The sequence below is a fragment of the Bactrocera tryoni genome, chromosome 1, assembly GCF_016617805.1.
Source record: "Bactrocera tryoni isolate S06 chromosome 1, CSIRO_BtryS06_freeze2, whole genome shotgun sequence".
In the NCBI taxonomy this organism is placed as follows: domain Eukaryota; kingdom Metazoa; phylum Arthropoda; class Insecta; order Diptera; family Tephritidae; genus Bactrocera; species Bactrocera tryoni.
Genome location: NC_052499.1, coordinates 902522 through 1124528, shown reverse-complemented (window position 1 = coordinate 1124528; position 222007 = coordinate 902522). Strand labels below are relative to the sequence as shown.

Here is a 222007-nt window from a genome sequence, read left to right as displayed (position 1 = left end):
ATCTTCCATCTAGGGCAACAAAACCACTGTATACCAATTTTTTACGAAATCGCATTCGATTTGAAAGTTTAAAAAAGTGCTAATATTAAAATTAGAAATTTGTTAAGGGACACACGTTGTGTAACAAATATATACATATATGTATGTATATATTTTAAGAATATAGTACACAACAACACTTTTGAAGGAAAAAGGAAATAAAAAGGTTCTCCACTGCTGCGGTTATTCGGGCCTTCTCCGTGGATGAAACAAAAAATTTATCACTTGAAGATATTGTTCCTACATCTCCGGCAACCTCCGTTAAACCTTGACAAAAAGGTGGCGTTTAAAAAATTTTGAATTTTACACAAACTTTCGATCCTTTTTGGCTGCCGATGTTCGATTTTGGATCAAAAAACTCGTGCGTCAGTGTATGAAGAAATATATAATATAGATATACAGAACATTCATGACTCCGAGTAATCACTCAAGCACATTCGAAAAATGCTGTTTCGAGAAAACGCGTCAAAGATAAACTGATTGAACCAAGCGGCTAAATTTTAGAAGGCTGCAACTTAAAAACTACATATTTGTTATGTCGATTTAAAATTTTAGTATATTATTTTTACAGTACAGGTACAGTAAGAAGCCGTTTAACGCCTAAGATTCCTTCCATCAAAGTAGAGCGTATTGCGATAAAGCGCTAAACGAAGATATCTTAACAGGTAAATAATGGAGCTGGGGTAAGATGGACAGAAACCTGGTTAGGTACTAATTTTAAAAATTATGTATTTTTTATGCAAATAAAACCAAAAATTTATTTCTTACAACAAAAAAAATAATATAAACGAATATAAAATACTTAAAAAAGCATATAAAATTCTAAATTAGTCAAATCATTCAGTCTATAGTCTTGTGTTTCATATTTTCTATATTTTGTTAAGGTACCTAATGCAGTTTACTTTTTCTGTTGAGTTCTCTTAGAAGTTGCTGATAAGTGGATAACACCTCCTCTTGCTCTTGAACCCCTGTCAGAATTTGGACCATTTTCAACAAATTGGTCAGTTCAAGTAGTCAAACTCTAATATCCTAATCACTTGCATTGTAATTTATAGTGAAATGCTTTTTCTGATTGATTTCTTTTCTTGTTTTTGATTATCATGATAAAAACTGTAGATACATACATATATGTATGTAGGTACATATATTTTTACGCCATCAAAAAGTAGACTTTCACGAACATACAGCCTTCAGATTTAAAAAAATATTAATACTTTGAATTGGGATTTTTTGATTGAATTTTAGAGATTTTTTCTATATTACGACAATATAGGGAGAAAAATAAATATTTTAAATAAAAAATACAGTGTGCTTGGGACATAAGAAGGTAAATTTCATGAAAGAAAAAATGTCGCCTTTCTTTTCCCGATCTCAGATCGCCCTTAAAATATTTTTCCTTTAACATTTATTATTTCATCTTTCATTTCCGATGGATTTAAATCTATTATGGATTTCTTTCTTTTCAATCATTATCAAAGACTTCTGCACTTGTCTAATACAGAAATTAGTGCACTGAAGTTATAGAATGTAAGAATAGTCAGAATAGATACACCAAGTAATTTTACATATTTTTTATTTCAAAAGAAAAGATACATAAGAGTCTGCGCGTGGGCGTAGCAACCGCTATACAATTTAAGTATTACAATTACATTTACGCATATATTTAAATATTAACATAACAGAAACAAGGTGAAACTTTTCAAATAAAAATTAATCGAAAACAAACTAATTCGTTTTATTGCATACATATGTACATATGTGCATATGTATATTAATAATGATGTATGTGTGTATGTTTGAAAATATCTAGTAAATTCGGTAAGTTTTATTAACACGTTTATTTATAATATATTAGTTTTACATATTGTTTGACAATTTTCTGTTCTTATAAGACTATATTCTATTAAATTATTTTTGTATTTCGCTTTCATCCTATTTTCTGTTAATATGCTTGTACATATATGTTGTATACAACACAAATGAGAAATATTCATGTATGTATGTGTGTACTTACACTCGTTTGTAGGCAAGCATTTTTGTATAAAACATGAAAATACAAATAATTTCAGCGCTTGGTTTTTAACTGTTGAATAATATTTACATAGCCTAAGTTTAGTTTTAATATTTATATATAATATATATTGATTTAATTAAGCTATTTTCCTTTTTTCTTTGTTAGCTATTTCCAAATGAAATATTTTGAAAAATTCAATTATTAGTTTTACTTTTCGGATACAACAGCATATTACAATGTTGATGAGTAAAAAAAAAATGAAATTATTTTTGTATTATGAAAATGTAGACTTATTTTAATACATTTGAGCTCTCTGAATTGAACAAACTTTCTTATTAGTCATAACCATTTAAACTAGAATTAATGAAATTATGTACTTTTTATTGACGTTAATTCCTTTTCTGTTTTTCTTTGGTTTTATTGATTCTGTTCACTCTATTGCTGCACACTTTCTTCTCCCAAAAAGTAACTTAGTATTTAACAGAAATTTTAGAATGAATAAAATAATATGCATCATAACCTTGTAGTTATAAAAAAAATTGTTGTTTGAAAATGAAAACGGACATAACATTATTATGGCTTATTAGCAAGGATAACGAGAAAATATAAGCGAACAAAATATGGATCAACAATTTATTTTTGAATATTGTATAACGAAAACTACAATTAAGCAACAATTACTTTTCCAACACAATAAACTTTGTGTAAATGCCTATCCTGTCTTCTTATACATTGCATTATTTCCAATTTGAATTCCGTTAAATACAAAATAGTTGATCGTTTTCGGTAAGTTTATGTTCGTAATCAAACAAACCGAAAGGAATCGAAGTTGTGAATAATCGAATAGCTACAGGTGTACTATATGAGTACATTTGATATCATATTTTGCCCACTTCTCTTGCATTTAGAGTCCTCTAATAAAATTTGATTTCAAGTGCATACGTATGTTAATATATATGTGCAGCAATTTACTTAAGTAAATTCATTATGAGAATATCTTTAAGAATCAGTATTTATGCACTCGTATATAATTTTTTTTTGCTTCTATGTTTATTTATATTTTCGTCATTGTTATATAAACATTTTAGCTGATACAGCATTTTTTATATTGAATAGAGTTATATGAATAATGAAAAAAGGGTATTATTAATTTTATTGCGAAATGTTTATACATTATAATACATAACTAAATAATTTGTCATGTTAATAATTTCTCCATAGCAGTTACTACAGAGTATATGAAATTGTGAAAAATTATAACTATAAGATTCTATGCAAAAATCACTAAACTAGATTAAAAACTATTTAATATAACAGTTCGCTCGCATTACTTGTATCTATTAAAGTTCATACATACATACATATAAGCAACGTGTATGTATGTAAAAAGTTTATATACAGGTGACTCGCATTTGTAGACAGTGTTTTTTTTTAAATTAAGAAACTTAATCAAAGTTAAAAAAAAACAATGCTGCGTCAATTTAAAATGTCTTGTATCTTTCGCTGATTTACAAGTGGCTAAACATATGTACATATTAATATTGCATTAAAGAGATGATTAAACCTATAGCTCGCGTTTATGACCTATTCGACAGAAAAACAACAAGAACCTAAACCAAATAGTTTTTTATACAATTCAATAATTCGATTGATAATAATGTAATGGTCAGTGAGCTTCATTTAGCTTTAATGTATTTACATACTCGTATATTGATGGTATCTAATACATTCCACACGTAAACACATTTTATGTATAATCATGTCTTTATATTAGAATTGTGTGCCAAAACCATTTTGGATGAAAATCGAAGTTCTACATGGTTCTATTGCGGCCTATATGTATATTTTTTGAACGCGCACAACACTAGTTTACATGGATTTCTTATAAATTATTGCTAAAAATTACTGCGATATTTCCCTATAGCGCTGCAATTTATTATTCCCACTTCCACCGCAACTTGCCTCTAAGTGTAGTTTCGATATCTGAATATTTTATGTCTCTTTAATTGCAACTGGTTAGTTGGTGGCTTGAATGGTAGACTATCGAGCTGGTCTAGTACCAGTAAAGTCGGTCTGCCACTTTCCGCTATTATTCAGCAGTCAATGCTGCGAGGCACTTCTCCACCTTAGGCGTGTATCTTGTGTCACGACACAGACGTTGCAAAGAATTCTTGCAAACGCTGCACAGTGCTACGGTCCAGCTTACATAGATCGAAATCGAAAGTTTTGGCGGTAATCTCATAACAGCCCGTGGCAGCGATCATCTCGACTACTTGCTGCAACTCCTCATTGTCCTGTAACGTCATTATTTTATGATGTAATTCCTGTAGTTCACTCAGATATTCAGTTGGCAATGCCGGTGTCAGCGTTGAACCATTGTTAGCGCCTGCTGCCTCTGCGGCCATCGCACCTACTGGCCCTGCCGGTGATGCTGGTCGTAACGGATGAGGTGGCGCAAGCGACGCTGCCGCCGCTGCACCTGTCGTCGATGCACTTACAATACTATTAGCATTTAAATTTGCGTTGACATTGCTGGTAATAGCTAAAGTAGATGGAGAGCTAGTTACACTAGTTCCGGTCGTATTGTTGGGTGGTGGCAAAAAGGCGCCACCACTATTTAATGCGTCCGTAGTGTTAGAATTGCTGTTTTGTGTAGTGGCATTGGAGCTGTTACTGCCATTGTCGTTGCCATTATTGATTCCGATGGGACCACTTATACTAGCAGCTCGACTTTGACGCAATGCGGGAGACTTCGTTTGTTCGCGGGCCGTCTTATTAGACTCTTTTTTAGCTTGTTTGAGCGGAGGTTCTAAGAATGAGTTAGCAGAAACGGTGGTCGCTGCAACGGAGCTTCGCCGACGCTTCTTTTCTTCCTTTTCCACCTTTTTATCAGCTTTTTCGGTCTTATCACTAATATCTTTTGTTTTTGCATTACGTTCGCCGCTGCGCTGTTTGTGTTCTTTGGTGATAATACTTGTAGTCTTGTCTGGCTTTTCTGTTGGTGTTGTTTCCGATTTTGTACTCAGCTTCGGCGTTAAGTCCGGAAAACTGCTGTTCGAGCTATCTGAATGCATAACAACCGGTGCGATGTCAGTTGATGTCACAGCTGCTGGATTTGTTGCTGATGTTGCCGTCAATAAAGCAGCGTCCTCTGGTAAGGGCACTTTTCCAGTGTCACTTGCATCAACGGTTTTGCTGCTGTTATTTCCAGTAGTATTTGAAACAGTACCTGTAGTGTTGGTGTTTGCTGGTATAATGGTTCCAGCACTTTTGTTACCATGCTTACTACTGCTTCGCGATTCCAATTCACCCAATTCACCTGAATTTCGTTTCTCCTCTTTAGATGATTTATCTTTGTTTTTCCTATCTCTATTTTGTGACTTCTTAGTTGGCGCAATAGGTGCCGTACCATTGGCGTTGTTGTTTAGGTTATTGGAATTAGTAGAGTTGCTCGTTGAGTTTGGCAACGAGGTTACGCTATTCGGTTCAGGTTTAGGGGGGTCATTTTGTGCTGCTGTCGTTTCTACAGGCAGAGACGCTACTTTGGATCCGGATATAGCTGTGGATGCGGCTCCCATTGAGGATGCATTCCCATTTGAATTAGTTTCTGTGTGTTTTTCGGAACGCAACTTTTCTTCAGATCGCTCTTTATCGCGTTCTTTCTCTTTTTCCTTCTCTCTTTCTTTGTGCCTCTCCTTATCACGCTCTTTTTCACGTTCCTTATCTTTATCCTTGTTCTTATCCTTTTTCTTGTGTTTATGAGACCTCTTTTCTTTATCCTTTTCTTTATCTTTGTCCTTTTCCTTTTCTAATTTTTCGCTCTGATTATTTGAGCTGGTTGGTAGTTTCTTATCGCCACTGGTAGTTGTGGCATTCGTACCACCTACTGGTGTAGTTGTTGGATTTGTCGATATTTTGTCTATATTTTTATCATTATTCTTCCCTTTAACAGCTTCTGTTTTCTCTTTCGCATCTTTATCTGGTTTTTTAATGCTAAAGTTTGCTGGTGATTGTTGACTTTTGTTGTCTTTAGCTTCATTCGTAATAATGTTTCCACTAAGTGTTGTAGCCGTCGTCACAGTATTACTGCTGCTATTTATTATATTTCCGTGGCGTTCCTCTTTTGGATCCTTTGATTTACCATCGCCACTACGATGTTTTTCTTTATGTTCATCACGTCGCTCTTTATCGCGTTCCTTGTCCTTGTCTTTGTCTTTCTTTTCTTTCTTTGACTTTTTACCACTTGAAGTGGACTTTTCTTCGCGAGACTTTGATTCTTTCCCCTCAATTTTGCTACTACTACCAGCTGATTTAATATCCTCTACACGTCCGCTTGCGGATGAAGAAGATCGCGGCGGTGTTGGCCGCTTTGGGCTCGGCGCGCCAACATCGCGGACATTCGATTTTGGACTTAGAGAACGTTTGGTGGCACCGCTTGAACCTTTCTCCCGACTACGCTCCCGCTCTTTGTCGCGTGATTTATCCTTTTTTGATTTGGACTCCTCACGTTTTTCATGTTTGCTACTATCTCCAGAGGATTTCTTATTTTCACTACGTGATTCCTTATTAGGGCTGGATGAGGACTTGTGTTTTTCTTTCTTATCAGATTTCTCTCGACTCTTCTCGTTGCTACTAGCCAACGTTGAAGAGTTCGTTTTTTCTCGATCTTTACTAGATTTTTCTTTTGCAATAGAGTTGTTTGAGTTGATATTTCCGGGGTTGGGTGTAACTGCAACTCCAGTTCCAGCACCGCTACCGCTTGCGTTGCTAGTACTCGGAGCTCCCTTTCCACCAACAGTATTCAAACTATTAATTTTTCCGTCAGGCGAATGTTTACTTGACCCGCTTTTAATAGGTGCACCAAATAGATTGGCAAATGAATTACTCTTCGAGTCATCTATACGAGTTTTGTGTTTTTTACCGCTACTGCCACCAATTGATTCTCCGCTACTCAGCTTCGGCTTGCTAACCATACCACCGCCTTCGTCACTAATAGCGGCATTCGGGGTGTTATTAGTGGATGAAACGGTGGCACCTCCAACCATTCCGGCACCAGTCACTGGTATGCCACCACCTTTGAGCAACTTTTGACGAAATTCATCCGAAACATGATCAAATACAAATTTCTGCACTTCAAAGCGATGATGTGGCGGACCTGTCTGTTGCAAATCTAAGTCGTAAGTGAATTGTATACGCTTTGGCTCATCGCGATTGCGAAAATAAATATCGATCGGGAGCAAAAATCCAGCGTAACCTGACTCTGTTATCACGTATGGTGGCTTGTTGCAAACTGTAGGAGGAAGAACATAGGAAAAGAATTAGAAATTATATTAAACGAAACTATAAGCAAGTACATGCACTACGAATATATTAATGTATTGTGGTATGCACAAGTTTAAACTATCAATGCATATGTTGTTCCTTCAAAAGACATCGTTACATCCCACACTCAATTTCTTATTCCCAAAAGCTCCAATGAGAAAAATGAAGGAAGCTAAAGCTTTTTTATTGCTTTACCTGTTTCCCAACTCCTTGCTTGATATGTGAATAAACTAATAAAATCAAATTAAATTTATAGTACGATTTCAATTTTATTATGTGTAAAAATCACGATTATCAGAGGGCAACATGATAGGGGTTGAAATGCACGCAGATTCTTACATGAAGAAGTGGCATTTGGTTGAGTTGATAACCAATTAATGCTGTAAACACAAATTGAGGTGCAAAATTTTAGCTGAGGGTGATTATAGATAAGTAGCACTTAGATAGGTATGTATGTATGTATATATTGTGTATTTTCATTGCATTTATAATAAATAAAATGAAGGCAACGCATATATAACTTCCGTGTAGATAATATGTAGCTATTAATGGAAGAGGCGTTAATTTGTTGAAGACAGATTTCAAGTAAGTAATCCATAAACACTGCACATACTCGAAGGCTTAAATAGCCCATTAATTAACGGATTTGAACTGATTTATTTAGTTTTAGCAATGCAAAAGCAGGAAGTGTATTAGTTAAGTCCTTACAATTTTCATTAAATGATTTCTTGCATTGAAGTACATTTATATACTATCAGCAAATTATTCTTCCTTTAATTTTTTTTTCTTGCACTGCCTATCTGTAAATCTCTTCTATGCGGGTTCTACAATAACTACTCGTCAAACTGCGGCCAGCTAAAAACAAAACACAAAAAGATAAATTGTTTTTCCTGTTAACGAGAACATGTCTCTTTTGGGTTACAAAAGTGTATAGAAAACAAAACGAAGGATCGGGGTAAAAAACAAAACAACAGCCAAACCAAGTCAACAAGGATTTGTCTAGAGCAAACGCTTCGCATCCCTTATATTCGCACGTCAACAACCACCCTCTAAACAATGTATTCTACCCCCCAACAAATTTACAGATACATCTATTCACCCAACCTTTTCTTAGACTATGGTTTGAATCACAATACAACCACACACACACATATGAAAGAACACACATTTACACGTATGCAGCGTAGTTTGTGTGTCTTTTATATGTTTCATTATTATCCGTTGTATATATTTAAATGAAAAAGTTGTGCTATTTACCCCTCTTTGGCTTTGGAAAAGAGTCGTGTAAATTAAAAACGACCTTGTCAACGTAGGTGCTGATATCTGCCTCCTTAACACCACGCACGTACAATTCCCAGTCATGTGTAAAGCCTTCGGATGTTTTTTTGCTGCGCAGCCTCGCCGTATGACCGATCTCGAATTGCACTTTCACTGCCATCGCAATGGATGGCAAACTAGATAATAATTATTAATTACCACCAAGAACACTTTAGTTACAGGGTCCAGTTGATCAGCAGTTGTCTTACTGACCAAATAATAATATGGTTCATATACGCCACACGCAGCCTATCGTCTTATGCACACTATTATGTTTTAAATAGTCCTTTTGCCTTCGGTTCAGTTTATCTTGATGAGGAAGAAATCTCCAATTGGCGTACCAACCTTAAAAAGAGAAAAAACAAAACACATGTCATTAGTAAAGATCTCCTAATAGAATTAAAGGTATAAATAGAAGAAAATGGAGTTGTTGGTCGGTAGCAATGTAATTGTATATATAAATATAGGACATAGACATATTAAAGGAAAACATACAAGAAATTAAACGGGTTTCAGGTGGATTATACATAATTAAAAAGGAAAATAATGTTTACAGCGAAGGGAGATATACTTTAGAAAATAATTATAAGTCATATAAGAATATGTATAAACGAAGAAATGAATTAATGACGGGAAAATGCGCCGACTCGTATGGAATGCATTAATAGTAATGGTGGTGCATTTTTAGTTTGGCGGCACGTCAATAATTAAAGCACGTAGTCACTCACAGTGCGGCACATAAAGTCTGAGAGAAGCACTAAACACCAACAACTACAAGAAAATTATAATTCGTAAAATCTTTCCGATTTTCAGCAATGCTTTTCGCGCCGTAACTGCATTAAATATTGTTTCTGTCGTATCCATGATTTCTTAATAATGAATAAATATATATGCATATACTTATATATACATATTTCATTCATTATTTTGTTTTTAATGTACGCACTGTTTTATAGTAAATAGACTCTAAAATATTGAAGTAAACTAAACTCAAAACTGTAACAGCAAATATTTGTCTCACACAGTTCCAACGTCGACATGGTGTCTCCCCAGAATAACACAGCATGTTAAGAGTTTTTATATAGATAGTGAACACAAACCTCACCGTTGGACGCCATCGGCACATTTCAGATCATGTTGTATGAGTTCCCCGTTTTTTTGCTACTATCTCAACGATAATATATCACGGCTTGACACCATTATTACCACATTTTGGTAAATCTTACTTTGGCGTGCTCACCTTTTCAATTGACCACCGCTGCTTCTGCCGCCGCTGCTGCTGAGGCTGCTGCCCCCACTCACTTTTTCACTTCGATTTTTCACGTTCTCTTACTACTTTCTTTCACTTTGCGCTCATATCTGTTCATTAGTTCGTTATTATCAATATATTTTATATGCATACTTTTATATTAAAACTTTAAAAAAGTTATAGTGTAACGATGTTTCATCAATTGCTCTAATTTTTACTACAAACGAATTTTTAGTAACTTCACAACGACCTATTCTACACCATATTCGCTGCTCGCTGCTTACGCTTCTCTCAATTACTGATCTACTTCATAATTTCTATTTTCTATTATTTGCTTTCATTCTGCTTTATCGACGTTTTCTGCTTTACCCTCATTTGTCTTCCTTCTTAAGTTATGATTGGCAGTGCCGTGAAAAATTGGGAAACTATGCTAAATAAGGGATAAATTGAGGCCATATTACATATTACACAATAGTAAAAATAATCAGCTAAGAGATTCTAGTAATTAAATTTCACTAGTAGTTAAAGATAACGGTTTTATTTTTTAAATGAGATTATTTTGTGTGATAGCAAACCATAGTGCCTTTCAAATATTCCACAAGCACAATAAATGTTTACTTGTTTTTGTTGTTGATGTACCGGCAGAATTTTGACAGTTCTCGGCCAGATAAAAATCCGGGTCTGTTCATGTTACGTATATCCGACTGTCGTGGGAACGGTCCCTACTTGTGGTAACACTGTAAGGTGTTGCCTATTTTTATTTAATATAATCAACTTAAAATTTAATGGCATCACAGAATCAGCTGATTCATAACAATACATTTAGTAAACTTTATAAATTAAAATTATGTGTTTCCTTATTAAATATTTTAAATAACTTAAAACATGTGTGACATAAATACAGTGAAAGCACACTTGGCGATTATATGAAATACTAGGAAATATGTTTTTAAAAATAAATCAAAGAAAATATCATGTTACGGATTTGATTGTACGTATCGCATGTATCGCTTTAGTGATATATTGGATTATGCCATGGCGATTTGCTTCTCATTATGAATATTTACATCGAAATGAAATACAACAAGCGTTTGTTGAACAAGTTACGACCAATATTTCAATGCAACGTATGCCACCATGTGAATACAGTGATATCTTTGCAGATAACATTATTACATATCGTTCGCAATATCGGGAGCATGTGTTGCGGGGAGAAGAAATTTTGCCTGGTGGCGAATATTTTCCAGAGGATTGCAGTGCACGCTTTAGTACGGCAATCATTGTGCCTTACCGAAAACGTGAGGAACAACTTCATGCTTTTCTCATCTACATGCACAATTATTTGCGACAGCAACGTATTCACTATCGAATTTTCTTAGTTGAACAATATGACCAGAAGCCGTTCAATCGGGCAAAACTATTCAATATTGGCTCAGTAATTGCAGCAGAACTTGAATTCCCTTGTTTAATATTGCATGATGTCGATTTACTTCCAATGAACTTGGGCCAACTGTACGCCTGTACCCAGAAGCCTCGTCATATGTGCTCTGCACTCGATACTTTCCGTTTCACATTACCTTACCGAGGACTATTTGGAGGTGTTGTAGCCATTCGTACACATCAATATCGGTTTATTAACGGAATGTCTAATTTATATGAGGGTTGGGGAGGAGAAGATGATGATTTATTCAATAGATTATATTCGCATAAAATAGATATATGTCGCTTTGAACCAAGCTACAGTACATATACGATGATGCGCCACAAACGTGAGAAGAAGAACGAAGCTCGTTTGGAACTATTAAGAACTGGATATAAACGCTTTCTAACAGATGGATTAAATTCACTTATTTACTCAGAGAAGGAACGTCGCTTGCATAGCTTATTTACACATATTTTGGTAGAAACGTGAATTTTTATGAGATCTGCTCGCCAGTTACCCAAACAACTTTATAACGCATATTCGTCCGTTGAAAAAAAAGAGTTGAAAAACAAATTAGCAAAAAGGCTTGTGGTTGTAGTGATCAACGCTATAACATAAAGATATACATATACATATGTTTAAGTTAATATCTACATATGCATAGAAATATGCCGATTTTTAGTATAGAATAAAACGCGCGCCGGTACGATTCGCATAAGCGCACACGCAGTGGAATGAACAATTCCGCGGCTGCAAAATGCTAAACAATATTATATATAGACTTGAATCCTAATGCAATTATGTCAAGTGCTTTAAATTGTTTTAAATTTAGAGCACAAAACAAGTTCGATATAAACTTATACATACATATTATTAAATCTGTTATAGTAATAAATTGATGCTAATACATAGAAGAAAATTCACAATATGACTGTAATTTATTCCACTTTTCGACTTCTTAATAGCTCTCTGAATTAAAATTTGAGTTCCAATGGGAACCCGAAATCTATTTTTAGAAGTGAATGGATAAGCAAACCTAGATGTTTACTTCACTTTAGTTCTTATTAAGTTCGATCCTCCTTTAAGCTGATGTAGATAAGTTATTGATACTCCAAATAAATTTCGACTTATTTTAGGTAACTTATGTGTAAGCAAGTTTATTCTACCTTTGTCCCCAAACAATAATCCGTATCCAATCAATGTAGCTATACACTCGGGTATAAATACCCGGTTGTCCGGGTATACCACAGCCAATTCCATATGATGTTATGCCAATCACGGTGTACATACACGGATAATCTGGATGGTATGCTAATAATGGACCGCCCGAATCACCGCTGCAAGTATCTTTTGCTTCATTCGAACCAGCACATATTTGTAAACGATTCTCCACACCCCTGGGGAGTTGATCCACATCCGAAAACGCGATAAGACGTTGACATTGATCGAAGCCCAACCGATTGAGGGTTACTTTTAGAAGTTTTTTCGAATCAGAATCGGCGAAACGTGTGCTCCCCCAGCCAATGGCCACTAATTTTTGAAACTCATCTCCAGAATTGGTGGGCAAACATGCAGGATGTTTATATGCGTCAAAAGTTACAGATCGTTCCAGTTCTACGAGTGCTATGTCATTGTAGATTGTGGCACTGTTGTATTCATTATGCTCTATGTAGCGTCGAACACGGAAGTCCTCTGGCCGTGCATCATCCGATTCTCTGCCAAAGTCCAAATCTCCTAACCGCACAATGTTTACTTCGCCACTGTGAAATTCAGGAGGATAAAAGCAGTTTTATTTTATGAATAATTGCAAAAAATAAAAGGGCTAGTGAGAATATGTAGTTCATACATATAATCGAGCAAAGATGTTGCTTATAAGTATAGCTTGGATGATAACCTATGATGCCGCTCCTATGTGGCTAAGTATATACCACATTTAAATGAGTCTGTTCTTACGTATGTAAATATCTTTATATGTGCATGCACATACGAAAACACACATACATTTATTCAATATAAGTATTCGTTCTTACCGGTTTGTTGAGAAACAATGCGCTGCAGTCAAAACAAATCTCTCACTTATAAGAGTACCTCCACAAAACCATTCTGTTGGCTTATTTATACTGGCGTGACCTAATCGTGCAATGTGCGGAAACTCTTTAGGACTCGCTGGACTTCCCCCTACTATTAGCGGAGCGTATGGTTTACAATTATCTACAGTAAATTTCAATTCTTGGGCTCCATGTATATAAGCACTAAAAGTTTTCACCTCTTCAAATATTTGTCGTTTGACCTCAGTACATGCTAAAAATAATTTTAACCGATTAAAAATAATACTGCCCTCAATGTATACAAATTTGCAAATCTTACTTCTTACTTCAGTTCGAAGGTTATTTTGTCCTCCAGCGATCTTCCACATATTTCCAAAGAGCCATAAGGTGAGTAGCAGTAGTGCCGGTGAACTGTGTTTGAACTGATGCATATTATCGAAACAATTTTATACTAACGATCTTTGCAACTGTGAAGCTCAACTGTGGGCGCTTCACTAAACTGCCATTGTACCATTTCTACGTACACAAACATCTTCCAATTTCAATGAGAAGAGAGACTTACTAAGCCGTGCACTCGTATATGCTAATTCATACCATGGTATAGAGATTCATACACTTGGTATTCCTGATGAAATTTTTAAACTCTGTTGTTGGTTGATCTATTCTTCTCCGGCACTCTTAAATTAACACAGGGGTTCCCTAACGTTCTTTTTAGTTTTTTCTCTCTTTTTTTCAAAAATCCAAACCACAAAGTTGTTCAAGTTTTATATTAACTGTGGACCCTCCACCTTTTAATAAAAAACCTTCCATGATAATTGGTTTCGAACGAAATATAAAACATTCTGGTGGTAGTTGTTCTCTTGTCTTTGTTTACAACTAAAAATTAGTTGTTTAATTATTGTAAGGAATATTTTCTATAATAAAGAAATTTGTAAATCTTCAAAAGATTACATAATCTATAGAATGATTCCCTCTTTTTACTTAAGTTGGGTTATGCAAAAAATAATTTATATATTTAAGAATCCTTAAAAAACAAAATCCAGCAATATGTCAACTATACTATCGCGATATAAAATTGCGCACGCTGATGTAGGCAAACTATAAACGTCAATGGCCTTCCTAAACTGGCAACACTGACATGAAACTTCAAAATACGCATGTATGAAAAACAACAAATATGACTGCGACGCATACTTCCAACAAGGAAATCAACGAGACGACGGCAGAAACAGAGGAATTAAAGCAGCGCATCATGTAGTACGCGCTCATTTGTTTGTTTACATTTTATACATAGAAAATAAATAATTAGTAACAAATAAGTGTATATAAAATAAATACAACATTGTTGCATCTGTGAAAATTGTTACCGTTAGTACACTTACTTTGGGGCAATGTGCATCGAAGCAATTGATTTTTACATAATTACCAAAAGACGGTGCTTAACGCCGCAATTTTAATTGTTTTGTTTTGTGCGTGCTTTTTTTGTGGTGTATCTACATATGCTAAACTTATAAAATATATGCTAATATTCTTGCTGAACGAGTTTCCTTGAACGTGACGTTATTGCTGCGTTGTGAACAACTTCGAAATGCTTCCTTAAAAAGGACGACATGGCGAATGTAAAGATGGAGCACAACACAGATGCACATAAAGGTGTGCAAAAGCCATTAGAAGGAATTTCTTTTGGTGACAGCGCCGAAGGAATTCAGAGAAATGAACATCATGGCAATAAGGGATCATATATAACAAGGGCTAAAATGAATCCTGCTAAAAGTGATAACGAGAAGCGAAGACGGAAAGATGCAATGCGAAAGGTAATTGGTACATATAAGTAGTTTTGATAGCTGTATGTGACTAAACTAGAGGGTGGGTGCATGTGGTGAAAATTGGTGTTACACCAAGTTTAGAATTACAAAAACCACCCTGAGTTGACAAAATGCTTCCAAGTGTACAGTTGTGGTGCATACATATTTAAAGTGTCTCTTTATTTTAGATATCAACTATTTTCAAAAAATGCGATTCATTGTTGACGTCAGAAGAGCGCCAGTTATGTGAAAAATATCCAGATATTGTAAAACAAATAAAAAAACGAAAAGAGCGAGTTGAAATCTACAAGGACCGCATCGTTGAAAAAGAAGATGAGCCGCATGTCATAGAAGCGAAGGTAGAGGACTTGGCAGCGATAATAGCACAGTCCAAACATTTAATTTGTTATACAGGTGCAGGCATTAGTACATCTGCTTTAATACCAGATTACCGTGGCAGTAAGGGCATTTGGACTTTATTACAAAAAGGTGAAGATATCGGGGAGCATGATTTATCAGCAGCAAATCCAACTTACACTCATATGGCACTCTACGAGTTGCATCGACGACGACTTTTACGTTATGTTGTTTCGCAAAATTGCGATGGATTACATTTGCGTTCGGGGTTACCGCGAGCATCTCTGTCAGAAATACACGGCAACATGTATATGGAAGTGTGCAAACTTTGCAAACCTGGTCCTGCGGTATATTGGAGATTGTTCGACACCACCGAGATGACTGCACGGTATTGCCATAAAACAAATCGACTTTGTCATCGCTGCTCAGAACCACTTTATGATACAATTGTACATTTTGGTGAGCGCGGGAACCTTAAGTGGCCATTAAATTGGGCTGGTGCCTGCCATCATGCAGAGAAAGCTGATGTTATTTTATGTTTAGGATCTAGCTTGAAAGTGTTAAAAAAATATACATGGCTGTGGCAAATGGACCGTCCAGCAAAACAACGGGCAAAAATCTGCATCGTTAACTTGCAGTGGACACCAAAAGATAGTATTGCAGCAATAAAAATAAATGGTAAATGTGATCGGGTTATGGAAATTTTAATGCGTGCACTCAACATAACTGTTCCATTATACACAAAAGAGAAGGATCCGATATTTGCTCACGCATCTCTACTTATGCCAGAGGAGCTACACACGCTAACACAGCCTCTGCTAAAAGGCGGTGGCGAAGTTTTGGACAAAGATACTGAGACCGCCGAAGATGAACCTGAAACATGCACCAGTGCGACCGAAGAAACTTTGGACTCAATAATGTCGGGAGACAGTGGTGCGGATATGCCGATAGGCAAAGGGCCGCGTATACGTACTCCTCTTAAGAGTAGTACCCGTATAAAAACGAATTTGAAGTTGAAATACAAAATTCCACGTATAGAAATCGGAAGTGGTACCCAGAGTTGTGATGATGATGTCAAGAGTGAAAGGAGCGATAAAAGTTCTACAGAAGCAACAAAAATTAGTGGTCAAACGATATACAAGGATAAAATAAATGGAAAACAAAGTACTCAAAAAGAAGCAAACATTAATTTAAACGACGATGGTTGTTCATTTGAAATGGATTTACAGTTAGAAGACAAACACAAAATTAATTGTATCAAGAAAGAGGTAATAGACGGACATTCTTCTATAAATGAGAAGTGTGACAATGAAATTATAAAGTCATTGGCGCATAGTGACCTGGATTTTACTATACCATTGGATGAGGACATGAAACATGAACACGAAATTAAAGTGGAATTTGAATCGGAATTCTTAGTTACTAAATCAACAACTGAGAATGTTCTAAATTCTGACGTAAAGATAGAGGATGATGCAAGTTTAACGAACAACAAGTTCACCTTGAACACAAACAGCAAGGTTGCCTTAAAAAATATCTGCTCCCTTAAAACGGAAGTCGATGAAGGGAAAATAGATACTAAAGTAGAAGTTAAAACAGAAATTCCTTTTGAAATGCCTGCTTTAGTACCCATCAGGCACAATAAGTCGATTAATGTCGTTAAACCCGAATTAACTCAGGTTTTGAGCACTATGGCAAACGTAATTAATTCTGACGATGATGAGTCCAGTTGTGAGAATGTTGTAGCCCAAATGGACATACTAAAATTAGCAAAGCAAAAAGCTTTGGAGGGTGCTGGTACACAACGTTACTGGCTATTACGCAAATTGCCTTGTTGGTACGATGTCAAGTATGCATATTCAGGTCTGCATAGTATTGTTTATCCGCCGCCAGCTGATATGAATATTTGGAACTATCAAGTAATACCAATATTCGCCATGAATAGATCTGCGGCTGAGTGTGATTTTTGCTTTGATAACTATGCCGAATTCGAGTGTCAGTTTTATCGAAAATGGCATCTTAATGAACGTAAACATAAAAAACGCGCACGCAATGGGCGTTTTGTGGTATGTGAGTGCTGTTCATATTCAGATGAAGACGACGATGACTACGATGAAAATATTTCCTTGGCACACATAGCAGCAGCTGAGGCGGCCAAACGTCAATTGCAGCTGAGCAACACTTTCCCCCGCAAATTGGCGCGCACTCAAGCAGGATGGTATGGCAAGGGATATCGTAAAGCACGACGACGAAAATAAAGTTGACAACGGCGATAGTACATGAACTTTTTGAGTATTTCATATAATTTAGGTAGGCATAAGAAGATATACATATTTAGGTTTAGCGGCTCTGTGTAACGTGTATTTGAACATAGTGTACACATATAAGCGCAAGTAGTTTTGTTACGTCTTCCGTAACTGTATTGCTTAGATTATAATCTAAAAACATATTTTATAACTAAATGAATAAGTTTTAATGTACTGAAATTTTTACTGGACGAGATTCATAACACTTAACTGAAACTCGAAACGATCGCCCATACATAAAACATAAGTATTTATATTACATACTTTCATACGTACATATGTAAATAAGTAATTTTGTTTTGTTACAAATGTTATTGACATTTTTCGTGGCAGCTTGCTATAGTTTAAGAGAATATAAATGTAATAAGCAAAAAATGGTAAGAAAATAAACTCCAGCAAAAGATTAAACGCATATATACATGTATATGAGTATCTGCAAAGCTTACCCTACATTATGTATTTGATTTATTTATTTTCGTTTAATATGAGCAATTCTAAATAATTAGTCATGGGCGAAGAAATGCCAATTTTTCCTTTCTGAAACTGGCGTAATTCAATAAGAAACATATTTAGTAACTTGTAGTTCATAGATGTTTTCATGATTCGACTTTTTTATTTTCATAAGCTTTCTAAGGATGTTGTTAAACGAATTTTTTATTATATATATTTTCTTTTTTAATTAACTTAATGTTTACTGATATATTTATATATGTATAAGTATTTAAATTTCAAAGTAATTTATGTATGTTCATTATACCGACGTAATTCTATTATTCTCTTCACACGAATGTGCAACAAAATTTGTTTGCATTTGTGAGATTTAGTACAATTATTGCTGATAAAAAGTTGCTTCATTCAAATATACGCATGAATCGACACATGTGTTCTTGTGTATGGAATATGTCTTTCCTTTCGATCGCTCAATTCACATTGCAATTAATGATATATGTAGGTAAAAGACGAATAAAATTGTCTGGCTAAAACCTAATTTTATAAAATTTAAAAAATGGTAATGAACGGATAATTAATAACAATCGACATCAAATACATACAATACATATAATATAAAATATACAATTAAAAAAATATAAAAACAATGAAATAATATAATATTTACCTAACTGGGATATACATATTTAAAAAAGTGTGAAATGAAGCAGTCATAAGTTGATAATCGAATGGTCGAGTTATCTATAAGTAATACAATGGTGACTTGGAGTCAGTGACAATGAATTTAATGTTCTAACTAGTATCGAATGTTAAACATAATTAAAGAACCAGCTTGTATAAACACTTGAAAAGAAATTGCAAATGTTTGGCATTGTAAATATTTTTAACCTATATATCTTAAACTAATGTATTATTATAGTATATTTAGGTATGTATTATAAGTAGAATCCCACATTTGGACCACTTCAATTAACTTATAAGGTAAAATTTAATTTTTAAAAGATCGTAAAAAAGGAGTGACAATAGTGATACAACTTATCTCACTCTCTTTTCAATGCGGTCCAGCCTAGTCAGCTGCATGTTCAAGCACTCATTAAGCCACATAAATGAATGTATTGATATCATCATCATCACGTCGCATATACTTGTGTTCGATCAACCATTCGAGTTGCTCTTTAATCATTTTTTTCGAAGGCAAAAACATATTCTTGAGTATATCAATCAATTCGGCCTGCAATGTTGCATTATTCAAGCGTTTGCGCATCTTCATAATTTTTATAATGGCTTCCTGGGTGCGTAATATACGCAACTGCACTATTGATTGATTGTCCTCCTGTTGTGAACGCTCTGTACTCAGTTGCAAACGGCCAATCATGTTCATCTGCAAAAGCAATCAAAAGTTAGTTTAGATAGAATAACTAAAGTGGAATGCTAACAATACGTACCTTTCCTCTTCTCTGTGCTTTGCCATTTTTCACAACAGCAAACTCTTGATTAACACTAAATAAAGTATTTTCTGAAAAGTCTTTCGGAGTTGTTATTGTTGCTGGTTCCATAAGCAAAATTTGTTTTTTCAGTTTTGGAAACGCCACAAGCGACCAGAGTGTTCGTCTGAGCTCGGGATCTGTGGAATATATGTATGAACACAATAATAATTAAATTTCGATGTTGTAATTATACAAAGCACACTAGCCTGGTAACTCTGTCGCTAAACGCAAATTTTCGTACGAAATTTTATCATGCGGTCGCTGATTCCATGCGAAAAGTACGGCCATTTGGAAAGTAGTTACATCCAGGTCGTACCGACCGAAATTGTTTACAAATGTAATTGTACCATTGCTCATGTGATGATACCATTGTAATTTACGACCACAAAAGTTTTTCTTATAAAACTCTTCCACGTCAGGAATGTAATCTTCCAATTCAAGGGGCAGACTCACAGAAACTCGTTCAGAGCACCGTGCCCAAGCCCCAGCATTGAGAATTTTTATATTAATTGCATCGTGACGGCCGGTGCAGCTTCGGAATTGAGTATTTAGATCTTCACTAAGCTGAAGGAAAAAGCATAAAACATTTAGTTAATCTTGTTTAGTTTTTCAGTTTTCTCTAGTGATCTCAACTCACTTTAATGTCTTGGAACATACGCCCTAAGCGATTCACATAATCTGCCGGCATACCCGCTTCTCGTAACCATTCAACAATATCTTCTTCCTTTTCGCTGTCAGCACTAGTACTAAGTATGAGTCTGCATAAAGAAAAATAATTAATATGTGACTTGATGTTGATGAAGTAAATCACGGCTCGTTTCGGTTTGTTTTGATCTTACCTTCTTGTCAAATGCACTTTGTGGTAGCGCATAAATACGTCTTTATTATTGACATATTTTAGCACTAATAGTACATCGCGTAATCGAGCATCGATTTGTTCGCTAGTGAGCTTCTTACTTAATGGCGTGCGACGCAGTAACATGTCGCAATAATTTGCTAAAAGTTCTGGACATTTACTCTCCGGAGTAATGGACTTAACCCCACGATTTGTTAGGCCGGTTGGCAGTTCGAGCTGTCAATAGAAAATAAAAACTAAAAGTATATACATACATATTTTGCATGCGATGTATGGAAATTTACCTTAAATACGCTTGTATCGTTGACAACCGTTTTGAATGCTTTGTCACGCGCCGTTAAGAATCGAGGATCATCCTTGAAGGCATATTTTACTAATGAACTAAATTTATTAAAGAGTTCGAGAAGTCGCTCGACGTATTTTTCCGAGTCTTGGGTGATTACGTCGGAGGCTGAGAGCATATCTGCTAGACCAGCAGTAACAATGTGGCTCTCTAAGTCACGTAACATCGGTTCAACACCATCACGTACACGATCCAAAAGACGAAACATAAGATTTAGTTTTTCTGTTTCGTATTCTCTTATAAGCGCAGCACATTCGGCGATAATTATGTTCATATGATCACCGACTAGTGCCTTGACACAGGTTTGAATCAGATCACAATAGCTACTTGGTTCAAGGTATCGTTTCGCACGAGTTTCTTCTTCCCGCAATTTCGCGTCTGCATATCTCATAAAAGCCAATACACCGTTTGCTTGTTGTTGTTCTGTAGTTTTGAGGCGATAGAATGCCGCCGTTGCCTTCAAGTAAGCAGCTTCAAAATTTTCCCGATAAATGTGAAGTTTGTCGTCTGGACTAGAACATAAATTGACATAGCTTTCACGCACACCAATCACTAGCTGCGCATCATAGGCATCGCCGTTGCGTTCGGCATGCACAATTTTCATTGCCGATTCTTGTAAACGATCTTTTATATCACAAAATATATGTTCATTCCACGAGTCAAGCATAAGTTTTCGGACAATAGAAACTTCAGTGGTATTTTTTTTACTACTACTACCACTTGAAGGTGAAGTTGTGGAGTTTGCGGCGGCAGCAGCTGATGTGGAGGGACCGGCCGCCGGTGAAGTTAATGCAGTATTGGCACTTGTACTGGCGGCAGAGGAACTAGATGCAGATGTTGAGGTGGACGTGGACGTGGGCACCTTGAACTGAAGAGACTGTTCCAACTGACGAAAAGGTAGTGGCAGGTAATTGGATTGTGTGAAGAATTTACGCCATTCTACAATGTATGTCGTGAGAAGTGCCTGTTCGCCGCGTTGTGATTGCAACTTGCGTTGAGCATGCACTATAAATTCGACAATATCTGCTTGTAAGCAATCATAAATTTTTATGGCTCCTTTCTCATCCCACAAACAAACCAAATGTACGCCATAAAACAATTCCTGCCATTCCAATTGAGAAACTGTTTCCTGATTTAATAGTTTCAGTACTATAAGACGTTTTTCGGGCCATACTTCTTGAAAGGTCCTTAATCCTTTACCCTGTCCGATAGTCACCTATTGCACATAAAACCAATTGTTGTATATGATCATTTCCTAATTAGCTTTTTTTCATGAGGTGCACTTACTTTTAACATTTTATGTCTTTCGAAATGCGCTTTACTTCGAAGAAAACATTTATTAAATACCCTTTTGTTCTGCAAATTTTGACAAATTCATGTAGAAAATGAGAGATATAAAAACGAATCGTCTCAGCAAATGCAATTGTCAATTTGTAGTTTGCCCCATCTTGTGCCTATTAGTTACATGAACGCCAGCTGACGGGCGCTTAGAAAATATGGAATCAGCTGTAATAAAAAAAATTAATAATGCAAGACTAAAATTTAGAGCATACGTGATTGAGTAATTCCGTACAGAAAAACAAGACAGGATAGAGAAAATGTTTAATGCTATAAAAACTAACAGAGTCATTCGCAAACACAGTTCTTTTTTAAAGTTGAAAATATTCAACACACTTTAATCACTTTCATCCACCCCGATTTTGATTACTAAACACATCTTTTATTGTTGTTGGCTAAACGTCAAACTTTCATGTATTTTGTATGCGTTTTCACCTATTCAATTGCTAATTTTATTGGTATTTCTCATGACTGCTTTTATTTTGATCTGAATTTTTGTTCTTTTGTATTCAAATTCCATTTTCATAAGTTAATTAATAAAAGAGCAGTGTACATTTTTGAAAACCAAAAAGAAACTGAAGGAGTAAGCGATCAAAGAGCGGAAAGTAGCCGAAAAAATGACAATGGGTGGTGAAACACCAACATCTTCTCTAATTTTTCCAGTATTGTTGAGGCCCATCATTGCAAAGGTTTGTGTGCTCGCCCAAATAGAGTGGAAGTAGGCCATGGCTTGAAGATTATTTAAACACCATTTAGCTGTGTTGCATTATTAAATTAATATTTTTGCTTGTAGTTGGAGCGTCGAGATGTTGGGGCAGCACAGTCTCTGCGTTCAGCCATAATGAAATGTGAGCAAAATAACCCAGGTTTATGTTATGATCTCGTGGCGGCCATTATACGTCGTGCTGAACTAAATGTTAATCTAAATGAAGCAGTGCTTCGCTTGCAAGGAAATATAGCCGAGTCGGATTGTAAGATGAATTGCAAACATAAAAATGTTTAGAAAATATTTCTATCATCATACTTACATTGCAGTACACGAATATCGTCTTACACGTACTGAAGAACCATTCCAAGAGCTAAACCGAAAATCGGTTGCTCTTAAAGTCATATTAAGTCGTATCCCCGAAGAGATAACCGATCGTAAAGCTTTCTTGGAGACCATTAAGTGCATATGAAATATAACTATGTAGTTGTAATAATTATAATTTTTCAAATTATGTACATAGGGAAATTGCCAGCGCCATAAAAAAGCTATTGGATGTGGTTAATGAAATCGGATCCTTTATACCAGGAGTCACAGGCAAACAAGCGGTTGAGCAACGTAAAAAGGAGTTTGTAAAATATTCCAAAAAATTTAGCACAACGCTTAAGGAATATTTCAAAGAGGGACAGTGAGTATAATCAAAATTAATCATAATATTACAACAGACATTCTCATATATAAATATCTAGAAAGTAAATTCTAAAAATTATTTAAAGGTATGGAATTTTAATACTGTACTTAATGCTTATCGCATTTAATATGATATTTGAAAGTCTTATCAAAAAATTAATTGATGTCATTGCCATTTACAATAAGAAATTCGGACATACTACACTACTTGATTAGTCATGTTGTCATGAGAAATTACCAGATTCTATAAAAAGTTGAGTTATACATTTAATATTCATTAGAGTTTTGGAAAAATCATAGCATGATGAAGTACCGGGAATAGTAAATGTTTCTAAACGCCGTTTAAATTAGTAATTACGTTTTGTAAATTAATCCCACCCTCAAAAAAATATAATTATCCAAAATACCTTTTCCTTTATTTAATGATGTTTGATGGATTTCCTAAGTGATAGTAAAAAAATAACCTTATGATTATCACTTTGAGGTGTGTTGTTAGTTTTTTTTCGCAGTGAAACGTTTAATGTAGCAATATTTAATATTGTGTGTCATTTTTTTTAATTAAAACAAGCCTTTTTTCTTATTTCCAGATCGAATGCAGTATTCATAAGTGCACTTTATCTGATACGGCAAACGAATCAAATAATGTTGACAGTAAAAAGTAAATGCGAATAGAAAACTAAAATATACATTAGTGGAATTTATCTTTATTTCAGCAGCAAAAGTTATTTAAAGTAATCCATTACATAAATCAAAAACCTAATAGATTATTGATATAATATGGTATACGAATAAATTGAAAGAATAATTTGAACGCAATAAATGTATATACATACACACAAAAGTATTTAATTCCCTAACGAATACATAGTTTAATATACATATGTACATATATAAATATTAGAACTTTTGGTATTCGACTAATCGATTAACCGGATACTATTTGAATAATATTCAATAATCTTCGGTGTGCAGTATCCCGATAGTCGTAAGTCGTCGACTATTCGATTAACCGCTCACTTTCGACCATCCGGTTAACCGTTCGTTGTCAACTATATGAATAGTAAGCCTTCAGCTCCTACACATTTTTTCTACGTATATAAGCTTATAGAAACTTGATTCCTAACAATTTTCATTTATTCAAATAATCGCAGCAGAGTAACTATAGTCGCAGTAGAATAACTATTCAAGTAGTTGCTAAGTTACGACTAGTCCAATATTATTAATTGGTTAATTTTCATGCGAACGGTTACAAACCGGATATTAGAATAATCGGTTTCAGGCTATTCGAATAATTTTAATAGGCCTAATACATATGTACCCACATACTGATTTTCCAAAAATATTTTTTAACTAGGCAAATAATAAATCGTTATAATCGTAAACATATTACAGTTTGCATTCTATTAACCTCTTGCTGATAAATTTTATCAAATATAATATGTACATACATATGTATATGTACATATTCCGCTCTCTTTCTGTTTTTACTGTGGTACTAGGAGCATGTGCTTAAAATACCTTTATCCACATAAAAAAGCACCTTGAGAGTAACAAACTGTCATAGTATTCAGGATACTTTTTCAGTTCAGTCTGAAATATGAAAGTTTTCAACTATGTTATTTCCGGATTAACAAAAAATTATATGAAATACACATTTTTACAAAAATACATGCTAGAATGTAGTAGTCAAAAAACCCCACATTCTACAGAGAAAAAATTAAGTAGTGAAGCTACTGTGTTGTAAATTTGCGCTTAACTGTTTTCATTTAGACTCATATCTAATTCTTTCAAAAAGAAGAAAGTACGTTTTAAAAATTCAACTACTAAAATATGGTTTATAAAAATAATTAACTCAGTGAATTGCAGCTCATAAAATGCTAAGAGTTATCCATGATGTCGGTTGTACATTCTGCGAGATTAACATTATGGTCAGAGAGTCAGTGTTACATACATGTACATAGTAGGGCATATGAGTTTTTGTCTAATGGGGGTGCCCTTAACTGTTAATATTACGAAAATAAAGCTTTTAAGAGTAGTAAGTACAGAGACAAAGGTATGTTGCTCTGTTATTGTATTGCTGCTGTTAACAAAAATCGATTCCTCGCACATAGAAGAAACGAGTCGAGTACCACATAATCACTACAGCATTGCGCTAGCAAGCAGAAAAGTTGTGGCAGTCGATTTTAGCTACTCGTTGCTGAAAGCCAAAACCAAAATCAACTCGACCGTTACGTACGAAGCACGAAAATCGAAAACCACCACTACCAAGCGACCGAGGATGATGACCCACTTTTCGGAATTTTCGCATTAAGAAATAGCAATCTTGATGTTAGGTTCAGAAAGAGTTTAGCGTTAAAACAAAAGTGTAAATATTTGTGTACATATAGAAAAGTGAAGCTTTATAATTAATATCAGTTTAATAAGCTAACATAAAAAATAAAAGCAAATGAAGCGGAGGTGAAACGACAGAAGATGCAGTAGAGGAATACACATTGGAAAATCCGCAGGCAGAAAAATTCGCTCTATACTATAAAGTCACCCCTGAACTCCGCAATCCAGCGCAGCAGTAGGCGTAACAGCAAAAGATGTGGAGCGTCAATGGAGCACCAGCGGAGCGCTAGCAGAGGCTATACAGAAAACTGCTGGCACGAAGTTGTATAAAAATCGGTCACAATGTTGCTGCTTTCATGGTTGCGCGAGTGAAAATGTGCTAAAAATGTGCTTTCTGCGAAATATTGAATGAAATGGGCTAGAAGTGTAAAAAATTATGTAGTTAGAAAGAAAAGTATAGCAATTGCGTAAATGTATAATCTTTTATTTTGAAAATAAGTATCCGGCGATTTGTTGACGATTAACGTGGAAGAATAGAAACATGAGTTATAGCTCTGAATGAATAAATACATATATACGTATTTAAAGAAGGTGTGAAAATTGTAAAACATATAATACATACATATATCTACATATATATGTATGTATCTGTATTTATACCCATTGAAATGCATTTATGAAAAATATCTATATTCCTCCGAAATGCAAATGTAAACGAGTAATCAGCACCATACAAATCCACGGAGTATAATAAAATAGCGAAAAAATTACATACATACATATGTACGTACATATGTTCTAATTTGGGGCACCACTCATTCGTGCATAATTATAATAAAGGAACAAATAATAATAATAATAGCAATACACATACATAATCAAAATACATATAAAAATATTATTGAATTTACGAAGTAGTTAAAATATCACTAATAAAAAGGCAACTTGCAAATAAACGTGCAACTATGTTAGGAGTGGGTGCGAAGGAGGGTTAAACTTTCCAACGCCGAAAAATCATATCGACACGCTAACGTGCAGGAAGTGGAAGTGAAGGGTCAGCAGGTGGCACATTTTAAAGAGGGACAAATACACACACATATACATCCACGCAAACGAGAGCGCAAGGAGCCGTGCAGCTGGATGATAAGCACGTAAGAGACGGTAAAGGCGTTCTACTTGATTGCGTTGACGTTCGCACGCTCACACACGCCAACACGCTCGCAGGCACATTTTATCATTGCAAGCGCTCGTACACCATCGGCTTCGCCTTTATAGTACTGGTTCATTGCCTGTCGGTTGACTGGCGAAATTTATTGTTGCTTGTTAAAGCAAATCGCATAAATGATTTCATACGACCAGCAACGGATGAAGCAACAACAAAAACATCAACCGAATTTACGGACACAGCAAGAAGGTAACAAAATCACGGAGAACGTCAAAATCACCAAGAACAAAAGGACCAGCAATAACAACCACAACATATATAACTGAAGCAAAGCAAAACGTAACAACGGCAAAGTCGTAAAAATGTAAGTCCATTCACACATCAGCATATCAATGTTAAATTATAGCATTTATTGAAAATAACTCCTCTCCCCTCTATTGGACGTCGTGTTGCGGCGTACCGAACTCGCAACAAATTATTTAGTATTTTTTATTTGCTTTGTTACTGTGACAAATGTTGGGGTGCTTGTTGGCTTTTATAAAGTAGCGAGTGTTGCAAGCAAATTGTCCCCAACCCCTCGAATTATTAAATGAAAAAGCAAATTAGAAGAGAAAACCAAAAATTTAAACTTTGTGTTCATTCAAGGCAATAACTGTGTGCATATCTACCCTTGCGCCCATTCCTGTGCACAATTGAAAGCACATACATACATACATATGCATGACACATACTTGTATATATACAAGCGCATACTCACTTACATACATATGTATGTATGTAGAAGCATGAACGTTGTTATCTCTGACTTGCTCGTAAGACCGAAAGCTTGTAAATCGTTTTAGAGACACGATTACAACAAGGATTTTAGTTTTCTTTCTGACACAAAAGTGTTGGCTTTTTTCTCATTGAACGCATTGCAACTGTTTTGGCGTTCTCAACTCGCTGCTCTTGCGATACTCATACGCCAAGTGCTCTCCCTCCCACATCCAGTTAGTTGGTATCTGCTCTGTTAAGTTAACAGCTAAAAAGCGTGAGCATAAATGAGAATAGGAATAAGTGTGAGTGTAGCATGGTTGAGGGGGTGTTAAATAGTGGGCAAGTGAAGAAGCGTGACAGCGAGTTAAGCAGTTTATGTTGAACTAAGCGTTTATAGTGGCTCGCTTGTGTGGTTTTGTCTCTGGGTATTTTATCATGTCAAGATAGTGCTTCCGAGTGATTTAATATGAGTTTTTAACTACTTTTATTATACTCGTTTACGCCGTTTTATAATTATTCAGTTTGAAATGCATTATGATTTTAATTATCAATTGGATGCAACTTGGTTATAAAGATTACAACTGTGTAAGATATAAAATACATTGAGGGAAATAATAGTTCAGTACATTGGGTTTAAACTAGAGAGAGAGAGTACAAGTCGAACTAAATTATATTTCAAAAACAGATCATGCAGTATATGTATATTGGTGACGAGTATCGAGAATCGATGCAAGTAATATTCACAAATTATCTCAATGTTAAATTGTCGTTTTCAAGCTCGTCGCTGTCGTTTTGCATTAATCCTTACACCAAAAGATTACACTAATTCTGTCGCGCGTTGCGTTTGTGTTTATGCGTGGCATTGTATTAATAGAAAATATTTTTAATTTGAAGCTTTGTGTCGGCCTCACCAATGCCTTTATGCATAATTAGCTCTCAACCCTTCCAGCACACAATAGAGTAGATTAAGGAACATTTTCTGTTTGCATTTGGGCATAGGTGTACATATATATTTGTTTACATACATACATACATACATCAATGTTTAAAATAAATTCGGTGACCTATACATTTTGAGGGGAGCAGTGGAATATTTTACACCATACCAATGAGTTCAAACAAATCCCGGTATTTTCCTTCAAATTTCGCCAAATAATTTCCATGTTTCTGAACTAAAAGCTACCCACTATCAACCTTTTGACGGCATCGTAAAGAAGCTCTGTTAATCTTCATATATAAAAAGTACGTGTCACGTTGTTTGCCCGCGATGGACTCCTAAACTACTGAACCGATTTTAGTAAAATTTAGCCCACTGTGTCCAGTTCAAACCAACTTAAAAGATAGGATAGTTAAGACAATTCATAAATAAAGAATACAGTAAAAGCTATCTTAAATGGACGCCCTATTAAGCGGAAATCTCCATTAACCATGGACATTGTTGATGTGTATTAAGTACAATCTATTAAGCGGATAACTTTATTAACTGGTCAGAAACGCTGGTAACCAGACATTGAGAAAACTGCCTTAAATTCGTTATTTTTCCAATGAAATTTATTTGTATGAACATATTCGAAATTTCCCCTCGAATACAATCCCTTGGATTCTTATACCGACAAAAACATTTCGCTTTTATTCGTAAATAAAATTTTCACTTTATTGAATAGTATAAAATGTATACCACAGCAACGCGTGGCCGGATCCCCTAGTAATATAATGAATTTGATTTTTGCTGATGTTAAATAGTATTCGGAAAGATCACTAAGTATTTGGGTTAAGTATCACTTAGCATATAACGGTATACCGCACTATTATCAATTTAATTATATGAGCTTTACACTGTTTCTTCCTTATTTTGTTGTTGGTCCTACCAGTTAGTCTTCCGTTACCTCTTTTATATGTGCATTGGTTACATACATACATATGTATATTTATGTACAATTGTCGAGAAATTAGGTTAATAGTTGTCTTTTACTCTACTATTTTTTATTCTAGTGCCAAAAGAGCGCTGAGCTAAATAGTCCTTTGCCCTTTAAAAGCTCGACTGTCAAGTAAATGTATGTGAGGTCATTCATTTTCTACGGTTGCATTGAAGTGTGAACAGTTTGTGGTTACACTTGCGGCAAAACCGACGTAAGCGCTAAGTATAAAATCTGTTCGATGTGAATAATCAAAAAGACTGCAAGTGTAATACTAACAGTAGTAACAATAGTATATATGTATGTACATATGTAGACACACTATCGCAGCAAATCATTCAATCCATTTCGCATTGTGTATTTCCACTCAGCCCTTTCTCTTCATTCCTAGATGTGAGTGTCCCCAGTTGGTGTGTATTCTATTACCCCTTACCCTCTTGACAATAGGAACTGTCAGATAGTTGAACGAATGACAACTAGAGGCGCTCAGCATGCACATCAACCACTCCGTATAATCGAAGAAATCAGTAAATAGTGGAATGGTGACAGTGCCAAGGCAAAAACGGTAGCCGGTGGTGTCGACGTCGACGGCAGCAACGTCAACTGAAGAGCAAGCAGATGATGAGAACTACATGCTTAATAGGTCACATTGTTGTTGATTTTTTTTGGAGCTGAAATGTGGATAAGATAAAGGGTGTAAGCAGACGCTTGGAGGGGCACATGGAATGGAATAAGCAAATAGGACAAGTAAAGGGAAAGCGGTAGTAAAAAGTCGGAAGGGAAGTATACGACGAGATAATCGCCATCTGAAGATTTCATAAAAGTTTAACATTTAATTATATTTGTGATTGAATGACTTGAAGTAAGAGTTCACATACAAAGCAAAAAGTGGGTCAACATCTGGCGGAAAGAAATCATCCCTATAGGTATAATAATTTTGAATAGAAGACAGGCCAGAACAATTTGCTATCTTATGTACGTCACGTCTACGACCGGTGATTTCCATATGTATATGTTTCATGTGGCGGTTTTTCACGGCACATGGATCTCATACGTTTATCATTTGTATAATTTTTATATTTTATATATATTTTTTGTTTCTTTGCCAATTTTGTCAATGCTTGTTTATTCTTTGTTCTGAAATAAATTACCGAAACTTCATATTGCTCTTCCTGCAGGATACATACATTCGTAGGTGCTTCATTAAGAAGGAAGGTACCTTGAGAAATCTCTTCTAGTAATTGTTTCCAACTACACATCTCGTGTCCTTTCAAAAGTTTGCCGCGCTGTTTGCATTAACGTCCACATACGGAGCGTTGAGTGGATACAGTTAAACCGGCACATTTACACAAGGCATTTCAATGGGGAAGAGTACTAATTACAACACGACTTAAGTGCATACTAGTGTTGCATCGAATAACGTAAAAACAAAAAGACAATGGCATAGAGCAGGGAGAAAAAACGGGAGAACCAAAAAAATATTATATAAGTGTAAAACATGAAAGGAAAACTGCTTAAAAATTATAAATTATGTAAACATGTGATGGCGGATATTTTGCTGCTGTGCTCATGGCATTTTAAGAATTGTGTCAATGAGCAGACAGGGCAGATCATAAGCCACGTTTTAATGTTTGGTTAATGTAATAGTCAGGGAGGGAACTCTGTATTTATTACTAATTAGAATTAAATGATATATGAAAAATTTATTTCTAGATTATACTTCAATAGAGTTGTTTGCTTCAGCTTCGAACTCTTCTTTCCGCTCAAATCGTTTATCATAAACTGACAATATGGCAGTGATCTTTTCTCCAACCCAATTTGCAAACGTTTGTTGTAATCTTAAATCAATGTAGAGATCTTTCTTCTTTTGGCGCTGATTACACCCTCTACATTTCCAAAATTTTGCAAACCCAAAGGCTTTTTTGGTCCATACTTTTACGAAGACAAAGTGGTCATTGCATAATACTGAGAAGTAAATTAAACCACTACAGGACATTGAGTGATTGGTTCTAACCAATTTTCTTGGCCTCAAGATGAAGGGGTTCACAATGTTTTCCTAAAATTTGTAGTCAAAACATTATTAGTACAGTTTCCTACCATCGAAAAAGGCTTACTTTCGATGTTTGTTGGAAAGTTATTACAGAAAGGGTTCTTTATAGCCTTCCCTGCTTTTGGTGCTTTTCTGAACGTACTATTAATTAAAATTGTAATATTTGCACCAGAAATCTATTCACACATACCTGTCCACAGTCTAAATCAATATGTTTAAGCTTATTTAAAGCTGTTGAAGTATGAAAATTTATGAGGGGACCGTGTGCACTTATACAAAACATAAAGTATCTAGGGAGTACTCTATACTATACTGTCGTGAACGTCTAACGAAACCAGCAGGGCCGTAACCCCATCACCATATTTCAAACATTGGATTGTTTCTGATATCTAAGTATAGCCGACGTTGGCTTCGAGACGGGCACTTTGTGCTTGGCGCATGCAAGTGTGGCCAATACATTGCAGATGCGGCTGTTGCAGTAGCAGGTCGTGGCTTGCACCGCTAATAGCAATTTTCCTGCTCGTTTTGTTTTCAATGTTGTTGTTGCTTTCGGTATCACATGGAGTAGTTGCTGAAGTTAATTTCGCTTGAACGCCCTCGGTGCGCTCGAGTGCAAGCAAAGCCACAGTCACAGTCAAGCACTGAGCTGTGATGTTCCTCCGTCTTCAGCTGGATATTATTGGCGTTATTTAGCTGAGCTGCGCAGCCCTGTTGACAGCTTTTACAGTGTTAAATTTGGTTTAATAATAAAAACCTCTGTTACCTATCAATTAAATGCGAAACATAGAACATGAGCTAAAAGTATACGTATTTTACCAAACACAGGTTATGAACTGCCTCCCACATCTTCCATTGTTATATTTACCTTCACCTGTACTTGGATGTGTTTGCGTATTATCTGCTTGAACTTCGTAGCAGTTTCACATGCCTCTTTTCAATCTAAAAGTTGGTTAATTTACAGGTTAAGCTATTTAGAGGGAACTAAATAAGCAGGTATCTGAATGCAGTACATATATTGTTTGTTTGCCAAATGTGTATTATATCATATTATGGTTGAAATATCAAACAAATTGACATGGTACAAAGTCAACTGAATGTCGGAAATCCTTATTTTGGAAGTATTGACCCAATTTTACACGTTTACATTATTATGACTCCCTTAATTTCATTCTCATATCTAGTAAATTGACCTATATTTTCGGTAAAATATTTTCTTATAGTCATAGTGATAGTATAGAAGTTACGAGTATATAACAAGTAGGTGGGGTTGAAGTTAAAACTTGACATAAAGATGAGAAAATATTAAACCCGACTGTACTAACTTTTCGGCAAAATCCCGTTTGGAGTTTTGAACATAATATTAATATGGCGGTTGACGTGTTTTTTTGTCTACTTGCCCATTTTCACCGTGTATCAAGAAATGTTAGATATATTCGCTGAGATTGGTTGATGCAGCTTTTGTGGCTTAGGATATACTACATTCATTAAATCTGTGAGAGAGCAAGAATGCGCCCCCCTGCTACGATGCCTAATCAAGAATTTTACCATTTTGTGGCTTAATCGTAGCACTTGCTATGGTATTTTATATATTTTACGAGTTCCTGAGGTCTTCAAAAGCCTGCCTGAGTCTGTCTGTCTTTGAAAATGTTTCAAAGGATCATATTTATAAGGTCATATCCCAAGCTTTATGGTAAATCTTCTCTTTATATTAAAAGTAAAGTGGAAATAACCGAATGACAATAATGCTGTCTGAAAATATTTAAAGCTTTTCTAACGCTTAATTATAGCACTTTTTAGTTAGTTTTAGTTTTAATTTAGTAAAAAATGGTTTTAAACAATAATGTATTAGTTTCTTGATAATATATAGCATTTACTATACACTTAAATAAAAATATTCTTTATTGCAATAATAATAACTGTAATGGTGTTGGTAAAAGTATAAAATGGTCGAGTAATTAACGTCCGGAATGCTGGATTAAATGCTAACCAATTAAGCAATTACACAAAAATAAGTCTATTAGGTCAAGATTAGACGGCTTGACAGCGAGGCTCCTTTATATTCGTATGTAGGAGTACTCGTGTATTTGCTTGCGATTTCCACATAAAGAGGTGTTTCCATTACCCAAACTACCAAATATGTATGTATGTACCTTTTCAGTGCAGGAACTCACGCTTCCTTCGTAATACTTGCTTACATTTCTCTTACGTCACACGAACACCCATATCGTTCCACTGAACATCACCGTGGCTCAGAGACAGCTGTCACTTTTGATTAACTATCTCACCCACATTTCTTTTGATGTTTACTCATTTTGTTTTTGCGTTTTTTAGTTTCTGTTACTGTTATTTTTTACCCTCGTTGTATCTGCTGGCATGCGCATTTCTTACTCGTTGCAGTCGTCCCGAATAGAAGTAAGGTAAGCACAGTGAGAACTCAATACAATTTTAAGAGATTAAAATGGTCTCGTTTCAGAGATTGATTGTTAAAATGGGTGTACTATTTGGGTTGTCCTGTGCTGGAAAACTCTTTAGATTATTAATAAATTGTTTTAATTGATAAATCTAAGCGTTTGAATGAAGATTTAAATTAATTCATACCATTGTTTTGTCATTTCACCAAACTAACCTAAATAACTTTATAAAGCGTGTTGTGGTTTAATGCAAATCTTTGCATCTTTGCCTTGGGTAAGCTCTACTGCTTATGCATATGTTCCATTAAAATATTATTTTATGGTAATTATTAAACCTTTAGTGACATGTGTACATATGTATGTGATTTCTCTTATTTCACATTGAAAATGTGCACTTGTCGCTCTTAGTTTCAACTATCACATTCTTTCGCTTCAATAAGGAGTTTTCATTGCTTTCGATTTTCTTTGATATTGCTGTTAATATACACCTTCAGTCTATTGAAAATAACTCGTTGCTGAAGCTAAATCTCTTCGCTTAATAAGTTAATGCTTCTATACCTTCGCTCGCATAACCTATGTATCTATATGCGCTCGTATTGCCCCTTTGTATAACTCTCGTCGTACTTATTCGTTACTCTTACTTGTATTTCACTCGTTCATGTATATAATTTAAAGGTACTCGCTGGGCTTGGGCTTTTCCTCAGTTATTCGTTCACAATTGTCACATTGCAGCAATATGTGTAAGCAGCAACTAGTGGCCAGAGGCGACTCTTTAGCTCGTGCGCTACTCGGCTGCATACGTTAAAACGTACGATTGTTTGCTTACACACACACACACACACGCATCATATCAATACGTAAGCATGTTTGCATACGAATTTCTTTATATGTAAATACTGAAACACATAAATTTACGCAGAAATTCCTTTTGGTATTCGTATAAACATAACGACGCTCGACTTCGTTGCTCTGACGTTGACGTTCGTTGATATTTGTGCATGTACACAAGTGTTTGTGCATTTGTGACTATGCGTGCGAATTTTCGTCATCATCTCGCGAGTGTTTGGCTGAGCAAGAAGACGTCGAAATTTGTTTATCGCATGGCATTCGCGTAATTTTTTCCCTTAGTGTAAAAAAATTAAAACCGTTACATCTTCAAAAAAGCCTTAGTTCTATAAAGAACCGTGTACCAATTGAACGAAAGTAACAAGGAAGTGAACTTTTTGTAAATATATTACTACCAAACGCAGAAGGTAAATTGGCAAAGTTAAATTAAAACTAATAAGAAAAGTGTAAGTTGCAAATTATCCATAATGAAATGATTAACTTTCAAGATGTCAACTGCCTAAATAAGAAAATTTTGGTGTTGATGTTTTTGTCAGTTTATCAATGCAAATTTTTCGTGTGTGTATCTTGTGAATTCGTGACTGCTGCTTTCACACTGCTCGCTTCCTTTGCTGCAGCGGGACCATTTGTGCGTTTCAGTTTTTTTCTGTTTGATTTTGTTACTGGTGTTTTGGGATGTAGGTGGCTGATTTAGCAAACCGTGTTTGCACCTTTACTGATTCATACATTTCCAATCTGTATGAGTATTGGTATCTGTATGCCACTGAGCAGATAATATTTTAATCGGTGTCTGTACTCACAACTACATTTGTATCAACGTATATGCATGTACATATGTGTTTGTGTTTGTTTTGAGGAATTGCCTGCGATTGTGTCTGTTAAGCGGCTGCATGAATGAATGCCTGCCATGACTGCGCGATGCAGCTGGTGTCTGATCGTGGTGCAGACAAGTAGAAGCACTAAATTAAAAGTAAAAATGTCAAGCTCTTCTCATTGATTTATCTTTCTTTGCCTCTAACTTCACTTCATTAGGCATCTTGAACCATCGACATGCATAAATATATGCGTATGTATTGGTGAAGTCGTGAGCATTCTTAACAGGCTAGAGTAAGTAGATGGTGAATGCATCGACCATGAATACTCCATCCTGGAATGCATATTAACACACCTACACCTATATACATATATGTAAATAATAGTGGGTGAATATGCACTTATAATTTTAATGCCAGCTCGTGTATCTGGCATTCGTTATGTGGAACTGTGGGTACATATCTGAGTATGCGTATTGGAAATGATATGACTTTTCTATCTATTTAGTCTTATTGAAATTCTACAAGAAGTTTCTTTAGTTATTACTGTACTCTAGACTGTAATAATTACTTCCGTTATGTGCCGAATCAGTGACAATTTTTTCCATATTATGACCTGTAGATTTTTGTTGATGATGCAGTTATCGCTCTATGTTATGTGACAGATTCGTCTATAGCGGAGTGATCACTGGAAGGGATATTGTTTTAGCCATTGTTGGTTCAAAGATCTAATATCACTTTGTAATTATCAGTTAACCGTATTTGACTTATATGTTAGTGATTTATAATAATCTAATAAAATTGAATTACATACTTTTGTTTAAAATTAACTACACTTTCATTCACTACATGACAACAACTTACTCACTCATTTCACGTATGTTTTTCAATAATAATCCCAAGAGCTTCTTTTTAAATTATTCAAACTCAAGCAAAAAACGAGTGAGCGCACACTTATGCGACAAACATAAGCAGAATGCGCTTTTGCTGCACATTTTAATTGGCCTTTCGTTAAACCAATGCATTGTGAAATAAATTGAATATAGAACCCAGCCGGAATTGGCACAATCAAGCAATCATAAAGTTCATAATTTCCATTTTATTACTCCTCGTAGTGTTGGTCCATACGAAGTCAAACAACAGCCATTTTACGCTTACGCTTGCCTTTATGGGAACAAATATGGAATCTCATTTAATTGCGCCACCGTCTAGACAAACTAGCGCCGACCACGAATGTGTGAGTGTGTGTGTTTTTGCCAGTAGCGCGAGAGATATTGTGCGGAGCGTATGAGTGACCAATACAATAAGTGTGTAATTTTGCATGCTGGGCGTGTAAGTGACTAACCGGAGCGATGGAGTGTTGTCAACTGCCAACTGTTCACTGCGTATAAGCATGTAGTAGCCAAAAATATGCACATACTTTTATAAGGGCTGGTGTGTGGCATTTAAGTGTGTGCCTCGGCGTATGAGTGTTTGCTAGTAAAACAAAGTACGTTGCATATGTTACAATGTGAATGTGCGAGTGCTTTACGGGGTGCATGAACTATTTATATAATATTACTTACACACATTATTGCTTATAAACAACCAAGAATGAGAAAAATATCGAACAAAACACATTCATTCACAAATTTTGGTAGATATAAGGATGTGTACATGCCTGTACACTGTATCTATCGTGAGAATTTGCTTCCATGAAAATCCTATACGAGTAAAATGCGGTCTACAGGCCACCTAAATTCGTCTGGTGGTACTTCAATGAGTCAACACAGCAACTAGCAGTGAAGAAGGATGAAAAAGTAAAAACCTCATTTCTTTATTTCCTTAGACCGAGCATCATACATATATTCTAGCCATTTCTTTTTATACCCTGAACAGGGTATATTAAGTTTGTCACGAAGTTTGTAACACCCAGAAGGAATCGTCGGAGACCCTATAAAGTATATATGTATATAAATGATCAGCATGTTGAGCTGAGTCGATTTAGCCATGTCCGTCTGTCTGTCTGTCCGTCTGTCCGTCCGTCTGTCCGTATATATACGAACTAGTCCCTCAGTTTTTAAGATATCGTTTTGAAATTTTTCAAACGTCATTTTCTCTTCAAGAAGCGGCTCATTTGTCGGAACGGCCGATATCGGACCAGCTGTATAGCTGTCATACAAACTGAACGATCGGAATCAAATGCTTGTATGGAAAACTTTCACATTTTACAAGATATATTCACGAAATTTGGTATGTGTTATTTTCTAAGGCAACAATGTAATCTCCGAAGAAATTGTTCAGATCGGCTAACTATAACACATATCTGCCATACAAACTGAACGATTGGAATCAAGTTCTTGTATGGAAAACTTTCACATTTGACAATATATCTTCACCAAGTTTTGTATCGATTATTTTCTAAGGCAACAATGTAATCTCCGAAGAAATTGTTCAGATCGGTTAACTATAGCATAGCTACCATACAAACTGTACACATAGTTACTAAAAGAAATGCAAATGTGAAGGGTATATTTGCTTCGGTGCAGCCGAAGTTAACGTTTTTTCTTGTTTAATCGTGTTCTTGCTACTTTACGCACTAAAACCATAACTTATTCGCTTTTATCTTCCAGCACATTATGCCAATCGACGCTGGAATAACTTTATTTCAGTTTCTGCTTTTTTCTCCCAATACATTACATATGTAGTGCCGCTTGTGTCTTGTTCCATCTCTCCATTTATATTGTATTGTCGCCCTTTCAGTCGCGAGCGATATCAAATGTGTAAGCAGAATAACTTGTCCCATCTCAAAGCTCTAAACTATTGCTTAAATTTTGTTTGGCTTTTAGATGGATTTTCACATCGCCAACATTGAGCAGGGTCATTGAATTTCGTTAGAGTACAGTAAATATATGTGGAGGTGTGATTTTGTTGTACTAGCGCTTTTTTCCGTACGTTATTTGCTATTCTTCAGCTTGAGTTTTGGTTTGGAGAATAATTGAGGTAGAGGGGTGGATAAAACTAATTATAATTTTTTGGGAGTAAAAGTTTAAGCGACTCGAGATTCATTCTTTCGTTATTGAGTTTTGTACAAGTTAAAAGGCTTAAAAAACATCATTTATTTTACAGATAAGGAGGATGTGCACCTTTAATATTTGAAAGAAAATAAGTCTTTATCTTGAGGTACAGTTCTTAAAAATATGTATTCTTGTTTTTATATTCTACATAGTTTAATAGTTTTGTTCACCTAACGGTTGTTTGTATCACCACAAAATAATCGAGTTAGATATAGGGTTATGTATGTATATACATATGTATGATAAGGGTGACTAGACGAGTTGAAATCCCAGTGAATGTCCGTCTGGCCGTCCGCCCGTCGGTGTAAGGGTGAAAAAATTAATATATCTTAATGAAATATAGGGCAACTATGGGATAGAGTTTTTGAAAAAGTGTGCATGGCAAAGCCCTATGATAGGTTTAATGCACATATCACCTAAACCATTAAAGCTACAATGACCAACTTCGCCTAGAGCGAATATTATAAGAACTCATACCGACAGTGTGAATATGGATGAAATTGGATGATAACTGTTAAAAACTACTTTCTTATTTGTTACTTACTTCTTATTTAATATAAGAGGAAATTAGAATTAATTTAATATAAGGTTTATAATATTTAATCATTTTGTGAGTTATTGGCTGTGTTCTGATATTTCTTATTGGTTCAAAATCATATGGAGAACTTTTCCTTTAAATAAAAATTAAAAGTTCAGTTTAATTAAAATTATATTCCCGATATTAGTGTGTTAAGGTTCAAAAGCGCCAGCCAACCTCAAATTGCAACAAAGCACCACGGCATACATATGCACAGACCTGAAAGTTACTCATACGCCACCGCAATTCAGCAGCTTTCAAACTCGCTTAATCATATTTGCTGTCAATGTGCAGTCTGCCCGTATCCAGTAAACGGGAAAAACAACTTTATAAATGGCACACCAAAATTCAATAAACCAGAGAGAATGAAATGAAATTTAATTTCATCAAGGTGAAGCCGAGAAGAGATCATAATACGGTTGTACATAAAGCGATTAATATTTGTGTACTGAGAGAATGAAACCTGGTACAAAGCTTGTAGTGCACAAACATGTTGCATGTAAATCAATAAGAACTATGTATGCGAAAGCATTTGCAAATACCTCTAACCATAGTAAATTAATGGATTTTGAGTCGACTAAATCAGTTATAGTTGCATTCGTACAGCGAATTAAGTCAGTTCATCGTTCATGTCATTATATACATATAAATAGGAATTCAGTACCTTTATTTTATACAAGAATTCAATAGCACATATGCATAGTTTTTATCGAGGAGACTGTCCCGACCGCCTGAATCCCGAACGTGCAATGTTTGTCGCGAAGCGCTTCCCTTATGTTCTAGTCATTTCTTCTTAAGAGATCTACTGTAGGGTCTGTAAACACAATATTTTGAAATTTTTTTGGTACTTTAAGCCGCCATATTCTGTATATTGTGTTCCAAGGTAGATGTCCAATACAGATCCCTGTCGCCAGCTTTGGTGATTTTATATCATAAGTAGCACATATACGTACATATGTATGAATAAAGAATAGACACGCAATTGAGAATTGTATTTCGGCAGCTGTTTTGATAGTGAACGGAAGTTATTGAGTCGTTTGATGGACGATCACTGGTGCTAATTTGGCTGCTTGCCTGTCGTGAGTAGGTTACGTGCATTCGGTGATGGTACATACTTTCCGGCTGTGGCCGTCGTCCACTCACATCGGCGTTTCCGCTTTGCCTTGCCGTTGGCTGCTTAAAAACACGGTCAGCAAAGCAATTAACCCAAAGTTCAAAGTTCAAAAGCATCTGAAGATAGCGGAAAGTGCGCGTGAAAATCTACAAATGTGTGTGTATTCAAGTAAAACATGTGCAAATGCTTACATATTTACATATGTATCTACGTACTGTATGTGAACAATGCGTAAAATGTATACATACATATTTGTACATGTATGTATGCAAGCACTGGCAGACTGCAGTTCTTCTGTTCACTTGCCGTTGCAGCAGCTGTTTACTCCTTCTTCTTTAGAAGCATACACACTAGTTTTCATACTTGTTCGTTCAAGCATCGAGTGTTTTAATGTTTTTGTATTTTGCAAATGTGGCTTGGCGCGTGCCAGAGCCCCCGTACGTGTCGTTGTCAAAAAATGTTTGACCTCATTTCGTTTGCTTACGAATACACGTGCACAAATGTGCACCAACTCTCAGTCGCCAACTTCCTCACTCACATCTACATTTGCAGAGTCGACCGGCGGCTACAGTCGCCCATAGTGAGCTTGAGTTTAAATCCGCACATCGGCTGCCATCTTCATATTTCATTTGCTCACCCCTTTCTTGGCTGCAGCGTCCACTACATTCCATCCAATTTAAAACCTTCTGCCCCTTTGCGGTTACTGCTCAACACTTTAGTTTTAGCTTTAGTTCTCGCTATAAAAGGCGTTGCTGTCCATTTTAAAATTTGGCTCCGCTGTTGGATGTTATAAAGGAGTAAGCAAAACGAAGGAAACGTAAGAGAAATATTTGCACACAGTTCTAAATACATGAGTACGCGGCGGTTAGCGGCTGTGAACCAGTGAACTGACTTGGTTTTAGTGCAGTAGAATCCTATAAAGCTGCCTAATAAAAACTCATGTGATGTTCGGCATCTCTTGCGAAATTGTATGTATGTAGTTACATTCATGTATATAATATATATTTTCGAAACCTAATAGTATTCAAAGTGAGTTTTCATATATTTGGCTTTGTTGTAATTAAACAACAAACACTAATTTTTACTGTATTGAATTTGGACTCAGTCAATATAAACTAATTAATCGTTAGGACGACAAATTTAATATCCACCTCTGTATCAGACATTATGTCTTTGTTTACTTGTATTTTTCTTCTAATGCTCATTGTTTAACCAAGACAATGTACCTAACATTGAAACTAAAGCGAAGCGATTTAAAGTTAAAGTTAACTGCTATTTATCCGACACCTCATATATGTTACACTCGTGTTGATATCTTTACTTTCTTTGTTTTATTGCAGTCGCTAAAATGCCGTACGAGTCCATGCACCATCATCAGTCATCAGCGCCCAACGGCATGTTGGACTCATTGAGTTTGCAGCTCCGCGATGCGGAGATGCGCCGCACTGAAATTGAGCGCGCACACCAGGTAAAAACCAGCAATAAAGTCAAAAGCAAATTACAACTTTAACAAAATTTATGATTTTAATAAACTATTACTGCTTCTTTTGCTGTGTTTTCATTTCGGCTTGGTAACAGGAAACGTTGGCACAAATACGCAATATGTCGAGCAGCAGTCGCCCGGACACAGAAGCTGTAGAGAATCTGCAATCGCGCGCGCGTGAACTTGAGAAAAAAGTGAGTTGGTAGAGTGTTTAATTAAACTTGCGGCGCGACACGGGTGCCGAGCTCTTACCGTAGTGAAAACAATTTTCTAAAGCTGATTTCATCTTTTGCGTTGGTTAAATCAATATAATCAATTTTAACGCTACCAATTTTAGGTCGCTTTGGAAAATGTACGCTGCGAGGAATTGCAAATTGAATTAACGTCCGCATTGAAGGCGAAGGCTGCGCGTTCAGGCGGTAGCGACCGAGGCAACTATGGCGGCATTTCAGCATCAAGCGCAAATGCTTCTTCAGCGGCCGCCATATCGGGCACAAGTTCCACTGTCACGTGGGCACCGACAATCAGTCATCAGGACCAAGGCTCTGAAATTGATATAATTATGGCGAAAATTGAACAGGTGACGAACTGCCAGGCAATAGCTTTCTAATTCCATTGGTTTAAATCAAGAGCGCAAATAGGTATTTTCATAGCAACCATCTACACAATTACCCCTTTCGGAAGATTTCGTACAAAGGGATAAATGAATTTATTCATCCCGACGAGCTCATCCGCATGAGAGTTTATGTGTTTAATTATCTTTTTTTGATTTGAAATTATAGATAACAGGCATGTTTTGCATTTTGATTCGCTAACAAATCCATATGCGTTTCCAAACCAATATGAACCGTTAGTTCTTTCCTTCAAAAATAACGCGAAGATCTGGCAAGGTGGAAATCTCAAATTTTTGGGCATTGCCTTTGTAGAAAAACTTAGCAATCCTCCTAGAGTAATGTTTCTAAAAACAAATATATTCTTAAAGCACAGATGGATCTCACGATTCAAAGAAACATGAAGTATTTTTCTTTTGAATTTAAAAATTACTCAATTGTGTTTGCAGCTGAAAAATAATGTGTATTACTTTCGCATTAATTTGCTTTTTTTTCTCCAGGATAATCGCGTATTGGCCGAGCTGGAGCAGCCCCGTACATCGGCCAAGGGCATGTCTTCGATGCCAACAAGTTCCATATTGAATAACACTAATAGCGAATTTCAAACCATATCAAAAAACGGTAAGCTATGGTAATATCGGCATATATTCAACATCATAATGAAAACTTATACATTTCAGAATTAGAAGAAGAGTTGAACCGTTATAAGCGAGCAGGTTAGTAAGGATTATAGACTAGCATATAATTTTTGCAATTACTAATTTTAACAAATTAAAATTCACGCAGTGTTGGGCGGCACAAGCGGCACCGCCGTCGGTAGTTCGGCGCTCACCAGCAGCTATGGTACCGCAGCCACCACCGGCGCTGGTGGCCTACCATCATCGCTTACCTCCACACTGCCGAATGGCGCTAGCGCCATGTCAGCCGCATTAGTTGGTAGTGGAGGCAGCGGCGGTGTTGGTGTTGGCGTTAGTGCAGGTGGTGGCAGCAGTGTCGGCAGTGGGGGTGGTAGTGGCGGCAGTGGTCCAGGCGGTGGCGGCGGCGGCGGTGGTGTTATGGGCCTCTCATCTATATCAGCGCTGGTGCCCAACTCCATTGGCGGTATATCGTCGAGTTTGAGCAGTCATGCCATACAATCGATGAATACGGCCGCGTCCGCCTATGGCGCTGGTCCCACGTCCGTTGAGAAACTGCTAAGCGGAACAAGTGGAATCGCTGGCGGCATTCCACCATTGCCGGTAAATATTCATACGATGAAGTCTATGCCATCAGCATTAAGTCAGGTAAACTATTTTTAATAATGAACGAAACAAATCACAAATTACAAAAATAAAAACAAATCAGAAAATCACTTAGTAACTTATTCGAAAACTACTATTGACTTCCATATGTATCAATTCAATCGTTTATCGAATACAATCAATTTCAATCAGAATAACATACAATCGTACTAACAAATTCGAATTGGTTTCGCTAAGAATTTCGCAATTTCGTTCTAATTGTTTGATTTTGTATTGAATACTAACTCATCCGCTTGTTATGCGAAAGAGAGCATCAGGCAAATGCAAAAGTTATTGGTAAAACGTGGAATGCCAATGGATTTGCAGCGAAAGCACGACTGTTGACTGAGCGATTTGATTTGCGATTTCCTTGAGTTTTCAAATTTAAATCTTCACCGAATATTACTTCGATGCTTTCATTATATCATCTTTACGAACGAGAGTTAATTTTAAAGCTCAATAATACATATGAACAAATAAATGCAATACTTTTTAAAATTCCAAATGTGTAAAAATAAATTGTTTAAGTAAAAGACTTAGAGATCGCTCAAATCACTACATGCTTTCGAAGTAAATGTGTGGTATTATTGTTGTGCAGTAGTTTCATTATTGAAAATAATTTCATATATAATTTATGGCTTACTAATTTCTTTTAAAAAACAAAAACAAGTGAGTAATTTTTTCTAACTTTGAAAATGAGTCCTGTGTTTTACAATTCTTTTCACAAGCCAAATTCCAATTGCGTATGTTTGTGAAATTCCCTTTTAATCTATTTTCTTGAAAATTTTACTATTTCATTTATAATTCCGTTAAAGAATGTTTCCTTACTATAAAAACCACTTTTGAACATTTTGAATTGAAACTTTTTTAGAAAATTCTTTTAAACGTAGTACTCAGTGTTAGAGTTAATTAATTAAAAACTTGTAGTAATTATTATTTTTCATAAACAATCTGTATGATTGCACTTTAGAAATACGACACTGAAATACACACAATTGACTAATTTTTACTAATGATCATGATATGTGATCTTATGATGGGATTAATAAGTACTTCATTTTTATGATAGCCTCTTCATTTATACTGTTCATTAAAGTATAACGGCAAGCCATGACACTAAGCTCATTTTTGACATGCCTCACTTCTTCTTCTTCTTCTTAATTGGCGTAGACACCGGTTACGCGATTATAGCCGAGTTAACAACAGCGCGCCAGTCGTTTCTTCTTTTCGCTACGTGGCGCCAATTGGATATTCCAAGCGAAGCCAGGTCCTTCTCCACTTGGTCCTTCCAATGGTGGAGGTCTTCCTCTTCCTCTGCTTCCCCCGGCGGGTACTGCGTCGAATACTTTCAAAGCTGGAGTGTTTCCGTCCATTCTGACAACATGTCCTAGCCAGCGTAGCCGCTGTCTTTTAATTGGCTGAACTATGTCGATGTCGTCGTATATCTCGTACAGTTCATCGTTCCATCGAATGCGGTATTCGCCGTCGCCGACGCGCAAAGGACCATAAATCTTTCGCAGAACTTTTCTCTCGAAAACTCGCAACGTCGACTCATCCGTTGTTGACATCGTCCGAGACTCTGCACCATATAGCAGGACGGGAATTATGAGTGACTTATAGAGTTTGGTTTTTGTTTGTCGAAAGTGGACTTTGCTTCTCAATGCCTCACTTACTAATTTAAAAACACATCAGTCATTCGGAGGTGGCTTTAAGACTTTAAGGTCAGCAGTAAGGAGTCAACTATAAAACGGAGATTCAATATACGAAACAACCACAGACACTGCATCAAAAGTTGAACAAGTCATTGTGTGTATTTTCTGAGTCTTAAACTTTTCGGTTTTTTTTACGTTCAACGTTTATATACATATATTTAATTGTATAGTAAAAAGAGCAGCTTTTTAAATAACCGTTCAATAATGTACGCATTTATTAAACTTTTTTACCTTTTCAACAATTTGCATGCCGACTGTTCTGATTTCTTAATTATATAGTTTTGAACTTTATGGATGCTTGCCGATATGGTGTTTTTAAAGGGGAACGGTTTAGAAAAAGCGGGCAAGGAAGTTTAGCAGTCAGATACTGGTTTTGTGTTTTTGGTATTTACTTTCCTTCAAGTTTACTGGAGGTTGTGCTTTGAAACGGTTGAGCCAAGTTGTGTGTTTAAACATAAAACTATTTTAATAATGTTCGACTTCAGCGCATCGCAACGAGTTATTTCATGTCGCTCATTGTGGTGTGTTGAGAAATTGAACTAAATAGGCGGTTAGTCATGAGTTTTACAAATATTTCGATCACAACAGCGCCTATCACTAAATGCCTGCAAATATTAAAGCAAATTTTTCATAATTTCTCTGCTCAAGTGCCACCTGTTCGGTCAAATTGTGTTTATCAGATATGTTTGGGCCGACATCATGGCTTGAAAGCTTTTAATTTTCAACTTTCTGTTTAATATATCCTATGGATGTATGTATGTGTACGCTTGTGAGTGTTATGTATTGAACGTATGCAAATTGAAAAAAAGTTATGTAGATATATACAGTTATCCATTGCATATGATTACATTGAGAATAACGTTTTTCCTTTGATTTCGACTGGACTTGGTATGAGTGTATTTTTATATGCTTATGTATTCAAATTACTTAGTTTTCTTTCCACTCCCGCTTTGCTCTGTTCATTAGTTGCTGCAGAAATGTTGTAGCAGAAATCGCTTAAGTATGTCTTCAAATTACATACATACATATGTACTTGCATAGTTACAAGAGTTGAGAATTACTTTCGCTGGCGCTCGCATTAAAACATTCTAACTTCATGATTCACCTGTGTACGAGTATGTTCATTTGTTTTCGTCTGAGACGACATTTCATATTACAGGAAATATAATGGATCTTCATCTAGAAGGACATCAGTAGATATATAAGCATATATTCACATTTCTCGTACATTAATTCGTACATAATCGTATTTAGCAGCATCCTATCTAATGTATATTACCAATTTTATACAAACATATTTAGATCTTATGTATGTGTAATATAATGTTGCACACATACATATATACATACTCGTCTCGTTCATGAATATTTTGTCATAAAATTTCCTTCTAACTGAAAGTGAAGTAACGGTAACTGAAAGCAACAATTTTTCATTTCTCTTTCCTTCTTTCATATGTGCTGTTGTCTTTTTCATTCTTTCTTTTTTAACATAAATGTTTAAAATAATCGTATAACTGAAAATATTTAAATTGTGATACACCAACCATTCTCTCACCGTTCAACTATATTGTGTCAACGTAATCAAAAACTTCCTGTTTAAAATCTTTTATACATAACTAATTAATACATACATATGTTGTCCTTTTCTAAATATCTCGCTGTCACTTATCAATCAAAAACAAAACTGCGGTGTTTTTCCTTTTTTTCTTTTTGTGTCTCTATATATTTGCGCTCTCTCTTTCTCTCTCTTGACTCCCAATTTGTGTGTGTGTCTGTTTTTGTGTACTTTGTCCACACCATATACTAATCTTTACCAAAATAACTGTGTAAATTTTGAAATTAAAAAACTTATAAATTTGTATGCCAATTAAACTAAACACAATATTTACTTGATAATATATTATAATCCCTAAATGAAAACGCAATTACTTTGAAAACTCGCAAAATAACACGAAAACATTGAAAATGAAATTATAAAATAGCGTGGCACAATACAACTGTATAATTTGCAGAGCACAACCATGCCCATCTTGTCGTTGAACGCGCATAACATACCGACCGGTACGAGCAGTTACTCGGCACTGGGGCTAAGTGGTGCCGGCACTGTTGGAGTGCCGTCGCTGGGCTCGTCGCTGACACACCCCGCCTTGGGTAATATGCTCGATACGAGTACCCTGCTCGGCACTACTGGTTTGTCGGGTTTGAGCGGAGTGGGGGGCGCTTCTTCGTTGTATGGATTGGGCGCTGGCCCCGGCATTGGTGGTTTGAGTGGAATTACCAGTGGTCTACCTAATTCTTATGTCCCACCCTTCATTGACGTGGGCTCGAGCACCTCATATCCCTACTCGTCGGCTGCATTGCGTACTGCTACAAAAATGAAAATGCTCGATGAGATTGATATACCGTTGACACGTTATGGAAATCGCAGCTCGCCGTGCTCACCGATACCGCCCAGCACGTGGGGACTCGATGAGTTCACTGATGGTTTGAGTGCTTCAATGTTACATAATCGTGGCAATTTGGCGTTGGGGGCATTGGATTTGGAAAGTGAGTGTGGTACATGTGGCAAACCGTGTATGGTAGATTACATAACGGTATCTTTTGCATTTGCAGCGCGAAATCATAATTTAAATGGCGTTAGTGAACCACAAGTAGACATGTTGGACATACCGGGCAAGGGACGGTGCTGCGTCTTCATAGCGCGTTTTCCATACGATCCACCAGAGTAAGTACGGCATAGTAGTAGTAAAAATGGTTGGTGAAATCAAGGAGTTGTAAACAACTATAAGTAAGTGTAACTTCAAAATGGTTAGTGCTAAGATGAGGATTAACCCGGGAGCTTAAGGCCGTTTTCAGGCTTTTGATGTACAATTTGTTATAATTTCTTTTATTTTTTCCGCTCTAATTTTCGGAAAACTGAATTGCAGAAGCAGTTTTACTTTTGGCACTCTCTATTATGTTGCCTTTTTATTGACGATTTCTGCATTTACTTATTTAGGGAAGCTGAAGGTGAATTATCGCTTTGCGCTGGTGATTATTTACTCGTTTGGACGAGCGGCGAACCACAAGGCGGCTATTTAGATGCCGAATTGCTAGATGGTCGGCGAGGTCTAGTACCTGCCTCGTTTGTGCAACGTTTGATTGGTAATCCTTAATTCACAATGAACTGCATTTTATCAAGTAAAAGCTGGTAACTCTGTATTGACTTGCAGGTGATGATCTTTTGGAATTCCATCAAGCAGTACTGTCGACTTTGCGTGACGCCGAGGATGGCTCTATGCAATGTGACACTACTTCGTTGCCCTCGCTGCCACCTCACAACCCTTTGCTCACACACACCCAGGAGGACTTGGCACGCTTGAGTGAGACGCACACAGATTTGGAACACGATCAAGATGACATAAGTGATAATGGTGAGTACCATTTGATGACACAAGCATACCATGCCAACCGATTTATAAATTTATTATATGGACATAGATATATGATGATTAAACTTTATTTTGATTGTTTATTTTCTCAAATAATTGATTTAATTTAATTTCGATTGTTTTCCTCTTACCGTTCTATGCTTTTGGTGTTTCTTTAATTTGTTTTTGTTAATGTAATCTGGATGTGGTTGAAACGTGAGCAAGTATACTCCGACATGCGAACTAGCTATATAGGTTCATCGTGGCCATTGAATCAGTTGTTTCTAGGTTCAGCGCCAGCATTTGAAGGCTAGTTGAAATTTTACGAAAACCTAATTCAAATATATTAAAAGTTAACACATACATTATGATTAGTAATAAAGCTAGTACACGAGTATGTGCAATGTGAGATTACAAAATATTATCATTCGCTAAAGATGCTGTAAATAATTTGTTGTCCGCCCAACTTCCCTACTCTTACGTAAACATACATTATTTTAATACTATTCTATAATGTTTGTTTCCTACTTGATTTTTATTTCATACACATTTGATTTATGTATAAAGCATATGTGGATGCTCAGATAGAGCTTGAACTTTTTCGATTTGATTGTTAAGGTTTTTTTCTTATCGATGTATATTTATCTGGTTCGCAGTTCCAGCACCGAAGCACTTAACGTTGGAGCGCCAGCTAAATAAAAGTGTGCTTATCGGTTGGTCACCACCAGAACCAGTAGGCTATAATCTCATTGACAGCTATCATGTCTATGTGGACGGCGTCCTGAAAGTAACGGTAAAGGCCAATGAGCGGACACGAGCGCTTATAGAGGGCGTAGACTCAAACAGGGTAAAAATATAAAATATACTTTTCATATATGAATTATATGATTATAATATTATATTTATGCCTTAACACTCATTACATGAACCCAGCCACATCGTATCAGCGTGCGTAGTGTTACACAGAATCGACAGACATCACGCGATGCAGCATGTACAATGATTATTGGACGCGACACCTCGCATTTAGGGCCTTCAGCGGTGCGAGCTTCGCACATTACGTGTTCATCGGCGGTCATATCATGGTTACCGGCCAACTCAAATCATCAGCATGTGGTGTGTGTGAATAATGTAGAAGTGCGTACGGTCAAACCGGGTGTCTATCGTCACACCATTACCGGGCTGGCCCCGAGCACACAATATCGAGTCACAGTGCGGGCTAAACACTTGCGAGCAGCGGGTGGTCAACCTACACCAGGACGTCCGCAGGAGGAAGCACCGGGTGCGTATGCTGATTTCCGTACGTTGACTAAGGGCTTGCCCGACCCGCCACAGGTGAGTTCGAAGTAGAAGAAAACTGTTTTCGAACTTAAAATACCCACTTGAATATCTTTTCAGGATATCCAACTTGAGGCTGGTCCTCAAGATGGTACCATTTTGGTGACATGGCAGCCGGTTAACCGGCCAACATCTTCTGGCCCCGTAACCGGCTATGCTGTGTACGCCGATGGTAAGAAGGTAACAGACATTAACTCACCAACTGGGGATCATGCGCTCATCGATATCGGCAAACTGGGCGTATTTAATCCACGTGCGGTCACCATACGCACCAAATCGCGAGACGCACAATCAGCCGATAGCGCACCCATACTAATACCAAGTGAGTGGCTGCAATTATTGAATGATTAAAAATATGGTTGAACTGGTTAAAGCAAGTTATAACATTTATAATTTGATGTTTTCACTAATTTCAATTATAGATACTGTGCGCAGTGCAGTAGGTCGTCGAGGGCCTCAACAAATGGGCATGGGTCCGCAACAAATGCAACCCGGCACCCATGGCATGCCCGGTCAAATGAACATGCCCGGCCAACCGCTTCAGCAGCAGCAACATATGATGGGCCAAGATCCGAATCAATATGACCCAAATCAACAAATGCAACACGGACAACAACAACAAACCGGACAACAACAAGGGCAGCCAGGACAACAGGTGAGCTATACAAACCATTAATGGCAGGCAAATTATTATTATAAACAAAAACAACATAACACGAAGAAAATAAGTACACTCACTACAAAACTTAGAACATTCGATTCCTACTATCGATAACAGTCGATATCATTACGTATTTACGTACGTAAATAAATATAGCCACATATATGTACACACAAACTGCTGCATATTGTACATAAATATGAAAGTGCCAACAAAATGGTTACAACCACATTCCTCCTTTCTACAAGTTTTCAATTAATTGGTATACAATTTAAAAGATTTTCAACGTTTATGTTCCCATGTATCTACAAATCAATTGATACCACTAAATTTATGCGCGCTGTACATATGTATATACATACATGCATACACAATATACAAGCAGACAGCCAAAGGATAAAAGTTCATTTTTGCCTTTTTTTAAATAAATCGCGACCAACACACACTCACAAACCGCACAAGCACTGAATACTATACTAACCCAGCAGGAATTGTTTGTTGTTGCATTAAATCGATAAATTAAAGGCACAAGTGTGTTCTTTTCTTTGCGTTTGCCTCAAGTTTCTTTTGTTAATTAAATATAAATATGTATATGTATTGAACATAACACCATTCGACTTTCGTATACACTATACTTGGAATTTTTGTATAAAATGCTGCTTAAACTTTTTATAAATCGTTATTTTGAAATGAGATAATTATTTAATAACGTTCCAAGCAATATTTTTAAGTTTTAAGTTTTTACGAACATAGCTTATTAACTTGTGAAATATTACATTATAAATGTATGGATGCAAAATTCGAATGGAAGCGCGAAAAAGACCACCGCTGACCACGGTGACTGAGACAAAAATTCTCTGTATTTAGTCAAATGATGATTCTGTAAAGGTTCAGCTCAAGCATCGTTCTTAGTGGGTTAAAACACTTAGTAAAAAAACCATTAGCACATGGGAAAACTTGAAAACGCGGTAAAGATTTTTCGGAAATAAAAGTATTTACTTAGATGGCCATTTCGTCCTATATCTACATATGTATATGAAGTTATTTTAATCAAAGTAATAAATTATCATAATTTAATCATAATTCCAATTTTGCTTGCTATTTGTTGCTGTTACAATTATAAAAACTTTACGAAGATTTTCACTCTTCCATTTGCAATATTTCTCTTCGGTCTTCAACTTTAACTTTTCTTAACTTCTTACTTCTTCTTCTTTAACTGACATCTGTTTGCCCAACTTTTGAATTATCTTCTGAAATTTAACAAAATTTCCTTCCAAGAAAAATGCCACTGTACTACAACATTGCCCGTTTTTCTGCTTTCATTTTTTATTCCAATAAATAAGATTGAATAAATATTTTATTTTGTTGTGTTTTCTGAGCCTAAAAATGTAAGCTGAGTACTACTAATCAACAAGTTTGCACCGTCTTCACTTCTCAACCTAATTGTTGCTTCCCACAGGTCCCATATTTTGAGCCCCATTTTACCTTAAATTTTTTTTAGAATAATAACAGAGTTCTGAAAAAAGTATGTGTATAAATTTTGGTTACACTGTAAACGGTTTAAAACTAACTAATGGAAAAAGCAGTGAGCCTCACGCTTTTCCAGCATGCCTACTGAGTTTGGAAGAAACTGAGTATTTTTCAATGTTCATGTCATTTATTAATTTTTGTGACTTGCGCACTGTTTTCTGGAATTTCATTAAAGGAGTTTATATGAGTTTTTGAAATAAATTTAACATTTAATTGAAAACTTATTGTACTGTTTATGGTTGATTGCCCTAAGTTGTATATAGGATATTAATAATTCAAGAATTTATGACTTATGTACTTATTTTCTAAATGCAAAACATATATACATTACAAAACCCGTACAAATCAAACTACTAGTAGTAAACAATCAATCAAGTAAACAATTTTTAACATTCAATCAAACAAAATCAAAAAGAAAAAAACCAAAATCAAACCAACCAACATTTTACAACAATTTTCATAAAACCCAAACGCATCCATCTATAATACTCGCACTGCAGCCTGACGGAAGCCATGGCTTATTAGGTGGGCTGCTCGGTGGCCTCTTCTCAAAACCCACTACTCAGAGTCAAGTGAATCAGAATGTCAATGTAAGTTACTCACCCAACAACACATAAACTTAACACATACTTACTTACTAACTTGTCTACTTTAATGAATTACTTAATTGTTTATGTTATAAAATATTGATTATTCAAAATAATATTATATTATATACCTAAAGAGACATTGCTACATAATATACGAAATATTAGTTTTACCTATATTTATTATTAAACACGTACAATTAGCAGCTAGTCTTGCTGGCATTAAGCATCATTATCGACCTCAACGCCATTTTCCAACACTGTTTCTTCCTGTACCAAGTACCATACTGATAACTGAATGCATTTGAATGCTTAACACTTAGTTAAACAATTGTTTTGTTAATAAACAATATAATATTTTAGTTTTATACGTTTACATACATATGTACAATAGCATTAATCACATACTCATCATTATTACATCCTACATTTTGCTTGCGAACAGAAACTAAAAACCATATCACTTCTTACATCAAAATTGCCCACATAAATATGTATGTGTGTCGCTTTTAGATTTAGTCCTATTGTGATCCTAGCGGATGTGTAGTATTTGAAAACCGAATCTCCTACCAGTTAACCGAATTTCCTACCAGTTACCCAATATAAGTACTTCAATTGATATTTATTTTTAGTGGAATAATGGTCATATTTAGTTTCGAAACAATTACAAATTTAATTGGCTTTCAAATACGTTTTGTAAGATTTGACAAAAACTGCCTTGAAAATAACGCTAGCATCACGAAATGAGGCACAGCATAGGAATTTTCTGCTAGGGATGATAATCGATCATATTTTTTATAAAAGCTATAATTTCGAAAGAAAAATACATGAAACCCGTTACATATTTCTCAGAAATAATATAATATGTACATAAATATGTTCCTCTTATACAATAAAAATAACTCGGGAGCTCCTTTTTTTACGAATTATTAAGGCCCACTAACTCTCTAATTTCGACTAATTTCGAAACAAGTACCAAGTAAGGGACTAATTCTGTATGTCTATATGTATATCAACTTGCAGTTTGGCATAATTTTAAAAATATGTGCATTCTTCGTGAAAATCAGTGAGTTTTGGTTTCAACCAGTTCAACAGCTCAGAAGAATAGCATTTAGCAAACATTTGTGCTTCCTTGTAATTAACTTATTTGTTAAACAATGTCCAAACTTGTCTGATGTTGTTGCATGGTTGCTTCAAGGGCCAACAATATTCATAACTCCTAAATATCATCATTTGCTTTTCAAAAAATTTGATTTGTGCACTGATTACTTTGTGTTTTGGGTTTTTTCTTTAACTTTCGGCATTGCTTGCGAGTACGATTATAACGGAATTGAGTAAAAAAATAATCTTTAATTCTTGAAATTGACATTGTCGTTTTCACAATGAATGCTTTTGGTTGGATTCCGAGATAATTTTCAAAAATATGTATATTTCTTTTTTGTCAGGGGCGTTTCAGTTTTTGATTATCGGCAATTAAACTTTATTAGGCTTAGGGTTGCAGGAAAAGGTCTTCGGTAGAAATTTAGTGTTCTTACTCCAGCAAGTCTTTTCATATCATGAAGTTTCTGTAGAAAATGTAATGAATAATTGCAAACTCTTTGCATTATTGCTACATTCGTGTAGGTAAATTCATATTTTACTCAGCTTAATTTTATGTTTTCTGCGTGATTTATTTCTTCTCAGGCATTCAATGTCGAATCTGCTTTCGTTCTGTACTTGTAGCTCTGTATTTCCTTTATTTCGAAGTCTATATCTTTCCCTATATAAAATATATATAAGAAATACTTACGACACCTCATTGTAATGTGATGCGCCTGTAAATTTTTTGGTATATTTTCGCTTTCCTTTTAATTTTGGTAAAGTTATTTACATACATTCATTAATTAATTTTTGAAAAAGCTAAATGCGATTCATTGCGACGTGAATAATTTTATTAAAAAAAAAAAATAAAACCGTAACATTAAATCAATCAAACTAAATTCCAAAATTTCTTTATAAACAAAATTCATGCCTGATTTATCATTGCTTAACAATATTCGTTCGATTCAATTGAAACAACAACAAATGCTACGAAAACAACATCCAATTCGACGATTCGTCCATCAAAAATTAAAAAAAATTAAATATTAAAAATGCGTGCGCCACTTGCTATAAATGAAGGGCTATCAGCCGGGCACGGGGCAGCGGCCCATGATGCAGGGGCGACCACCTGGTCCGCAGATGATGGGTGGACAACAACCTGGTCAGCAGCCTTATGGTCCACAGGGGCAAATGGGTGCACAACAACGTTTCCCCGGCCAACGTGGTCCCGCTCCGGGGCAGATGCAAGGACAAATGCCTGGTCAATTGCAGGGGCAGATGCAAGGTCAAGGCCAAATGCCTGGGCAAATGCAGGGTCAAATAGCCGGCCAGATGCAGGGTCAAATGCCCATACAAATGCAAGGTCAAATGGCCGGACAAATGCAAGGTGCTATGGGTCCTCGAGGCCCACTAAATCCACAACAACAAATGCAGCAACAGCAACAGCAACATCAGCAGCAGCAACAACAGCAACAACAGCAGGGACAAATGGGTATGGGCCCTGGACAACAACCATTAAATCAACAACAACAACAATTGGCGGCACAAAAGAAACCACGTTATTTCGTCGCTATGTTCGACTATGACCCAAGCACAATGAGTCCAAATCCAGATGGATGCGACGAAGAACTGCCATTCCAAGAAGGTGACACAATCAAGGTATGTGGTAGTGTTGTGGGGTAGACTATAGTAGAATATTGGTATGTAGTAAATGTATAGAACTAGTGTACAGGGTGGTGAGAAAACATACTCTTTACAATTTTCAAAATATAAATAAGAACGGATCAAAATACCACCAGCATTGGTGAAATGAGGTGAGCTAGTATATGAAAAAGTGCGTGGAAGACCTCCAAGGTATGAGGATTACACATATAACCACCACAAGTTTATTTTAAGATATTGATTTTGCCAATCGGAGCGAGAATGAATCGGTTACAGAATCGGCTACTTAATCACTTACATACATATACATACATTAAACAGATCAGATTTACAGTGATTTTTTACACACTAAACCCAAGTTGCATGCCTTAACCGTTAGTCTATTGCTATATGATATGTAATCATCCGCTGTAGTCTTGTGTTCAGAATAAAGAAATAAAACAATTTTTAAGACTTTCTTTTAAGTGTTATTGATGTATTTTTTATGACATAAGAAAATATTCCTTTAATATTTTTGCAATATTTGATGAACTGAAAGCTCTCATCGTTATCATGTCTAATCTACACAGGTTTATGGCGACAAAGACGCCGATGGCTTTTATTGGGGTGAACTTCGCGGGCGTCGTGGCTACGTACCGCACAATATGGTAACGGAAGTGGATGATGGTACCGGTGGTATGGGCCCAATGCCGGGCGGACCTCCGCAGCCTGGTGGTCCGGGTCAAGTTATGCCCGGACAGGGTGGGCCCCAACAAAGTATGCGTAATGTAAGTCGGGACCGTTGGGGTGATATCTATGCAAACATGCCGGTGAAACGTATGATCGCGCTGTATGATTATGATCCGCAAGAGCTGAGTCCGAATGTGGACGCGGAAGTAAGTATGCATGATTGCTTTTCTGGTTTCATTAAAAGATTTTATTTAAATTAGTTAATTTACGTGCCCTTTAACCATTTAAATATTCTATTGTTGTTATTGTTGCTTAGCGTAAGGAAACAAGTAGCGGTTTCCTAGGTGGTTTCATAGATGATCTTTTTGGAACTCCCCAAACAAATAAAAAAGTTACAAGCACTGTGAGTGATTCATTCGATTGTCTTGACTTCAAAAACTTCCTATCTAATGGGAACTCTATCAACCACAAATTGCTACCGATTAGCATAAATTTATTTATTATAATTTCATTTTAATTGCAATCTAATTTATTGCGAAATAGTTTTGTAAAGCTCGAACAGCCCTGTAAAACACATATGTATATGATTTAGTTAATATCAAGCTAGAAATAAGTTCATTGTGATTTCACCTGCAGCATCCACATAAGAAAGTGGGTTCCTTATTACCTTATTTGTGTCCAGCTGTTTATTTGAACGACTTTATTGTCGTGCTGTGACAAAATAATGTAATACAACTGTGTATAAATATCTAGTACGCTCTCAGAGGCAGCCGTTAATCGTCTAATCTACCTAAACAGAGTTGAATCTAGACAATGTATACGCTGTGAAACCGAATTGAATTATATGTAGATCCCACAATCTCAAAAAGAATTTTATTTCGAAGATTATAGAACGCATAAGGTCGAACATACTGATCTATTCGCTACAAACCTTCATTTGTCTCGTCTATCTTAAAAGCAAATTAACGAATTGATATTCTTTTCAAATTCACAGCAAGTGGAATTGAGCTTCAAAACGGGTGAGGTAATACTCGTTTATGGTGATATGGATGAAGATGGTTTCTATATGGGTGAACTGGACGGTATACGTGGTCTTGTGCCGTCAAATTTCCTCGCCGAAGCACCCGATCAGTACAACAATCAAATGGGACCAGCAGGACGTGGTGGCCTAAGTCAACGGGGTAGAGGACAAGGCCCCGGCGCCAGAGGGCCTCCGCCACCGCCCAGAGATAACATGATGCCCGGCATGACTGGGCAACGCGGTTCCATAGGCAAAAGTAAGTCAAATTGGTGTCAATATTTACGTACTCTACAAATGCATACAATACATACATACATACACAATTATGTATACGTATTCGTACAACTTATTTACTAATTACTAACCAACATAAAACAGTGCAACGTGAAAATATAATATATATTTGAAATGAGAAATGATATACAAACATCAATATACGTATACTTGTACTTATAACTGTCTTTTTTATGCAGATTTTCTGTAATTATAAGTTTGTAATTTTTATTCTATTTTCATTTTTTCATTTCATTTTTATTTGCCTTCGAATGAAACAATAAAATGTACAGTTGAAGGTCAGTTTCTACATATTCTTAGATTATTGCCATATACATATCTACTTATTATATACAATATACATATATACTACTGAACTATATACTCTTAAGATAATCATATAATTCTTTAATTTATATTATGTGTTCCATTTGCAATTCGATTAGACTCAACAAAATTCTAGAACAAAAACAAAAAAATGTTTATATTGACAGACATGGGTACTATAATATTCACAAACGCATTATGTGACCAAAGACATTTAACAACATCTTTTGGCATAACAAACTCAGGCGGCTTAAGCTAAAAATCCGGAGCTTTCATTTCTTTCAGTGCAGTTTTTGTCATGCAAACCTCGCGCAAACAAACGATAGCCTGCGTATAAAAATATATTTCACACATTTTACAAGAAGCATAATACTTATACTCGCATATAGCATAAAGAATATAAACTGAAATGCCCGCCAATTACATAACAAAAACAAGAGAAAAGTAAAAAATAAAAAATACAAGCAACAATTTATAATATTATTTTAATGAATTTCCCTTCCAACTAAACTTAGCTGAAATATGCGCACTACATATAAACTTCTAATAAAACATATTATAAAAACTAAAAACTAAAAACAGTAACAATTTGCAAATTTACTCTTTCCTAAGCTTAAACTGTTTCTTGATTCTGAAGTTCTTTTTTTCAGTTGTAATTGTTTCAGTTATTAATTTTATCGTATGCAAGTGTTACGTTCATTCCAATACAAATACGTTGTTTTTACTCGTTCCAGTTCAGTAAAAATAAGTCTTTTCTGTACATATGTATATTCCAATTTTTTTTCATAAATTCTTTTTTGCACATTTTCATTATTTTGTTTAACATCCTTAAGTTTATTGCTTTGTTTGAAAATACAAAAGTTTGCGATATGAAAAGTTATCAATATAAATAGTTGCTGTTTTTGTTGTTGGTGTTGTACTTTCTTTCTGTATACTCGTATTTAGTAATTATTTTTGCCATGGCGCTGCGTAATGTGTGTGGAAGCGGAGGCGTATAGTTACTACTTTTTGACCTGTAGCACTCTTACATATGTACACAAAGGTATACAATTGAAATTGAAAATTCTCCTTAACTTCGCCATCATTCAAAATATATTAACTTTTTTTAAATTGGTTCGGGTAAACAAAAGGTTTTTGTTGACGTTCGCACCTTTAACAGGCGTTTAACCAAGTTTTCAGCTATTTGTGTTACGTTAAATACTTTAATATATATCGGTCAAATTTATAACTCCTAATCTCTCTCTCTCCGACCCCATTAACTTCCATTGTTTAAATTCCTCTGAAACACATTATTGATTGAACCGGATTGACCTTATAATATCATTTTTCATAACTCTGAAAAATATTTTTGGTGTAAATGACAATCTAACAAGTGTCCAGCTATGATCTCTCAATTTTTTGAATTTTTGGTGCTGGATGAAATACAACTTTATCTTCCTTTTACCAACATAATCAAGATATATTTTGGCTTATATCGTTTAAATTTATCAATAACAAATGGAAGTTAAATTTTAGATAGTTTTTCCACATAATAAGAACAGCGAATCATTCTTGGAGGATGGGAAGTTGTGAAAGAACATTTTAAACTAATTTATTAATAATTTTACCGCATTTTGTATGATTTGTATATGTGCATGTAGTATCTAGAAGTTAAGAGTAGACAAGAATTAAGTTTGAAAGTTTCTATCAAACCGTCTTGCTTTGCAATCTTCTGAGTTTTTAAAACAAATTAATAAATCGTAATATGTTTTTAAGATGTGTGAATGATATTTACAACAGTGCGAACGTTGTCCAATTATTAAAAAAACACCACATTTATGGGTGACAAGGAGGTCATCGATCATTTTTCAGCCACGAATTGCATGAATGTTAATTAATTAATTACTTTTGCAATTAATGTTTCATTAGACATTGCAAAATGGAGTTTCATTATCTTATAGTTTCTGTGCCTCAATATAAGAATATAATGAATGAAAAAAAATATTTTTAGGTTGGCATATTATTTAGTTGGACAACGGATTTCTCCAAAAAAATTGTCCTAATGCTTATAAAGGCGTGTAATAAAAGAAATCTCAACTCGAATAAAATACCTCTTAAAATATGCTGAATATGGCTTGTTGTTGCCGCTTTGAGAGATTGAAAGGGTGATGTTATTTAGAATTTCTTCGGTATTAATTTTTCCACTACCGATTTATCTATCTTGCGGAACGCCGATTTTCTTGCCGTTCTTTTGTCGCTCGCTGTGAATTGGAAAGGGGTGTATATCACTTTTGAACACGTTTATTAGAAAACACTCGGTTTTACCCCCTAATTGGTCAAAACCAAGAGTTGTCGTTAACAGAAATGCAGCACCACAAGACCCCTTTTCTCCATTCATAGAAAAATATTAAAAAATATTTTAATTACACTAAACGTTTTTTTCTGTTATTTAGTTTAAAAAATTGACGAAATTGTCGTATGTATGAAATTGCATATACATATTTACTTACTATCTAAATATCTGTTCAAATTAAAGAAATGTTACGATTACATTGTGCCACATATGTATGTATGCCCCTCTTTGTGCTCCTAATTTTAACCAATATATATGTATATGTGTAATGACTTCATTTAACTTTCCTTTTAATATAATTTTTTTTTTAATTTTTTAATCATTATTCCTGTTTGTATGTTATGTAGTTGCTTAAACTGGTTAATATAACTTTATAAATTACTCACTATATTAATTATTAAATACTCAATGAAGCAAGGGAAATTAAGAGCGCAATTTGTCAGTTGACTGTTGAAAACTGATTAGATATCCAGTTGAAATTTGCAAAAAACCAACAATGGAAACTAGAAATATTGGCAAATTAAACATGTAATGAGATGAAACAAGTAAGGAATGGCTAAGTTCGCGTGCAACCGAACACTTTATACTCTTGCAACTTGCAGGCATCAAAGCCTGGGAAATACCTTAAAGTGTAAAACGGCAACCAGAAGATCGAAATCCAGGCAATTTTATATATACGTATACTATATACATATGTATAACTCATGCACTGACCCACATATCGAACCCCATTTTATCTATTAACTATATCATGCCACATACGAAGAAAATGTTTCCTGGGTTTCATTAAGCTACCTCACATACAATCACCAATAATATGGAGTAAAATCAGCCGGCTGTTCGAAAATCCTGATATTAGTTATATAGGGGCTAGGTCAAGTTTCGCACAATTGAATCCATTTTAGGCACAGAGATACACTGTTATGAGTAAAACACGCTCTCTTATTTTCGTTGAAATAACTCAAATATTGGCCGATATATGTAGTATAAAAACACCTGAAGTTCGAAAATGTATGTACTGGGTATATGTGAGCTCAGGGAAGTATTAACCCCATTCAACCCGATTTTGATACACAGAATTACTATTGTCAGGAAGGGACTCTCCCTGAATTTCAATTGAATATTCCATATATTGACCGATATTTTCGGTCAAAAGTTAACTACAAATACTGGGGTCCACATATTCGGCTTGAACAGCTTTGATTGAACTTGGGCAATTTTTAGTCGTAAGCATTCCGGTTAATAACGTTTTATGGGTGTGGCAGTGGACCGATTACGCCCATATGCGAACTCGTTCTTTTGTTTAACTAGGGAACGCGGATACCAGTTACCCGGATTTCAACTTGCCCCTTCATCCTGATCATTTATATATAAATAAGTATAGTCCTATATCTATCTCGATTAGTTTTAGGTGATACGTACAACCGTTGGGTAAACAAAACTATTATACTTTGTAGCAACATGTTGCAAGAGTATAAAAATAAATTGGTAAATTCATTGAATCAGTATACCATTAATTAAAATGTACTATACCAAAATAGTTTTGAGCGATTTTAAGCTTCTCCAACTTCTGCTTACATTTTTATTGGTCGTCGAAAATTTATTATGCTAGACAATACATATAAAGATATATGTATGTAGATAGCTAGGTTAAATAGCAATTTCTGGTTTCTAAATCTTTATTTTTAGTAGAGCAACATAACCAACAAAAACAACAACTTATGCTTTATTGGCGGAAAAGTAAACTATATCTATCTTGCCTTCTAATATACAAATATTCACCTATTTGCGTATACATATGTATGTGTTAAATATACGTATCAGTATCCATCACATATAAAAGTCAAATCATTTGTAATAATGTAAATAAACTAAAATTTTGGAAGTATTGTTACTATTATTAAAACTATCTTTAAATAATTACCATTCAAAGCTATTGATCAAATTAATTATGTCGAAAACTGTAAAATACTCTATGAATATTTGCTATTTCTGAAATGTGTACAAATGAATTGTTCGTGAGCGAAGTAAAGGTAATACAAAGTGTTTAGTTTTCTGCAGCTATATATATAATATGTAAATACATTCATTATGCATTGACGTGACCCGGAATAAATATTAAACGAATAACAACAATAAAACTACAATTAGGAGCATTGATTTGTATTCAGGAATATTTCATAGATGGTTTTAAAGCCCAAGAGTAGTAGAGAAAAAACTATTTGCATCGATGACTTAGTTATTATCTGCAATGAAAAATAAATTTTTTGCATCCAAACACAATCAATATTAAATTTGTTTTAATTTTGTTGCTATTTCCGCATTTTACCTTACCTTTTTACATTTTTCAATAGCTTTTACTTTTGATGACCCCAGCACTTTGGTTTAAATAATTTGGGAGGAATGATATATGTACATATAAGGGGAGTAATAAAAACATTCGTGTATGTATGTTCTTTTAATATGCATATATAAATTTACTATTTAGCTGCAATATAAATACATTCTAAAATAATAAAAATTATTTAAATGCAACGCTGCGTAAATGTACAAACGTATTGATGCGATAAAAATGTAATTATGTGTAATAACAAGATAATTACTTGTATTGGGAAACTAACTACAACAACTTAATGTAATATTACTAAACAAAAATGCACTAACAGCTCATAAACGTGAATATAATCAATTGTATGGTCACTCTAGCCGGTGTCTGTCCAGTTACAGTTGCTTTCATTAACGAAGAAAAAGAATAACAAACATAAAAAAAACTTATGCAACTTACTTACGTGTCTATCCTACTACTATTTAAGTATTTATTTTGTTATGACTTCAGTCTTTGTTTAATTGCTTTTTCTTTATCCTAGTTATAAAAAAATTCGAATTATTTATTCATACATATAAATATAAGAATGTGTTTTATTTTGCAAGAATTGCTTTTTTACAAATCCAATCAAAAGAAAATCATATTAAAATAGGACAAATGAATCCAACCACTGGGAATCAGATATTGGTTCTTAATCAGTGGCTAATTAAAAAAATTGAAACTTAATTTTTTTAAATACATAATTTCAAAATTGTATCATTGTATTTTATTAAATATTAAATATTAATTTGTAATTTACTTTTCAAAATTTACACTTTCATTAATTTGTTATTCGAAATTTGAGAGTTAAGTTTAGTTTAGTTTTTTTTCTGTAATGGTCTGCTGTGGTAAATGTGAAGTCTTTATGTTATATTTGTTGCTATAGATGCTCGCCCTGCTTCCCCTACACTGTTAGACAACACGGGCCTCCCTGCCCCCGATCACCAAACGCAGGTAAATACTCTTTTCTCTTTTTTAACGAAAAAACGCATTTCTTCTCTACGTTCGTTCATTCTGTTTCGTTTTCTTGTCTTATTTATTAAGCAAAAACAATATCTATAAATATACATGTAAAAATATAACCAGAAAAACATTACTATTTCACCATTCCCCACTCTTTCTACTCCAACCAGTTCATTTAAGCTCTCTCTTTAACTAATATTTTACTTCAAATAAACAATTTCTGTGTTTACAAAATATTTTTATTATATAAATTAAGTTGATTTTTTTATAATTTTGTTAATCCACATTTTTAGTAGTCTTAGCATAGCAGGCAGGCTTTGGAATTTAAATTTCTGTAATATGAGCATATTTTCAGATCGGTTGCTGTGCGAAGCCTAAACATTTCTCAGTGCTCGAATTCTGTATATACATTATTTTACTAAAAGTTAATCAATAAAAATGTTTGATACTTCAAAAGTGCTACATTAAAATTTCTTTATACCACTAATCAAATATTATTGAAGAGGACAAAGAAGAATACCTGAGCACGAAAAATATCCTTTAGCTTATTTAATATATTTTAGGTTATATGTAGTATACATATGTTGAAAATTTTCTATCCAGCAACTGGTCTGACACCAGTATTTTCTGTTTCATTGATTATTTCTGTTTCTGTTTCTGTTTTGTATTTTATTTTTAATTTTTTTTCTATATTTTATTGAATTATTAAAAACAGTTTTATAATTTCCAAACTCAATTTACAGCACAAAAATACCAAATCGAGAAAAATTGCTTCATTAAAATAAAATTCGTTAATTGCGAGAATTGGAAAAGGACAAAATATCAGTCAAGCATTTTACAGAAATATATATAATATATAAATACGAATACTTATCAACCAATATGGTCATATTGTCAGAATACCAATATATATATATATATATATATATATTTATATATAAATTCAACAAACAAACAAATAAAATATGATATAACAACTTTATGTATAACTAGCAACATTTTGAACAAACTCTTGTAGTTACCATTACCAAATACTATATTCGTACTATATTTTCCCATTGTTACCTATTTGTTGATATTATGATAACCAGTAACCCTGCAAACATTCATTTTGTGCATTTCGAAAACATTTTAAATTTATTTTCCACATTTTGTGTTTTCGACTGTCATTATTTATTTGCACATGTATACCTCTTTCGTTTCTTCATTTAATATTTTTATTATCATTTAACATACGTTTCAACAAGCACTTCATTCCTAAGGCCAACAAAATTATTATTGTAATTGATTCAAAAAGACGACCAGTATTTCGTATATTTGTGTTACAATTAAGCACGGCGAGGTCGAAAACACTTGTGATAGATCTCCGGCTTAGTCCTTTTCTTGGAACATATAATACGAAAATATTTTGTCTTACGACGGCTCTTCATTTTTAAGTCTTAAGCAGATAATTTAGGATTACTTAAGGAGACTATACTGGTTTAAGAATAATTAATTTATGCAATAAGATCGACAATCGATTGAAATTCATATTTTTCTATCATAGTACTCGAAAATGATCAATGACAACAAAGGAGTTCCACAATACCGCAGTATACATTATTTCATCCATTATGCTTTATATCCTATAAACGTTAAAGTTTAGAATATAAACTTCAGAATTCTGGGTTAAAATAGGTATGGGCGGATATATTGAGTATATAATTGTATTCAATATAACAGATTCGGATAAGATGGTGTTAAATAAAATGGAATAATTCTTTGATATATAAGTTTCCTAAAACAGTGAACTTTATTGACATATCAAGTCAAGAAAAATCTTTTTCTGCTTCTTCTCTCTAATAATTTAACTAACCCTTACGATTTATATGTATATGATAACAAGGAAGCAAGGTAAAAAGCTAATTTTAATATTTTTTTCTTGGTATACGATAACAAATTCAGAGAGGATACGTAGTACCGGGTTTTCCAATAGCGATGATATGATTTCTAAGCGTCTTTACGGCCATTTTTATAAGGGTTGATCTCTAAATTTTTTTCATTGTATGCAGTATTGAACTTCATCATGGTCGTAATGATCGTACACCTGTGTGCGCTATTTGTCGAATAAGACAAAGAACCGCTCGAGGTAATGAAAATTTGCCGATTCTAAGACGTTCTCAAGAATTGGGGCTGTCATAAACCATAACCTGGGGGATTTTGTGAAAGAATTTGGATTGCATCCATATCATTCAAGAACTGAAGTCTTTGAAGAACCGTAAACGTCGTGAATTAATTTGCTAATTTTGCCCTAAAGCATCTTGAAAATGGTAACGATTTTTTTTTAAGAAAATCACCTTCTCCGATGAGGCTCAGTTTCATCTGAGTGGTGCAGTAAATAAACAAAACTGTTGGTTCTGGTTCGAAGTGAAGCTGGTGACACCGTTACTGTCAATGCAGTGCGGTATATATCGATGATAACCAACTTGGCCGTAATTAGAAGAAATTGATCTTGGCTACATCTGGTGCCAACAAGACAGGGCTCCGAGCCACACAGCACGCATAAAAACCGAATTATTGCTAGAAAAGTTTGGAGATTCAATTATTTCAAACAATTGTGACATTGAATATTTGTTGTTATTTAACACCATTAGACTACTTCTTGCGGGGTTATATGAAGTCATTGGTTTTTCCAAAAAAAGCAGACTCCCTTTTAGAAATCAATATTGAACGTGTATTCATGACATACGGATTGCTTTAGTGGGAAAAGGAGTCGTAGAGGCTATTTGAATGATGTTATAGGACATAATTGTATCGTTTGTAGTTCATATTAAATAAAAAATAGAAGAATAGAAGAGCTCCTAGCATTTTTTTTTTGCTCAACGTATTTTTTTTATTTTAAATTTTTAGGGTGAAAGAAACTAATATCTATACATGAATATTCATATTTCTTGTTTAGAACACTACTGTCGCACCATCGCACTCAATCACTAACATCGACTACATGAGCACTTAAAAATCATACAAATACATATTTTGAAAAATACATACGAATACATTTAACAAAGTGTAAATACGAAAATCATTTACATAATAGTTTATTAATTCTAGTTTGAAACACAATTATGAACACTAATAATTAGTGGAAATGCTTCCAGAACCCCAAAACATGCCATGTAATTATTAGACTTTTTAAATGACAACAAATAACAAAAGCAAAAATAATACATATGTATTTTGTATAAATAGTTTATGTTTTATTTTTGGTGAACGTAAAAAATCTTGTTCTCGTATTATGATTTTATTATTATTGGATGTAATGTTTGTAATTATTGTATTATGTGATTCACTGTGTAATGCGATCAATATAATCTATGAAAATTTCTTATATTTTTATTTGTTAGTGTAAAAATCTTATTCGTTAATTTTGAGTTTTAGTTTTGATGTGTGGGCTGTGTAACTGTTCGATATCCCCTCTTAACTTTGCTGCGTTCCCATTGTAAAATATCCCTTTTTAATTTCGGCAATTAGTTTAGATTATTTTTGTGCAAATATCACTTATAGATTTGTGTGTACTTTGATACTCAGTATTATTTATTGTAAAACAGTTGCTTTTGCTTTTTTATTATGCCAGTCATATGTACATATACATATTTTATTTTGTCTCTTCCTGTGCTCCTCCTCACTTTTTCTACTTGTGTAGTAACGTTGTGAGACCATTGGAAACCCCACTCATCATTTTATTATCAGTACATTTATTTACTGTTATTAATATCTACTCCTTTTTTCAAATGCCGTATTTTCTTAATTTAGTTAACCATTTGATTTATTTTTTATTATTTAGAAAACAATTCTAAAAATCTTTTCTCCTATCGCTTTGACTCTTTGATTTTTTTATATTTTGTAAAGAACTGCGACTCGTCTGCAATACAGTAAATTAAATTAGAGAAAAATTATTCAAATAAAATTGCATAAACTATGGTATATAATGCAAAATTGTTTTCCAACATAATCGAGTATGCATATGCGCCGGCTGTATTCAGTACCAAGAGATTATAAACATGTAGATTTTCAAAGCAAAAAGTCAACACTTGTACATCAAACAAGTCACAAAAATTTAGGCGTAAGCCCTCAGGATAGCAAATGAAAGTACTTATCTACATATATATACATACATACATATTTAGGAAATAGTAACTGCTTCTTTTGAGTCTTTTTTGAAATAGATATTTTCTTGCTTTTGTTGTTATTAATTTTGAAAATTAACAAGAAAGTACAAACACTTAACCCGTCAACTGCCACCAATGTACCATGCGCCCACCAAACTCACCACCGCTGCCACAACTCTCACCATCAACAATACGCCTCGAATTTTAGCGTCGTTCTTCAAATTTTCGCTCATATGTACATGCATACATACATTTATACATACTAACAAACATACATACATATTTACATATCTTTTCAATTGTTACATACTCGTATATACCAGTTTTCAACATTTACTCACATACCTACAAACTTAAATAAATCTTTACGAAATCGCTTATATGCTTTTGCTAATACATACATACATACATATATATAAATGTCCACACATATTTTGATAATTGAAGTTAAATATTATAATTAACATGAATATGAAGAGAAAATACAAGGCTATATATGTATATTTTTGCCTACGATTTAGTAATTTAGTTACTTTTTATGAGTTATGAAGTTTTTCGTTTTTCAGTTCGTATACAAACTATTTACGTATTTATGTCTCAATATCTTCACCTTGAGTTATGTTCTTCTTACGATAAAGCCTACGTTGTTCTTAGTATTTTTAAGAGTTATGAAACTAGTTTCTTTAGAGTGTTTAAAGTTCGAAAATGTTATGAAAACGTTGCTAGTTCTACATAAAACCCATCTTCCCATTGATCTTCTACTAACTTTTATTGAAGATTTTTCAAATTTTCGATTTTTCAAAGCAGTAAACGATTAAAAGAGGTCAACTGAAGAATTTTAAACAAATAATAATAGATTAAAATAAAAAAAACGGTATTTTAATGTATTTATATTTTTCGTTATGGTAAAAATAAATAAATAATTTTTGTATTTTGATATTAAATGTGGTTAACAAGATTTGGCTATGGGATATACTACATATGTACGCACGTATTTACATTTGGCACATACATGCCATTCGAATTGCCTTCTGAGAACTTTTCGGTGTCTGTGAACTTGCAAATTTTGTCAACATGTTCCTTTGTTTTTTTTACGAATTGTATTTCGAAAACATATGAATTGAATTCAGCAATCGATTCCTCAGTCGTCGAAAAATGTTCATCTACGATATTTTGAAATATTCAGAAGTATTTTTATGTTAGAAATTAGCGTGAGAGCTTGCATTGCATGTTTTTCTATAATTGGCTTCCTATCTTCCTTTCCAAGTTCACAGATTTCAAATGTTTCTATCCATATTTTCTACAGATTGGGACTGGGAATCAAAATGCAATTTATTAAAAATATTGATTTATTTCATTTGAGATTGATTTTGACTCGAATCATTGAAAGATTTTTTTAGCGAAGTGAGAAATAAGGGAATAAAAAAATGTGCCTACTGGGCTTTCTACTAGTTGATTTTCTCCCTTCCTCGTCGCTCCTTTTCACAAATTCGAGCATAGTGTAGATATAATGGAATGGAACGGCGACTAACGTTCTCTGACCGATGAACGATGTTTCGGAGACTGCATACGGGCAAATACAGCGCAAAAGTCATGCTGTAAATAGAATAATGATAATAGTAATTTTAGGATATTCTGTGAATCCAGCGTTGTAAATTTTGTTAACCACATTAAACGTAATTTATTTCTTAAATGTTTTAACATTTGATTAATTAATGATTTGGAAGCTAGTCTATGAAATGGTCACTATCGAAGAACTGTTTGTGGTAAAGTTTCTGTACTTTTCGGTTTATCGAGCGGAAATATAGTTATTTTACCCTTTAATTAATTAATGAAAAAAAACACGCGTTCCAAGTTAATCACTAACTAATTTTACCTGTAATTCCTCAATTATATAATTATCTCTTTTGCTCTCCAATTTTCTAACCTATGTCAAAATCTATCTAATCGCCCACCACTCCCTCCTCGTCTTACCCTTGAGATAACGAATAATGAGAACCTCTGTCGTAGTTCCAATATGAAAGCATGAACACTTTTAAACATACTAATCTGATAATTTGTGTGGACATTTTCAGGGGATGATCGGTCGCGGTGGTAATGTTGGTATGCAACAACAACTTCAACAACAACAACCATATGGTCAGCAACAGGCACAGCAGCAGCAACAACAAATGGGTATGGGTCAAATGGGGCAACAACAGCAGGGCATGATGGGGCAACAGCAACAACAGCCGATGGGTGGACAAATGGGCCAAATGAACGCTATGGGTCAGATGGGGCAGATGACGCCACAACAGCAACAGCAACAGCAGCAGCAGCAGCAACAACAACAACAGCAGCAACAGCAACAACAAATGGGTATGGGCGGGCAGATGGGACAAATGGGCCAAATGGGTGCGATGGGGCAACAACAGCAGCCCGGCATGATGGGCGGCCAACAACAAATGGGCATGGGCGGTATGGCGGGGCAACAACAACAGCAGCCGCCCGTAACGACGCAGTCATCTGGTGGTCTATTCTCCGGTGCTACAAGCCTACTCTCAGGTGCTACTTCGGCTGCCACCGGTGGTCTATTTGGTTCGAAACAACCACCGAAACAAGATCCAATGCAACCACCAGTCGGTGCGCAGCCAATGCAGCCAGGCCAACAACAGCCACCGCCGCAAGGACAACAGCCTCCGCCACAGGGTCAGGGACCAGGGGCGGGGCTGTTGGGCGGACTAAAAGGTATTGCAGCGGCGGCGCCCGGTGGGGATGTGCTTTCAAAAGGCAAAGATCTCTTCGGAAAATTCGGATTCGGCTTTGGCAAATAACCCCGGTCATTTTGTAGGACATTTCTATTTATATTGTATCTAAATTTGTATTTATTATTAACTAAAAGGCGCATACAACAAAAATCACTACTATTATTATCGCTTAAACAAATAAATAGTAATTACAAAAATAATGAATATTATAAATATGATTATGATTGTAAATCATACAAAGCAATTGATTGCAATGGTGATTATGAAAAACTAACGGTACTAGTATTTTTTATCACATAATATAGTACATACATAAATTGACAAAAATATGCAAAGCGACAAAAAACTGATAGTAATATTTAATACAATTAATCTTTGTGTTTTTCCCCCTTTTTCGCGGGCGAAAAAACAAAGCCATATTTTACACACATACGTACGTAAAATATGTGTATATACCGAGCGGTTAAAAGATGGCCATGCCATGGTGTCTTTTGGCACAGAGGCACAAATAGTTGGTGGGGTCGCCGCCGTATCGAAAATGAGAGAAAATGGCGATGGAAGAAGATCTTGCGCGCTTGAAGCGAAAGCGTATAAATAAAATATGCAGACATCAACCCAAACACTGTGAGACAAAAGCTAGTAAAATTTAAGTACACCAAGTTACACGGAAACACACTTGAATGCCCAAATCGATCACATACACATATACAAACCAAAGAGAAATGTTGAAAATACCACTTATAGCTAAGTCAAAAATGCAATAATATTCAACAAGAAAAACTAAAAAAATCACCTTGAATGGCGTTTATTAAAATTTATAAGAAACTAACTCTTAATACATATGTAATTTATTTGAATTCTTCGTGTATTTACATACAAACGTACGTACATATATAAATGCATACGATATGTTATCTATACCTAGCTACACATATACACACATATATATATAAATATAATAACATACATACATACATACATACATATATCCAGGCAATGCAAATAAAATTATACATATTGCATACACAAAGAACATATAGTACATAAAGAGATGAATAAATATTAATAATATTAAAAACTAAAACAAATTATATATATAAATAAATATATGAATATATTTACAAGAAAATAATTATTTGTTACGCACATTGTTAAATTTGCTACTGTTGCTGACCAGTTTATAAATAAAACAAAATGAATATATAAAAAAATTTTAAGTCAAAAATATGTGAAGGGGAAATATGATAAAAAGTAATAAAATAACATATAATAAAAACATGCTACTCACTATGTATTATATGAGTGTACGGGACAAAAAAAAAGTATCTAACCTATATTACATTATACATATTAAGAAATTAATGGAAGCGCAGAACCCAATATTAAATTCAAAAGAGGGAAAATTTCGGAGAATGAAAATCGCGGTGCATTACATGTGAGAACAGAACACCTGTAAAATGATTCGTAAAAACAAAGAAGTGATGGCTTCAAAACTGCGAAAGTGTACTATATATGTGCCAGCATATACACACTAATGTATAATATATACACATACATATACTATATAAAAACAAAGATAGAAGTGAGTTTGAATGATATAAGAAATCTGCTTTAAAAGTAACACTTAAACTTAAATGCTAATACTTTAATTGACACGAACATACATACAAAAATTTAGTTAAAGCTATTTCCAATTGATTAATACTAAAGGAGTGAGTTTAAAAAATTTAATCTAAATACCAAAATTTAACAAAACATTTGTAAAACTAATGCAAATTGATTAAAAACAACCAAATAAAAAATTACGCTTTTCGTTGGTAAACTGTAAAAGAAACCAAAGTTTTCCTAACATTTGCTTATTCATGCCAAAACTGTTGCTATTTTATATATATTTTTTTCAAACAATAATCCTTCAGAATATAAGTATGTATGTAAATTCACTAATACACATATACATTATAAGAAGCAAAGAAGATATACAAATATGTATGCATGTAAGTTAAAGAAATTGAAAACCGCGTCCTAACCTCGCATTTTTTACTTTGCCCCTAGTTGACTGTTTCTTATATTAAAACTTAAACTAGTAGCCATATCTTGCGGCATCTTAAATAATCTCTACAGCTCTTACACTTCTTCATACAATAAGCCTTTATGAATATTTTAAAACTAAACTTTTGATTTCAAATGTGATTTAGTAAAATGGTAAAAACGTGCCATGAAAGAGTTTAAAAAGAAAGCTGTTTGAATGCCCTTGTTTATTTTCGAAATCTTAAAAAAATAACTTTAAATGTACTAGATGCCATGTGTGTGATTTGCATTTTATATTCTTTTGCCTTCGACTTCAAACTTGAAACGTTTCTCAAAACCTTGAACTCATGGCTTGATAAATGAGACTTCGAAAACAAAACATTTTTCTTAGAAACAAGGGTTAAGATAAAATGATTAGAATGAAAAATCTGTGGATGAAGATTAACTAACATTTTTAATGTCGGGGAAAGCTTCCCAGATAAATGAATTGTTGTGTTGTGTTTTCGAAATTGACGCTATTTTTAATTTTGAACATTATTTTCCTAAAATTTTTACATTTGGAAGTTATGAAAATACTAAGAGAGCTTGCCTAATGATTTTTATTGAAATTTTTATAAATCTTCATAACGCAGAAAGCTTTAGTAGAATATAGAAATAAGTATTAAACAATGACAAGACTTTTCAACAATTTGAGTTTTTCGTAAAAAAATGTGTTTCCAGTTAATTTATTTTTCAATTTCACCGTTATGCTAAATATTAAACTTTTGAAATAACAAAAAAAAAGCACAAAATTTCGAAGAACTGTAGGGTATAAGCTTAGCATACATACATGCATATGTATGTATGTATATATTATTAAATACATTCAAAAATAGCTTTTCACTTTAATTTGCTCTCTTAACATACACATAAGTATATGTATGTATATTTAGAAAAGAAATGACAAAATTATCTGCCAATAGCTCTGATCAAACAAGCTGCATAAATCTTCGCATAAAACAATTCCATTTTTCAAATATTCGCAAAACTTTAGAATCAAAATACTTTTATTATGCATACATATGTACATAAAAAGAAATTTATAATCCAAATTGCTAATGTGTATTAATAATATAATCTAACAAGGAAGTAACCCGGAGAATATGCAGTTCAAAATGCTTCTAATGCAGTTAATAATCAATATTATGAATATAGCAGGCTGCAACTAAAGGAGTACATACTTATATTAACATGCTTTCCGTCACATTCTCGCAGCAAAAAATAGGCAACATTCTTTAAAATAATAACTAAGTGAACATGCCACTTCAAAAGTAACTGTAAATGTCAAAGTCAGTAACTTCATTTCTGGAGGTAATACTTAAAGCAGTCATATGAAATCAGTTAGAATAATATTTAATTAATTTAAAAATCATAGGCATACACTGATGTTATGCATATATACATACATACAAACAATTAGATAATGCATACAAGAATTTACAAAATCACAAAAACATGAACGAAAATACCAAATATTTTATGTACCTATTGTATCACTTAACAAACAAATAAATGAAGCAATGTAGTAGGGAAGTTGGAATGGAGAAGTTGGCAAGAAAAAGAAAGCACTGAGATAACATGTACAGAAGTGAAAGATACATATGTACATACATACCACACACCACATACATATATGTACATATAATTGACAGGAAACAAGACTTAAGCAATGCACAACACACTCACTGACATACAAATAAATTCAACAATAATATTCTCAGACTTCCACACACACACACATACAATATTTCTGACCCTCATAATTTTTCTTGAATCTTAAAAATAAAAAAAAGTACCATTAAAAAAGAACAGTTAGAGTGGTATAACCATTATTTGCAAAATCTACGCAATATTCTCACAAAACACAAACAAATACATATTGAGCATATACACATGTAATTGCAATAGCGATTACAAAAAAACATACATATGTTGAAAACAAACCATTCCCAACAACAAAGCAAAACAATACAAATAATATTCAATCGTTGACTATCCAATGTTGCCCACAAAATGTAAAACATGTTTACACCTAAATTTTTTATATACTAAGAGAATTGTTTAATATTTATATTTACTTAGTCAACGCAAAAGCGATATGTTGATAATAAGCAATGAAAACTAAATACATACCGTAATATGTATAAATAGGATTTACATATGTATGTATGTACTTACTGAAAAGTGGTTTACTAATAATCCTTCTAATCACGACCGTTATTGCCAACTACATTTCTGAAATTATATTCATCTTATCACTCACAGCTGGCAGTTAGCTGGCAAGCCAAGCTTTAAAATTTCAAGAAATTTATTTATTATGAAATAAATGGCCGCATTTAAACGATATCAGCTCAAGATATCACACTTACCAATACTATTAGACACACACAAACACATATTCACTTGTTAAAGCCACGCCCACTAGTCACTATAACTACTTACATACTTACATAAGTATATACTCGTTGAAAGCATAGAACGCAACCTTTACAAATTCATACAAACATACAGATATACCAACCACCATGTGTATGTAAATTCTCACAATCATACATATGTACATATGTACGTAGTATTGCAGATTGTTCACATGTTTACTTACGCATACATACATACAATACAGAGATGTTTACTTACATACATAAATTACAATACTTAGCAAAAATGTCCCTAGCAAAATTTTGTTTAATAACTATTTACTATGAAATTAATAAATTGCGAAAGAAACTGTCGAATACTTTCACAGGTTATGAACTTATCACTAACTGAAAAAAAGTCAAAGAAATTAGGCAAAGAAACGGTGAATGCATACACGATAATTACAAATTACATAATATGTATAATAAAAAATAAATCTAAAATAATAACTTTAATAACGATGATGATAATGATGAAACAGACAATTGTTATACGGTATTATTATACTTTTTCTATAACTTATAATTTATTTAATAAAAGTAAATGCGAAAAAATCGTAAATACATAATTGCAAAAAAGAAAATATTGCAGAAAAATAATTTCGAACTTTGTCTTCTTCAAATTTTAGCCAGCAGTTGGTTTTAAGGTTATGCAAGATAAATTATAAATTTTTAATGGAACAAGATTTTCTCTGAATTTCAATAATATACCTTACAGATTGACCGCTAATTTCGATAAAAAGTCAGCTGTAGGTATAGCGCTCCACATATTTGGTATTTGCATAATACATGCATATGTATATTTCGATTCCTACAATTGGTGCCTGATTTATAAGTTAATTGTGAAGTGAAAGAATCATATGGAATAAAAATTGTGATATTTGCGAAGTAGCGAAGTTGTAGTTCGAATTCGCCCTCTTTCACACGGTTGCGTAAGAATGTTAGGATATTGTTGAATTTGGTAGAATGGTAACTAACGTACAGGATTTCACCTAAATGTGGCGAGGTTTTCAACAGATGCACCCTTCTTCTGCGATTTCTTTTATCGTATTACAGTTTTAGTCGTTTACAACATTTCGATTAACAGCTTTTTATGGGCGTAGCAAAGATCCGTTTTCATCGACCTGCATTAAAGCACGTTTCAGAACAGTGTGCGCAACGTGAAATATTATTTGTTTTGATTTTTTCGTCGGATGTGCCATAAATTCGTCACATAACTAACTATCGCTCAAGCTTTATAAAGTGTTAACTATTAATACACGTCTACACATACAAAGCCAGTCATGTATGCAGTTTAACGCTTCTCATTTAATCTATTAAACAACAAAGATAAAATCTTAGCTACTGTTTACCAAGAACAAATAAAAATGAGGAGAATTACGCCGAAATTAAGTTAAATTTCATATGCAGTTTTACAATCAACGATTAACGTCAGCAGTTACAACGAAAACTGGCATACATACATATGTATATGTGTGCTTGTACGTTATTTTTCATTCATATAACATACATATGTATGTACATATGTATATACATACATTATTATCTGACTGGCAGTCCGCAGAGTGGAGAATCAACGATACAATGAATAAAGCCAACCGTTGACGCTATCATAAATCAGCAAAGCAAAGTCTCTCCGATTTCCTTAGATGCCAAAATAGCAAAAGTTGCAACTATACTAGATGGAATTGCATTTAATCAAAAATTTGGAGATTTTGAATTATTTCATCTATAAAATGTATCAAATAATATCATCTGATAGTTTTACTCTTATGTAATGATATGGGATTATCAGAATAAGTAAGTTGGCTTGTGAACTGATGTTACGGTTAACGAAATCATCACAATTATGCAAATCCTTTGCAGGATTCGTGTTTGTTTATTAGCGACACACTTAAAAGCTAAACAGTGGGCATCGAGGATGGATTTCTACGCATTTCGGAAAATAACGAATTCAAAATGTTGATTGAATGAAAGACAATCAAAATTGAAAACAAAATAAATCAACATATATATTCAACACACTATATATACATATAGAGTTAAAATAAAATACTTTTAATTAATTAACTAATAATGACAATAATGTGGTCTATGATTAGATAAAGAGGAACTATCTCGTGTCTAGCTACGACACCTATTTAGTTCTAATGAACAATAATACTACTCTTTTCTCTCGTGTTCTCATTAGTCTTTATATTTACAAATGTGATCACAATTGGTCTTCGACACCATTTGTAGTTACTGTTTCTTTGGTGATAAATCGTCGGAGCAAATACGATCACCTTCACAATAGTTGATGTTCTCCGATTTATGCATTAATTGCTGTGATTCCTCACTAATGCCGAACAATACCAATAAAACATCACGTTCGCGCAATTCCTTAGCCACAGCACTGATTACATCCACGAACGTAGCATCGAACTGCATGAACCGTCGGCAATCCAATACAACTGGAAAATCGTCTCGATACAGCAAACAAGCCTCGTTGATTTTATCTCGAATATATTCTATACCTGAATAGTAGACATCGGAGGTGGGACTGACGAAGATGTAATTGCGATTTTCGCACTGTAATGTTCGAGCAGAAGAAGAAAATATTGAAATATGCATTTTGGAGGTAAATTTCTCTTTTACGCTTACCTCCATCAGTGCCACCTCCACTTTGGGATTGCCCAATCGTAAAAGTACGAAAATCATATTTAGCACGATACCAAAGAGTAGACCCACTTCTACGCCTGCGGCGAGGCATACGATAAAGCATCCAACCCAACTGAAGAAATCCTTTTTATTCGTGCGCCAAAGTTCTTTAATGGGCGAGAAGTCGATCTGGAAGAATTCATCAGCAAAATGTTTATTAGTTTTATATTTTTCTAACAAGTAAAATAACAACATAATAACAAGGGCTACATTTTTAGTTTTCGATGAGGCTTTGGCACCTACTCAAAATAATGCCCAAGATATGCTATACATATGTATGTAGTATATGTAACTATGTTTATCAATTATGTGTTAATAATAAACTGGAGGAAACATGCAGAGGTATATGATGCATACGAAGGGTGCCCTTATCGTAATTTTATGAGAGATGGGGTATTGAATTTTAGATCTTTGCTTACGCACCATAAACACCACAGCTATAATAAGTAAAGCTGCAATTGACGACCTTGGTATATACCCAAAGTATGGAGTAAGCACACTGAGCGCCAAGTACACCAAAATAGCTGCAAAAGAAAGAGAAAAATGTTGGACTGCTTCACGTGTAATGTATGGGGAGCTAATTACCTGTATATATACCGCTCAAGGGAGTGCGCACACCACTCGCCTGACTGACGGCGGAGCGCGTGAAAGCACCACACGTAGGCATGCAATTGAAGAACGATCCAGCTATGTTACAAATACCCAGAGTCAACATTTCCTGGGATGCATCCAAACGATTGTCCTTAACTGTAACAGTTTTATTTATTTTTTTGAACACACGATTAAGAAAGTGTTGAGCTCACCAAAAGCCTTTGCAATAGCCACATTCGCTAAAATTGCAACGATGGGCACCACCACAATGCCACCACCCAGTTCGTGAATGATGTCGGTGAATACGAGTGTTGTGTTCCTGTAATCAAAAGCGAATGGTGGCAAGCTGAATGTCAATTGAGCCGAGGTAACCTTCGCAGTAAGCGTGTATGGTATCGCCTCCATCGACCGATTTTTCACCCATAAGTACGTGATTGCACTGCAGATGAAGACAACCAGGGCATTGCGTGAGATGCTTACGTACCATAGAAATTTCTTAAGTCTGCATGTATTTGGTGTATTCTTCTTGAAATTGATGTGTGCTAATTGCTGTGGAAAGGTGAAAATCAAGGCATTAGTTTTATGAATTTAGCGAAATTCGCAATAGTTGTATTCGGTTCGCCAATTCTCCGTTTACTTACTCTCAAGAGTAGCAACACCACCAGACAAATGAGGCCTAATATGGCATCCGAGTAATGTATCCGTTTGAAGAGTTCACCAAATGACGGTACACCTTTTCCTTTTATGCCTAATAAATTTTTGAATTGCACAGCTGCTACAATGACCGCGGTGGCGCTGGTGAATGCTTTTGTTACTGGCGTTGGTATAAAGTTTACGACGAAACCTGGAAACACAATTTGAAATGAAATTTTTTTCTATGCCTATATATTTTTTGAATTGTTTATCTACTGTGGTACAAGCATGTATAGAGTTTCGCAATAAACTTTATTAAATCGGTTCCATAAAATAAACCTCTAAAGCGTGACACCAGACTTTTAGCTTACTTTAGTTTAAAGGAAATCATCTCATCACTCTCACTCTATATACGTACATAAGTATATATATGTATACTTGTACATATATGTATATTATATTTTTATTTCCGTCCGAACTTAGTTTTCCCATATTTGTGGATTTATATTTCACACATTTGCTGTTAAACCTTCTATATTTTAAGCAGCAATCTCATGTAAGTATATGTATGTATGTATGGCAGATGAGCAATTAGGTGTGAGAAATGAGAACATGAAACATTAAATTCAAACAATGACAAATATGATTACAAATACGAGTATAATTGAATAATCATCGATAGCTTTGCTTATTAAACTAATTAGTGCCATTAAATTTTCTTTGTTGATACGTGAAAATAATATTTGTTGTTATTTGCATTATTTTCTATTCGACATATGTACATAATTCAATGGATGACACATTTTTCTTCCCATTGAAATGTGAGTTTTGATGTTTTTCCGGAAACGGACGCTTAACGTTGGCTAACTGCCATATTCATTTAATTATGAGCGTGTTTGAAGGTAGAGAGCCCACATAACCATATTACGTATTATTATAAAAATAGAAAAACCTTTAATTGAGGTGATTGAATATATAGAAGCTTACCCAGTTGAAATACCCCCATAAGAAGCTCCACAAGACCCGCTAAAAATGCGAGCACAACCACAAATTGCACAGGCCGTTCACCGACGAACTGCAAAACCATCAAAGACATTAAACTTGTGGGTCCAATCGATACTTGAGGGATTGTGCCGAACAATGCATAGAAAACTGTGCCTGAAAGAGGAAATCATCTTGATGAAATGCGCCAAAGGCGTATATATAAGCAATATATGCATATACATATGTAAGTATACACAGGTTGTTTGCTAAGATAATGTTACAGTTTTTAGACACAAACAATATCTTCACCTTTACTCAAATGAAATACCTTCATTTTGACAACTTACCAATAATAGCCGAGTACAAGCCATATTCCGAAGAGAGCCCGGCTAGTGCCGCATAAGCAATACTTTGTGGTATAATCGTTAAGCCCAATGTGATGCCGGCAATTAAATCCGCTATGGCAGTTTCACGGTCGTAGGTTTTAAGCCAATTCAAAAATGATAAGCGTCTTAAAATCCAATGTTTTTCTGGTGGTTGCTCATACTTCACTGTATCTATCGTCACCTTGGTGTCCACCAATTCACCATTTTTCATTGGTTTTAGCTCCTCCAGAGCTGTAGATAAAGAAAACAAGTAGTTGAATACGGATATTAGAATATATCTATATTTAAGCTATATATTTAAAGATTTGTTTTCCGATTTATTGAAATTATAATTAAAATTATAAATTGATCTGTATTAGATCCGGTTACATTTGACATGACATTTGACACCGAATCAGACGTAATTTCATTGTTTTTGTGCGTTGAGTCACGAATTTGTACTAAACGTTTGTAAAATGCTCTGTTTTGGTACGACTATCAGGGCCGTTAAATGTTTGGAATATAAACCAGGTGGAACCTTCGCCATTACGTCTGTCAAATCACTGGTATCATGTATAATAATTGCTATTATTATTATTATAATTATTTTTATTATATTTACATTTATTTTCCACTAGGTTATCGGCATTTTGAATGTCGTCCTCATTCTTTGAAAATCCAGGTTGTGTCTTATCAAAACTATTTTCTACTGGCTTTTCGTTATTTGTTGACTTTCGTTTCTGTGAGTCATCGTCACAGTTTTGGGATTTATAATTTGTTAGCTGTGGCAAACGGAATGTACGTTTTATAAAGAATCTCATTTTGATACTAATTGCGAAATTTTAAAACTCATAACAGCAAGCTAATGTTCAAGCCAATAAAATTGGGAATTGAATATGTGAATGGCTGTATGAAAGAGCTTTCAGTGCTAAATTAACCGCGGCTTTAATTTGAAGCTAGGGTGTTTAGTGCCAAAATCAGTGTTGTCATGAGAAAGCTTTCAGAAGTATATTTGTGTGTACGTACGTAGATATGTACTTAGATCAATGTATGTTTATGACGATTTAATATTAATTGCCAGTCAAACATTGCTGCGCCTGCCTTTTGTTTTGCTAACAGTTTAGGGGATTTTTCGAACACGTCCATATACATATGTATATGTATATACATACATATATAGTACATAATTATATGTGTACGCTTATAAACATTTTAAAGCTAAGTTTCATTATTTATATCTGCTTTGATTCATAAGTCAAAACAATAATTATTAGCGCTTCTACTACGAGAGATGTAAGCAAATTTTAAGTTAGATGAATTGACATTAATATCGTCAAATATTTTATTCTTTCCGAAGACGTACCGAAAAATCTATGGCAGTCGAGGTTTTATCACAAATTAACTATATATGTACATATGTATGTATGTATGTAAATATAGAAAAAAATTGGAAGATATAGTTAAGAAGTCCACTAGCGCGGAAAAAATTTTCTAAATGTCGCATATACCGTTAGGATCATTCAATATGTGAAGCCAAAACCCATTGTCAAGAAATTATTAAACCTTCAACCTATTAGGCGTTAGCTGTATGTTACATTATTCTTACCAACGAATATCTTATACATATGTACATATGTATATAAAAATGAAACGCTATTTAATGTCCGAACCACAGCACTGAAAGACATGAAAATTTGCTCAAGTATTCCTTTAGTTCTGCAGAAGGCTCTAACGGTGAACCGATTTGGTTTAGAATTAGTGAGGAGATAGCTTGTAACCTCGGAACCGGCACAGGCTACTTTTTATCGTTTTATGTTAAAAGTAAAAAAAATTTATATATAAAAAAATATATTTGAAATCATAAGCATCTTTACGAAATCAATAAAAAATGTTGATTAGCAATTCAACTATCCCATTATATTGTTATCGTGATTACTGATATCCTTGACAACAAGGACCGAGCGAAGTCGCGAGTTTATGCTAGTAGAAAGTAAAGATCACTTTAAAAATCTTAAAACCAACAGTCGTTGTTTGCACTAAAATGAAATTCAAGTCGATCAGCCCTTTTGACGTGCTAACGATCTAATTTGTTGAGCTGACTAGGGCTCCAACACTTTTTTGTATCGAGTTTACCTAAATCTACTCTGTATAAGGCAACACGATTGGCCTAATATAATGCAACGTTCTTACAGCAATTGCAAGATTTGAGGTAAAATTTTCCTTCTGCTATGGATTTTAATAGTCCGTTTAAGCTCCCCGACTCCGATTGGGTTTATATTTGCAATTACTATTAATAGGTCCAAGCATGTAATAATTTCCACCAGGCCGAGTTTTCGATGTTGAAAATTCTTGCTTTTAAGTATGTTCATTTATGAATCGGTTATGCTCGTTATATGCAAACTAACGTCAGGCTAAAGTAAAACAAGAAAAAACGTTCACTTTGGCTGCACCGACATGTCGCGACATTGTGATATCCGTCACAGTGTTTTTTTCTACAGTATGAAAGGGTAGAGAAATTTCCTTTTCTTTATTTTGATCAGTCATTTAAAACAGAAGCTATATGCTATAGTTATTCGATCTGAACAATTGCTTCAGAGATTGTAGTGGTGCCTTAGATAGTACTTTGCTAAATTTCGTGAAGACATCTCGTCAAATTTTTTGCTTCCTTATTAGGACTAGAATCCGATCGTTCGGTTTGTAACCTATTCTATAGGTGTCAAAATACAAACATCCAGGTCAAAACAAGAATTAAAAAGAAAAATAAGTTTTTATTTCAATTGATCTATTTGTTTGGAAGCTTTTCAGGAAGAACAATAATTTTGATTTTTTTTAATCTCATTTAACTAGTTACCGCAATTGAATAGTCCAAAATTAGTGCTCACACATATGCTGACATAAGAACTTACGAGTTGGCGAGTATGTACGAATTTTATATACATAAGTACAACCGAATCCACTTCACATGCTTATGCTTTATATGTACATATGTATGTATGTATGTTTCACCTGACTGTGTGCGCCACTTGGCATTATGTATGTACATACTTGTATGTTTGCGGTCGTGACATTGGCATTTACTTCTGCGCAAATATGAGCTTTTTATGAGACACGCGCTATAAAGCAAATGCTTTAGGTATACAAAAAATGATTCATCTGTTTTTTGTTTTTCCTGGGAACCAAAGAAGCTGACCACAAACTAAATAGGCAAGTATTTATGGGCTATATACGTCTTTCGATTTCAAATAGCCTAAAAACTACGTGAAAGTAACTAAATTCGAAAAAATTAGTTTTGCGTGTAGAAGGTTCTTACTATCATAATTTTCAATGCCCTCTAGGTAGGACTTTAAAACTAGTCGACACGAATTAATCCACGCGTCATACGTATGACTGTTCACACATAAGGTAAGACCGCAGAAAAAAAGTTTTAGCGAAAAAAATGTGGAACTCGTATAAATGTGCCTCAGCTAATTTTAGTAAGTCATATATTATTCCCACGGGCATTTAAGTAAACTTCCACATTTGTACACATTCTGCTATGTCAAAATATTTTAAAATTTTACGGTAAATTGTTTATTTTTGTAATTTTTTCTCACAAAGATAAGCGAGTGATAAGCAAGCGCTTACAGTCGTCACTTAGAGTGACGGTCGACTGTGACACCTAACGGTAATAAATTTTGCCGCAAGAGTCAACAACTCGGCAAAGCTGTCAGTGTTCAGTTTAATTTAACGTTGAATGCTGTAGGGGTGTTATAAATAGTGGAAATAGTTAATGCCTAACAGTCAGTCACTAGTCAGCCAAGTTTTGTTGCGACTGTAAATATACATATGTATGTATTTAACCTTACCCCCCGGTTTACATGGTAACAAAAATAACTTTTCTTGCGAAAGGTCCGAATAATTACTCAATCTATATTTAAAAAATAAATTCGCAAAAAAGTCTTTCTTACTTTAAAAACCTTACCCCTCCCCCTAAAGTGCTTTAAGTATATCAATACTGATGCTCGGCAGGAGTCTAACTCCGCAGTTCCGTGATTGTGTAGTTTTCTTAAACTGCATGTATGTATACTATACAACTATACACAAGGTTGGAATAATTATTTAATCTTTGAAAAATCGGGCACCCGTTATTCAACAGGCTTATGGCGCAAAGCGAATTTACTTCTCTTATTATTTCAATAACATCCTCTGAATACGGCATAAAAGATATCATTATTTTTTGCTTGGGATTGAGCCCTTTAATACTTGTAAATATGATGGCCTGAGTACTGCATAAAGCTATAAAGAGCTAACCAAATCCTACAACTTCCCGATTTTGCTCTCTATCAACAATAAGCTACTCAGATATGTAAATTCTATCATAAGACATCAATCTATTAAATCGCCTACATATTTAAGAAATAATTACATGCAATAATCGGCAAGGCTTTAAGCCATTGTACATACCCTCAGCAGTTAAATTTTTTGGTTTCGTCATTTCAGCCCCCGCTACCAACTGACAGTATCGAGACTTTTGCGTTGAACTTTAACTATTTTAAGTATTCTTTAAATTCACCATCTGACGAACGAAGGATTTATGTAAATATAATTAGGTTCACCTTGAAATAACAATACACGTGTTTTAAGTACAAATCAGCTTTATTTTTATTTTTAATTCGTGTAGACGCGTTTTATCGTTATGTTTCCTGGCCACTTCGTAGCAAACGAAATTTGCAGCTTTTGCGTTTCCGTAGGTGTCCTTGCACTAATACGCCCGTAGACCCAACCGATACGTGTTGCAATCAGTTGCGAAAAGATAGTGCCCTTCGACAGCGTTGGCGCTTATCTAGGCTCGCGGAAGCTGGAACGCGCAACCATCCGATGGTTGTGTAATCGACGTCGTCGCGATAAGATGAAGAGTGCAACTGAGGTGTTGTCTTACTCAGCCAAATGTTTTAAATGTGGACATTATGCTAATATCAAATACCGATAATAAAATTTATCTACAACTTTTTATGAGAAATTGCACTAAGTATTATAATTTGTAGATCATTCTTTGTCGCTGTGAGATGATGGTATTTGTTGTTAGTTAGAGAAGTTTGCGATGAGTATGAGTGGTCCTCCGCACTTGTAGCAGTGTTCAACGGTTCAATTATAGATCTCAATTTGCCTTCGTAATTTTCCATTTCGATCAAAATTATAATGAATAATAATGATATAAATCAAATGGACAAACAGCATAGCGACGGCATATGCGACGGTTGACGTTGCACTCACTTATCAATTTGTGAAGCGAGAGAATTTGCCGAAGCAATTAGCATCCTACGAGTATCTGCGTTGTGTGAGATTCAATAAAGGGCAGCAGCGGTCTCTGTAATGTAATGTGGCCGAGTGCGTGTCTTTTTAGAAGCTAGCTACGCGTTCAGAAAGTCGCAAATTCAAATGTCTTCATTAGCTGAGACGTAGAAAAAATTCGAAAAAATGTGGAGAGAAACAAATTGAAAATGCTCAATATGGGTTTCATATGAAAATTTTAAGAAAATTATAAATATAACCCGATTTATTTATATTAGTTGTAAATTTTAAAGGCATTTTATTATAAATCCCAAACTTAGACATATAAATAGATATCTTCATAATTTTGGTTGCCAGCCATAGGAACATGTATTAAAATCAGAGAGCGTCACATGCAAAATAATTGCATCCTGCACCTACAGCAATAACAACGAACATGGACGCACAACGATCACCTTTGTAATTTCGATTAACATTCGGTGTCGTAGTTGTGGACTAGAATGGAATCAGGAGCCATATTTTCATTTCATCTGTGAGTGCGCGAAACGGTTCATGAATAAGTAACATATCGGGCATGCTGCACTTATCAGGTACATATGTACTATGTACGTACGTAAGTATTTGGTCTTTTCATGTTAAAGCTTCTCATAAAGGTCCTAAGTCCTCAAAACGTGTTCCACAAATAGATATACATAGTTATAACTCATTAGCAGATTATTTTAACACCTCAACAGCTACTTAAAGAGCTCCTACTAAGTACAACATCGCCGATACGAATTTACACCGAAGAAATAATTATAACATATACATATGTATATAATGTTCATATGTACATACATATATAAATTTTTATTTAAAGTACAAAAATATTTTACTGCGAATGATTGGCAAAATAAAGCCAGTTTATTCGATGCTGAAAAATAAAAAAAAAATCATTTCAGAAATAAGTATTTGTTGTGAATAAACAAATAACAGAAGTTCAAATATTTTCGTTAAAATTATATTAAGTACTCATAGATAATTAAATTAGTACCCACAAGTTTATTTGGGAACTTTTTTTCCTAAAACTCAAAGTGAGATATAAAATTAGATTATTCAATATATAATTATGTATGTGTTCGCAGCTTTTGTGTTAATATATGTATGCACACGGCTTTACATACATATGTATGTACATACTACTGTGATCAAATTGAAAGGTGAATTTTGTCCATTTCCTCTCCTTCAAAGCAATCCCCTCCTGCTGCAACACACTTATACCAACGAATTTTCCAGTCATAATAGCACTTGGAAAAATCCTCCGTACTGATGGCCATCAGAGCCTTCTCCGATTCAGCTTTTATATGTATCTTCAATTGAGTCAAAGCGGTGTCCTCGGAGTGATCATGTGAATTTGCTGAATAGCCAGAAGTCACACGAAGGTAAATCGGGCGAATGCGGTGGTTGCGGCACGATATTAGTTGGAAATGTGGCGAATAACCAATACAGCATGAGTACCAATGTATCTAGTATGAGATGGTGCATTATCCCACTTCTTTGTTCAAAAATTCAGACTCACAAAACGACGCGTATCTCAAATACTAATGAAATTTAGCATAGATGTCACTAACAGTACTACCAACTTACAGAAAAAAAATTACAGATTCGAAAAACATGCGAGGTATATGTAAATTAAACATTCAGTAAGAAAATGGCTTAACTCGAGTTAGAAGGAAAATGTAGTGTGGTATAATTATGTAAAATTCAGGAAATGACTAGAGTTCAATATGTATGTATGTATGTTCAATATAGAGAATCACAGACTCGGATGTCAAGAAAAACTAATTGTTTCGTCAAATCTGATAGATGAAGTATTTAATCCATGAATATTGACACTTATTAACTAATCACTATAATTGGTCTTGCCATAAATTCTGTTACAAAGTTTACAGTGCATACAGCGAGAGCAAATTCGCAGAGAAAGTGACGTTATTTTTTATTATAATTTGTATGCAGTCTCTATTCACATACAAAAGCAGTTGAGTGTTTGCTCTCGCTTTTTAACAATGGAGTGGTAAGCTAAACAATATTGCTTGATTGCTTTATATATGTTAATACTTGTATGTACATATGTACATACATACATATGTAAGTGTGGAAAAAGCGCAAGTGAAAATTGTAAGCTTCTTAAAAGGCTTAATATTTCGAGAATGTTTGTTTACCGGGGTTTCCGAACAGTTGATGACAAAAGGAGAAGTGGTCGTCTAACTCAGCCATAAAAAATATTGGCGTATCCCCTTAGGAAATTATTGTCAAGGGATATACTAACAAACATAGTATGTATATATCGACCAGATCAATGTAAAGACTTATTCGTGATGATCTCTCCATGAAAGTCTAACGTGGAAAGCATTGGAATACACAAGGCAAAAACCACCCAGTAATGGCTTAAAAGTAACTAGCCTTCATACTTACGTCATTACTCGTTTTCAAAGTCGGTGATCACGATTTCTCAGAAACTGGTAAAGCGACTTTATTGGGATGATCGCGTCATTGATCAAAGGATTTTGGCTTTTTGATTAGAAACAATTTTTTCAATGCAGTTTGTGGCAAAAATTAGACCTAAAATCATACTGTTTTGCTTGCAACTTTGCCAAAAACTAATTTTTTTCCAAATCCTTCGATCTTTCGATTAATCGCAACCTATACTTATCTACCCACCGATAAAATGTGAAAATATGCAGTTTTGCAGCCGTCACGTAACCCCTTAAGTTTTCGACCACTTACCAATGATTTACGGAACAAATGCCGAATATTCAGGTGAATTCTTTTCAGACTTCATTTGCCTTAAGGTTTGAGGCACAGCTGGTTTTAGACTTTGAAAAAAATATTTGCGAACGTATTTTGTTTGCTTAATTTACTTTAAGCCGAAATTTCGTGCGTAGTTTTATGTTTAACCAGATAAGATACGATTACTATGTTAAATAGATTAAGCAACACAGTGCAGGCGAACCTATCTCCATACGAACATATTTATGTAGTACATACAAGTATATCGCATCCGCGGACACATGGAGTCTAGGAATCTGAAAGACTATTTGATTGAGTACAAATATGCAAACATAAAATATTACTGATTGTCGACGCGGTTGGAAAGCTAAAGAGCCAGATTAAAGCTGGAAATCTCGGACTTTCCCAGCAGTGAAAAATGTTGTTCGAAATATAGTTTTGGCGATATATGATAAAATGAAGGAGGTTTAAGGAAGGAGGTTGAAGGAAAGTTTATTTGAAAAATTAATCAAAATAAAGCGTCTAGTGTATGTATAGTATGTCGAAACCGCTAACGCAACCCTGACCGCCAGGCTAGGTAGCGAATAGGCAGCGCCTTCGACTACCCATTTACGAACTGCGAAGCGGAAGAGCTGGCAAATCACGCCACAGGAAAAGCTGTACATATGTATATACATACATATGTATGTAATAAATACATTTTGAATTAAGTAAATATAGAAAATTTCTAAATTAAAATTGTATTCTTCTTCTTGAAATTAAAATTATATTAAACCTTTCAAAAATATTATTATGTTACCGTTGTAGTTGGTACCAAAATAATACAGGCCTACAAAAACAAGTTTTTGGTTTTCACCTGACTTATTACATACCGTTTTTCTTCTTTCAAAATCAGCAAATCTGATATTCACTTTAGAGTAATTATTGGTTGCTATTATATCAAATTGGTTATAAAAAATATTTAATATTATGAAATATTTCGGCGCCGTCAAAAAATAGAGCTCGGCATCGTTAACAGCGGGTAGCGAAATTAAATTTGGTAGCACTGCCTGATTACTTCGGCATATCGTATATGATTTACGTTCTCTGACTTCGGTACAACCCTGCGTGTGCAGCAGTGACAGCGAAAAATTACGGAACAGTAATAATTAATACTTGCAGTTTACCTGAAAACTATTGTGTTTAGACAATTGTTAGCGAATTTCGAGGAAATAACCCAAAACAACTCCTTACCTGAAGTTGTGTTTGCATACATCCGATCGACTATAAAAGAGACTTCATAATCTTTAAGATATTCAGTCCTCATTTGTATCAATTCAATCTGGATCGAAGGAAAATTGTAAGAGGAACAAAAATACAACTTCGTGAGGGTGATGTTGGCATTTGCTTCCCAGTATTCTAAAATTGTGACAGTGTGAGAAGGTGGCAACGAAGCTAGTAGTGAAGGAAGTGTGTGCAGTGAAAACGCAATTTACCAAACGTCGCCCTGAAGCGGAATTGTGTAGAAAAACGCATCCACGACCAAATCTAAAAGGAAGCGAAAAAACCTGCATGAACGAAAAGGAATGTAGAATGAATAGTAAAAACGTATGAGGAAGAAGCAACATCAGCATAAATTTGCCAACCATAATTTAAATCCAAGCTTAATAAAGAAGTAAAAGAGTTAACTTCACTGTGAAAAAGTGATTAACGTAAATTGTGTACTACTATAATATATATTTTCACAAAGCGAAAAAGAAAGTAAATATTTAACGCAACATCGATTACAGCTACGTTGTGTGTGTGGTTTTGATTGCGATAATTGCATAAAAATTATATCAAAAAGAACTGACAAAGTGTGAAACGTTCCTTTCATATCGTGTTTTTGGTATATGGAACTTTTTTGAGAATTTAAATATATCATTAAACTATCAAAACAAAGTAGCTCTGGTAGAAGTTGTTAAATACGTAGTGATAAAGATAGAAAACGTGTTAATTTAAAAGCAGGAGATATTTCCGTCGCGTACAAAGTACCGTAGTGCATCTTAGCGTTGAGATTGGGAGAAATAGAAGTGGAGCAAGTATCGACGACGACATAAATCTAAAAGAGGCACCAGCGAAAGTGCCACTTTGTCATTTACTGTTGTGAATTTCAACACAACATCATTATGAATACCAATAGCAATAAACGCAAAAATCGCCCTGGTGGCGTAGGACGGTAAGTTGAGGAGTATAGCGATATATGGAAAGTACATATATTATCCATCTTATATAACAGTATAATTCCTAGCCATGTGCTTTTAATTGCAAAATACTAGGACTTTAGGTATCCTTCCGATATCCTTAAATTTTGAATATGCGTAGAACTTATAATATTATATTTTTTATCAGTATAAATCCTGCTATCTTTAAGATAAACCGCTTCTATTTATAATATACCGCTATATTCTATTTTTCCAACTCCAACTTCTTTCCAACTTTTTTCCTTTTTTTACGAATTTATTTATGCCGTATGCAGCGTAGTTACATTATATATTTTTATTATAAAATACGCACATCGTCACACCTGCGCCAATACAAAGCGGTAGATGACAAGACGTCATGTCAATGAATTAGAAAGTCCGTTGACCGTACTATGTGCGATGGTTCGCGATATTGTTTTCATTACATATTTTGATATTTAAGGTTAGGGTGATCAACAATTATAAAAAATTAAAACCATGTTTCCAGGATTTTATTTTCTTTGTAACTATTTTCGAAATTAAATATCATATTTTTTACTTTCAAGATACGTGACCGACAATCGTCAATTGCAACAACATCAACTGCATTCAAATAAAGGACGTACGCAGGCACAGGGAGTGTATAAGAACACTCATTTCATTCACGCGGCCACATCGTTAGTTGGCAGTCTTGTTCAAGTTCGCTTACGCTCGGGTAATATTTACGAGGGCGTATTCCACACTTTCTCGCCGAGTTTTGATGTAGCTCTGGAACTACCATTATGCATTAAAACAAATAAAAATGAAGATGAGGGTAAGCATGTCCCGAATCACATGATTTTTCCTTGTGATACAGTAGTGAATATATCGGCAAAAGATTTCGATTCTCGTTATGCTACAACGAGAACTTTTGCAACGGACGGCGCCATCTCTGAAAAATTCAATGGTAGGTTACTGGAAAGATAACTTTAAATTTGCGGGTTATTATATCTCTTAGTGTTATTTTATAGGTATTCGATTTGAGGAGAAAGAGCTCGAACCATGGGATGCGTCTGGTATGAATGGCGATGTCGACATTGAATTAGACGGTGCCGCTAATGGTTGGGACCCAAATGATATGTTTAGGCAAAATGAACATGTTTTTGGAGTTCAGTCAACATTTGATGATTCGTTATCATCATATACTGTTCAACTTGATAAAGTAGATTCTGATGAGTTTAAAGAAGCGGAGGCCAAGGCCGAGAAGTTGGCTGCAGAAATCGAAAACAATCCTATCTACAGAGAGCGTGTTGATTTAGAGAACGGGGATGAGGAGACTCTATTCGCTGCAGTGGAACGACCGAGTAGCGAAATTGACCGTGAACGTGAAAGAGAACGCGATTTAGAACGTGAACGAGAGCGGGAACGTGAGCGGGAGAGAGAAAAAGAAAGAGAGCGAGACCGGGAACGTGAGCGGGATCGTGAACGAGAACAACGTGATAGAGAACGCGATCGCGAACGTGATGATAGAGAACGCAGCAAACGTCCTGGTACAAGCGCGTACGATCATCGGGAAATTGTGGCTGAACGATATATAACAAAACCAACGCGTAGTATAACCGGTCCGCCACCGCCTGTTGCTATGGCTTCCACCAATTCAACCTCTTCGACCGTATCTTCACAAACCAGTGGCAATGGTTCCACACAACGAGGCCATATGGATCGCGGATGTAGTGTCAATAGCGGAGGTAGCATTGATATGATGGGTGGCGAGCGCATAGTAAACGCACCGGCTTCCTCAAATATGGGCCAGCCGCAGCAAGCCCAGCAACAGCAAACCAACTCGATACAATCGTCATCCAGTGGTATGGCAGGAGGCATAAAAAATTCGTCGTCGTTACCTCTGTCATCAAATACTGGAATTGTCAGCGGCTCGGATGGTGGCAACAAATATGGCGGCAGTTCAATGATGAAGCGCAAAACAGTCCCACAGAGTAAACAAATGTTGCGCAATGCACCAATATCCAATAATTCTAACACACAATCGGGCGTTGGTGGCAGCGGTGGTAACATGGCTCAAGGAAGTGGTGGAAGTCAGTCGAGTGTTGGTGGCGGCAAAGTTGGCAATTATCAACCATTGCCACTTCAAAACCAAGCACCTATGCAAAATTATCCGCAAATAATTCATGGGTACGTCATTGCCATACAACAGATTTGCGCAGTTTGCTAATGCTTATACATTGATATTTTTGTCTATTCAGGTCGTCACAATATAGAAACCAGCAGCACATGGGAGGACCTTCAAAGGTAAATGGGGACTCTAACCCGAACTCGGGAAAACCAATGCCGCATCGTAATATGCGTCAGTATCAAAGTACTCAAACAAATTCTCCATTAAACTACAACGACTCGCACAACCAGGTATACTATATTAAAATAGGATCTTTTTAAACCAAGGTTCGTAATCGGTTCTTAATATGAAAACAGGTTTCAATGGCGAAATCACATGGTCCTCCGCACGGCCAACAACAAATTGGGGGTCCCTTAGGAGTTAACAACAGCACTTCACCCCCCTTACAAACTGGTGGGGGTCCCCATAATCATCCACAGTCTCAAAGTGGTGGATTAGTCATGGCAGGACCACCTAATCAACCACCACCTCAGCCGCAGCGCCAAATGCGCAATCAAATGCAAGACTTAAGGCAATTTGCACAAGATTTTCAATTGGCGAATAGTACATCTACGTCGCCGCCTCAGCATTCACAGCAAACGCAACCCTCACTACAGCAGCAACAGCAACAGCAACAACAACATCTGAATTTGGGTAAAGTAGCGGGTCACCAACCACAACCTTCGGTTTCGCCCCCACAGCAGCCTCAACAAGTAATTGTGCAGCAACAGCAAACGCAGCCTCATTTAAATATGCAGCATGTACAACAGCAGCATCACAGTCAACATCATGCGTCGCCGCCACAACAAACACAGCAACAGCATTACGTACCGTCACATTTGACGCAGCAGCAGCAACCACAACAACAGCATGGGCCCCCACATGCACAGCAGCAATCGCAGTCGCAGCAGCAGCAAAAGGGACATTTGCATCAACAACAACAACAGCAGCAACAACCGCCTCCATCTATGCAGCAACATCAACATCAGCAACAACCGCCGGCCCAACCGGCTACGCCTTTGGCACAAGAGCCACCACAGCATCAAGCTCAGCAGCAGGGAATGTATCATGTGTCGCCGCCACAGCAGCAACCTGCACAACCGTCACAATTACAGCAGAGTTCACCGCCGGTGGCAGACACCCCACCACAGCAGCATCAGCAACAGCAAGCGGCACAGCAAGTGAATAAGATGGAGGCCACACCAGTGACAACAGTCACACCGGTCAGCAACACGTCACCAAACAGCGCATCAGATAAACTGACCACGCCTCCTGGCGCTGCTGCATCGTCAACAGCGACCAGCAGTGTTACTGCGACTGGTACAACAACAGTTAAAAAGACACACGTCTTAAATCCTTCGGCGAAACCGTTCACACCACGAAGCCCCAGTACCCCGAATCCATCGCGTCCGCACACCCCGCAAACACCAGTGCCGATGCCAAACATCTACACGACTGCTACGCATGTGCAAGCTGGTAGCCAAACGCCCATGTATGTGATGCAATCACAACAGCCCGCATTCCAAGCACCAACGCATCCACAAACGGGACAACAACCACGCATGCGCAGGGGCAACTATGGTGAGTGCCAAATACATTTTTCTTATAAACTATTGCTGTTTTTGTAATTTCCTTGCGAGGATTTAATTTCGCATTCGGTTAATTAATTATTAACAGGTCCGATGGCGGCATCACAAACTCATGTTTCAGCAACAACAGCTACCGGACAACCTTTGCTGGCAGCAGCACCTATACAACAGTTTATACATTACCAACAAACGCCACATGCGCCACATTTCCAATCGCAGCCATATGTTAATGTAAGTGTAATATAATAATTTAATATTTTCTGCTTGTCCGTCGTCCTTTATGCAAAATAAATGAAGTTGATTAACAATGGGCAAAACCTTGTATTACAGGTGCGCATGTATGAACCACCACCCCAACAGTTGCAGTTCATTACGCAAACACCACCATCAACTACACCGTCCCCAGGACAGCCACATCAAACGTTCCATCCGCCACCACAGCCTTCCCCTGCTGGCGGGGGCCCACAACCGACATTCGCGCCGCAAACACAGCCCATGTACCCTGTTGTGTATCCCGTATTACATTCGACACAGATCATGCCGAATCACTACTATTCGACGACGCCACAGCATCCACAACAAACGCAGCCGTTTCAAATACTGATGCAACAGCATCCAGCGCAGTAAATGTTTACAAAACAAGAACAACAAAACGAAACACATATTTATCTTAAAACAGCGAGGGAGCGTCACGCGGTGGATACAAGAAGAAGTGCTGAAATGTGAAATGGGAGGGGGGATGAAGTCATGCTGCGGCTGATTATGAGCATTCATATTACATACTATAGAAAAGTATAAGAAGTATGTATATAGACGCGAATTATGTTGTAAATACCGCGAAGCAACATCTGCCAACAATAATAACAATAAAACCATTGCTTTTATGCAAAAAAATTACAATATCATAAAATATATAAATACAAATAATAATAATAATAATATGTAAGAAATTCGTCAATGGTGAGAATCTATATGTACATATGTGTAATGTTTCCATGGTTGCAAGAAGTTTTCCTGAATTTTGTAAAACTAACGTCTTAGCAAGGTATTAATATTTTGCTAACATAATTTGACTTTAAGGCAAATTAAAATATATTTTGCAATTTAACTAGATGCCCTTACTTGCCTTCTTTAAACTTAAATATTGAAAATTATTTAATAGAATGAAAATAGTATGAGAATTATCCATAAAATTTAACTTGCAACTGTTTGTGGCATGTTTGTTGTCATCCATGGTAGAAAATAGGGACGAAATGTAAAATGCATTTTTCTTTATATTGTTATTGTTGCTGTCATTGATGTTGCTGCATTGCATAGCGGGCATAAAAAAAACGGAAAGAAAAAAATTAAAATAAACACCTAACAAAAATTTCTATAATGCAAATTAAACGTATAAAAATAAAAGCAATGAAATGCAAAAACAATTGCGCGATTAGAACCGACGAAAGTTATGCAAATTCGCTTAAAATACCGCATTCGGAAGACGTGTATCGACTTAGGTAGAACTTTGCGTATCGTTTGCGTCTAACGCAATCAATGTCGGCAGGCGACTTGCCACATGCGGCATCACTTTACACGTTCGTGCATATTTTCTCCATATATTTTAATATCTCTGTGTGTTTTATTGATTTGCGTGCAGAGTTTTTGTTTTTGTATTCTTATTGTATTACTTTCTTATGTTATTTGTCGGATTGATGCGTTTTCACATCAAACAAAAAAAGCAATGGAAATTTTTCAAAGTATAATAATATTGATTTCTTCCGAAATCCTTTGTGAATCATTCCATGTCAAAAAACAAATACTTTTCTAATACTTTTTTGAACACATCGCGAAAAGTATTTGTAGTGTTCGAAAGGAAAACGTTAAAATGACCAAGTATTTTCTAATGAAAAATACATTTGCTTCTATGCACATTCGTAGTAACAATATAAACGCTGCCTTAACGGTCTTGGGATCAACTTGACTTCTTAAAGAGTTATTTCATGATTTAGTTCAAAATTGGAAAATAATTTCTTTGAGTTAAGCCTGACTCTGCTTATAAAAGTAAATATGCAAAATAAAACTAAACTCTTAGGACAAGATTAGCTGCTTATTCACATTTGAGGTTGGCCTCAATAACGGCATAAGCTTCTGGAACGTTTTTATTCGAATGAAGACAAATCCTTTAGAAGCCTCATTAAAATAGCATAACTTTATTTTCTAAGCCCCTCGATAAGCACTTCCATAACTAAATTTTTATTATTGTGCACACTTCAATAAAGCAACCAACGTGAATATTGTGCTAAATAAAAATTAGACGAAACTTTTTAAATAAGATACCAAAAGTCAACAAAAGCGAAAAACTTAAATAAATTAATATTTGATTAGTGGGGGCCGTGTTGTACATGTCATTAAATCTGCGTTTATTGTTTGCATTTATTTTGCTCAGTTGGATTTTAGTGCTTACCCTGCTCGTTTTTGCGAAGTTCATATTTATTTTTCGTTCGTACGTTTATTCATTTTTGTTTATTACTTACTTACCCGTCGTTTTTTACCTAGAATTTATATAAAGAAATCGAGAAAAAATATTTACCTGCGCATCCCCTTATAAAATTCTGAATGCTAAGAGAGTAAGACATGTGTTTTTGTTAAGTTTTCTCCCTACTTTTGTACTCCTACAAGCTAATTACTCCATACATTGAAAATACGAGAAGATAAATGAAAAATATATTTAAATAAAATATATATATGCAAACATATACATATATGAGTGCGATTAAAGCAAAATAAAAAAAAAAAAACTAAAATATGTGTAAATAAAAATGAGCAAAGAAACAAAACACAAAAACTTAAAAGACTGCAGATTGTTTTTTATCGGAGGCTCCATATTTTGGTAGGTAAGGGTTGTCTACAATGAATTCGAAATAATGGATATATGTACAAACATGTAGAGATTTGGACATGCATAGGTATGTACATCTGTAGATTGTAGGAAAAATCCTACCCGAAGAAAACAAAAATATATACATATTTGGCTTATGTAACAATTTATTACAACTTGTACAATTCTTTTATTACAAAATCGGCGCACTTTTAACTTCTTTGCCATTACTCTTCTCCTATTGTTGCATTTATGATGTGAATGTGCGCAAGTTTATGATTTTTCCACGATTCCAAGTTTCGTTGTTGTTGACCCATTGAAACGTTTCAAAACAAGCAAACAGTGCAGTGCTCTTAGCTTTGGCTACAAAGAAATATTATAAAAAATATATTATGAAATAGCATGTATGTATGTATGCTTGCATGCCGATATCTTAATTTGAATTGAGCTGCATTTTCTGCACCCAAACTCGTCAAAATGGCTGTGATATGAGTATGCAAATGGCGACATAAACACAAACATTTTAACGAAATGGCGTGGCGACAAAGCCCAACGCGATTTTCACACACAACACAGGGGCACTGGCGATAGTTTGATTTGAAAAGACTATGTTATTAATTATAAATTTCAAATGTTATATGCAGTTAATCGATATACATATGTATGTATGTCCTCACTTTTAAGGTTCTTTGCTTGCTGCTGAATTTCTGTTTAAGATTTTTAAAATTTGTTAATAATTATATTTTGTGCATACGAATTCATACTCCTATTATTTTCAGTATTATTTTTCTTTAGCATATGCACTAATATTTGTTCTGTTGCCGTTATAATTCAAACGAAACTCATCAAAATGGCTGTGATATGAATAGAGTTGCTTGCAAACATTTCACAACATCTTGAAGAGTTGCGCAAGAATCTGCTACATTGTTAAATCTGCTGTAGGTATGTTTTGTTTTGGAACCTTAATTTGGCTGAGCCCGAATAGAATAAAGAATAAGCAAAAAAAAAACTTTGTAGAACTAATTTATTTTAAATTATTATTTGTTTATTAATTTATTAATTAATATTTCTTGCGCGTTTTCATTATGAATGGACAAATTGTTCGCAATCTGTGTTGTGCGGGGGGTAGAGAACCGGAATGAACATGACAAAAAATTAATTCAAATGTTCAAAATTAGGCGTTGAACTATTTATAATATAATGGCATCGAATTAAAGCTAAACTTGGCATCTGTCTTGAAAGACGATTGCAGATAGGCAGTGTACCACGAAACTACATTTGCTCTCTCCACTGAATATTGAAAGGCGTTCGTTATTCAGAAGTAGAGTTTGGCTAGTTTTCGGTTTAGGTTTGGGGGTGCGTCGTTTCCAAAGGTATTGGTGAGGTCGTTGTGACGAAGGAGTATCAGATATAAATAAAAACAGGATTGACCACAGGCCTAATTCAGTTTGGGTTTGTTGATTCCTATCACCCAAGGCAAAAAAAGCTATCGACGCGCCTGTCCAGAATCCGAATTTTAACCCTATTGAGAATTTATAGCAAATCTATTTAATCCACGCTATTCAGGTGGAAGTGGAACAGAATGCCTCTAGTTTAGGACCTCAAATACGCATCATTGGTTGCATCAATGAAATAAAATATTAATTAAATATTAAGTCAAAATGTTTATTTTCTACTTAGTTATATATTTATATTAAAAGATCTTTGCAATTCTCTTCTATCGACGGCTAAATATTTGAGTTGATGAACATTTTGTTTGAGTTTTCAGTAAATTAAATAGATTTAAAATACATTCACCGACAGTAATATGAAAAGGGAAACTGACAACCGAATATTTCAGACATAACGAATATGGCAAGTTTAACTGTATTTATTTCTGTTACTAAAATTTTCACTATGTATTTATTAGACGGACCGTAAGTGCCCTTAAATCGTATGTTTGAGTTTGTCGAAGTGCAAAAATACACTTTTTCATGAACTGCATACAGGTATTGCCTTGCACACGTGCATATGTATTTAAAAAGTACACAGGTGTGCCTATATGTTTGTATGTATGTAAGTACGCACCCGGATAGTCCATTCACAGGGACATGAATATGCATACGAAGGCAGTATATAGCACGTAGCACGCATATACACAAATTTGCCTGCATTGATTATATGCTCTGCATGAGTGCCTGCATGTATTTGTAGTTGTTTGTGTGCATGTGGGGCAAACAACTTGTTTGAATCTGTTGCAGCAATGAAATGAGTGCAACGCATTAACGCATGAACAACTGCGATTACGGATCTGATACCGGATGACGTATGCGAAAATAAAAATAAAAGCAACAACAACCAAATAGAATGTGGGCAAAAAAGTGAAAAAATATAAAATACTGTGGGTGTGTGTGTACGGCATGCAAAGCAGCCGCTTTCTTGTAAGCACATCGTGTTTTCGGTTCGGTAACATACTTCCAGGCGCTGGTTGCTGTTTTTAGCGCCGGCTCCATGTGTGTTGCGATTTTCACATATTTTCAAATGTTTTTGCATTTTCCTTTTTCCAACACAACATATTCTTTGTGCGCGTTTAACTGTTTTCGTGTTTCTTATGCGGTTTAATTGCAATGCTCATCAAAGCTGGCTGTGATACTTCTCAGTTACAGAATATCTACAACAGCCCTTTTTGATGACATTGAAAGTGCCAGCACACACGCGCGCACACACAATAGCTGCTTCCAATATGTTTCAATCACTTTTCGCGGGCGTAGGCTATTTGTTTGTCTATTCGTAAGAGGATATTAGTATTACATAAAATTAATATATGTATGTATGTATGTTTAAAATATATATTTACATTATATATGTAGCTAGCAATGCCTGATTTGTGGTTACATACACATGTAGTATATACATATGTACGTTTACATATAGTATTTTTCGCAGAAATTTGGAATAGTTGTTGGTGTATGTATTTTGCTACATATTTTACATGTCTTATCAATTTTAATGAGTATTTGTATTAAACTTTCCACAATCTTAATGAAGTTAGATTATTTTCCTCCCAATTGAAATTGTCTTGTTTGCGTTGGATTTTGAGTGCAACTCTTTTAAATATATAATCAAACATTTGTTTCGTGAATAAAGTGGTCCGCAGATGCATTTCGCTAATTATCCAGACGCAGTCCTGGCAAAGGCGTGTCGCCACAGCAACATACCCACATACAACATACACACACTGAGATTGAACTTCAAAACTAATAAAACAAAAAATCACCACACAAGAACTCATTTGAACCCCACTATTTGCATTTCAGGACTCACTAGGCGCCTGCACCATCTGCAATATTTATTAATACACCGAGTCTGTTTCATTAATATTTTGTGCTCTTTTTGATAATCTCAAATTTCCACTGAATGTTTTCACCTAATTTTGTTGAAGTCAAACACAAAACGAGACCTCAACTAACAGTGTTTTTGTTTCTACTTTGTTTGCTGCTTTTTAGGCGTTTGCATTTTGTTGCAGCTCTCTTGATTTGCTGTGTTGGACTATCGCTGCTTCCTCTTGTTCTAAAACGACCACCGCCCTCGACCGGCAGCATCAAATCAAAAATAAAAGACTTACAAAGCGCAACGAGTTGGTTGGAGCAACAGTGAAAGCCACAGTGAGCAGAAACAGATTGAAACAGGTGCATGTGTGCGTCCACTGGGGGACGGACAGAGTAATTGGGCGAAAGGCGCGAGAGCGCCAACACAACAAATTCACTGTATGAGCATAGGAGCAATGCGCGAATACATACAGACCAATATGTAAAAAGCCTAACTGTAGATCAAGAGAGATTTGTTGCGCTATTTCGTGTTTGTGTTCGGGTACACAGCTAGCATACTCTTTGGCGCAAAAGCACGCAAATGCAGTGCACACATCCTCAGATAGACATATGTATGTATGTGTGATTATCTGCACAATCAAGTAAATATACATATTTATAATATATACATATACATATATGTATTATGACCCAACAATAATTCCTAGAAATTATTAAATTTTAAACTTTTTATATTTCGTTTTTTGTTTTAACAAAAACATTCATTTGAATGAAAGCGAAAGATATGTATTAGAACAGGGTCAAGGATATCTCTTTCTTGACATACATTTTTACTTCAGTCTCCTGATACTTATTTAATTTTTCTAATAAAAAAATATTCCCCATTTATTGAAACTTTTACGATACAAAAATAATGAAAATTTTTTATGTAGTTTTATGAATAAGTAAAGTTTCGCCCACGCATTCAACCAATAAATTGCGCTAAGTAGCGGCACTATCGCTGCAGTTGTGCGGTTGTATCTAGAAGTTCTGTGCAAGTAATTTTCCGTTCGGTTGTACATTCGCGATTTACGTTTGACCTCCACCCAACCGAAACCATCGACCCATTGCTGTTTCATTAGTTCGGTTTGTTCTTTCGACACTTTCAAAGGTACTGTTCATATACCTAAACACCTACATATAGCCCGTGTGTTGGTTTTTCTTCTTAATTTCTTTTGTATTTACCTACTACTTTTCCTTTCTCCCATTCGTGGGGTTTTATCGTTCGGCTGTGCACTAACACACTTTTATTTTGTTTTGGCGGCAGTCACTAGCACCCATACTTCATCCTTACGCTCGTAGCCAAACACTGGCATACATGCAATGAACTCTGCCTTCACTACGATTTACGATTCATGTATTGCTTGCTATTTCCGAAGTGTGTATAATACTGAAATGCAAACGCGCATACAAAGGTTAAAATTTCATAAAGAATTATAGCAAAAATTACAAGAACTTCAAGTGGGGGATGAATGACTCGTCTACCCTTCAAGAACTGCGCGCATTGCTCGTAAAGAACGGTGGTGGCAGCGCTGCAAGCAGCAAAAAACAGGTAGCCAGCGAAAACAGTTGACGTTTAGCTTTAGTTATTTCAATAACCTGCTTCTCTGCTTCACTGCTACCCACACCAACAATGACGCCGCTCAACAACGCCTCCTCGATACACATTACTCCTATTACTACTGAATTCACCATATATTTGTTGTAGTCTCTAAATTCTTTATATGTTTTGTTTCCATATATTTTATGTTCTCTGTTAATTTACTACCCCGTATGCTTTCTACCAAAATTTCTTTTTATCTACACTGTGGTTTTTCCAGGATATGTTCGACCCCTAAAGAAAACCTACTGATGCAGAGTCAAAGGGAGAGCACTACCTGCCAGTAGAAATTTCTTTAGAGAGCGCAAATTTGTAGAGTTGCCCAATTGATATGAAACTTATAGCTTATGTTACGCAGATAGTTTTACTAACTGTTAATAGCAACCAGCTTAACAAAAGGAAACTAAAACGCTGTTAACCCATTAGCACAATTGTCGTACACATAACTCTCGAAGTAAGCTTATAATTTTTACTTCGTTAATATATATTTCTTCGCTTTATGATTATCTTTAAGTGGCAACACTCATGCTTGCGCTCACTCTCACACATACATAGTCCCATACTCATTGCTTCCCTTATACACACTTTCCTTTTGATGTTTGCATTATTTTTTGCTTTTTTGTTGTCGTACCTTATTACTGTTGTATAAACTTTGTTTACTGCCGATATGGAGGGGTTGTTTTGTTCAGCAGCCGTAGCATATGAAAGAAAAAGGAAGACCCAGCAGCACCAACGAGTGCGGCCGGGCTTGGCACCTATTGTGGTGGACTTCGTTTATTTATGCCTCAGTGCTCTACTGCCCACTATGGAACACTAAGCAATTTGCACTATAGAACATAATTAATTTATTGGGACTACGGTCCAGTTTTATCAGAATTCCGACAACTTATTTAATATTATTTACCATTTTGTTTTACGTACCATAATCTAATATTGTCATAATGAATATTTCTTTTCGACTCCTTGCCTTGTATACTTTCAATTTGGTTTCGGATTTTTGAACTGCCGCTCCCTAAATGCTTCCCTCACACTCACGCGCGCGCAAAGCGCCTTATTTCTGTATCCCTGGCACAACATACTCACAAGACATTTCGTATCTACATACATACATATGTATGCATGCAAACATGTATGTCTGTAGGTTGGCATCCGGGATATGGCCAGCGCAGTCCCACCAAGTTGTGATGTACTTTTGTGCGCCTTCGCTTATACCATACACACACAATAACAAGGCCTTCGTATATTTGCCTTATGTATGTAGGAACTTTAAGGAGCAGCTGCCAAGTATTCCCGTTCGTGGTCCCATCTGTTTGTGTAAGAGTGTCGAATTCCTGTTTGGAGACACCATCGCCCTTTCAATGCTTTTGGAAAACTACTCAAACACTATTAGTGTAATTTAATTTACTTGAAACTGCTACTTTTTATGTATGTGTGCATATATGGTGTTCCTAGTATGATTTAGCCCAAGCCATGAAGCATTTCACAATTTATGTACCATATAAATAGGTACATATCAGAAATTACAAAAATTATGACTTTGGTCCGGGAGCTAATTTGGAATGTACACATTTTTTCTGCAGGATCAAGCTGTACCACAATTTCCGCGCTGCTCACTTTTGCCTGAATCTTTTCGCAAGCATTTTAACAATTTTATTTAATTTTTAAACTTTTCTTCATGTAAACACTTATTTTATTTTGCTTAAATGCGAGACTTATTTATTAACCGGTTTTTTACGACTGCTGCGAGTTCTTCGCCTTTTTTCATTGCTCTCCGCTCTCAAAATGTATGTGTGTGTTTCGATTTTTCACTAAGGCGGCTTGTTTCATGTTTTTTTTTGGGCAGGGATTGCAATGTCGTTCTACTTGTATTACCGTTGCCTTGGCTAACGTCGTTTTCACCTTCGTGCTGCTTGTGACTTTCGTTCATTATTGTAGTTTTGGTTTGTATACAAAATGCTCGACACATTGAAACGAAACGCGAAACAATGAAATGCCAAGCAACTAAATGCCTGTCAGGCAGTGAACTCGGTGTTTGAGTGATTAAAACATATTCCAAGCTGTCGTCCAATGGCTCGGCGAATGCGCATGTCCTGCTCCTAAATGAGTGCATTTATTGTGGTGGATTTTCTTGCTGTTATCCTGCTGTTGACCCAGAGAACTTAAAACATAGAGAAGGTGCAGGTTCGACAGCGAACATTTGATAAATTTGCGACACGGAATCTCACCCAGAGAACTTAAAATGTTTTAAGTTCTCTGCTTCAATAAATTATTTTTGGAAAGGACCCCAATAGATGGCGCTAATTTTGTATACTATACCTCAGCCAAACAATTGCTTGATGTTCGCTGCTCCAGCTATGGTGCGATTCTTAACTTTAATGATTTTAAAATAAATATTTCAATCTCGTGAAAATAAAACAAGATTTATCTTTATTTGTTTATAAATTTTTCATTTTCATAAAAATCAACTTACGCATTATTTATTTAACAATTTTTAAACGTTTGTAATTGTTTGTAATTTATTTAATACGATTACATCAAAAGAATGCAAGTGTTGTACAATGTGTTTTAACTTATTATGAACGAATTGAGTACATCATTTGTAATGCATGTTGGAATGCACGATTACTTGTTATACATAACATAAATACAGGTAAAAACAATAAATAAATATGAAAATTTGTGTAGCCACATGCGATAATGACGAGCAATAAAAAAAACGTAACTGCAAAGACACGACTTAAGAACCGATCTGTACATTTTGTTCAACACTAACGTGGCATTCAATGAACGTTTTGAGAGCCACTGTAGTTTGAAAGGCACTGTGGCGCATTATAGTGCATTTTATATTATATTACATATTCTTATTCAATGTGGTGAATGAGTGAATGCCTTGCGCTCAAATGCGACAATTTTTCTGTCTGTATTTATGTATAGACTTTACTATGCTAATATAAATACATACATGTGGGATGGGGGTTCTACAAACAGCCGATGCATATGTATATAAATACTTAATCGCATGTTTGTTCCCTTTAAATTACGAAATTTTGTTTTAATGTGAACTTTTCACTTCAATATGAATATGTATAGTACTCGTACTTACGAATGAATATTAAAATTAATGAAATCTAAATTTAGTTTAGTAATATATACCGAAAAAATAATTGAATAATTGATTTGTGTTCGACAACATACGACAATAAATAGCAAATGAGATGAAATAAATATTAATTATTATTATAAAATTGCAAAAAAGTAGTGCCATCAGAAAAGTACATTGATTATTAATTGATTACCAGAAATCTACCAAACAACAATTATTTATGGTAATAAAATTAAAAAAAAAAACTATATGAAAAAGGAGCATAGTTTCCTGAAATAATAACATAAGATCTGCTTGCACTGCCCAATGCGTTTTTGTAACCATTTTAATGGTTTTAGTGTGATTAAGACATACTAATATAAATCAGTTAATATTGTATTATTTAAGTGCATTAAATTAATACTTGTTATTATTTTGAGGATTTTATGGGTTAAACGTTCTTTAAAATTCCAAAAGTCCTTTAAAGTTCTAAAAGTTTCCCTGGTATTTAACAATAAAATGTATTTTTAAGTATTAAAAATAAAGCTGGCAAGTCAAGCTGCAGCAAAGTGATATTAAATATTTAATTTAATGGTTTCACATAATTTACGAGTTGATCAGGTAAAGTAAATTAATTACTATTTCTATTTTAATTTAAATATTTCACTTTATTTCTTTGTTTATTAACTAGTAAATTTCCTTTAAATATCATACAAAAAGGAAAGGAAATTTTTGCAAATATGTAAAAATGTCTGCCAATAGTGACACTTTCGACTGAATTTCTAGCTTTATAAAACAATTTATATTTTCTCAAGGTCGAAATTCGAAGTCAAAGAATATTCGGCTAATTGGGTATCTTCTTGCGCTGAGATGCCTTTAATAAATTTTCATGATCAAAAGGGCTTGATGGTTTCGTCTTATGATTGAGTAAGCAGGGAAATATATATTTTGTCGTTTTCTGTCAACTCTCTTCACTCTCTTATTTTAGTTTCCCATATTTTTATTTATCAACACTTTCGCTGCTTAAATCTAAGTTGTATCTATTCCACACATTAAACATAAGCTTATTAGTTGTATCTTAATCTACCTACTCATGTGTACTTACTAAATTAATGGAGAAAGTAGAACAATGTATGCATGCATACCTGTAAGTATCTCTGTACGAGTATGTAAAAAATAAATAACTATTAATTAACAAAAATAATAAAAATAATAAACAAATGCATTTCAACATATCAACTAAACTACCGCTTGTGGGATACTTTGCATGTCGAAACCGTGTCTTACCGAAGATAATCGAAATCTGTCCATTCCTTCAAAAAGATTTGTATGCCTTCGGCTGATGCTTACACTCGACCGCCTTATTCCAATCCTTAATGCGCTTTTCGTGTCAACGCGCTCAATTGTCAATCACCCGCATTTTTTATTTCACTCAAGCTACGACAATTCTCACGTTCTCGCTCACGATCCTCGTCTAGTTTCTCCATTTTGAAGACTTTGCTCTTCAGACCGCACAAGATCTCAGCTGTCGCTATATTCTTGACAGTCTCGTTGTCGGTAATGCCGGCTACCAGTCCCAAACTGCCTAAATGCGTATTACTTAAATCTAGTTCTGTGTGATTATTGTTGTTGTCGCTTTTAGGATGTTCTAAATTGCGTGTAATTGCGTGTATGAGCGCAACGTTCTTATTCAAGTTTGCGGTGTCCTTGCTGTTGTTATTATTGGGATCTTTCTCCATTTCATCCTTATTATAATCAGCGTGATATTGATGGCGTTCCCTCTCTTGTTCACGTTCACGATCAAGTGTACGCTCTCGTTCACGTTCACGTTCGCGCTCACTTTCGTGCTCCCGCTCGCGTTCTAACACACGTTCCAGTTCTCGTTCACGCTCGCGCTCCAACTCATCCTCATCTGATGTACTCGTACTGCTGCGCCCACCAATGCTGCAGCCGCTGCTACTAGCTCCACTGCTTAGGCCACTACTCATATTTCCCATATTGTAGCTCGAGTCGGGCTGCTCCACTTTGATGTTAATTAAAGGCACAAGCGGGGAAATGGTGCTGTTAGAAGTCGTTTTTTCCTTGAAACTTGTTTTCTCGCCAGAGTCGGTTGTGGCCTTCGAACCATCGTACGAGCTGCTGGTTGTGGTACAATTTTGCACGAGGTTTAATGCTTCTGTGACTTCCTCTTCCAGCGGTGTGGTTTCCTTTGTGGTATGAGACTCGTTATTATTGATTGCGTCGTCATTGTTGTTGTGTTTTGATGTGACAGTGTTGGCGGCAACGGCGGCGGCGGCGGCAGCTTGGGCAGCCGTATCATTCTGATGCTTTTCCATAAGTCGTATCTTGTAGTTATTGCTGCTACTGTTACTTATAGCGCTGACCGATATTGCTGGTGTTAAGCCTAAGGTCTCCGATGTCGTATTGTTTGTTTCCACTAGCGTAACATCCAAATTGCTGTTCACATCTGTCTCAACGCTGTAGCAATCCATCTCCTTCCTGCGCTTCTCATTCAGCTCCTCATTGTAATGCATCAATATTTTCCGTTTAGCGAGATATTTATGTGGTTTCTTTGATGTGTCTAAGATCTTTTTGCTGTTCGCTTGTATAATGGAGAAATTATCCGACTTCCGTGTTACTGCGGTCGACTCCGGCAACGAGTTGCTCAAATTATTGTAATTATTAATGCTGCTGTTATTGTTGTTATTGCGACTTAGATTCTTCATAAAAGTTTCCGCGAAGCTGGCTTTAGATTTGATGTGATCACGGAAGCTGGCAAAGCCTGGCGATGGCGAAAGTGGTCCGCCGGTGCCGTTCATGCCATGTTCAAGCGCCGCCTGAGCGGTTGACTGTGGTGGCGGTGGTGCAGATGGCTGTTGGGGTGGCTGTTGCGGGTGTATTGGTGATTGTCCATATGGGTGACCGGTTATGTTAACGCTGTGTGTGGCACGGTCAAAGTGACATTGAGTGCCAGAACCGGTTGGTGTTGCCAAAGAGTCGCCATCTTGTGAAGAGCCATTTTCCTTATCATCGTTCATGTTTTTCTGAAGGAAAATATTTGAAACGAAACGTAAAGTTAGGTAATCGAAGGGAAATGCGTTTTAGAAAAATGTTGCTACTAAATTATAACTGAGCTGTTCCCTTAGAAATCCCTATCTGCGACATCTGTCGGCTCAATTTTTTTGCATTTTTAATACATAGAAGTTTATTTAAATAACTTTGAAGGAAGTCGAACTACAAGCTTTGAAGTTCTAAATACTTCATATGTGCGACAAATTGCAATAAGTTTTTCTCTTGATTTCTCTTATACATACATATATATATTGGACTCAATTTACCTCGGTGTGCAGTCCTTTGATCTTCATTGCTTCAGCTACTTTTAGGAAAACAGGTAGGTCTTCGTATTTTACATTAACCTGTAATTAAAGGTTCAAATAAAATGTAATAACATATAAGAACATTAATTATATTTTGAAAAGTGTTTAATGCTCAGAGAGGCAGAGCAGTTGTAACTGCGCCACTTATACAGACTTTGTGGGAGGAATTTAAGCGCAACAACTTACAGAGTAACTGTCGTAAAGAGTCATAACTGTCATAAATCACGAAACAATGAAACGACGTTCTGTTGACCGCGCACTCTGTTAAAACTGTTAGAATAAACTTACCTGTCCACTGTACATAAAATCCAGTAAACCAGCCATATGAGGAGCTTCTACATCAGCCATTAAAAGTATAGGGTGACTGGAGGGGTTCTCAAGGAATATTTGTTGAAAGTATGGACTGCAAACGGATAGTACCTGAGAATGCATAGACAGCGAAGATAAGAAGAAAAAATGAACAAATGATTTGCAATTTGGAAATATTGTAATGATTAGGTGTGATAAAAGCATTTTGTAGTACACAATGCGCTGAGAGCCTTTATGATTTAAAAAAATATGCTTTTGAGGAAAGTTTTGAGATAATTGTAATTGTAATTGTATGAGTCAAATATGTCGTTATTTTGCTACTCTTCCAAAAAGTGTGAAATGAGAGGTATGTGGAGTTTAAAAGTGAGTGGAAAAATACACATTATACATAAATATAATTATTGAATCTTCGTGAAAAGTGTACGCGACCTTCGTGATTCCACCAAGGATGATTGTCAGTTCAATTGCATGCTTACGAGTTTGTGTGCTTTGAATATTTTTCCGCCCGCGGCGATCGTTACGTCCACCATCTTCTCGTCCTTTTGCAGGGTGTGGAAGCCACGACACATATTGCCATGGAAGTTATTCCACGACAGGAGGTACTGGTCGATCGTGTTGGGATCGGTGTACCCTTGTTGTTGCTGCTGTGGATGCTGCGTATTGTGTTGCTGTTGCTGTTGTTGCTGTTGCAAGTGCAATTGCTGTTGAGTGGCCTGGTGTTGGGCCGTCTGTATGTGTATCTGTTGGGCTGTGGTGGGTGGTGTGGGCGGCGGAGGCAGTACAATCGACGGTGACAATTGCTGCGGTTGCGACTGTGATTGTTGCTGCTGCTGCTGCTGTTGTTGTTGTTGTTGCTGTTGTAATTGCTGTTGACGCTGCTGTTGATGTTGTTGGAGAAGATGGTGCTGCTGCTGCTGTTGGTGTTGATGCAACAAATGTTGATGTTGCTGCTGCAAGGCATGTTGCAGCCCCGGTGGTGGTGTCGGTTGCTGTGGCAGGCGATGCACTGCATGCGGCGACGGTGGTGGCGGCAATTGTTGTTGTCCAGCTGCGGCATGTAAGAAACGTTGTTGTTGCACAGCTTGTTGTTCACGCTGGCGTTCACGCTCCCGCTCACGCTGCGCCTGTTGTTGAGCCTGCTGCTGCTGTTGACGTGCGTGCTGCTTGATCTTGAGTATATTCTCCTGTTGCTCCTGTTCGTGTTGCCGCATGAGTTCGTCTTTTATTTTGTACTGTTGCATGCTCAAGTCATCGACGCTCTTCGATAGCTTCAATGTATCGTTACTGTTAAATTTACTGTTCTGCAACATCGGTTTGATGTCGTATTTGTAATCGCCAATGCCGCCGCCAGCCAAAGCATACTTCTTTTCGGCACGTTCTTTTTGGCGGCGTATGAGCTCATCAATGTCCATGTAAGCGCCTGAAGTAGCTGCCTCTATGGCGGATACAATAATGGGATCATCTTCGAAGACGCTGTCATCGATTGTCTCGCGGAGCGTTTTGGTAGAGGAAAAAAGACGTAACGATGGATCGTTGACCTGATCGCTGAAATAGACATCCATCAGTGTGAAGAAGGGCCATTCGCGGCGCTTTGGCTCTTCGGACATTTTAATGGCCTATAGGGCGGCAATTTTGTTTGGGGAATAGTGAAAATTGTGAATTAGTTCAAGTGTTCGAGTGAAATTCTCTGCTAATTGGAGCTGGTACTCACTTTGTATTCTTGTAGTAGATTATTCCATTTTTTGATGATCTTCGAAAGTGGCAGCGGGACATTGAGTTTGCGCTCCACGACCCTACAAGTGGTATGGGTGGTATTAAACATCAATGAGAGAACAATGAAATGCACAACAAAGGCGGAGAACGTTATAGGAAGTTAAATTGGACGAAAGAAGAAGACAAACAGTGAAAAGTATAGAATGAGTAAAGGATAATACATGTTCCTTTAAGAAATAAAGAAACTTAAAAAAAATTTCGTATTCTTATTATTTGTAGGTTTTTATATTTGATTGTAAAACTCAAAATAAAAAAGCTATAATATATATGTAAATTAATATTAATAATAATTCAAGTAATGGCAAATAAACTGCCAAAAAGTGATATTCTCATTCCTTTACATTAAACTCTAAGTTGAACTTTTTTAGAGAAACCTGTGATAATTTTATATCGAACGTTGGTAAGAAAATTTGAAAACTTCGCACATTTTTAAATGTTAGCATTTGTACTGTATGTGTTTATTAATTTATATAATTATTTTTTACTTACGCCCAAGCATATTTGGAGGCATTACGCTTGCCTGTGAATAGGGGTGAGAGTTCCGCACGTAGTCTGATTAATGTTTTGACCTTCTCTGCCTCCCCTGTGGTAAAGGAAATAAATATAAGCAATCGGTTTTATCATTTTCAGAATTACAATAGAAATATATATCTATGTATATGTATATGGGAAATAATTCAACTCGTGAACTTCAATAAAATATTATAAGAACGAATTTGGAAGAAGTTGAGAAGTATTAATTTTAAAAACTAATATTATAATTACTAAAGTGCTTTGTGAACATACAAACACAGCCAGAAGATAATCTAAAGAAAGTGATATTTTTGCGCGGAACTTCAGCACTGGGTACCCACACACACATACAATATGTGTATGCATAATACAAATATATATATATACATATATATGTAGTATATACCACCTACTCGTTCACATATGAGGCAAAACCTTAGTAAGCCTTTTGTCATTATTAATTTTTATAATTTTATTATTATTATTCATCATTCCTTTGGCTGTGTTTGTAAGTACGGTATATCTTCATATTCAATTTGACTTGAACTTAAAGTCGATTTGTGTTGTTGATTGGACTGGTTTGTGGTAATTACCGAAAACTATTCAACGTTGAAGAATTCATTAGCAGATTTCACTTTCGCTCATGACGTTGGAAATTGTTCGGTGCACAAACACCAGATCGCCCGTACATACGCACATATGTATGTGTTGTGTGTGTGCGCCTAGCTTTCTTACTTGTTCAGCGCTGCGGCTTTGAGTGTGCTGCCTTTCTTCGGAGCGAGCGAGTAGTAAGTTTTTTCCTCATATATACATACATGCACACATATTAAGTAAGCTCACAAATTTGGTGTGCACATGTGAAAACCATGTGTATGTGTGCGTGAATGCGACTTACATACAAGTAGATATATGCATGCATGTTAGCCTTAAATTGCTGTCGGTCTGTAAAGTGCGGAGTTTCTGAATTCTTTTTATATACACACACTGTGTAAATATACATAAATGTATGTATCAGTGTAGGTACTATTTGTTGCATGCTTGTGTACTGAAAACAGCATAATACCTCCTTTGTATCAGTATTGGTGTGCAATACATGAGCTAACGGGCATCTTGTGTATTTGTGCACGCTTCACATTCATATTAAACATGAACCTGTGTGCAGCTTTCGGCAGAAGATTGTATTTTGACTCTTTGCAAAGGAATTTAAAATGACCAGTTGAATTCGTTTCGCAATACCGGATCTATGCGAAAGCTCGAAACCACAGCAGTTTTGCTTTTGTTTGATTTCGATTGAAGTAAATTACAAGCTTGATGAATTTGGAAATTAAGAAAGCATAAAATAAAGAAGAAATTAACTGCAAGCACTTCAAAAGCCAAGTGAGTTTACTCCTAAGCAAAGAGAAAAATAATCATAATAGAGGTGATCGGTAAGATTGCGGTAAATAAGTGGTCGACCTGTGTTTTTGTAACTTATTAGTTCTTTATTGTTGTTTATTAGAGGAGCATATCCGACTAAATGGTAGAAAGCGTAACACGGACGAGCGAACCAAACTAAAACGAAGTGAAGTGAACTGGACTTAGTTGCGGTAAGTGCAAGTCAGCTGAGGCAAGCGGCGATGCACCGAATTTTTGCTATGAAAGAGGAGGTTATTACTCTATGCATTTGGTGGTCTCAAGGATATTCGGTTTGGTTAAGAAAAAACGAAAAAACATATAAAAATGTTGAGGTATATAATGCCTTAGAGTCATAATTTTGGCATGCAGATGTAATTATTTAAAGTTAGGCTTTTAATTAAGCACTATTTTTATATTACCCATATTAAGGGAAATTAGTAACATCCATGAGGAAACGTTGGAGATCCTACAAAGCATATATATAAAATATCAGTGTGACGGGCTGAGTAGATTTAGGCATATCCGGCTGCCGTCTGTATATACGTGAACTAGTCTTACAGAACTCGTCAATCTAAAATTTTTCATTTTCTCCTCAAGTAGCCGATATTTGTCGGAATCGCAGACCATAGCATCCATCTACCAGCTATAGGAACTGATCTTTTTACACCCTCTTATTTCAGACATTTTTTGGAACTAAAGATAAATATGTATTTGTCTTGCATTATCGTGCTTCCATCGAACTTGAACTCCTTTCACTTGTACGCGTCGTAATGAATGTTGGTTTTCTCCACCAACAAAAAGCTAAAAATATTTTCTCAATCCAGCATACACACACCTAAATCTTCACACACCAGTATGGAGTACTGTCTAAAAATAATAACAAAAGTCATCGCTTTCCAGCAGTTAACAAGTCTGCTTGCGCGCACCCATGCCAGCAAGTCAACCAGCTAGCCCGTCAACCAGGCAGCCAGCACAACCGCCGGCGTTCATGCGTGCAGTCAGCGCCGTTAGTTTCTCTTTTGACCTACATTTGTAGCTACATTCTACAACGTCACTGTCGGCGATCTCGCAGCAAACGCTATCTTCACACTGTGCATTCACATACCCGTTTCTTGTCGTAGCCGCTTTTACTTGCTTCACTTTTGTTGTGGTTGTTCGATCACTCGCTGCACTGCAAGCGTTGAAAGTAGTATTCTTGTTGTGCGCAACTTGGTCTCCAATATTCTCACTTCTGATCGCTGCGCTGGGGAAGTTCGTGGCGTGAGTCTTGGGTTTTGCATCGCGCTCACTCTTCATTTCACGTCACCTACTGAGCTTCGTCGGCTTCGTCGGCTTCGTGAGATTCGCTTTTAGCGTGACGGCTGTGCTGTTGTTCTTTGTATTGGTTGTTGTTGTACATGGGGTGCTTTGCGTTCTCGTGTAGCTTTGTTTACATTTTTGCTGCATAATTGTTTTTGTAATTACTTTCCTCGATTGCTGTTATGTTCTTTTTAGTGTTGTTCTTGTAACGTGTAAACAATGCTTCATATTTGCTTCTGTGTACATTTTTTTGTTGTACCCATCAGCTTTCGGATTACGCTACAGCTACAACGTGCTTTCGGAATTCGCCTGACTTGCTTTTAGCATTCTTTGGCGCCTTTCTATTTTGGAAGTGATTAAAAACGCTTGCGAGGAGTTTGACAGTAGAGGTCTTCAGAATATTGGGAACTTTTGTTTGCACATTTCTTTTGGGTTAGCTGGCATCCAAACAAATGTACATATTTCGGCAATCTATTGAGATTTAATACCTATATATTCTTGTTGAGCTGTGGGGACTAAGTTTGCCAAAGAAGTTAATTATATCAATAGGCTTTTCGAGCGCGCTTAAATATGTGTAGAAAAGAAAGCTGCAGTTCGTCACTTCTAATTATACACTAAAACAGGAGAAAGCACTTAATGGAAACTCAGAAAGTGTGGCTGAAGAATTTCCTAAAATATGAATAGATTTCCGCTACTTCTGTATTCCTCTCCAATATGCTATATACCGTGCAGTACCACCATATACATACAGATTCTTAAAGCGATTAGATTTTGCACTGCGCTAATAGTTAATTTTTCCCTTCTGCTCACATACATATGTATGTACATAGTTCCCTCATGCACTGTATGGTGTTCACACTGACTTTGGCTTTGTTGTCTTTCTTCTTTGCTGTTCGAGCAGGCAAGAATAGTTGCATCTATCACACAGCTCCACATACTTAGCACCTCAGAATCAGACCTGATGCTGCATGCCTCAGACTTTTACTTTGGTTATCTTTTGTACAGACGATTACAAAAGTAGGTTAATATCTCATTAATCCCTTGGGTGTAGCTGACCAGAGTATAAGCACTTGCAGTAGCATATATGTATGTATATTTGCATACAAAAGGTTTTCAAGTGTTGGTTGCTGCGACCTTTCGGTTAAGTAGTTCACATGATTGGTGCAACATTATTCTACTTTTAGCAACACTTTGAAACTATTTGTATGCGCTGGCTATATACTTTGATTCAGTTTGTGTTTGCGTTGAACGTCCGTTAAAGAAATCTATTCAAACACTCATACTTACGTATACATACATAAATATAAATTTCAGGCATAATCGACTCTGCTCTTCTTTTTAGGCCTCCGCTAAATATAAGCATCAAATATTTCTAACTTTTAACGGCCTTTTACTAGAGGCAGTAAAAGAAAATTAAACATGTTTCAAATACGGCATTTAGGTGGTTCAATGCATTGTCAAGTTATTGGAAAAATATTTTTGGAAACAGTATTGTAAATAGTTGCCTATAAAATAGTTGATTGCATTCCCATAAAATACTAATATTCAAAATGGTTACTTCTAATTGCCATTTTAAGTAAATATCGTAGAGAAATCACCATGAGAAAGTTATTAAAAGCAAGCACGGACTCTGTAATAATATGGATTTTGGATTCTCTCGATCATCTCCCAGATTTCGTAACTAATTTGAACTGTGCAGACTCGTATCAAATATCTCTTTTTTCTTCAGTCGTTATTTGGCTCAAATGTCTTAGACAGACTGAGAAATAAGACAAAGAATTCAAAAATGTAATAATAAATCCTGATTTTCATGAATCTATGTGAAGTCTATGGAAGGCTTCTAAAACTGATTCTATTCGATTTTTAGTGCGAAAAAAGTGTTGTTCATTTGTACCATTTCTGGTTAGCATACTTCAACGGGTACTTTTGGAAATCTGACTATTTAACATACGGGAATAAATTTACAAGTTTCCGAAATATTATACAATATTTTTTCAGCAAAGAGCAATGCTACTAATTTGTCATCAACTTGTAAGTAGTCAAGTCCCACAATCATTCACTTTACATTCTTGTTTTTACTTTCTCCCAATGCCTGCGGTTATACATACGTTAGAGCCGGTATTTGATTGCTCGACTACTTGGCTGCTTTTCACAGACTTAGTTGTTGTAGTAAAAGTAGTAAAAGCTGATTTTTCATATTTTTGGTATTTCAGCCGTAGAAGTGTTAATAAAAATGGAAAGAGCATGGTACAGGCATTGGTACCAGCAGTAGATGAGAGCGGCAGAGTTGATAATAACCGCAGCAAAAGAAGTTATGAATGCACGAGAGTGTTGATAGCTACAGCCTCGGATTTCTACTTGCCGATGAAGCCAGCATCCTCGTTTAGAAACTTGCAGTGCCAAGTACCGGGGACAGATAATATCGACTACAGCAAAACAAGAAAGCATTCAGCTCACAGCAGCATGCGGTGATGGACGACAAGAAATTCCACACGAAACTTGATATTGCTGCGAGAGCAAATAAATGCCAGCTACAAGAAGGAAAGGCCCAATGAATGTGTAAAGTGAAATGGACGGCGAAAGGTCTACTATTTCACTAGCAAACGCAGAGGCGTAAGCAGAGAATAATATTATTGGCTGAAGTGGATGCACGCAGTCGCTGTTTTTCCTTTGCTGTTAGTGTCTACTCGCATATTACTCTACGCCCATATATTATATTCATAAATATTTTCTCTGCTGATTCTGCACTTTATGAACTGAATATTTTTTGTATTTGGCGTTTTTGCTTTGAATTTTTTTCTATTTTCTTTATTCCATTTTTATTTTCTTTTTAATGGCAGCTCAGGTAGTTGAATGTACGGCTTAAAGCTATCATGTTGCTGGCAGTTATCCCGGCAACACATACGTGCAGATAACAATTTCAAGAAGAAAACAACAACAACTAATACTAGCATAATCGACCGTAGCTTCGGAAAGTGCATTCAACGCCAGAGAAAACCATTGAGCTTTTGCACCGAGGCATAGAGGTTTTTCTATTTGTTTTCTATGTTGGTTTTTCTAATTTTTTTTCGGTTTTACCTCAACATCTTAGTATTTTTCATATATTTTTATTCACCGCGGTCGCAGTCAATGCATTTGTGAGTGCGAGCGCTTGACTATTATTGTTAGCTAGATTATAGACGTCGCTTGTGGCTTGTGTGGTTGTTGTTGTTGCTGCTCTGCACTTTGTCTTGCTTCACATTGGTGAACTTGTCTGAAATGTTCGAAAAGCGCTGCATAGCACTAGTTCGTATGCCTAAGTGCCATTCAGCCGATCTGTCATTGGGTGTGAGCGTTCGTCTCTTCGCCTGTCAGCCTAACGGCAGCTAAGTTTATTTACACAGTTTTTGTTTTTGTTTTGATTTTCCAGCTGCCTGTTCAATTACTCATGCTGAAGCGAGTTTTACACGATATTTTTGTTGCCGAGAAGTGTTTTTGATTAGTTTTTCACTGGAATTTACAATACTTTTGTGGTTTAATGCTGTTTCTGTGCATTCGTGTAGTTGTTGTGGTGTCATATTTTCAATTGAGGTTCATGAACTCTTACCAATTCGTTTGCACCAAGCCGGCCATCGCCATCATCGCCTCAAGTTTACTTATTGCATTTTTAACTTGATTTATTTCTTGCTTTTATACCCTGAATAGGGTATACATATATAAAATATGAAATCTTGTTCATGTCCTTTTTTCCTTAAGAAGCTGTTCATTTGTGGAAACCATAAATATCGGACCACTATTAGATATAGCCGCCCAACAAACTGACCGATCAAAATCGAGTTCTTGTATGAGAAACTTATTTATTATTTGAGAAGATATCTTTTTTTGAAATTTGCTTTTTTACTGTCCAAGACAACGCTAAAAGTCGCGAATCAAATCTAGCTTTCAAATCGTTTTCGTTGGCTGCAAGCCGTTGGGAGGTTACGGTTTCATGAAGGGTATTATAACTTCAGTGCAATCGAAGTGAACATTTCTTTAGTGTTGTCGTTTAAACGTGCACTAATTTTGAGCTTTTATTACAATATCATCAGCTTAAGTAATACCAGCACTAGTAAGTGCAGGTTATCTTCCGGAATCTCTTCATTTTAAATTTTACAATAACATAGTTTTCTTAACTTTGGCTTAATGCAATCTAGCTATTATTATGTTTTTAAACATGTTTTTTTACAAACATTCGTATCAGACCAGGCTCTTAAAGTGTTTCTTTACACAATTTGGACAAATTTTCTTTGTTGCAAGATCATTGGAGTAATACTTTCTGTCATGGAACCGATTAGTCATTTACCATTATAGAATACCTCATTTTGTAGGTAAAACCGCCTCTACAAAAGACTGATTTGTTGTAGTCGAACACGGCGTATGAGTAACCATTTTATAAGGATTAAAACAATATTAAAAAATATTATAGAAAAGCACTAGAGCAGCAATGAAATTAAAAGGCATGTATAAGTCCATTTAAGATTGAATTTGGTTACACAGATTCCAATAAAAACAAAAACGTTTTATTATGAAACACCTTGGCGTATGAGCAATGTCAATTAACTCAATATTCGATGAAAAACGTACGAATATACACATATCATCGTATAATTCGAATTTAATACCAATGAATAAAAGCTAAGTCTCAATAAAGTAAAAAGCATCCAACTGCTGATTGCCAATTTGTAAAACAAAACAGAATACATTAATGCAGACCTCAAACGAATGGAAAATTCAAAGAGAAAAATAAAGAGTTTATAATTCATTATGTGTAATTAAAAAGGTTTCGTCGTAGTTCAGCTAACTTCGCAACCGCAGCTTCAAAGAGCAACGCACTTTTACATAACTAATGAAAGTCGTTCACTTCAACACATAACATGCACTAACACTAACACTAGCACGCGCATAAGCACATGCCACATCACATAGCACATACATAGTATGTACACACATATGTACAAACAAACATAACATTATTGGTTGCTTCGTTTTAATGGCAAATATCTAACTGACCATTGGAGTTGATTGACGAAAGAGTAGATAAGTAGTAAAAATAACTGTGAAAATTGCTACGATTGGAAATTTGGGAAATTTTAAGTATTTCGCTGAAATGAAATGAAGTTAGAAAATTATGCTTGTCGTTTTTTTACAAAGTAATAGCCATATTTCTGCTTATCTGAGCGATGAAGGTGATTCTTACATATATAACATACATATATTCAATAAAACTAAAAAATATAAAATTATCACTAAATCATATAATTAGAAACGTTGAACGGTTAAGAAAGCGTCAGCATTTGACGAAGTGATAGATTTGAATACTTTTTCTTTCAGCACACCGAAGCAAAGTTTTTTAAAGATAACAATTTAAGTATATGGGGATTTATGTATAATTCGAATTATGTTTGCGCTTGTAAGCTGAAATACGTACTAAGTTGTGTGCTATTATAAAATAATTATCTTCATCAAAAGCTTTAGCAACTCATTTATATATTTATCTTATTGCACAAATTCCAAATGAATAAGTCATCAAGTCATTGACGAGTTTAAATTTCAACATAACTCTATTCTAAGTATGTAAAGACTTACAGTTGCAACAGCAGTTTTTGCTTTGTAAATATTACCAACAACAAATAACATCCGTTAATCTAAACGAGAAACCTGTTGACAATCATATGTATTCAAATATTCAGCTCTATATCGCCGAGGACAAGGCTTGGATCAATAAAATAAGTAAATTAAATTAATTTTAACTAAAAGTCGAAAGAAATTATTCCACTAATAGAAAACAGCAGAAATTCAGTCAATTTCAGTTACATATTGAAATTAAGTAGGCAACAACGAATTGGCGAGTGTAATAAGTCAAGTCGTTTATTAATGCTGCTGCCTTTGCTGTTGTTGTTCTTGTTGTCAAAAAGAAAAAGCAGGAATGAGCCCGCAAATCACGCTCACTTTTATTTGCGAACAATGAAAAACACACACACATGCACACACGCATGTACAAGCAGAATAAGGCTGATTACCGAACGCAGTAAAAATAACAACCAAAATTTAGCAGCAGCGACGCAAGCAGCGCCTGCAGAAATATGAGGAAGACCAGTCGCCAGCGAAAACACCAGCCAACACGCACTTGCATTTTCCACCAACAACCATGCCACTCAGCTGCGCTGAGACATATGGACATATGTATGTATATGTAAGTGTGTAAGTATGTGCCATAGCCATGGCCGCTCACGAAAGACTTAAGCTGCGAACCCGCTACATCGTTAAAACGGAATTAAAATTCTTATCAACGCATGCGAACGCAACCAAAAACAGACGAGCAGAGCACACTGAAAAGGCCAGAAAATAAAATAACAAAAGCAAATAATGATGGTGTTTGTTGCTATTTGTGTGCGGCGTGTAGCCAGAGCCAGCATAACTTTCACTTTAATAATACACAGCGCAGAGTCATAAAACGCAAAATACTGCTTTTGCATGTGTGCATGTATGTAGTCTTGCAAGTGAGTGTGCTTAATTGCGACGTTTTGTGTGCTTGTTGGCGAATGCTTACAGACACACACACAAACGCTTACACCTGTATCTGCCTTCTGCTTACACATTATACCGACGAATACCTTTCCTTGGCTAGGCACTTGTGTACTTATTTATTGTTGTACGAGTACAGGCATAGCTGCAGATTTTTACGGGAATTTTCTGTGGTTATTTCTCTGCATCGCCCACATTTCGTTGTATCTGTGGCGTGGAGTTTCTACACATACTCCTTAATAATGTCCAATACCCAGTACTTGCGCATTTGGATTTTTACTTCGCAAGACGCTGCATCTGGTTCTATCAAATTTTCGTAACTCTAGTGCTGCGGTTATTGTATTACAAATAGAATTAACGAATCTAAAGAAAATTCAAATATGTCCTTTAGATATATTTTGATACACAAAATACTTTTCTGAGTGTTTTCAAATTCATTTTGAACTGCAATTCATAAAGCTGTTAAAATAATCTGGAAAAATGAAATAGGAATGTTGAAAATTATTGGCTGAACTAATTAGATGGATATCAAATATCCTTCTGAATAAGTTCTTGAGCTTTGCACCGTAAGAAGGCTATACAAACTGTCAAATGAATCGTCCTATAATCATTCGAAGATAATCTTCATCAAATATATGGTATTAAAAATAAATATCTAGCACCAGTTTTACCAGGCTTTTAGCTGTAGAAATTATATTAAACTGGCAAAGAAATAAATTTCGTGCATTTGCATTAGCAAATTCCAGTGAACACTTGCGTATGACAGCATTTTTAATTATTCCTTACATAAACACAGAATACTATGTGTGTTGCTATGTGTTGTATGCATTTAGATCGGGTTAGTCAGCGTACATTCGAGTTTGCACGTCTCTTTTCATTCATCGTTTGTTTACAATTATTTCACCTTGTATCGTTACATAACCGACAGTAATTGCATCACTTATTTTTGACAACTTTTGGTGTGTTGCTTCTGTTGTAGTGAATGCGGACTCGAATTAATCGAGTTTTAAGGAATTATTATCTAGGGTATAGAGTTGCTAATCACTTTGATGTACACACATACATACATACACGATATTCGTCAATGGTGTCTTGTGTTGGTGTCAAAATTTGGCTGCGCAAGCGCACTTACGCAATGGTTCCAGCAAAACAGAAGGAGAGATACAACCGCATTCAGCACATTCGATATTGCGTAACCAATTTAGAAATAAGAAAAATCGTAGAAGCATTTCGGCGTTTTACCGACACTTCACTTTTGCGTATGTCCCACATTCTGCGCATGTAAATATTTGTCCCATTTGCGTTTATGTGATTTGTTTTCGTTTTTGGGTATTTCCTTAAAAAAAATAAAAAACAAATCGAGATAGGAGCGAAGGAGGGAGCGGCGACAGAAGCCACAAAAATACGCTGAGCTATTCATATAAAGCTACAAGGGTAATTGCATAACCATGGCATGAGTTGTTGTTGTTATTGTGTCAAATTTTTGTAAGCGCTTTTAATACTGTTGTGCTATGCTCCATTATAGCAGTTGTTGTGGATGTTGTCGATGCGGTTGCTGTAATATTTGGTTGTTGTTCATCTCATTTCGGTGCCGTGCGCCAGGCCTTGAAAGTTCAATGCCTTTTTCGCGAGCGTTTAATTTGCTTTTACACACTCACACAAGCATACATATGTATATAAATATGTGCAACCATACCAACACAATGCAAGAATGTTAATCGCTCAAAGAAAGCTGCGCATAAAAGCTTCAATGCATTCGCAGCAGCTTTTACCAACTCATCGCCGAATAAAAAGAAGCAAATATGAAATAATTGCATGCGAGTGTCATAAGGTGAAGCAAGTACTATTTGTAAACTTTGATCGCTTGGTGCTTTGTACAATTCACTTTGGCTCTAAAAAGGAAAACTCCAGATCCTTCTTGTGCATTCGAGTTATTCACCACTGCTCAGCGTTGGCACACACACACACACACATTTATATATACTTAAAAGTATGTGAGACAAACTCAGCTGATTTATGTATTACTGCTTCGCCTGAAGCAGTGCCTGTACACATGTGTGCATGAATGTGCGAATCTGCGCCGAAAATTCCCTGGAACTATAACCGCGCTAGCGAATAAAACTGCAGTTTCAATAGTACACATTTTAATTAGCAAAAATGACTCATCACAAAAGAGTTACACGTTCAGGCGAGTATACGCATGTTTGAGATTTTGTAATAGCAAAAATCCACCGATGAATGGATATTGAACGAACAACTCGCAAGTCTTTGTATTTTGGCGTGTGAAGTACCCAATAGGAAATCTCATTGCAGAAGAAGACGGTCTGGTTTTGGTGATACTGTGCCTTTAATATTTATTGCGACTGCCTGGTTTGCAGGATATGATAAAAAGGTTTCATATTTTCTCCGCGGAAAGCGGTTGATCACATCAGTGAGGATTGTTAACGTTTAACCTTTACTTTGGCTTAAGAAAAGCTTTTAACAAAGTGTTTTCTAACTATTATGGGAGCTCTTGAAATAAGTGAGACAAAGCGAAATAGTAAAAAAAGACATACAAACTTACTACTGGTCTGGAACCGATTGAAAAATAAATACTCATTTTATTTGCGTCTTTGGAATACAGACTTAATTACTCTATAACTCTTCACGTTTTAAAAACTTGAAATCAATAATATTTGTTCTTTCAAAATGTAATAAGAAAAATACAAAATATGAAATAATCAGAATGAAATAAAAGCGATTTGGTCCTTTGGGTCACATTAACGCCTGATTTTCAAAGAGTATTACAGCTAAATAATGAATTTCAGTCTTTTGCACCAACCGAAATACCAATTACACGATAATAAGAGGTATAAAATGTACACATTCATACAAATATTTCTTATTTTGAAGCGCGGGCTGAAACGCAAGCACCCTTTTATAGAGGAAAGCATGTGTATTGGAGCAGAAAGCGCACCAGCAGTTGTTGCTTATGTAAAGCACACAAAGAACATCGAATAACACCAACAATAATAACAATAAAAACACTTAAAGCAGCAGCAGCGCTGCCTTAGTTGGCAACAACTTTCACCTATTAATATTCGTGTCGTTCATTGCTCATGCAGAAACATAGAAAGAAACCGAAAGAGTTAAAGAAACGTAGAAGTGAAATGAATAAAATTAAAAAAAAACGGGTACTCGTACATTCGTACACACATACATGTGCGTAAAGCTTCTCATCGGAAAGATTATCTATGAAAAATTCATGTAATAAAAGAGAGTGTATGTTTATAATAATTAAGAGAAATATGTAGAAATCATGACTTTTCTCCGAACCTTTGTTTGCTTGAACCATCCCTTTGCTCTCCGAAGGAAATCCAATTTCAATATGTATATATGTATGGTATATATAATATATTATATTATTTTCACAATTTTCTGGTGGTCTCGGTGGCAACTGAGAAGTGACCATGTCTCAACATCTCACGATCTACACGCATCTCAACCGTCCGTGCCCCTGTAGGTGCGCGTACTTCCATATATATATGTATATGAGTATATTAAATATTTAAGTGTGTGTGAAGTAAAAGTACAAAAATACATATGGCTATAAGTATTTTTATATGCCTTCGCTGCGCGCATGTGCATTGTATTAACATCAACTAGATGGAGCAGAAGAAGTAGACAAAAAGACACTACAAACTGCCAGCTTGGTAAGAGCTTTTCTTGCTTTCTTCGTTTCAGTTTCGGCACCCAAGCATATAAAGTGGATTTCCAAGCAAACTCAGTTGATGTTCGTTCACCAGAAATCAGTTATGTAAAGTAGTTCGAAAGCAACAGACTTCTCACACATACGCGAATATTTTAAATGTTTGTATGTGTAAAGAGGGTATTCTACCCTATTGAATTTTTTTCTGAATGTAACCAATTTTTCAATAAAATGCTCCATTTTCTAATTTTTAAAAATATATGAATTTATGACTGAATCAATCCAAAACTTTTTTTCCCAAAAGGAGTAAAATAAAAAAAAAAAACTGAATAAAATGCATTAATCATAACAGTCAAGGCCAATGTAAAACATTGCCTATAATTTGGCTGCCACCGTGCTTTCTAACCCAACAGACACTCTGCTAAGGCAGCTAATGGGCACGAAAATCGCTTGCCACTTGCAGGCCGCAGCTATTCCACCTGACCAGACATTTCACCACAATCAAACTGTGAGTAGTGAAATCTTCAAAAATTAAAAACAAGTTTAAAATAAATAGAAAAATGTAACGAAAATAACAAACTATCACATAAATGATAAACTTGCAACGGAGGTCAGCCTCCATGTGCACCGCACCGAATTTAGTCAATGCTAATGTTGTTTTTGTGCTTTTTTTCTTCTACCGTTGTGCAGCTGATCTTTTAGCTGCCTACCTATAGGCTTCTTTGGCTGCTGCAAAGAGAAAACGCCTGCCAACTCGACTTGTTGCAGCTTAATCACAAACACACACATACATACATAAGCAAACAGTCAACACCTTCAATAGTAAGTTCATTTGTTGTTGCGTCCATAAGACAAATGACACCGGTGGCAACTACGTAGCAACGAAAACTCTTCTGGAAAGTCAAAGCAAGTGCAGGGTGGCAGTTGTACTGCTCGAGTACATCGCAGCTGTACCTGCCGGGTGGACGCCACGGCAGTCTGCCTGCTGCATTCGAGTGGTTGCGGGGCTAGACTCGTTGGTCGGCTTTCATTTCTCGTCACATGCCTAAATTGCATTACACATTGCACTCGCGTATGTATGCGCTATGACATGGGCACGACGGTGGACCTTATCACTATTATACATTTTAGTTTTAACTATACTTATTTTAAACACCTGAATACAGAGAGAACTTAAGAACAGACAAGTTTGCACTTTTAAATATGATATAAATTAAAATGAATAAGATTATTTTGTGAACACACATTTTGTGGTTTTTATTTTATTTTTTTTCAAATCGGAGTTCTCGATTTTTATTTTGTTTTTGAAATTCTCGGAATGATTGTTTCTTTTTTAAGAATCAGTCTAAGTTGTTTTTGTAATGCAATTTTCGAAAATATTATTTAAATATTTGTATATACTCTGACAAAAAAAAAAAATTATAATAATTTGCATCGCGAAATTCAACTTTGCGAAAAAGGCATTAAAGCGTGAGAATTGCTTGAACAACTTTTTACCTTTTATTAATTATTACTGAAAAGCCATGATCTATTAGAGAAAGATATCCATTAGATGCAAATATCCATTAGATACAAATATATTTTAGAACAAACGTGAACATCTCACTTTTTGTGTAAAATTTGTAAAGCAAAAATATCAGACATTCGCGAGTCCTTCAATTAAAAACCTTTTAATTTTAACTTTAAAAAATTTGGAAAAAATTATGACACCTTAGCATTTAATATTGAACGCATTGCAAATTCAAAGTATTTAAGTCCTTAAAATATTTCTCTGTGTTTACATAATTTTATAGGTATAGGAGTCTACTTACAGCAGTATCGTGTCGAATATTGGCAATTGGCATTGACATTGGGCGCCATAATCTCATTGGCGGCCATGATTTCGTTGGCGGCCATATCCATGGATGCTGTTTGCTGTGAATTTTGGTGCAATGATTGCTGGCGACTATGTGAGTACGTTTGTTTGCAAGTATGTTTTGTTGCACAGTTAATAATCCACAAGCAGTTTGGAGTGTTGTGCGGCTTAGATCGGCCGCAGTTGTCTGTTTTTAATAAAGAATCCTTTGTTAATTTTTTTCCAAAATTGCTATTAAAATTTTTATTTCTTGTTGCTGTAAGGCAAAGTTTTAATTATCGAAATATCCACATTTAACACACAGTTCTTTTGAATTTTCCTCATCTGTTTCGTCAATATATATATATATATATATATTATTGCTCTTTTGCGTTTTGAAAGTTGGAAATTTTCAGCACACAACAGAATTCACACTTTCACTTTTCGTTTACTTGCTTATGTTGTTGTTGTGATTACATTGATGGCTTGGTGCTGGTATGAGTTGAAGGTGGTGATGTTATAGCGAGCTCTCACACGACATTTGCGAGTGTCAGTAAGATAGACCCACGAAATTTCGAAAAGCTTTTAAGTACTTCTACTTTATTTCAATTCACTCTGGTGGCGGCGATTGACGCCAGCGAAACTCAAGTCAGCGACATTTTTCGATTTTCCTTTGAAAATTTTAAAATTTTGTTCAGATTTATACAGAACACACCTGTTTTATGCTTTTAACACAATTTTGTTGAGTAAAAGTTAAAAAAAAAAAATAATTTTAATTGTCTTTTTTTTTAACTTTTTTATTTTATAATTCACGTCCTGTTCGCACTTTTTATGTCAATTCACAAACTTCGATAGTTTATCTACACCAGTTTAGTAACAAATAGTTTCAGATTTGCATTTTGAAGAAATTCACACAGAACTGTTATCCAAATACAGGTGATTCCTGGCCGATTCTCTTGCGTTTTCTGCTTTATTTTGATTTTTGTTTTCTAAGTATAAAACTGCATGCTCACTTTCGATTGTACTCCACTGTTAATCCGGTCAAAGTGAATAGCAATATTAATGAACAAAAATGTGGCAGACAACACAAATCTGAGTTTTAAGAATCGAACGTTCTCCGCGTCTTTCGAAAAAACGTAACGTCTACGTCGAGCAACTGGGAACGTCTGTGCGGCGTGCTGAAGTGAAACCAACGCTTATCCCCCAAACCGCTAAGCAGCAAAACTTTTTCCCATTTCGCTGTTGCTATTGCTGTTGCCGTTGCCGTTGCCTGCTGCTGTTGCTGCTTCTTCGTTCCGAGTTGCTGCTGTTGCTGCTGCTACTTCTATCAACCTTATTAGCAGCCACAAGCTTCTACTGCGGTGTCTTTTTTTTGCTTTTTTCTCTTCGTTGGCTTTCGCTTGCTCGTCGCTTGATACTGACTACTCGTCTTTGCCGTGGAAATGCTTTCACGCGTGTACACACACACACACGCCCAGCTGGCTTTCGCGATCGCGCTTGTGTGTTGGGCTTCTTTGTCTGCGCCTGAACAACTTCTTGGTCGCTTGTCTTCTTCTCATAGTGCCACTCTCAGCACCGCGCTCAGCGCTTACCATTGTTTCATTTCCATTCCGTTTCGTTATCGCTTCTATTTCTTGGAAGTCTGAGCTTGTTAGTTTGCGTTATTTCGAGTTGTTGTGTGCTTTTTTTAATTTTTTTTGCTGCTGTTCGGAGGATCACCTGGACATCGTTGGGAATATTTATGAAATAAAAAGAGTTAACTTTATTGATAATAAAAAATTTGCAATATTCGCAAAAAGCTGCTTAGAATTTTCAGTATGTTAGATATTCATTTTATCATCTGATATATAATATAATCCTAAAAATTGTGGAATTATTTACATTCAAAGTAATTAAACTACAAACTAAACAAACTAATTAGAGGAATATCACTTCGGTAATAATTCCCTAGGTTCAATTGAAGCTCATTTAAAAAGTAAAATTAGGCAGTTTTGGCGATCCACTGATCTTACTCAAAGACCATCATTCTTTGCATGTTCTGTATTTAATTTAATGATCTTTGGTGATTTATTCTCCTTCTTGTATGTGTGTACTAAAGCTTTATGGCCAAAGCAAAGAGGAGTTGATATTAAAAGCATGAGTCTTAACTGTCTTATTCCTAGAAATTCAGTGGCATTATTAAATCAAGAAAAATAAGCATACCGTTAGTGAATAATTTCAGATTGAAAACTCACTATAGGAATGAACCAATCGGTCACTTCTAGCTACAGAGGCATCACCTGCAAAACAACATATATCAAAACATGTATTTCTGTTTTGGAAAAATTTCTCAAACCTTTTCGTTTGATTATGACATGTAATCCATAAAATAAAGAGAGATAAATAAAAAAAGAAGAAATAAATAAATAAATAAGTAAATATGCATATTTTATAGTTAATTAATACTTTTGTGTACAATTTTGTAATTACTTAATTTAATTTTGCTTTGCTGACATTAAAGGCTGTCAACCAAAACTTCTTATTCAAAAATCCCTTAACTTTTGTTTAGTTATAAGTATATGCATACATATTCATATGTATCTATACATATGTACTATATGTATATAAGACAACAATTTTCTTTTGCTTCTCAGTTTACAGGTTGTTGTTGTTGAAGAAGAAAGTTTCTTGCTGCTTTGTGATGATTTAACGTACAACGCATTGACAAGTTTCGGCGTTTCATTGTGTGTGTTTGTTTTGAGCACTACATTGTGCGTGTGTGTGTGTGTGTGAAAGTACACAATTTTTAAAGTGTGTTTGTGAATGGCAGCATAAAGTTGGCTTTGGCTGTGCCCTGAGTGAGTATGAGTAGAACTATGGATGGAACGATGTTGAATTGGAATTTTCGTAAAAAAGTGAACTAAGTAAAGATTTTTCGATGCAGACCTTAGGTGACTGTAGAAAGCTTCCGTCATTCAAAATACTATCCTGCGGCAAGTAGTTATTCAGTTAGAGTCTTTAGGCCGTTCATAGCAGTAGTAGTATTAAAACTCTTCATTCTGCAGGGAACGGCGCTGTTTTTCGTTTTTATTATTATTTTCTCTGCTTGCACAAATATGTTTTCTAGCTAGTTGTTGCAATTATATAAATCTATTTAATTTCTATCTAATTTCAAAAATTTTAATCTTCCATTATTCAGTTTTATAATTTTCGTTTCTCTCACTCTCGCTTTTGCAACCGCTGTCCCTCTTTCTATTTCTCTTCGCACTTTCTACTACTAACCATCCAAGAAGTAGACAAATCTATGCTTATATTACAGTTTTTTTTATTGTTTTTGGCTTTTAACGTCATGCATCTATTATAATAACTTTTGTTGTAAGTTGATGACGAGCGTTTTAAAGTCATTTTTGTCATATCTGTGTAAAATGTTTCTGAGTGTCGCCACTTCTTTTTGGTCATACAAGTGGTTTGCGTTTTTGGATTTTGACTTTGGTGTTGAGAAGCGTTGCATTATATAATTGAGAGTGATTTGCTCTTTTGTGACAATGTTGAATCAGCTTGCATGTTGATAACAGTACGAATTGTATGTATATGTTAGTGATATCTTTTATTCTCCTCCTCCTCGCAATTTCCGCTGACAAATTATAGAAGAAATTTTGCTTTAGGAGCATTTAACGGTTAATGTGTTGCATTTCTTTTTATTCGTATTTCTCACATTTCTCTGAACTGTTTCTTTGATATCTCCTTTTCCTGTGGAAGGAAACTATTTCCGGTTTCTCACTGCATGGCTGGGCTTTATGACATCTTGACGAGTGCTGACTCATTACTAGCCCTTCTGTTCCGTCGCAAATGGCAAGTGATCTCGAGCGTTATTCGTCTTCAGAAAGTTTCGACATTTTAGTCATAAATATTTTCAGAAATTCGTTATCAGAATATTTTATTAAAATAATTATTTTTTATAATTTTGAAAGGGGGAGTTGTATTTTAGATAACCTAACATCATTAGAGAGCTTCCATGCTGACGCTCGAGTATAATAACATTCGACAAAAAGATGTGACTATTGCGCTATCTATCGGGCACTTAAGTTTGAGCGCAACATTTGCAACTGCATAAGATATTTCACATAATGCGTTTTCAATTTGATATGACTTTTATGAAAGAATATTGCTCGGATTACCAAATTGTCACTTACAATATTCTTATGATGTTAAGTTTTTATACACAATAAAACCTTTACTGTGAGAAAAATAGTTAGCAAATGATGGATGGAATTCTTGTGACCCAACCGGCGCTCATACTTAGTTCACTTTTTGTAGCCTCGAATGCATGATCGCATAATCCCTTTAGTGTTAATTGTATATCTATGTACATATGTATATAGTACATAGCATATGTATATAATATCTCCAAAATTTATGTTTATATATAAGCATGAACATACATTTTAATTTCTATTTTTCAATTACAGCAACGCACATTTCACCACAATTTACAACTTGAAATTAATGATTGTGCTGAAACGAAAGACTTAAGACACAAACTCGTCGCACACAAAATACAAGTTAATGCACACCGCGTTTCGGTTAGAAAGACGGAATCGAAATCAAATCAAAATACCACGCCACAACCACACACACAAAAGTACATACATTTGTACGTAAGCGTTTTCACTTTTTAAATAACTTTTAAGCCACCAAAAAAACAGAAATGGAACTGGCAGAAGTGTAAGAAAGGCAAGAAAGGCAGGAAAGGTAAATGGAAAAAGCACAAAAGAAGACGGCGAGCAAATGAGTGGAATAAGAGGCAAGCTGAAAAAGAAGCACACACCAACATATGTGAACTGCCGCCTAATGATTTCATAGTATCATGAAATTATGCCTTTAAATGCCAAAGAAAGGTCAATCAAAAGGTGTTCTGCAGAAGCAGAATCTACTATTTTTTATTTAGGAAGCTGGGCCAAGAACAGTCAAGAAGTAGCACAAGAAAAGTGTACACGAAAGAAAGCAAGCCCAACACAAGTCTTGCTCCAAAGTCGCAGCTAAATTAGGTCGTGTTCAAAAGAAATGAAAAACCACGACTAGAAAGAGGAACGTCAAGGTGAGAGGAACCGCGACTGACGAATTGAATGCGAATAAAAAATTGAATTCGGTTGGTGTGTTCTGATTCACGAACACTGATGTGTCTGTGTGAGTGCAAGCATGAATTTAGGAGAAAGAATTTCCCGCATTGACCCAATTAGATATTCACCAAAAAAATCGAAAGATTGAACAACCGCACACACACACACGCATATACATACAAAAATAAAAATAAGCCAATGCGAAGATGTGACCAAAGCAAGGAAACGGAGAACGCCAATGAAAGCGAAGTGCCAGCAGCGGCGGGTGTTTCATTTAAGCCCAAAACAACACTCTACACACACAAGCACAGACGCTGGCGCGTTAAATAAATAAATCACTGAATAAGTTGGCCAAGTTTGACACACCGTTGAAGGTAAAAATCACGCACGCAAAGCTCTGAAAGCACAGCGTTCAAAACGAAAATAAAATAAGTTTATTGACAAAGAGCAGGTAAGCGCAAACAAGGGCACAATCGAAGAGAAATAAAATTAAAATGTATTATACATCAGAAACAGTTATGTGCAGACAATCGAAAGTTTTTACGCGAATTTTTATTTTATTTATTTTTAAGATGTTTTTCTTTGTACTGCATATTTTTCTTGTTGCGCGGGGGTCGCGCGATGTGCTATTTCTCTCTTTAACTGTAATCCGCGGCGATGTTTGCGGTGTCATTTGGGTGATTTGCTTACGAATTGTAGTATATGTACATACTATATCAGGAGCCATAATCTGATTACTAATCAGCGGGCAATCAACAAGTAGATCAGATAACCCTTGTTGCGGCAAGGTTAGAAGGGTTGAATCGTTGAAAATTTAATATTGTTTGTTGCTAAAATTTGTAATGGTTTTCGGAAATTAAAGAAATAAATATTGCCATGTGTTCAAACTGTATTCGTAAATATTTTTAGGGGCACTAAATTTATGATCATAAAAGATGTCGACGACGCCAACCATTTGCTAAGCGATGTGGCAATAACAGAGCAGCAAGATATCTGAGATAATTAGGTGTATTCAGATTAATATGTACAAGGCTACAGTCAATCCGTCAACGTTCTTCTAATGAATGATTACGGGAGGACACTGAAAGCCACCATATACAAGTAGATAGATGGCCATATAGCATTGCTCACCTTATCAGATTAATTCCGGCATAGTCAACAATTGTAGAAAGACCTATGCTCATCGGAAGATCATCAACTGCACTTGCCCATAATTGGGGTTCCCGGTCACAGAAACATTTTTGGCATACTGTCCACTTGCTGAAGCACTAAAATTGGTTTCCACTTTCTCTGTCAATGCCTAGCCCCATCACAAACCCGCCAAGAAAATACTTGCAAATCATTATACACCAAACAGTTTCATTGATAGCACCCAATAGCTTGACTCGTGGTTTACTCATAACAATGTATCTTTGTGCCTAAAATAGATAAAATTGGACGAAAACTTCACCTAACACCCCTGTAACTATTATGAGGTTTTTCGAACTACCGGCTGCCTTTACTGCATATTGGTGATTGCATGTGAGGTACCTTAACGAAACCAAGCTGCTGGCATTAGATCTGCTTTCTCCAGACTGGACAAGGAAACAAAGCAAATGGGTCTGGCAGTGAACGAGGGCAAGACGAAATATCTCCTGTCATCAAACAAACAGACTTGGCTCTCACGTCACTGTTGACAGTCATAACTTTGAAGATGTAAATAATTACGTCTATTTAGGAACCAGTATTAACACCACCAACAATGTCAGCCTGGAAATCCAACGCAGGATAACTCTTGCCAACAGGTGCTACTTCGGACTAAGTAGGCAATTGAAAAGTAAAGTCCTCTCTCGACGAACAAAAGCCAAACTCTATAAGTCGCTCATAATCCCCGTCCTGCTATATGGTGCAGAGGCTTGGACGATGTCAACAACTGATGAGTCGACGTTGTGAGTTTTCGAGAGAAAAGTTCTGCGAAAGATTTATGGTCCTTTGCGCGTTGGCCACGCCGAATATCGCATTCGATGGAACGATGAGCTGTACGAGATATACGACGACATCGACATAGTTCAGCGAATTAAAAGACAGCGGCTACGCTGGCTAGGACATGTTGTCAGAATGGACCGAAACACTCCAGCTCTGAAAGTATTCGACGCAGTACCCGCTGGGGGAAGCAGAGGAAGAGGAAGACCTCCACCATTGGAAGGACTAAGTGGAGAAGGACCTGGCTTCGCTTGGAATATCCAATTGGCGCCACGTAGCTAAAAGAAGAAACGACTGGAGCGCTGTTATTAACTCGGCTATAATCGCGTAAGCGGTGTCTACGCCAGTAAAGAAGAAGAAGTCGGTGAGTTATATGGAGTATGGTTGACGTTTTACATCTTAAGGTATGTCCTTGGCTTTGAATCTTGCAAGCTCAAAAGTGTTCGGTTGAACCCCAACTTAGTCCTTCCTTATGTACTGGTTTTACTTTTAAAATTATTCATATTTTTGTTTCTAACGGAAAGTTGCTAAATATTTACTAAAAAAATATACAGGCAGAGAATTTCGAAAGTGTATAACTGTGAGAATAGGCTCAAACTTTCGAACACACAAAATCGTTTATTCACATACATACGCTTATATGTACAGCAAAATGTTAATGATGAAGTACTTCAGAAGCAGTTACGCGTACATGTAAGGAGAAATGCACAAAAAGGAAAAAAGCAAAAGCCAAGCAAAAAAGAAAAAAAAATTAAAAACAAAAACAAAAACAATTCGAAAGTCGTTATCGAAATTTGTGTTTGTGTTCTTTTAGGCCTATCAAATAAATATACAAAGTAAAACAGTAAAGCAACAACAAATATGTATGTATGAAATACTCCAACAACAGAAATGTTCAGTCGAAAATAGCAGATGAAGCAAACGCAAGCTCCGGCGTTTGTATATATGTAAATAGGGCTATGTATTTGTGTAAATGTGTGTGTGTGAGTTTTCTTAACAAACCGAATCACGTCTTCACATCTAGTCCGCTCACTAAAATGTCGAGCGCGGAGCCAACAGCCAGCCGTCACGTAAGTCGCTGCGATGGTAACGAAGGAAAAGAAGAAGAAGAAGCAGATAGTTCAAATCACAACAATAACACTGCAATTGAAAGCCAATGCAAGAAAGCTGAGGAAATTGTAAGCCTTTGAAAAAGAATAAATGAAAAGACACAAGAAAATATGAAAGAGAAACGGAAAGAGCGACGACGAAAATTAAAAGTCCAAAAGATCGAATCATGAAACATTCTGATTGTATGACTTGCCCCCAACTGTTTACATAGCCAATAGCCACATGCGCACACGCGCACACGCGCGCACAAACCAGCTATCAACCGCACTTATTTACATGCATAGTACACACACACACCTACGCATATAATGATGAACGTGTACACACGCTTAGATGTGGTGGTGTGCGTGGTTGTGCGCTCGCGCGCCTGAAACTAGGTCAACGGTTGTGGTCTCAAGCTCGTTTCTAAAAAGTCTACCACAACGGAATACTTAAGCATCCGTCCACTTGCACTTTCTTTTTCCGACATAGAAGTGTACGCGGCAGTGGAGTGGAGGGGTATGTGTGTGTGAGAATAAAGCGCTGTTCGCGCCATGACGAAAACGAAGATTGAGGCGGAGACGGAGACGGAGACGCTGTCGAGTTGTGACTGGCTTTGGCGCATGCGTACGCCAACTCGTTTAACACACTTGTTATTGCTGTTGCTTTGTTGACGTAGTTGCTCACGTCGTTGTCAGCGTCATCGTTGTCGTTAGCAACAAAAATTCTCAGCGCTATGTTGTTGTTCTTCATTCACTCTTTCTTTCTTTCTTGCTGGATGGCTGAATGGCTGTTTGTCTTGCTGTTTTGCTTTCTTTGCTGAGATTCTCCGCTTTTTACCGCTTGAATTTATTAGCATGGCATTGTTATGATTTTTATAGTGTTACCATGGGACCCAAGACAGACGTAGGCCATTCCAATGAGTATGCCTTGTGGTGTCGGGCATGTATACAAGGGAATTATAAGGAAAAAAAACAGTTACAAACACTTTCAACTCAGTTACATATAAGCTTTACATGTGTGGCTTCATTTGTTGGATGTTCTGCAGTTAACTTTCGGCTTGGCTGCATCTTTATTAGCCTTTGACTAAGCTGCTGTATTCTTTTGTGTATGCTTTGCGGCCTGCGTTGGTGGTGCTATTACCGTATTTCATGAAAAAATGCCACTTTCTTCGCTCGAAATGAAATATATAAGGTAAAAGCCAACGAAAAATGAGAAAACATAAAATACAAAAGTTATGTGCCTTTTTTGATTTTAATTCTTTACTTTTGGGCTTGTGTGTAGGGATATGTGATCCATTATTTTTACATCGCATCCATTGCTATATTTATATAATTTTATTCCTGTCATATGTCGACCAATACAAAACATACCGCAGCAATCTCAATTGTCAGAGTTGAACATGTATTTTTTTGAAATTTTTTATACTTTACTATTTTGATCGCTAGAGATCCTTGCCGCCAGAAATCTTTAAAGAATGTATGTCTAACATCTGAACAGTATTGCAAATCTCAAAAAAAAATTCTAACTGTCGAATTTTGACAGATGACATCATTGACCTATATCGTTTTGAAACTCCGCTGTAAACACCAGCGGTGAGGGCGTACATCCGCATTTATAAATACATACTCACTCATAAATTTTAGTGAAAGCATTTCTTCTAATGTCTATCAAAATCTCGGCAATCTGGCACATGTGTTGGATGTATGAAGTTGTGCAGTAAGGGCGAACCACGGTGAATAGGGATCTTCTTGGTTATGCTTTGAGATCATACACTTGTACATACATATGTAGCACTACCAGGGCAGTTCGTATGCATAAGAACATAGTCTGGATGCTGCCGTTACTTTTATTTAGGTCACATGCATACAAGCAATGCTTACAACTTCCCATTTTCCGGCTGTTAAGCATACATAGGAGGCTGTGCGGATTAGGCAGTTTCGTGTTGTTGCTCCTTCCCTTACTACTTCTACGTATACAACTTTACTAAGGTCTACATGAACCTGATAATTGTGTAAGGGGCAAAGCGTGGCGAATAACTTTTTGTTACTTAAAAAGTAAATACTTACATATTTATTAAAAAGTATATAATTAGCGTGATCTTTGGAGTTAGGTTTTGGCAAATCTGACTACTCTTTTGACCCACTTAAGGCGGCTACAGATTCGCATTACTTTCACTGCCGAAAGAATATACCTATAATATATGTACACATGTAAGTATGTGTGTGTATACAGAGGTGCTGAAGTAGGCCACGTAGAAATGCTGCGAATTTATTAATATGAGAGAGGGAAAATTATGAAATCATTGTGCAAATCATAGTGTATGATTTAGTTGAGTTAGGAAAATGGTCACAAACAATTTGCTAATGTGGTTTGAAGCACAAAATAAAACGAGAGACATTTCATAAATTCACAAAGCGCTACTAATAAGTAAAATAGATGTTCAAGGTGGTGCAAAATTAGCAAACTTCATGATGCTTGCAGGCATATAGAACTTTTCTGAATCGTAAGCAGATATAATATATAGTATACAGCTGTTATCAAAATAATATAAGTGTTGTTGCAATCAAATTTTTTGTTCCTTTCTCATCGAATTTGTTTGAATATTTTGCCCTTGACTCTTTTCTGTTCTCGATAATTCCCGATTTTCATAAGTAAGTGTTGCCTAAAACTCATTTTCAACCCTTGTGGATGAGATAGGCTGATATATAATTTGTAGGTCATAGAAAGCAATCCACAGCTGAGCAGTTTGAATTATTCCAGAAATTAATTTCTAGAGAAGAAGGTAAAAGGTACATATGGTACAAAATATCATCGGGAACCGAGTTTCGGTGATACAAAATGTTGTTAAATACGCATCAAAAGCAGAGCCCTTGCTCCTCACATAACTAGATTCACGAAGCAACAGGGTTAAACAAAATTAAGGAAAAGCAGCACATAGCCCGAGAAAATTCATTTTCAGCAGAACAAAAAAAAAACTAGATATTGAGTGGTCATCAGCTGATTATTATCTTAAACAAAAATCGGGAATAAGTATTCGCTGATAACGCCATAAGAGCGCTTCAATAGCTCGCCCAGTCTCCCGATTGAAAATTTGTGGCGAGACATAAAAAAAGGAAGTCGCTAATAAGGCTGCCACAAATATTAAAATGCTTTCGAAGGCTATAAAGCAGCATGTAGCTCAATTCTGAAATTTTGTGGAATTATGGAACCTAGGAGATGCCATGAAATATCTCCTTATTTAAAACTATGTATTTAAAAAAAATCTTTTATTTGGATATTTTTTCATCATTCCTTTTATTTTGAGCAAGCCATTTTAATTTTAATTTCAATACAATTTTTTTATGAATATATACATTATTTTTTGTTTATATATTTTTCATTGCTAATTATGTAAGATTAAGGAAATATATTCGAAATAACTAAGACGCATTTATAATATTTTTTCCTTCAGTATCCTTGAACCCAATTTGCACTCCAATTATTCTGATAATAGCTGTACATATGTATGTATGTCTGGTTAGTCATTTTTCTGCGCTGCAAATATTGACAGACAACGTAATAAACATTATATGAATAATACTTAATGTTTTAAAATTAATAAATATTCTGTGGCTGCACCAAGCGGTAATTAATTCTTTCAATAAATGTTTGCTTGAATCAGAGAACGTGTTTTACATATGTTCTCTACTTGAAAAGAGGTCTATATTCACCACACTATAATTTTATATTGCATACTTTCAGGCTGTACACATTTCTTGGCAACATGTTGCTGACATGCTGATAATAATAATAATATCTGAGCTTCATAGTACTAATCATTAACCTCACCCTAATACCACAGTAATTCCACAGTAATTAATACTTTATGTGTGAATATAATAGTTGTGAATATATAATGTAAACTTCAGACAATCAAGACAAAGCAACCACTGCAAAGACAGGGAGGACGAAATTTGTGTGGACCCTTTACTTGTTCGCAATGGACCTTTGTACACCATTGTATAGAGGATGCTTTCAGCTTTGATCCCAAGTTTTATCAATTTAGGATTTACAAAATCTATTGCATATATTTTGAGGCTCGCGATTTAATAAATTTTTAATAATTTATTTAAATTAAAATTCTCCTCCTGGCAAGCTGAAAAAAAGCAAATACCAACCAATAGTTGGTAGGTAGTATATTAATAAGTTAGTAAGTAGATGAATATTTTTAAATTGACCAAGCAAAAAAGTAAACCAATGGCAGCTAAAAGTGCCTGAATGAATTTTCTATATCAAATAAAATTGAGGACGCAATGGGAATGATAAAAGCTCTGAGCGTACAATATCTAAATTTAAGTATAATTTATTTATGTATATATTTTACTTAAAATTTCAATAACCTGAAACGAGCCAACAAAGCAGCAAAACGAATAGCAAAAAATATAAATAAAACAAAACAAAAAGTTTACGGCACTGCAAAATCTGAAAAAAAAAATACTTGAAGCATTAACCAATCAATTGCTATTTAAAAGCTCTGCAACACAAACGACACGAGCAGAAGTGAGGCAGTCACTAGAGCATTCCTCAGACTAGTATTCTAGTCGTTAGTATTTGAGATGGAATGACTCAAATACCACTTTGGTTCTCGGTGCGAAGCGCCAAACACTCACACACACGCACATGTTGTTTTAATAATATTGTAAGTGAAACAATAGCAAAGGTCCTCCTTGCTACTCACCGCAGCAGCAGGTAGTCGAAGACAAATGGACGCGACATTTCCCTGCCCCAAATTTATGTAAATTTCAACAACCATCCCTTACATACATATGTATATGTATATATATACGAAAATGTACGTGTGGCGTGTTTCCTATTTAGCCAATGTTGCAAGCAAACGTAAATTAGTTGCCTGTGGCACGCAGATTGCGTGGTTGAGGCCGCCAACCTTGATGTTGATTTATTGGCGTTGTTGCTGTGCCGACGATGGCTGATCACTTAATTGCTGTCACCAACTACAAGTGCTTATTGTACGCTTGTAAAAGACGCCAAGCAAAACTTACAACAACAACAAGTGCAGTGTAAGCAAACGGGCGAAATGCTTCATTTCGAGTGAGCATGAGAGATCCCATCAGCGGCATCAGTCCTTCTACGGTTCGTTTCTATTTAAAAAGCCATACAGTGCCGCTCGCTCGCCGGCAAGCGACAATCGCAAGAATGCGCAGGCAATCGCTGCCGGCGTTTAGAATTTGCATTGATCGCATTTTCCTCGAGTGCACTCTCTCTTCCTCCGTGCATCATCCGACTTAGTGATTAGTGCTACTGTTGTTGCTGTTGCACTGTTACTTGCGTTAATTAGCCACAGATTCGCTGTTGCGCTGAATACTTTTGCTGTTGTTTTGATTCTTCGGCTTTTTAATAGCCCGGTGATCTTATCGATTAGACGAATGCTGTCGGAAGTGTTTGGGGTTCGGTGAAAAATCGCCAAGTATTTTGAGTTTGCTTGCATTTAAGCAAGTGAGAATGCTTGAGTGACTGCAAGCAGTTCCATTTCCATTAGCGTGTTTACACTTACTCAGTTGATATATCTGTCGATGATTGCCTATCGAGCTAAAGTGGAAACGTCCCCAATATACATGCATTTGTGTTGTGGTAACGCATACTCACGCACTTCCAACAAATACAAAGGAGGGTTGATTCTTTCATAAACGGTACTTTTACTGATGGTCATTGACTCATCGATTTCTCTTAATTTATTTATATTTTCCTTGACCTTTAATTAATTAATTTAATTTTTTAAATTTTATTTAATTTTTATTTAATTTTTTTACGAAGAGAAGTTTATTGTTTACTGAATTATAAAAAAATAAATCACATTTTTAATTAGGTTTTATAGAAGTTTCTGAATCCCTACTGAACCCCTTGAAAATTTCATATCTTTGTGTGTATCTTCATATTAGTTTTAACAAATAAATAGTATGATTTTGTATGGACCCTTCATTCATGGAATCTCACTTTCCCATCAAATTTAAAGCTTTTAAGATATACCGTATTGAATATACAAAGCTTACTAGACCTCTAGTAATTCACGAGTGACCAAAAGGACCTTTCGAGTATATACGACTCTTCAATGCTCGCTGAGCTTTCATGAGGTCCTGCTAGATAACAAAAGTTCCACACGCTCTCCGTCTGACATGTGACGTGGGCGTCCTCCATACACTCACCTCTCGTTTAGCAACAGTTGATAAAGATTTCGAGAGCCTAGAGGTAGTCCACCGGAGAGAACTAATTCAGGACTCTCAAATAACTCATTACACATATTTAGCGCAAGTGAAAAGTCTCATGTCGTATGAGTAACCACAGCTGATTTCAGGGAACTACAAAGATAAGAAATTGTGGTCACCTAAAAAACTCACACGGCTTATTTGGAATGAGCGGTGAACCATTACAAAGCACCATACTATTTCGAACACCAGTACACATTTGGTACAAAGATTTTCAGCATCTCTAATCATTGCGATAAACTCACCAACACAAGCTTGGGCCTTCGTCGATTTAATTACAATTGCATTTGGCCGAAAATTTCGCAGTTTGTTTGGTTGTTTGTGGCATAATAAATCAACAGGGCGCTATGCTAATATACCCTTTGTATGAATGTGTCTGTGTGTTGGTTAATTCATTTTGATTATTTTAGAATTTTTGTCATGGTGGCTGCGTTTCGTTACCAGCCATTCCGTTGCCGAGAAGAATGCAAGAATTTTTGCCTTAAATTGCCATGCAATTTTTTTCGCAATCAACCTCAGCAGTGGTGATATAAAGGCACTGCGCTGGGATCGTCATTCCATTTGTTGTTTGGTTAGGGCGCCAACGAGGACCCACACGAGCAGACTCTATAAAAAATCGAGTTCACACATAACATAAAGTTCGATTTCCATTCGATTGTTGGCCGCAAGGTAATACGGTGCTTCGAGAATTCAAAAGCCTTATAATTTTCACGAAAATAGGAAACAAATTTATTAGAGAGCCTTGAAGGAAGTGCATAAACAATGCAAAATAATTTGTTTTTGTGAAAAAGGAAGAGGGAAGAAAGTGACTGTGAGACATTTCTGAAGTAAAGTAAAGTTCTGTATACCAACAGTGAAAGCTGAGATCATGTGCGAAATATGTGATTAAGTTCAAATACACAGTTTAAATCTTCAGAATGACTACCTGTAACCGAACTTGTCAAAAGAGTGAAGTTTTCAAAAAAGAATTTACTCTCTGCAGTTATCATATTACATAGGATAATTAAGCACGACATCGTCGTGTTAAATTCAAATAATTTTTGTTTAAAAAGCGAAATTGTGAATCCAGTGTGGTACCCGAGCATTGACGTGTCATTATATTTCGTTACAGTTATTCACAAGTGAGATGAATTTCAGTTTCGGTTTTGTAGACCAATATTCAAAGAGTTTCTGTATGTATTTTCGTAGTAGAATATCACGCGTAATTTTGCAGGCGTCTTGCAGACATACGTTCTTAGATTACACTGCCTTTGTAAAATTCTCGTTTACAAAACTCTTCTGTACCGTTGCTGATTTCGAATATTCAATATCCGTGAGCTCAATTCAAATAAGTCTTGAATTAAGTATTCTCTCGCACCGTTTGTTAGTGATTACGCAATGAACAAGGGCGTGGCTATATTCTTGTTGCAACACGCAATGAATTCTTACGCAATCGGCGTGTAGAAATAGCAACCGACCGAAGTACTTTCACGAGTGTATTTTTGTGTCCGAGAATTAAGGATCTAGGGAATTAATGAAAGTGAAAGGGGCCAATAAACAGCGCTTGCTAATTATAGCAGCCGTTTTATGCGCTAAAATAAATAAAAAAGCTGATATATCTAATATTATTTATATTTTTTTTGATAAAAGAAACCCTACAAATTTTCATTTAATAAATTTAGAATATTTGATTAATTCAATAATTTATTGAAAAATATATAATGGAATTTGTAAAACGTTTTTGCCTTTTTATTATAGAAAATGAAGCGAAAACATATTTAACTCAACTTTTCGTTAACCAAAATTTTCCAAATTCTAAATTTTTTGCGGAACAGAATAAACTTGTCGACCGTTGTTTAAAATCTAAGAAAAATATCAAACCTGGCAACTTTTTATCCAACTCATACTTTTTTGATCGAAATCAAAAACAAATAATTATTTCATTTATTTAAAATTCGAAAGCGTGTGAAATTTTCAATTGAAATGTTTTACTACGTTTCATTCCTATAGTATATAGAGTATATATATTGCATTTCGGATAAGTCTGTGCAAAATTATTAAAGTTGTAGGCATTCGGAAGTAGAAAAACAAATTGCATATCTGTCAATATCACAAAATATGCATGTGAAAAACTATTAAGGCGATAAGTTGTCATCATTTGCATAATTCATTTGCAGAACTCACTTAACTAACTGCCAAAATGTGTGACGATGATGCGGGTGCCCTGGTTATTGACAACGGGTCTGGTATGTGCAAGGCTGGCTTCGCAGGCGACGATGCGCCCCGTGCCGTATTCCCTTCGATTGTTGGCCGGCCACGCCACCAGGGTGTGATGGTGGGTATGGGTCAGAAAGATTCCTATGTAGGCGATGAGGCGCAGAGCAAAAGAGGTATACTCACATTGAAATATCCCATTGAGCATGGCATCATCACAAATTGGGATGATATGGAGAAAATCTGGCATCATACGTTCTACAATGAATTGCGTGTGGCACCTGAAGAGCATCCAGTATTATTGACCGAAGCGCCCCTTAATCCCAAAGCCAATCGTGAAAAGATGACCCAAATCATGTTCGAGACATTCAACTCGCCCGCCATGTATGTGGCCATTCAGGCTGTGCTCTCCCTGTATGCTTCCGGTCGTACCACCGGTATCGTTTTGGACTCTGGTGATGGCGTTTCGCACACTGTACCCATCTATGAAGGTTTCGCCTTGCCACATGCTATTCTGCGTCTTGACTTGGCCGGTCGCGATTTGACCGACTATTTGATGAAGATCCTCACCGAGCGCGGTTACTCATTCACCACCACTGCCGAACGTGAAATCGTGAGGGATATTAAGGAGAAATTGTGCTATGTTGCTTTGGACTTTGAGCAGGAAATGGCTACTGCCGCTGCATCCACCTCTTTGGAGAAGTCGTATGAATTGCCTGATGGTCAAGTGATCACCATTGGTAATGAGCGTTTCCGTTGTCCAGAGGCGCTGTTCCAGCCCTCATTCTTGGGCATGGAATCGTGTGGCATTCATGAGACTGTCTACAATTCGATCATGAAGTGCGATGTCGACATCCGTAAGGATCTGTATGCCAACTCGGTCTTGTCTGGCGGTACCACCATGTATCCAGGTAATTTAATTGTTTCCACAAAAGAGCCAGAATGAATGAATAAAGCGTTTGCGCTGTTTTCGATTTATTCACTCGAATTTTTTTTTTATATCTTTACAGGTATTGCTGATCGTATGCAAAAGGAAATCACTGCCCTCGCACCATCTACCATCAAGATAAAGATCATTGCACCACCTGAGAGAAAATACTCCGTCTGGATTGGTGGTTCTATCTTGGCTTCTTTGTCCACTTTCCAACAGATGTGGATCTCCAAGCAGGAATATGATGAATCCGGACCTGGCATTGTGCACCGCAAATGCTTCTAAATCTTTCGATCATGAAAGATTGCTGAATGCTTTAGCGCAAGAACACTCACACAAAACTAGAATTAACAACAATAACAAAAACAACATACCTACGTTTGGATACTTCGACTGCCGGCAAGACATCGTGCTGAAAGCGAATGTAACCATCAACACCAAATTCATGGCGCAATCAAGAACTTCAATTACAACAACACAAAAGGCATTGGTAACAACAAGAACCAAAAGACGCTACAGTTATATAGGGAAAGCAACAACAGTAAACTTAGGCAAATCAATAAGCACACAACGAATGCTCAAATTAATGGCGCCAAAAGTAGTGACATTAAACACCAAAACAAGAAGAAGAACGCACATAACGGATATCATACGACAGTGCACATGTGCGCCATCTATAGGAACTCTTTTTGCATTACATTGTGTTTGCACGTGAAATTTCAAATAAATTTCAATTTCCGGATTTTAAAAATAAAACTCGTGCAAAACTGAAAATTTTTCTTCAAATGTGCTCACAAAATAAAAAAATGTAAAACTAAAAAAAATATGAAACCAAAGTCACCAAAATTTAGAAATAAACAGCAAATTAAAACGAACACCTTCCCATTGACTAACCAAAGCATGAAACATTATATAGAGCATATACAAAAAGGAAGAAAACTAAAAAAGAAAAAAACAAAAAAAAATATTTATAATTTATAAAAACCAAAGTGCTTTTCTATTTCATCTTTTTAAAATTATATTAAACTTAATTAAATGAACAACAAAATCTTTAAGTAAATTATTTGAAATTTATTTGAAATAAATAAGAAGCCACCAATTACAGTTTTCAGCGCAAATAGAATGGTATTTCAAATGATAGATTTTATTACTTGCCGATAGTTTTACTCTAAAATGAATTTATGGAAAATTTAGAGTATACACAATTTTTTTAGATAATTTTTTAAAATCCTCTACTTTACTTATCAGTAAAGGCTTTCATATGCTTACAAGCAGGATGTATGCTCAAAAGCTTTTCACTCTCATATGTATTTCAGACGCAGGTATAAGCTTGCTTGATAAACAGAGAGGCCTCGAATAGATGAAAATATAATTCCATCGACTATGACCAGGAGTGTTTAAAAACATAGCATTCATTAGTTTAAGGGAGAATATTCCGGATTCGTTAGTAGCAATAACTCAAAGGGAGCCGAAATTGCGAAATAAGAGAGCTATAAGTTAAATTTTATTGAGGTCTTTTGCTGAAGGCAGGGTCGAAACACTTTATATCTATTAAACCGAGCTATAAACGATATTAAGGGCTTTTTGCACCTCTCTAATGGTGGCGTCTTGATCTTATCGTCGTTAGTATAGTTACAGGACGATTTAACTTATGCGAATGAAGTATTCTTGAAACCAAAACGGTTTACGACACACTTTTGCAATATTTTAATGATTCTCTGGAGTTGTTCCCTTAAAAAACTGAAAATCCCCATAGTTTTCAAATTTGTGGTGTGACTTTCCCAAATCCAAATAGACGACACATCGTATAGAAATATCCTAGTTCAGCCAATGCCAGCAAGCATAGCAAAATTGACCACAGAGAGAGACTTTCTTCAAAATCTTTCTAAGATTGCGTATATAATACTGAATTTCGAAATAAAGTCGTCTTCACGGCTAAGCTAGTTGCCTAGTAATTTTGCTTGCAATGAAACAACGGTTTAGTGCTTTCATTTTCATTTTAATGTTATTTCAGTGTATATTTATTTATGTATTTCTAAGCTTTAAGTTTTAAATAAAACGTACAATTATTTACACAAATACATAAACACATAATATGGACATATATTAAAGCAATTACATATGTATATTTATATATTTTATATGTATATATGTATGATGCGCCATTCATTTATTGGCAACACTGCCTTCTAGTTTAGGGGTGTTTTATGGTTTTTAAGGATAATTAGCAAGTTGTAAGGACTTGCTTGGCACAAAGAGTGATATGACATTTTGTATGTATGTTTGTTGAGTTCGTGTATGTTGCTGGCAGTGAGCGCAGGTCTAACAAATATATGACAGCGCACCGTTATATGGCTGAAGGTTGCACTATAAATTAATATTTTGTGTTATTCACTTAATAATTGCATTTATCATTATTCAGAGAACGAAATTTAAGTTTCTTCAAATTACTGTTAATTTTTTTAGTATTTATTTGAAAGTGGGTTTATTTTCAATATTTTTACATTTCCACAATTGTTTTTTAGCACGCCACAGGCGCCTCTAGACACTAATGCCGCGATCTCTAATTATCGTGCTTGTTGTTATTGGCCTTTAAATAACTAGAGTCATTGTATCGAACCTGCGATCAATGGGTTTGGCGACCGTAACTCAAATTTTGACACCTAAGAAGCCAAATTTTGAAATTCCTGATGAAATGTGAAATGTGTTCAATGTAAATAAGTTCAGCCAACATTTTGTTATTTGTTATTTGTTATTTGTTCTTTTTGTTTTTGTTTATGTATGGCCCACTAAAATTGTATTCTCTTCTCGTAGTTGGCATTAACTTTAACATTTATGAGTATTTTTCTTCATTTCTAAAATACATTTACAAAAGTTATTTATTAATTCATGATCGTTTGGTATGAATGGGCACTTGTTGAGAATATTTAGAAAGTTTAATTCTAGAAATGCCAAAAGTATGCGTGTAAATAGTATATTTGTTTTTCTAAATATTTATACATAAGTGTACAATGCATGGCAGTATAGTATATAAGTTAATGTGCGCAAGTGGCACATCTCTCCTTGCATATACTGGCCCTTATCGTTTCGTACGCACGTCTACTTTCACAGAAAATAGCGTTTGCACATAAGTTTATATACTCTATTATCTATTTAATGTGTTTTTTTTTGTTTTTGGAAGTAAAATATTTGTATAATTATAAGCACCATTTTTACGTATTTTAATTAAACTTTTAAATTACAGTAAAAACTTAGATTGCCATAGTTGTGACCTAGTACTAAACTACATTTATATTCGAGTCAAATGTTTTGACTTTAAAGCAACTGCTTGGAAGGAGTTTCAAAAGCAAACGAACAAATTTGAACTCATATTTTGTAATAGGCTATTTTGGTTTTAATAAACCCAAGATTTGTGTAATAAAAAAGGTCAAATATTTTTTGAAAGAGAGACAGGCGCGCCTGTGAAAAGTTCATGCGTTTGTTGTTTATGAAAAAGACTATATATTCATACTAATATGAGATATGTGCGTAATTAACAAAAACGGATTTGTTGTTGTATTTTTATGAGACAAGACGTTTTCAGCTCCAACGCAAGCAGCAACTAAATGCAAATGATTTATGAAATATATGGCTCATTACGTTGATGTACATACATACATACATATCTACAGATAGTTTTTACAATTAATTTTTTTTAAATTTTAGTTTTGAGTGAGTTTGTTGAAATTCTTAGTTATTTGTATTGTTTTGCTTAAAAAAATTTAATTTCATTAGGGCTTGCTCTAAGTTTTGTTAAAATTTTACTCTTGATTTTATTCTTAAAATAAATTTTTGGGTAATTTGAAAAAAAAATTCTTCCTAATTTCATAAATATACTGTGCAATTCGTTATATGTGTGTTTTAATTGTGTTCTGTTTTTTGCGCTAATGCGTGAGTAAGTTTTGGCGTGATTTTAAAATTGGTTAAACGTGGTTATACATATAAGTAATTCGACTTTTGCGAAGCCCATTCGTGCATTTCGAAAGCTTTTACGGATTTTAATTACGACTATTGCATTATTAAAAAATCGGCATGACACACACATGACGCCTTTGAAACTTGTAAAATTCAGCGATGTTTTGACTTAACACTACTTTTTTCTTTTTTTTTTCAAAATAAATACTTTTTCGTGCACTCACCATCGATCATAAAGCTATCGTATATATATAAAATAGTTACATATACTGTAAACTGTACTTACATACATACATATTTACCTAATATATTACATACATTCGCTTCAATTTTCAACAAAGGGTTGCAATTTATGGAAATAGCAAATTCTTATTCCTTTCGAATTACCAGCACAATATACTACATACATCTCTACGAATATAGTAAAATATTTCATTTAAAATTTGTTGCTATATTTCATTTTGTTAATTAATACTTTTCCAAACGGATAAAATTTTTTCCAATAAATTTTTGTGCCAAAACACACTGAAAGAATGAACAATATTACATACACATACTTCACGCTCGTATTGGCATATAACACAATTGGCAAAAGCTGAGAAAATTCAACTCTGCACTTAACTTAAGGTCAATATTTTATGTGTTTTATTTTTATTTTTAGTTTTTTTTTACTTTTGATTTGTGAGTTGCAACGAGTTTTTGGTTTTTTCGCATAAATTGTTCAGTGATCGTTTGTATTGCTAGTTTTTTGTGTGAGTTTGTTGCTGGCAGTTAACAATATCGGCTGAACACCAGCCGTTTTGAGCGCTTTGTGTTCTACTTCTGTTCTAAAACGTCTAAAAATTCGCTAGCAGTAGTTGGACTCGTTCATTCCCTGCTCGTCGACTAGGTGTTCGTCCACTTCAACAATATTAAAAGTACTTTGTGTTTATTTCTTCTGTGTTTCTGTATAATTTTGGTCTATTGCTTTCGCCTTTGTAGTCGCTGCTGGGTTATGTTGGCTTATGGGTGGGCGATGACATCGTCGGGTCATTCTATGGCACATAAAATTTTGCTTATCCATTGTCAGTCTGCATGCTCACGACACGTCTGCGACCATATCTACCGATGCCACGCCCACAAAACTGGTGGTGTGAAGACCACGAACCGAATGGTTTTGTGAGCCTATTCAGAGGTTGAATGTTTGGGTAGAATGAAAAAGGCGTTAGTTTGCAAAAGGGTTATATAAAGTAAATTAATATTTTACCCAACAAAAAGTTGTATCCACACTAAGGTTGTTTCAACCGATGTGCGATCATACATCTAGGTACAGCCCCGCATGCGAAAGTTGGCAACGTCCACAATAGCCACCGCAGAAAGCGCGACGTGAAACGGTAGAGGTGTCGAACTGGAATTTGTATGCAAATTAAAAAAAAAAAGAATTCTTGAAGTTTTTTTGTTTGTGTAAAGTTATGTACAGAATAATTTTGTTAACACTTAGAGATAAGCAGGATTGACAGTAGAGCTTTCACTTACCGGTTTAGATACCTTCATAATTACACTGTGACCAAAAGTGTCCCAACGCGCGCCGGCTCGTATGTGGAAACCGGTTTTTTCCAAGTTTATCGAAAAGTCGCCTTGCGGACATTCCTTGTTACGATTGTAACAATCGCCTGCGGAACCAAACAATTGTGGAGTACCGACTGTTTCCGCAAACGTAAAATCATTTTCGATTATACGTAAGTCTGGCAAATTTATACGTATCTTACGGAAGTTCGTACGTCCCGAACTGGTGCTGTTATCACGGAACTCTCGATTTCTTGACTCGGGTGGACATCTGTCCGGATCGGAAGTTTTATAATCATAGTAAATGGAATAGTTTTCAAGATGATTAACGGTTATATATTCTTTCGGTGAGCTACTCATGTTATGGCAGTAGACTCTACGTGCGCGTGAACGCACATATATGGTATATTCATCGTCCTGATAGTTGCGAAGTAGGCGACGTACGTCTTCACAAGACTGTGGCATACATTCACGTGGAGGGGGACATTTCTCCTTAATTAATCGCTCTTTTGTGGGGCAGACAATACGTCGTCCCGTCGAATCGTAGCAAATGATACGACGACGTCGGAAACCATCGCAATTGCACTGGACGTAATGACGGAAGAGATAGAGAGAGTGACAATTAGATTCCTAAAGTTACATTAGCGGATACTTACAGGAGTTATAATTTTCGACTCCTTTCGAACACAATTGTTGCAGATCTTCTTCGATGGTGGCTTCTTTAACGCATCACAGTAGCGATAAGCAATCGGATTGCCCAACACTGATTCACAATAAACAGAACGTGATTGATATTCTTCATGACAGTCGGCGGGACACTGCGTCCAGTCGGAAGTGTTCCATTTACAACTGATCTTGCAGGGCTTCTGCATACGCTTCGGCGTTGGTTTGCGCAAATGACGACAGTGGTATGGATCTATGATGACGCGTCGTCGCGGCGTTCCTTTAATCTCCGGTTTGTATACGCGAGCGCAATGAATCTCTTTCTGGCGCACACCATTACCACATTCAACGGAGCACTGCATGATTAAGAACAAGTAAATAAGTAGTTTGTAGATGAGTAGCAGGTGTGCAGAACTTACATTCGACCAATTGGACACATATTTGATGTTGCAACATTTACGCTTCGATAAGGGGCGTCGCTCTTTCGGACAGCCATAACCCATTGGATTTCGACATGTAACTGTACGATTCTTTTCACAATTGTCGTCACAAGCACCCCACTCATCGGCGAACCAATAACTGGCATATGAGCGCTGTGTAGCCTATATTTAGTGGTTAATAAGTTATATAGTAACCGCGTGACTTTCTTTTTTGGCAATAGCGACGTCAACTTACCAAATTGTCTTCGTACGAATAACACGGCTCCGTTTTACAGGCTCTTATTGTTTCGCGGAAAGAATCGCGCTTACGCTGATCACAGAGACTATCACTCTCGCGCGTACCATTTAGCATGCAACCCACACCACGCGTCTGCGTGCCAGTACCACACGATTTGGAGCACTACGAAATCATATAAATGATGTTTACTAGCTTGATGGGGATTTTTATTAACCAACTTACCGGCGTCCACTCGGTATAGTCCCAACAGCCTTCACGACACGACTCGTGTGGACTAAACTCGAACTTCGAGAGGCAATATGATAAGTCCACGATATTGGAGCGGCTGATATGTGGAAATGTTTGTATGCAATAGTAAGTTTTCTCACGCGTGCCCAACATGCCGCACGAAGCTGAGCACTCCGAAATGTTTGCCACGCTCAGCGAAAGCACACAATCCGTGTTACATTGGCGATATTCGATTGGCGGCTTTGCCGTCTCATCGCATAATTGTGGCGCCACTTTCAATGCCTTCGTGGTGCTTACACAAACCGGCAAACGATGTGAGCTGCCATGACATAGTGCATCACAATTACTCCAGGGCTGCTTTTCCCAATTATAGATCTCAACTTCTATCTCGGGCAATTGATGGAGCGGCTTATCCATGGTATACGTGTAGCTAAGTAACAATGAGTCGTTGTCCTTCGGTGCACTTTTGCTTATGGAAATTATCTGTAAGGCAACAAAGCGATTTCATTAATGCACTCGTGTTTACAAGCCACTCCGTTGAAGGCTCACCTCTACAACCAAATCACGTTTCATTTTACGTGCCACGGTGGTGTTGATATGCTCGACTAAATTTTCGGCGCCATTATATTCGATGGTTACGCCTGCATAGAATTTTATATTATGATAGCTGGTGATGACATTCTTGCCATTGAGTATGTAATTGCCCTCATCGTCGCGCAGTGCAATGAAATTCTCAGCGTGATAACCGGGTTGAGTAATGACTATGTTGGAAGCGCCTGCAAAGGTAGAAAACAAATAATAAAAGTGAGTTCAAAGTATACAACAACAACAGTTTGCTCTAATCAAAACTATTTGAATAAAATTTGTGTTTCATTTTACAAATAATAGAAGTTAATTACAATCACCATTACTAGATTTTCTTAACTGAAATTGATAATTGTTTAGTCTAAAATATATGGAGCTTCTTTCTTCCGTCAAAAGCAAACCGAGGCGAAAATTGCAGTATGTGAAAGTCTAGCAAAGCACAATTTGCGCATAAATCTACTCCTTATTTCCACATTTCAGTTTTGAGCTGCATATATGTATGTATGTATTGATCGCAGCTTAAGGTTAGCAATTTATGCTGAAGCACCAAAGCAGTTGCGTGCGAAGCAACTCATCGACAGCATATGCCCTACCTTAATTTGGTGATAAATACAAGTGGAATTTCAAAGGATTTATGAATTATCAACACGCGCGGTTCGCAAAGTCCAGTGGAGTCAAACTTTTAATGCCACTGTCGTGCCATGTATTACAATAACCAGTTCACACTTAGTGTTCATTAGCATTTCACACAGCGCGTGCGCGCCACGAATATTTCCAACTGTCTATCGCAATAGGCAGTTTGATTGACATTTCACTCCCATCGATTCAATTATCCGCTCGTCAAATGCATTTCAAAAACAAAAACTATTTTTTTTTTCAATTCTCGCACCAAAGCGTATGCGTGTGTGCTGGTAATACATAATTCATCAATAGTTCTGTTATTCAGCTGCTATTTTTAAAACCGGCGCTAAGGAGCTGTCTGATTTCGCGCGCATTAAAATTATTGTTTATTACTTACTGAGCACGTACATATGTATATCCTAATGTCACATTGTTTGTTGTGCGAACATATACAGTTGCGTGTGCTTGCGTGTGTTGTGTGGTTCATATGAATGTGTATTGTGTATGAATATGCACAAGTCTTAAATGCGATGATAAGCAATTTGTATGCATCGCATTAATTGCTGCTGTCGACACGATATACTATACATATTTACATATGTAAGTGCATATGTGTGTGTGCTTTTGGCTTTATCAGTTTTCTAATTGCCATTGAATAATCAAGTGGATGCATAATGCACTTACACATGCATGCATACACACATAGCTATACATATTGAGGTGAATGCACGAATAAATCATACAGATATAGAAATAAATACATATATCGATGGCTATGTCCATACATGTAGAAAAACATTTATTGCTCGTTTAATCGCCTCATACTTTGGCGCGCTGGGCAGTCAGACAATTGGCGCCATGCGTGACTGTGTGATAACACTATAACCTTGAACTTGAACTTTCCGATGGCCCATTTTTGCATCACACAAAAGCTGTCATGCGTTTGCATGTAATAAAGCTTCTAAGTAAATACTTGGAAATAATTTAAATACTCAGAGGTGTCAAACTTATCAGTGAGACAATTTGCGACATTTGATTTAATATTTTAAAGGGAATTGCTATCATGGCTCGAATTATCAAAATTCTTAGAAATAATTCGGGTTCCAAAAATGAAACAACTTAATTAGTTTATTCATGTATACAAGCACAGAAGTGTCTATAATTGAATTGAAGCTAATTGCCGCGCATTGACTCGAATGCAGGTATTCTTGAGAACTATGCCACTAAACTAAGAATGGAGGCATTTCTCATATGTTCAAAAAAACAGAAAAAAAGTTAACTCCGGTTGCACCAAAACTATAATACCCTTCACAAAAACAAAAACTTCCTTACAAAAACTTGATTCCGTTGATACTACAAACTGTAGTATGGCAGCTATATTGAAGCCCATGCCAAATGGTTACTTATGTATACATATTGTGGACATATTTAAGTGCATTTTATATTTCCGCCTATTAAACGACGTCACATAATAATTACAATAAGTTTAACAATAAAAACAATTACAGCATGTGTGATTAAGAAAAAAGCGCTGATTGACAGATAGTGCATATGCTTAATGTACTATGCCCGAGTGTATGAGGAAAATGCTGACTATACGACCAGAGCTGTCGAGCAAAATTATATGCATCATATTAATTAAACTTTTAGAAAATGACTTGTACTCGTATTCATTAGTTAAACATTACTAAAAAAATATTCTGAAAATAGTTTCGAAGGAATATTTGTATAAAAAACTGTATTTTTTTTTAACAAATTAAAAGATTAATCATCAGTTTGGCTCCAAATCGTTTGTTAAATACCGTGCTGCAACTAAAAAATCTTTATTTATGTTGCATATAAAATATTAGCAGAAATATTTTCGTTGCTTTCATATACTTGTATGTATGATATGACTCATGTGAGGAAAGCACAGGTGAAATAAATTTATTTGACATGTGAACATGCCAAATTACTTTAATGACAAGCCTTTCTATTCCTTGGTAAAGTTAACGATCATATGACATAATTTATTACCTTTTGGTATGGTTGTCACATAATAATAATATAACTCGGACTTGGTCTTATACAAATCGGAGACGTAGAAGTTGCCGGTGTACTCTTGGCAGGTTTCGTTGTGACCCTCACAAACGCCACATCTATCTGCAAAAAAATCAGAAATATTGTGATTTAATACAAAGACAAACATGATAAATACATTGGAATTTTTTAGTTAAAAACTCATCGTGTGCTTTTGATAAATTATTGCCTGTGATTATTCGGTTTTAATGTTTCATAAAAAGAAATTTTATGGCTCCGCACGTTAGCGAGCGAAAGACGATTGACTCATTTTGCGCTATTTTTGCGTTCAGGAACCTGTCATGTGTGCCACATCACCTTGACTGTCCATCAGTGCAATGCTTTGCCGCTGAAGGTCCAGCTGTTGCGGTTCCGCGCGCTATTCTCAGTTTATTTATGTGTAAAATGTGTTCTGGTGTATTTGTAGACAGACGGGGGTTTTGACGTGGCACAAGGTTCTTTATATAATACATCAGTTACTCTTCTGCTTTTAGTTTATATTACATTAGTTCATATTGTTTTATTGTTGTGTTGCTAATTAGGCTTTTGTTTATTTTTGCAAATTACCTATTTTCGCCAGCGAATTCAATTCATTGTCACAACCTGCCGGCCGGCAAATGCCATTGACACATTTGTCGAAGCTATCCAACGAGCATGTGGTGCCATCTTTCACCTTGTCCGCGAGCATAAAATACGCGCTGTTGTCTTCTAGGCGGCAAAACAGTTTGCATTTCTCGGCCGAGGACACTACAAGGTAAAAAAGCAAGAATAAAAACAATTGTTGAGTTAGTTAACATATTTTCGAACGTATAAATAAAGTAAAAAATCTGGAAAAGAGAGCTATATTGAACTGATATACTCCTTTGGGAAAAATATATTACATAGTAGTTTGGCATGAAAGCCTTGGAAGTCCGAAATATGATTACTACTTTAAAATATCAAAATTAATGATTTTAATGCAAAGAAATTAGCAGCCACTGTTGCCAGATTTATTTACTGAAATTTTCTTTTGGTGTATTTTCAACCGCATACTTACGTCCATACTTCGGTATCCATTTCGCCGAGCGGGCAATGCCTTTGCTAGAGAAATTCCGACCATTCATTTCGTAGCACTGCTGCTCACGTGAATCTAAAGTACCGGGTGGACACGTGTGTGTGTTGCACGAACGATATTTCTTTCGGCTGCCCGCACAGTACTTGCCACCGTTTTTCGGCAGTGGATTATTGCATTCGCGCTGTGATTCCTGCACGCCGCCGCCACACGTCAGGCTGCAGGGTGTAAATTCACTCCAGGGACCCCAACCGCCTTGAACCACTTGCAACAATTTGCCCTCGCGCGGCACGCACTCACCCTTCTGACACCAGTATCGCTCGTTGTTGCACGGTGTACCATCGGCCCACGGCAGGTTGCTGCTGCGACAGTCACTGCTGCTGCTGTCCGTCTTGCACCACAGTCGCTTACATTCGCCATCGATGCGGCAGTAGCGCGACTGGTTGCCGTGTATTAGTTGGCATTGATGGTTGAGTGAGTAAATTTCGCCGGGCAATTTGTTGTTGGCGATCTTTATGAAATGCGTGGGTGTATCTTCAAGGCATGATTTGTCTTCTTTTCTGTATTGTGTTGTAGAAGATAAATGAAAGAAAATGTATATAATTGTGAATTGTTGTTGAGAGGAAATCGTACGCGGATTTTGAGATTGCCAGAAGGGTCAAGACTCAACAAATAAGGTGCCAAAAACTTACTCTAAAAATTCGGAGACATAATTACGCGAACAGTCCGACCACGACCACGGATGTATGTCACTGCCCATTATACTCGACATGATATGCATTTTACTCTTCGTACCTGGTCGGTTGAATGGTTTACAGAGGTCGTCATCATCGTGAGGCATGTTTAAGCTACAGTAAAGGAAATTTTAGTAATAAGAGATTTGCGTTACAATCGACAATAGAAAAAAATTTGGAGGAAGAAAGTCGACAAAATGTTCACAATTTAATTCGACTTACACGTGACCCAATTCGTGTGCAATTGTAAATGCGGCTGGCAGTCCGTTATCTTGTACTATGGCGCACGATCGTCGCTTGCAGACAGTGCCCAGTTCAGCCAAACCCAAAGTGTCGCAAGGCTCACCTTCGTTGCGGCAAATTTGATCGCTGTGAACGAAATATTCGCAAACAAATATAAAAACACTTTTAGTAAGTATTCAGGGCAGAAAAATAGAGTCTCAAGCTATTTCTTATATTTTACTATTTTGAGTTCATTTACATAAGTAATATTCTATCAAATTTGAGCCAGAAAAATTCAACATTTTGAGTAAATATTCGTGCGTTCTTCGGATTCGGCAACTATTAAAGTTTATGGAACCGGAGCAGATCTGAGAGATCCAAATATAATCAGAAAGGTGGTTGAGTCAGGAGCTCTATGCGAAGGCTTTTTGCAAAAATTCATCCAAAATATATATATGTATGTATGTATTCGAAAGCTTTCTTGAAAATGTCTAAATGTCAAAAGAGAATCAGTGAAATTGCAGAACCAAATTTTTGTGACATAACTCAGAAAGCAGAAATGTTAAGGTATGTGCAATTTATTTATCATGTGTGCTAGTAAATAGTTCATTATCTCAAACTCACCGTGTAATGAGCATTGCTGTGTCGTAATGGTACCCTTGCTTCGAAACGACGCCACAAAAGTCCTTTAGCATAGCAGACGCCGACGTGGCTAAGAAGAGAAAAGAGTGTATTCAGCCTACTCCTTAAATTCATTCTCTCTCTGTCACACACACACACTCACACACAATCTCAAACGAACACTCACCTTTCCTGCGATCGTCGCGTAATATCAATATATTCGCCACAGTTATATAAATGGAGTTGCCAATGCTAGCATCGGCGTATATGTTCGAAACAATCGATATCAACGTCAATATGTATGACTTCAGATCGCTGCCATGAAACTCACTCATTGTTTTATCAACCGCCACCAGCACTTCCATCGTGAAGACATGACGATCGACATAGTTACGCTTCTTACGATGCAACCTCGTGAATAGACTCTCTTCGAGTTCTTTCAAATCCATGTCGAATGAGTCGGCGACGGCGTGTCTGGCATTGCGACGCGAATGACGCCACACTTTGTGCAACACCTCCGAATCGCCATCACCGGTCTGATTGACCGGTTGTATGAGCAGCGAGCCGAAACTTGTTTTAATGTAACCAGTCTGGCGCAGAAAAACAACAAAAAAATAAAAAAAAAAATAAATGTATTATGCAAATAAACAAATAAGATAAAATGCGAAATAAACATTGGCAAATAAATGAGTTTACTAATGATAATAGCAGCGACGGTGTGGAGGAAATAATGCCGCTCATTAAGGAGGGGCAAAAAACTATTCTAAGCACTTTAATGTAAGTGGTTATGTCTGTATGTATTGTTATAAGTACACAGACTCATACTCGATTGCCCACTTCTTGGCACTGGCTAACTCATATAGATATGTATACATATGTATTTGTTATGTATGTATGTGTGCAGGCGTCTATTATTTCTATTTATGACTGCGTTCTTGCCTTTAAGGCATGTGCTGGTCGATCAGTTGGCATGAGCAGAGGTGTGGCCCACGCAGATATACATACATAAATATGCATGTTTATTCAAACACATTTAGCCATGCAAACATATAAACACACAAACAATCATTTCTTATACGCCAGCACATAAAGCTGATTTATTGCAAATTGCAAATACGTCTAATAAATGAATTTATGGCGATCGGATGCTACCGTACATACCGCGGCGACTGTCGCCGAAGGCGCGTTTGCACATACAGACGGCAATGAATTGAAAAGACAAAATCCCGGCTTTGCACGGTGCAGACAATAAAAAATTTGTCTTTTCTAATTATGCTTGTAATTGCTGATGGTGCGGTGTGGGCGGTATTATGCTGGGAATGTGAATTCTTGCTCGTTGTACGAGTACAGGGGTCTTATGAGTCTCTGCGCCGTTCAGTTTGTTCAAAGCAAAGATTGATTTCTAGTTAAGGAAGGGAGTGACTCACCATGCCATTGCAGAGCGACACGGACACCGTCGATTGGTCGTCACCTTGCACTACGCCCTTGTAGTAGCAACCCAAGTAATGGCCACTTGCTTCGTCTTCCTCTTCTTCTTCCTCGGTTCTATTGTTAAGTATACGAATTACCTAAAAACGAAGTTAAAGTGTAAATTAGGTGAAGAAATGTCCAGAATTTAGCATTAAATAATGCCTAGAGAATCAGAAAGCTTATCTTTTATGTTTCTAAAATATCTGTGTTGTTGGTTTAATCTAATATTCATTCTTTTATTATATTTCTCCTTACACTAAATGTTTGCGGTGGTATGAATGATGTGTCCTGATATAAAACCAAATGCAATTCATGCCCGAAAGCATTTATTATGTATTCGGGATGTGGATCCCAAATTTGACTAGATTTACTACGAAATGTACCCGTCTCATCGAACGCTGAATAATAACCTGAAACATAATTAAATTAAATAAAAAAATGAAATAACGAAACAGTAAGAAATGAAATAACATAAATTTAAAAAAAAAATAAATTAATTAAATTAAGAAAGCACCCAAATAGTATCTATAACAAAATTTTTATACTTTATTTTATATTAAAGTCGAAAATATGTTTTAAAATAATGTTAAATTAATAAAAAATTAAATACCCATTTAGTAATTCATTCCAAATATAACAGTTTTACAAAATTGTTTAATACCAAAAAAAAATGCTAGGGATTGAAAAGGGAAAAATTACATATTTTATAGATCCAAATATTGCAAGTAAAATATTTTGGTTTTATATAATTTCTTAATATAAATTTCTTTGTTATATTCCTCCTGGAATCTAACTATTTCTATTGGTTTGTCAAAGTATTTTCAATAATTGTTTTTCGTCTGTTCTTATTTGATCAGTGTAAGATTTGCTTACCATTTGTTACGCTGCTTTTATTACGATTTGACTCGTAGAGCAAATCATCTTCGCTTAGTTTGGAATTGTACACCTTTCTCGGCGTCACAAAATCACTGGTGAAATCGTCCGGAATGCTGTTGTTTATATCGCCAATGTCGTCTTTAATATCCTCTGCAAGAAAACGACAGCGATAGAATGATAAAAAATTTAAAACTAAATTAAAATTATTTCAAACACCAAACGGCTTGGCACATGCCACGTTTTGTTTAGTAATATTTTTTTTGCTACTCTTTCTATAAAATATTAAATTTTTTCTGGGTCGGGATTTGGACTCTAGATAATCGCCTTGAACTTGCTTTGGTCAAAGGCTGTGCTGAATTTGATGCCACTTGCTTGTGGTTACATTCGTTAAGAAATGAATATTTCGGGACATACGACCTATAGTCGATTTATTGATTTTTAAGTTGCACTCACCATCTTCAGTCCACTGCTCGTCGCCAATAAATGAATGATTTATAAAAATCGTTTGGATGTCTGGCGAGTCCACAACGGGTGGATATCCTGTACTACTCGTCCACGTATTTGATTTGTTTGAAACACCCGCGGTTATGTGAGCACCTTTCCGACTGCTGCTGCCGTTGCTCCCCGGCTGGTACCAAATGATCAAGCCCAGCAAAAGGCCGAAAAGTATCACGCAACATATGAGAAATGCATTCTGCTTCCAATGTGTGGACATATTGCGGCATTTATTTTTGTAAAACCACCACTCGCAAGTCTTCTTAATCACAAGCTGAAAAAGAGATTACAACAAAAATAATTAAGTACGGCATTTACACAAAAACTGCATAAAATATTGTGGGTCAGAGGCAAATGGCAACACGACAGGCCTCAAATGACGAGTGTGCGCTACTTCGAAAAAATTAAATTTTATTAATTTGAATTATTCAATACTCTGCCCTGCTTTTTAAGCTCGCAATACAAAACTTATTTGTAGGTTAGTGTGGACTCACATACTTAAGCGTCGAGGTACGTTTTATTAGAACTGTAATAATTTTTGCTTCCCTTTTCCATTTGAAAATGATAAATATTTATTGCATAAACAGTTGAAAGTGTCAGAACGTGCTTGCTGCGCCCAGCGGAGGCGAGCACATAAGGGCCCGCACATCCGCAATTAAGTCTTTCGTCGACGTGTAACCCCACACGAATCTCGAACTGTCGCTGGAGAGCAAAGTTTCGAAGCGACTATAAGTAAATACAAATACACATGTATAGGTGTATGTGAGCGCTATATAGTGCTACCTTGCTTGTGGCCCTTAAAAGCGTACAGGCATATAAAAACATAGTCGCGTTTGTAAGTCATACCAGTGAATTCTTCCAACTACAAAATGTTAATTGGCTAGAGCTCGGCACGTTTCGAAGGCGCGCATGCGCAAACAAACTAAACGCTAAGGAATGCTGAGTCTAGCTGTTTTGTTCGATGCGCTATTCCTTATACTTACAAACATATTATATTTGTATGTTGACACTAAAGAATTCTTGTGTCGTGTATTTTGTGCTTTTATTTCGTTCTGGTAATTTACTATTTCTGCCAATTTGAGAGGTCTTCGCTGTATTTTGTTGTTTTTAACGATTTTAATTAAGCGATTTTTAATCGAATTAAAAATTAATGGCGCATCTGTATGCACGAATCGACATTCAAACGACAACGGGACAAAGCTAACCAAATCTAATTGACTAAATGAAATCAAGAGATCGTCAAACGAAATAAATTCCAAAATGACATAAAAGTTCACATTGAAATAAAATAATTTGAACATTATTGCATAAGAACATAAATTTTGGAAAAAGAAAACTTTTGAATTTTGTTAATTTGATAAAAGAAAAATATCCAAACTCGTTTACTTAAAAAAAGCATATTACAGCCAACAATTTATGTTTTAAGGCTTATAATAATATTTTAAATATAGCCGCCTTTCGGCCCACTGTGTTGATCGCCAAAAATATTCATAAAAATCACTTATCGACTACTTAACTAGATAATGCAGATGAGCAGCCATATCAGCCATAAAAATATTCGGACTAAATTTAAAATTTTGATTGGAATTTATGGAACATTCCACAGGCGAAACTAGTTTGCACGAACATCGCACGCAAAGCATCATGTTTTATACAATCAACTAGTCAGCGGCATGTCCCAAAAGAGCCAACACAAAGCCGAGTTGCGCACTATCAGGCAGCTAGTGCGAGAACTGGCAAGCAGCCGAGCCGATCCACATACTTATATGTGTATGTAAGTATGTAAGTATTGAGTTGTACTAAACTGCCTTGAGTGACCTTAATGCTTCTTTACTAACGGTTTTTAGTGTTTGGTTAACTAGTAATTGTTGCTGCTTTTAGTTAATAAATTTCAATTTGATTAGACGAAGCAATTCTTTGTAAATATTTCGTGTTTGTGTGCCTTTATTATTGAGAGTTTTACTGAAGCGATTTTTACGACTTTTGTATTTTTATTGGATTGCTAATTCTATAAATTGAATTTGTTTTTGTGCTTGGATACAAAATATTCTAAAAAACCAACTAGAAATGGCTGGGAACCTGTTTGTTGGGCACCTGCCCGCGCATGCACAGTAACCTCATATATTTTAGCACGTTTATGAGTTTATTTATTTATTTTAACATATGAGCTCTGGCTTTGATGCGAACGGTTTGTTTATTATATTTTACACACTTTTTCTATACCTATTCTTCTATACACAAAAAATAGAGACACATAATTAAAAAAAAACGTAACGGTGGGCAAAGCGACGACATGCAGTCTGTGATTGAGCACGAGTTCTGGGAAAAATTGTAAATGCTTAAAATACTTTAAGGAACTCTAAAGTTCGTTATTAAATGCTTGTGAACATACAAAGACATTATGAAGAAATCTGGAACAAACCAAATTTAATATTGAATTTTTTAAAGAAACAAGTTATGACTTAAATTAAGTTAATTAAAAATACTACTATATTTTCTGAATTGATTATTAATAGAACTCAATATAAAATGCTGAAATTTTTCTTCCAAACATATATTCTTTGTTATATTTGAAAATTAATGAACTATACATTGGATAGTCTTTCGAAATTCCTTTTGAGCGCTTTGCTAAAAATATGTTCTGAGGAGCCAATATCGAAACATTAAATCGATCCCAGTTTTGTGTTTATCATTAAATATTCCCTTGACACAACTGGACTTCTAAACTGGAAGATCTATTATTTCTGTCTCAAGTTTAATGTCTTTCTAATAGACAATTATTCATTCTTGCTTCTGATAACCATAAAAAGATTATATTCCTGCATTTTTGTTTACTTTTAACATTCGCCCAATTCTGAAACTAGCTCTAAGTCATTAGAAGAAAATAAAAAAATAGAACAAGACAGCGCCCTCAACAAACGCTACTCACGACTCTTCAATTAAACGTTTTCTAATGATCATAACTGAATGTTCACAAATGCAAGTAAAGATATGTGTGTCTTGCACGAACACTTGCAGCGGAGAAACCGTGTCACTCATACGCCAAGTGGGCCATGCACCCAAAGTGAAATATGCGTTAAAATCGTAAAAACTTGAGTGCGCCGAAATGTGGCGAATGCAAAGCATGACAAGTCCAACGCAGCGTAACGGTTTAACGTGCATAAAATCGATTTTATGTGCTTATCCGCGAAAATGAATGCTTGCAGCGAGTTTTGAATGCCCGCAAGTGCATGTGTCTGTGTGCAGTTGCACATCGGTTTATTTGCTTACGAAAGTATGAGTTTGTTTGTCAAAGGCAGAGAGATTTGCAGGCGCACAACTCACTTTCTTGAAGAAACTTTCGAAAGACACAAGAAAGCATCCAGCGCTGCATTGATTGCGCGGGAGAATGTATGTGCGTGTGCATATAGCAAGCGCGTAGATAAGTCGGGCACACGAATGTATGTGTATGTGTGCAGAATTAATAGAGTTTACTGCATTTTCAGCGTTTATTGGCTCCATAAAAACATTGGAAACAATCGTAAATAACCGAAATAGCGAAAACTTGCACAGAACGCATAAAATGCTCCGGCTCGAAGTTGGATGAGCTGCACGCGCTGGTCAATTGTTGTACAAACTGCGTGGCTAAAACTGCTTTTACACCCACCTCTTTCCGTAAATAGTGATAATCTCATTCACGCTATCACTTATTCACACACTCTGGAAAATTAAGATTTTCGCGCGTGTTGGGTACGTTCAATGTTTTATTTGTTCCGCCACTAATGTCACTCATACGCCCGCGCGGTCTTTTAATTAATGCCGTTAACCTAGCGACCGATTTCTGATGCGTCACTTTCACTTCAAATACAGTTATAAAAGGTGTATAAAGAGACGCAGGCACAGTGCAGCAGTAGAGATGATGCCGGTCAGGGGTTTGAAGGATTTTGAAATTACATCTGCCGAATAACTAATATATTGGGACCATTCTAGTCTAAACCACATTGCAACTGCTTTTGAACTCACTTAATACTTTTATATTTTCTTCAAAGTATCGAATACTGATCGGTTTACAAATATTTAGTCTTCCTGTTGTTTTCAACCCTGAAAAAACTTATTCTTTACGCGCCAATGCAAATTCGCAAACTGTGCACGTTTTATTCAATGCCATACAATTTAAATGCTTCGGACGAGTCTTCTTAGGAAATCAGATGGCATTCCTCTTAGCAAAACATTACTTCTTTGTTTGGGCAAAGTCGTCTTCAATTTTGGTCAAAACAAATTTGTTTTTCAAAGCGAAAGTGAACCCCAAACACAAAACGAAATAACAAAATACGAAATATTCGCTGGAAGGCAGCGCCCAACCAGAGAAATTTAGCGAAACGTGCAAAAACAAATTACACAAAATCAACAACAACAAAGTGCAATAATAGCGAATTTCCCGATATCGCCACAATGTTGTCGACAATAAAGTGCGAGTAAATCCAGTTGTTAGGATAACTAGAACTAAAGTTGGACAAACATCACCATAAATTACGGTTATTTGTAAATATTTGCGAATTTTCTTTTTTTCTTTTTTTGAATTTGAGTTCGTATGAAATTCGCTAGAAATTCTCCGAACAGCTTAAATGCTCGATTCCTCAGTAGACGCCCCACGCGCTGATCAGTGATCTGTGGGTGGAATAACACCTATGTACATGTATCATTGCACCATTTTATACTTCTACTGAATATACCCTGCGAGAAAAATGCGAACGCCGTAGGACTTGATGGCGGTCGATCACTGCAAGCCCGATGAAGCTCAAACAAATAGGAAGTAGGACAGCTCTGTTATATCTGGCAATTAATCTAAATGTATTTAGAAATATTCTGTGCTTTATATTTCGCCTGATATCTGGGCAAGCGTCGTCCTTTTCCACGAGGGGCACTCGAATAAATCGCCATAAATTTAGGTTATGGGAAAGTGTGAACGCCGAACTGTCAAGTTCAGTGTTAGCGCTGCAATAAAATAGTGTGGTATTTGTTTGGCTCTCGCAACGGAACCAGCAGTCAAACGAATAAACAATTTGAACAAAAGCACATAATTATAAGAGAGAAATTGGTGTTGCCAAGAAGCCGAGATCTTATATGGTAATCACAATGGAGAATCAATGTTGTTGTTACAAAAAGCTGTGGCTGAGCAATCGAATGGGGAAATTTGAGTTGTGTTTAATGCACACAGTGAGTATGTTCTCGGCTAACGCGTATTAATGTTTACTGTTGTTAGTGTGAAAATTGAAGTAAAATTTCAGTAGAAATCACAAATCAACAACAAATCATTTCTCTTGTGCGATAAAGGCAGAGTGAAAAGTTTTATGCACAAAAATGAAAATCGCACAAAAAAATGCACAGACACACATAAAAAAGGCCTTTTTAAATGCCGCAACAACAAGCGCAGAGTGGAACGCTTTGTGGAGCGCGACCTCCTCAACGCTCCACTGATGAGCAACCCGTGAAAACTGAGAAGTGCGGGGCAGCAAACGTTGCAAATGGCAGCACTTGCGCTTTCATTGCGCTTTTTGCGTTCAAGTGGTTTCCTTTTCGTTTTCGCCTTTGATAAATATAGTTGCAATTAGAATTTTACGATTCTCCTAGACACACGCTTCGTGCGAACGGCTTGCCAGGGCAATTAATGCAATCGCCTTCGCACCGATCATTGCGTGCCTCATATTTTACGCGCTGTGTTTACGCGTTTTGTGGCATGCCTCGGTGCAAAACAATAGGCATTAATTGCCAGCAATCTGTTTCGCCGCACGGCAAGTGTTTGTGGGAATGTGTGCTTATTCGAAGCAGATTGAAGAGTTCATCCCATTGCTTAATGCGTGTGTGTGTGGGTGTGCATCAGTATTAATTATATCAAACATGTGCGTTTTGTAGTGCTAAATTTGCAAGTCAAAAGCATCTAGAACTAATTGGAAATGAGTGCATGATTGACCAATGGACTGAATCTTACAAATGGATGGCAGTATATCGAAGATTTTTAGCACAAAATTACGAAAAGGATATTCGGCGGTGACACTTGAAGTAAATGTGAAAGATCGCCTCCTACATGAATTAAAAAGTTTGCTGGAATTTGTAAAGAAGGCTCAAGTGTCTGGTTCTACTTCTTTGAACTGCTGGTCTCTTCTGCAGCTAGATGACAGCTGGGTAACTCTCTCTGATTACCACTCAGTCCAGCTACCAAGGATCGTTCCATAAAACTATAGCTGACTACTTTTGATTGGCTTTTCTAGTTTCTGCGTTGATGACACCACACTGACTATGTCGTTGTCGCCACTTGCCACTGCCAATGCGGTCCCAGCGTCTATTGCGTTTGTTGTCAGTACTTGTTGTTACTGAAATAATTACGGCATTAGTGCGTGCATGAGTGCGTGCGTGCGCCTGCCTAACCTTGAAATGTAGGCAAATGATCGACGATAAAGTTTTTAATTTAATGAAATTGCACGCCTTCACCTCATATCCACAAGGCACGATTTCATTTTCTGTCTGAGTGTTTTTGTTTTTCCTTTTCTTTTAATAAACAAACATAATTGCGCTCGAGCAGATGTGAGTCATTAAATTGAAATTTCGAGAAACAAACTTGCAGAGAATCAAAAATGTGTTTATACGAGTTAGTGGCTCGCTTTTCGGGGATAGTTCTGTTTTTCTCGGACAAAATCAATCTTAATAAGATTAGGTAAGAAATCAGTATTTAACTTTCGGCATTTCATTTTTAAAAAAGTGAAGTATGACAGATGCTATTGGGGAAATTACAAACAGTACCTCTCGATGTCAAATTGAGAACTTCCCTGTCATTTTACTGAAGATGGTCAATGAACTAACAACAGCTGTGAAAATTTAAAAAAATTGCTACGAGAGCATTACATGGAACACCTGATCGTGTAAGAAAGAGAGTAGAGAGCCGGTATAATATATATTTTTACATATATGCATATTTTTTACAATGTAAAAATATTCAAACATCACACATAAAATCTTTGAAAATACCATTGCGAAACTGGTTAACTTCACTAGTGCCTGATTACTACAGTGCGAACTCAAGATGGTGGGTTTCAATTCTGTGTCCGGAAAATATCAATCCTGGTAGTACTACCGGAAAATGTTGTGAGAATTTTTAGATTTATAGAATATCTGAACAATTTTGCAAGGCTAAGTTCTTTCGAAGATGAGTCCATTTTCTCGCGAGCAGGTGCTCTCAAGATTCCACAATGACTGGGTCGTCTGTAGCGTAGTTGATTCCTTGATTAACCGATTTTCATAACCAACTTTGTATTGGAAAATAATTACAAATTAAAAAAGATCTATCTATAAATTTCCAAAATGAACCCACGTTTCTCCTATTTAAACTACAGCATTGATTTTAAGTCAATAAGTTAGTAGCGGAAAATCAAACTGTGTATGCTCAAGTGTTGCGATCGTATGTGTATTGTTGTTTTTGTTTTCGTTTTTTTTTGTTTTTAGAAGCTATGCTCACTATTTAGTTATTCAAGGGAAACAGCAAAAACATTAAAAGTTTATTGCGTTAATTCGTTTCAAGTTTTTTTTTTTCAGTTTTCCGGCACGTTTTCGCAGAAAATCGAGATTTATTTTAGATTTTTTATGCTTTTGCATTCTTGTTATAGCAAAATTCAATATCAAGTTCACGTAAATTGTTCATAGACGAGATAATTATATGATCTTTGAGCAACGCTAAATGTTCTTGCCGCGCACTTGAAAGCGATTTTTAGAGCAAACTATAACAGGGTCCAAAGTAAAGCAAAAGAATAATACTTTACACATACAGGTGTATCTTGCAATAATTTCTAGCCTATTTACACTGGACGGTGCTAATTGCATATTTCGCATAATATTTAAGCGAGTTCAAATTCAATTCCACCGGCCACACACACGCAGCGGTGGATTGTAAGGCATTGTGGTCTTTGCCGCTGCGCGCTAAACGTTACCACTCATAAGAGCGCTCATTCCAGCGTTGCCTGTGGCTTCGCGATGCCATTACGCCCCGTTACTATTAAGCATATGATTTGCTGTAGGCCAAGAGCATGACTCCTTACTAATTGAAGACAGATGTATCATTATTTCCTCAGCTCGTGGCTGAAAATCGCTATAATTATGCTTTACAGCAATCAACAGTTGCTTGAGCGATTTGTTGGCTTTTGAATGCTTTTGTCTTTTTAACGAGTGTGTTCATTTTGTGCTCAATTGCCAAGTGCAAGCAAAAAATTATAGTTTATATCACATGAAATGTGCCAGCGTGAAAAAGCTGCGAGTTGCAGGTGTAAGGCTCGATAAGAAAAACTTCTGCAGTGCCGATGAAAATATTAAGTAATCAAAGAATATAATCTTGTTCAATTAAAATGTAGTCGTTTGCTTTGAAAGGATGTAGCCATTACTAGTTTAGAGGGAACGCCCAACAAATCACTTTTAAATATTTTGCTGATCCAGTGTGGTGGGAAAATTCTGATTCTGAACCCGCTTACCGAAGCATTTCACACTGAACATGAAAATGGTTCTGAGCAGACCCTTGATCCGTCATCCTTTATTTATCGTCTAAAAGCATTCGAATAAAATTTATTTTAGTATTTTTTCTATATCTTATGCAGGTCAAAGCTTCGGAACATATTAAGGCAATTGCGATAAATTGTAAAGCACAATGAGTAAATAAAGCAAACAGCGGCAAGCGTCTTTTCCAACCACCCGCAACAACATTAATATTAATTTTGAATATCTCGGATTCTCAAACCCATTACGAAAGTTGTTGAAACATTTAATATGCCACCTCTTGATATTTGATGAACGGATTTATGATTCATTGCGTGAAGAAAATTTCATGTAAACATTTATTAAGTCTGGAGGGGGCACTGTACTGTTTTTAAAAGAGGTCAGAGAATGCTCTAAGGCTTAAAAAGGTAATCATTTAGAAATTCTTAAAAGCAAAATCAAAACATGTTGTAAAGCCATTTGTGTAATCCCGTTAATAAGTCTTTGGAAAATGTTCTGGGATTCCTGCAGAGAGTTTACATGTATATGTATATGTATGCTTTGGAAGAGGTAACTAAAAAAGTATGGCAACAGATTATATAAAATGAGTTGTACTAAAGATAAGTGGCTGATAAATAATCAGCAAAATATTCTAGCGTGTAGGTAATTTGCTTTTTCTTACCGTTTTTATGTGTTTGATGAGATTGCAGACAACCATTTTGTTGAATTAATTACTTGTCGAAAACTTATTTGCCAACAGTCAGTCAAATAATTACTCACTCAATGTGTGGCAAATTAAAAACTATCACTGATTTATGCGCCAAGAGCAAAACAAGTTAAATAAACAAAAATTAAATAAATAAATTGCATAAAACATATGTGAATTTGTTTAGTTTTTGCGGAGGCTTGGTGTGGCATGTTTAACCGTGGTTTGTTTTAACAAAATTTTGGTATCTTTCGAACACAAAAGAGCCGTTTGTCCCTATAGCAAATTTCCAATTCCACTACGATCAAATATAAAAAATATATATTCCAATGTCACTTGCAACCAAAATTGCCTATGACAGTAAAGGAGGCATAAAGTACAATATAGGAAAATCAATTATCTGATTGGAAAAAGTGTTTTGAATAATTATTGTACACAACGATCACCGATACTTGTCCATAGACGATACATACATATGAACAACAATGACATGATTAAGTGCAATAACAATAGCAACAACAATAAGAACATCACTGTGTGTACTATAAAGCGAAACAGAGGAATTTTAATATGGAAATTCCACTCGGAACGGTCAATGACTCGTTTGCTTTCATTAAAATTTTCGCCTAGCACATTTTGAAATGAATTTTTATTTTTTAGAATTTGTATGCTGCTTTACGATTTTGTTTTTTGATTTATTATTATTTTGATTACAATTGTATAAATTGAATTTGCAGCGCATTTTACTTCGAATTTATTGTAGCAGTCTTGTATGACAAAAAATTTTGTAGGCAATGTGTATTTTTTACTTAAAAAATATGAACACCCGAAATTAACCTTACGAAAAAAATAAAATTACAAGTAGCCGATTTGTATTTGTACACTTGAAAGTTAGAAATATTGGCTCAGAAGATCTTTATTTTGAAACCACTTCGAAATGCCCTCGATAAAGATATGAAAATATTGTTGTTTTTATTACGGCTTTCTGCATCACTTCTGAAGACACATAGCACTTGAACTCATCGCCCGACCAGCAGACAACTTTCTCGTAGCAAACCAAACAACAACTAGCCTCGGGCTAGGGCAAGCTAGCCCTCACCGCGCAACGAGATCATTCAGGAAGCGCTTGCATTACAGCTTTATACTTTTTAAGATGGTAAACACCACGCACTAAACACTCCTTGGTGTGTTCAAGAGAAAGCGTTAAGAATTATTAACGGCACTTGTTATGCCATAAAGATACTATGGGACCACAAAATGCCACACCACAACTTGTGCACTATTATTCACAACACGCACAAACACCAACCGTTTAACCAGCGACAAGCAACGTTGCAGCGACACACAATCGTTGAAGATACGCATGCGCAGCTCGTACACTGCAAGCCGAACTCATCGAGGCGAGAAAACGAAAAAATGTACGCGGACGGAGCAGTTGTGGGTACGCCTGCGCAGCGCTGAGATTCCTCAACGACTAAAAGCGTCAGCCACAACCGATGGCGACCTAACAGACGCCAGTATATGTGATATATGTATGTGTGTGCGCGGTTAAACAATCAGCTGAAGTGATTGGTGGTGGACTGTTGACTGGACTGGTGGATTGGCGAATGTAAACTGTCGACTGGCAACTGACAACTGACTTTAGCTGGCTGCTACAGCCACAACAGCCGCAATGCAATGACTTACACGCAATGCCTTCAACACTGTTGCTGTTGTTGTATTTCTTGGCCTGATATTAAATTCTTTGTTGCCTGTACACAGTCTGCATTGTTGTTGTTATTACAGTTGTTGTCATTGACACTGAAATGCGAACAAAGTAATGGCCGAGTGATCCAGCTGCGGGTAGAAGTGTTCGTATGTACGTATACTCGGCAACAGCAGAAACAACAAAGAATGCCAATTCTTCCGTTGCATGCGAAGGCTTACAGTCGAGAAGTCGACTACTTGAGTCCCCGGGCAACCAAACAACAAAAAAACGAACGAGTGATGAAAGAACGAGCGAATCACTTCAACTGTAAGCACGAACAAGAAAACGGCAGTACGATCCAGTGGATCTTCCTCAACGCAATTCAGTTGCTGGTAAGTAAAATAAGACACAGCTCCAACGAAAATTGCGAAGTAGAATGTGGGTTGAGTACGACAACATTTGCTGTAAACATCTAAGCGACAAGCGAAAAAGCATCGGCTACTCCTCCACCAGTACACAAAGGAGTGAAGAATGTACCGCCAAACCGCTGCAGTTCCAACACTTAGAATGTGTTGGACCAAAAACGGAGAAGTGGTGAGGTAGTTATGGAAGCGTTTTAGAGACATCGAGCTGAACTTGAGGGCAATAGGAGCATTTTTAAGTTGAAACGTGGAATGAGCTTTTTATTTTTATAGAATTTATACAGTTTCTTAGAAGAGCATCCGCACTAAGAGCTGAGAAGGGATTACATTTGAGAGAGGTTAAATGGGCTGTAATTCATTCATTTCTAAAAAGTTTTCTGCTCTACAGAAAATCCTTTTTGGTGTCACTGGACCTCGTTACCTCTCGTTTTCGAACAGTAGCTTATACAGTGGAGAGTTTGGGCCAAATCACTATTTTCAGAGTTTTGGTATTTGCAGAGATTTGTTGTGAGTAAATACTATATTTACATCCACTGCCGCATGAATTATAACTGGATATACACTCACCATTTATTAGAAATCAATTAAGATTATTTCTTCCGAAAAAAGGTTAAAAGTCTGTAATAATGAGACTGAAATGCAGAAGAGAATTCAACTGAAAACGCGTATGAATCATATACAATTGCGAATCAAGAATGATCGGGGATTTTTAAACACATTTTAGGTGAAACAACATTGAGAATGTCATATTACTCACGCCAACAAATTAAGATGGGAATTTGGGAGATCAGCAACTAATTTGAATAAAGGTTATGGTACAAGATAAGTGCAGTGAAATGAAGTGAAATTAAAGGCGTGGTGAGAACAGGCACTCGTGTATCAAAGTGAAATATATATGTATGTATATATGAACAGATATTCAGCATTAAAATGCAATCGAGAAAGTAAAAAAAAATAAAGCTCTTCTTTTTGAAATAAAGTGCAAACCCACAAGCCAATAAATTACTGCGATCACCTTAAGGAACCCTCAGCGTCGCCCACTCATGCAGCCTGAGCACTTGGAGAAGCTGCAATATGCATTTACGCATACACACGTACACATACAATATGCATGTGTGGTTGTGTGTTTTTGCGCAAATATGTGCATATGATGTGTGTATGTGCGTATGCAAAGCAGTCAACGATGAGAGATGAACGACTTGTCTTCGAGTAAATAAACGCCAGACGCGTGACAGACAGTCAGTCAGACGTGGAGGCAAACAAAACGGCCAGTTAGATAGATAGTGGGTTGCAGTTTTTGCAAAACGCACGCAGCAACAACGGAACCAGCCGATCGTGCCCCTGTATGTGTATACAAGTATGTAAATGCGAACATACACAGCGCATGTTTGCTTTTTTGTTGTGTAGCATTGGAGCCACTTGAACCGGGAAGAAATGAAAGCAGATCATAACAGCATTTCGCAGAGCATCAGCGCCAGGCAGCGAGTGTATCAAGCGAACGTGCTGTGCTTTGCCCGCCAGGAACGTGGATGAAGCGTAGAAGGTGGATGCGGAGGAGCGCGCGGGAGCTGAATGACACCCAACTGGAAGGACAACAATGACGCGCGAACGTTGTTGTTGGAACAGCTTTAACCTCTTTGTTTAAAGTGTGCGGATGTTTGTTGTAGTTGTAGTATTTTTATTGTTTCTTCTTTGTCGTGCTGTGTGTGTAGAGTTTTATTAATCGCATTTTGTACAATTTTTATACAATTAATAATTTTAATTTACGACGGCGAACACGTCGCTTGAAAGCTTACGAGAGTCTTTGTTATCAGATTGCGCGTTATTTTATACATTCTCCCAATCAGGGAGTCCTCTTATAATCTGTATCGTGTATGTACATATGTATGTCATATGTGTGTAGTAATGCGAGCATTTAAACGTTTATTGAAAATTGGTGCCGGCTCATTAAGAAATAAGTATACATATTATGCGCCTCGATAGTATGATGACATTTAAAATACTTAGATATTAGTGGCTCGGTTTCAGTATGCATGTTCGCGGACACCAACGAAGGATTCGTTGGTTTAAAATCATAAACAAGACAAATGTTTCAATATTATGAAAACTTCTGTCAAATCAAAGGCGTTCGATGTTAAGCCATATTTATTTGGTGATTAGTTGCCTATGTTAACTGAAACTTGTATTTGTTTGGTGAGGTTGAGATCCAGAATGAGAGAGATTTTTTAGACCTACGATATTGAAACTAAGTAGGCTTAGATTAAGCTGTAAATTGGAAAATTTCGAAAAAAAGCAGAAATGCTTTAGTAAAGGTTTAAACGTAAGAAAAATCGATATATCGCACCAAAATGAAATAATTGTTCAAAAAGCTAGAAGAGGAACATATGAGCTGAAAATAAAAATAATGTTGGCATTTTGTTCGCAGTCATTCAACTTAAAATTCGTCACATGTGCGCCACGCCGCTCGCCCTGCAAACGTCACACAATTTTGCATGGATCCATCCGCAGTGACAGTGAGTGCGTGGCGCACAACAACGAAGCGGCCAAACTAGCGCGATGCCAAAGCGTTCATTTTTTTAAGTTCAAAGCAGATTCATGTGTCAGTGGGCTTTTTAGAAGGCGGCGATGAGAAACTCAGGTGTCTGTGTTTATCTTAAACGCACGCACACAACCGGAACACTTAAGAGGCACGCCGAGCCATTAGCCTCCTTTCAACCACGCGGACAGCGGGCAATGGAGTCTTAGAAAAGACGAGGGAAATGCTGCCGAAGGAGAAGGTCATTCGGCAAGGTACGCAAAGTGAAGGCGGTGGTAACATTGGGGTGAACCGTCAGCGCAGTCCGTAAACCGCTCAATGATGTGCATACTGGGTTGGCGTACACTAATAGGTGTGTGCATGTGTTGGTGGAACCCAAACAAGCAATTTAAATTAGTAGAGCTGCCAATGGGTCCAGCAACTTGCTGCAACATAAAAACAACCACAAAAATGAGACCAAAGCCACGGCGAAGAGCAAAGCAATTGAAGAGGCGACAATGAATGCATTGGTGAGTGATATGATAAAGAAAAACAAAGCAGAAAAGACATAATAAATGGAAAAAAGTTAAAGACACATAACAACAAGCCAGAGCAAGTCAGTGAAGCAAGAATTTTTATTAGCTGCCAGACATTTGTCTGGCCGAGTTGTGACAACACTCGATTCACACCGTATACAACGTACGTATACGTACATATGCGCAATAGATCTGCACATGCGAAACTAAGTACATTTGTGTGTGTGCATATGTACATATGTCTCCAGATATGTTTTTCTGCGCGAGCACTTCAAGCGCATTCCTCTTGACTTTGCCTGCGTCTTGCCGCATGTGGCATGCGGCATGTGGATGGAATGTGTGGCGCTTTTAGATTTTGTTTGAAGTTGTTTCTGCGCGCCACAGTTACGGTTAGAGTGATGTGCTTTACATTTATATGTTTAGCGGGTTTTCTGGCTTGTCAATCAGGGACTTCTTAGCACGCTCGAGTAGACGGCCATGGAGGAATGGACAGCACAAATAATACAAGTAACGGTTAACCCATTATTGGCTAAATATTGTGGAGTGTGTGCCGATATTATGCCTGTGAAGTTTCGTTTCGAAGGTTTGCAGATAACTACTTACAGCTTCCCATAGTTTTTGAGTAAAATAGATAGTTTGATACCTTCTTTGGGGTAGTTTTCAACAATATCGGAACATAAATCAACAGATTAGTCTTTATACAATGAAATAGATTCATGCCAGACCTTAATATTCCCACTCCATGACGGTGTGTGGTTTGCTTTTACAAGTTTTAGCTGCTTGCGAAAGACTGAGAGATTTTATTGGGAAACCAAAAAATATAGTCCAGACTTTGAGACGTGAATTCACAGGCGATCATTGCTAAGATCATCTATTTTCTAAATTTAGATTTTTGTTTAGATCGGCATTCGAACCCATAACTGTCCCGATGGAGGTCATGCTATTGTTTGATCCGTTTGCATTCATACTGCAAGAAATCAATATTATTTCTATGTTTCTCTGCGTAAAATAATCGACAGTTTTCAAGTTAAATACCCAGTAGCCCCTGCTTGCGGTTTATTCACTATTGGCGCGAGCAATAATTCACAGGAAATTTCTATGCTACAAAATTTCTCGTTTTGTTCGTGTACAAGAACATCGCAGACATACACGAATACCGATAACGGGCCAACACAAATATTCTAGGTCTTTGGAATGTTGTAAACACGATTTTTCCATTTCCCTTTAGAGGCGCGCAGCTGTCCGCTTCGCTGGCCAAGTGCGAGGCGGGCAGTCAGAATGTCAGACAGCTGGATGGAATTGACCATGACAGTCTATTATATCACTTCGCACATACGACAGCATGTCTATAAATATAATCTGGTAGTATTTGTTGTTGTGCGTAAGCAATTTATGTCTAGAAATATCGCGTTAAATCGTAAATTATAAAGAATGGCGTAAGAAAGAAAAAAATTTCAAACATTCTGACATTAGCTGCGCCTGCGTCGCATTTTGCCTAGATTTGGCTTGAGAATTGTCCCGTTCGTTGTCATTTGTTTTAATTGATTATGACTTTGTAAAGCTGCAGCGACTGACATTTTAATTAAGTCATAATTTCCTTAACAAAGAGAGCGAGTAGTCTAAGTAAGTGCGAGTACGCGGCTTGTCAACAAGTCTAAAATAGAAATAAGCTTGAAAGGCTGTTGACAAAAAGCTAACAAAAAGAAAACCATCAAGCATTATATATGTATGTGTGTATGTATAGGCAAATCTATCTACCCGTTACGAACAGCGAACGTGGCCGAACATCTCCCATAACTGGACAACTTCATGAACACAAAGTTTTCATTATTATTTTCATACAAAAGCAATTTCTTTAACTGGAGATGAGTACGTTCCAATGACCGGACACACACAAAATTTTGGTAATATTACGTTCAGATTATCTCTGATAAACGGACAAGATTTCATAAATTTGTCAAGAAAAGTCTGTAAAACTTATTTTTCCCGCTTTTTTAAATTCTTATTAATTTTTGGTGTTTTGAGACAGTACGTAAAATGGTCATAGCAAACAAATTGTCTTGTGCTGGTGCCATCTGGTTCACGGTGGCTCAACGGAGGGATAATTGGAATTCATTCCCTCCTGGCTGACATTGGCCGCATTTATTAGTTCAGCAGCAAAATATAATATTCATAATTGCAGCTTCTGGCTCTAATATTACATTTTAAAAAGTAGTTTCTACCACACCCTCCCCCCCGAGCAAAAAACACTACGACGGTTAGTGTCCGGTTATAAGGAAGCTCACTATAAAGTGGGGAAACATTACTATGCTAAACTCTGGTTTTTATTATTATATTTTGCTGCTTTAAATATGACATACATATGTAAGTGTTTCTTTAGTTTTATATTTGAGCTTCAATATGCTAATTTGCATTTGTCAACCGAAATGCGCAGCTGCAGCAACAACACGCACTAACACTGACGAGTACAAGTGCCTCAAGCCATAAATGGGCATTGTTCGCGAAAGGATATTGACATCTTGTGTTGTCAATCAGTTGCATCGAGAAAAAACTCATTTTTATTAAATGATGAAGACAGCACTGGCACTCGAACTCGTTTTGCCTTTTGCAGTTCCTCACATTTTTCCACATGAAATACTTTATTAAAGCATTGTTCATTGCTACAGTAGTTTTTTGTTGTTGTTGTGTTTTTTAAGCTTAAAATATTTGCTTGACGCAACCAGCAGTGACATGAGCAATTGCACAGATTAGTAATTTATGATGAGAACTTAAAAGTCACGTTTAGCGAATACACGCGTACATATGTATGTATCTATATATAAATATATGTACAGTTAGATGAAAAGATATGCAGAAAAGCTGAATGCATTTGATTTATATCGCCTTATAAATTTATAATTAATTAGTTGCTGCAGCAAGCTTAGTAAACAATTTGCTGGAGTTGTTGTCGCACAGTGACTTTGAGCAAGCAATGCAAAGTGGTAGTGGCCTGTTGTCGCTGTTGTTGTTGTTGGTATAATTAATGACACCTTTTTGTTCTATTTTAATTATTATCTGACTTGCGATTTGCAATGTTTTTAATGCTAATGTGACGTGCCGTTCATTGCTGTCAAGAGTGTTGCTACCGAGTTCAATCTGGAAATGGCTAATTGTTGTCTGCGCTTAATAAAAAGGAAACCATCTCGCTTTACTTCTATAAGTACACAGTTCAAGTCAACAAACAGTTCCGGCTTCAAGAAAGGAAGACACAATAAACTACAAAAAACAATGCAGTGACAAAATAGACAAGTCTTGGGAGATTATGAAAGCCTGTATAGACAATTTTGCGAAATAATACAAGCATGCTGCAGAAATTCCGAGAACAGAATGGAGTAAAAACTAACTTTACAGCTGGAGTTAATCATTACTCCATTATGATTTTGATATTTACGCAGAGAGCTATTTGTCGTTATAAGCAGATGAAAATGTACAAAGCTCACTGAGAAATACCCACATAGACTCTTCTGGTTCAACTGAAACAATACTAGAAGTTCTTCTGTTCATTACAACCAGATATTAAGATAATTGTTTCGCTTTTTCACACATTCGCTCTTCAAAGCTGTAAGAACCTCTGTTGAAAGCGAGACACGTAAAAAGTAAAATTATCTCTTTCATTTTTAGAATTGTCTGAAAGCCACAATACGTGGCAATCTACCTATGCGTCTAATCTGGCTGAGGTGAGAAAACAGCAGGAATTGAGTGTAAAGCAGACACAAAAAGATCGCGCTACCCGTTGGGACTACTGACTCACAGGCAACAAAAGTAAGGAATTAGGGGGGATAAGCGTTTACCTAAAATCAAAACAGCAAATGAGAGTGCACATAGGAGCGTGTGTGTGGAAATGGAGGTCCAATTACAAAGGCTAAATGAAATTGGTTGCTAAGCGGGGCTGCTCTGATGGCTGCGTTAATTTAACAATAATTTTTATTACGGTACTTGTATAAGAAGGGTTAGACTAATTTGTTAGAGGCTCTTGGCAAGAATTCGTTTAGGGGCAATGGGAAACTAACGGATCCCTTGCAAATTCCTTTTATGAAACAAATTTCTTAATAGTGGGAGAATAAAAATCTGCTGGGTGGAAGGTATTTTAATCAGCTAACAAATAATAAATTTGAACACACACACTTTGTCACACAAATGATAAGTTTGAAGACCTTGCTTAAATGGAAAAAATTCAAAGGCACGTTCGTTGGCATACCGGCCTGTGCCACAGTATCGTCTAATTGACAAATTTTAATTCAAACGAACTTTTTGTCTTTTGAATTTCTGCATACAAAGCCCTGTCACGGAGTCGCAAAGTCATTGACTTCAAGCAAACCATTGCGCATACGCAAATTTCATTCACCTCGCCTCGTTTGTTTGGCGATTGTCGTTGCCTCTTTTCATGTCATTGATTTATGCGTTTATCAAACTTTTGCGGCTCATTGGCCTGCCATTGCAATTTTTGGGTAAATTATTCTTAGCATATTTTTTCTTATTTCCCGTAAAACATTTACAGACAATATTTGTACATTTATACACATTTCCTTCCGCATGAATTCTTGGCTAAAATTGAATTTCGCGTGAACAAATTCGCAATTGTAGACATTAATACATTTTTCTTCCGACAATACAAAGACTAATACCTCTATTAATATGCAAATGTGAAAGGCCAGAAATATACACTTACGTATGCACATATATCATCTACTAGTGTGTGGAAGCCGCCGCACATGTACATATGTCTTGCTTCAATCTTTTGGCTTCTGCTTTCAGCTGTGTTCGCTCTATAGAAGGTTATTCATATGTATTATTTATGTGTATGTGTGGTATCGTTGTATCTATAATGTATTTCAATCACTCAAGTCATGCCGTTTATGCGCACATTATCCCTAATTAAGTGCGTAATCGGTGTTAGCCATGTAATTTAGTTTGCCATAACTCGTGGCTGGCTGACTCGTAAAGGCAAGCTAAAGCGCACGCAAAGTCAATGTGCCTCACGAAACAAGACCCATTCATACCACAAGCCGTCCGTTGTCCATTATCTCATACCCATTACATTTGATTTTAACTATTTTTTGCTATGCGCCTTTCTTAGTCAAAAACTATTCTTCATTAATGTAATAGTCATTCAAAGCGTGGCGGCATTTCCACCCACAACACCGCACCTTCTCCCAGCTCACCTTACTTCAGTACGCAAGTCGTTGGGCTTTGTGTTTCTTGCCAGTACTGGCGCGGCTGTCAATTAGTTTTGCGTCTCCTGTACCCCTTCCCCTTTTTATTGTAATTTCTTCATTCATCGCCTGTCACTTTTGTCTTTTTGATATTGTGAATTATTGCTTTTAAATCGCTTTAAGTTTATTCTTATCTCATTTGTCTTACATTTGTTTATGCCAGTTTTTGTTTTCGATTTTTTAATTTTAAGTTTTAATCTGTACATTGTAATGCTTTACTTATACAATGTTATATTAAGCAAGTCTCTGAAAGTTATATTGTATTTAAAATTAATTTTTAACGTATTTAAATCGCTAATGCCCACATCTAGGAATACTTTGGGTTTTCGAAATAAATTCACATTATTTTGATCATTAAGCTATAGCAATGAGGGAAACCTATATTTCGTACACAGAAAGAAAGACAAAATCATTGTAACCATGAAACATAATCGAGACTATCTGAAAAATGCTTGGCGAAATGTTTACTATTTCAAAGTTTTCAAATAAGTTTAGTCACATTCAGAAAACGCAGGTATTACGAAATTTTTTTTCGTTGAGATCGTTATTATTGTAGATGTGGCACCATATGCAATTTTCAATTCTTTGAAACAGAAGCCTCGGTGGGAGAAGTTTTATTTGAGAACACCCCTTGAAAATAATTTTAACCTAACCTATGTGAAATCAATGAACTCTTGTATTTTATATTATTTAACACAATTTTACTGTTTACTCACGCATTTATTTAAAAGACTGAGCATCATTATGAGGGTATTCGGATGTACAAACCTGCAATAAAAATTATACATTTATTCAGTTAAAATTGATACAAGATTTGGTAAGAATTGATGGTATATAATAATTATTCGTCCATTAAGTTCGAAACATCATCAAAAAGGCATTTTGGGAGAAGCTTGAGACACTAAAAAACAAATTAGCAAAAGTGAGTGCAAAAGATATTTCCTTTTTCTTTTCAATTTTGTTCCGTGGTAATTTACTAAATATAAAAGTAATTTCTACTTTACACTGAGTATACCATTCCACCCATCCTTTTGTGGCAATTACTTATGAAATATTACTATATGCTTTCGAGCATTAACCGATTGACCTAATTAAAAACCGGTATCTCTATATTACTTTATGAGGTCCCATTCACCAATTTATGGGCTGTCATTAAATGCGTTTTAATTAATACCATAAACAACATGATTTAAATCCATTCGTGAATTATTGCATTTTGCATTGCTTTCGCTTATCTGCTTCGACAGATTTATGTCAATAAAACATTTTATTATTGCAAATGCCTATTTCGTATTTTATGCTTCATTCGGCCAAGACCGATTTATTTCGCTTAACTGCGGTCCTCATTGATTGTTCGAACCGATTTCAGTTCACATTTCTTATTGTCTTAAATTGCTAAATGCCAGCTTAATCAGAGTCACGTTTCACTTTATAATCACGAATAAAACTTCCGTAAACAAATGAGAGTAGATTTGCTCTTAAGACGCCTTGTCGCTATAAGTCGTGCATATATCACGTGACCCTAAACTAGCACTCACCAGGACCGAGCTTCTCGCTCTCAAGTAGGCTTGTGAAGTTTTTACTGAAGTTGATTGCTTTCTTTGAAGTATTTTCATGCAGAATTCAGGCAATAATGTATGATATCATAAAAATGTTTCTCATTCCTGAAGAAATTAAATGATTCACAGCAGCATTGCTCTTTACATTTTAGACACATACACACGAAATTATCATGTGGGAGGTGGTGGATCAGGTGCTTATGCATTGCAGGTGCTTACACGAGTCTTCGCTTTCATTGGTTGACTTTTGCCTTTTGGCAACAAATCACATTCCACCTACAAAATGCGACCAAAGACATTTTTGCTTTGATTTGTAACAACCCACACACACACACATTTACAAGTCGAGAAGAATTACACATTCATTTTTGTATACAAAAGTTTGTAAATTAAAAGTAAATGTTGGATAATCGAAATCTGGCAAAGGAGCAAACTAAACGACCCTTTTAAACAGACAACTGCTTGTGGCGCTAATTATGCAATTTCAGCACGAAGTTGAGGTGGTGCGGCGTAAACATGGTGCTTTTTACATGGTCTCGCAATCAAGTCTCTAATATATGTGAGATGCCACTCCCTAGTACTCACTTAGTCCAACAATCGGTTAATTCATATAGCAATGGGGAACCCTATATTTCGTACACAGAAAGAAAGACAAAATCATTGTAATCATGAAACATAATCGAGACTATCTGACAAATGCCTGGCGCAATGTTTACTCTAAGATTAAAGGTTCGCTCAGCCGAATATTTTTGGTAAAATTCATTTTTTATTCAACATAGTTCCCTTCAAGGCTGATACATTTATTATAGCGACCCTGCAACTTTTCGATACCATTTTTGTATCGCGAGTTCATCGAGTGCGGTCCACTCGGATGGCTGTCGAAAAGACTTTGGAGAGAAATGTTGGAGCCATGTTTCCATTATCACAAATCAATGCGAAAAGTCGGGTTAACCATATTACGCCTGAACATCTCGAAACATTGCTCCGAATCATCAACTCGTCGTTTTGTGTTCTCATACCAAATACTCGTATATATATTATATATATGTATATTATATATATTATAATGTACACATTCAGCTGATATCTTTTGAGTACTTGCTATCTCTAACAACTTCACTTTAGTTCATCCGTAATTATTTTGTGGACTTTTTGATGTTTTTGTAGGTAAGAACCTCTTTCGCCTCAACTAAGCATAACAATCCTTGATGGTTGATTTTCTTGGGACAGTGTCCGGAAACTCATCATCAAGCCAAGACTTTGCTTCAACTGTATTAAAGTGTTGGAACCTCATAATTTTCCCGAATAATTCGTATTTAATTAGGGAATCTCATTTACCAAAAAAACATAAAAAATATTAACTTCTTCGCGTTCAACAGTGCGTGTTAAAAGCATACTTATTTGTGGGCACAAGCGTATCGGCTTCAAAAAAATTTATTGCCACCAAATGTTGCACAATAATAAGAAAGCGTGCGTAAAACGAGTTTTGGCGTTCAATTAGCAACGCTTTGGAAAAAATTTCGGTACTATCAAATTATAGAAGTTGTTATTGTTTTAGCAACAAAAAACGAACTCAAATGTGACGAAATGAATCGAAACTAAATAGGGTGGGTGTGGTGGCTCTTGGCGAGCGTCGATTAAATCGACTACTGGGTGGGAGTGTCAGCTGTAGGTTTCAAGTACCAACAACCAAACAATGTTACACGCCTGTGTACATACGTATGTATATATGACATGTGATACTGCCAAAAATGTATGCGATGCGCCAACAGCGGCGCGCGGCGCGTGCGCAACGGTCAATGCACCCAAGCGTCGAAGCATTACGTATAAAGGCAAAGAAATTCAAATAGCAACGAATAAAAACGTAAAAGAAACACAAATCGTACACATAAAAATGTAGTGGCAACATTTGTGAATTTTTATAAGCTTCGCCACCGTTGCTGTCGCTGTAGTCATCCACGCCCGCGGCCAGCGCCGCAATGGGTTTTTGCGTCAGCGGCAATTTCGGCGGAAACTGAAAGTAATCGAGAGAGATTAGCCAGTTGTGACTGTCATTATTAATTGGACTTGGTGATAGTGGAAATTAAAAACCCAAAAGCGACCAACAACAATTTATATGAGCTTAGCACTGTTAATTTATGTGGCAGTTAAAATCGTTTATAGGCCTCCTCGGGTGGTGCAAGCTCCAAACTATGCGTGCACAGTTGTGTGGCAGCTCAAATTACACATAAAGCAGGTCATAAATTTTCGAATTAAAGGAATTTAAATTTAATTTTCACAGTCGCTACATGTGCGGCAAGATATTCAGAAATATGTAGCCATTTTTATATATTTGCAGTTATAAATAAGTAGCTTATTAAGTAGCCGTGCGTGAAGGCTTGGAATATGGAATTGGTTGCCTGCTGACGGAGTAGAAAAATTTAGTATGTGTGTCATTTTTTTTGTATATCGCTTAGAGCTAAAATTGTGTAATGAGGTAAGGCAATTGATTTTTTTGTTTTGTGTAACATTTTATATTATATTTCCCAACGATAGAACCAATTCTAAACATATTTCTGACGAAGCGCGTTTTAGTCGAAAAAGACTTTTCGTATTTTGTCAATAGATGTCGTTACATGCGTGTATCTCCAGTGCTACCAATCACATTGTGTCGTACCATATAGTGATTGAGTAGTAGGTGAGATTTTAAGCTTCATTTTACCAAAAAAATTTATATATTAGTATAAATATAAAGAAACCAAATTGAAGTTTGATTAGAAATACGAAATTACTTTTTCGACTACTCAATATACAAATTACACTTTATTATTTTAGATTTTTTAAAGCACTAATCAAAATACGATCTCATGCAGCTGTCCGTTTTAATAAGCAACATTGAAATATTTTATTTAAACATTTTCATTGTTGTCATTGCTGCTTGCAAATAAATCCGTAATTTTATATAAAATATTTTATAGTTTATACAACTGCAATAGCGTAATGCAAATGACCTTTGCGTAAAATTAAGTACGATTGAGAAAAAGAATTAAACAAATTTGAAAAATGCATTTGCCAAGCGCTTACAAGCCGGAGTATTTTAAGAGCTTCTACAACCACATACACACAATCACGTACACTTGAACACTCTCCTATAAAAATGAACGCGAACATAACTTTTTCCCACATTTAATACATTTGTGTGCATATATTTAATTATCTTACTGATTGATGTGGCGCCGCATCGCAATGGCCCCCGCGTCTTGTCACAAGCACGTCTCTCCCCTGCCACCGTCTTTATCGCCACAATTTGTCTTGCAACAGACGGCATTTGTATATGGAATTGGCGCCGAGGTCTCGCCTTATGACAAACGACAGTGCGCTCGTAATGCTCGCAAGCATGAGTAGCCGAGCACAGCAATTAATAAATTTAATGTATGATCAACGCTGAGAACAAGGAAAGGCTGGCGCGTTGATGTTGTGGCAATTACCAAAATTCTTAAAACCATCTCCTTCGTTGTCTTTCTTTTGCTGTCTTTCCCGCCTTTCTCCGCTGAGGCGCACAGCATGCGATTAACCATTTTAAATACCATCCATCAACGTGTTTAAATGAGCATTTCGTAATCGCTGGCGGAGTGGCGGTGTGGCGGTGTGCGGCTTTGACGGAAGGCCGCTTATGGCGTTGCCATGTTGTTTGAAGTTGGCGCCGTTGCGGCTGAGTGAATTCGTGGTATGTGAAATGCGATATGCCCACTTAAGAGGTTGTTTTAGGACGATATGTCAAAACGTTTATTTTTTTGGCGAAAAGTAGAAAAAAATATTTAAATGATATTCAAATAAACTTAATGAACTTTGTAAATGAATACCTTTGCCATGATTGATTAGCAGTTATGATTTTAACTAATGAGCAATTCATATGAGAAAGACATCCACAAAAGAGATTATCTGCTTCACTCTAATCACAAAGTCGTAACTTCGAATGTATTGTAGATCAATTGGATTCGATGAAACGACTTCTAGGGTATTCCAGGGAACTATTCTGAAATAATGTAACCAATCGTGGACGATGAGTTTTAACAGAACTTATGCGTTTCGTTTCGACACTATTCTTTTTTTGACGAATACTAAATGCCCATCATTTTTATATCCTTTACTCTCGGTTACTGGAAATGTATGGTACAAGGAGCTATTTTATTGAAAAGACACGAAGTAAAAGCCTATTACTATTTTACAGATAAGATTGGCTGAAAAGTCGCTTCTTTCGCTGAAAAAGGATCCCTGCAGTTTTAGAGCGACTCAAAAATAAGTGAAAATACGAAATGAAAATGTGTAAATTATTATTTTGCTTAAACCAAAAGCTTACTTATACATATATTCGTATATGTAAATATTGTTGGCAACTAGTATCTATTCTATTTTCTCATCTGTTATACTTATGTTGTCGCTGTAACCAACGAGACAGAAAATAAAAAATCACTTTCTCGTTGAGCAAAGAAAGTCCAAAAAAAATTATTGTAAAATTAAGGAAATTTAAAAATAAACCAAAAGCAAAAGCAAAACAAATAAGCTTTGATGATAGGGAGTGTGTAAGAAACCACCTACAGTGAGGCAAAACAAATAATATACAGAGAAATTTTTCTCCGCCTTCATAAATCTTGGTCGTTTACGATATATATTGTTTTCCTAAATCTCTTTTTAAACCAAAAGTTGTGAATTTTATATATAATTCTCCGTTGAATATCTTGTGAACTTTATTCTTCAAACCATCAGTTCTTTTAAATAAATATGTGTGTGCGCAATAATGAGTCGCAGGTTACCAAAGCGAATAATTGTTAGTCCAGATCAATAGGCCACATACATATACAAATCAAACAAATCTTGGTAAACTCATATGAATGCATACAAAAATTTTGCCGGATATGTATACATACATACATAAATACATAGTATATATGAAATCGTCACTAGTATAATATATGCATCCGCACTTGATTAGAGGAAAAGAGGAAAATAAAAGCGGACAACTGTTGTACTCGCGTAAGACATTTCGAGCAGTCTTCTCAGCTGAGATAGAAAACTTGGCACTCATCGCGAGTGGACAGTTTCACGTTTGTCTATACTACGAGTATAAATATCTCGCATACGTTATACATATGTACATATATAGTACGCATTACTCAAAGAGCACTTATAGGTGACTATATATGTACCAAAACTTCTTTCCTTTTTATATACATTCTTGTGTGTGCGTTTGTATCGCGACTAATAGTTTAATACATACATACATGTGTATATAATAATAATAAATGTTTTGGGATTTTAAAGATATCTAAGTATGTGAAGTGCAAAGCGTCTGTCAGCTTTTTTATTTGCCAGGCGACGATTTTTCACACACGTTTTTATTAAATAGAATTTCTTCGCTACAGATTTATTTTCATCCCGACCATAATTTAGTGGTCCCATTCAAGCATAACTAAGCTGTGAAGTGATGTCAGCGAGGTCTTTGGTATTAACAAGCAAATATGTATACATACTTACGTACATGCACATTTCTTTCAGAGTTTCTTAATGTCGTTGGATGGAAGGTCTTGAAGACTACTTAAGAATTGAGTACAGAGGGATTTCGATTATCTCATTTAGTAGCGAAATTTCATTGTCATATAATTATTACCTTCTTAATGTACTCTGTTTAAATATCATATCAAGAGAAGTGAAATCATGGAAACTAAACATTTTTTGCTTTAAAATCAATATTTATTCTAAGTTCAAAGATATAACAATTATTGGTACTAAAATCTAGCTAAGTGGGTCTGAATTCGTTGGGGCTTTCCTTAAGAGATATCAAATATTTCAGAAGTGGCTGTTATAAGCGCCATGGTGATATGCCTGAGGATGGTGGGCATGGCCGATTTTCTTGACAACCGCGTTGAAGCCGTTGTGATCATCGGCGGTGTACTCCACAACGCGTGTGGTGCCATCAGCTTCCTCCAAGGTATATCCTCCTGGAGGTCAGAATAACGTAGAATAATTTGGCTGAAATATGCATCTATTGTAAAGCAACTTACCCTTGACATGATCACCATCACGGTGCTCCCATTGGCTCTTATGATCACCGGTATGTGCGTCCTTTACGCCATACTCGAAAGTGTACTTGGGATAATGGTGGGGTTCGTGGTGCTCGTAGTGGTGGTCGTGGTGAACATAGCCATGTCCAGCATAGTGCAGAGAGTTGTCGTGGCTGCCATAACCATAGTGTCCGTCAGTGTGTTGAAGAACCGAGGCGTAACTGGAAGCGTGTCCGTGTGGAATGTATCCTGCGCAAGCGACGCCAACGAGTGCGGCAGCGGTGAAGGCGATACACGAGAGGATTTGCATTTCTTAGATTTATTGTATTTAAAACTCGGTTGCTGAACTTTTAGTATTCACTAATTGTGTTTGAGTGCAGTGCTTGACTGATGTCGAATTGCTGTTTCGAGTTGCTATTTATATCCGAGCATTTTCGTAAACCTTAAATAGCACTAAATTGATTATGAAGGCTTCAATCACAAATCGTTTCCCTAAATAGACCATATCAGTCTCTTAATGAGATATGTAAAGTGAAGTTTAATTAAAAAATAAAGCCAAATATTATTGAATATGTTAGAATGGCCTTTTTGACCAAACCAAACTTTCAAATACTTAATTTGAATACAAAAGTTCATAGTTAGTAATTTGATTGTCTTAACGAAAATATTGATATATTGAATATATTTATTTCGTCTACTTTGGTATATTTTCGTCGGGTGCTTTAATAGCCAAACGTGAAACAGTAATAGAACCAACAAAGCGCTCGCAAGTGTTGATCGCTTAATTGAAGTGTGAATGGAATCAGGTACAATATGAAGTTAACTACTTAATATAGCACAAAGGTGTTGAACTAATAATGGTGATGTGTTGTTAGTGGTTACTGTCATAAACTGGGTTGGTCGGCGAGTGGGTCTCTTAGTCACTATTGAACGGCTTGTGCGCTTGGGTGGCTCTGGAATTTGCAAAGCGACCTTGCCAGGAGTAAGTGATTGCCTTCAATTCACCAGTCGAGTGGTGTTATTGGTTAATGGGTTTTTGTGTTTTTTTACATTCTAGCAATTAATAATTTAAAAAACACGCATTAAGAACGCGGCTGAAAATACAATTAATGAAAAGAATTTGGTATAAATAGTTACTGCACTCAGTTGACTTGTATCAGTTAGCCACTGGCTTCAAACAGAGTCACAAATTCGTATAATTTTTTGCCTTTGCGAATCAAATTCAAAACTTAAATTAAAAATGCAAATGCTCTCGTGTATCGCCTTCACCGCTGCCGCACTCGTTGGCGTCGCTTGCGCAGGATACATTCCACACGGACACGCTTCCAGTTACGCCTCGGTTCTTCAACACACTGACGGACACTATGGTTATGGCAGCCACGACAACTCTCTGCACTATGCTGGACATGGCTATGCTCACCACGACCACCACTACGAGCACCACGAACCCCACCATTATCCCAAGTACTCTTTCGAGTATGGCGTAAAGGACGCACATACCGGTGATCATAAGAGCCAATGGGAGCACCGTGACGGTGATCATGTCAAGGGTAAGTTGCTTTTACAATAGATGCATATTTCAGCCAAATTATTCTACCTTATTCTGACCTCCAGGAGGATATACCCTGGAGGAAGCTGATGGCACCACACGCGTTGTGGAGTACACCGCCGATGATCACAACGGCTTCAACGCGGTTGTCAAGAAAATCGGCCATGCCCACCATCCTCAGGTATATCACCATGGCGCTTATGGTTATGATCATGGTCACGCTGGTAGCTACTAAGCGAACCTTCTAACGAATTAAAACGAACTTATTGGAAATGTTGTTTAATGAAACTGTGTTGTTGCGACCAAAAAATTATGTACTTTGTTGTTTATTATATATGTATGAATATATGTATATAAATTCATGAATAAATTTTGATGTGAATTAAAACTGTTACAATTATTTGGTGCCTAGAGGAGAGGCGGAAGTATTATGCTTTGAGTTAATAAACAGTTTGAAGGGATGTCTTCGAATATTTGCAAATGATTTCGTTGAGTTAATCATCTTCCTTTCCTCTATTGGTTAAATAAAAAGAACGCATATTTTTGTCACAGTTATGTGTTCTTTTTCGCGTAGTCAGACTCACTTGGAAGTAATAAATTTTGTGCGAAATTCTCACTTTTATTCTGAGGCTATTTTATTTTGTTTTATTTTAGTTTTTCGCTTTATTCTTTTTACAGGAGGAATTTAGTTTCGTCGCTTTCTAATTTTATATTGCCGATTTGTTATTTTTATTTCATTCTTTGACATTTCGGAACAATAAATTTGTGCCGGTAATCTATAGGTACCCCATGACTAAAGCTACCGACAGCTCAATGTCGCACAGAGCAGAATGGAGACTCAGCTTTGAGGTGAAAATTATTTCCCTTAGTTTTTTGCTTAACAGAATATGATGAATAAAAGTATTACTATTTTCGTATTTATATTGCAATTATTTGCCAATATAAGTTCTATGTGCAACTGCACCGCTAAAAATGTATGCGGATTATTTTTGGCGCATCCGCCTTCCAACGACTAAGCTACACATACTTTGACCGCAAATTGTTTAAATACACATCCATGAAACACATGAAAATAATTTTAGCAGTTCACTAAATTGAAATAAAAGAATTATAATAAAATAAAATATTGAAATTCAAATGCTAAATTTCATAGCGCATCGGTTGTGCGTGTTCATTTGATTAAACAATGCGCGAAAAACTTGCCTTTAAAATTTATTCACATTTGCTGTTACTTAAATTGTTGTACAAGTTAATTCTATTTCGACTCGATTTTTGGAATGGTCTAATGCTAGAAATAGCTGCGAAAATTTACCGTAATTTAAATGAAAATTTGATCATCTTTTGTGGAATAATGCATTGCTACAAAAATATTTTATTTAAAAACAAAAGCAAATATTGCACAAATTACATTTCGTATTCATTCCATTGTTATTGTTTTTTTTGTGTATATTGCAATCGTGCTCTATTGCAAGTTGTTCGTTGGCAAGTGGGCGAGAGCGAAAACCCGCATTTTCTAACGAACTCATACACATGTGTTCGCATGTACATATGTATGTGTGTAGTAGATGAGAGTTTCTTTATTTAGAAGAAGCAATTACAATTACAATAACGGTTTATAAATTCTTCAAATATACCGTTAATTTCATTGGAAAGTGAGCTTAATTTGAGCTCAACTCTAGCTGACTATGAGGACAGGAGGATCAGATTGTTATAGAAGATAAGTGTGTATCCTCGAAGAACTAGTTTTATCATTTTTAGATTAAAACTCGACAATATTTTAACAAAAAAACTGAAAAATCTTTCGATGTACAACAGCTTTTTATTCCAAACTTAGTTTAATTTAATTTTATATAATTAAGTTCACTGTTTCCTATATTTTAACATAAATATCCCATTATTGCGGCAATAATTTTTTATTACAACTCACCAATACGGCCAAAAATGTTTAAATCTCAAGTATCCATTTTCCATAGAGCGTTTCGTTTGCTTGCAAATCTTTCAAGCGAAGGCAAAAAATAACAAAAACAAACTTTAAAATTAAACACTTCGCCAACAAATATGTAAGTATAAGTCGTAATATTGGAAAACTAATGAAGAACATCGAACTGTAATTTTATAGGATCATTAAAAGGCCATAAAAGTTGTGAGCGAAAGCTATTCGTTTCATCATGTCTTGTGAGTTTTGCCTCGCCCTGCTTTGCTATAACTTATAGCAGGACAAAGAAGGACAAGCAAAAATACAAATTTATTGCATATTCTCTAATATACATATGTATACTTTTTCTTACTTATCATAAAACATAATCTCAAAAAAATGTGTACAAAACGAATTTCGATTTAGTGAAACCAGATCACTTTGGAGAGTTTTCTACTAAGAAACCACTTAGATTAAGGAGTTTTTACAACTATAATTTGATTGAGCTAATGAAAAGCCATTTGCAGCTTTCATTTACCTTGGGTACGCATGTAAGGGTCATGATACGATTGCTTTAAGCATCCACTTATTAACAAAAACTAATACTACCTCATAGTCACCTCAAAAAATAATCTGCTGTCACCTTTTCCAACCAGCTGCGCTTAAATTCGTTTCGTTTTGTAAATAATAAATTTTTCAAAAACCATATATTTTACTACAATTAAGTAATTCAAGTTTTTTAAAAAAGCGTAAAAACTTCGCTGAACCATAGAAACAAAATTTATTTGAACACTTTACATCTTTCACTTTTCTTCAAGTGATTATCTCACAGAATTCCACAAGTGGAGCTGACTCAATTCAATTTTCCGAACGCAGGCACGGACGGTACACACGACTTTCATGGAATTAAAAATTCCCAAAACAAATTTTCGCACTGCGAACAAATATTCTCTCAATTATTACACACCACTGATGCCTTCTAAATTGGGCACTTTTAGTTTAATTTAAACTACGAATTGTTACTTTATTTAGATTCTAACGTAGTTTTCATTCCACACTTCCTGTTTAAATCACTTTGGAAATGTTCGAGTCGCACTTCTTCTGAAATTATCTTCGCAAAACTATTGAAGTCCGGCTTGCATGAATTTATGTGTCTCTATTCGTGATTTATATGGCCTATGCCCGTAAGTTTTCGATCAAATAATTAACTGGATTTGCTACGCGTACAAATTGTGCGAAAATTGTGGTTTTTCCCCGAAATGCCGCGGCGCCGCCGAGCCTGAGAGAAAATCGAAATAAGACTGAAAATTCGCAGATCCGCAAAGTGTGTGGCGAGTGCGAGTTTGGCTGCCCGGCTGCCCAGCTGAGGCATAGCAACGCGCTCGGTCTGCCTGCTGCCTAGGTGGCAAGAGCGTTAGCCAAATTGGCTTGCGCTAGCTGGCGGCGGCAGCCGCTGCGACGCAGAGCGTTTTAGTACCGCCAGAGGCCTCAGTTAGAGTCTTTGGACCGCTACGAAGTAAAAAACAAATCATGTGTATACGAGTATGCACACTTTATACATATAAACCAGGGTGTGTATGACTACTTGTGTATATGTAAATGTGTACAGGGCAGCATAAGCATTGGTACGTACGTATGCTAGAGCAAATAGTTGCTTAGCTGTGTGTGCACACCGAAGGAGTCTGCAGTTTATGCACACCCAAGGAGCTCACTGACCGACCGACCCACTGCCGGCACGTTCGTGCAATTGTAAACAAACATGCTGCCGGCGTTTGGCAACACTGAAGCTGCGCGCCACGCAAGTGATGGGGCGTATACGTGATATACACAAGATGTTCCGATATACATACATAGCGCTATATTCATGTGCATATGTAATATACATATGTATGTACATTGCGAGATGAGTGGGTGGCAGGGGTTGTAGCGTACAAATCTGCCGCCCGCTACTGCTGCCGAATTGTTATTTAATTTATATTTTTGGCAATTTTCGGGTTTTATTTTTATTTCACTTAACAACAGCAACAAAACCGCCGCCATTGTATTATGAAATTTTCAAAAGCCAAAAAATAGTAAAAAAAAGCGAATTTCGCGGTGTATGTAAGGTCTGTGTGCTTTCGAATTGAGTAGCGTTTGTGTGTGTATTTTTAAATTGTGGCGCGTGTGCGCGATATACAAGTACATGTGTGCAGACAACGACAACAACAACAACAAATAAATAAATCAAATAATGTTTTTTTAACAAAAATCAGAAAATAATACCGAAATCATAAAAGAAAGTGAATCAATTTAATTAAATTATATTAAATAAATTATGGGCAAACTATTTTGCCTAAAAGGCCACATCCACTGGATTAGATGTAATTTTAGCCCTTTCTTTTCTCACAAGAATGCCGCACTTATGCTGCACTATGCTCGGGCTGTCAAGGTTGTATGTTCTTTTCTCAAAATGTTGCCTTCTAACCAGGCAAAGGTGCAACATTTCCTACTCTCTCAAAACGCCCCTTGAATTTACTTTGTGCAAAAGCTTGATCTACATACATTATATACTTTGAAACTTTTAGAAACCATAAATATTTCTAAAATATTTAAATCAAGCTTTTGCACAAAGTAAAATATTGGAAATTGCAAATGAGTTGATGGATTCATCCTTATCATCATTAGAGAATGAAATAAGGATGTTAGTTGTTGAAAGAGATTCCCTACCCAGGGTGAAAGGATTCGTAGAAGACGTTGTCAACGCTTACTCAGACTCAGGCGTAAAAAAAAACAATATCAAAACAAACCGTATCACATATAGTATAACAGATATGAGGCTGGTGCCTCCAAAATGGGGTTCAAGTCCCACTGAGCCCTATGTGTTTATCGGAAAGTCTGTATTATGTCTTAATAAAATGAAATGTGTGTGTTTCGCTTGTCATAATGCGATGTGTCACCAACAATGGATCACATCAGATCCTACATCTCCTAGCATGTTAATTTTCGGCTGCCAACTAGTAACTTATCGAGACTCGACGTTGTGTTGAGTCAAAAAAGTCAGATTCGGAAAACAATTGGGGATATGTTCAGGTTGTGGCTAGAAGTCAAATCAAATTTATTAGCTCAAGTTGATTTTACTAGTTACTGCTGGCTACCTTAACATACAATATCGCATTAAAATAGTTTTCATTCAGAGATATTTTTTAAAGACATTCTTGGAAAAAATTTCCTTTTAAAATAACCCACATTCTAACCCAGAAACTGCGACCCAAATTCTGAATGTTGGAAGCTCCACAAAAATAGGCAAGATCTACAGCAATATTTGTAATTTAAGCTTCTAATCGAAAATTATTTACACAATTTCGAAGGGGCAAGTATACGCGCCAACAGCAGCAATAATATTGTGCAAATTCGCACAGCCAAATCACTTCATGGCAACAACAAGTAGTGCCGAGTGGAAAGTTTGTCGGTGGCAATAAGTGTACTTGAAGTGGCGGGTCTGAAATATGTATGAACATATGTACACAAACATATGTGACAACCCGATTGCGTACAACAACAAAGTCGTAATGAAAATTATTAAATTCCAAGTTGGTGCTTTTGTTTCATTTAAAATTGGCTTTGTCATTGTTTAAAATATTTCATTTATTTATAGTTGTAGTCGCTATATTTATGCTAGAGCTTGTCATTTCGCATACCAGACAGCGAACTGCGAACGACGTGCCGCTGACATAAGCACGCACAAAAACTGGCATTGCTACACTTGGCGAAAAAATTTTGCTCATAATACATTGTTGTTATAGTTGTTATTAATATTTATACTAATGCTTTGCATTCTCGTTTCCAAGATATTTCAGAAGAAAGAAATTATTAAATCCATTTGCTTTATAAAATTTATGGAATTATTATTTGTAAGGCGAAAACGACGTCACATCTTTAGTTTCATTGGAATCACATGCTTGCAAATCAATTAGTATAAACTTAGAAGCCTGAGAGCTTTTAGAAATTTCATGTTACTGAAAATGAACAGTTAGTATAGATGGAATGTGGAAAAGCATTTGCAGATTGCTGCGAATCAACTATTTGACACGCGAATGTTCGCTGATCGTTCACAAAGTTGTTGCTACGAATGTTGTCATTGTTAGATGCCGCTGCTGTTGACAGCAGCTCAGCTGCTCAAAGTACGGCCGTTGGTGCCACATCGCGAATATGAGCGCACAAAGGCTCCAACATCCACCACGACACGCCAGGGTCGCGCCCTTGTTGCGCTGTCTTACAACTGTATAAAACCAAATAAATAATTTGCAACTGCGTGAAAATATATTAGTAACGCCTATCTACACCGCTGTGTCACTTCCCTCCAACAACTTTGTTTGTTGTCGAATAAGTCCACTTTTGGGCATTGCTGATGTTCATCGTAGCATGATACGCATGCATTTATATTGTTGTATGCACATCTATGTATGTTGATGCGTTCGCGTTTCATTCGCATCTATTAATACTCGCGAAAAATTTATCGCCCAAATTTATTGCGCTAGTAAATTCGTCCAAAATGGCGCAAAACTGAATTTATGTTAATTCTGTGCTTCGCCTTGCAGCTTTTTTGGAGCGAAACCGATCATTTGACTTTGTTATTGTCCATTTTTTATACCCCGTTTTGTTAAACCCAGTGCTCTTTGTGGCAGTGGAAGGAAGTTGGATTAGCCACAACAAATTGTATGTTATCTGTTTTTAACTTCGTTGGAACATCGCACGCCTGCACGTTCCGGAACAATAGGGCTGAATCTGAAAATGTGAATTATTATTCTTCGTCAATATTAAAATCATTTCAAATATCTAAACGGCTTGTCGACGTAATCCTTGAATAAGACTATGTTTATGGGTATGCTAGAAGTATCAAATTGCGCTTGCGGTCATTGTCGATGTTTTCTGCACTTTCCCAAAAAACCGCTCGCCTAATAAATAACTACTTATCAAGCTGCTCCATCTGAGGCGTATGCTTTCCACGAATAGCTCGTTAGGGGATTCAGCATTAATCAAACGCCGCGCAGTCCCACCCAGTGGCAATTATGTCTGTCTGCATGCGCGCATGAAACGAAAGCACACTGCGCCGCACGTTTAAAAAAAATTGAAAAAGAAGTACATGCATTCCAACGCACTTGTCATCATCAGCATTCTAAAGAATTTCACGAGAATCTTTGATATAAGCTTAATTTTTTTGCCACATTATTTATGCCGTTATAAAAATTCCACACGCCTTGTCTGCTCGAAACAATGCTACTTTTATCTAATAATAAAATCGTCGCATAATATGAAATAATTCGCAGAGTCACTCAAGCGTTGATTTTTCGATTATTTCCTTTGCTTTTGGACCACCCTAAACTCACTGCAATGACCTTGCGAACGCGTGCGCATGTATATTTTTGTTTGCTTCCTCGAAATCGTGCAATAAATCTTCCTCCGAATACTTCCACAGCTTGCCTCTAATGAACACTTGGCGTTCCCTAGAAATGATTGCTGAGCGCGATGATGAGCTTAGCACACAGAACTCAGCTATTTGCTACAACATGTGTGTTTATGTTCATATGTGTAATAATCCGCTCTTGACATAATGCGGAAGGAACCCTCGGAGCTTGCTAGTTATTAAACCGCAAACTGGTTCAATGTACTGGGGTACATGCTGTGCGAAATATGCTAATTAAGGCGAGTGTATAAAAAATTTGCAACTTTTCGTTTTCAACTTCATTCATCTTCCGACTCTTTTTCTAAATCAGCGCACATACATACATACATAAACACGAAAGCACTAATGTTAAAATTTTTCTTATTCTAACGCGTGTTGCTCATCGCTCGCTAACAAAATCACATATACTCTCTTATATACATACATAACTATCTACATATGTGTCTATATATGGAGAAGAAAAGACATATAGAACCAGGTGACAAGGTCGTTTCTTGGCCTACCCAAATTCGTGAAGTGCTAAATTCGCTTCGGAAAAGATGTGCCACTGAAATTAGCATAATTTGCTTGATTATGAGAACACGCCCAAATGAAGCGCTTTTATTGAAAAACTAATTTTGGCGTGATGATACAAATAGCCGCTTAGAATATATGTACATTTGTATGTATTAACAAATAACTGACAATCTCCCAACTTCCAGAGATCTTATGGATTAAGGCATACTAACACACACACCATATGTATCATTAGGTGACGAAATTTACCTGCCGAGATAACTGACATTAGGGAAGCAAAATAGTCTCTTTCAAAGGCGCATACATGTATCCTGAGAGCCAAACAGCATTGAAATTCTCAGTAAAGGACACAATCGAAACTTTCTTTGACCTTAAAGTGGTTGAACATTTTCATTCACCTATTAAATTACTAAAAATTAAAATTTTAAAATAAATTGTCGAAACTATTTCCGAAGCACACTTTCACGAAGGTCCTCCAAAATAAAAGTTCTCTCCAATAATAGAAATATTAACGCAATATTTATTTTAATGGAAATAGACAATTAATCAGGGTTAGATAAATAAGCAAATGTAGCGATTACCTTGGCGTCCTGCTGAGCACCGTCGGACACATGCAATTTCTCGGCTGGCGCATAAATTGTAGCGCGACGCTTCAACGGCAACACTTTGAGCACCATAATCACACACACAGTCGCAATTAATTGCGTTCGCTCAAGTTGAATAATTAATAATTTTAATTACAATTATTTAAACACTAATTGAGCGATAATTTGGCAATTGCACGGCAGCTAATGGCGGAGGTCAAAACAAGTTGGACTTGACGCTAGCAAATTTACGGTTTCGCGTGCGTTGAACGAGGGTGGTTGGATGCTTGCGCTAATTATTATAATCACTTTTATTTTTATTGAATTGTTTTTATTTTTTCTTGCTTGCTTGCTTGGAGGCAGAAGGCGAATTAATTCCCAGCGAAGTTTCCACACATGAAAGCTTAGCCGACCAGCTGGCCAGCCAACACAATGACACTAGAAACGATAAATCTCATTGCGAAAGCATAAATAGTTGATTGACCGATAGCAAGTTTCCGCTGGCAAAGGCTTATTTATATTTACACATTCGCACGTTTTGCTAACGCTTTTTGTTTCGCTGGGAAACGTGATGAATGATTGCTTTTGGGATATTATGGCTTGCAGCTGATCGATGAACGTGATTGGCGCGCGGCGGCACTTTCAACCAACTTAATAATTCTCCAATGTTGATTTTATTAATTATTTCTTAGCACTTCGCCCAAAAAGAAAAGTTACCGTTATATACATATGTATATGATAAAACACGCAACTGATGTTCACCAGTGCAGTGATATGCGAGCGATGGTGATCTATACGCCACAAGCACTGATTGAACAATAGCAAGCAACACTTGACAGCTCTGAATTTGGACAATTATTTATGTCACCGCTGCGTTGAGTTGCTGGATCACTTTGTGAAACGAATTTGACTGATATTGATCGCGCTCGGCGCTGCGACAGTTGTGCGCAAGGACTGCTGGACCGATCAACCACGCACTGGACGACCGTACAAGTTCGCTGGCGGCGCGGAAATAACACTTCAACCGTATTGAAAGCTTGCCTAAGAAGTGTTGAATATATAAATGTTTCAACAACAATACAACAACACTTAGTGTACAAAAAAAAGAAAAGGCATAAATAAGAATAAGATCAATGGGAGCAGCAACAGCTGTGGTAAAGCGGCCAAATGAACCACAGCACACAATTTATACATACATATGTACATACACTGGCACACACATATACACTAGATGTAGATGCGAGTGTGGCTCAAGCTTTGCCATACAGAACGCTTACTCATGCCGCGTGCATGCGAGCATATGGAGAAGTCATAAAGCGTCTGCTTCGGTGACGTCGACGGCGCAGTCGCCCGTGACGTATTCATGATGATGCGGTAATAAATTGCTGTTAAAAACAAAAATCGTGTTATTATTGTTATTGTATCAAAATTATTATAATTAGTGTTAGCTGCACACAGTTGCATTGCTCTCTCTCCGCCAATACACGTTAGGGTGGTCTCAAAATGCAGCGGGAAACGTTTACATTAGATTCATTAAACCTCTATTTATGTTAGGCTTAGATATCAAAAATTAATGTTGTATCCAAGCAAAGATGATTGAGATTGGACTAAAACGTACAAGTGATCATTCTGACTATAGTAGTGGCGACATATAGAAAAATCAAGTAAATGTTTAGTTGCTTTAGTTTTCGAAGCGTGTTATCGTCTAAACTTTACGCCTTCGTTCTCGGTGTCAAAATTTGAATTTATTGTATTCGGTTTGCTTGTGTGGTTGAAGACTATTTTAGAACCACCTTAATATGCATACTTATGCGCATAGTACAAGCGCTATGTTTCCGCATTGGATTTATTATCAGCGCTTTATCGCCAATCCCAACAGCGACCAAAATTTATTTATAATTATGACAAGTTTTGGGCGCTTCGAATTAATTCGTATTTCCAAGGAAACCATTTTTCAAATGCAATGAGTTATGCATTTTTTTCACGCCTGATTTCATGACCTCATTATTCATGCGAACGAAAGAAAGTAATGGTGTTGCCGATGACAGTTCTGTAACTCCTGTTGCCGCGGTGAATGTTGTTGTAGACTGTGCTGGCGCTACAATCTGCATAGAAGCATAGTCGAATGTACAAATATTTATATAAAAAAAGTGTCGGACCTTTTACTGTAGCATATTCCAGCTATTACTATTGCTGGCTCCTTCATAATATTGTTGCAATGGCTTTTTATATTAGAACAAGACGTGTAAGCGCCTCACATTGACTAGGCATTCGGAGATGAAACTAATTGTTATGTGCATAACCCCATTTGTATTCACTTTTATGTACTTCATGTTAGGAATATGGACAACACGAGCCTATTACCGAGTAATGGTGGACTAATTACGCCGACGTGCCGCAAATGTAGTTAATGAAGCGAATTTGTATTTTGTGCACAATTTGCCTCTAATGCGTGAAACCGCTAAAAAAGTAATTACTTTCATTGGTGGCTACGGCTTGTCAGACCGAATAAAATTGAGCGCTTTAAAATAAAGTCATCTGAGTATACTTATATGTACATAAATATGCCGATTCCAATTTGTAATGTAATAATTTGCTATTGTTGTTGTATGTGCTAATTAAACCAACTATATTCTTGATTAGTTAAGCTGTTTGTTTGCTTCAATTACTCTTGTTTGCTTAGTTTTTTTGAGAGAACATGTTAACGAATAGCTTCGAGACCCTCAAAATTAAGAATTGATGTGACACCATGTGCTGTCCCCCTATTTTACCATAAGCCTATACACACGCAGCAAAGCGTTTCTTTTATGTTTGCATCCATCACTTATTAAAATGTTTTTCTTGTGATTTCTCAATTGTTTTCTTTTTTTGCAGCTTCCTCATCGTTCCCGCAAGCGTTTTTAACTGCCTCCCTGATCGCTGATCGCCTGCACTATATCACTCATATTCGTATGTTTGTAGCAATGTGTATGTGTAGATGGCACTCGGTCAATCAGCAAGCCAGTGAAGCGCTCAGCCATGCGTTTTCAATTTCGTAGATCACAGCCATGTTTTCAGCCACATAATCCACTGTCATTGTAAGTGGCCCTATGGCTAATTATGCGAGGGTCTTTTTTTACTTTGAAACTCAGATCTGTTTTTTGTTATTTTTCTTACATATTTTTCTGTTTGTAACCTTGTAAATTAGTTGCAGAAGAAACGCAGCAGCTGCCGGAAACGATCAACCGCTTTGCCCAACGGCGTTTGTAAGTACAATTCATCCAGCCCAACGTCAAAACGCATCACATCAACATAAATTACCAGACATCACATCACAGCGGTCCGGACCGCATGGCGTCGTAACAGATCAGAACGTTGTAGTTTGCAGGCATACACTTACAGATATATAAGCTCTGTTGGTTTGTTTTCAGTCCTTACTTTTTTCGTTCTCTTTGACATATTTTTTGAACTTTTTATGTTTTATTGACCAAACTGGCCACTGATCCTCTTTTTCGTTGTTTTTATTTCCACTTCTAATTTTTATTTTTATTTTTTTCTTTATTTATTTTAGCCTCAGCACCTCTTGGCTCGTTCATTTACTGTATTTACATTTGACATGAAGCATCGAGCTTTTACATTCGCTGTTTACACACTGCTGCCCTATAAATCGAAATATGTTCGCTTATTTCCAGTTAAATAATTTTAATTTTTAAAATTAAATTCATTATATTTATGCCCAGATGTTTCTCTTCTTCCGCAGTAAGTGTGCCAATGTTTATTTTGAGCTTACTTCAGGTTTTTCTATGCAGTTTTCTTGACTTTGACAGTCGGTCCACACAAGTCATTTGCTTTTCATACTCCTCAGATTGGGAAATGTGGTGACTAAATACTTCCCTCGCCAGAGCACCTTAGATCAATGGATCTATGCATTTATTTTAAATAACTTTGACGAATGAACGAAATCCCTGCGCATAGAAGGGGCCTTATATGTATATACATTTCACATTTTCGTAAAATGCGGAGAAGTGACAAAATCGACTTTTTCTCTAAGATGTGACATGGTGATATGATGTGATAATTTATATGTACTTGTCTACATACTATAGTGCATTCTTGAGATGTTAATAAATAGTGTCAAAACCTACTCAATTTCTATTAGTTTATCCTCTGAACACCTAAGGAAGTGTATGAGTGCGTAATTTTACCCACGCCTTGAAGAGACATGATGTGAAGTCATGTGATAACATGAATGCGATGTTGCAAAGTCGCTCACATAGTTGCAAGATATCATTATGGGCACTCATTTAATGTGGCACTTACATATATAAAAAATTGGCAAAGTGGCAATATGGCAACTTGGGTTAAAGAAGCGCTCGCTGTCAATTTTGCAATGATGAAGTTGTTTTTTCATTTATTCGTAATCGGTTTTTCTACAAATATTTAATCAGTTCATTTTCAAATAATACAATATACATTTTCCATTATGCAGCGAGAAGCCAAACGCTGACTGCCATGGACTTTGTCTAGTTGTAACTTTGTCGCAAAATATATTGTACGCTTGCGATATTGCCATTTTGCGCAGTTTGCTATAAATGCCACAAGTTTGCGACAATAAATGAGTGCCAGTAATATTTTATTATAATTAAAAGCATATATAAATTGAAGATCCCAAACATTTCTTTATGGAAATATGATATAGAGATAATAAATAATTGAAACAAGAAATACAGATGTAAGTCAGCTATTGCGCCGCGCCATTTGCGAAACGTGCACATTTCATCGAAGAATTTGCAACCATTTCTCGAATTCCCACGATTTGACCAATATATGTACTTAATGCCTTCGTTTCGTTCAAATTTTTATTGAAACCACTGTTATTTATAAAATCACTTGTTTATTTTATTACCATTATTTCATCTTTGTTGCTATTGCTGGTTTTCGCTTACGCCGCGAGGCCTTACTCAACAGCAACAGAAATAGGTAAATCTTAAGTACACACGCTGACATGAAGTGCTGAGCGGTGTTGATCGCAATTTAAGTTGTCGTAGACGTGTGGTTTCGATGAGTGACCAGTAATCGAAGAAACAAAGGTTCGCCATATTCTTGCATAAATTATTGGCATTTGTTACGAAGAAGGAGGAGTCGTGCAAACAAACTCCTAACAGGAGAATCTTCACCTTATATACGTAGGTCGCATATGCGTCTATTAAAACTTTATGTGGTGTTAAATAGTCAACGAAAAGAAAGGTTATGCAATAAATCGGTGCTATGTACATGGGAAAAGAAGCAATTAAGCAAATTCAGAAAAAGGTGAAGGTGGAGTAGATGGATGGAGCTTTTCTTGCAACGTCATTGTCGCTGATTCTGTAGAGAAAACTGGTTTTACAGCTATTTTGAATTTGACCCAATTTCTGTCACACGAGCTGAAGTATATTTTTTCAAATTTCTTGACAAGCAATTAAGGAATGCGTTGAGCTACAGTACTTACAGTGTGTACGAAAATGTGGGTACAATGAACGTGTAACGAGATGTAAGCACAAACCTGCAAGAAAAGAGGAGATATGAGTAATATAATATGTAGATACATAAAGATAAAATAAAAACAAAGATAACATAAACTAAATATTCGCTCACTCCAAAATAATGCTTGACCTTGCTTTTTGCATAGTTCATTTCCATACAACTTAGAATTATACAAATATTTGTAGATCGAAAAGTCATATATACTCGGACTCGTACGATTTTGGCGTGTGTAAGCATTTGTTTATATAAATTACTTGAATTCCACTGATTTGTTTATAAATTAAACTAATCATGCAATAATTTGGAATTCCTCTAGAAATGTTTGTTTTGTTTTGGCTGTTCTGTTCTTTTTTCACTTTTTCGACACACTTTCATTTTGGACTTTATTCAACCATAAATTAACCGTTAAGTATCTGCCTAGTACTATACTTTTCAGCGGCCGCCCTCTTAGTTTGCCTGGCAACTTGTGTGTACCTCATTTTCCACTCTTTCCACTTATACACCTGAATGTATGTGCTATTGAGGTATTCTTTTATTCACCACACCACTTGCCGAAATATTTTAAATCGCAAAGTATTGAGTGACTCATGCACTCTCGCATACCAGCGACTTAATTTATAGCTTAAATATAAATTAGCGATATGTAAATAAATAATAAAGATCATAATTAGATCCAACTGAAATGAAACGTTGCAAATTTATCTTTTTAATCGATTGAGTTGAACAATTGAGGCAAGTTTTGTAGTTCATGTTCAAACATTTTAACTAACTAAAAACGTTTACGAATTATCAAAAATTATTAAAAATCACATTGAATTCCGCACCTTCAAATATGCTCTCTGAGACAGATGATTAAGTGAATGAGAGATGGATCTATTGTTCTACAAGTATGAGGAACAACAAGACAACAAAGACGCTTTCTTACAAGTACCAAGTGAGGAGAATCTTGCCTTTAAAAAGAAAGGCAACTGTTTAAAATATGAAATATTGTGTATTTTACTGGCCATCGCTAGGCACCTTCTAAATTGTAATAATACTTAAAGATTGTAGGGTGATATCTTCAAGATTAGTTGCTAAACAACAATAATTTATGAGCGAAATGTTGTTAATGTAACGTCAAGACTAAGTTCAATACAGGGTTACTAGTAAAATTTTAATATGATTATACATGCGTGCGTAGTTGGCAATGCATTTCGCACTTGTCAATGTGAAATCTTAAGACTGGTAATGACCCACATTTATTAACATCTAATGCCCAAAGATTTATTGCGAATATTTAAGTGCAGACGAATGAAAAATACGAATACAACAATAACCATAAACCATGCAACAATTATACCAATAACTACACATTGTTGCGGGTCAGTATAACAAGGGGCGGCGAGTGTCTGCTCTTATGTAGGCAGCAAAGGAAAGAAACAAAAACAGCAACTGATACCCACACACGCGAACGATTTACTATATTGAACTGGTATTTATTTGTAATTACACACTATGATAAACATCTATTAGCGCTAAGGCGAGAGAGGGTAAGGTGAGAAGCTGGACAAGTGTGTGGCCACTTGAAAGAGCTGGTTAATAATTGTCAATAATTTACAAGCAAAACGAAAAATGCAAATAATTTTTAAATTTAGATTATTTAATTGGACGCGAAAAAGTATATTAGTGTGGATAATACGCGTAGGAAACCCAAACAAAATAAAAAATATTTATTAAATGGTAACACATGCTCAAACATACTTTGTAGGTAGATTTTAAATATGCCTTTTGAAGTAATCCAACTGATTTAATGGATTATACAATCACAAGGGATTTGACTGAGAATAACTAGTAAAGTAAAACCGTTAAGCCGAGTAAGCTTACAATGTAATATATACTTTAACAACTTAAAACGATGCGGCAACTTTAGGTACATCATGCTACCCTGGCAATAATCGAAGAGGCAGTTCTTCTATTACTACACAAAGTTCACAGGACTTGGGAAACCTACTTTATCATACAGTTTTACAATTTCGATTTGCTTATAGTAACTTAAAATATTCATCTCGGCTTAACTAAGCAACAGTGCATCGATGAGCTTACTTCAATTTGTAGTGATGATGTATGTAGTACGGTGAATTCGACCGAGACCATAGAACAGTTCAAGTCAAATTTGTTGTTCCGGAAACTATTGGTGCCGTGTTAAATATTTAAAAATTCGCTAGCGGCGCTTTGAAATACTTTTATGACAATTTTTTATGAATCGTGGATTTACGCGTATGAACTTGAAAATAAACTGCAGTCGCTTGCGTCGGTGTTTACAGATGAGCCGAGTCCAAATCGCTTCCAAGCGTGGTTTTTTGAAAAATATATTATAACAACAACAATTTGCAAATTGTCTTTAAATAAATCGGCAAAACTAACAGCTGAAAACAGATCAGTCTTCACCACGACAATAAAGGCTCTCATACATCGAGTGAAACAACTGCATTTATGAGCACAAAAAACATCGATTTAATGAGTCATTTACCGTACAGTCCTGAATTGGCACCAAATAACTTCTTTTTAAAGGGTCTCCGACGTTGCCTTCTGTGTTCTACAAACTCTGTGGCATGTGTTCAGGTTATAAAAATGGTTAGCAAAAAATAGTGCATGGATGAGTGATAGAGAAATCAACTTGAGTATCGAGTATTCTGCCAGACTTATAGACATGCCTTTGGCGCGATTATTACGTTTGTTTGTTTTGTTTCCGACAGCGTGCAAATCTTCTTTTTAATTGCAATTGGCTGCGGTTCGAAAGTGAAAAGCAGCGCAAATGTTTATGCCAAAGATAAGTTGTTCATATACAATGTTTATGCTATGGAAGCCGCTCGCAACTCAAGGCGCAGTGAGCGCACAGTTGCGGTGGATGCCACTTCAAAGGTAAATACCAAAAGCAAGGCAAAATAAATAAACATTAACTATTCCCGCATCTGTAAGTGCCTATATAGGGTATGTATATACATATATATAGAGTTTTTCATATAATATTTTGTATATTTATATGCATGTTTGTGTGTTTTAGAGATATGTGCTTCTATACTGTTCTTAGACATATATATAAAGCTAAATTATTTTTTGCACTAAACAATTCACTTAAGAACACATACCTCTATAGAACACCTTAAAGGCTGCAAATATTACTAAACATTATTATTAAGAAGAAGAAATACTACAATCGTATGTACTTTAAATGAACAAATTTTTCAGAATATAAGCTATGAAACGATATAGCAGTACCAACTAATGCTATTTTTTATACTTAAACCAAATTTTTAAGAGCACTTGCTTGGAACTAAATTTGAATATTGAACAAGTTTTATATTAAACAATTAATTATTGCTCTCTAGGAAAAAGGCTTGCGAAAGACAGCACCGAGGCAGTTAAATCCATATAATTCTAATAGAAGAATGCCACTTTCATAGTTAATCGAATATATCACATATCTTTATTGTTTACCTTTTTGTACCTTTTTCAATTCAAATCGAAATCGAATTGCCGTGGGTGATGAAGGCATAAAATAAGTTCTTTTTTAAATAAACAAAATTAACTCATTACTATGAAGATCAATAGGCGCGTGGAAATTTATTGGAGGCGTCAGCCATCACTCAAAGTGCCAGTCTATAGAATATTCTCTGATATTTCGCAAACGAAAAAACAAAAATTTACTTTTTTGACAATAGTTTTAACAGAAAAATTGTACAGATGTGGTATTTTTTAGAAAATGTGCGTGCGTTCGCTTGACTTGGGGTGAAGGACCGCTAATGTAAGAAATATGCACACCGTAATAAAGTAAAAATTTTGGGATTAAATAGGGTGATCCTGTGTAGGTTCAGGAAAATGGAAATACTATTTTGACAAGAAACTGTGGTGATGTGTTATTTAAAGCTTTTTTTCCAGAAGTTTTTTACAAATATTTTTTTTTTCAATTCCTCAAGTTTATTTTGATAGCAAAATTACTTTTTTCTTTTTCCGTTAATTCATTTATAATTATAATGACTTTGAAATGAAGTAAAGAACGCATATATCATTGAATTTGACTTATAGTTACGCTAACTATGTTTGCAGCCTGGCATACAGTTCTATTGCTCTTGAAAATGTAAACTTTCATCGCCTACGGGCATACGGGTGGTATGAGTAACCTTAATTTTAGCTAAATCTGGCAAGTGATAAAAGTGAAAGATATCTGCATAAACAATACAAATATTATACTTATTTTGTATTTTCATATTTTATATTAACTATTTAATCGATAAATCATTTATATATTGCTCATTAAACACATTCACAGAAATTGTCCCTTGGTGTCCTACTGCATAAGTCATTAGTTCTCGCTGATGATTAAGCTCTTACTCACACTTTAATGACCTTAACATTTGCTTATGTTTTTTAATTATATTGCTTTATATAGCCATTGGATTCCCTGAATTAATTAAAAAAATAAATCCAATGAATAAAAATGACATTTATTGTAAATTAAATGTTTTCCTTGAAATCAAACGTATTTGTCATCAACATTTTTGTCACTTTCGTAATCAGTAAACCATTTTCATCACAATGACGTATGTGGTAAGCAATTGCGTTTCAAAATTTTATTAGCTAAATGATTGCAAAAATCACAGCGTCAAAAATGCTAAATTATTTGTCACTTGAAACCGCATAGAAATTATTTCATTAGAATAATTAAACCGACGAGCAGCTTATCGCGTATTATTAGTGGAAAAAATCCTTAAAATTTTATGTTTTTGAATTTGAAAGTAAATACATTCGCCATAATTCGAACTCTTGAATTGGCGAAAGAAGTCAAATTTCATAAAAATTTCTTTAAATGAATCAATCATTTAAACTTTGTAAACAGCTGTCCACTTAGAAGTCGCCGCCCGTATTTATCGCTTCAAATAAGATTTGCTCAGCCGGATTTATAGCATGATGATATTGTAGAACCAAATATTGCAGACCCAACGAACCTGACTTAGAGCGCCATGAAAAACGAAGACGATTCTGAATAAGAAATTATTCCAGTTAGGAAGTTCATAAAAATAAAAAATGGTGCAATGTCAACCAACGTATATAAATAACAACTGGCAAGTCCTACGGGAGGAAGAGTTTAGTTAGCATATATACAACGGCGTTAGACACTTCTTCTGAAGTTGGAATACCGAATTTGGATTCGAACATAAACTCCGCGCTAAAATTACTTATACGCCATGGGGAACCTTTCTGCAGTCACCAAATCGAAACATGTAACATCCATATAACTGTGCTTACTTACAGACAGAGAAGGTCGTATGCAAAGCATTTGTGATTTATGCGCACATATCAAAAGCCAAAAGCCCGAAAAGGTGGCAGCTTTGGTTTAAAAAACGTCTGCGATGAATATATTAAGCACAAAGCTCATAAATATGCATCAAATACTTTTTTGAATGTAAATGAGTGGCTGGTGAACATGCACATATTATGTACGTATTTATAAATGCTGCTGGCTAAAAGAGACATATCTTATCGCTTATGAATACTTAAGTATTGAAAAACGTAAGGGGAGATACAACAACAATTCGTATATACGTAAATATATGGATAAGTGTGCTAAGCGTGGCACTTGTCGTACGAAAAAACTCAAAACTCAGGAGCGAAATTCGTAAAAAACTGATTTCTTTTGTCTTACAAAAAGTGTGACCGTTCGCTGTAGTTTATTGTTGTTGCTGGTTGAGAGCAAACTCGTTCTGGCAGCAAATCATTCACGCCTTATGATTACTTGCTGGTTTACTCTTTAACGCCAAACTATTTTTCGTTTTTGATTGCTGTTACTTTACATTTTTTAATATGCTTTCCATATTTTATATTTTGCTTGCCTATCTGTGTCGTTCCTTGGCCTTTGAAAGCCAACACGCTGCCAGCATCTACGGCACATCTTCAAAGAATCGTGCACGAACTGCTGATAACCGATTTCAATACAAACTTAAACTCAAAAAAAAAAAACAAAAACACAACAAAGAAATTAAGAAGAAACAAATGAAATAAAAAGTAAAATCAACAACAAAATCACAATAAAACCTGTGGCCGACAAAGTATTAAATTACAACAACACTCATAATAAGATACTTAAACCTTTTGTTAATGAATTGCACGCTAATTTATTGAGTGTCATTCATGTTGTTCGGCTGCTGCGAGCGTGTCTGCTGATCTTCACAGTGCCACTCCTCTTTGCTTTTCGTGTTGTTTGCCTCCAACAACTGGATTCACGCTACTAACATTACTATGTTACTGCCTAATTATCACTGTTATTATTATTTAATACACACACATTATGTCATTAACAATGTTATGTTAAGTTGTTACTGCGTGTGTATGTATGAGTCCATTGTTGCTGGTTGTTCGATTATTGTAATGTCGCTTAAAAGCGCGTTTGCTAATTTCTTACAAACAACTTATTAAAAAAAATTTAAAACATTTTTCTAATAAAGAATGTATGGCAATGAATTTGACGGCCAGTGTAGCGTATGCAACGAAAACTAAACAAAATTAGTCTATCGATAAGGTACAGTGTAGCTTTGCGGCAAAATCAGCTGATAAAAGATATAGACTATTTAGGAAACTGCAGAGTCGGATATAATGACGCCCCAATAATTTTGTCAAAAAGTGAAGATTCCTTAACTTGGGTTCCCCCATAAAGCACCATAGGTGCTACTAGGTTGGCTCAGTAACACTATAGTCCGATAAAGAGGTGAAAATGCGAACCTTTGACGCACTCTAAATATGTGACTTCCGTTTTATAAAATTTAGGCAGTGAATAAGTACATGGCTTTCAAACCTTAGACACATGAAGCTCACAAGCCCAGCGTGTCTCCGTGATTGCTCCAGTCGAATTTTAGATTGGCCAATGTGTAACAAATTTCATCATTATCTTACCATACTTGGCATCTGGCACTTTTATGATATTTTAATTTAAATATCTACGCAAAATTCTTATGCAAATTCAATAAAAGTTTTAGTTTTACTTCCATTCTCACATTTTTTGAGATTTAGTTTATTTTTACAAGTTTTAAAGATCAAAGTCTCCGAAGTGTGTTGTAAGTATCTAAATATAGAAGATTCTAAAGTGATACTTCTGGGCGAGGCTCAGTGAATTTTTATTAAAATTCTTTTAAAATCATAATAACCGCAGGTGGTGATTTGTAAACTATTGTGCTTGAACCGGTTTTAAAAATTTTACAGCTGTGTAAACTAATATAATTTTGGGAAGGGTAAATTTTAGATAAATATTTTATATTTGCAATTGAAAGAAAGCCTGACTTGTCAGTTTGATCAGAACTATACCTTTCCAGTCTTAAGCTCTTCAAACTCGTCTTTCCTGACCTGTGCGATATTATAGCTATTGTGTTGAAATTTGAGCAGTTCGTATTGGTACGCTTTATTTGATGAAGACACAGGAGATGAGGACATCCAGGCAAAGTACTAACCCAAATTCACTACAATAAAGCTGATTCTTATAAATTTTCTGTAGATGTTTAAGCGAAATCCCGTGCATATTTTTAGTTTCTCATCCAGCCACAGAGGCGCTGTAGTAAAAGCCACGTATGATAACTTAGTGCTGTTACTTGGCCGCCTCCTTCTTCTATTTTTGCAGCAGCCTTATTTTCTTTCTTTTTTCAACCATAAATACACTTATTTTAAATCCACAGTAATAAGAATCAGGAAAATATTTGTGGGTGTTGAAAACCGCATACAAATTAATTAATTACTTTTTCACAGTGAAGCTTGCGTGCAGCATATACATAAATTTAAACAAACAGATTGCATAACCATAACTGCTTTGTGTTGTGTGTATTTTGTATATGCAAGCAATTTTTTCGATTTGCTCAACTGCCTTTAAAATTCGCGAAAAAGTGCTTTTGTACGATTTCTTTAAAATTCTCTGTTGTGTCTTGACACTTCTTTTCTTTTCTCGGCATTTGTTCTTTTGCAATAAATCTATTTAAATGAAAATTAATCTCTCGTTGATTTACTTAAGCCCAAATTATTTTTTTTTCACTTTCTTAAAAATGAGCCAAAGTAATCAATCTTATCCTTTGATAAAAAAAATGATGCCAATTTTTTTTTTAAATATTTCATTTTAAATTTGATTGCATTTTTTGTGGTCAAAACGTGTTTCTTGCAAAGAATTTATTTTCGAAAATTTGCAATTTTCACTTCATTACCACTCAAAATGATGGCTGGCAAATAAAAATTCCTACAACTGAAGTGGATTAGTCAATTAAATTTATGTGCTTGAACTGATATCCAAATCTGAAAGATTGCCTTTAGTCAGCTGTGAAGAAGTGGCGTTAGAATCCCCGTTGAGCCATAAAAAATGTTTTAAAATGTGCAAGAGATGAATCACTCTTTTAAAAAGTTCTGGTGTATCTCGAGGACCACTTGCAGAGACTTGTAGAAAGAGGTAATGTGAAAAATGTATACGCTTGACTAACCCACGAGGCTTTCTGTTTCTGAAGAAGAAAACTGGCACTGATTCTAACTGACACTAAGCTTTAGTTTAAGGTCTCTGGTCTGAACCCCAATAAAAAGCACACGATTTAATTTTGCCGCATTTCCATTAATCTCATCATAAGCGAAGTGTGTTTATGACCATTTTATGTATGAAATTTTGAAACTGGGCCGCCAAGCTCCTCCAAAAGTGCTTGTGTTTCAAGTAAACCATAAGTTGACAGATGTAAATTTGTACAAGTCTACATCTTTTTACGTACGTTTTGCATACCAGATGACAGCAGACGTCAGCGCCGAAGCCAAAGACGTAAGCAAAAGAGTACACACACGGCGGTATAACAACAATTCTGAAAACATTTTCAAAAAGCGAAAAAAAAAGAAATTAAACAAAGAAAATGCATGTAAAACACAAAAGGGCAACTAAACGAGAGTGAGGGTCATAATAAGTAAGCGACTGCTTGAATGGCTGACGGATTTGCTGGGTGTAACTGTGGTCACGCGGCTGTTTTTTATACTCTCGCAACAATGTTGCTAAGGAGAGTATTATAGTTTTGTTCACATAACGGTTGTTTGTAAGTCCTAAAACTAAAAGAGTCAGATATAGGGTTATATATACCAAAGTGATCAGGGTGACGAGTAGAGTCGAAATCCGGATGTCTGTCCGTCCGTCTGTCCGTCCGTCCGTGCAAGCTGTAACTTGAGTAAAAATTGAGATATCATGATGAATCTTGGTACACGTATTCCTTTGCTCCATAAGACGGTTAAGTTCGAAGATGGGCAAAATCGGCCAACTGCCACGCCCACAAAATGGCGGAAACCGAAAACCTATAAAGTGTCATAACTAAGCCATAAATAAAGATATTAAAGTGAAATTTGACACAAAGGATCGCATTAGGGAGGGGCATATTTGGACGTATTATTTTTGGAAAAGTGGGCGTGGCCCCGCCCCCTACTAAGTTTTTTGTACATATCTCGGAAACTACTATAGCCATGTCAACCAAACTCTACAGAGTCGTTTTCTTCAGGTATTTCCATATACAGTTCAAAAATGGAAGAAATCGGATAATAACCACGCCCACCTCCCATACAAAGGTTATGTTGAAAATCACTAAAAGTGCGTTAACCGACTAGCCAAAAACGTCAGAAGCACTAAATTTTACGGAAGAAATTGCAGAAGGAAGCTGCACCCAGGCTTTTTTTTTTAAATTGAAAATGGGCGTGGCCGCGCCCACTTATGGACCAAAAACCATATCTCAGGAACTACTAGACCGATTTCAATGAAATTCGGTATGTAATATTTTCTTAACACCCTGATGACATGTACGAAATATGGGTGAAATCGGTTAACAACCACGCCCTCTTCCAATACAACGCTATTTCGAATTCCATCTGATTCCTTTTCTGTATAATACGAGTATATACATTAGGAACCAATGATGATAGCGGAATAAAACTTTACAAAAATACGGTATTTGAAAAATATGTAAATGACGTATAATGAAATCTCGATTATCACTTTATTGTGCGAGAGTATAAAATGTTCGGTGACACCCGAACTTAGCCCTTCCTTACTTGTTTTTATTTCTGTTTTGTTCATTTTTTCTTTTTTGACAGAACTCTCAGACTGCCAGTAAGGCGCACTGAATTATTGTTAAACAACTGACGCAAAGGCTGTCAGCCAGAATTTTGACAGCTTATGCAAATATGAACATAACCCAACATTAATTTTGACAAGTTGCTGAGATAGTTTAAGGCCTTATAACCATTCACAAAGATCAATTTTTATAATTATGAGTTTTTACTATTGAAACATGTTGTAAGGGATATAAATACGAGTACTTGCTGAACAACTCTACAGTAATCAAAGAAGATCAGGTACACAGAGGTTGACATTATACGATCATATCGGTCCAAATTTAGTACATGTATGTATATGTTAGTATCTAGCTAAGAAAACGAGCTCTTCATTTGGCAAAATTAATATTTTGATCATGGCAATTAGAAAGCTTTTTCTTTTAATATTAGTATTTTCTCTATGACTCTTAAGTGCGCTTTATGCCTCAAACTCGAGTGTTGTTCTTCGATTATTATTACATTACTTATTTATTTATTGTTGGTTTTTAGCAAACAAGAACCAATCATTAAAGAAGGACTCAATCTATAAGTTCTCCAATTAGAAATGAAATATTCAAAATAATATTTCGATTCATTTACATTATCTTAAAATGGCAAATAGCACTTGTAAATAAATCTGAAAATAAACATAGACAGAATAACGCCCGAAAGTTGCAAAAAATATGAATAAAAACATAAATTTGGTACAGAGATAAGAGTGTATGGACTGTATGAGAGGACAAGTTGACATAAGTCTAAATTTGCTTGTTTACGCTATTAGATTAATTAAAGAGCTTCAAGTGGATTGCAGGTTGTCACACATGTACGCCAAAGGTTAGTTGAATACCCAAGAGATGTTTAATCATTAGCGGAATATATGGGCGATACGTATACGACAGGGTGTGCCGCCAGGCAGACGTGGCTGCGCAACAATGACCGACACCGTCGGCGACAGTAGAATTCGCGTTTGAAACGTGCTTAGCATAAGATAAATATTAATTCAGCATATACTTCTACATACATACTTACATGTACTTAGTGGTATGGCTGAGCTTGCTGGAAATCATAATAAATAAATTGAAAAATTATTCCTGCTTATTTAATGTATTCATTTTAACCATAAACGTTTGGTAATAAAATTAGCAAATTTTGTTGTCATCAGATTTAAATGTTTGGCAAAATGTTTTACGTTTTTTGTTACTTAGCGGGAAATAAAATAAGGGAGTGAATGTTTGCGCTTTTGAGTCGTTTAATAAAACTTCTTGTTCAAGAATGTTAGTTTTTTCGGGTATTTTAAAAAAAATTATTTAATTATTCAGCACACGTTCTAAGCAGATTTTTTGTACCACATAGTACTCGGCTCTGCTATAAAAGAGTTTATGATCGTTTTCAATCATCAATTTCCAGCTGAGCTAAAACAACAAACATTTACTTGAGTACTAACTATCAGCAGAAGAGTCCAAAGAAATAAAGTCAGCAACTCCTCAGCAACGCATTATGATCTATGAATTTGAAGACAAGCACACTTTTGGAAATATAATCAACAACAGCACTTCCTCATCGCTTTTTGTGCAAATAAAATATATAATATATATAATAAAATAAAATTTAAATTTGCTTTTAGCGAAGAATATTGAACAAGTATATGCGTTTCAAGAAACCAGATTCGGAAAAAGAGAACTTAGAATTGAAACAAAATGTTTGAATGCAGCTAAGTATTAAAAAATAAATAAATTATACATAATATAAAGTGCAAATAAAATCAATTTCAAACCAAAAAGAAAAACCACTAATGGCACAGTGGGGCTGCCCAGATAAATGCGGTGCAAATTGTTAATATCAAGTAAGCAAAATGTTTGAAGAACATGTGGAGAAAGAATCATGAACTATTCGGAAGTAAGGCAGTTAAAAGTGAAGTGAAGAAACAAAGTCAACAGAATACCTACTTTTAATCGGCATACGAAAAGAAATAATTGATGAGATAAGTATTATGCAATGAAAGCTGAGGCGTGGTCTTACAGCCACACAGTGTTTTAGATCGAAAAAGAGATATTTCAAACTTAGTCGTCAAGTTTCTCATAATTGCAGTTTCCATAAAATCTGACTGTAACCAAATTGAATAAACCCCATTCCAAAACGGTCGGACGAAATAACACAAAACATATCTCTTAATTACACTTATACGGAAACATAACCCCTAATTTGATATGAGAATTTATGTGTCTGTACTTATTTAGTTTTTTTTTTTGCGGAAATCTCGAAATAACAATTTCAAAGTGCACACATAAATTCTTCAAAGCAAGATTCATGAATGTTTTTATGGCGAAAAATCATTAGTGGCGACTTACATTAAATTAAGTGCCGAATAAAGTGATACAAACAGGCGCATGCGCAAAAAACTGTCGGCGACGTCGACACAGATGGCAACCACTTGGGCAACGCCAACGCTGATGAGCGATCGAATGTTGTCTTCCTAGTTAAGTCTAAATATGAATTAACGTCGATTAATCTCAACGATAGTGAGTGGATTAAGTCCACACCCACATGAAAGGCAACGGAGTAAAAATTATTAATAATTTATGTGACTTAATATTAGGAAATAATATAAAAACATCAAATTTATTTTCATATATTTTATAAAGCGATAAGTGTACTAAGAAGTTGCAACTTTGCAATTAAGAAGTGTGACTCTAGGATTTTTCTTCAAGTTGGCTTTAATAAAAGTTTTATAAAAATATTAGGTTTTTTAAGTGTTCAAAATTCTCATCGAAAATTCACCAATTTCAATATTTTTTACAATTACCAGCAGCACATGCAACAGCAGCAAACAGGTGTATGCAAAAACATTTAATGCCAACAACAACAACAACAACAGCAACGCTATAATCATACACAGCAAGTATGCATGCTATCGCGAATATTTCGCATAATGAAAACCTTTTGAATAAAGTAACAGTTAAGTCAACAACAACGAAAAAGTACAACAACAATAACAATGACAACCGACAAGTATGCAAAAATAATGCAAAATCAACACAAAAAATTAAAAGCAAAACAAAAACTTAGAAACACATTAAGGCATGCAAATAAACTGTATGTGTGTGAGTATGTGTGTATAAATATATATACATATATATATACCGGCAATAACATTTGCCAAACTATCTAACCTAACAAACAGGGAAAATAAAGCAACAGACAGCAATTGTAATGCTAATCGCTCCCTAAACGGCGGCGGCGGCGACAGCAGCAACCACAACAATTACAACAATTCAAAAGAGCAAATTTGCAAATTTGAGCCATGTGCACTTTTTGCTTTAACACTGTTTTTTTTCAAGTTTTTTTAAGGTTGAGGAATCGATACAAACAACAATTTTGGTGATTCGAAAAAATATAGCAAAACTTTATCAATTGGTTATATCGGAGTATGTATTGTATGTATTTTAGTCGCTATCAGAGGCTACCTTAATTCCTTAATTATTTATAATACACCTGCAAGCATGAGTTCGAGTCGATGTAGTATTGAGCTTGTGATGTGCAAATCATATCTTTATATACATACCTATATACATATGTACATACATAGGAGCTCTCAACGGGTTAGGGGTATCAATGTCCTCACACTTGGGGTCAATTCGTCACGCCATACACGCGAGCTACACTGCCGCACTCGGCTTTATATGTTCCTACTCGTACATATGTACACATGCACAGACATTCCTCTATTCAAACATGAAACGCTCTATAATTCATTTATTTCGCGCGCACTGAAGCATTTTCAGATTTATGGGTATTTCGATATAGCAGCGTGCATAAAATGAAAATAAAAGCGGAAAGCAGTGGGAAAAAAACAAAACATTTCAGAACAAACAAATTAAATAAGGAAGTGTACATAGAGCGCAACCGATGCTTTTCAAACCCAACGCACATCATAACAATTTGTATGATCTTGAAATAAATTATGTTTTTGAGTGTTTTGAAGCCGTTGAGCTTGCTTATTTGAAGATTGTTATTTTTGCTATTTGTCAACTTTGTATAAAGAGTAACCGTTCCTAATCACCTTTTCTTAGGGAGTGGAAACCCGAAAAACACCGTAAATAAATGCAGATGAACAACATATGGTTGTAATCCTAAAATGGATATATCTCCGATATCTCTGTAGCACCTTTCATGTGTAAATCGGAACCAACTGCTATAAAGTTGGTGGTGAGTGGTTTATGGGTATAAAAAGTGCAAAAACCAATCGAATCAAATTAAATGGATTTTAAGCAATGCGTCGCATGTGTCCGAAGACGATAAAAACACCAATAAAAGCACAAAACCAATAACGATAACATGAGTAGATGGGCCAGAAGCATTGAAAATATGTACAGCCGGTATATCGGCGAATATACATATGTACATACATACATATATATACAGGGCATACACTTTTTAAAATGCAAGTTACACTGCACTACAACGAAGCATACTGAGAAATAATTTTTTATGGATTCGATGTGCCAGGTTAGATTAATCGAGAGCACCATCTCACGGTACTCGCTAATCGCTACAAATTATAAATTCAATTTAATTACTCGATTTTTTGGAAACTATTCAGATATTTAAATCACAGATAAAGAGATAAGGTTTTTAATAAAAAAAAAAACTTAAAAGGACTATCTTACCTGTTTCTCAACCAGTGGACGCGTGTAGATGAACTCCTTGCGCGGTGAATACAACTCAGGCGGATAGCCTTTAAAGGAATACCGCAACACACTTTCATCAGCGGACTCACCAGTGGTGAGCGTCTCTATGGTACAACCTCCCGTAGTGCCATAGTCTGTGAATGCAACAGATTGGTACAACGGTTCACCGATGCTGTACGCAGGACAGGTTGAAGTGGTTGACGAGCAAATGGATGCATTGGAGGCGCTGAGCTTCAAAGAGCTCGAATTTTGCTGGGCGCTGTAGCGCTGTTGCAGTTTTTGTTGTTGCTGTTGCTGTTGTTGATTTTGTTGACGCTGCTGTCGCAACAGCTTTAATGTTGCGTGCGAATTACACCGGTGGCTGCGATTCAACTGATGCACATGACTATCATAGGAGGCAAACGAAGTAGTGTAGTCGAGTTTCGAACGAGTCACTTCGGCACTGCCATTCAATACCTCTGCATCGGCGCTATCCAAGTCATAGTCAGCATAGTCAGTGTGATAGTCATCGTAAATGCCGCTCTCAACTGTTTCGCACATGCATTGCGCGTCGTTATTGTTGTACGTTGCATTATTGCAGGCGTTGGCAGTTCCAACGCTTTCGGCAGTATTCACTTTCCCATCACCGGTGTCTGTATCAGCTGTTGCAGCTGCGAGCAAACGCTCACACTCTGCAGCAACTGCTGCGATAGCAGCGACATCGCCATCAGCGTCATACCAATCACTGGCGCTTTGCTTGTACGGCACATCTCCAGTCGCCATGCAGGCTGGCAACGCCTCCTCGGTGACACTCTGAGCCGGGTGAACGGGCGCTGGTGGGGTCTCTGCTGCAGCAGCGGTGCTACGTTCGGGCGTTGTTGTTATTGCGGTCGCGCCACTCCCATTATTATTAATTTCACTATCGTTATTATTATTATTGTTGTTGTTGGCAGTCATCATGCCCATTTTCGGCGAACACTCAATTGACTCAACTATAGCGGCTTGCGAATTTTAGCTTCCTACATACAGTAAATAAATGCTTTTAATTAAATTTATTTAAATTTCATTTTATTTCTCTTTAGCAAAACTCCAAGCTTTGCGCTACATGCGAAATTCGCAGGAAAGGTAATGCAAAAAATCGCTTAAATTTAAAACACTGTGAATATTCAAAAAAAAAAAAACAAAGCGCTTGAATAGCATAGACGGTTAATTGAATTCGGGTGGTGGCGCGCGGCGTTACGGCGCTTTGGTTGCGGCGCGCGGGGCGCAAGTTGGTTCGCTCGTTTCGCCGCTTTGCGTTTATTTGCCTTCCCAAATGTCACGTTTCAGCGAAATTATAGCTTTAGTTGTTGTACGTTACAGCTTTATATTCGATTTCGCTGTTAGCTAACTTTTCAGCGTGCCGCCTGCCGCTTGCCGCTTGGCTCTTTGCGAATTTTCGTTTTTGGTTTATCTGCCGTTCTACTCATTGCCGCGTTTGCTGTGCCAGCAGATTTTTTACCTAACCTTTTTGCAGTGACCACACACACACAACGCGTGCACGAAGTGAGATCGTATAGGAACTCACGCCACCGAAACAGTTTGTATTCACCATAAATGCTACCTCAAGACAAGGCGCAGCCCCTCTTAGCACCGTTATCACGCGTGTGACGGGGTTCCTTAAAGCCCCTACAATTGCATATTTGCACATGTGGTTGTAGATCGGCTTGATTGAGTGATTGTTTGCTACCACTTTGTGAGTGTTTCGCTAACTGTTGCGAGTCATTGCCGTGTGACTGCGGGTTAAATTGGCAAACACACAACCGGCAATATCGGTGGCGATAAGCGAGTCACAGCAGCGGTTGCTGTTTGCCAAACCTAATATTTGTATGCTTTTAATGTTTTTGCACGCGTTTGACTTGATTACAGATACCGGCTCGTCCGTAGTTATCACACTATCGCTAGCTGCAGATCGCTTTTGGGATGACGCACGTAGTGTATTTGCATGCTAACACGTACGCGCGCTTGTGTGTGTGTGTGTGTGTGTGTGCGTTTTAGAATCTGCGCTCCTCAACGCTGGCCGTCATTATCATAGCTTACAGTTAGTTGGCGGGCTTTTCATTTTGTTTATTTATATTTCATCATCAGCTTTTCATATTTCTCAGCTGTTCGTTTGCCAGTCTGCTGCCCACACTTCGCTTAGTATTTTCATATTTTTGCTTTTTCTATTCACTTTTTATTCTTTTCAGTTTAGCTCATTGTAGTTAATGTTTGTTTAATACTTAAACGTTTCTGTTCTGCGACAATGACTTTGAATCAACATAATTTGCAATGTTTAATCTACTGATAATAACGTTGAACTTGCTACATACGCACTCGACTTCGAATAGATAGTGAGATTGGCCCATATACAACTTAGTTAGGCGAATACTCTCCATATATGTATATTCTTTTACATAGAAATTTATGTACTTTTGATTCTTACATTTGATCATGTGCTTGATTGAGTCCCAGCAATTTTTTTAGGTTGATGAATTGCTTCTTAGCCGATTAGATGATGATCAAGGATATTAAGTTCCAAAGTCAAATTTGTAGCGAAAGTTCGGCATTCAATATAATGTACTGTTATATAGTATAATATTATTCAAGTATAATAAAAATCAGTAAAAGTAAGGTTTGAAGAAAGTTTTTAAACACCACGTAAGAAAACTCTCGAAATCAAACTTTAATTAACTATAATATTGGTGACCATTTTGAAATGTTCTAAAGTTGAAGCGGTCGTATTTTGTGGGCAACATCAAAACTTTTTTGAAATAAAATAAAAAATTTAATTATTGCTGTAATGCATTAACACATTAGCATTCATTAGCCATAGTTCCAATCTCACTAGTTGGGATATACATATATTCTTGCGGAATGTAAATCTCGACAAAAATATGCCAATTTCTTTTACTGTGGGGAAAATTGACCATCGAAGAAGTAAACATGCAACCTCAAGCACATAACCAGACACAACAACTCGTAAGCCAACAACAACACAGTTACAACCTCAAATTCAACAATCGAAATAAAGTGTGCATCAGCAAATTTTTACGCTTAATACTTATAATTGTTTTTAAGACGAAAATCACTTGAAACAAAAATCAGAACTAATATCAGTAATAGTAGGTCATTATACTTGAATATTTTATTCTCTCGATATTTGTTTATCCAATAATTTATTAGAATATATCCGTTATTATTTGGCTCCCGAGGGTTGAAACTTATTTTAACTAATATTCCCTTGCTAAAACTCAAATGAAACACAGTTTAACACAAAATATGTGCACACGAGTCTTGAACGTTAAATTATTTGCTGGCAATTGAAACGAAACATGAAGTCAAAAAATGAAAATATATTCACAAAAGATTTTGAGATTATTAAATCTTAATTTTTTGCCCGTAGCTCGATACAGCTATGATTAATGTCGCTATGATTAATGTTTTTTTTATTTTTCAACATTTCTTTTAACTTTTGGTTTCTTTGCCATACTCTGTTAAGCTTTTTAGTATTTCAATGAAATTAATTCCCGAAGATATAATGTAGATCTGTAGTATATTTATTTTGATATTTCATTGAAACTTTATCATGTTCAGAACACTGTGCAGCAATAAAAGCTAGTAACAAGCAATTCGGTACGCAAGAGCAAAGCGGTCGGCAACAGCTTGAAAAATATGCTACACACTGTAGCCAGAAAACATTCTCAATACAAATGATTTATTTATTTTAAGACGGCAGCCTTAGTTATTGCACTTTATATTTCCAAAACAAATATTTAATTCAAATGTTTTATATTTTCTTATGTTTTCTTTTTCTTTCGCTTTACACTTCCAGCGCTCGATTCACTCGTATTTAATACTTTTCACAACAAACACTGTTTTATTATTTCGCTGCCACACACACATTTCTCAGAGAATAATTTTATAATATTGCTGTATAACAAATGGTGATTTCTGTGCGCTTTCGTTTGAACTCAACTTCCAATTCGCAAATCCAACAGGAAGCGATTGACAGTCGAACGCATAGAACACGTTATTTCCTTTTTTTTGCGTGCGTACAAACACACAATCACGCACACATGTATATTTATTGCCGTTGATAAAAACTTTAAAATTATTATGAAATAAAACAAACGTTTCGATATTGAAAATACAATTTGCTAAATATATAATTAATTGAAATAGAAGCGAAAAAACGTTGAGGACGCACTCGTTACCGCCACAGCGAACGCTAACCATCTAAAACCAGTACACCGTAGTCTCTGAGGCGCGCCGCGCAAAAAAGTCAACTTTTAAAACTCTCTGGCAGACAGACAACAGACACACAACGTTGTCGTCGCCAAAGCAGCGCCGGCCGTGCCGCGCCGCGCCGCTAGGCAAGCGAAACGACCGCGCGCGAACCAGCCGCTCACTCTCATCAGCATTGTCGCTGCAGCGCCGTCCACAGCAGCCATGCGGTTGACTTCTATGTAATTTACTATGCTTCTCAGCAACTAACAAAAGCAAAAGCATGAAATAAAGGCAATGGTAGGCGTATGTACATACACATATGTATACATACTATAGCGTTCACAGCCAAGCAAAGAGCCAAAGAGCCAGCGCCGAGTGATCCAAACGAACATCCAAATTTTCGAAATATTATTTCTCGCTACTGTTTTGCTGGCCTATTTTGTTTGGCATTAAAGTCAGCCAAAGTTCTTTAGGACGCATACGCTTCAGCCGGCGGCTAGCGGCCAGCGCTTGCTTAGCTAAGTTTTCTGGCCACGGGACCCGTCACAACGCTGTGGCCTTTAATGTTCACATTCTGTG

The 222007-nt window shown here is 35.9% G+C and overlaps 13 protein-coding genes across 27 annotated transcripts; 7 read left to right on the top strand and 6 right to left on the bottom strand.

Annotated features, from left to right (window-relative positions):
- Positions 1–1830: 1830 nt before the first annotated feature.
- Positions 1831–10221, bottom strand: LOC120770890 (protein AF-9). 3 transcript variants are annotated; one of them, XM_040098549.1, is made up of 3 exons: positions 9933–10221; positions 8633–9037; positions 1831–7343 (listed from the first exon to the last, which is right to left on the bottom strand). In XM_040098549.1, exons 2-3 carry the CDS (start codon positions 8811–8813, stop codon positions 4198–4200), a joined length of 3327 nt encoding a protein of 1108 aa, XP_039954483.1. In that variant the 5' UTR covers positions 8814–9037; positions 9933–10221; the 3' UTR covers positions 1831–4197. The 3 variants fall into 3 exon arrangements, with proteins under 3 accessions (XP_039954483.1, XP_039954490.1, XP_039954499.1); XM_040098556.1 differs by lacking the exon at positions 9933–10221 and adding an exon at positions 9793–9883; XM_040098565.1 differs by lacking the exon at positions 9933–10221 and adding an exon at positions 9798–9814.
- Positions 10222–10748: 527 nt separating this feature from the next.
- Positions 10749–12292, top strand: LOC120780854 (beta-1,4-galactosyltransferase 1). Its single transcript, XM_040113093.1, has one exon. It carries the CDS (start codon positions 10885–10887, stop codon positions 11851–11853), a length of 969 nt encoding a protein of 322 aa, XP_039969027.1. The 5' UTR covers positions 10749–10884; the 3' UTR covers positions 11854–12292.
- On the bottom strand, positions 12284–14223 carry LOC120780845 (serine protease snake-like). The gene is made up of 3 exons (XM_040113087.1): positions 13732–14223; positions 13395–13665; positions 12284–13124 (listed from the first exon to the last, which is right to left on the bottom strand). The coding sequence occupies exons 1-3, from the start codon at positions 13841–13843 to the stop codon at positions 12527–12529; spliced, it is 981 nt and encodes a 326-aa protein (XP_039969021.1). The 5' UTR covers positions 13844–14223; the 3' UTR covers positions 12284–12526.
- A 382-nt stretch (positions 14224–14605) lies between these two features.
- LOC120766895 (NAD-dependent protein deacetylase Sirt7) lies at positions 14606–18335 on the top strand. The gene is made up of 2 exons (XM_040092648.1): positions 14606–15226; positions 15406–18335. Exons 1-2 carry the CDS (start codon positions 15023–15025, stop codon positions 17830–17832), a joined length of 2631 nt encoding a protein of 876 aa, XP_039948582.1. The 5' UTR covers positions 14606–15022; the 3' UTR covers positions 17833–18335.
- A 933-nt stretch (positions 18336–19268) lies between these two features.
- LOC120766881 (cullin-5) lies at positions 19269–22639 on the bottom strand. The gene is made up of 8 exons (XM_040092624.1): positions 22590–22639; positions 22304–22522; positions 20958–22232; positions 20657–20889; positions 20455–20575; positions 20024–20381; positions 19776–19954; positions 19269–19711 (listed from the first exon to the last, which is right to left on the bottom strand). Exons 2-8 carry the CDS (start codon positions 22310–22312, stop codon positions 19424–19426), a joined length of 2463 nt encoding a protein of 820 aa, XP_039948558.1. The 5' UTR covers positions 22313–22522; positions 22590–22639; the 3' UTR covers positions 19269–19423.
- Positions 22640–22788: 149 nt separating this feature from the next.
- LOC120766887 (programmed cell death protein 10) lies at positions 22789–24457 on the top strand. The gene is made up of 5 exons (XM_040092637.1): positions 22789–23043; positions 23148–23325; positions 23390–23522; positions 23584–23748; positions 24338–24457. The coding sequence occupies exons 1-5, from the start codon at positions 22972–22974 to the stop codon at positions 24420–24422; spliced, it is 633 nt and encodes a 210-aa protein (XP_039948571.1). The 5' UTR covers positions 22789–22971; the 3' UTR covers positions 24423–24457.
- Positions 24458–25925: 1468 nt separating this feature from the next.
- Positions 25926–71808, top strand: LOC120767088 (RIMS-binding protein 2). 10 transcript variants are annotated; one of them, XM_040092961.1, is made up of 22 exons: positions 25926–27610; positions 42125–42252; positions 42363–42461; positions 42605–42847; positions 43379–43499; positions 43559–43594; positions 43665–44161; positions 47883–48417; positions 48484–48595; positions 48869–49014; positions 49083–49283; positions 49937–50127; positions 50214–50615; positions 50679–50940; positions 51041–51273; positions 53310–53399; positions 55557–56135; positions 56708–57013; positions 57802–58084; positions 58395–58400; positions 64012–64079; positions 70312–71808. In XM_040092961.1, the coding sequence occupies exons 2-22, from the start codon at positions 42133–42135 to the stop codon at positions 71047–71049; spliced, it is 5268 nt and encodes a 1755-aa protein (XP_039948895.1). In that variant the 5' UTR covers positions 25926–27610; positions 42125–42132; the 3' UTR covers positions 71050–71808. The 10 variants fall into 10 exon arrangements, with proteins under 10 accessions (XP_039948895.1, XP_039948892.1, XP_039948902.1 ...); XM_040092958.1 differs by having other exon boundaries at positions 47853–48417; XM_040092968.1 differs by lacking the exon at positions 58395–58400.
- Positions 71809–77537: 5729 nt separating this feature from the next.
- LOC120782883 (sodium-independent sulfate anion transporter) lies at positions 77538–85603 on the bottom strand. 2 transcript variants are annotated; one of them, XM_040115431.1, is made up of 9 exons: positions 85184–85603; positions 80723–80992; positions 80379–80549; positions 79400–79602; positions 78971–79307; positions 78753–78914; positions 78591–78691; positions 78111–78296; positions 77538–78038 (listed from the first exon to the last, which is right to left on the bottom strand). In XM_040115431.1, the coding sequence occupies exons 1-9, from the start codon at positions 85212–85214 to the stop codon at positions 77709–77711; spliced, it is 1791 nt and encodes a 596-aa protein (XP_039971365.1). In that variant the 5' UTR covers positions 85215–85603; the 3' UTR covers positions 77538–77708. The 2 variants fall into 2 exon arrangements, with proteins under 2 accessions (XP_039971365.1, XP_039971366.1); XM_040115432.1 differs by lacking the exon at positions 85184–85603 and adding an exon at positions 81363–81600.
- A 5324-nt stretch (positions 85604–90927) lies between these two features.
- On the top strand, positions 90928–97487 carry LOC120768234 (ataxin-2 homolog). The gene is made up of 7 exons (XM_040094823.1): positions 90928–90977; positions 91548–91927; positions 91992–93150; positions 93222–93381; positions 93448–94711; positions 94808–94950; positions 95050–97487. The coding sequence occupies exons 1-7, from the start codon at positions 90928–90930 to the stop codon at positions 95344–95346; spliced, it is 3453 nt and encodes a 1150-aa protein (XP_039950757.1). The 3' UTR covers positions 95347–97487.
- A 9527-nt stretch (positions 97488–107014) lies between these two features.
- LOC120766566 (putative mediator of RNA polymerase II transcription subunit 26) lies at positions 107015–126407 on the bottom strand. Its single transcript, XM_040092156.1, has 7 exons — positions 126317–126407; positions 111557–111650; positions 111006–111087; positions 109771–110910; positions 109274–109405; positions 108947–109024; positions 107015–108652 (listed from the first exon to the last, which is right to left on the bottom strand). The coding sequence occupies exons 1-7, from the start codon at positions 126405–126407 to the stop codon at positions 107015–107017; spliced, it is 3255 nt and encodes a 1084-aa protein (XP_039948090.1).
- Positions 126408–141304: 14897 nt separating this feature from the next.
- LOC120767942 (actin, indirect flight muscle) lies at positions 141305–144659 on the top strand. Its single transcript, XM_040094325.1, has 3 exons — positions 141305–141421; positions 142909–143856; positions 143956–144659. Exons 2-3 carry the CDS (start codon positions 142932–142934, stop codon positions 144159–144161), a joined length of 1131 nt encoding a protein of 376 aa, XP_039950259.1. The 5' UTR covers positions 141305–141421; positions 142909–142931; the 3' UTR covers positions 144162–144659.
- Positions 144660–147685: 3026 nt separating this feature from the next.
- LOC120782795 (A disintegrin and metalloproteinase with thrombospondin motifs 9) lies at positions 147686–217898 on the bottom strand. 3 transcript variants are annotated; one of them, XM_040115270.1, is made up of 22 exons: positions 217181–217348; positions 202363–202416; positions 180005–180056; positions 159636–159951; positions 159180–159332; positions 158562–158716; positions 158264–158404; positions 157024–157426; positions 156840–156927; positions 156216–156362; positions 155952–156107; positions 155245–155819; positions 154776–154955; positions 154167–154292; positions 151494–151720; positions 150939–151427; positions 150714–150878; positions 150458–150640; positions 150032–150394; positions 149346–149960; positions 149077–149217; positions 147686–148994 (listed from the first exon to the last, which is right to left on the bottom strand). In XM_040115270.1, the coding sequence occupies exons 1-21, from the start codon at positions 217276–217278 to the stop codon at positions 149125–149127; spliced, it is 4779 nt and encodes a 1592-aa protein (XP_039971204.1). In that variant the 5' UTR covers positions 217279–217348; the 3' UTR covers positions 147686–148994; positions 149077–149124. The 3 variants fall into 3 exon arrangements, with proteins under 3 accessions (XP_039971204.1, XP_039971203.1, XP_039971205.1); XM_040115269.1 differs by lacking the exons at positions 180005–180056; positions 202363–202416 and having other exon boundaries at positions 217181–217898; XM_040115271.1 differs by lacking the exons at positions 180005–180056; positions 202363–202416; positions 217181–217348 and adding an exon at positions 160172–160178.
- On the top strand, positions 188129–188672 carry LOC120782799 (adult-specific cuticular protein ACP-20). Its single transcript, XM_040115276.1, has 2 exons — positions 188129–188438; positions 188503–188672. Exons 1-2 carry the CDS (start codon positions 188129–188131, stop codon positions 188670–188672), a joined length of 480 nt encoding a protein of 159 aa, XP_039971210.1.
- Positions 217899–222007: the final 4109 nt, after the last annotated feature.

What these genes read in the sequence shown, in the direction of transcription:
- LOC120782799 (XM_040115276.1), top strand. Translation starts at nt 188,129, where the DNA reads ATGCAAATGCTCTCGTGTATCGCCTTCACCGCTGCCGCACTCGTTGGC. An exon ending in TGACGGTGATCATGTCAAGG is followed by an intron (nt 188,439 to 188,502) that starts GTAAGTTGCTTT and finishes TCTGACCTCCAG; the next exon opens with GAGGATATACCCTGGAGGAA.
- LOC120768234 (XM_040094823.1), top strand. Translation starts at nt 90,928, where the DNA reads ATGAATACCAATAGCAATAAACGCAAAAATCGCCCTGGTGGCGTAGGA. An exon ending in CATCTCTGAAAAATTCAATG is followed by an intron (nt 91,928 to 91,991) that starts GTAGGTTACTGG and finishes GTTATTTTATAG; the next exon opens with GTATTCGATTTGAGGAGAAA. An exon ending in ACAACGACTCGCACAACCAG is followed by an intron (nt 93,382 to 93,447) that starts GTATACTATATT and finishes ATATGAAAACAG; the next exon opens with GTTTCAATGGCGAAATCACA.
- LOC120767088 (XM_040092958.1), top strand. Translation starts at nt 42,133, where the DNA reads ATGCCGTACGAGTCCATGCACCATCATCAGTCATCAGCGCCCAACGGC. An exon ending in TTATGGCGAAAATTGAACAG is followed by an intron (nt 42,848 to 43,378) that starts GTGACGAACTGC and finishes TTTTTTCTCCAG; the next exon opens with GATAATCGCGTATTGGCCGA. An exon ending in AAGGGCAGCCAGGACAACAG is followed by an intron (nt 51,274 to 53,309) that starts GTGAGCTATACA and finishes CTCGCACTGCAG; the next exon opens with CCTGACGGAAGCCATGGCTT.
- LOC120780845 (XM_040113087.1), bottom strand. Translation starts at nt 13,843, where the DNA reads ATGCATCAGTTCAAACACAGTTCACCGGCACTACTGCTACTCACCTTA. An exon ending in CCTTCGAACTGAAGTAAGAA is followed by an intron (nt 13,666 to 13,731) that starts GTAAGATTTGCA and finishes AATTATTTTTAG; the next exon opens with CATGTACTGAGGTCAAACGA. An exon ending in CATTGTTTCTCAACAAACCG is followed by an intron (nt 13,125 to 13,394) that starts GTAAGAACGAAT and finishes TGAATTTCACAG; the next exon opens with TGGCGAAGTAAACATTGTGC.
- LOC120770890 (XM_040098549.1), bottom strand. Translation starts at nt 8,813, where the DNA reads ATGGCAGTGAAAGTGCAATTCGAGATCGGTCATACGGCGAGGCTGCGC. An exon ending in TTTTCCAAAGCCAAAGAGGG is followed by an intron (nt 7,344 to 8,632) that starts GTAAATAGCACA and finishes TTCCTCCTACAG; the next exon opens with TTTGCAACAAGCCACCATAC.
- LOC120782795 (XM_040115269.1), bottom strand. Translation starts at nt 217,741, where the DNA reads ATGTGCGAAACAGTTGAGAGCGGCATTTACGATGACTATCACACTGAC. An exon ending in ATGGATACCGAAGTATGGAC is followed by an intron (nt 154,956 to 155,244) that starts GTAAGTATGCGG and finishes TTTACCTTGTAG; the next exon opens with TGTCCTCGGCCGAGAAATGC. An exon ending in TTATGAAGGTATCTAAACCG is followed by an intron (nt 149,218 to 149,345) that starts GTAAGTGAAAGC and finishes TACAAATTCCAG; the next exon opens with TTCGACACCTCTACCGTTTC.
- LOC120766895 (XM_040092648.1), top strand. Translation starts at nt 15,023, where the DNA reads ATGGCGAATGTAAAGATGGAGCACAACACAGATGCACATAAAGGTGTG. An exon ending in GGAAAGATGCAATGCGAAAG is followed by an intron (nt 15,227 to 15,405) that starts GTAATTGGTACA and finishes TCTTTATTTTAG; the next exon opens with ATATCAACTATTTTCAAAAA.
- LOC120782883 (XM_040115432.1), bottom strand. Translation starts at nt 81,561, where the DNA reads ATGAGATTCTTTATAAAACGTACATTCCGTTTGCCACAGCTAACAAAT. An exon ending in TAACCTAGTGGAAAATAAAT is followed by an intron (nt 80,993 to 81,362) that starts GTAAATATAATA and finishes CTTTATCTACAG; the next exon opens with CTCTGGAGGAGCTAAAACCA. An exon ending in TATGGGGGTATTTCAACTGG is followed by an intron (nt 79,603 to 80,378) that starts GTAAGCTTCTAT and finishes TTGTGTTTCCAG; the next exon opens with GTTTCGTCGTAAACTTTATA.
- LOC120766881 (XM_040092624.1), bottom strand. An exon ending in ACGATACAAGCGTATTTAAG is followed by an intron (nt 20,890 to 20,957) that starts GTAAATTTCCAT and finishes TTCTATTGACAG; the next exon opens with CTCGAACTGCCAACCGGCCT. An exon ending in TTTAGCGACAGAGTTACCAG is followed by an intron (nt 19,955 to 20,023) that starts GCTAGTGTGCTT and finishes TATATTCCACAG; the next exon opens with ATCCCGAGCTCAGACGAACA.
- LOC120767942 (XM_040094325.1), top strand. Translation starts at nt 142,932, where the DNA reads ATGTGTGACGATGATGCGGGTGCCCTGGTTATTGACAACGGGTCTGGT. An exon ending in CGGTACCACCATGTATCCAG is followed by an intron (nt 143,857 to 143,955) that starts GTAATTTAATTG and finishes ATATCTTTACAG; the next exon opens with GTATTGCTGATCGTATGCAA.
- LOC120766887 (XM_040092637.1), top strand. Translation starts at nt 22,972, where the DNA reads ATGACAATGGGTGGTGAAACACCAACATCTTCTCTAATTTTTCCAGTA. An exon ending in AAATATAGCCGAGTCGGATT is followed by an intron (nt 23,326 to 23,389) that starts GTAAGATGAATT and finishes CTTACATTGCAG; the next exon opens with TACACGAATATCGTCTTACA. An exon ending in GAATATTTCAAAGAGGGACA is followed by an intron (nt 23,749 to 24,337) that starts GTGAGTATAATC and finishes TCTTATTTCCAG; the next exon opens with ATCGAATGCAGTATTCATAA.
- LOC120766566 (XM_040092156.1), bottom strand. Translation starts at nt 126,407, where the DNA reads ATGGATATGGCCGCCAACGAAATCATGGCCGCCAATGAGATTATGGCG. An exon ending in ATTTTATGTACAGTGGACAG is followed by an intron (nt 109,025 to 109,273) that starts GTAAGTTTATTC and finishes CTTTAATTACAG; the next exon opens with GTTAATGTAAAATACGAAGA. An exon ending in TCAAAGGACTGCACACCGAG is followed by an intron (nt 108,653 to 108,946) that starts GTAAATTGAGTC and finishes ATTTTCCTTCAG; the next exon opens with AAAAACATGAACGATGATAA.
- LOC120780854 (XM_040113093.1), top strand. Translation starts at nt 10,885, where the DNA reads ATGTTTTTAAAAATAAATCAAAGAAAATATCATGTTACGGATTTGATT.